This window comes from Cyanistes caeruleus, chromosome 11 (genome assembly GCF_971803275.1).
Source record: "Cyanistes caeruleus chromosome 11, bCyaCae1.hap1.1, whole genome shotgun sequence".
Taxonomy (NCBI): Eukaryota; Metazoa; Chordata; class Aves; order Passeriformes; family Paridae; genus Cyanistes; species Cyanistes caeruleus.
The window spans coordinates 16129692-16385002 of NC_141711.1; the positions used below are offsets into that span (position 1 = coordinate 16129692).

The 255311-nt window shown below is 44.5% G+C and overlaps 5 protein-coding genes and 1 long non-coding RNA gene across 46 annotated transcripts; 3 read left to right on the forward strand and 3 right to left on the reverse strand.

The window, feature by feature from the left end:
• The first annotated feature begins 33915 nt into the window (after positions 1-33915).
• On the forward strand, positions 33916-86941 carry LOC111935192 (uncharacterized). 2 transcript variants are annotated; one of them, XM_023935537.2, is made up of 7 exons: positions 33916-35364; positions 40064-40193; positions 77986-78196; positions 78778-78894; positions 79321-79368; positions 81125-81215; positions 84166-86941. In XM_023935537.2, the coding sequence occupies exons 3-7, from the start codon at positions 78107-78109 to the stop codon at positions 84240-84242; spliced, it is 423 nt and encodes a 140-aa protein (XP_023791305.2). In that variant the 5' UTR covers positions 33916-35364; positions 40064-40193; positions 77986-78106; the 3' UTR covers positions 84243-86941. The 2 variants fall into 2 exon arrangements, with proteins under 2 accessions (XP_023791305.2, XP_023791304.2); XM_023935536.2 differs by lacking the exon at positions 40064-40193 and having other exon boundaries at positions 34658-35364.
• LOC111935193 (uncharacterized) lies at positions 76037-82871 on the reverse strand. The gene is made up of 5 exons (XR_015274885.1): positions 82621-82871; positions 82251-82535; positions 80536-80574; positions 79239-79486; positions 76037-79127 (listed from the first exon to the last, which is right to left on the reverse strand). It is a non-coding gene; the product is annotated as an uncharacterized LOC111935193 (long non-coding RNA).
• Positions 86942-87792: 851 nt separating the features above from the next.
• Positions 87793-98517, reverse strand: C11H3orf18 (chromosome 11 C3orf18 homolog). Its single transcript, XM_086845663.1, has 5 exons — positions 98407-98517; positions 94638-95031; positions 93276-93301; positions 91636-91765; positions 87793-90353 (listed from the first exon to the last, which is right to left on the reverse strand). The coding sequence occupies exons 2-5, from the start codon at positions 94869-94871 to the stop codon at positions 90273-90275; spliced, it is 471 nt and encodes a 156-aa protein (XP_086701789.1). The 5' UTR covers positions 94872-95031; positions 98407-98517; the 3' UTR covers positions 87793-90272.
• A 38-nt stretch (positions 98518-98555) lies between these two features.
• On the forward strand, positions 98556-125470 carry HEMK1 (HemK methyltransferase 1, mitochondrial release factors N(5)-glutamine). 27 transcript variants are annotated; one of them, XM_086845685.1, is made up of 14 exons: positions 98611-99338; positions 99804-99886; positions 101218-101630; positions 101817-101923; positions 102094-102185; positions 103124-103217; positions 114718-114867; positions 116845-116909; positions 118718-118767; positions 119989-120094; positions 120818-120913; positions 121149-121244; positions 122634-122747; positions 123087-125470. In XM_086845685.1, exons 6-14 carry the CDS (start codon positions 103125-103127, stop codon positions 123121-123123), a joined length of 807 nt encoding a protein of 268 aa, XP_086701811.1. In that variant the 5' UTR covers positions 98611-99338; positions 99804-99886; positions 101218-101630; positions 101817-101923; positions 102094-102185; position 103124; the 3' UTR covers positions 123124-125470. The 27 variants fall into 27 exon arrangements, 21 of the variants coding, with proteins under 21 accessions (XP_086701813.1, XP_023791311.2, XP_086701814.1 ...); XM_086845687.1 differs by lacking the exon at positions 121149-121244 and having other exon boundaries at positions 98556-98834; XR_015274889.1 differs by lacking the exon at positions 101817-101923 and having other exon boundaries at positions 98595-98834; positions 121169-121244.
• MAPKAPK3 (MAPK activated protein kinase 3) lies at positions 123328-243058 on the forward strand. 12 transcript variants are annotated; one of them, XR_015274887.1, is made up of 13 exons: positions 124212-124299; positions 133563-133610; positions 192337-192682; positions 224216-224355; positions 225187-225251; positions 227335-227414; positions 228849-228972; positions 230421-230496; positions 230692-230816; positions 232660-232745; positions 235381-235461; positions 236826-237868; positions 239337-243058. XR_015274887.1 is itself a non-coding variant. In XM_086845665.1 (12 exons), the coding sequence occupies exons 3-12, from the start codon at positions 192458-192460 to the stop codon at positions 236982-236984; spliced, it is 1161 nt and encodes a 386-aa protein (XP_086701791.1). In that variant the 5' UTR covers positions 124212-124299; positions 133563-133610; positions 192337-192457; the 3' UTR covers positions 236985-238521. The 12 variants fall into 12 exon arrangements, 10 of the variants coding, with proteins under 10 accessions (XP_086701796.1, XP_086701791.1, XP_086701793.1 ...); XM_086845665.1 differs by lacking the exon at positions 239337-243058 and having other exon boundaries at positions 236826-238521; XM_086845667.1 differs by lacking the exons at positions 124212-124299; positions 133563-133610; positions 239337-243058 and adding exons at positions 160847-160974; positions 161571-161681 and having other exon boundaries at positions 236826-238521.
• On the reverse strand, positions 175239-186176 carry CISH (cytokine inducible SH2 containing protein). 3 transcript variants are annotated; one of them, XM_086845693.1, is made up of 4 exons: positions 183923-184447; positions 183498-183797; positions 178692-178915; positions 175239-178256 (listed from the first exon to the last, which is right to left on the reverse strand). In XM_086845693.1, exons 2-4 carry the CDS (start codon positions 183542-183544, stop codon positions 177754-177756), a joined length of 774 nt encoding a protein of 257 aa, XP_086701819.1. In that variant the 5' UTR covers positions 183545-183797; positions 183923-184447; the 3' UTR covers positions 175239-177753. The 3 variants fall into 3 exon arrangements, with proteins under 3 accessions (XP_086701819.1, XP_086701820.1, XP_023791316.1); XM_086845694.1 differs by having other exon boundaries at positions 184038-184386; XM_023935548.2 differs by having other exon boundaries at positions 183498-186176.
• Positions 243059-255311: the final 12253 nt, after the last annotated feature.

A 255311-nucleotide genomic window follows, 5' to 3' on the forward strand; every position in this document is an offset into this window, starting at 1 on the left:
ACAAAGTTTACCTAGGGAACAATTTCAATGCTGAAATGGACACCAGTCCTGGTTTTTAAAAGAATTATAGGAGAACTGAAATGGAAGCTGAAAGCCAGCTTCTCTCCCTTTGTCTGTGATTTAGGAAGACTTCAGGAGTAGAGGGAGGCCACCAGGGCCAAGAGCCTCCCATCGCTGCTACCTCGTGCAGAATTTGCCCCAGAGATTTGAGTGTGCACCTTATGGTGTCCCCCAGAACCATCGGGCACCCTTTGGGGCTGCAGTGGTGTCAGACTGCATGAGCCATCCCTCTCCTCAGGGAAGACAAGAGCAGAGATGGATATCCATCTCTGTCTCTCTTTTTTTGAGTTATGTGTTCCCATCTCAATGGAAGCACAGTAGACAGACATGGGATTCAGTCAGCCACACCAGGGCTCCTGAGGAGCGACAGCTCTATGGCACTCCTGGGCTGCTCCTCTGCAAAGGCAACCACTAAGAAAAAAGGAAGAAAGGAACAATATGGATAAGCTTACTCTGCTCTGTGTAGCATCCTGCAAGCTTGTATAATGACATTTACTAATGCTGCCCACATAGTTCTGTCTCACCAGAGTCTGGAATAGAGGTTAGACTATGTAGGTCACCATTATAAAACCAAGACCTTGCTCCAAAGCTCTTCACTGACTGCCCTTTGATGAAAGGCAAAAAACTTCTACCCTTCTGTACCTCATTCTGCCCCAGTGATGCCATTCTTCTCCAGAAAGGCTTGAATGGCTGACAGCCATAGCATTCCTGCAGGAGAAAGGCTTCTTGTGTTTGTTCAGTGGCTGCTCTGAGTGACTCCATAGTATCACAGCCTGAAGCAGACAGAGTTCCCACTCAGAATCCCTCTCTGCCCCTCACTGACTGTCTTCCTTGAGCTTCCTTGTGCTTCCTGGTAAAAACACAAGGTGGCACTGAGTCAGCAGGACCTTGGCTGACAGTTGCCTCTGAATTTCTTTCTATTTATACACAATTATGGCAATTTGCAAGATCTCCTGTGGGTAGGCTGCAATCTCCCATTTCTCCAATAATTTTGTGAGGATAGTGCCAGTGACCATCCTGACTCATTTATTGCAGAAGTTATTGTTTAGTCACTTTATGTAATGTACTGACAATTTCATTAGGGGGTGTACTGCCAGACTAACTCAGCAAATGGACACTCTCAAGGACTACATTCTTGCATCTGCAAGAAAAAAAATAACAGTTGAGAAAATTAAAGGAAAGCGGAAGCTGTCTCAAGGGACCCAGGGATCACCTGAATGGTGATCTACCATCAGGCCCAGACTCCTCATCACGGAAAATATTTCTGCTAGAGAGAGAGGCCTGAATTGTAAAACTCCATCTCACCTCCCTGCAGGATGGATCTGCCTTATGAGTTCTACTTTTGCCAGCAGCAAGCAACTACCAAACGTGAAATAGCAGTGGCATGGTTAGAGCTATGTGAAAATACAGACTTGCCCAATCCCTACTGATGGCTTAGAACAGCAGTGTGAAAGCCACAGCTACACAGTGGCCCTTTCCTCTTTGCTCTCCAGCTGAAGGTACATGACTGATAACAGTGCTAAAACTGGGATTTGCCTTCCTCTAGGATCTGGGCCTGGTAAGCAGAGATAAGTGCACTGTTTACCATGGAACTATGTCTGACACCTAGAGGGGAGAACTGGGCAGCAACCCCTAAGGTCCATTCCAAGACTTTTTGCAGCACACCATGGGCAATGTGCTTATTCCCTTCGGAATTTCCTCATGTGTGATGTGAGCAGGACAAGCTCTCTTCCTCTGGACAGCAGTGTGATGACAGAAGTTCTAATAGATGTGCCATGCAAATAGGGGAAATGTGTAATGCCATTGCATTTGGGCTGTTTGATTGAAAGGGTTTGTTTGCCTCCCTGCAGCGTGAATGTAATTTTGTGTGACAAAGCTTGTGCAAATATATTACAGAGAAGACATCCCCTCATATAGGAATTTCCCTGATTCTCTTTTTGGCGAGCCTATCACTAAGGTGATAGGACTAAAGCACAGCACATTTCTGACTGGAAGATGCTATGAAAGTATATATATAAAAAAAAATTACCTTTCACTTATTACAGTACTGCCCAGCCCATTCTGGTTTCCCTTATACAAGGCCCAACAGCAATGACAAAAACTCTAGTTATTTGTGGATCATGTCTCCAAGTATGCTGTTGTCTGTCATGTCTTCTGTTTGCTGTTTCCTCAGACAAGTCTCTCTGGGTTCAGGGAAGCGTTTCCATCCTGCCCATTTTCTACTGCCTGTGCTTCCCCACCTTGCTCCTTGGCTCTGTGATCCTTCCCCAATCCCCTGCCCACAGAACAGTTTATTTAACCTTGAAGTTCCCTTATCAGCTGCATCACCCTGCTGTAGCTGTGAGACCTAAATTGTTTTCCATCTCCGTGAGCTGAATGGGGCCAGGCCTTCAGAGAGCACAGGCTTGGAAGCACTTTAAATTAGGCAGTCTGAGATGGAAATGCTCCAGGTAACAAGGAAAAACAAACAAACCCTATCCTTCTTCTGAGGCCCTTTGCTCCTTAAATGCCTGGTGGCTCTGTGGGAGCTCCAGCCCATCTCTCAGGAGAGTTGTGCATAGAATATGACTCTTAATTAAATACATATTTCTGTGCAATGTAGAATGAGAGGAGGCTGGTACCACTGCAGACCAGCAAACCTGTCACCAGTAATTCTCAAGTTCTCCTCATTGCCAGGTCATCACTTGGCAATATCCCTTGTGGAACTGCACACACAGCGTGGGCATGGTCCCACTGCACCCCAAACACGGTTGGTTTTCCCTGCTCTGTGTCTGTGTGTGCTCAGTCCTTTCAAACCATGATGGGACAGAGCCTGCTGGCCTGTGGGAAATTGTGGCTCAGGAAGCATAGGACAGCCTGAATGCCGGGCACAGTGACCACTGGACACAGCTGTTTTGGAGACACAGGGAAGGGAGCAATGCCACGTGGCAGGGGGGTCTGCACAAGCGGTGCCACCAAGGTGCCACTCGGAGCCGTGTCTGCAATGTGATTGTCAGGTACAACTGTAGCATATGCAAACATAGGTGAGCTTGCTTGAGTGCTAGCAATGCAGGGTTCAAAGTAGGGCAGCTGCCCAAACTTATATTTAGAATTTGTGCAATGGCTGTGTGCAGTCTACACCATCACATCTTCAACTGGTTTACTTCTAACCAGAGCATGAAGCTGTGCTTTGCACAATAACAGTTTGTCTTGAATTTGGAAAAAAGCACAAAGAAGGGATTGCAGCTTGTCCTGAAAATTTCCCTCACCTATGTGTCCTCCCCTTAGTCACAGAAGCACACACCTGTTCCTCCACGCCTTTACTCTCACTCGCACTGCAGTCTTGTGTGGTAATTAAGTGACTGGGATCCTCTGGAACTGCAGACTGAATACAAAGACAGATCATGTTTTTTATGTCTTTGATAATCTTTTTTGCATTTGGATTGCAAGTTTCCATTCGTTTTGCAAATGGCTTTCCAGCACAAGTGTGGGTTTGGTGTCAGTTATCACCAAGTTTGACACAGCCCATAAGAAAGCAGGAGGAATTACGTGAGAAGAGTTTACATGGCTGCACAAAGGTTCTTGGACTTCAGAAGGAGCTGCCTTCCATCTTCCCTTATGTTTATTCAACAGGTGAGCTGCAGGTGAAAGTAATTATTTAATTAATACTGGAAAATATGAATTCCTCACAGCACAGGAGGCCCATGAAAAGACTGGTGGCAGAACTGTGCTTACAAGAACTCCCATGCAGAATGTTCCAACCACAGTTTTGTCCCTGGAGTTACAGGGTATGTAATGACGTGGAGCTGACAACACCATCTCTCCAATGGAGGGCACATGGCTTAAAATGTCAGAAGCAGGGTTGGGAAGATGATGAATTTATAGATTGTGTGGTTCAACCAAAAAAACACTAAAATTGAAATTATTTGTGGGAGCCAAACAATATCTTTTTTTAGTTCTCAGCTTATTTGTCCATTTCTCCTGAATTGTTTTTTTTTTTTTTCAGTATTTACTTCAAATCAATTTCTTTAGCAAAGGATGTTTTAAAGCAATAAGGAAATATACAAAAATTAACTGTTTTGACATTTTGAAAACTTTTCCCTGATTTCCTGCAAATACTGACCAGCAAATTCAGTGTAGACTCATCAACAGCTTTATTCTCATAATCTGATGCTAAAATACTATTTTGTGCAAACTTACTGTCTGACAGGAAAAACAGTGATATATTTCTTCTGTGAAGGCAGAAATTAGAACTTAGTGAAACCTTAGGATACTTTGGCCCCTTCCCCAGTGGCATGTTGTGCTGTCCTAGGTCACAGCACTTCTCTGCTTGTTTTCTTTTTCTCTGGATGACAAGCTCTTAGTCAAGTAATTCTACTCCATGTGTATCCATCCAGCAGAGATTAGTGAGGGAACTGATGCTGATTGTGATTCTGGGTGTTATTTTGATAAAAATTTCTATTACAACTTCTCTTTGTGCAGTGAACAGGTTGTGGTGTGTGGTTCCAGGTCAAGGAAATAGATTTCATTTTACAAAACATAGCAGGACTTCATTTGCATGAAATCCTAATTGCATTCTTTGGCTTTACTTTAAGCAAGCAAAGCAAATTAGAACCAAAGCAAATGCTATCTATACTTTGCAAATACCTTTCCATTTGAAGCCAAACATTGGGAAGCTTTTGTTCATCTTCCTTTATCACTGTGTCTCTTACTATATAAAGGAGACCATGTTGGACCTCTCATCTTCAAGTCCAGCCCAGTGCAGCCTGCCTTATCCCGCCCCTTCAGATTCTCTGAGGGCAGCCAGGCAGTCTGGAGTCCTGCTTTTGCACTAGCACAGCAATCTTTTCCAGGGATCTGTAAGTACTGGATAATGAGGGGCAATGCTACCAACCCTATTTCACACAGTATCTTGACCCCAGGGAGAAGTGGTTTGAAGAAGATCATGCTGTGAATCAGAGCCAGACCCAGACTGCTGGGCTCAAATCTGCTGTTGCACAGCTGCCCTTCATTGACAGCAACATGAGTCAGAAAGTGCCTGTGCATATGGTTCCTAAAATAACTGGTAATCAGCAAAACTCAGACCTTTTACTCAGTAACTTCTCTTGAAAGAGTCTTGTTAGGCCAAATTTCTTTTTCTCTCTCCATCATACAAGTGCTGCTCCATTGAAGATAATGGATTTGTTTGCACATATCAGAGAAAAAGATAACCATTGTGCTGTTCAGGAGGTATTTTATCCATGTAAGGATTTGGCCAATTATTATTATTTAGTTACAGGCATGTTGGTGGTTTGCTAACCATAAAAGAAAGCAAATCTTTTTCTTTCGATCTAATCAACACACGAAGCTGGCTTAAAAGAGAGGTGAGAGAACAAATTTCATGCTGGAAATGCAGTGTGGGAACCTTTGGCTATTTCTTTGTGCAGCTCCACCATGCCAGCCACACAACTTGAGCCAGTTCTGTGTAAGCCAGTTTTACAGAGGGGAAGCAGTGCAACAATGGTAATTCCATTGAGAGTCACGGTCCTGCTGAGATGCTGTGTTTGGCCCAGGCAGACCCTAACCTTGCCATATTAACAGAGCTTTCTTTTCTCTGTAACACCTCAGCAAACCCAAACACCTTCAATTTTAGTATTTTTTTTTCTTCCTGTTGCTCACTCAAGGGTTTTGCTGATGTTTTTTGAAAGGCACAGTCATATGACTAAATCAACCAATTAGAAATTTATTAAATAAGCTGTAAAGCTGGATGATTTTAAAACTTGCTTTTTAAGGTTCATGATTTTTTTTTTTCCCATTATGGAAGAAAACCAAATCAAGCACATAAGTTGTACCACAGTATGCATAAAGCAGAAAGAATTTGGCATCAGCCAAGCCTGTCTTGGACCATTCCTCTACCATCTACAAGCCATTGAATTACAAAGTTCCTGCTTTGTCAACTGCCCGTGGCTTGACCTCTTGATTTAATCTGGTAGTTGTTAAGGAAGCTTTCTATCTAGTGTTCTCAAAAGATGGCAGGGAAAGTCTGCCTTCTATCCAGCATTTGTTCAGCTCTGAGTAAATTGCTCCTGCTCCAGCACTTCACCTGTGCTACCACTCCGCTCTGAGTATTACATTCATCATCCATTAGCTTGACTTGCTGTATCATGACTCTGCTGCAGTGTTACACAGAGATTTTCAGAGAGTGCTGATGTGGAGGGTATCAAACACAGATGGAGAAACCCAAATTGCCCAAATTGTCATAAGTCAGTCTCTGACCTCACGAACAATGCTTCCTCAGGGAGGCTGACTTAAGGACAGGCCCTTGGCTTCTGTTGCCAGAGAGATCACTATATGACCTTTCAGAACCTTTGCTTGACTTGTTACTTTATCTACTCTGTTTTTAGGAAAAGCATGGAAAAAATGCTGAAGGAAAAATCATCCATGATGTTGACTGACAAAAATGCAATTTTTCTTACTTTGACATCTTTCTTTAAACAGTTTTTCTGGGCTAGAGACAGCAGACATGCTTTTAATTTATTTATTTGAACAGGTGATCAGCCAGAATGCAGAACCACCTGGTGCATATGACCAACCTTAACACAGCCTTCAGATGCTGGTGTTTGTCATGGGAGGAGTTCAATTCCTGTAATCTCACCTGCTCCCTTCCAATAAGGGTCAGAAATACCCTGGGCAGCTTCACCCCAGGGTGCAGCACAGCACAGGTGACTCAGCACCATTTCCTCCCTGAGGCCTCCAGCTGAGTCCAGCAGTGATCCCCAAGCTTAGGGGTGCAGACTGGATGAGAAAGCCTGGAACAATATCTTCTGCCCAAAGCATCTACCTGTATTCCCATGAAACCAGACTCCGTTGTCTCATAGTCAAACTTCCAGGCTACCATCTCCATGTTTTCTCCTCTGCTGCTCTTCACATGTAAGGAATTTCTCCTGTAGGCATTCAGAAAAGCCTGTCATTATCCACCTCTGTTCCCCACCTTACAATTCCTTATCTCCTGCAGTGACACAATGCTGACACCTTTGACTGCTTTGCTGACAAATGTTTTATCCCACCACCATGTGTCATTGTCCAGATTTTGTCCTTCATCTTCAGACTACAAGAAGTTCTTTTGGGCAGGCAGTCATGTCTTGCTTGGTAGAGGGCAGTGGGGTCTATGGTTATGTTCCTATAAACTGTGTAAGATATCAAAGTATAGAGCACTAATCTTTTTAGCACAGTCCTCCTATTGGTCTGGTCCACCTGAGTAAAAAAAGATGAGCTCTCCTACAAAACAGGCAGAAGACCCAGTATTGGAGGAATGCAAACTACGTGTGCATCAGCCCAGGAAGCATAGGCATTGCTAGCAGAAAAAGGGTTAATCCAGTCTTTTTTTCCTTGCAGTCCCTGCCGGGTGGATGAAAATGAATCACATTTCATTCTGCTCTCAGTCAGCTGAGATTGCTCTATAATTTTGTTTTTAGTCATTCGTGACTGAGACCTTCTCTGGCAAATTTAGTCACCGAATGTTTTTTTGCTGTTTAGCCCCAGTCGTTTGAAATCTCGGGGGAAAGTGGGTTTCATATTGAGACAGCTGAGAGATGAGCAAGGGGAAAGCTGATGGATGTTGATAGTACGGGCTGATGATATTCAGCATCGTTTCCATATCCCACATTGCTGGGCAGAGATACTCAATTCATTTATTCATGATCATATACAAAGCATTTTAGTCTTCAACTCATAATGGCTTGTGACCTTAAAGAGACACAGTCAAGTACTTTTTAGGCCAGAATTTAACCTACTGTAGAAATTGCTATCTGCTGAAAGTGATATATAATAATAGCTGCTACCATTGCCATTCATCCTGCCATCTCTACATACTGTACACGCATTACAGGGAAATTAATTTCATGGCCATTAAAAGAGATAGAAATGTATAATTTTCTTTTTTAACAGCAAGAGAAACTGAGGCACAAAAGTTACCCCACTGACCACATACAAAATCAAGGACAAAATTACACACAGGATTGAGGCCTTCTGTTCCTGTTATGAATAGACAAGCAGTGTCTCACAAATGCTAAATAGTTAATTTCTGTTAATCCAGCCCTACATCTTGAAGGAAAGTTTCCAGAAAGAATTTGAGAAAGAGTAAAATGAAATTCCTAAAATGCAAAAGATCCCTTTCCTGTCTGTGTTTTAGCAGCTTTAGCAAGGAACTCTTCCCACTATTTCCAGTGGTATCACAATGGCATTGAAAAAGCTTCTCAGGCACAAACAGGACACCAAATAAAACTGAGACATGAAAGTATTCCTGCTTCACTCAGAGAAAGATGGATGAGCATGGAAGGCAGAGGGGCAGGGCAGAGACGTGCATCTACCCATGAGCTTATGTGTGCAGGACACAATGGCAATCAGTCTGATGAGAGACGTTTTGTTCCCCATTTTCCAAGAGGAAGTTAGGAGCACCGCAGAGTCCTGCAGCCTCTCTAAATGGAATCCCGGTTCACTTGTCATGATCAGGAAATAAGTCTGCAGCAGGATTGCAAAGGGCTGTGGCACAGCTGAGACGTCCAGTCGTGTTAGCATGGTGAGACCCTATGGTTTCTGTGGAATGGTGCTGGCTGTTGACAATAGGAGCTGATGGAGAAGGCATTTCCATGAAGTTAATGGCTGGCTGGTGGAGGTTAGGGCCTGAGGCCATTATTACCATTGTAAGTTCTGGAAATATAAAAATGCAGAGAGAAAAAATAAAGAAAATTGCCTTTTTATATATCAGAGGGTTTAAAGTTGAGCTGGCTGTTGCCATGGCTACAATATTCAGTTTGCAGTCTTTAGTTATTTAAGACCAAGGGCTCGATCTTGCTGAATCAGTGAACTCAATGGAAACATGTCACCCAGCCTCAGCAGGGGAAGAATGAAACCACGGTAGGGTGGTAGGAAAGGAAAACCCATTCCCATCCCATTAGAGCTCACATCCCCTGTGTTCAAGGAGGCTTTCTGAGGTGCAGAGGCAGTGCCTCTGTGAGGAGATGGAAATGGCTATAGGCTTCTGTGAACTGCTGAAGTTCACAGGATCAGGCCAGGATGCTCACACCAGTTCTCAGTTCCTTACAGTACAGCATGGGCATCTTTGGAATGGAAAGAACTGGGAGTAGGACTAATAACCCCTATTTATAAACTCTAGTAACTACATAAAGATTTGCACTATATTAATAATTTTTAACATCAAGACTTCTTAAAAGGAGACATAGCTTCTCAGAGGCAATTAAACATGTTTTGGATCACAGAATTGGTAAGGTTGGAAAATACCTCTAACATCCCTGAAATGTTCACCTTATTCCCAGAATGGGCTTTTCATGGTTCATCTAGCAATGACATAGTTTGTGTTTATGATGGAAAACTGAAGTTTTCCCAGTGTGGATTTTCAAGTTCTTGTTAAAATGGATTAGAATCCCTTAAAGATTGCTGTCTAGTTGGATTAAACTGTGAAAACAAATGAGACTGTGGGAGAGTACCAGGAAAATGCAACCAGCAGGGGTTTGTTCCCCATCTTTGCTTTTCTTCCAGGGGATTCCCAAAGGGACATGCTACCAAACATCTTGTGTTGTAAAGCCCTGTCCTACAAAATTGGATCCCAACTATGTGCCTTGATGTCATTTTTCTGTTTCTACACTTGCCAGAGGAAAGCCAGAAGGATTTCACAATCTTTAGAGAAAGAAACAATAGTACAAAACTAAGTTCTCCATGTCAGAGACAGCCCAGTGTACGTGTCCTCTGTAGCAGGTTGCCCCAGTGGCACAAAGAAGCTGCTTTTCAGTATGTTTTAACAACTATATTATAGGCTTAGATGCAATACTGAGAACCATAACTGCATTATATTTGCAGAACTGACTACCACATCAGAATCTGAGGTGAAAATGTATGGATATGATTCTGTGAGTTGTGCGTCTCTCCCAAAGTATATCTGTCAGTATAAACACATTATCTCAGAAATGAACAGAGTAGTTCTGTATTTACTATAATTCTGCCATGTCCCAAAGTTGCACTGCAATGCCTAGGATTTATCTGTGGATCCCCATCCCCCAAATTTATCCTGCAGGTTCGTCCTAGGATATTCAAATTGTTGGCTGTTTTGCTGCTTTTCTGATCTATTATGCACATTCCTTATTGCCTCAAGAATAATGGTGGTCATAGGCCCCCTTTGAGGCATCTTGTTCAGCTGGGGTCACTGGCTTCTCCTCCTCTCCAGACAGGAGGTAGAACACTCCCCAGGATCAGCCTCAGAGCTCCTGCCACCCCCAAGTGAGACCAGATAACAGTGCCCCATATTGAGACAGAGACAGGAGAGTTTTATCAGGGAGAAACATGAACCAAATGAAAGCTTTGGGATTTCACTTCAAAAGAAAAATGCCATTAGCAGCCCCCTTTGTGTTTGGCTGCATGGGTGGGCAGGCATTTCATTAATGTCCTGAGAGAGCAGAGGAATAGCTGCCTGTATGTGGTTAGTAAACAGCACTGGGACACTGCATTTGGATGAAATTAAAGAATTCAGGAGGGAAAAGGGAGATTTACAGAAAAATTACACGCAGCCAGATGACCAAGGAGAAGTCTTATCTCCTTAGGCAGAGCTACACCAGTTTCATCAAAAACTCTGGAAGATCTGAAGAACTGAGAGGTCTCTACAAGAGCTGGCCACATCCTATTCATCACCAGCAGCACTCCATGCTTCCTCCCAGATCCTCTGCCAGCCCTTACACACCTCCAGCCTTTTTCCACAGTGGAAACTCTGCTGAGTCTCCCCTCTGTGATAAAAAGAAATATGATCTAAATTTCCAGTTTAGAGCCAAAAGCCAGACACAGATTGCAAGCAGAGGATGCCACACCTTGTGGAAGAACAGGGGGTTGCTCACATTTCCTTCCTTCTCCAGGAAGAAGGATATGTTAGCAGCAGTTCCCAGCACTTCTGTTAACATTTCTCTGTCTGCTTTCCAATGATGCACAATTCATTTGAAGACATAAGCATGCTAGGAAGTAGGAAAGGGGATTCCCCCATTCATTAAATCAAAACAACATGTATTGGGAAATACTGAATTTTTACTGAAGATGGACGAAGCAATTGGACGTCATTTTATGAGTTATTTTTTGTTTACTGCTGCTGCCATTATATGTGAATCTTAAGACTTAAAAATTGCTAGATAATATTGTTTGGGCCTACATATGGTAGTGAGAAAGGCTGTTGAGAATCCCTGGGAGAGGTGCTTTTCCTGCATCAGCTCTGCCTCTCTCCTAGAGGTTTTCCAGCAGAGAAGAGACAATTCAGTATCCATCACTGCTGTGTGGACTAATGTTTGCTGGAGGCTCAACTGTTTTGTGGGCTACAACCATAGGCACAGTTATCCCTTCATCACCATTATTCACACCGTATAAATCTGGATTTGGTATTCCAAGGTCACCTCCAGGCCCACCACTGAGCAGGATGAGGCCTGGAATATTGGCTCATGTAATTTCCTGTCCCTAATGCATGACTTAATACACTGCCTTAGTATACCCTGTAATATCTATACAGGAATTTTATACAATTTACATGGTGATAGGTAATTTCTTCTCTCCTCATATGCCAAACCTGTATTTCCTTTTTTTCTATCTCTCCCCCTTCTTCCCTCCTTCCTTCTCTTTTCTTGAGCTGTCAGTACTAATGAACAAAGAAACATCTTTATTTAACCCCTCGTGACATCTTTTGCATTTGAAATCCCTGGTAATGGCTTATGGGAACCTTCCATTGATTGGGTTAATAGAGAATAAAATTGCTTCATAACTATATTTCTCTTTGATTTTAAAATTATGTCCCCTATCCCCTACACTGGGAAGGCGTTGTTAACCCTTTCACTGTTCTAGTCCTGTTGGGGCCTTCTCTGGATGCTACCCAGTGTGGAACTGGAGAGGATGGGTGGAAATTAATAAAATCCCTAAAGGAAATACATGGTACTTCTGTGAAGATAATGAAAATTATCTGAATAAAAGAAATATCATGAAGGAAACTATGCATAGATTGTAAATGTTACTGCGAGAGGGGGAGTGTGCAGCTTACTGAGTTGCTTTATTTCAGGCCCTCACACTAAAAACTGAGTTCCTTTTCCATCAGTCTCATATTCTTCACCTGTGTTAAAGGAAATTGAAGCCACTGTCTTCTTAGGAATTCTCTATTGCCTAGGTTTTATCAAAATGCTAGAGAAATGTAAATGTTGCCTGGCTCTGCTGCCACCCATTGGAGTTACACTTTTCTGTGTGCATGCTTTATGCAGCATTTTGTGGATATTTATCTTGGTAGGAAGTTTTTTCAGGATGTTCATAAAGTGCACAGAGAGGATTTCCTTCTGTCTCAGTACTTCCTGTGGCCATTGCAACAGTGGACGAATATGAACTTGTACTGGTCACCTAAACAGACTGCCAAAGAGCAATTCAGCTGGAAAATTAGTCTGCAGCACATGTAAGAGTTTTACATATCTTCAAGATCTCTTTATCTAATGGCATTGCTGCCCTCATTGCTAGTCTTTAACAACTTGTCACAATGGGAGATGATAACAGTGATATAATTTCTTATAGTAAACATATGTTCTTTCAGCCCAAAGGGCCCAAGTGTGCTTTGCCAATATGTGTGGTAATAACCATCACTCCCTGGCTGTGGAACAGCTATTTGAAAGCACAGGGGAATCTATGTGGAAGCATGAAGAAGAGAACAGCCCAGTTTTGCTTTGAAGATGGTGTATAGATGAGATGAAGGAGGGGTGTATCAGAGTGATGGAAAGGAATTCTCAAATACTAATTTGATCAGGACAAACAGAATAAATTTTCCATCATGGCCCAAGGATCTTTAGGGGGAACAGTAATTAAGAATATCAGCACTTAGATTTATTTTTAAGCATTGCAAAAAGCACAGGTCCTTTTCATTTTGTTGAGGGATTCACTCGGCACCAACTCTGAAAGAAGAGCTTTCCTTCAGAATAATAAATACTGTTTTCTCAGGCTCTGCCTCTCCTGCAGGTCTCTTCCATGGCCCAGCAAGGCCTGTTAGTAATTAGGTGATGAGATTTGACAAGATCACGACACAGGCAGATATGGCTGCAGGTTTCTGCCTCAGTTTTCAATTAGTATTTATCTGAGCAAAACAGCTCCTCGGCTACATTGTAGTGGCTCACAGGGTAATTTTTCAAATGAGCATTTTAGTTAATATCCCATAATGGCTCAGATATGCAGACTGAACCTCCTAAAAGATTTAGATGTTTATGGTATTTACCGTAACAGCTCCAGCGCTTGGACTGATTCCACAGTAATGCCTCTTTCTAGACTGGTTCAGGGCAGTCTATGACAACCACCACAACATTTGTTCTTTCCATCTCAGGAATGGGTTCCCACAGCTGATACAGATGCTTTGCCTGTCTGCTGCTGATTTGCTACAGACGGAGACCCTTCTTGGATAGCAGAGGTCCTGCTCTAGTGACAGCATTCACAGCCCAAGCAGCACAGTGTCCTTGCAGAAACAATTTGTGCACATCTTTTGGTATTATTCATTGTAGCAGACTTTCCCAAAAGCACAGTTTGAAAACAATCTCAAGCCTTTTCTCTTGCAGCTTGGGACATTCCCACCTACTGCTGTGAGAGAAAACAGATTCTGAGATCGGTAACTGCTTCTCCCTGAAAGCCTGGCATGGATGTCAATACAAGCACCAAAGACTCTACCATTACAGTCCTGATTTGGGCTATACTGCTCAGGATTTTCTCCTGCATGTCATTTACACTCTTCTTATCCACTGCTGGCGATGATGGGGGTATGAATCACATTACTGCAGCTGGTAATTTTAGAAACACTGCCTGGGAATGCTGCTAAATATAGAGAGGGCCGAGTAAAAGGCCTTCCTCTTATCAGCATCTGTGTAGGATCTTGGCATCTCACAGGTACAGGTTGTATTGCTCCTGATTTAGCGCTCTGGAGAACTTCTGATCAAGCCATGCCTGTCCATCACAGAGCAAAAAGCTGCTTGGGGCCAGAAGAACATTACACAGGCTGAGAGGTCTCCCATGGCCAGGCAGCATATTGGCATTTTGTCAGGTAGAACTCTGCCCATGAGCACTGCCACTGAAGGTTTCATTTGAGATCTGCTCTGTGTCATTTATACAAATCTCCAGGCTAAGCAGGAAGGAAGAAACACTTGTGTTTGCATCCACTGGCTGAGGGGTAAAACACACAGGCTGCAGTGGGTGGAGGAGAAGAAGTAGACAGTGTAGACCTCTAGGCAGCACATGAGAGTACAAGCCTGCCCAAGAGGGAGAATTTAAAACACCATTAAAGGCCAAGTGAATAAAACTATCACGCAGCTTATGCCTCACAACTTGACTGTGAGGACTTGGGTTGCTGTACAAGAGATGCTGCAGCAAAGATCCTTTTGGACATCAGCAGTTGTAACTCATCTCAAATGGTAGGGAACAAGGAGGAATTCTGCCAGTACTATGTCTTTGAAGAAAATCAGGACACTATTAAGATGGTCTCTCTGTAGTGAAGGGTTTCCTGCCCTGCTAGCCCACTGAAAGGCCTTGCAGAGCCGTCAGGGGGAAGGAGAGCCAGCAGGAAGGTGAAGGCAGGATCTTCCAGTCAGTAGGACTGAACTGAATGGGAATGAGAGTAAGAATAAACTTCCACATGTCCCTGCAGTGCCAAAGTAATGCAGCTTTATTGATGCAAAGCCATAGCCCACTCTTGCTGGCAATTGGAGAGAGATTCCAAAGTTTCCATGTTTAAAAGCTTTGGTTTCCTTCAGGAGCAAGAAGTCACCCTGGGGTGAGCTCCAACAAGGGTTTCTTCATTTGTCTACATGTTAAAAGAGTGGGAAAATTATTGTTTTCCATTGTAATTTTTGCCTAGATTTTTTGTTTTAATTTTTTTAGCTGTTCCCCTGAAGACCCAAAGCATATTCCTTTGCCAAGTACAACCATCAGCATTTTCCTAAAAAATGTCCATTCCCAAAGTGGTTTTCTGCCCCCAAAATGTCAGTGGAATTATTTGAACCAGTTCCATTTATACTGGCAGAAAAAACACCAAGAAGATGCCAATATGCATCTCCATGTAAATGACATCTTGCAGCCCTGTGATAACCAAGACTTGGAACATTCTTGAACATGGAAAGAGAAAAGAAATGGTGTGTGTGCCTGTGTTCGATGGGTGACAGAAAGGAGAGCCCAACAGAAAAGGCCTTACAAGCCAGAGCAGAAGAGAACTTTCATCTTTTTCCAAACAGAAAAGAGCCTGCATATCAACTGTAGAACAGAGGTACAATTTCTATGCCAATATCAAATGAATCCTGTATGCCAGAGTAGAAGGAAATTTACAGGTCAATATAAGAAAGCATTTCTGTGAATCACACTACAAAAAAGGTGCTTAGACTGCCCTAAAAGCGAGTGCTTTTTTTCCCAAATTAGCCCAGAAGAGAGCCTACCAATGGAAAAGAACTTGCATAAAAAATCTCTTGTAGCTGCCCTTGAAGAAGAAGAATGACAGAACCAGTCTTTTCAAACCTAAACCAATTAACAAGGTAAAAGAAAAAGTCTTATGATAATTAAAAATTAAAACCAACAAGACAACAGTGTAAAAAATGAAAGAAATTAATAAAAACAATTAGCAGAGATGAAAAAATCCAGGGATGGGAGTGATATAAATTGAACCTATTATAAGGCACTAATGACATTTGAAAACCTAATTTTTACATTGTCAAACCATTTTGATTAAGTGTTAAATGCTGCTCTTACGAACTTGGCATGTATTGTGCAAGAGCAGTAATTTCTGGCTTTATCTTTTTCGTTTTCTCTGAAAAGCTGCTTGTGTTCTGAAAGAGGCAGCAACCACTCAGGACTTATCAGTGCTCCTTTCCCTTGCATTCCTCATGCCAGGAAGCGCCAGCCCTGCCTGACAAAGGCTATTTTCATGTTCACAGGGAGTTGGACTTAAGTAGGACTGGGGGGCAATGAGGAGAGTGAGGTGAGAAATCATGAATACATTGGGTGCTGATGAGAAAAACAGACATCTTTCTAACTAGAAAACTTGTCTCTTTTTTCCTTTTTTTCCCCCCTCCTTTTTTTTTTTTTTTTTTAATTTCAAAAACGGAATAAGCAAAATAATTGAAAGAATGAAAATTGACTTTTTATGGCTTTTTAAGTGCTTAGCATGAAGTTTCATCTAGTAAAATTATTGTTATTTTTATCTTTAGCTGCGTCGTTCATGCTTCTCCTTAAAGAAGATATTTCTCCAGTCAGGATGCCAGCTGCAAGGAGCCGCGCCGGGAATGACAATGGCCTATGCAAATACAAAGCATCAGCTCGGAAGGCGCTCCAGAGCAGCCGCCCTGCTCGGGAAGAGCTGCTGGCAGCCGGGCCGGGGCCGGGAGGTGCTGCTGCTGCTGCTGCAGTGCGAGGTGAGGATGCTCCACACCTCGGATGAGTCCCTCAGTATGGGCAGGAGCACAGAGCAGGGAGTGCCCAGCCAGGGAACCCAGTGCTGCATCCACTCACCCATCGGGGAGCCTCGGGGAGGCCAAATGTCCCAATTGATTTGGGATCTGTGACTCCAGATCACCGAGGCTTTGGTTTCCCCACATCAGCCCTTGAGAAGCTGCAAGTCTGTGGGATTGCCTTGTTTCAGAGAATAGCCTTGCTTCTTCTGGCCTCATCTGCAAACTCTCACTGACCAAAATTCAGCAACAGAACATACTGTCAGGAAAATTAATCCAAAAACACCAGAGGTTTATGTCCAAAAAGGAGACAGAGGAGTCCTTTCGCTTTATTCAAATAAAGGGAGAGGCCATGGGGCATTCCCCTGGGGTCTCTCAAATTTTTGGAGGATGCAGACTCCTTTTCATCCTAATTTCCTGACCTCATGTCCCTCTCTCTTTCCCTTGGCTGGGGTATTTGAGAGGTACAGACTTCCTGGAATGCCTGATACCTAAGATTCCCCTCTAATGTATAACCCTCCCTCTTCATTTTTAATTCTTATGGAATTTCTGGTGTTTCCCCATTGTCTCTTTCATCTTTCAATATCCAGTTTCATTTATCAGGAAACCTACAGTTTGTTTGTAAAGGCAAATATCTTTTTTCCATTCATCAATCAGTAGAATCCTTCCCATTGTTTCTTTTATCTCTCAGTGCTAGTTTTATTTACCAGCAGACCCACAGCTTGTTTGTAAAGACAAATCAGTCATTCCTCTCAATACCAGGCACTGTATACTTGTACTAGGGCTTGCTACTCCAGAACTGGCCAGGAAAGAATGTAGGGAAATTACCACTGGGAAATTAGGAATTTTCAGGGAAAAAAAGGAGGCTTTTTTATTTTTTTTTTTTAATTGAGAACTGAGAAAGGGACAGGAAATCACTTTGCAGGCAGGATGGAGTATATGACAGTTTGGAGTGTTCCTCCCACTCCCCAGCTCTGTCCATACGAGACTGACAGACTTGTAAATGACAGATCGGTGACAGAAGAGTCCCAGTCCAGCATTAGGTAAAAATGTGCTTCTCCCAGCACACATAGATCAGCAAGTCACAATAAGTAGGACAGGGACATGCAGGTATTGTCACCAAGAGCAGCAATCAGATGAAGGGTGATTACACAGGAAGCAAATTGGGCTCAAGAAGCTGGCATGTCTGGAAATGATGGTGCAGAGAGAATCTTTCTGCTCTGGCAGGGCACAAAGTCTTTTCACAGAGACATTGCATCCCTCGGGATAAAAGATTTGATCACAACTCTGTTGGTGCCAACCTGACATAGAAGAAAAATTATACATTACAAAATGCTAAAAGACAGCTAAAGGGAAAGAGGCAGAAGAGGGGATGGAGAAACAAAAATAAATCAGAATCACCGCAGAGAAAAAAGACTGAAGGTAGAATTAAAATATAGTACTTTTGGAAGGTAAAGATTTTAGAAAGAAACAAATATTGAAGAAAATAGGAAAGGGTGTATAAAAAGACAGAACATAAAGCCAGGCAGCATGGCCAGTGTAATTTATATCATTTTTTAGTGCTCCTTTTCCTCTGCCCTAGGAATAGTTCATAAACCACAGCATTTATTATAGGGGTGGTGTCACACACTGCAAACCTATTTGTGAATGTTACCACTGGGGGATCACATGTGGAACTGGCTTCCATTGCAGCTGACAGGCTCAATAAATTCAAAAAGATCAAGAAGAACATGGTTGACAGGGGGTATTTGGAGTGTGCATGCTCCTCTCTCTTTTTGTGGCACAAAGAAAGGAATGTGAATGCCCCATGCTACCAGTCACCACATTTTTATTGTAAGCCTTGTAAAATCTGATCTTAAAGTCTAAGCTCTCAGGTCATGCAATTATGTGAATCTCTCCTTTCATTTTTTAAAATGTCCATTTCTAACCTGTCTACCTGTGAAGAAAGACGTGGAAGCACAAACACAAACAGACTCTAAGCAAACTAATTATTGATTTTAAAAACTTTTTTCTTAATGTCTTAATGCTGGGTACTTGATTTTGAATTTCCAGTGTACACACAGAGGGCACAGTGGCTTTCTTGCAGCCAGCACTAAGGCACATGTGAAGTTCTTGCCATATTCCTCCAGTTTTGAGGTCTGGTATCTTCATGAGCTGTCTTTTGAAAAACCTGTAGGTCTTGACGCGAGCTACAGAGACTTGACCAACCTTTAATTTAAAGAATTAAAGAAGTAATAGAAGTGAGTGAACTCATAGAAGTGAGTGGATACAACTAAAGTCTACAAAGGTGAGCCAGCTTTTATTACCTATTAAACATTCCTCATTTTTAATATTTATCATATTTATCTGCCCCTTTTATTTAATGGCAGATATCCGGGAGCAAGAATCCATTAAATTCTGTAAAAACTGTATACAGCTCCATGGTGCTAGGAAGAACCATGATGAGGATTCTGGAGGGAAAAAGCCATATTGGGGGGGCATTGAAAAATTAATTTCATGATGTGAGAGAAGGAGCAGCAATTCAGTAGGTGAGAAAGAGGCAATGCAGGTAGCTGTATCATTCATGCATTGCATGAAAAAGAGTAGCAAGATAGTTGAAAACCCTCTCCAGTCTTTTTCCAGGTGCTTCAGCCACCTTTGATGACCGTGTAGACATATTAAATATATTATTTGAAGAAAGAGGTGTACTCCTGTCAAAAAGAGCTGATTGCTTTAAGCAAGGCCACTACAACATAGCCAGGATTTCTGCTAACTCTCCTCTCAGCAGGTGCAATGTAGTCCTGTTGTCTCACGACAAAGAACAGTGGAAGTGAGGATTCACTGAGAGTTTGGACTTCATCTCCCCTTTCTAGTTACCTCCAGCTCCTGTATTTCTGCCTTGCTGCGGGAACTGGCTGTTTTATTCTCCAGTGCTGTGCTACAGCTTGTCTCCAACTGTGCACTAGGAATATAAATCATGCCAGTGCTGCAGCAGGGCAGGAGAGATGGGAGCATTTGCCTTGCTAGGGTTCCTCCAGGTGCTCATGTGGATTCTCCACTCCAGCCCCAGGAGAAGCTTCCCTTGGCAGCCACGGCTGCCAAAGCCATGGTGCCACTTCCCCCAGGACTGTGGTGGGGACAGGGCTGTGACAGAGCTCTGTGCCAGCACAGCCACTCTGCAGCCTGCTCTCCAGGGAGCGTGCAGCCTCTAATCCATGCATGGCTTCTGTTTGTGGAGAAACACGGAACTGAGGCTGCAGCTTCTTCTGCCAATATTCCCCCTCCATTTACAATTTAAATACTATGGAAAATTTAGAAGGAGAGACGAGCAGAGGCTGAAAGGTTGAACTGTTTACAGAGTCAGACCTTGGGAAGAAGCGGATCTCAGACAGTTACTCAGGTCTGTGTGATCCACATAATGGCTCCGTTTGTTTGTGGGAGCTGGTAGCCAAAGAACCTGCATTTAGAAGGGAAATATAGTGTTGAGCTGATGGACATCCAGATGCCCAGATTTAGCAGACAGGAGTGTGTGTACGTGTTCACATCTTGTCTGTATGTGTGCAGGACAGAGCAAGTCAGCAGACCAGTTGTCCCATCATTTCCCACCACCCTGGTTCATGTTAACTTAGTTTGAACTTTCTGGCTTTCTTCCCTCTCTGCCTTCCTATTTGTGTGATTACCCCTCTTATTGTTGTAGTACAAGCAATCTAATTACATTCAGTGCTTTAGCAATGCCAATCAATGGCTCCAGGTTGGAGAGGGTGAAGTGGCAGCTGGCTGGTAAATGCATCTTCAGCCTCACCATGGCAGCTACCTGTGAGCCCTGAAAGAGCCAGGAATTTGTGCTCTGCTTCATGGACCTCACAGCCTGAGGAACAACAACTGTCAGGACTGTATGGGACTAAAAGAATTTGTCACCACTGATGGGACAGTGCCAGTTGTGGAGCTGGACTGGAAGAGGGAGAGAAAACAAGGTTTAAAAAATAGAAGAAGAAAAGAAAATGAAACAAACACCATGGTCACATTCTGCCTGGTATGACAAACTGGTGCTACATAATCTGAGACTCAGAAACTTCATTCTTTTCCTTCAAAGCGAGAAGTCAAATATGGTAGAAAAAAGGCATTTCTAATGTACTGACCTTGAGGAGTGAAGCAGTGCACTCCAGCTAAGATTTCTCAACTGGTTACCTATTGCCTGGTAATCCTTAATGTTGGATTTAATGTTCTTGGCTCCTTTGTTTGAGCAGAAACGAAAATATTAACTCCTCCCAGATTTATTTTTCAAAATCTGTCACAGGACAGTTGAAAAGGGAAGAAGAAAGGCATCAGTGTCTACCTAGTAAGAAGGAAAAAGACAGCAAGGAGTCTGGGTTTATCACCATTTCTGGCACTGACTCATTGCACGGTTTGGTTTGGTTTTGTCTTCTGCTTCTTCACAGCACTCTTGTAAATATGGTGGGTGTATGTAAATAGCCTCGATGGGCTTGGAGAGAAGCCATGCAAGAAAATTTATAAGAGCATAGAATGGTACTACAGCGCCTTAGCAGAAAAACTGGAAAGACAAAGCTTCCCTGGAGTCACTGTGAGATATTTTCATTTGTCCTTTGGCACAGCAGTTTCAAGGCCTGACATTTAGCTGCCCCTCCTGTGGCTGGCCCTTGCTGTGCTGCAAAGGGAGCGTGAGAAGCACACCCCTAGGATGGGGCAGAGTCCTGCAGAGCAGCAGCACTGGGTTTGGCAGGAGGGAGAGAGGGATTTGCATTATTCCCAGCTGAGGAGGAAGAGCAAACAGAGATATCCTACAAGAGGTTATTTCTCTTGAAGGGGAGTCTGACAGGATAAAGGTCATACAGTGAAAAGTCCTTGTGTGTTGCAGACTCTCAAACCTTCTCTGGGATCCCCTAATTACAGTGTTCTCCCTCCCCCCAAGAATTTCATCTTTGAACACGTAAATCACAGGCAGTTATTTGGGTTGGGAGGTTTTGGGGTTTTGTTTGTTTGTTTATTTATTTGTTTGAATAAAGGAAAAACAGGAACCATGTGACTTTAGGACTCTCAGATTTTTGGTACTTTACTCCTGACTCTTGATGCCCTGTGACTAGCATTACTAAGTGAGTTAGTACTACCAGTATCTCAGATTATTAAAGATAGAAACTGAAAACTAATTAGGAGTTCATGTTGGTTTTTCATCTAGTGTTCCACTCAGCTGGCTGGAGTGATACCAGCCTGTTTAATTTCCTTTCCTTCTGCTTGTCAGTGCCACTGTCTGTATTTCATATTGGTACCAGGAAACTCCTGAGTTTATGGCATATTTCAGGGAGAGAAGTCCTCTGTCCAGTGGTTCTCCATCAGTTTAAATAAAGTGAATAGGATATTACAAATACATTTTTTTTGCTGATGGTTCCATATTCATAAAGTTTACATTTTTGCAGATCTGGGTAGGTAGTTGAGGCCATTCCCTGCTGTTATATTCATCATCTCACCCCTTCCAGTCTCATTTTTCTCTGTCTTGTTCTTACCTTCCCTTAGACATACTCTCTCTTTCCTATGTCTTCTCCCAGATGCTGTCTTTCTCGTGCTGCCTATGCCAGCCATGTCCCTTTTTCCCTGAATGCCTCCTCCCCTGCAGCTGTGGTTTCACACTGCATTGTGCGTGGCCCTTTCTGCCTGCTGTGTTTCCATCTTGGCTCTTCTGCTCTCCTCCTTCTCTCCTGTACTTCTCAATTTTTCTCTTTGCCTTTGTCTCCTGCTGCCTCAATTCTTCTGTCTCCCAAGGGCTGCTTTCCCAAGAGAAGCTAAGTCGAATTGATCTGCCATTTAATTGCCTGATGTGTTCATTGCCTGTGCCTGCTGTTCGAAATAGGCCTGCCTGAAAGTCCCTGGGGGAGGCAAGGTTGTGTGGCAATGGGGGAGGCGGATAGATGGGCTGGCAACAGCTCAGCCAGAAGGCAGCTTCCTCAGAAACAAAACACCTGCCAGGAACACCTGTGCTCGTAAATGTTTGCTGCCATCCTTGGGCAGGTCCCAGCACTGGGAGAATGAACGTGTCTATTCCATGGCACCAAACCAAGGTGGCTTCCTGGCACGTGTGAAAGCTTCCAACTAGCACTTATACTGAGCACTGTGTGTTCAGGTGGAGAGATGCAAGCCAAGAGCCATACACCTCTGTAGCTATGGCTTCAGGCAAACTGGGAGTCCTCCTGTCAGCCCAGCAGCTCCAGCTCCAATGGACCTTGTCATTGCTCCTCTCTGTGGGATGGGTTAGTTGCACAAAGGTGCAGATGAGGGAGGACCATGACCTTGTCTTATTCTGAAACCTTTCCCTCCAGAATGTCAAAGAACTTGGTCAGAATATCTGGCTTCAGGCCTTACAGTTCCTCATGTAGGCAAGGCTCCTTCCTCCCTATCAGGCACCAGGAAGCTATTAACTCATCCAAGGTCACAGCAATGATTTCTAGTTGCAGTTGAAATGAAATCACTGTCTTCTGCTTCTAGACTGCAGACTCAGTCTTCTTTTCCCAAGGAATTTAAAGAGAGACTATGGTATGAATAGAAGCAAACCAATTTAAGCAGGTCCATTGTCTTTGCAGAAATCCCGCCTATGAATTGAGCTAGCTTGGATTTAACACCACTGGGTTGATTAAAGGCCACATAAAGATTAAACACCAAGACAATTGGTCTTGCCAGGGAGGCAAAACTAAGGATTTTTGCACTGAGCATGGTGGAGATATCCTTCCCTTCCCCTGTATTTGTGCACATTTGCCTAAGTTGTTACAAAGGAAAAACATGAGCTCCATTTATCTACAAACACCCCTGAGGCTTCACTTCACCTCGCTGTAACAGCTGGATGAAAGCCCTAGGCTCCAAAGGCTTTGCCAATTAATGACATTTTCTCCTCTCTTTAAACACCCCATGTGGCTTCTTAAGCTCTAGGCAGCAAAGCATTCATGGAAGAGCAGGCCATCCAGCAGCACCCATCACACTGATTTTTGCTGCTCTCCTGTCCACAGTGACCCTGGCTGTTAAGGGAATAGGAAGAGATTATAGCGTGAGTATGGAGGAGAGCGTTACTTCTGCTTCACCTGACCAGACACTAGAAATAAAGGAATAAGTTAAAACCGAATAATAATAGATGAGAAACACAGAGCCAATCTGAATTAAGCATAGTGAGAGCTGGCCAGTTGTCTTCACTGCTTTTGTGAAGCAATTTCATTATTTGCTCTGCAGCATCTAGCTAATGACCTGGCAGACATAATTAGTGTGGTATGGGCCTTTCCAGTGGGCAGGGCTGCATGCACAAATCCATATCCTTGTATTGTTGCTGCTGGGGTTTAGGTGCACATATTCACCAGATAAAATATTATCCGTCTGTTTTTACTATCTCCCTTTCTCAGACTCTGTCCTTCAAGACCTTGAGATTTCTCATGTTTATTCCTCTGTTCTCTCTCTCTCAGCATTCATTAAGTCAGCAAGCTCCTTGAGAAAGAATCTAGTTTTTCTTTCTATGTATAAAGTGTGGCCCTGGTCTTGTTTGGATCCTGGAACTGCTACAGATCATCTGCAACTGTGCATGTGCTGCAGGGAGCACAAGGTGACTGTGCTGGGACATTCTGTGAGCTGTCCCCATGCAGGCAGGGAGTCAGGACATACACTTGGTTCCAGGCAAAGCTGGATCCTACTACTGAGGATTACATTAGGGAAAAAGATAATGTGTTGCACAGACAAAGCCTGGCTTAGGAGGTGCATCTTAGGGAAGGTTCTTAGGCTGTCAAACACAGAGCTGGGTCTCTCTCTTCCTAGCTGGGACAGCAGGATGGCTGCATATATCCATCAGTACAGAGCTGGACAGCCTCATACTGCTAGGTAATCTTGCTTCTGACTTGGAGCTTTTTGCACAGAATATTCTTCAATTTAATAAAGTGCCTTGATTAAAAACAAAAACTTTTAAGCTTGTATCTCTGTCTCACTGAATCAATGGGATTTAAACACGTGCTTAACCTTAATCATGTTCTTCAGCATTCTCCAGAACTGGGCCTTTTACAAGGATACAAGTCCCAGGGAACCTGTAGGAGTTTTGCCTTCTTGCATGCTGTTCCTCATATACTATTGATGGAACAATCTGTTACTCATTAATGCTGCAGATTAAGCCATTTTCCCTGGGCCTGTTTTTTCTGTAGACATTTTAACTGCTTGTCTTATGATATATTTATTTGATTTCCAGTGCTTAGTTACAATATGACAGCAAATCTAGAGTATGTTTAATAACTATTCTGTCTCTTCAGGCATATATTGACTGCAGGAGGTGGCATGAACTCAGTGTTGGCATTGAGCTACAGAACTGATGTCCATCCTACTAAAAGAAACAGAGACAGAGAATGAGAATTTTCCAGTTGGGAATTATTGTCATATAGATGCAAAAGATGGGGATCAGTTCCACTGGAGTCTCAAGGACAGATTCCACACAAACTTGTGAGGGGCCCTGCTGCTGGTAAGTGGACTATTTTTGTGTCTTTCTGGAGGAGAAAGGGTACAATCTCATGATTAAGGGAATTAGTTTATCACTGAATGGGAGCCCCAGCTGTAGAACAGATATCCCCTAGGGAACCTGAATGATGTCCGTGTGTTATGTTACCCTTGAATTACTGGCCTGCCCATCTGGGATGTGGCTTTGTGATTGATGAATATATGGAAAGGGTATTGGACACCATGGAGCTGACAGCTTTGGTGGAGGCTGCTTGTTCTTCCTTGTGGGGATTAGGGGTTTTCAGAGCATTACCAACAAATCAGTCCCTGCTGTGAGGCATTCCACACTTGTCCTTCCACACTTGTCCTTCCACACTTGTCCTTCCACAGTTGTCACTCCACACTTGTCACTCTGTCATGGTGTCATTTCTTCTCATGCCCTGGTAGAAGTTAGGAGGGTTTCCTTTTGCAGATGTTTTCCATGCTGGCTCCCTGAGGAGCAGTGGTCCTTCTACGTGTCTGTGTGCACCTCACCACCCACTGCCCAGAGTCTGTCTGTCCTCTCGGAAGCTGGACTTCTGTGTGCTCAGTTGTGCACTGGGGTACATATCCAGGGAGCTGCTAAAAAGTGTGTTACTCACATTAGACCAAGGTCTGCAAGGCCAGGGGATTACTGGCTACCAGAGAACCCTTCACTGAGCTGAGAGGGAAAGATATCTCTACAGCTGATGCAGAGTTCTGCTACTGGACAAAGGGTAGTGGGACACACAAAAGCCTTCAAAACAGGTCTACTGAGAGGTCATAAGAAAAACTGAACAAAAACAAATTTGCCACAGGAGCACATCCCAGTATTACAGCTTTTCTTGGGGTCTGTGTTAGTACATCACTGTGAAATGCCAATATTCCTCTGCCTTTCCCATGTCCAAGTGCATTCAGAGCCTGGTGTGTGTGAGCTGGGGGACTCTGCCAGCCCCACTGCAATGCCTGCCCTTCTTCCTGTGAGGTATTTAAAATCAGCCACAGAGCTGTGAATCCAACTGCACATCCCTTGCTGCACTGCATGCCAAGTGAGCCTCTTCTGAGGCAGGTGTCTCCCTGACTCCAGTCAGCAGAGAGGACATAGGCATGGCCCAGCACAGCAAAGGATGCAGCATTCCCGTGGCTCACGAGAAGGCAAAGGCTGCCATTCACACTGTGACTTAGGCAAAATCCACCCCTCTGGATGCTCAGGAACTGTTACAGGAACAGCTGCTCTGGGCGCTGTGTGAGAGGAAGGCCAGAGATGCTTCAAGTGTTTTATCACTCTCACCAAGCCTGTCCCCTGTGGAGACAAAGCTTTGACAGTTTTGTATTCATTGTCTCATACAAAGAAGGTTCACAATAGGAAGGTGGCTGCTTGCAAGGGCTAGAGAATTAATTAGTGGTTTTCTTAGCACTGTCTAGATGCTAAAAGAAATCAAGTCTAGGGCAAGAGCTGCCTTGTGAAGGACCATTAGATATTTCAGTAAGCAGTGGCACCATGTATTCTTAATATTTTTTCTCTACTGAGCATTGCTAAAGTGTAGAGAATTCAAACACATTGGTAATTTCTTGACTGTAAGATAAAACTAGTGATATAAAGATGGCTCACTGCAAGCTTCTCTTCCCTTTACTTTAGTTGTGGTGTTGATTTTGCTTCATCTAGCTCTGAGGCTGAATATGAGACTGTTTCAGCACCAAATATTGTTGCTGTGGTGTTCATGGTACAGAAGGTTTTAGGAGATAGCATCAAATTTTGTATTCTTCATTTGGACTGAATCTGTGACGGCCACAAAAAAATCCAGTCACTTTTGAACCTGGATAAAGATGAGAGTTTATCTGACACTTTGCTCTGTGTCTTAAGATATCTAAAATTTCAGTGTTGTGAGCTCTGATTTGGATTTCTGGCAGCACAACACATGAATTAGATAACTTGTTCTTGTTCCTAATACAATTAGATAATTTTGTGCTGTTTCACCAACCTCTTCTTATGTGACTTAGGTGATGAGTCTGTGTGTCTGGGACAGGTTTAATGCCTACCCACCCACAGGTTCCTCTTAAGCTGTCATTCTACACTGTCATTTTATCAGAGTTCCCACCTGAGACTGTGACTGCAGTGGAGCTCATTTAGTCTGACTTTCAGCTTGAGCTGCTTCCAACATTGCTGCTTTCCCTGATTTTTTTAAGCCAACTTACAGGTGATCTCACAAATGTTAGAGGAGACTAAAAGGAGGCTGTACGAGCAGCTGGCCCTGACCCATTATGTTTAACCTTCAGGAAAGCTGATGTGTAAAAACTGTTTTTACAGTGGGGGAGGGATGTTTTGCCAAAACCAAGAGCTACTCTCAAACAGCTGCACATCTGTGCTTAACACTGCAGGGAGAAGAGGGAGGATATTTCCTTTGGTCTGCCTGCAACACCCAAAAGTCACATCTGCAGGTGACCCACCGAATTTTCAATATATAAAATTTAGAAGCAGTAATTCGCTAAGCTCTGTTTTCCTGAAGGTCATGTGGTTCTCAAAGCAGAAGAATCATTGAGAGATACAGTTCTAATTGTACATGACGGTGGTCTGATTAATTGAATTTAAATGAGTCTTCCAATCTAAAAAGCAATAGTAGTCCTTCTTAGTTGGACTGCATAATTTTTTATGCCCTGTAATGATTTTGCTGTTTAATTTACATTTTCTCTGAGGATCAGCCTGGCTGTTTCAGAAGACTTCAGACTGGGGCCAGTTTCTTTGAGAAGTAGCTGGAACATGCAGCATTGTTTCCACTACTGAACTACTTATTAACAAGGATAAAAATTTACTCTTTGTTTTTGATCTTTTCCTGCAAAGACAGTTTGAAATTATCTTTTCCAAGTACTTTCCAAGGAATTCACCCCTTTGAAGAAGCTCTTACTCTGATTACCTGTTGTAATGGAGGTTCTGTATGGGACTGCCTTAAAAGACCACTCAGTATTTTCAGGAACCACAATTCTCTGTAGACAGTATCAGCTGCTGGTTTCCTATAGAGTGCTGTTCAAAGCAACAGATTTGGAGTCTACAGCAGCACCTGATGTGAGCCCAGGTTTTGTCAGAGTCTGTCTTGCACATATCACATTTCCCTGCTGCTCAGGACTGAGAGCAGGCAGTTACCAAAACATCTTACTGGAGTCCTCACCATTCTGCTCCCCACTTTGACCATAACATTTTGATTTTTAAACAATGTGATATTTACTCAGCTGTAGGATCTGTCTTAAGGGGGTAGTCTGAATGACATAAGGTACAGTGGGATTGTCTATTGGAGGTTTGGGCTAGAAAGGAGCTGAATATTGTCGTTTACATGGTTTATAACCTCAAAAACAATCCCTACATTTCACCGTAACCAGTTCTAAATTCTGATGATTTGACCAGACATTCTGATTTCTGACACAATTTCCAGACCTAAGAGATTATGGACAATATAACCAGACCTTTTTGGGTATTCATACAAGTAGTTATCATGTTACTAATTACAGCTGCTTGTTTTGTTCAAAACTGGAGAGGACTTAACCCTGGTATCACTGTGTAGACATTAATAACAACTGGAAACTTCCCATCTTTGAGTTCTCTTCAAATATTAACTTCATTTTTTGGGGGTCTACCTTGAGTATAACCATTTAATGATTTCTATCACTCATTTCAAGGGGAAAATCTTGGAAATCTTTTCTAACCTTAATGATTCTAAAGATGGGGCCCTACACAAGTGCTTAAGTTGGAGTTACTGCTATACAGTATTGTCCAAAGTTACAACTCTTGAAAAGCTAATTTTGGAGTAGTACAACCAATAAATCCACCTGACTTTCCAAGGTTGCTGAAGTTGTTATTTAGGCTGTATCCTGATGTTTCTGCTCCTCCAGTGACCTCTTACTAACCAGTGTCCCTGGGTATTTAACAAGAATGTTGCAGACTTCTAAGTTTTATACAGTTTTAGTGCGGCAAGTATAGAAATGAACAAACAAATTTATATTATAGGCATAGAAATTAGTCTTCTCTTTAATTTGCACAGTTACAGCAAAAGCTCTAAGTTCCTTCTCCCCACACATTTCCAGTTTCCCTCAGTCCTGAGCCAATGGATCTCTACAGCAGCAGCTAAGATACCTCAGCCCTCATGGTCAGTTTAGAGCCCCAGCCTGAATGTCCACAAATCTGGAAGTATGAGCTGACAGCCTGTTTCTTTAGTGGTGTAGGTGGCTATCCAGTAAAAGATGGGCAGAGAACATCAGCTAATTTCAGGTAATAAATGTCCATCAGGCCCTCAGTCCAACAATGCTTTATGTCAGCTTAAAATAAGGGGCACACATGCAAAGACTTTGTATCACAGTCCTCTGAGATTTGTCTCATAGGCAGCCTTGAGGCTTTTACAGAGCTCCCTAATCATCTTTGCTGTCTTGGAAATCTGTATTTCTACTAATTAGCCAACTATTGGAAAACATAGCAGGACACTGCTGTTGGGTGAATTAGGCTGCTGGCTTCCCCAGTCAGTCATTGTCCTGCATGGCTCTAGAGAGGGCAATTTGCTGTTGCTGGCTTATATGGTAGCAAGATGCTGAGGAACTTCCAGCTCATCTTTTATATACTTAGAAAGGAATGTTAAGATGATGCAGTGTTGTCTCTCACTCCTTCTTTTCTTATTTTTTGTAGAATTAGAGCCCACGAATGTGAGGAAAAACAGCCATGGCTGCAGTCAAGGCATTGTGCAAGTCTTCCTCCCACAGCAGTGCTGGTGTAACAGTCTAGTTATTTTTTTTTCCAAATGTGGCCTCCCACACTTTGTGCTATAGTCCCTTCCAAACCAGTTTTCAAATGCTGCCTTCTCAGCTCTGACATGTGACAGCACCTGAGGTGTGCTCTCACAGGCACTCCCGGTTAGTGCTGCAGCAATCCAGGTACGTGTTCATCTTTGTGAATGCACTCCTACACCTCTTCACTCCTAGACCTGGATCTTTGCTAAAAGATAGCTATAACCCCAGCAGAGTGCGGAACAGCAACTCTCAGCTTGGTTTATCGAGCCAGGGTGGCAGATTGAGCTAATCAGCCTGGTTTACACCTATGGTGAAGGCAGGACAGAAAATTAGCTCAGGACAGAATAGGCAGCCTTTGTTTTTGTCTTACTAATGATTGATCTGCTATTGCCCTTTAGCCCTTCCTCCCTACCTGCTTGGGACATATCTCCTGCAGAAGGAGAGCACACAGAGGTGATCTGACTAAAGTAATCTTCTGTGCTTCTGGAACGAGTCTAAAAGCAGCAATAGCAGTATTTTCAAGCTCCTTATTGAAGTGACCTTGCTGCACATTAGGATGCACCAAAAGAGATGGACTAAAGCAGTCAGATGTCTACAGGTATCTTATCACTTCTTGTCTAGTCAAGCCTTGTAATTCTTTTTTGTTAACTAACTATAACCAGATAAAATACGAGGACCTTTGTGAAAAGCAGTTGCTGTAGCAGACAAGATGACTTCTGAGAGGACAGTTTCAGCAGTGTTACTGAAGCCATGGCTTTTTTGCCTTTTTCTGAAGTGAAACAGGAAAGCTACAACATCATTCTTGTGGTTTGACAGAACTTCAGGCATGGTGACAGCTGCATGTAATAGTGATCATTTAACACCGTCTTAGTCCTTGGAGACCTGTGCAGAATTAAAGTTGTGTTTCACCAGGCGATATGCACTCAGGAAGCAGCATGAACAACTTCAGGATAATAGTTGTACTGCTAGCACTGGTTTTAAATGTTAAGGGAATTGTGTGTCTCTATTAAGGTAAATATTGAGTATCTATCACTGTGGCATTTCTGGAATTGAGGTCTGTGTTAATCAGGAGGCCATTATTAAACAACCACAAATCACAGGCACAAGTAAGCAACCTTTCACTCAGCTTCGCTTCCCGCTTAGTTTCCTGTATTTAGCCAGGCTTGCACTGGGTCTGATGCTGCACAGGCACACAGAGGTATCCAGCACAGAATCACAGGCAGGAACTACACATGCCATTTCAATATCTAAGGACTAGAGCTTCCTTAGCAGCAGAGGGGACAGAGGGACATGAAAGGATGGGAAAGGGAAAAAGTTAAGGAGGAGCACCAGTTAAAAGAGAATAGATAATCACCTAGAGGAAGTGAAGTGAAACAGAAGCATGACTGTTTACATGAGGCAGGGAAAGAAGGATGGATGAAGAAGGATTAGAAGGCAAAAAATGGGAATGGAGAATTTCCAGAGGTAAAGTTGAAATAGAAAAGCATACAACAAAAGGAGAGTTCCATTAAAAAGAAAGAAAGGAAATATCACAAAGCAGGCACAGAAATGAGCATCTGCTCTAAAGAAAACCTAAGACTGGAATACTGCAAAGAGAACAATGAGGTGACCCATGGCCAAAAATTTGCACTGTTTCTCATTAATACTGAGATGCTAATGGCTACCTTCCCCAAATTTCCTCTTTCCTGGGGTACCCTTTCTTTTTGAAATGTTCTGCTTCAAATACAAAATTGAGGCAGTTTCACCAACAGGGAATCCATCCCTGCTGCGCTGAGCTTTCAGGTTGAGTTGGCTGTTCCAGACAAGTCTGAGTCTTTATCAGTCAACACCAGGCTCTTCCTTTAATGTATGTTACCTGCTTTCCTATTATTGTTATTGCTATTATTATTACCACTACCATTTTGTTCCAAAAGTTCACTCAGACCTTGATCATGGTCAAATTCAACTGTGATAATCATTATTAAAAAAAATTCAAAGAGTAACAAGCGAAAGAAATAATGTTATCCCTCTGTCCAACAAAGAGATTATTTGAACAATGCACTTTTCATCAGGGAACTTCCATTTACTGAAGCTTTTCCTGGAAATTTTTGAATCAGCTAAGGAGACAAGATGGACATGTAGCAGTTCAGAAAAGCTAAGCTTTATCTGGAAGACTGTGTTGTTGTAGTGTCAGACAATCATGCAGTCTGATGGCTACAGGCAAGAAGAAAATTGTGCTTGTATCCCTCAAGAAGGATCATCTCTGATAGCACAGTGTTTCCTAATGTACTGTGGAGGCATTAAAGGAGAAGCGCCTCCGACGGCCTTCCTACCTCCACAGCTCTGGGGGTTTGAGCAACCAGAGAGGACTTGAAAGGCAGATCTGCCTCAGACTGCAGCGCTGTGAGATCTCAGCCACTGCCACACGCTGCAGGCCATGGGCAGAGCCAGCAGCTCCTGATGGTGCCAGCAGATAGAGCCCATGTGTGCAGGGATGAGAGACCGAATGCGCTCTCATGGGGGGGTGTTGTCTCGGGCTTTGCGTGTAGGTTGCTACTGCAGTTTTTATTTAAGTTTTTCTGGTTGTTAGGCCTCTGCTCTTTTCAGTTCTTATTGTTCCTCCCCCCTCCCCGATGTAGCTAAACAAGGCCTCGGGTTCAGCTTCCCAAATCAGCCTCCACAAACTTGACTAGCCAGATCTCCATGGGGAACAAAGTCACATAGATTTCTGTGACAAAACCCATTGATCTGACAGGGGTTGAGATAAATCTGCCTCAAAAAGTTAAAGCAATAGAAATCCGGATCCGCAATGCAAGATTTCAGTGACAAAACCAGGGAGCTGACAGGGACTCAGACAAATCCATCCATGCTGAGTGACTATGCATTCATTCCACACACAACTGCCTGCTTAAAGCGATAGTGATGAGAGATCCCCACACAGCATCTAACACAGCATCGGCATTTGTTAGGAGATTAGTGTCGGGAGGGAGAAATACCCAATTAAAGAGGTATTACTCTGCCATTGGGGGATTTGGAGTAAGTAGCAATAATCATGCCAGGCACTGCCACAATAACAGTGCTGTGAAGGAAAAAAATGGAATGTAAAAGAGTCTGAAGAAGAAAGAGAAAAGCAGAGTGTATTCACAGTTTTGGAACTGTGGCAATGAAATAGCTCCAAAGAAGACAACCAGCTCAGACTCTAATTTAAAAATGTATGGGATCAGGACAAAAAGCAATCTGCATAGCAAAATGGCAAGTAGATCATTCAAGGTCCATGTGCTCCTGTCCAGCTGGGAGAGTTACAGTAGAAAGAGTGACTGCAGGGTGGTAGAAGCTGGTGCTTGGAGCAGGCTATTGGTGCATTTATACTGCCACAGCAGAGACTGCTTGAGATGTAAGAACACAAGAGTATGAGGAATTGCTTCCTGGAGCACAGCACTGGGCCATCTGGTCAAGTGTTCTGTCTCCCCCACAGCAAAAGCACATGTTCTTCAGGGGGAGCCTGGGAGCTGTGGCACTTTCTGCTTTTTCCCCTCAGTGTTCAGAAATGTTGGCTCAGTAATGCTAATGGATTCATCCCTTCCCTGTAGCCACTTGTAGATCTGTTTTTGAATTTGTCTAATAACACACTCCTCTTTTGCAGGCTGGCTGGTGACTTTTATTATAAAAAAATAAAAATAAAAATTTGAGAAGAGGACCTGTGTCTAGAGTCTAGAGCAGTAGCCTCATGCTTGGAAAACTGATTCCATTTCCTGCTATGTGGTAGGAGAGGTGCTGAAATTGGTGCTTTTAGATTCTTAAAGATGGTGATTTTCAGAAACAAACATATCTAATTCTCATTGATATCAATCAAAAGGAAATAGACTCCCCAGGGTTTTTCAATTCAGCAATTTGAATTGCAGTTATGTATTCCATGGTTTGAAAAGTGTATCAGCCAACTCTGCATCTGTAAGTTTCTTAAGTACTTTAAAAACATGCCCTTAGTCTCTGTGCCCTAACCTCCAAGTCCTAAGGAGGAAGTTAGAGCTGCCCATCTCTGAAGGTGTGATAAGGAGAAACACATCAGATATCATGAAGGGTTCATCTGCTAAGGCAGAGGAATATCTAACGAAGATCGAGAACTGTCAGACGTTCACATTTCCCCGGGGCACTCTGCTGAGGACCAGCCAGTGAAATGACCTTTCCACACTCACAGAGAAGCCCTGCACACATGACAGTGCACCCATGGTGGGAAATGAGGTGTGGAGGTGAACAGTGAAATATAGCTGCAGGGATGCTGCAGACAACTCTCTCTCTCTGAGTCAGAAATGCTCCCCAGCTAGAGGGAGTGTATGAGTGCTATATGGTCTTTATGAATTTCTCCAAGACCCACATCAGCTCTGGTGTTAGTCCTGACTGACCTGAGACTGCTGAGGTGGAATGGAGGCCAGTGGCAGAAGGCTACCATGCTAGTGAAGTTAATGCTACATCCTCAGGTGATAACAGATGTCACAAAGCTTGTCACCAACTAGAATATCCCTGTTTGCACATGCTGGCTGTGGAACATGCCAGGGAGATGCTGCCTGTGTAGTGTCAGGAGAAGCTCCTGTTGGATTTCCCTTTGATTGCCCCTTCCAAAGGCACATTTGTCAGCCTTGCTTGCTTTCTCACTTGCTGTTCCATCTTCTAACCATTCCAACTGCCCATCTGCTTTCCAGTTGCTCATCAGTTTTCTTGCCTAGGAATGTGAAACAGCAAGAGCACCTCATGCACTGAAGCAATTTTTCTGTAATGAATAAAGAACTACTGCAGCCAGGTACTCTATTTACAGTTTAGAACACAAACTCGGCGTCCCATTGTTGTTACTGTAAGCACCAATCTCTGCAGATGAGCAAAATGAGAATGGCTTGGATGTAGGGATTTGGCTTTTAGGGAGCATACGGCATCGACAGCATAACCCACAGACCAGAACACTCTCATGGGATGAGCGATACACTTCTGGCTTGCCAGCTGCTGGCTGAGTCTGGGCCAAATTGCTGAGCAAGCAATGGTTTCCCACTTCTGTCTTCCTGGCAGGTTTCAGGGCTAACTGGTTTAAAAACTTGCTGCCTTTAGATTCAGACAGATCCAATGACTGCATAGAAATGCAACCCTGTAATGGAGAGGCTGTGACACCGTGTCAGAAAGGACCCTCCTGCTAATACTGCCTACAGGTGATTCCCCTTCTGGCCTAGGCAGCCTGGAACTCTGGCTTACTATCTAAAGGAGGTGTATGTGATTCAACTATTAATAGTAGCCACCGCTAGCGCACTTCTTTGCGGTGTTACTTAATTCTTAGAAGCAGCCATCTCATCATGGAGCCATCCTGCTGCTGCAGCCCATCCATCAGAGTGGCCGTGGATCCAGGGAATTACTGGGATGGCTGAACAACACCCAGGGAAGGTCCTGTGCCGAGGGCAAGCTCGGAGCCCGGGGTGTGGCGCAGCGGTGCGAGGCATTGTTCGGGCACAGGGGCTCCCTCCCCTCGGGGCCTCGCCCCGGCTGTCCCGGGCAGGACGCGCCCCCGGCCCGGCCCAGCCCAGCTGGGCCTAAATGTGCCAATTCCCGCCCGGGCCGAGGCCTCAGGCGCCATTTGGCGGCCGGATCCTGCTCGCTCTGTGCCTCTCCGCTGCTGGTAAGCAACTCAGGCTGCTCTAAGCCTTCCTCTACTTGCCCTGAAAGAGTCGGTGGTTTGTTTCCCTGCCTTTTTTGTGGTTTTGACATGCATCGGAAGTAATGTAGAGCAGAAGAATGGATGTAGAAAGGGAAGCTCTAAGGGACCCCCAGCCTGTAGTTTTCTGTCTTGAGGTGGTTTGCTAACCTAATATGTCTCCCGGGAATTGAAGGTTCTAGTTAATGTTAAAAGTGTTATTCTGGCAAAATATCTGCTCTATGCCCTGGTTAAAGTGAAAAAGCTATCCATAAAACCCCAGTGCTTGCCACATTTATAACGTTCTTTATCAGTTCAGAATGTTCTCCACAGTTGTATCCTATTTGCCTCATATCACCAAGCTTCTAAAGTTGTGATAACTAGCACCTCTGTAATTATAGAAAATAAGTGTTTCACAGTGTTGGGCACCCTAGCAGGAAAAAGCTCTAAGTTGTAGTCTTGGCTCCCCCACAAGTGCTTTTTCTCTTCGCTGGTTGATTTGTGGAGGTGCTGGTACTGTTTCAGCTCCATGACACAGATGCTGAGCTCCCTGAAAGGGCTGTGAGATTCCAGAGCTGTATAAAGCATCATTATTATGTCTATTTTTATAGATAAGAAAAAGCATGTTTGCAGCAAACAACAAAAAAAAGTATTTCCCAGCTTTGAATGTGATGTATAGAAAAAGGTATATTGCTCAGCTGTTACAGTACCTCATATCAGTGAAATATAGGGTGTTCCTCAAGTTGTATTACACCTGCAAAATCTGTGTCCTGAAATATTAGGTGAGCCAACCAGTTTGGATGTAAATAATAAGCATGTCCATTGTTAGCTTTTTAGAGGCACAGGAAAACCATTTATTCCAGCACCATCTTGAAGCTTCACTCCCTGAGAGTAACTGTTGGGTGTTTCTGTGCCCTGGAAATTTAATTTATCTGAAAACAAGTTTCCTTTGCTCCAGTTGGGGCTATTCTCTCAAGAGAGGTTAAGCTGTACTTCAGGCAGCAGAGTCCTGAGAACAGAAGATAATTTATTAAGATAATTATTTATTATTGCTAATTTAATAGCAGTATTAATCTAGAGTATGTGTCTGCTTCAAAACGTTATAAGCCAGGTCTCCTAAAATCTTTGGCATTTACCAACATATACACTTAGAGAACTCATATTTAGTTTCTTTAGTTTCTTTCAAAGGGTGTGACATACAACAGTCTCAGGCTTTTTCATGGTTTCCTTTTCAATGAGGTTATTCTAGCCATTTATTTTAAATTACTGTTTAATTATTTAGCCCAGACACTGGAGCTTTAATGAAAGGGTCAGGTATGGTTATATCCCTTATAAAATAGGTGAGATTTGACAGAGCCATTTTAGGAATTCACCTGGACTGTTTTTTCAGGTTCCTTTCCACCACAGTGAATTTACTGTAATTAAGAACTAGTGCTGTGGCTGCACTGTTGGATTGGTATCAGCATTTAGCTGTACCCTAAAAATAAACATCTGCAGAAATTTATTATTCTGACCAGCAGGGGGTTTGATTTGGGGGAGAGAGCAGACTTTTGGGGACAGCAGCTGAGCTGTGTTTTAATGGGGTTGGTTTTTGCTCTGTAGTTAAAAGTCTGGAGGCCACTGTCATAAGCAATATCCTTTCTCATGCTCCAGTGGGATGGGATTTTATACAAGAGACACTGCCATTCTTGACAAGCAAAGGAAACTGTTCTTGCCCCATTACCGATGGGTCTACATATAAAGAACCTACAACAAGAAAAGGCATGAGCATCCAAGTGAAAAGATTTTGTTTTTTTCATTCTGTGTGTAAGACCTACAGCTCTCAGGAGCATGACAGATTTTGAAAAAGAAATTGCAGAGTGGTCAAGAAATGAAGCAAATATGGAAATGTATAGTACTGTACAATCTGTAGTCTTAGCACTTCATCCACCCCCTTCCCTGAAGTCTGAGCACTGATCACAGCAAAGTACTGGGTTTATTTTTCCCTCTTTGCTGTTCCTGTCAAACCTTCCATGCCCCAAACCCCATGTGTACAGCACCTCCTGGAGCTGGTGAAGGGCATCAGTGCTCACAGTCACAGGGGACACTCAGCAGCATCCTCACTGTGAGCTCTGCTACACGGGATGAAGAGGCAGAAGTGAAAACTCAGGAGAGGAAAAGCACTGGGTTTATTTTAGTATCATGGTGCTGGTATGATTTTCAGTGTTTCTTGGAGTACACATTACAGGATGTGTTCTTTATGAATTTTTTATTGATCTTGACTCAGTGACTGTGATTAATAGTATTTTCATCCAAAAATGTCACCTCTGGCAATAAATCTGAATTTTAACCTGTCTATGCTTCTGTTCCTTCAATCCCTAGAGAGGATTGATATGAGAGGAAGCTGAAGCTGAGGGGGAATGTTCTCCAGGACCACACCATCACCATATGTGACTCCATTAACCCAATCAAATTCCTTTATTATCGCCTCTTACTGTGGTGGCATTTTGCATCTGCTTTGTGGGGGCATCTGTGTTAGATCTGTGCATGGATGACAGGAAAGGGTTTCTTATTTCAAAGAATTCAGTGCCTAATGAGCTGTACACAGGGATTGTATCAAACTATATTCAAAGATTATTAGGACTACAGTGCTTGGAGACAGAAGTATTTTACAGCTTTTAGAGGAATATATAAATGCCGTGTTCATTTCAGAAGGACTCAGACAGATTTCATCTCTTGGGCAGAGAGGCAATTAGTTCCTAATCACTAATCAAACAAAAGGTGATGCAGTAGCAATACATCACCTGCTACCTACAGCTTGCCCCTCCTAATTTGTGTGCTGAAATGTAGTCTCTGCTGGTCTATCCCTTCGTATTAAAGCAAGAGGGAAGCTGCAGTTCAGCAGTGGTTTTTAACTCAAAGTAGATTATTCATCAGAATTGGAAGACTTATTTTCCAATCACTTGCCAAAATTGGAAAAGCTTTTTTTTTTTCCAAGTGCAAGCGCAGAGCTGTACAGTATTTAGCTGACTACCTTCTTTATGGAGCTCATGGTAAACTTGAAGGTAAACTAGGTACCTAAGTATCTTTGTGGGCTGTCTTAAACACCCACTGGAGAGGAAGAATAAACAGTGTGTGTTACTGCTCTGCCTGTTGAGTCTGAAGCTAAAGCACTATCATAGCTGAATGAATGCTGTGAAGGGTTAGGCTGTTCCTGGAGTAAGAAATTCTCTAAGCACTGGGTAGGACACCAGGAAAGGGGAACCAGCTGATTTCATTATCAAATGAAATTATTTCCCTTGAATTTCTCCCTTGGATTAGGGAAAAACTTCAAGGAACAAGGCCATTTGGCATTTTTTTGCCTTGATAGCTGAAAGAATTTCTGGGATATCAGTTGAGAGAAGCAATCAATAAGTACATTGGTTGAAGATGAATGGAACGCTTTTTGCTTTTGCACATCAGAAAATGGGAATGTTGTGTGGTTCCATTTACCTGCTTGGCCACAGTTATTGGTGTCTGCCTGCAAGTTGGCAGTGCTGGATGTGTTCCTGTGTTTGAGAGGGGAATATCTGTAGCTGTGTATTCCAGTCGCCTGGTGCTCACTGCTCATGTACAGCTGTTCTGGTCCTGCTCTGTCTGTGGGCCTCAGCTAGCAATCCTGAGCTGCAATCTGCATCAGAGCCTGCGCCCTCAGCAGGGATTTTTCTCATTAACTGATGCTGAAGTTCTGTTTCCTAATAAGTTTGCACATGGTTGTGTGAAGTCTCCATAAGCGATTATGTGTATATCCCAGAGGATGTATGTGTGCTGGTTTTCAGTAGTGTAAAACTATGTACTGATTATAGTGTAAAACTGTGCTACTGATTTTGCACAAAAAAATTTCCTTCAGATACTTCTTCTGAGACTGAAGAGGCAAATTGGAAATATTTGTATAATAATTACTCATGGAGGGCCAGCATCTGAACATGTTGGAAATTAATCTGGTGGAATGTGTATGTGATTAGTCTGGATGCTGATGCTATCTTGATGAGTACTTTCCTTCATTTTTACTGATTCTTTTTCATCAGGAATATACAACAACACTCTAATGTCGAGTTAATGAAGGTTGGGTTTTATTTTGGAGGACATATATATAATTGCAGGGAAATAAAACATCTGTGCAATGTATATTGCATATCTGTATCTGTCCTTAATTGTTACAGTTTTTATCTTTGCATTTTCAGAGCTGGAGACTGTTGAGTGTTATTGAATCTTTATTGCTTCTAAGATCCTAGATTGATACTTGGAAAGAGTGAGCTATGTAACATCACTGATCTGATTCTGCTTTCTGTGCAGTGCAGCTTTAAATTTCTAGAGTCAAAGCTGCATCTTAAAATAAGATGCGGGTGCAGACTCCACTTCCTGGAGCCTTTGCTTTTGTTCTTTCTCGTTTTTAGTTTAAAATAAGTCATTCGGAATAAAAGTCTATTTTTGTTCTTTGTGGGTGGGAAAAAAACTTGGCTCCCTCGGTTCTCATCCTGTGCACATCAGCGTGATGTATGTACACCCAGTGTTAGTATCTGGGAGATACCAGATAAAGCCTTCAGTTACTTTGATCTACTAGTCATGTGTTAAAAGTAGGAATAAAAGTTCCTTTCTAAAATACAGAGATTTTGAGATATTTGCACTGCTGTGCTTTCCATCCCTCTACATTTTACAAATGTAGGAAACTGATGTGGAGAGACCACTTGGACCACTGCACGGAGCAGGCCACTCTTACTGCACAGCAGATTTTGTAACCCGTGAACACAAAACACAGAGCCTTAGGAGAAGGTGTGCTGTGCTCAGCTGAAGGGGTAAGTAGAATTTCTGTAGTCCCCAGAAGTTATATTTAAATTACATAAACAGAAAATAAAGTTTATGAGGTCATTTCTTCCTTTCCCTCTGTTCCCCAAGGCAGGGTTTTTTAATACTTAGACGATTTTTGACAGATGACTGTTTAGCCCGTTTGAAAAAATTCAGATGATGGAGACTCTGCAACTTCCCAAGGCAATCTATTCCAGTGCTCAACTGTCCCAATCATTATTCACATTTAATCTGTGGAGGACAAAGGCTGGCAAAGCCTTTTCATACAAAAGGAAAGGACTTTTAGAAATTACAGCATCTTTAATTTCAGTGGGCTGTTTCTCCTGTGATGTGTAAGATGGTTCCTTCCCAGCAGACAAAGGTGTGGCAATGCTTGTTCGTGAGCCTGGGGGCTCAGGAACTCACCCCTCCTTAAAGTGTGAGACCAGAGCATGGGTGCCAACACATTCCTTGTTCTCCCAGAAATTTTGTATAGCTAGAACTTAGGTGTGTGATCAGTTTTTCTGGGATTTCTGGGATTTCTGGACATGTGCAGTAAACACACCCCCGAGGAGGGCAGGACAGAAGCTTGTGAAGAGTGACTGCAGCTGCAGGGGTATTTAGCACCTACGCGTAATGTATGCAGGGAGGGGAGGGAGAAAAAGAGAGGAGGGACATTATAAACATTCACATAAGGAAGAGTTGGCAGAGATGCACAGGAAAGAATTTTGAGTCCTGGTAGCTGTGTGCTGTTGTCAGAGTGGAAATGCAGAAGCTCAGTATGATTTGTGTCTGTGTCAGTTTCCCAGTGCAGAAGTGCTGTGATGTGAACAGGCTGTGCTGCTCTATAAGCTGTCACACGGGGTGTTTCAGCCATGAGTTAGAATTCTGTTACCTTTGGGTAGGATGCTGGGGGAGTGGTCCAGCCAGGTTCTTGGGGACCAGCAGCTGATAATCTTGTTCTGCAGGGCAGGAACTGTCAGTTACTTTGTGCTGTACCTGATCCATGCTCTGTGCTGCCACCAAACAAACTGTAAGAGGAATTACATTATTTTTTTCTAGTGAAATGCATGCTGACAGGGAAATCTGCAGGTGTAGGAAGGTATGCTGTTAAGGTTTGTACTGTCACAGCTGGGGGGTGGCCAGGGCTCTTGACACAGCTTGGTTGAAAAAAGAACTTGCTATGCAGCCTTGCTCTTAAGGTAGTTGGATGTCTCGAACAGCAGTTAAGTGTCTGGTGGACAGGGGCCACCTGGATTAATTCAGATGCTGGGCTAAAGTGAATAGCTGGTCTTGTACTATTTAGCAAACTATTACTGGAGATTTGGAATCTGAAGCAGACAAAGCCACCTGAGACTGTGGACCCTTGGATGTGTGCACTGGCTGGTTTTTTTTGGGTTTTTTTCCCCCTAGATGCACACAGGGTGCTCCCACTGTGTGCCTAGTGTCTGTCCCAAAACAGCCTCTCCTAGGTGGCCTGAGAGCTCTCCCTAGCCAATACCTTGGGCTCTTCTGACAGAGAAGCAATGTATGTGAGCATTCAGACCTCCTGCCCCTGCTGTAGCTCATGCAGGGGGGATACTGAGGTGGGAGCAGCCCTGGGCTATGTTCCAGCACCATCTCTGACAGAGAGCTGGTTTGTTAATGGTTTCCTGGCATCTTGGACTAGCAAGCCTTTCTCAGGTTTCAAAAGTTTATTGTCAAAATTTTAACTGATGACCATTAAATTTCACTGTTGCATTTGGTTTGGATCGGCTGCAAATTAAATCTGACTTTGCGAACCACTCTTTACAATGCTGTCTGCTGGAAGGGATCCAAGAGTACCACCTGAGCCAATCTCTGGGTCAGGTTGCTTTCCCTGAGCTCCCTTTGTGGCTGAAGCAGATAAAATTTTCCCTTGGTTCTCATTCTGTCAGGTGTTCAAGAGCATCCATAATATTTTAATTAAAATGGCAAAATGGAGTTAATCTAATAGCTAGCTCTAGGTTATACAAATACCTTAGACCTGAGAGTGGTTTTAGGTACTGAAGGGTTAACTGCACAGAGTTTCATACTTGAATGGAAAAAGAATGACACCTTTTTTTTATCAGCCGTTTTGGTGCTGTCTTTTTTAATCATTTCAGGCTTTGAACTCCTGCTCTGAAAGAGAGTCTCTGTCTCTTCATCTTCAGCGGCTGCCAGGTCTGGAGGTCTAATCAATGTAGGTTATTGATAGCAAATCAATTAATGCAGACAAAAGATCAAAATTAAGGGGCTTTCACTAAATTAATAAGTGATTCCAAGTCTTTTAACAGAGTGCCTGAGATAAGGGCAGCTCAGTCTTCTGGGACAGCAGCCTCCAGTCCTGTTTCCAAAGACAATCAACTGGAGAGAGCGAGCTGTGCTTTTTACATCTTTTCCCCCATTTAAATAGCCTGTTTTGTTCAATAGGAAGTGCTTAAAATCTGAGTCCAGCAAGGTTGCCAGGAATCAGGTCCTAAGTGAAAGGAGCAGATTTATCTGCAGAAGGGTGTGATGGTCTCATTCTGCTGATTGAGGGAGGACCAGTTATTTCAAAAGCCAAATTTATGTAAGATCCCAGCCAACAACAGAGTTAAGGTTTGCTTCAATAGCAGATATATCTGAAATTGAACTAGAGATGCCCACAGAAGAAACTAGATGCACAGTAACTAAAATAATATGGAGCTCTTGCCAGACCCAGCCCTTCTGCCCTGTGGCAGGACTTCTTGGAAGACGGCATACAAGACTCAGTCCAAATTACTTGCAGTTGGTGGTCCTGCACAATTCCCTTCCAGGAATGTCAGAGCTAAGATGCCTGACACTCTGAGGCTGGAGTTTACTACTGCCAGTACATCCCAGACCCATCAGCCTCTCCCAGGAGACTGGCTGGAGACCTGGAAGCTGGGAGCTTCCTATCAGTTAGAGCAGCTTTTCCATCTTTCCTCCTGCTTTAACCAAGGGAAACAAATGAACTGTGCCATGCAGGAGGAGGAGAGCATCTCTTACAAATTTCCATGTGTGTAGTGCTGCCTGCTATTTCTGCCAGTTTTCCTGCTTAATAAGAAGGGCTATTCTTTGAAATGCCAGAAACTCTCCTGCTGTGACAGTAATTAACAGGGATGGGGATGGAGATGGAGCTGGGAAGCGGATTGCAGGAGCACAAATACAGTGTGTAGCTCCCTGAGGGTGAAGAGTGGCTCAGGTCACTCCATGAGTCTCACTTGCAGTATGGTGGAAACGCTGTCTCCCTGTTTGGACCTGTCTGGGTTCAGTCAGGTCCTTGTGCCACTGGTGCTTGGTACTGTCCAGAGGGGCTGGATGCTGCTTCCAGGTGCTGAGCAGGCTCTGGGGGCTGAGAGTAGAAGTTATGGCACCTTGATGGCACTTCCACAATGGATCCAGTGGTCTGGCTTTCTCTATGCACTTGATCCTATGATGTCAAGGAAAACTCTGAATTAAATTCCTGTAGTTTTTGGTTGTAAGCCTAATTGCAAGCCATTATGTGTTAAAGAGTACTTTTTATATGCTGTGTGAATGATTTCTCTGAAATGGCTGCAGCTTCCAAAACTTCTGACTAGAAGCTTATGCCAGAAGTGCTAATATTTGAGTGAATAGATGGAGGTTTACAAATGTAGCCCATGATATAGCCATGTCTGTCACAGCAGAATTGTACCTGAATGCAAAGCTTTACTGGGTCAAATTTAATGTAATCAAAGGTTCATCTTTGCTTCTGCTACTTTGTCTACTGAGCTCTGCCTGGCTGTTGCTGCTCATTGCCTGTTCTCCTGCCAGTACTGAAATCCAGTGTGTTACCTTCATCTGCTTTCCTTTGGACTTAAAAGAGCAACACAGCTGATGTCTGTTGGTCTGTCTAATCCACTGGTGCTGATCTGCCCCCATCACAGAGTTGTGGAGCTGGGCACGTGGCACGGAGCAGTGGATGTTGTAGTTGGCATTGCAGCCCAAAGCCTGGGTCACATCTGAGAGAAGAACTAAGTTAACTTCCTACCCCAAATGGACTGAGAAGTGACTCTGGGAAGGTGCAGTGCTGCTGTTCTTTCTGTGCCTGCTGGGAATGACTCTGCTGTACTGTCTTGCTTGCTTCAGGCAGGATTTGCAGCCCTGTGTGTGCAATCCTTTGCCTTTCTTCCACTGCTTTCAGTTTCCTCCTACAAACGCCTGCGCTGACTGCAGTTCTCTGCAGCCACATGTCTCAGTAGCTGCTTAACCTAGAAATTCATTGCTAAAAAGATCTGACATCATAACACCCTGGAAAAAGACTTCTAACTCCCCTTCCCCCTCCCTGGTCCTTCTCTTTTCTTTTCCCAGGATATATGAAAAGCTGTAACTACTAAATCAAAATCTATTTGATTTTTGTACTCCCTTGATAACTGGGCAGCTGATCCCTATCACCCAGCTAAGGCTTATCTGCTGCCTCCAGCCTCCCTGCTGCAGCAATTGGTTCCTGCGGGGACAGCGCTGGGTTATAAAGTGAGACTGATATCGTGGTCAGGGCCTTTTGCTTTCTCACTGTGGCCATTGTTGGTGATATGTTCCCGAGCAAGTGGCTTGGTTTTCTGGGAGGACTAGAAGGAAGGACTGGGCCTGTGGGATTTAGAGGTTCAGAGATATATTTTTAATCCCCTTATTACTTTTTTTAAGTTGTGAAGTGATGTCAGGGAAAGTGCAGGGTCAACAGCATAGGCTAGAGCCAAGGTAATGGGTTGGTGGTTTTGCTTTAGCTCTTGAAGTTCCCAGGTGAGATCTTGGCCTTGTTAGGCAAGCACTGACCTACATGTGTGTTGTTCATTTCAGCCTGTTCTGAAAACAGTTCTAGTAGAAGAAAAAACTGCCAACTGCTGTACTTGGTATATTACTGCGAATTTTGAACTGTAATTGTAATTTTTCTGTAACTTTTCAATGAGTTTACCAGTGTGCTGAAGAGGCTGTAGATCCGTATCTGCACAGCTGGGTGTAGGTAGCTCACTCCCAGCTACATAACACTAGTAGGATGTGGGAATAAAAGCGTTTCCACCCCATCCCTTCTGGCTCAGTCATGTCCTAACTGCAGTGATTCAGCTATCTGGAGCCACTGGAAAGGCTTCAGTCATGTTAGCACCTTTTAATAAGCAAGATGAGGAAGCAGAGACTGCCACAGCCATGCTGTATTATTTAAATTGCTGAGCCCTCATGTGTAATTAGAGTTCTGTTACTCTCATTGGGCACTAGCTTGAGGTGAGAGAATAGAATTAAATCAAATTGTCTGTCTTTCCTGGAACTGAGGAGTCTGGGCAGCACACACAGCTGGCAGTTTGGTTCAAGATTAGTTGGCAGTGCAGATAAAACTGCATTTTGTAGTCCCAAGAAGAGTGATGTAGGGTAAGTCCTGCAATGGGTGGTGTAAGAAAAATGCTGAGCTAAGGGCAATGAGGCAGCTGGTGAGACTCACCCAAGTAACAGAGATCGGCTGCAAGAAGTACAAAAATAAAAAATTGAGATAGTAGTTATAAGAGCTTCTGGGAAAGACCTTCCCTCTACATGCTTATTTCCAGCAGAAGTCACTGGCCTTTATATCCTGTCCCTGCTTTGGCAGCAGCCACTTGGGTTGTATAGGGGAAAACAGAGGGTCCAGAGCCATCCTGCCCCTCAGCTCTCCTGGTCAGCTACTGCTTTGATGATGTGTGAAGTTACCCCACACCTCTTTCATCTGCAATGATGTTTTATAGCTAGCACAGCCAGGCTGGCAGTGTATTTGTATGGCTCTGTTTGCAGGGGAAGGTGAGGCAGACACTTCCTCACTTTTCAGTTTCTTCCTCTCCAGACCTGTAAGTGTCCATAAGTTACTCTCCCCCCCGTGCTTATGAAACCTCTTGGCACTGGCAAGCTGCCCCAGTTTGGTTACAGGAATATTGCCTGATCCTTGCCTTGCTGTGTTGTACTCATGAGGAGTTCAGTTCACAAGTCGGCTCATTTCAAAACTCTCACTTGCGTCTGCTAACTAATAAAAATGAAATAGTGGTAAGAACAAGTTGAGTGCTCCCAGACTGGCTGCTTGCTGTATCGGGGTGTTCTCTGTGATGTGAACTTACACAGCTGAGTTATAAAACCTTCAGCTAGGCTGATAAATATTATTTGGCAGTGCTCCCAAGCACTTGCATTGACCACTGAGATAAATGTAGGATTTTCTCGCTTTCAAGTGGGTAAAACTGTTCCAGTTGGTGGTTTTTGCAACAGCCTAGAGCAAGCCAAAGTCCTAATGCCTTGTGGAGCTCCATGGCTTGGCTCTGATGCTGACACTTGGACATCCAACAGGATCAGCTGGATTCTCTGAAGTATTTTCTGCTACTGAGTGGGTTACAGACCCCTTCTCTGCACCCAGGTCTTAGACAAGGAAGGATTGTGGTAACACTCAAAGCCTGGCAGTTTAATGAAACAATTGAACAAAAAATTCAGGAATAGGCACAGTGCTGCACTCAAGAAAAAAGACCAGCTTCCTATATAGGTAGTACTTCTCTATAGTCTAGACAGATTATTTTACACTCTAAGACTGTATAATTCTATGTGGTTAAGATACAAGAGCTCAGCTCTGGCATGGGCAGTTACCCTCACTGAGCAGAGAAGTGCCTTTGTTTAAGCCACCCAAATGAAAAGCTACTGCCTTCCAGTGATTTAAACCAAAATGCCCTGTTCTGCATTGGAGTTCTATTAAAAGGAAATGCTGCCACAGCCCAGTGGACACACAGTAATTTGCCAAGCCACGGAAACTTCACTGTTTGCAATCACATGGCTATGCCATGCTTCTCCTCTGGCTGAATTAAAGTAACTTGATCACAGTTGCACAAACACTTGAGTTTTAAAGACTTTGAAAATGCCTGTGCAGGTACTTGTCTGCACCTGTCAGAGCTTGACACTCAAGGGCAGGAAGTGGATATGCAGACATGTTGGCTTCCCATCCACAAAAACAAGCCATGCCCATTCCAGTGCCATCTCTGTAGCAGGAGGGTGCCTTGGATTTGTGTTCTTTACCAGTGGATTTCTGCAGCAGGAGTAGGAATGTAGGCCAGGAATTCCTGGCATTCTTTCCCATCTGATATTGCTGATTGGCAAAGTGTTAAGGTGGTGACAATGGGAATCTTTTTTCCTGTAAGAAATGTATCAGCCCCTTTCATCCTGTCACCAAGTGCCTTTTGTGTCAAGTGTAGAGACCACTCAGAATCCAGAGACCACCATGTAGAATTACAGTTCTGCAGGGCTTTCTGTGTTACAACTGTGAGTTAACTTGCCCTTTGTTCTATGTCTCCCTTCACAACTGGCACAGGCATCCTTGTTTTTACTATTCTAAAGCTTGTGGAGATCTGAGGCAGCCTTGTAGCCTGCAGTGAGAGGTCTGAAGTTCCACCTGTGTTTGGGTGGAGCTACCAGAAGTGAGTCCATGCTGACTGTTTGCTTTTACATCAGAAATGGCAACAATAAACTCTCCTGAGACTTTGTTCTGCAGGTGTTCCCTGGTGGACGAAGGGTCAGCAGCTTGTGAGCCATGTCTCACGATGTTGGTTTTTTCTGCAAAATGCAGCTAGAGTCCAAATCTGGAAGAGAAATACAACTCATTGGATTATCCTGCTCCTGGAAAGAGAAAACAAGGTCTAACAATCGTGTTGCAGAACTCAGATGCATCTCACTATCATTTGCTGTTGTGGATACCCCAAACAGTGTTGCCTTCCCATTAAGGCAATGAACTGAAGTCTGCAAGAGGCAGTAAAATGACTTCAGGATTGTTGGAATTTCTGTAGCGTGGCAGCAAGTCGTTGTAGAGCAGTTGACAGAAGTAAAACCATTTGTCCTTACAGTGTGGAAGCGTAGAGTGTGTCCAAGCAAAATGCAAGCTCTCTTCAAATAGATGTGTTGGGTGAAGCTAGGAGGGGGAAGGATGGCACAGGGACAGTGGCAGAGCTAAGAGTGGACCAGCCTTTCTGGCCTCTGCCTTTTAGAGCCCCATTCACTGGGATGTATAATTTTGGCAGTGAATGTTTAGTGTGCAGGTGGGCATTATTTTATATCTAGTGTAATTTGAAAGTCAAGTTCTAAAAAGCCCTCAAGAGCAGTGATACTGAGCAATTGGCACTGCTGCCAGCATTGATAGAAACACAGATTTGAGCTGGCAGAAACACAAAACTGTGCTTTAAAAAATATGTTTCACATTGGAAAATTAAGAGTTTGCCACTATTGTCCTGCTGGACCAGGTAAGAACTCATCAGGAAACACTGAATGCTGTCCAATTCCTGGACACCAGTATTGTCTGAAATAGAAGTGATTCTTATTTTGCTTCTTTAGCAGCTCTCAGTTTTGCTTGCAGGAAAATAAAATAAACAAGATTCCTTCTCCAGCCCAAGCAGTCAAGTACTCCACATACATCGGTCAAAAAAATCCTGCTGTAGCAAGGGATTGGATTGGGTTTGACAGGGTTTCTGTTTCTTAGGCCATGGAGGATGTTGCTGAAGTTCTCAGCACTGAAAGCTGTTTGATTTCATTGGTAGCAGAGAGTGTGGCAGGGGACAGTCTCCTCTGTTCCCTGTCAAGGGGAGGGGAGGGAGCTCTTTGCAGGTGGGCAGGAGATGGTACCAGTGCAATTAAAAAATAATAAAAGTTGGGACAAAATTACTCCCCTGCATATGAGTATTTTATAGCTCCTGAGATGAGCAAGTTCTTAGGGCTTTGAGACACAAGGAACTCACCATTATCCATCCTGCTTTTCTATGCATTAAGGCTTTTAAAAATACCACTTTCCTCTTCTTCCCACTCTTTGCAGAAACAGCATCCCTTTATTCCTTGTAGAATACATACATACAATTCTTTCTGCAGACTTCACAATCTCCCTTTTACCTTAATAAATTGAAATTCAGAATTTTAGCCTGACTTCCCTGAAGAGGTGGTGATGCTCAGTGCAAGGCAGTTTATTCCATCTGATGACTTATTATCATCACTCAATTTCCTCCTTTATCTCAAAGTGGTTGTTAATTGCTGCACCCATACATCCCTATTTAGCATGAAAAGTCTCTCTGTTTAGCAGCACTGGTGTTGCTAAGACTGTCCTTTTAGGCTGCATTTAGAAGGACTGGCCACATAATTGGTTTCCTGTACTGACCAGCTTGATATTCAGGGTATACTGAACATAAATAGAGGCAAAAAGTGTGTAGTACATGTACTTGGAAAAGGCTCTGCAGGGACATCCAGGAGAGGAGGAAAACATTGGGGTGGAAATGAAAGACCCTAAATGTAGACCAGTGTAATTTTGGGTGTAGACTCCAGACAGGGAGTTGAAACCTAGGAGAAGTGATGCTGTATTTCTGATCTGCATGAATACATCCAGAACATTGCTGTTTTCTTTTCATGCTGTACCTGTGCTCTTTCCTGCCTCCTTCAGTTCAATCAACTATTCAGATGCTGTTACTCTGTGTGTGCACGTGTATAAATAACAATACCTTCCTTCCAGTGTTAAAAACAAGTCTGTTGTAGGAGTGATGGATTCCAGAGTGCATGGATGGGGCTCAGTAGAGCCCAGTGAAGTATAACCCTCCCCTCTTCTTGGGGGGAAAGCTGAGCAACAGCAATGGGATGACTTGAGTAAAACAGTGTGTGACAGAATTAGGAACAGGAATCAGGAATTTAGTACTTAAGACTTTGGCTTTCTGACAAGATCATCTGTCTGTCATCAACAGAATGGAAACATATGAGTTGTGTCTTTGTCTTTAGGAAGAAGAGATTAAATCCAAGTGGGTTATTTCAGTTTGGCCTGAAAGGCTCAGTGGCAGGTGCGAACTTTCTGCTTCCTGTCATCCAGCTCTTAATTGCAAAATGTCTTTGCCGTTTGGTGTAGCATTCTGAATTGCCAGGATGTTGTGCTACAGCAAGATGACACAAGCACTGCTCTGTTGCTGTCTGGTAGCAGCTTTGCTGGTGGGCAGGAAATGGAGCACTGACTCCTTGGTGTTACTGCCAACAAGGTGTCTTGGAGCATAGGGCTGCCAGTGAGGTTCCCACTCGTGTCTGTCCCTGCTGGCTGCCCAGGATCCCTCTCTGTTTCTGATCTGGAGTGCAGCAGTGAGGCTGGGTCAGCTCCACGTGAGTCAGGTGTTAGCAGTGAGGCAGCTGGTTTTAAGGGAAAGGGAGGTACCACAGTCAGCAGCAAGAGTCCTGACTCCACGCCCTACTCCAGTGTAAGCTGGTGAAACTTTTTGTGGCTTCAGGAAAGCTTTGGATTGGTTGGCCTCAGAGGTCTGCCAGGAGGCTGCTCTTGCTGTAGGCATGTGGTTACAAAGGAAAGGGGGGAGAATAGCAGTGATAGAATGAGAAGAAAGGGGCAGGAGTAGAAATTGAATCAAGCTCCATATTCTGCGTGGGAAAATTAACATTTCTTTTAAGCCAGCAAGATGGCAGAGCCTGGCTGCATAGAGATAAGTGTGTATAGCAGCTGCCCAGTGGGATTTTATAGGTTGACAGTGTTTAGCATGATGCATTTAACAATTTCATAGCCAAATTTTCTCAGTGATGTGACATAAGGTGAAAAACTCTGCAACAGGAAGGGGAGGTGTATGTGCCGAATCCTACAAGAAATAGCTTCTCCACTCTGTGGCCTAATGGGTGCCTGGGTGAAAGAAGAGGTGAAGCAAGCATGTGTGAAGGACAGGGAGCTCACATCACCTCTGTCTGGTGAAGTGACAAGGGCTTTAATGAGGATACCCTGACAACAGACTGTGCTGTGCTGCCTCTACAGGTATTTGCTGCAGATCAGGGCTGTCCTGAGGTGGCTGCTCAGAATTTGTGTCTTAATGAGACCCACCCCATAGTTTGCAGTGGTGAAGCTGGCTTGGCTATCTTGCCTTCTTTGTTATTTGTCACTACCCAGTAACTGGAACACCAATATGGTATAGCTTAAAGTGAACTTTTTCTTCTGTGGGGAAAGGGAAGAGTTGTTCTCGATGGTATCTGTAACATCTAGAAAAAGGGATTTTTGTCTTAAACCTCAGGTGGTTCTGAAATTCTGCATAGAGATGGGAATGAGGAGCCAGAGGCTGGATCCAACAGGATTAAGGTTCATGTTTGAGCCCTGATCCACTACCCCATCTCACATGCTGAATTTGGCCTGGGAAATGAGGACAGCTGAGATGATTGGCTAAGAGAGACCCAGGCTGGTAAGAGAATGCTAAAAATTTGACTAGGTGTAGCTAGTGATGAAAAAAGTCTGCCAGGTCTGTGAAAGCTGTCTACTAATGCATCCTGGGGGAGGGCTGCCTTATTTAAGATGATGGGAAATGTGAGCATGAGAATGTACAATCTAGTCCTCAACAAATGGAGGCTGCAAATAAGAAAAATGCTTCCAACCGTAAGAGTGAGGTTGTGAAGCATCTTTCCCATAGGAATAATGGAGAGAAAAAAACTAAGTGTCTAGGACATTGCTGATGAATTGCAGGGCATGAGTGCCAGCAGTAGTACAGACTGGACTGGAAAATACGGAATTCTCCTTCTCAGCTGCACCCCAGATCTTGTATTTTTTAATTTTTCATGCTAAGCTTCCAGCCTGATGAAAAGTGGCGAGAAATAAGCATTGCTGCTACACTCAGGTGCTTCACAAAGGAGAAGAATGAGACCACTTTGAGCATGTTGTCAACAAAGTCCAAGAATTTAGCATGGAAGCTTTGAAAAGGAAGACATTTTTAATAATAATCTGTAGTTTAAACCTGTTTTATCACTGCTGGCTTGCTGCGTAAGGAAATTTTAAGATGAACTATCTGCTCTAAGTACAAATAAGTATATTTTGCATGTACTTTTTTTACAGAACTGCAGGGCAGTATTGACAAGCTGAAGTTAGTCTGGGTAGAGGAAATGAACCATTAAATCTCAGCAGAGAGTATGAAGACTATAATGCTGACTGCTGAGAGCAGTACAAGATCCCTCTTGAGTACCAGGGGAGAATGATGATGAGAGATTTTCACAGGGTGGATATGCAAAGGAAAACAGTGCACAGTGAAACACTGGCAGGAGTACTTAGGTATCCGAAATCATCTTCATGTCTTCTGGGATTCTCCTAAACTAAAGAGCTGATGCTTTGGAAAATTGACCTGCATTATTTCAGGTATTGTGTATCCCACAAGTTTTTATTAACATGCTTTTAGGAGAATGCTCTGATTTTCTGCAATTAAACAAAAATAAGTAACTAACTAGCATTCTGTGACTGAAGCCAGAAGCTGTATTAAATTCCTGTATGTGTGGAGACAGATACCATCCAGAGAGATGGATTTGGCCAAAATAACTATGAAGAATGGAGCGACTTGCTGCTTCTAACAGATGAGCAGCCAAACTGTTTGAGAAAGGAAAAGACCAAATGGCAGGTTTTGCTTTGACATTTTTAATAGAACTACTTTTCTCAGTGTCTGTTCCATCTCAACTCTTCTGACTTTCAAATGATTGCCAATAGTCTTTACATGTGAAAATATCTTGTATGGTCAACAACCTTGTTGCTCTTTAGCAATGGGTACCACGTAAAAGGGACTTGTCAGATTGGTGCTCTCTGGTGCAGTTAGTGCTGAAAATGTTGCAGTGTATTTCTGTAATTGAGGGTCTGGGTGTTTCCCTGAGTCAAAGACTCGCCGGGTGTTGTTACTCTGTGCAGAGCAAAAACCAGAGCTCAGCAAAGTCTGGCAGTGTTCTTCCATCACAGGGCCTGCCCGTGTACATGATCACCAATAATCAGCTGCACAGTAGCAGCTTGTTTTCTGCTCTCTGGCTTGTTGGAAATGATATATGAAGTATGAAGAATAATGTGAGATGTTTTTCTTAAGCTACGTTAAGCCCACTGTGCTGACAGCAGCAAAACAGAACTTGTTTTGACAAGGAGTTGAGTTAACATGACACAAAAGCTAAACTCAGGAAATACGAAGATCTCTGTCAGACCCTGGTGATTTTTTTCTTTTTTTTTTTTTTTTTTTTTTTTTTTTTCCTGTTGTGGGTCATTTTAAAAGCCTCTCCCCAGTACTCCTACCTTCCCAGGATTTATTTTCTGAGCTGTTACCTTCTCCACAGTCTAAGAGACTCCTTGTTTTTTGTTGATTTTTTTTTTCCATTGATCTTTGTTGCTTCCAGCAAAAAGAGTGAAGATATATTTTGAGACTTATGGATTATTACAATATTGGTAGATTTGCATCTTCGTGTGGTTGTGACATGTCACTGTGAGTTGTTTCTTCCAAGGAGACAGATTTAGCTCGACAGGAGGAAGAGAGTGTCATATCTCATGACATGTTTCTCTGCACCATGGGGCATGTATGAGGAGTGAGGACCCCAACACAGATGGCTCAAGCCTGTAATCCTTTTATGTCTTCTCTCAGGCAAGCATGGAGATTTCAGGTCATCTCCAGGGCATGGATCAGGCAGGACTTTCTGTTTCTGTAACCATCAAGGGGCAATTGCTACCCCAGTAGGTCATTGAACCAGCTCATTCTGCCACAGTCTGAAAGATGGATTGCTTGAGGTCTGGCATTATTCATGCTGGGATGGGTACGAATAAATCCTGTGCTCCAGTGTGTAAATTGTTTGCATAGCAGAGGTTGGAAAGGTGGTGTTATCCCTGCTCTCCCCAGCAGTGTTTCATGAGGTTTTGCATTACCCTGAAGGTGGAAATATTTGAGCTTAAAAGAATCAGGGTGCTGAAGGTGAATGGACTCTGACAGTCAGTGACAAAAAGCATGAAAGTTTTTCCATGGATCACCTGGATTGGGGGATCCTATGGCTACATATTTCTCTGGGTTTGCCCAAGTTTTCTTGCTCAAGGAGGGGTGCTCAGGTACATCCCCAGTGTAATGCCAGGAGGTTGAAATGGCCTGTTCTCAGTAACCAGGGTTGCAAAGCCAATTATAAAGCTTCTGTTTCGTAGTTTAGACCTATTGAGTTAATCCTGCTGCTGGATATTTATTATTTTTTTGTCTATGGGTATTTTCTGCTAGGTTTTCTCCTTTAGGTAATGGGCTTGTACCAGTGATCCATAGGAGCTGATCTCATCAGGAAAGGACCTTTCTGGTCCTTATCAGTAGGCAAAGGTGGCTTGAAAACTGTTTTCTGGTAGAAATGTTCTATCCTTCCTCCCTCAGTACTTGTTCAGTTTTCACCAGTCACCAACTGCCATAACTGAAAATCAGTCTTCCCTGATGCCATGGGGTTTGGATGGCAGTCCACCTCCCAATGACCAGTCACAAATGGCTCTTCTGTCACTACTGGGAGCCCTTCTCCAGAGCTGCACAAACCAAGGACGGCTTGTTCCTTGCCAGGCCATCCTGACCAGATTGCGGTGAGCTCGGAAAGTGCCTCCATCTGTTGAAACTCTTTTCAAACCTCCGGTCCTTAAACACAATATTGACTAAAGTGGCAAATGTTGGTAAAACACTTTGGGATTGTGAGCTGGGGTCAACACTGAGGTTTATAAGAAGCCTGTAGAAGGCTTTGACCTTCATAATGCTGAGCCTTTTTCTGCTTTCACTGAAAGTGGCTGCAGAGCTCTCCCTGACCTCAGCTGGGCAGGACAGAGCCAGGAAGTGCAACACTTGTCATGCTGCCTTGCCCAAAGTGGTGTCAACAGCCTGGTTCTGGCAGGTAGATGAAGGAGTCCCATAATGCGCAGGAAATAATTAATTATTAATGAGCTTTATAATGTGTTATTGTCATGACCAGCTGTTAGAGTTTTGCCTTTGTATGTCCATGTGCAGATGCTCTTTTGCCTCCTCCTCTCCCTCCCCAGCCAAGGAAGCACAGAAACATGTTTCTCACATCTGCAGAAGTTTTGGGGTTAATGTTGGTGTCTAATGCAGGAGTGGGGGACTGAAGGCCATGACAGTATTGCTCTAGGCTTTGCATGGGCACATAGATAGGCCTGGATGAAAAAAAAAATCTTCATTACAATAGAGATCACACTAGCAAGCACTTCTGAATGGCAGCAGCAGCTAATATTATAATAATTGCTAAAATTACTGTAGCATCTTTTCTGAAGATGTAATGGGAGATGAATGTTGGGCAACAGAGGTGCAATGGACCTGAATCATCTGTGGTTGGTGATTTGTTGAATGTAGCTCTGTGTGTGGTGAGGAGCAGGATCTGCTCTGTGGTTTTCTAAAAGACTGTTGTGCCCATCAGTGGCCAGCTTAATGTGTCCACACCAGCTCAATGCTCCATCTGTCCAGAAGCCAGAGGTGATAAGACAGGATGTTCTGGCCAGGGACTTTGCCCCTGTCAGAGTAACATCAATTGCCCTGGGAATTTTCTAGTAGCACCTGTGTGCAAGAGTGCAAGTGCTGAGTTGCATTTCCAGCCTTGCTGAGAGCTACTAGCTGCACACTGGAGTTTGACACTGTAATAATAGATTTCTTTTGTCAGATGAAATTAATCTTGGATTATCTGCTTCACCAATCCAAATACAGGCTCCTACATTAGCATCCACTTTCCTTAGGCTTGAATCTTTCAGGAAATAGATGCAAATTGGAAAACCTACGTGAAGTTAACTGAGGTTGTAAATCCCAGCCACATCACACGTGAGCCTGGGAGGTAGAGAATAGCTTTCAAACCATTTCCCACAAATTGAGAGTGAGTGCTGCACTCCCATACATTTTATTAAAGCTGTGGTGAGAAACAGACTTGCCAATACAGTGCCCCTGTGCTTGAAGCAACCACTCCCATTTAGAGAACAAGAAATGCTGTCATCTACCTCCAGCCAGTGGCATCCAGATTAACTTCTGCCCTTGGAATTAACACCCAAAACTTTGTAAGAAGTCACTCAGAGCTCAGTATATCTGACACAAGCTTGCTGTGTCAAGAACTCTACAGGGAATTAGAGGAGCACTTTGCCTCTCCTCATCCCTGCCCCCATTGTAAAACATGGCTTTTAATTGCCTGTAAAATTTGGTTGGTTGGTGAATCCACAGGGAGAAGGTGTGAGTGGATGTGCAGCGAGTAGTGTCAACACTGTTCTGCAGTGCAGAAATGTCTGAGCTACTGAAGAATCATTCACAACTGGAAGCAAGATGGCCAAGGTGAAATCTTTTGGGGCCTGCACTGTTTGGATGTGGAATGACCTGGCATACCTTTCTGGATCAGCTGATAGTCTGTCCTTTGCTATGTTCATGCTTAACCCCATTATCTCTGCACTGCATCACTGTTGAGTGTCAGACATATCCCAGTTGTCTGAGATTTAATTTCAGGAAATGCTTATGTTTTCTTGGTTAGTTTGGTTGGTGGTTTTTTTTTCCATTTTTTGCAGTTCAGATGGCATCCTTTCAACTGAAGCCTTAGAAACTCCAGGACAGTAGTCCAAGTGTGATTTAACAACATGCTAGGAGTGGAAATGCAATTAAGGTATCTTAACCTCCTTTACTCTGCCCTGCAGCAATGCAAAGGAAAACAATTTGGTTTTAAAGGTTATTGTGATCTAGAGCTTTAAACTCTAACATGCCTTAATCATTACTGAGTGGTTATTGAAGAAGTTTATCTTCATCACAGTCATAAACAACTGCTAAGTAAAATGTCCCTTTTATGTTTTTATTAGACAAATAGCACAATAACAATGGTCATTGTGGCCATTTTGTGAAAAACTGAGACAAGTATCAGTTAGCAAATGAAATAATGTGAAGTCTCAGCTGGTGATATTAAGTGGAGATAGTCATGCCAAGCTAAGATACTATGTTCCTTACCTTTTTTGCTTCATCTGAAGAAGGAAAATTGTTATATTGTAAGGTGTATTTCAAAACAAGCAATATGTTTCAGCCATGTTTTAGGAGCTCCCACTCTTGCTCTGCTTGATGCTCCTGGAGACTACTGACACATTTAATGTGAAGACTGACATACATGTTTTTTCTAGTATAAAGGCTGAGCCTGTCTTCTCAGAGCTGCACTTTCCTTATATTTTAAGCACAGACATGAAGGACCAAGGAAAGGTTTTTGTCAGGTGTGCAGTAGGGCTGCTTTGCTTGTCCCACAAGGGGCTGCACCCTGGGTAGCTGCTGCCAGCCTTTCCTCATCTGATCTGCCACCAATTTGCCAATATGATTTCTAGGTTTTACAGGACCACACAGGAGTAGAATATGCCTCTTAAGTTGATTTATCTTAATGAGATGGAGAACTTGGAGTGCATGGTTTTTCCTTTTTTGTAAAGATCTTGCAAGACAAAGAAGAACCTGCTCTCTTTTTCTGAGGAAAAAGGTTTTTAATTTTTGGTTTAGTAAAGAGGAATTCTTCATATGACATGAAGGTTTTTATCTCTCTGTGCCTTCACTATAATAGATCCTCCTGTGAGACAGAGGATGAGGATTTCAAAACCTGTCACTGTTGGTCTTTCCTGTTATTTGTGGTGTGAGGAAGGCTCACTCAATTGAACGCTTGGAAATCTTCCACTTTTGTAGGAAGGGAAGGACAGAATCCCATGTGGATCTGTGCTGCTGCAAAGCCTTGTGCTGGCTGTGTGTGAGCTGTGGCTGTACACCTGCAGCTTGGCCATGCTGGGCAGGGGGTTCACTGCACATGGCCCTGCTTAGCAGGTGCACGGTTCTGTTAGTGCCTGATCTGACACTTCATTTGGAAAGCATTTGCTGTCCTCTCCTGACAGTGTTCTGTGATCCATGTTTTTTTATGGCTGGTATAATCTGAAAATCAAGTGTTTTTGGCAGTTTTCATAGCTCCATATAGTACACTATATTCATCTGAGCAACTGCCATTTGTCTTTAATCTGTCCAGATCCAATTATTTTAAGCGTCCACAGGTGAAGCATTAGAGTCCATGTGTTCTTTCTGTTTAAAAAAGGAAATTCTTTATCTGTTATGGCTGGAGGTGGCAGCTCAGTTCCTGAGTCATCATCCAGTGGCATGTGATATGACAAGTAATTCCCTGTGCCTTGGTTCTCTCTTGTGTGCAATAATATTCCACCATTCGTTCATTTATAACAGGGCTAGAAGTCTACAGTGTGTCTAAGGTGACACAGGAGAGATTCACATCAGACCTCTGTCATTCCTTTCGTCTCACTGGAGAACAGAAGTTTATTCAGTATTATCTTCATTTTGAAAGTAAGAGAAGTGATACTGGAGTCTTCTGTAGCAGGTAGGGGCAGTTAATGAAAGTGAGGAAAACAGGAACAAATAAATTGTTTGTTGTTCAGTGTTTATAAAGTGATTCATGTTTGCAATACAACCTAAAGGGATGAAATTAATAAAGCCCAAACTCTTCTTACACTTGCCATGCAGGTGCACAGAGGTAACAATGGTAACGGTGTTACACTGGTATAATTGCATTGTATGTTTGTTTCAAGAGGCTGGCAAACAGCTCTTGGCTATAAAGGGCTAGGATGTTCAGGGAATGCAAGAGCAAGATTCCTTTTGCCTGAAGTCGTAGCTGCATGTTCATTATCTTTCTAACCCTCTTCTGCTCCCTGGTCTGTGTTTCTTGACCTCCTTGGGGGATTTTGATCCACAAGTAGAAACCTCAGATCTATGACTTGACCATAACCACCTGTGGGGGGATACACCAGTTAGAAAATCCCAGCACTTCCCTATGGAAACAGGGCAATGTCTGGAGGGAGACCCAGGAATTGGACTTTATGGCATGGATGTCTCCACCATGGGTCACAGCCCGTGCTTGGCTGATACGGAATTTCTCCTCTCAGAAATTTGAGCTAGCAGAAGTTACTGTCATCTCTTCAGGGGCTATTTGGTGACACTTAGCAAAAAAGCTTGTGGTGTCACGAAGACCAGGTAGGTACTGTTGTGTGGGGGTAGATAGCCTACGAGAGTTTTCAGTAATTGTCCCCTCAGTCACTGGCAGTCACAACCAGAGAGCTGAACTGAGCCATGGAGACAACCATCTCCATGCTCCAAGACATTTGTGCCAGCTCAGCCTGAGAGCTCAGCAGCAGCAAGGTGGGCAGTAGGGCTTGGGCTGCGCCCCTGGGTGCCAGCACAGCCCTCAGGCAAAGCCCATTAGGCTGTTGGGATATTCCACAAAGGAAGAGGAATCGGCTTTGGCTGATTCTGAAGGAGTGAGCAGGACCAGGCAGCTGTTTGACACAGCACCACTTCTGCTGGCTGCCTGTGAGGAGACCAGCGAGCCCTGGACATGGGCACTGGGCTGGCTGAGGCACCCACCCACCCGGAGCACACAGGGCCCATTAAGAGTTAATGCCTACAATTAGAAATGAGCAGTAAGAGTTGGAGGGTTCAGAAAGGTGTCAGTGGGTGTGAAACACTCTAACATTCCCATTAATTTGAAATGTCTCCTTTCTGACCAGAAAGAAGTGCCCAGATTTTTTAGTCAATATTAATTTTACACTTGGCACCACAGGAGAGTGTGAACTGCTGAGTTCACAAAGGGCCCATCTAATAAACAGACAATAGAAAATCAGAAAAGCGAAGATTGAGCTCACTTGCCCGGGCGATGAGAGTATAATAACCATGAGGGCTGCAGAGGGCAATGGAAAATTCTGAGCTGTAATGAGGAGTCACAGCAAGTGCCTGTGCCTGGGCTCGCTGGGCACAGGTAGGAGCCAGAAGAGAAGGTGGGATGGTGCAGCATTGTGTGGGCAGAAGGAAGGCTTGGATCAGGAATGAGAGACAGATGAGGAGGAGGATACCATGTCACAGGTGTGCTATAGGAATGGAGGGCCAGATTAGAAAAGCAAATAGTTCCCCTGCAAATGAATCCCAAGGCTGATCTCTATCTGATTTCCTTTAGAAGAGGGTTTGAAATTTTACATGGGCTCCCACGTGAATTGCTGGTGCTTCTCATCTCCCCTCTGCCCCTCCCTGTTTGATCACCTCTCCTTTAAATGAACCTTTCTTGTCTCCTGGTGGCCTGCAGGTAGCAGACATCAGGCTTTAAAAGCTGCCCAGGTTAGTTTAGCTAAGTGAATACTGTAGAAGAGATGCACTTGACTCCAAGGAGCCAAATGCTGCTAGCTTTCTAATAAACCCAGAGGAAACTCTCTGGAAACTGGAGATAATTGTAAGGAAAACAGGTTGGCTTGTCAAACATGTTTGCCCGTTTTCCTCAACTTTCAAGCAGTCTGCAAACCTAGTTTATTTGATTCAATTTTGTTGCTAGCACAAGACTTTCCAAAACCAGAATTACTTTATTTCAAACTAATCCATGAGTACTTAAAACATACAGAGATCCTTGTGCTCCATGCCTTGGCCTCTCCTTTCTTCCTGGGATAGTAGAGTCCAAAGCTGGATAACAGACTGAGGACTTAATTTCCTGCTGTGACTGAGCCAGTGTTTCAAAATAGATTGATTTTTCTGCAGGATTGTTCCTTTAGTTCCCTTCCCTTTTCTTCTTAATGAACACTTCTCATATCTATGGAATCTGAATTCTACCTCGATTGAAATGGCATCATTGTTATCAAAATTCAAAGCCTGTATCTCAAACCCCAAGCCACTGAAATCCCTGGCAAACCTAGCACCTGGTTAATGAATACATCTTGAGGAGCCCAGATATGTTATTTTCATTTCTGTCACACAGTTAGTGTTTTTGATCTGCCCATTAGAGAGGCAAGGTGAAAGAGTAAGAGCTTGCCTGTCTCTGCAGTATCTGCCTATGACAAGCTGCCAGTGGCTGCTGCATCTGATTAGCTGTAATATTCAGGACTGATTTCTGGATAGAAAGCCACTGATTTTATTTAAGATCAGAAGAGGTAAAAGAGACACAACTTTCCCAGCAGTTGTGATCCTGTCAGTGAGATTAAAAACAATGAAATTCATGGTATATGAAGTCCTTGGAAAGAGAGGAAATCAAAGCCCTGGTAAAGAAACAGGGGGAAAACGAGGTGTGGTTAGACAAAGGAATAAGGGGATACATGTGAAGTGCATGTGTTGGAGAGATGGGGCAAATAGACTCCTTTGGAAGAATGATGAATTCCCAGAGCCTCTGTTGTGAAAAATGAAAGACTTGAGGAGAATTCATAAATTGTACTAGCAATGAGGACAGTGATGGGAGATGGGGCAGTCTTACGGAGGCGTGGGAGTAGCTGGATGCAGGGGCCTCCTGCAGCATGAGAGGTCCCTTCTCTCAGGGGTGACACAGCACCAGCACTGGAGACCTGCACTTGGGCGAAAGCAGCAGCCTGTGGGAATGTCCTGGGCAGATGGCAAAGTAAATCATAATGTAGAGACCTGGGCCCAAGCTCATTTGACACTGAATTTCCTCAGCTCTGTTCCTTTTCAAGCTCGAGGGGTGTTGCTGAAATTATCTTCATAAAACCTGGAGGTTTTACTGGGTTTTCAGTCAAGCTGAAATACAATACTCTAACTGCAGCTATCTTTTAGCACCCAAATTTGCAACGCTTGTGAGTATAACCAAAGAACAACATCTGTTTTGAGGTGTGAGTTAAAACCTATTGTGGATCCTTCTGCAGGTGCCTTGCACTTGGTCTGTGCCCTTCCCCTGCTTGTTCTGTGCAGCCCAGGAGACACATCCTGAAAGTCTTGGGGTGTGAAGTGAGGACTAGGACCCCAAGCAGCTGTGTGCTCCTGGGAGGTCAGTGGGGCTGAGGGTGCCACTCGTGACAGAGGAGTGCAGTACAGTGAGACTTTCTATTTTTTAACCTTACCCTACCCCATTTATGAAATGTCTGCTTGAAGGTAAGTGGCTGTGTTTGTACCATTGGACTGTACTGCTCTCTGTCCTGATCATGGCTGTGTCTGAGGGTGATGGAAGGGTGGGGAAGGGAAATAAAGCTGTCTTGATCACAACTTCTGCCCCAACTGTCTTGGCACACACGTTGAAGTCTTCTTCCCATCTGCATTTTTTGTTGAAGTGACACCACCTCTTTCAGCCCCTAAGAACGTGAAGACTTAATAAACACAACCTTCTCCCTTTTCTTTCATTAAACATGTTATCTTTGTCCATGTGTTTTATCACCTTGGTGTTGTGGCTGGCAGCACCATGGCCCTGCTGTCTGCTCAGGCTCTAAAGGTTGAGGTGAGTGATAATGTGTCTGTTCAGAGATAACCACCCACTTACTAACATGCTTCATTTGGCCAAATGGCTGGGCAATTAAATTACTTGAAAACACACCCCTTTTGTGACTGCTGCTGCTCTGTGATGGGGGGAACACCAGGCCTGTTGTAGATCAGTACTGGGCAGATGCTATGTAGTTCCAATGCTGGGTCATGAGCGCAGTGATCACTGAACCTCTTACATTTGTAATGAGTGCCACCCTCCCACACAGGGCATGTGCGAGGGTTTTGTGTAGGAGGATGTGTGTGGGGCTTTATACCCAGTTCTCACTAGGCATCCTTTCATTCTGAGCTCCCACTGGCTGCTTGCTGAGGATGTTGATAGTACCTTCTTGCTCCTACACTTCGTCACAGAACATAAAATGCTGGCAGAACAGGTTTCTGATTTGGATCCAGAATCCAACATTTGAGCAGCCGTGAATGCTAACAGATTGCCAGGACTGGAAGGCTTCACCTGAGGTCTGAGGAACTCAAGTATGAAATAGCTGTATTGCCAAAGGCGGTGTGTAACATTGCTTTTAAAAATTTCTTGGCACCTGAAGCATGGAGAGTGGGTAAATATAACATTAATCTTTAAAAAAAGGTTTGGGAGAATCCAGGAAACCAAGAGCTTGTAATCCTGGCATCTGTAGTACATAAACTAGTAGAAGCTGTAATAGACAAAAATATGTTTGACAATGACATAAACACAATCAGTTTGGGAAAAGTCAGTGTGGTTTATATGAAGACAGGATGTTTGTCCTCCAAACCTCTTGGAGTTCTTTGAAAAGAATGTAGACAAGAGTGAAAGAGTTGGTACTAGATTTCTGTAAGACTTGTGACAAAGTTTAGAATACCTTACTGAGAACTTATGCAGACACTGCAAAGGAGAGAAAGTCCTGAGATGTACAAATGATTGGCAAAGAGATTGGAAACAAGGTGAGAGCCAGGGAGTTTCACAGTTCAGTTCTGGGATTTCTATTCAACCTATTCAAGAATGACCACTGAAATCAGGGAGAGTGAGACTTCAAAATAGCTTGTTAAAATAAAATTTTTCAAGATAGCAAAGATGATGGTTAACAGTGAAGTATTGTTGAAAAATCCTGAGACTGAACAGCTGGCCAGTGAAATGGTGGATGAAATTTCAAGTAAATAAATGTGAAATGAGGTATGCAGAGAAATGGGGATTGTTGTGCATCTGAAATCATGGGCTTGGGGTTGACCAAGATCTTGGATTTATGTCATATAACCTCATGAAAGCATCAGGTTGAGCTTAAGAGAAAAATACTAGAGGCTAAGGAAAAAAAAAAAACCCAACAAACCAGGAAAACACACTGTTGAACAGTTTTGGAGAGAGACATGGTGTTTGGTTTTAGTCTTGTTTTGGTTGGCTTGTTTGTTCTAATTTAAAAAAGCCTGATGTGCTTTCACATTGAGTACAACACGTGGTTCTGCTTTCTTCATACTCGAGGGGTGTACTAGACATGGGAAAATTCCAATAACATCTTCTGTATAGGATTGAATGAGAAATTGTCCTCAGCTTGGAGGAGACATGAGAAGCATAGCAAAGGTGGAAGAGCTGATGATTGCCTTCCCCTACACAAGAACAATGGGTTTCCAAAGAAAGCCTTGGCTTGAACCATCATGAATGTTCTTACCTCTTCTGTCGTAGAGTGGTTTTTCTCATGTCCAGAAGAATCATCTTTCCTTAGGAATGCTGCTTTCCTATCTGAATTTCTTTGCTGTAAAGGGAAGGCAAAGTCCCCCTAGGTAAAGTCTTGTGTGATAATTTATGCATTCATTATGCTGGCCCAGCCTCCAAATAGAGGTTTGGCTGTGGAGGGAATTTCCTCGCCCAGATGAATCACTCACTGGTATTTATGCCATACATGCATGATAATCTTTTTGATCTCTGTAGGCATCTGGGATTCTTCTGCTTGGGTAACTGGCAGCCAGCCTGGCTCATCACAGCTGGCAGCTGCAAAGGTGGAGACTGGCTAGAAATAGCTGGAAATTGATAAGACCCTTTCTGGAGACCTCTCTTCCTTTTGCTTTGAAGGTGTTGCACGCTTGATTGTCACGTTTGCACCAAATGCTTACAGGCTGCCCAGTGTCATCTCTGTTCACAGAGCTCAGGGAGCTTCCCACAGTTTCCATAAGAGCTGGGTAAGGTGGGGAAAGTGGGAACAGGGAGTTAGAAAAGGCACCTGTGGACTTCAGAGCACCTGCATAGTCTTACTGCATGCTAAATATACTGACTTTTCTATCTGCAAAACCCCATCAATTTGTGGCTTAAAGAACCTGGGGAAAGCATTGGGGTGGACAGTGTTTTATCACTAGCAGGCTGGCTCCCACCTACATTAACACATAACCCCATCCAAAGGTCACTTGGGAGGGCTAAGCCGGACTTTTTCGTATTGTGTAGGCTTCCTCTCTTTTCTGTGCATCATTACAGACATGAGCTCTGCCTTGTCCCTGTGCAAGGAGAGTGTGATGTTTAGGTCATAAAGATTAAGTCTTGCATTTGTCCCTGGACTTGAGAAAAATTAGCCCTTATCAGGAAAGCCTGTAAAAGCAGCTCTTGTCCAACTCATTGCTACTTTTCTGTCATTCCCCTTTAGTCCTGTTTCTCCAGCACAGTCCTATCAGCACGCTATTATTGTCACCTTTAATAATCCATGTATGTATAGCAGAGAGGTGTTTTGGTGGATCTGCATCTGCTTTGGAGTCCTTGGGGCTTTTCCTCTAAGGAAGTTATGGAGAGTAACTGGTCTGCCAGAGTTTGGAGTGGTGCTGCTGGAGTTGTGGAAGAGAGAAGTGGTGTGAAGTACCTGAGATCTCAAAATGGTATTGCCAGAATGTTGACATGTAATTGAAGTGTGCAGAAAAAGAAGGTGGAAAGAAAAAAGATCCTAAAAATAGATTTCCCAGCAGTTTTAAAATCCGATTTTCCTAGCGTTTGGTTTCTAACAGCTCGTAATCAGCTAATGCTTGTGCTGTCAAAGCAGGTGCTTGACCATCTCTGCGGGTTCCACGTTGTGTGTTTCAGCGACTGGTGGTTTCTGAAAGCCCTGCCTGCTCAGCAATGAGCATAAATGCTCGTGGGTATCTTGGTAATGTGGAAAAAACCTGCAGGTTTCCCTCTGGGAAATGTGTGGGCAGAGTGCCGCTGTGTGGTGACACAGAGCACGGCGTCCTTGGCACGGGGTGGGGGTAGAAAGAACATCTCTGAAGTTAGTGCAGGGATGCCCGATTTCTTCACAGGGCTTGGGTTCTGCCTGGTAAAGGAGCAGGAGCAACACTCCAGATGCTTCTATTTTGGTTATGTTATTTTTCCTTCCCTTTTCTCCCCTTTTGACAAAGGTAAGGCAAAACGTGTTCTTTTCTAGTTGTGTGTTAATGTCATGTCTTTCCTCCAGGGGCAGGGAACTAAGGAGGTAAGAACAGGACACATACAGATAATATGCTGTGTTCTGAAATTTTGTCCAAAAGATGTTACAAATTGTCTCAGCTGTAGACAGCACAAATTCAGGTACACAGGGCTGTGCTTTCCTGTACCTCTGCCAGGATCACCAGGGCTGTACTGTGATCATACCTCTATTACAGTGTGCATTCTGCACCCACAGGGCTTATACTGAGACTAAAGTTGTCTTAGTCACTTGTCTTGGCATCCTCATAACTTGGTCATTTGGCTTTGCTAATAGGTCTCACACCTTAATTCTTGCTTTTCAGTGGTTTTTAGCTTATATATGTCTGTGGATAATTTGCTTTGGGTTCTGCTCCAGGGAAGGGAAGGCTTCCTTCTGAAGTTGTTTGTTGTAAGACTGAATGGAAAAGAGAACAACATTAAATAGCAGCCACCTTGCCAGGGGCATAGCCTGCAGGCTTTCCCTGTGCTATAAACCAGGCACTGGCTCTGCAGCTGAGCCATCCATATGTTCAGTGGCTCTTTGCAGACATCATTCCAAAGCAACCAGGCTTCATGAGCTCTTCAGTCTGATCATAAGAAATTTGGTAGAATTTGGAATTGTATGTGAGCTTCCCCTTTTCACTGTCCTTTTCACTCTCATAAGGAGGATACAATTACTGGTATATTGAAGCTGCACATGGGATATGTGTTGTTAAATCAGGGAAGGGTCTGCACTGCACCTTTAAATACCCACACACCCCCTTTATGTGTGTGCTGCTCTTCCCATCCCTTGGAGGGTGACCAAAGGGGATAGTCATGGGCCTGAGCTGTCTCCCTCAGAAACCTCTTCTTCCATATGTACACCACCCTCCACTCTTTTAGTTTCCCATCCTAGTCCTCTTTAACGCCCAGCTATCTGCTGGTGGAAGGTTCAGTTTGTGTTACAAAGGTCCTTCAAGGCCATCCCCAGGCCATCTTTCACAATGTCTCCACATGGCTTTATCAACCAAAGTGTGAGCTCTTTCTAATTCTAGCTGCACCTTTCTTGCCTGCAGCAAAGCTGTTCCCTCTTCACATCCTCAGTTATCCCACCTTCCTTGTCTGCACATTGTCAGGAACAGTAACTGTCTCTTGCTATAAAGGTAGAAAAAGGTCACCCTTCTTACAAGCTGACAGTGCTTATGGCATTACTTTGGCAAGATTTATTCTTCCTATTGCAAGAATCAAATTCTTTCATCTCTGGTAATTAATTGACAGAATTTGGGGTCTGAAATTGTGAATATTCTTTAGCTTTCCCAATATGAATCACAAGCCTTGTAGCTGTAGAACCAGCTGGATTAATAATACCCAACCAGTTCAGGAGATTTTGCGGCCGTAGAGGACAAGTAAAAATTGATTCTGGTTCCCAGAAATCACCTGTTCTGGCCCTTTCATAGATAATTCTGCATAAACATACTTAACCACAACTTAGAAACTTCGTGTCACAGAAAAGAGGCGTTGCCATACACACTTCATTTCTCAGGGAATTATTGTTACCATCTATGCCAATCCTACTGTGTGTGTGTATGTGTGACCCATTTGTAGTTTCTCCATGGCAAGAAGCTCCACAACCTCATAACTTATTACAGTGCTTTGCTGTCCTGACCAGTTAAGTTGTTAGACTTTCCTCAGTGTTCAACTTAACTTCTGCATTTAAGCTAACTCTTTGTCCTATCCACATGTTACTACTTTCCTAGATGCTGCACTACACTGTGTGTAGGAAAGTCATTATAATGTCCTTTCTGCTCTCTTATCTCAAGGTTTAACAACCCAGTTTCTCAGTCTTTCTTCACAGGCCATGTCTTCTAAGCCTCTGATTTTTTGGAGGCCTTCCACTAATTCCACAACTTTCTCAAGTGAGATTTTGTAACCCTGTGTCATCCAGAGAGTTTGAATGAAAGAATTAAGAAGTATAGTATTGTGGGGCACACTTCCATTACAACGATAAAATAGAGCATGGCAAATCTATTTCTTATCTTGTGGAAATCACACCTCAGCCTAATCTCCAGTTAAAATATTCATTAATACAGACTGAATAATGAGGACATACAGAACAATTACTCTGAATCCAGCTTTCCTTATACTTAGGAGATACGGGTTTGTGCACATAAGAGGTTCTGACAAGATCAGAATAGCAGTGAATGAAGCTTTTTATACACACCTGTCTAACAGGAAGGGATTATACACAAATGAATCTACAGTTGGTGTTAGCCTACATATCTCACACTGTGCCACAGTGACCGGTCTGGTTTCTGGAAGAGTGAAGATAAGGAATAGGAATACAGGCAGAGACCTGCACTGTATTGTGGTAAAATCTGGATGCTTCCAAAAGGAAACTAGTAAGGGTTTTGCAGGCACAACCTTGTGGAGGTCAAGTCTTGCTGCAAATACATGAAACTCTCTGGGAACATGAATGTCTTGGCAGGTCACTCAAATTGTGCTAATTTGACCCCATGCCATCTAAGGAATCTTTGTACTCTAGATTTGTCTGCTGCTGCTTTTCTGCTGACTGGTTTAGGTCATGCTTGTTCCTCTTTCATGTGACCTCCAGAAGGGGCATTTCATCAGAAGGTGCAGTTGAGACCAAGCTTCAGCCCCTTGGCCAGGAGCTGCTCATCCCCATTGCAGGACAGCTGCTCTTCTCCAGGGTGCTCTGGGACAGGAACAGGGTTGCACACAGCAGTGAGGAACTGGCCAAAGAGTGAAAAGAAACAGCAGTGTTTACTGAACGGAAAGGACAGCTTGTGAAATGAAAAAAAATATTTTTGTGTTCTCAAAGGACTCCTGTGATCCATGGCTGTTAAACCACAGCAGTGGTTTAACAGGGCTCAAGGCTGCTCCTGAAGTGGGCACACTGCTTGGTACTCCTCTTCCTAAAGGTACTAATATTTGGAGATGAAGAGAAGAGTACAACAATGTTGGTTGTTTTGGTTTTTTTCTTTAAGGCTTTAGAGTGTGGGATTTAAGGATCTCTGTCTGCTTAATTTAAAAATAGTTTGAGTAGACTTGGTAACTGAGCAGGGGAAGCTGGGTGCTTTTCTGAGAAAAGTATGATAGGAACCAGCATCTGCACTCTGAAAGCACAAAGCAAACTGTAAATTAGGCACCCTGTTGAGAGGCATCAGCCACTGGAATGCCTGTCCAAAGATATGGTACATTCTCCATCCCATGAGACCTCATTCTTTGCAGCTCTCTGAAAGGAGGTAGGAGCCAGCTTGGAGTTGGCCTCTTCTCCCAAATAACCCATGGCAGGATAAGAGGAAATGGCCTCAAGCTGTGCCAGGGGAGGTTGAGGTTGGACATCAGCAAGAATTTTTTCACAGAAAGGGTTGTCAGGCATTGGAAGGGGCTGCCCAGGGAGGTGGTGGAGTCACCATCCCTGGAGGTGTTCAAGAAACAACTGGACGTGGCACTTGGTGCCATGGTTCAGTTGATGTGGAGGGATTTGTTCAAATGTTGGATTTTATGATCTTAGAGGTATTTTAAAATCTTAATGATTCTGTGATTGTCTTCAGGAACACATTTTCTGGACTGATGGTTCTGTCAAGTGCGAGATTTTTGGGCTCAGTCCAAGAATAATGATCAAATGTCAGTCATTTATATACAAAATGATCAAATAATTTCTCTTAGCCTTAAATACTTAAGAAATTATGAAGTGCAGATATTAAAGACACTATTCACCAATATGTGCCCAATAAAGATTAAATAGGACTCCATGTTCCAATTTTGTATCTGACATTTCCTAACTGTGAGTTTAATTTCTACAATATTAATAATGTTCTTTAGCACTTAAGGACTGTCAACCATCTCTGGTTTAGTGTTGTAGAATCAAGTTTAATACTGAATTGCTGGGAGGTATTTGTATGAAATGCAGATTTTTTCATTTTGTACAAAGTGTAACAATTCAAGTTCTGACTCAGTCATTATGATTATACTACAGAAGCTTACAGCTTTGTCTCTAGTGATATTTAAAAAAACTTTTTAAAAGTCATTTAAAAATGAAAAATTGTTTGCATATTTTCATATGGAACAGTAGTGCATATGCAGGAGGATATTTGATAAATTATATATATATGCATTTAAATTAAGAGATAATAATTTTCAGGTACTTGATTTCATACACTATTTAATAATTTCTGGATTAGCCATTGTTACAGGGGAGATCAAAGTGCTCTCTTAGCGTTTCATGTTGATTTTACTTTATTAGTGGTTTGGAGCTCCAAACAAAATCTTGAGCCACTCTGCCCAAGACATTAAATTCCATGGTGGGAAATGAATCTCTTCCCCAAAAAAATATTGTCTAAATAAGCCAGATGTTCTCTGGTTTGTTATCTCCACATGTGGGAAACAGAGTACAGAAAAAAGGTGCTGTTCCTGAGGTCATATGGGAGCCCCAGGGCTGGACACACTTCCAGAGCTCCTGTGAACAGCTTTAACCAGAAGATCATTCCCTGTTTATAAGGTCAAGATCAGTATTTTTCCAGACTGCAGTAAATTATTTAGGAGCTGTATTTAGATTTAGAGAAGTTACTTAGGAGCTCAAGTGATGCAAACCTTTTGTATGGATGACTGAGGGAAAAAAATTGTCTTCAGTTTATTCAGTGGTACTGTCACTGTAAGCAATTTACTACTTGACATAAAGAAAAGCCTCAGATTTTGTCTCTTAAGATACTGCAATGGGTTTTGTTCAGGTACAGACTGAGATATTTGAAGTCTATGGTTTTGCTAATGGTGATGTGCCCAAAAAATCCCAATATAGGTGTCTGGAATATGTCAAGGCAGTCATGAAAAGTCTGTGTTTTCCTTTGCAAAATACTTTTGGGGACTTTTGTGAGATCTAATGGTTGTTCACAGAATTAATGCAAAATACGTGACTTAGAGCCATACAACAACTCCTTTCTAAATATGTTTATGCTCAACTGAGCTCAGCTTCCTTTTTTTTATTTGTGGCTTAAAGTAAATGCCCTGAGCACATTTTGCACTCAGATTAATAACAACTTTATCATCACAAGCCTTCCTGGGGCTGCCCATTTAGGGTTTTTGTTTTGGTTTGGTTTTGTTTCTTTCATAAAACAGGGTCAGCATGGTTCTCTCTAGCATTTGTAAAGAGGGAAGTACATGAATGATCTGTCCCCTTTATTCAGATCATTCATTTCACATTTGGAAGCTGGCCTTATTTTCAGTAATCAGGCTGGTACGTAGAAGCTGGCTGGTGTAAGTGGTCTGGTTGGGGATTTCTCTGGTTTTGGTTGTTTTTTTCAGTTTGTGATTCCAAGCAGGTCAAGGGGAGCTGGGGTTTGCTTGCAGTCACTGCTCAGGACTGCCATCAGAAGGAGATCTCCGGCAGCGCTCGCGCTGTTTCCATAGCACAAACTGGGAGCGCAACCCACGGCGCTGGGCTCGGTGTGAGGCTCCTGAGATGAGTGTGTGCAGAGACCTGGGTTAGCTGCCTCTCACCACTGCAGGGGGCTCTCAGCTGCTGGATAGCCTCTCCTTCTCTCCTGCCTTCACTGCTAACTCTGCTGGGGCCAAGTCAAGCTGCCCAACTTCTCAACGGGTAAATCTTGTTCCTTTCTTACCGCGTCATCTGAAATGCGTATGCAGAGCCTGCCTGCGAGATGCTGGGGTTTATTAAGGTGTGGGGATTGATGAATTGTAGGTTGGTAATTGAGAAAACCTACTTTCAAGCAGTCTGAGGTACAGAACTTGCTACCTCATATGTCCCTGTGCCAGGTGCCACAGAGCCAGTCCTCGGCAGGAAGTGCAGAGGGCCGTTTTCTGGCTTTGCACAAGTGGACAGTGTTTTGCTGATGTCAGTAGTTGAGCCGTACAAGATATTTTGTAAAGGAAAAAGGCTTGATGCTATCTCAAATAACTGTGATTTTTAAATTCTTACTAAACACAGATTTCTGCTTTTTCTGTTATTTTCCTGTAAATACTGTTGGGTTTTTCTCCACTGATTTAACTCTGCAGTGCTTGGAGCGCTTTCTTTTTGATGTGTCTGGACAGAGACTTTAAGGTAAGGAAGAGTCCTTTAGCAAATGTTTGAGTCTTTGGACAAATTCCCTGAGGGAGAATTCTAGCAGGCTCAAAATGTGTAATGCTAGGGAGTCTACAATCCACACAGGGGTCTCACTGATCTGGCTTGATAATTTTGGGAGAAGTGCTGGAAATGTCCTGAGTTTGAATGAAAGGTGTTTCAAACCCCAGGCCTCTTCACTTGGGATCCTGGGTCTGGTGCAAGGGTTTCTTTGGATAGAGACAGATGAGGTGTATCCCCTGCCTGCTGGGGTTTGGGAGAGGCTGGGAAGTGCTGTGAGACTCTGGGGAACCCAGCTGCTGCTCAGAGGGCTCTGTGCCAGGTTCCCAGGGCAGGGAATTCCACCTGCCAGCTTTGGGCCAAACTGGTCCCACGAGCCTTCATCTTCCTGGGGAAAGAGGGTGAGGGTGTGTTCTGCTGCTCAGCAGGATGTGGCTAATCTGAGCTGTATTTCTTCAGTTGCCACCGCCTCTCCTTTGTGCTCCTGACCACGACGTGGGGGAGGCTGCTGGTGCATTCCTCTAATGATGCCTTGTTCTCTTCTCTGCTGCTGGGGGTTCTTAGTGTCACTCTGCAAAAAGGAATTGCTTAACCCTCAATCCCTCCACCCCAGGCTGAGGGAATTGTTAATAGTTCAGTGCTGTTCCATAATCTTGGAGAGGAAATGTGAAGCGTAGAAAGACAACTAGCCAAGTTCAGAGTCGGGAAGAGATTCCAGAACTCTCTTCCTCTCTGAACTCGATATCCTCACAGTGCTTTTCCATGGCTTCCTGGGAAGGTTAACTGCCTCTTGGTTTGCCTGCTCTGACCATAAGAAGCCTGGGGCTTTGGTAGGGTTTGGAAGCTGATGATGCTGAGGTAGGATTGAGGTTGAACCTTTCACTGTGGAATTCTGTGGCAGCCTTCAGGGAAAGCCTTGTGTGTGTAGATGCGAACAGGACCTCAGCACAGCCAGGACTGCACGTGTGGCTTGACTCATTGCACAGGCAAGTGCAGAGCCTCACTTTCCTGAGGGGGAACTGGGAATACTTTAGGCTAACTACAGCAGAACCATGGTGGTATTTCTGTGACTAGTTGCATGGATTAGGGTGAACAAGGTGCCTCTCAGAGCAATAGCTGCCTTAGGTATCTGGACAGAGAGAAGCTGGCAGGCACTGCATAAAGCAAGGCTCATTCAAGAGAGCTCTTGCAGTGCCTTGATATTGTGCTGATGCTGGGCACTGAGAGGTTTGGAAAGAGGAAATGGAGCCTGTTCATGTCCACATCATTGCTTGAAACTCAGTAATCATCAGCCCCTTTCCTGTGTAGCTGTGCGTATCTCTAACGTTAAAAAATAACACTCCTGGCCCTGTTTCCTGGAAGATAGATCTTTAGTCCATAAGCTCCTGTCCCAGCCTTGCCTCCTGTGCTGGTTGTGTCAGAGCAAGCCCAGGCAGGATGGCCTTTGCTTGCCCTGCTCGGGCTCTTTGCCCTCAGCCCCATCCCCAGTGTAGCTCAGCAGTCAGGGAGCTACACACCAGTTTGTGGGTGGAGAACTGAGACACATAAGGGCACTTTAATTAGGGTGGCACAGAGGAGTCTATAACCAAGTTGGAAATCTAACTCTGTTGAGCTACAAAAACTCTCATTCAGACCTTGAGCAAGTCTCTAGAACTGAAGTGTGGAAGCCTGTATAGTTCCTGTACTTTCTGTCTTCTGTAAACTGAAATAGTTTGTCTTCTGACCTGGGTATTTTATCAGTCAGGATATGCTAGAGGTGGTGGAATAGCTTGCTGGTTGAATCATTTTGGAAGCCAATGCTATTAACGTTACACAAGAACTGAATTTTCCCCACTGAAGTGTTACTTAGCCCATGCTTCTCAGATTCAAGCTGTCCTCATTGAAAATAGTTTTGAGAGCAAGAATCTTTATCATACTCAAAGTGTTAAGATCAGATTGGAAAGGGTGTAAATGACAACCAGAATGATCAGGAGATACGATCACATCCAAGAAACAAATGTGCTGGTTTATTCAGCAAGGCAAGATGAGGGAGATGTATAATCTGGTAGAGTTCAAAAAATGGAGGAGAGAGAAATGTTGCTGCTGAAGGACTTGGTGATGAAAGAACAAGTGACAATAAATTGCTCATTAAAAAAACCCAAAACCTAACAGGCAAGGAACTAGGAGACATTTAAGCATGAGATCAAAGAAGCTTTAGACTTAGTCACTCAAAGTAGTCAGGGAAATCACATAGAGAGATTAGTTATGATTTTGAGAAATGATTTATAAGACAGTGGCAGTTAGCTTCTGTTGCCACAAACTTGATTTAGTAGCCCATAAGTTCCTCTTTTTACAGAAAGGTCTGGCAGAAAAGGCATATTTGCCAGAGTGTTACTGCCACTGTACTTCCCCAGGGGAGCTGTTCCAGTGCTTGGCTATCCTGCTTTTCTGGTAGAAGTGTCCGTGGGGAACCACAATGAGCTGTGTTATATCTTGATCTACCGTGAGATCTGAAAAGATGTGAGCATTTGATTTCTCGGAAGGTGAAAGTAATTTCTCGTAATACAAGTACAGATCGTTATTGCTGCAGTTATTGGAATGAGTTTTCTCCCTGCCTGGCCTTCTTAGTGCTCTTCTTTAGATATCTTGACTAACAAAGTCTTTTATCCTCCTCTGCTTGATGCAGAGCTTGGGCCAAATTTTTCCCTCTATCTTTTACCAGAGGGAATAAAGAGTGACCACACTGATGCCAGTGAAGCTCCCCTGGGTTTGCTGTCACACATGACAGCAGCACAATGGCGCTGTGCTGCTAAGTGGGAGTTGTGCTTGGGAGATATTTTTTCATGTTATTACAGAGACAGCGATGGAGTTCAGCTATAGTGCAGGGTCTCTTATAATCACACTCCTATTATGCTTTGTAAAAGGCTTTGCAAGCTTTTATTTTGTAAGTGAGCACTGCAGCCAGAGAAGCATTTCTGGCACTGAATCACACGCATGGTTTGGGGGGTTTAGTGCAATGTCTGAGGTATCCCTGTGTTATAGCATGTTTCTCCCAAGGACATAGCCTAAAATCTAACCTCCCTGAGGAAACAAGCAGGGAGGGGTTCTGCTGTTTAATTTACCCACCCAAGTCAACAGCCTCATTCCCAAGGCTTCCTCTGTAGTCTATGGAAAGGAAAAAGTCCCTCAAGAACACTTTTCAATACTCTGTGTTAGGCTACAGCTGCATTGCCCCCAGGAGGAACTTTTCTTTCCTGAGCATTTGTGACATGAGAAAACTGGCTTTGTACAGCTTAGGACTTAAATCAGGTGTCAAGTACTATGACTGTGAAGAGTCCCTGCCCTCTGCCAAGTGCCTGGGAATGCATCTGGGAGATGAGGCTTTCTTTTAGGTGATGTCTGTGCAAAACAGAGGTTTCCATACTGCCAAAGCCATTCACATCCCTGTGCCATTTGCAAAGCTGTGTATATGGCTGACATAAAGGTGATCCTTGTGTGTTTTCCTTTTCACACCAGGCTTCAAGAAGGATATGCCTTTGGTGGGTGATGGAAAAGTTGAAGAGATGTACAAAGCAACTGCTATCTCCTGGCAGTCTCTGGCATTTGACTGCAGTCCTGCCTGTAGAAAGCTGGCCAGCTATGTTAAAGGCGTTGTAGAGTGTATTAGTTTAGCAAAGTTTAGCAAAAAAATCATTGTGCAAGAACTGACTTTTTTTGCATCTGGGGAAAAATGAATTCTGTGCACTGTAGTTGCTCCCACGTGAATAATGACATGCAAAATTTGGATTCCATGCAGGTGTCAGTTACAGTGAACTCTTGAGAGAAGTTGTATCAGTAAGAGCAGTGGCTTTGGTGTCTGTACAAGTGCACACATTATGTTAGGCTATGGAGGAAAGTTGGAAGTTTCCTCACTGCATCTGTCTGACTGTCAGATTCTGCATGTTCAACCTGTGGTGACCAAGCAGAGAATGCAAGCTGAGACTGAAAAACAGAAAGAAAATGCTTAACTCCACCTCTTATCAGCAGAGCCTCCCCCAGATAAGCAGCTGTCATTTCTGCTCAGGGGTCTGGCCAGCACTTTCACACTCGTCCATTCCTATGGCCAGATCTGTTCCCTTTCCACTGGCAGCTGAGGGAAGGCTCAGGCTCTGGAGGTTTCAAGCCACCTTTGCAGCACACTGGACTGATCCAGGAACAGATGTGTGTGACATGAGCTAGGCCTGGCTTAGACCTGCCTTTGGGAAGAGGTGCTAGGGCTTCTCTCCTCCTAGGGTAGTCCAGAGCCTCAATGACCTGCTCCTGCCACAGCCAGCTCCAGATGCTGGCACCAGCCTGTTTGAACCCCAATTCTGAGCAGAAAACACAGGCTCAAGGAACTGTAGCTAGCCAGAGGGCAGAATATTTGTTGTCATTCTCAGTTAAGGTCCTCTCATCTTTAGAACTTGAACTTTTGATCAGACTACAAAACTGTGTCTGTAAAAGCACAGCTCTTCTCTGAAAGAGACTGCAAGTGTTTCTTGCTTGTCTCTCAGGGACTTGGTGGCAACTGTGCGTGACTTGCACATAGAAACTTTTTTTCCCCTAACTGCCTCTCCTCCAGATGCAGCCTCAACTCAGAGACCTGAGCTGTAGTCTTTCCATCACCCTCTGATCAGAAGGTTTGATAGAAAAGCCAAGTGTGCGGCAGCACCTGTGAGCTGGGGCCCAACAGTGTGCACAAAGGGCTATCCAGGGAGTTGTCTTTGTAGAGCTGCTCATGCATGAGCTGGAACTGAGGCCAGCTGCTGCCCTCCAGCATTATTTTGAACAAAAAAGTCACATACTTCTTTATGGTGCAACCATGCCTTTACTTAGTACTGCCTTTATTGTCTCAGGTGGAGGGACCTGGAGACTCAGCAGTGCTTAAGGCCAATGGGGTAAAGAGCTCTTTAAGCTTGCTGTTGTTATCTTTCTTTTAACAGGTGCAAAAGAAGTAGTAAAACAGGTAAAATGAAGAGTTAAAAAAAAAATAAAAATTCTCAGGTGATGGTTTTGCAGAGAAGGTAGAAATTCATGATTCATCTAGATACTCCTGCTTTCCTGAGCAATAAATGATGCTGCTTTCCTAACTGCTCTATTCTCAGCAGGGTGTTTTCTGATAAGAACTACTAACAAAAGAGGATTCAGCCAGCACTTTTGGCCTCTGTTCAGCCAAGCTCAGCCTCCTTATCTCCTCCCATCGTCCTCAGCCCTCCCTTGTGTGCCAGAAGGAATGGAAATCCAGGGTCTGGAGGTGCTCTAAGTGGGCTGAGCTCAGACCCTTGGCTAGGTTTTGACTCGCACGCAAGCAAAACTCCAGTGACCCCCACCTCTCCTGATGTGCCTGGGATTCAGGTTTCTGCTGAGGTTCTGGTCAAGATCTCCCTTCCTCTTCCTGCTTTGGGGTGTGAGGGTATCGAGGCTCGCAGTCAGGCCTCCACCTTCTCTGGCAGGCAAGCCAGAGGAGACACCTCAGGCAGAAGCAGGGAAGGTCACTGGTTTCCTATGTACTCTGAGCAGCTCGTGATCTTGGTTATTTCTTAGAGCAAACAGTTTGGATCAGAGCTCATTCCAGCCACAGCCAGCACTAAGCAGAGCTTGGGACCAGGGAGGAGGCTGACAAGCCTGCTGATTCACATTTCCAGCAGACAAGCTAGTGCTCAAGGTCCAAACAAAATCCAGGTCTAGGGGCTTGTGTTGTCCCGTAGAAAACAGTGAGCCTCATGTAGGACCAAGGGCTGAGTGCACTGAATGGGGTCAGGCCATCTCTCCAGACAATGCCTGTTCAATCAGTAAGAGCAAACTCATGAGGGGTGGCTCCAGAGCCAGACTTCTTAGATTGTGTACCCTGGGACTTGTTCTCTCAGGCATTCTCATGTAAGGCTCTCTTAGCTGTAGATTTTGGTCTCAGGATTAGCTTTGGTATTTGACAGCATAGGAGCACCAAAGGAGGCTTTGCCCTTGACTGGTGCATTTATAACTCACCACCACTATCTCCCACCTCCTTCCTCTTTGGGCAGAGGAAGCCTCCAAAGAGTGGAGTTCAGAGAGCTGCAGACATTGGGGTTTTTTGGTTCAGATTAAACAGGGAAATGAAAATGCAAGTACCAGCATAGTCCATGCCTGGAGCAATCCACCTCCTTTGGCCAAAAGCCTCAGAAATCTGAGGAATAGGCCAGGTAAAAGAATGGTTCTAGAATATTTATAGAGCACAATTATGCTCTATATATGTCTGCTGGGTCCTGAACTCTTGCAGCTGATGAAAACCACAGCAAGTTGCCATGCCTGATTCTTTCTCATAATTTCAGCCTTGCAGGTAGAGGAGAATCCATAACAAGATAAAGCAAACAAAAGGAGGAAAGTTTTCTTTCCCTGTCCAGAAAAAATAACCTGTTGGATTATAATCTGCAAACAGTGGAGAGTGCCAGCATGAGCAACGAGGGGCCAGAGAATCCCATCCCATCTACACTGACCGAGGGCCTGAAGAGGAAGAGAGGGAGACCAAAGAAGAAGCCACAGGTGAGGGAACATCTCATCCCAGGAGGCTGCCTGAGGATGTCATGGCAGCAGCCTGATGGGATTTGCAGGCAGCCCTGGGAAAGCTGCTTGCTAACAAGGACAAGGGAAGAAGAGGTGTTCTGTGGTAGATGCCTAGATGGTAGATGTCATCCTGCTACCCAGGACAGCAGCAGGATCCGCAGCCTGGGAAATCTCAGCTCCTGGCCTCAGAGGCACCTCTGATGTGACAGGCAGTGACAGTTCAGCCAGGACACGTGTGAGAGAGGCTGACCAGGTCTCTGTTCTAGCCTGTAGACTTTCACATGTCATCACCCTCTGTGTCTGCACCAGTAATTGGACAGAACAAGCAAGGCCCCTTGGCCAGAGTTCTTGGAACTTACTCATTTCCCCAGCCCAAAAGACAAAGAGGTAGGAGTATTGCTTATCATTTTCTAATGCACTTCACAGCTGGAAAAGCAGAAACAACCAGCTGTTTAGGGGTCTGGGTACTCTTAGTGGGGTAAGACAGTCCAGCCAGAATGAGAGAACGTAAATTGCGTCAGGGATCATCCTGCTTAAATGGTTTTCTCTTTTTATCCCAGGAGGATGGTGGAAACACAGCTGCTATCCCACAGGATGGTGTGGAACCACAGCCAGTGAAGAAACCACGAGGAAGGCCAAAAGGAAGCAAGAAACTGACTGCTATAACTGGGGGAATGGTGAGAGGAAATGGTTTATACTCATTTACAGGGGAGAGAAGCACTGCTGGAGAGACAAGCAGGGATGTTTCTCTTACTTTAAAGATAATGAAAGTTGACCCTAATTCAGCTCAACTTTAATTGCCTCTGTTGGACAAATCAGTTATTGTGGTTTTAGTCCTTACTCACCTCCCAGCCTTCCTGTGTTGCTACTGCCTGTTCAGCAGTTTCCTTTCAGTGTTTCTTCTCCACCACTGCCAAATAATCACAACCAGTGCAGTCAGGCAGGTGTTTCCTCCTCAACTGTCTTCTATCCCAACCTTTTGCTTTTTCTGCTACTTGTGAGATGAGACCTTTATACAGACCTTGCCATGTTGAGTGGTTTAGTCACAATGTCCAGCAAATCTGAGAGCTGACAATATTTTTCCCCTTTTGTTCTCAATAAAGGCAGATCCTTCTGCTGGGAAAAGGCCAAGAGGGAGGCCCCGCAAGTGGGTGAGTATGGTGTTCAGTCCTTTCCCACTTCTTCAGTCACAGATCCTGGGGAACTTTCAGCTGTGTTTGCCCTTCTCAGGCCCTGTGTCTGCCACAATGTTCTTTCAGCCTTGGTAGCCTGGAAATAATTAGGGAAGCTCTGAGTGCCTTCCTGATGGCCTCCAAAAGAGCCTGGGGGAGATGCTGTACTTCAAGACATACCAGATTTCTACAGTATAGCACTTTCTCAGCCTATATAATGGCTATATATAATGGCAGACCAGAGATCTATCTTTTCTTACAGAGGTTGCCTTCCTAGGAGACTTGAAAGACTGAAGCAATTGCTTAGCATAACAGTTTGTCTCAAAAGAAGAAACTTAAAGCTAAGCTAGAAGAGAAATTTTACTGAATGAAGAAAGTTTTGAGTCCTGCCAGCAGGAGACTATTTTATGCAACAAACAAAGGATTAATAAGAATTAGTAGCTAAGAATAAAACATTTCAGGTGTAAAAACAAGACAAAAGTTTTTAATCAATAAGGATATTCAGTCCTGTAAACTATTAATGCTATGCTACCTGTCATTAGGAGTGATTAAAAAACCCCACAACAGCCACAAACCAGTATTTAGTGCTCATCACAAAAATTGCTAGATCCAAACCCAAGCTGTGCACTTGCTGCAGGAATCCATAGGTTTGTTGTACAGCTGTGGTGGCTCTGGAGTGCTCGAGAGGGAAAGGAACACTTTGGTTCAGCAGAACCAGAGGGACAGAGCAGTCTGTGAGGAAGGACCATGCAGAAGGCTTGGAAGGAAATGTTCACCAGCAAGGAAGTGCCAGGATATGGGAAAAATCAAAAGTATTTTTGAATGTAACCTTGCCATGCAGGTATTTCCTGCATAGTGGGAAACTGCAAGCCTTGTGCAGAACCTCCCAGACAAGGGAGCTGTTCCATGAATCTGTTCCTTCTCTGCAATCCAGGTGAGAAGGTAACAGGCTAGCTCAGCACACTGCTCTTGCTCAAAGGCCATTGCTTTCCCTAAGCCCATTTATATAATGTTATTTGAATACACGGATTAGGGAGGCCTGTGTTACCAGTGCTTAAAGCAACCAGCTGTGCAAACTGGGATCCTCAAGATCTATGGAAAGTCATCAGAGGCAGAAGTGGCCGTGTCTTACAGAACAAAACTTACCCAGTGAATTCTGCTGGTGTCATTTTTGGACTGACAAATCTGAAAGACAAGAAGGAGGAACTAGAGTTTTTAACATTTCAAAATGTGTCATTTTAACTTTTTCTTAGTGAAGTATTCTGATGTTTCAGTTCAGAATTAAACAGCTGAAGAATTTTTGGGGGGAAGCAGAAGAAAAAGAACAATCATTTTGGTTTTAACTTTCAGTAGACAAAATGTTTAGCTGGTCAAGACAGGGGAATAACCTGAAATATAAAAAACATTTGTGATAATAAAAGAAATCTCCACAGCTGCATAATGGGCAGATTTTTTCAAAGTGCTGGGCTGTGTCCCACAAGGCTGGTAATGGGGTGGTTTATCTTGGATTCTGACAGCTATTCAGAGTCTGGTGAGTTTGTGTGGACACTGCACACCCTGGTATGTGCTCTTGCCTATGGTTGGATGTAGGGGTTTGTGGTAAACGGATGTGCTGTCAGGGCTGCACAGTCTTGTTTAGGTAATAATCCAGCTAGTTTGCATATTTGCAATTTTGTCTTTCAATACCTAATTTTGCATGGGGGGACTTGTTTATTTGTGGTGTTTTTCTTTGTAGCCTCAAGCAGTGGTCCAAGAAGGAGAATCTGAGGGTGGAAATCCTCTGGAAAGCAGTGACTTGAATTTGAACTCGGCACCAGCCACACAAGGTTTGAAATTAGATAATCATAATTAGACAAGACTAAACAGTGGAGCCAGCGCTCTGGCAAACCATGCACAAGGCTCTAGCACTGGCTGCAATCTTTCTGGTAAATCCTATAAACAGAGGAGCATTTGGAAAGTTTTCCTTCCATCTAATTCAGTTGTGACTGCTTCAGCAGAAGTGGAGGTAGAAAAAAAGAAGAAAATCTGTCTGTCTTTCCAAGAAGTCACACATCTGAGGTTCTGGTCACTGGTAGAGGTACAGCTCAGTGAAATTGTCTGGCTGGTTTGTAAAAAGTAAAAATAGCTTATTGTTGGTGTCTTGCCTTGAAGACTTTATGAATAGAAGATCCCTTGGTATTTGGGACGTTTTACTATGCTGGAATAACTCCAGAATGCTTCCAGGATGGTCTTCCTCTCTCTTTCCTGGCTTGTAGTCTAAGCAGAGCTCTCTGACAGTGGCTGGCACTGGCAGAGGTGCCTCAGCAGCACAGTGATGGCACTGGCCTGCTTCTGTGGAGGGCTCCAATTTATCTGAGCTTCTCTGAAATATGAGATACCAGATAACTGTTACCACTGTTGTAGGAATGTACAGATGCACCACCCAGAGCCCCAACCTCGCCTGAACCCTGCAAAAATACAAATATGAGTCTGTATCATTCAGGACTGAGGTGGATTCCAGGAAATCTTGTCTGCATCCATGTCCTACCTTCAGTGGGCTTTGTAAGAAGCTCTTCATGAAATGTTTTCCCTGGAGAGGGAGAAAGGGGCCAAGAGCCCAGGGGAGGCAGATGTTGCCTGGTTTGCAATGTGGCAGCACAGCTGCTCCCTCCTGCCACTGGTGTGCAAAGCGACACTGGGCAGCCTAGCCCAGCCTTGGGTTCTTAGAAAGTCCCTGGAAAAGCCACATGATTAAATGCCAGAGGAGTTAACCTCAGTTGCTCAATTCAGTTTCCTCTGGGGCTCCTGCTCCCGTATCGCTTCCTGCCACGGAGTTGTGCGCTGACATCAGCGGAGCCGCAGCTCACGGGGGATGAGCTCACCTCCGGCCCGGCTGCCACCTCTGGTACAGTTAAACATCACCCCAAACCACAGCCAGTGCAGGTACTTTCTTCTTCCTTTCAGTCTGAGTGGGGCCCAGGGCAGTGATGGGAGGAATCCGTTTCCCTGCTGTTGCAGTGAGGTAGCAGCAGATGGGACGGGATCAGCGGATGCTGCGGTCGCTGGGAGACGGCCGTGCAGAGCACAGTAGTGAGCCCCAGCCGCAGTGCCTGCCCGAGCCCAGCGTGCAGAGGGGACCTCTGCTCCTGGGGAGCATCTGCACTTCTCTGAGAACAAAAAAAGGGCCAGGAAATCACTGGGGATATGTATAGTATGAAACCAGGCAGTCCTCTGGAAAAGTTCTTAAGTTACTTGCTCAGGAGCTTGAGATGGAGTGGTAATCCTGGCTTAAAACTTCTGACTGGAAAGGGGAAGCATGCTGTTCTGACTTAGTGGAAACTGTAGATCCTGGGGCTTGTTTGCAAGCACAGTGCAGCTGTAGCAGCTTGCAGATGGGATTAACCCATTCTATGGATCTGGGTTTAACTGGGGTATTATATGCCTGCAAGTTTTTATGCTACTCATGCAGGAGGCTGCAGCTCTGAGACTTGTTAGGAGTCTGTGATCTCATAATCATCTTCTGCTATAGACACAGCCAGAGCTTTGGTCATTGAGGGCTTTGGTGATTTGGGTTTCTTCCTTCCAGGTGAGGATTTTTGAGGTGCTGCACCAGGGAGGAGGGGATGGGAAGGGATGTCCAACCTACCCATCCTGCAGGTTCTACACTGCACAGCTCTGAGTGGGAAAGAGATCTGCCCTGGGTTTTGTGTCTGCAGCATTCAGATGAATTACTGAAATAAACACTGCCTCTGTCTCTGTCTGTTACGGAGAAAATCAAGATACATGCAGAGCTGAATTAGAAATATGCAAGATTTGCAAGCCTCCAGTGGGGCAGAGAGCTGCTTTAAAGCCAGCGGGTCTTTTTTCCGTGGCCTTTGCCTGGGGATCTAGCTCTGGTTTTCCCAAGGCAACCCCTGGTTATGGGGGACTCCAGGTTATCCAAGAGCAGGCAGGATTTGTTAATGGATCAGGCTCTGTTGTGTTGCTACCTGTAGATTCTGCCAATCACAACTCCAGCATTCACATTTTTGTTTTTCTGAGTCAAGAAGTGTTTGGGTTTTTTTCTGTGTGTACCATTACTGAAGGATTGATGGATCTCATTTCATAGGCTCCTAAGCCACAGATGTGGTTTGTCTGGATAACTGTTCTTGGCTAATGGACTGTAGGTGTGAGGGGGAAAGAGGTTGCTTTATGGTCAGATTTCCAAGAGCCAGTGCAAAGCCCAGAAGCAGCCTTGGGATTTTGCTCTTTTTTGTCTATCTTGCCATCCCTGAATTCTTTCTCATACAAATCTTCTTTCACTTTGTTTCCTCTGCTGCCTCAATGGTCACCTCAGCTCTCCTGAAAGCCAGGGTGAGGCACAGATCACAGCAAGCCTGTGTAGCCAGAAACATTCCCATTCACACTATTTCCAGACATTCTGCACATCTACTTCCCTGGTGTTTAATATTGGGTAGGGCACTTCAGGTACTTGGTGTCTCATGAGGATTTGAGGAAATATGTAATTGCTGTCAGCACAGATGGTTGATGAGTGTTTGCAGAGCAGAAACCAGACAATTTGACAAAGACTGTCACTTCTGGGCCCTCAGTAGCCTCATGCTGAGCCCTGCTGCCAGGGCAGCCATTTGTGTCAGGAGCTCCATTTAGCCTGGAGCTGATACGAGAGCAGTGGGAGTGTTGTTGGGGAATGGATCCTTGTCACCTCTCAACGTTTTACTGGCTCTGTAAGGGGTACTGGGCAGCAGGGCTCCTGGACCCAAAGCTCTAACCTTCTCTCTCCTGTGATCCTTCCTTTAGGCCTCACTGGTTCCAGGTCTGGCAAAACCACTGGTCTTAGGAGAGGTCTGAGTAACATCCCTGCTGCAGCTCAGTAGAGTCCCACCTGCTCATGTCTTGCTGAAGCCAGAGGACTGGAAAGCAAACAGGACTTCTAATGTTGTATTTGAGATTCATTTGTGATAATTTTAGCCAAGTTCTCTCCTGTTGCCTGTGGACTTGCTTACCCCAAACATGCAAACAAGGATTTAGAGGAAGAAATGGCAAATGCCTTGTTGGAGAGTTGCCTTTTACAGTTCGTAGTATATCCTTTGTGAGTCTAACAATTTCTCTTTAAAATACTTGTGTAACCTGGTGCCTTGCCCTGACACAGAGAGCAGTATTTCAACAGAAGTTGACTCAGCAATTACAGATACAGGAAAGGAAATGTATTTACACATCTATTACACAGCTAATGGCTGAGCTTGTCTGCTGTATCACCTCTGGCAGACTGATGGAGCAGTGCCACCAGTTAAGTTTTGCTGTGTTACCCATAGGGACTGCATCTGAAAGACAGTCTTTGAGTCCTTTATTAACTAGTTCAGAAAGAAAAGCCTTCATGGCATTTCCAGCTTGCCCCAGTGGCCAGTAACATGCATGCTTTAGGGGAAAGTTTGTACCCTGATGTCTTAGGGATTGATTCTGAAATGTTTATCTTAAACAAAAATTATGTGATCAGCTCAGGGCCTTCTTCTCTATCTTCTGGCCTAGTGGCTTTCCCCCTGAGTTGGATAGCAGCTCTAAGTGCACAGTGCTCACAAGCTTAGTCACAGCCACTGGATTTGATCCCTTCAAAGGAGTGTTTGTAAGGAACCAGTTCTACAAAAGTTGCTTCCTTGCAGAGCCTTGGGATTACATTGAAATTCTTCTAATTCAGTCCCTAACATGCATGTGTGAGGTCCTCTAGTGTCACAACTATGCAAATGAAAGCTGCTGATAGTTTAGTTTTGGGAGACAGCAATAGCCAGCTGGTTTGAGATTGTTGCTGGCTGCTCTCAGTTTCACACTGTTTGCAGGTTTTGTGCTTTTGGTGTCAGAGCTGAACTTTTTAAATTCTGAGGAATTGAGGGTATTTCCAATATCCAGTTGCAAATAGTGAAATCCCAGTGGTATTTTCCATCTCCTGGATGTTTTGCCTGCCTATTAAAGGGACAAAGTGGGTATTTCAATTATCTCTGACAGGATGTAAAATTGGCTAGCTTTACAGTGTTAAATATTTAAACAGAACATAATTTGCTTTAAATTTATGGTGGTGCAGAGCAGAAAGCCATGAAATGGATGTATATATTGAACTCATTTATTATCTTTTCATCAGAGTTCTGTTCCCTTGGCAAGTATTTATTTAACACAAGAAAATGTATGCAGAATTAAGAAGGGCTGATTGGAGAGATAATGGGGGGAAAGTGGGTTTTTTTTCCTTTTAGGTCATCTTGTTCAGTCCACCCAGTTTAGTACTGATGAGTCCTGATCCCATTAATTCTGCTTAGTAGTGATGAGATTCCCAGTCCTAATTCTGTGTGGTGTCTGATTTGCCCTAAGGGAACTCTCTTGTGTATGGAGCTTGGTGGTCACAGCAGAAAACTGCATCACAGCTAGTCTTTGTGCCTCCACTACCAAACAGCAGAGAAATCAAGGACTAAATGGATTAGAGCACAGGGACTGACCTAAATCCTGTGCTATGGGATGAGCTGTGCTGCCAGATACGAGGAGGGGTTTGACCCCCAGCTGGTGCTGTGGGGATAATTCCAGGTGGGACGTGACACAAGTGAGTCTGTGCTGCTGATGGTTACATGAGAAGGGGAATTCTGCTCTCCAGTGCACACACAGGTTCAGCTGCAATTCATGTATGCATTCAAAGAGCACTCCAGTAGCAGACCAAAATGCTTTACCAACTTCTGTGCCTGATTTCCAGTTGAATTGGCAGGTTCAGTCTGTTTGTAAGGCTGTGCTGCCTATTTAATTAACCCCTGCTACCTGAGAGCAATAGCTGTTGCAGAGTGAGACTGGAACTTCAGCTTCTAAATGGATTAGGGATTACATCTGTAAAAGACTCAAGCTTTTCCTGTAACATCAGACAGTCCTTTCTCAGCTGGTGGCACGGAATAGGGGTGCAAACTACCTTGGCTAGATAGTAAATCCATCTGCTTTAGGTCAGCAGTATTCCTCTGGGAAGTACCTGCAAAGTACTTCTCTTAAAATTAAAAAATCCCCCCAAAATCTAGTCTTTGCTACCTCTTACTACTCTGCTGAAAAACCACAGTAAAAAACTTGTTTCCATGAAAATGCAAGTGCTGCAGCAGAACAAACAGAATTCCACTCTTTTAGGAGCTTTTCCATGTGCCCATAGCCTCAGCTTCCATGTTTACACAGAGAATTTGAATGGAAGTCAATGTCTGTGAAAGGTGGGCAGAAGTCCAGACATCTTCAGGGAGCTGGGATCTCTCATTGGATCACTGGGATTGTATTCTTTGAAATTATAAACATTTTTATTACCTATATAGTTAATTACCTTTTCTGTATAGACAGACCTACCTCGAAGCAAGTACACATCAAGTTTTTTTAAGCTCAGGCAGTTTTGGTCTGACTTGGCCAAAAATAAAAGGTCATTACAGTTTGTTAAATCACAGGAGGTGAGCAAGGTTTCTTGTCTAGCAAAGTTTGGAAGTTCTCCATAAATGGTTTTGGTGAAAGCACAGACAGTGTTGGCAACTTGCAAATTAACCTTGAAGTTTGTTTTAAATAAAGGTATTAAACAAAAGCCTGCTTTGCCTCTTCCTTGTGCAGCACCCTCAGCACACATACACACGTTGCTGGACAAGGTGAGTGTCTCTCAACCTGGTGTTCTGGGGATTTTAAACAAAAATTTGGTCATTCAGGAACAGCCCCAGATTGATACAGAAACAAGAAATAATGAGTATGAGGAATCACAAATGGAGAAAACCAGATAGGCTCCTAAGCCCAAATGTGGGTGCCTAATTCCATCCTTTTGTGTGTCTTGATTGGATGGAACACAAGCCAGTTCTGCTTCACACGTGCACCCAAAAGTCTCCACAGTTGTGTCTTTTCTCCCCCACATTGTTCTGTGGGCTATACAGCTATTTAGCTTTTCATACAGTTAATTCTCTGCCTGAGCATTGCCTCTTCAGCTCCTCTGATAGCTTTCCTAACTGTTCCTAAGATTTGGGGCTGTGGACCAGATGAGGCAGCAGCAAATCTGAAATGTATCAACAATGTCATCATGTTCTGTTCCCCTCGGTGTGGGCAGAGCTGCAGGTGAGCTGCTGAACCCCTGGTCTGTACAGGAATTCAGCCTAAGGATAAATTGGGATTTCTTTTTGTACTCTGGATGCCCAGGACTGGCAGCTGGAAGCTCCTGCCCTCCTGACTTTTCCAGCAAGCCTTTCTGGAGAGATCTGAGTTTTTGTGCTGTAGAACACTAAACTTTGACCCCCACAAAGCTTCCCCTTCTGAATTTTTCACATCTAGTTCAGTTTTTGAAAGAGCAGGAGAATTTACTGCACACAAATAACCAGCAGATACTGGGGATACACTCCAGCAGTTTCTGCGGGAAAATGTAAGTGACAGGGGAAAAAGACAATCACACTAGACTTTCATGTAAATAGTTTAATTATATTTCAATGCTTTAAAACACAGAAACACTTGAATTAAATTACATCATGATGCTTCTGCTAAATTATACATCCAAGAACTGTGAGAGGAGGTGCTATGGAACTAAAAGGATACTCCAGTATGAGCCCAGCAATTACCCATAATACTCTTTTAGTCTTATTATCTGTACTTCTTTAAGGGCAGTCACCACAGGACAAAGCCTATAATCACAGGGACAATGGTTCAAGAGAATTCCTCTGTAGGTTTGTTTGTTGTTGTGCTGCAGCACAGGGAACTGGAAGAAGGGCACACACTGGGCTGAGGCATTGAGGAAACAGCTCACACTTGCCTTTTGTTGAGTTTAAAACAACAATTAAAATTCCAATGCTGAGAGTTCTGGGGAAAATTCTGCAATTTAGGACAGCTGGACACTCGTTCTGCCATGTGCATCCCTGTGCTGCTGCAGAGCCTGGAGAGGGGACAGGCAGTGAAGGGAGAAATCAGATGTGTGGCTGCTCTCAGTGAGCACCTGCAGGAGCTGGGAAGTGTGTGTGTGTGTGTGTGTGTTGGGAGGTGTTTGGCTCTCAGCTGATCGCTGGGAATACCCACAGACAGACTCCAGATTCTAAGGACCTAATCTGCATTACACTGAGTATTTGTACCCGTGCACCTTCCTTCCAGCAGCATCCCTGGGGGCAAACAGCAGCAGCCTGGGAGTGCCTCCTGCCAGATCTCCTGGTAGTGAGGACTGGGCTGTTTTCCACACTCCAACCCCTAATATACTCCCAGAAATCCCTAGTTCCAAAAAGACAGCTGGATACTAAAAAACTAAAAGCAATTTAGCCCTGCAAAGCTGCCCTGAGGGAAGCTGTGTCAGTGGAAGAGGGAAGGCTGGTAAGGAGCTGTGCCCTGCAGGGGTCAGGGGCACTGGCCCAGGAAAGAGTCTGCATTTAATGAATATGAGAAAAACAATCACACAGGGGAAGAAAACAAAATATTTGGGAGAACAAAAACAAACCAAACTTGCAACAAAGCACATGATACCTGAATTGCCACTCTCAAACAACTCCTTGCATAAAGCTTTAGGTCTGCATTCAGATTTTGGCTTGCCCTGATTCCCTTTTAACTGGTGCTGTGGATGGAATAAAATCTGATTGACAAATGCCTGTAACCACACAAAGATCAGGAGGTGATCAGAGTGTGGCTGGGCACTGATGCTGGTCCCTGGCTGCTGCGCTGGTCTGCAGCACTTGGGGCCAGTGCCAACCAAAAGGCTTGTAGCCAACAGGCCCCCACTCTCTTCCTCCTGCAGCCCTGAAGGATGCACAGGCAGAGAGAAGCTTCAGGGCTACAGGGAAACCCCTGGCTTACCTGTCTAGTCCCACCTACCTGTTCCTAGCAGGTAACGGGCAGAGGCTAACGCAAAGCTCTGTGTTCCCTTCAGCAGGAGCAAGAGAAGGCTCTGACTGCAGGCCCTGGCAGGTAAGGAAGTACAAACCAGCTGTTAGTCATCTCTGGGGGCAGACACTGGGCTGCTGTTGAGCCAATATATGTTTCTCCTTTTTTTAAAGTACTTCAAAGCTTCATCTTTTTTCCTGCATAACAGTCTGCACTGTAAAACTTCCCTGAGCCAAAGCAGGAGGGGATTAAAGGTATTGGAACCCTAGGTCTGCTCAACTCCTCTTTGTGGCCCAAGCACTGTTATTCGAAGCTCAGCAGCAGGGCTCGCATAGCCAGGCAGTGACAGTCCCTGCCTCTAGCTGTGTGAAATCCCCTCTGCCTATACAGTACCTCTAATTTGGGGTATTCATTCACTTCCTCAGCTGTTATCAGCCAGATGTTCACTGTTTCACATTTTAAAGCCAGTGAATTCCCCATGCTTCACCATCACCCTGGTGCACATTTATCCGCAGCCACAGGCCTGGGAGGGGATATCCCATGGCTGTGTCCTCCCTGCTGTGCCCCAGGCCACCCCTCAGCTAGGACAGGCAGCTCTCCTGACTCAGAGGATTTGCCACCAGTCCCACCCAGGACTGGCCAGAGCTGTGGTCACTGCACAGAGGCTTATCCATCACTTTCCAGGGGCCTTGGGCACACAAAGCCAGTGGAGAAGGTCTCTGAAATGTGCACCTCTCCCCTTCCTTGACCCTGAGAGCACAGCCTTGTGTTCCAGCAGGTTAATCTACACAAAGCAGGCACTGTTCCTAAGCACAAAGCTTGGCAGGTGGTGTCAGGCAGTGCCAGCCCATAGACTGGAGCTCAGGACCTTTCAGTGGCAACACACACACACCAGAAAATCACCACTGCCCTTACAAAGGGTTTGCTTCCCAGAGTGATGGCACTTCCCGTGCCCATTTGTAACACAAACCAACAGGTGACCAGCTGGGTTCAGTGGATCAGCCATGCTTGAGGGAAGTCACTGCTTTGTTGGCTTCATCCTCCTTGTTCTCAGCAGGATCCCGGAGCAGGGCAGGTCCTGGTCATGCATTGATGGCGTTGGCCACATCAGTGAACACGAGGCGGCTGGGTCTCTGCAGGGCTCCCTGACTCGTCAGCAGCACCTGCAGGGGAGCAGGAGAGCTGAGAGCCAGCACTGCTTGGCTCAGGGCTGTGCTTGGGCACAGGCTGCGCACTTGGAACTGCCTTCACCCCTTCCAGGGGAGGCTGCCTGGCTAACAAGGCATTAGCAAGGCTGTGACAGGAAAATACAACAGGCTGGAGAGTAAGTCAGTACATCCATGCCAGTTTAAAATCCCCACATCATTGGATTACTGAGTCTCACTATTTATATATACAAAGCAGCATGAAAAGGCTTGAGATATCAAGAAGGCCTGGAAATGTGCCATTGCCTGAACTTGAGCTGTTGTTTTAGACTCCCCCTCTCTTTTTACATTGAATCTTTAAACTCCTGCACTTGCCGAGCATTAGCGAGAGGGATCTGAGGTATCCTGCTGGCCAGTCCCTGGAGAGGATGATTCTGGTTTTACTGTGCTGAGGTTAACTCTGGCTTTACAATTCCCTCCCTTTACTACCTCCAGGTAAGCCCCCTATGTGGGCTACTAGAGGGACCTGATGTTGTCCTAGGATGTGCTACTCGGAGAACAAAATCCTTTGCTTTTATACACCACATTTCCTGCTTTTCCAAACTAATATATTCCATATATTGCCTATCTTTCATATTCCAACACCTCTCCTTTGTGCTCTTTAGCAGGTTAAAAATGTCTAAGGTAAGTATTTTATAATTACAGTTGTACTTATTATTTCTTCTTTCCTTTTCTGCCCACAACAAGCTCGCTACAGATTTTCTGAAGGTATAAAGTGTGTGGAAACTGAGAACTGTTTGGGAGAATTCCTGCTCCTGAACAGGAAAACCAGGAGATGACACAGGCAACACAGAGCAGCTGGAGAGGAATGCATCAGAAGAAAGGTATGTCTGCTCCAAGGACAGGCTTTGTCACTGACTAAGAGACACTTGCTCCAATCATCCCTGCTGGCTCTTTAAAAGAGGTTTTTTGTATGGTGGTGGTGGTGACAAAGGTAACAGATAACACTGTGAAGCTGGACCCAAACAGTGGTGAGAAGCCCTTCTTTCCAATTTCTCCTACCTCTTGTTACTCTGGGCAGGAGAGAGCGTCCTGTCAAAGACCTGCCTGACTCCTCAGTCCACCCTAAGCACTCCAAAACTCTCAAATCCTTATCCGTAGGCCTGGCAGAGATGTGGAAATCCTCCTGAGGTCTTATATGGTTTCCCTACCCTGCAGTCCTACAGGATCTCCTTGGCCCTGTAAGAAAGCAGTGCAGGTAGCAGTGGCTGCAGTGACACTCATGGTGGTTGTTGCCTACCTTGCTCTGTGATGCCTGGGAAGATGCTGCATCTCGCCCATGTTCCAGCAGCTCCTGCTCCAGCTCATCCTGTTCCTCGGTGGGATCAAAGTTGTACATGGGCATGAGCTGGTGCCGTAACTTCTCCAACCTGCCCGTGGGAGGGGAGGGAAAGGGTTGGTTGAGAAGGACAGGGCTCAGGCTGCTTCCCCACCCCACTGCTGAGGCTTCCTGCAGGCTGCTTCTCCTGCTGCACAGGGATTCTGCTCCTGTGGCTCTTGCTGGGTGAGGCTAAGAACCAGGCTAAGAACCCACTACACACAGCTGGCAGGAGTGGAAGACGCCCAGAGTGCAGTTACAGGATTAATTGCCGTCGCTAATCTATGTTGGCAGGCATTTACACACAGAGGAATCAGGATTTAAGTTCTTGTGGACCTTAAAAGATAAGGCTTTATGTGGAGGGACAAAAGAAACAGTGGAACATACTGGCTTGGCATTTTGTGACTTCTCCCCCTGTCCCTCTTCCACACCAGCTCATGCTGCCATGTCACAGTCTGCCAGCAGCAGTTCACTTCAAGCTCCAGTGGCCTGAGAGTACTTTAACTCTGGGGCTGAAGTACACAAAATTAAATAGAAAATAATAAACAATAAATAGAAAATAGGAGAGAGATTCTCACAGGGGGCTAATGCCTGTGGACACTGTTCCTACTCTTGTATCTCATTGCTCCAAGAGACAGAGCTATAAATTATTACTCAAAGGGTCTCCTCAGAGATGGATGGATGGTGTTTTCTCCTGGGAAAACACTGAGTCCTGCCTTTGGCTATGGCTGAGTTTTGGAGTAGAAGGAAACACAAGCAATTACTGGCAGTGTCACCACAAATATCTATTTTGGCAAGTGTTAGGATGACACATTCTTCCCCTGCTTCTCTATGGGTTTGCCAGCACAACCACTATCTCCAGCAGCGCTACTTTCACAGGCCAAGCATTGGCTGCTCCTGCAGCAGCACCCAGACCTGGGCTTGGGGACTGGGCTTGGAAATTTTACAGTGGGCAGCAGCACTTTCTAGAAGCCCTGGCCTGGCTAGGCCTGCCCCAAGGAGTCAGGGAGGGAGGAGGTACCACAGCTTATGGATCTCCACTGGAGTCCCTGCTGTGAGATGGAAGAATCAAGACATGATGCTCCCTGCATGCTGCTCTCCTCTCTATTTTCAGCCACAAGCTTAGCAAGGAAATTAAGACATTAACTCCTGGGCTGAAGTTGCATCTCTGCACTGTGTTGCTTCCAGTTGCTTTCTGCCTGGGATGCAAGAAAACACAGGAATCTGGGAATGGCTGAAACCTGAGATCCACATGATGGAGTTCTGAGTTTCTTTATACACCTATATCCATCTCCCATGTTTTAATGCATCTCATAGGTGAAGTGAGTTTGCAGGATCCCTGACCTCCTCCTGCTCAGCCTTATTCTCCTTCCAAAGCTGTGGAGGAGTCTTTTACACTCTGGTGTCAGAGGGCTGCCCAGTCCCAGGAGTGCAGTGTCCCAGCCTCAGTCAGTGTTCTCACACAGCCATCGCTTACACTCCCCATCTCCCCATCTCCTCCTGACCTCGCTCTGCATTCTGAAGCACTGAGTTCCCTTCAGCCAATAACACATCTTACTTACCTCTTCCTCTTCCTGATATACAGAACCTGAAGAAGAAAAAGAAGCATCATTACAGCAGTCCCAGTAGGATGGGGAATAGCTGAGAAGAGAAATTTTGGGAACACAAGAGATAGAGAGGGTTGGTGTCACTGTGCACCAAAGTGGGGGAAGGGAGAAGTGACAAGGAAAATGACACTTCATATGCATCACTGTGAGCTTGGCAGCACATCATGTCTAACACTAAGTGCTCAGTGGCCTGTTATTAGGTGTGTTAGTAGGAGTAAGAGTATTAGGGGTATTATCAGGTGTAGCTCAGCGCATTTCTGTGGCTGCAGGACGCATGTTGGAATTTAAGAGTGGATGAAAATAAGCTTCCCTTTGTGGTTTTCATGTGTAGATTTCCTACAGCGCAGAAGTGCTGCTACCCCCTCCCCAAGACAAAGGGAAGAAGCAAAGAGGGAGGACATGCTTAGGGACTTGCCTCTGCTGGGAAGAAAGGGAGGCTTTGGGCCTCCACAGCCTTGTTCTGAGAACTACGAACGCTGGATGCTGCTCTTGGGAACTTTTGACCGTTTCCAGGTTTTCTTAGGGGCTTTTGGAAAAACTCCTCCTGGGGCCTGCAATGAAATTTTGCAGTAGGCTCCTCTGATGGCTGCATTAGTGAAGCCCTTCCTTGTACAAGGAATGGGAGCTTGCTGCTACCTTCTGTTCTCTGTTGGCAGGGAAATGATCTGGTTACATAAAAGGAGAGCTGAGCCCTTGCACTGCCCATGGTGGGCCCAGAACTGGGGCTTCTGAAAGCTTCTGCCCACAACATTAATGACAAGGTTAGTGACACACCAAACCCTCAAGGACTGATACCCAGCATGCAGAACCTTGGAAATGCAGTCCAAGATGAGTCTTGCTGAGATGGATTCAGGCCACTTTAATTCAAAAAGAATTACCCCATATCCACAGGGGGGACTAACATGGTTTCAACCACCAGCTTGAAAAGTTAATATGGATAACTTTCTTGTGGGGCCCAAGAGAAGGTTTAAATCAATGCAGCTGTTCCAGGTAACAAGTCAGAACATAATCTGCTTTTTTTTTTCCTTTTAACTGAACTTCCCATTGCTGTTAGGGTTAGCAAACAAATACTGATAATACATATGGCTGCTCCTAGGCCTGCTGAGCATCCCATTTGGACCTCAGGGAGACTGCAGAAATATTGGAGCACTTGATAAAGGCCTTAAAAAGAAAGGAATCTCAGGAACTATCAGCTCCTAGCAGTTTTGTGTGAGATTTTAATAGAATGCAAATAAATTATTCAGTAAAAATCAGTCCTAGAACCTCTAACCACCCTCCACCGTCAAGGGGCAGGAATGTTTAGCTGGGCTCTCTTACCATTGCTACAGCCAGCCCAATCACAGTAATGATCCCAAAGGAAAGCAGCATGGTGCTCATGCCAGGTCCAGTGCTGGCCACATCTGGGATTTTGGTGCTGTTGAAACTGGTAGTCTCAGGGCTTACAGTGGGTGTTTGTGGCACAGTCACATCCAGAGCTGTCCCTAGGTCTGGCTTGGCTGTGCTGGGGGTGCTGCGATGCAAGTCATGCACAGAGGGTGAGCTGTAACTCATCCTGCCAGCTCTTGGTAGCTCCTGTTACCAAGCTGTTGTCCTCTCCCATCAGCTACAGAACTGCAGAGCTGCCCTTCCACTGCAGGGCCCTCACGTGAGACCTCTCCTGCAGCATCACCTCTGATGTGTTTTCTTCAGTGGGAACCACACTAGACTCGGCCTAGGAGAGAATGAGAACAAATGAACAGTGCAGAGCTCTTGGAGACAGGCACAAATCTTTCCCATGGTTCCCCAATTCATCAGCACAGTTTTGCAATGCCTGTTTAAAATAAGAAAAATGGTTTTTAAGCATTCTGAGGGCCCCCAAAGTCATGCCTGATTCACCTGGAGTTGATGATAACTCTCCCCTCTCTACTCCAGCTCTGTCTCCTTGCATTAACTTGGAGAGCTGTGTGGGGACAACCTCAGAGCCCTTGTCTCTGGTGTACCCCAGGCTGAACCAGGTGGTCTCTATCTGCCCCAGGATAGAGCATTTTCCTACTTCTGTCTCTTCCTTTTAATTTTTGGAAAGCTGCATTGATCCCCTTACCAGTGGGAACATACCCAATAAGATGACATTCAGCTGTGAGGCATCCGTATCTCAGGATGCTTTTTATTGAAGCCAAAGTAGGAGCTCCCTGGTGTGATGAGTCCCTGCACTATCCATTACCCCACTGCTGCTCATCCCTGCTCACTGCTGCTCTGGAAAGGGTGGGTTGCATCAGTCCTCCATCAAAAGACACCATGTATTTCTCAATCCCTCATAAAAGCACCCACTCAAGCTTAGTCATGCACTGGCAATTATCAATATTAATTTTAAAATTAGTCCAATTTTGGATTGGAGTTGTGAAATTTGATAGATCTGTTCATGCTGAGAACTTTAATTGCTTTATACTTCTATTGTGCAAATGATCAAGAGTTGCAAAACACCATGGGATGAGCTTATGGAAAGTATTTGCACACTTTGTTTGTAAAAGCACTGTATGTAACTTTAGATCATCAGCTGCTTCCCTGAAAACATAGCTACCTCTGGAGCTGAGCTGACCTGAGAACTTCTGTAGCAGTTCTCTGGTAATTTCTCTGCAGTTTAGCAGACATTACATCTCTGGGCTGGAATGCAGCTGGGAGAGAGGGGTTAGTGAGCTCTGAAGAGAAAAAGATGTGCCTGCAAAGAGAAATGAGCCATTCTTCTGCTCCCCTCTGTTCATTGCAGACAAGGTTACTGAGCAGTTCCCACACTGTGGTGCCTGACTGCTGTCCACAACTGCAGGAAGCAGCGTGATCAACATCTGCCACTAACAACTGGAGCAGGGAAACCACCCCAGGCAAGCAGCACCAGGCTGTGCCGTGGTCAGACAGCAGCTGGGGTAGTCACCTCCACTTGTCCTGCAGCTCCCTGAGCAGATAAATGCCTTGCCACACATCAGAGTCTATCTCAACCCCCTGGAAACAACTTTGTGAAGCAAAGGGGAATTCTGAATTGCCTGGGAGACTGTGGGAGCTGTCAAACTCCTTGGAGTTTCCAGAAAAACTTGAATACTAAGGGTTCTGCTCTGGTCTCTCCTAACACTGTGCTGGGTCACGAGTTCATTGCAGATGAAGGGGACTGTGCCCTTCACTGACCATTAAGCCCAGCACTCTGCTTAAACCACGGGGCTTCCATGGACTTCTCCAGCCATTACTGACCACAGCTGAGCTCAGGTGTAGTGGACACTTGGGCACAAAGACGACAAATTTGAAATCATTGTCACAATAACACCAGTAGCAGCAGCAGCAACAGCCCAGCAGGGAAAGAATTATTGAGCAGATCAAGCAGCTGCTCAGGCAGAATCCATCAATTTGTGCTATTCAGGGAAATTTTCCATTATGATAATACCCATTTTTTAAAAAGCCACTACCAAGGAAATAAGATGTGGAAAAAGAGCCTAAGTGAAAGGAGTGAAGCAGGCCCAAGAGCTTTGTACAGTATGGCTTTAGATCTTGAACAGCTCCTGAATTTTGGAAACAAAATGGGTTAGGCCTTCAGCTGAATGTGGTGTCAATTCTGAAAAACCAAAAAAGGCTGGGTTAAAATGAGGCAGCTGAAAACCTGGTCAAGGGAGAATGGGGGTTCTTTTTCTTGCTCTTGGTGTCCTGTTCATGCTGAAGAATTCCTGTGCCCACAGACCTAGCTCTAAAAGCAGTCCTGTGTCAAAAGTTCCTGACCTGGCTTAGACAACCATTTCCAGGTCCAGACAGGGCTGTTTCTGGCCCCCAGCTCCTCCTGGTCCAGGCTGCAGACAGTCACATAGGGAGACTGAGTGCAAGGATGGGCAGGGCCCACAGCCTACACAGCACAGCTGGGGTAGATCATCTTTCCCCAACACCCTCCTTTCCCAGTTGTCATCCTGGTGCTGGAAGTTTGATCTGCAGGCTGGGCACACTCCAAGCCTCTGATGGCAGCTGTAGGGCCAGGGACAGCTACTTGCTATCACTGGCAGGTTCCAGCATAGTCCATGCACAAATAGAACAGAAGAGGAACCAGATCCTCAGCTGCTGCCAGCTGGCATTGTTCCACTGCCTGCACCAAGAGAGCTCCTCACACAGCCAGGGCTGCTCTGCTGGGCTCTGCTGGCTCTGCAAATAAGGAGAACACGTTTGTTTCTCTCCCAAGCCAGCATTTCCAAACTGATCTCTGATAGGTGCTGCTTACTTCTGAGATGCAGAAAATTGTTTTGGGCCCCAAACTCGAGCCTTTTCTGAAGTTTTGGTTTTAATCTCTCCGTGCTGCTGCTTCATTTTGGGTGTGGCAGGAACAGAGATTTGTGTCACAGGGGTGAAGATGGGTCAGAGGGTCTCTGGATGAAGAATAATAACAAGTGTAGTTTCTGCATTACTTCACCAAGATGAAGTATCTCTAGTAATTCAGCAATGGAAGCGGCACTCTGTTGCTGCTGGCAACGGGCTGTGGCTTCCCAATGGGTGAACTTCTGGCTTCCCCCATCTCTACTCCAGAGCTGACCAGGCTCCAGGGCAGCGGGAAAGTCCGGACCGTGTGTGCCCGCTGCCCCGGAGCTCCCGGGCTGTCACCCTCCCCTGTCCGAGAGGGGCACGGTCCCATCCCACCCTGGCCCAGGTGCGGGCACCCTCCCAGCAATGTCACCGCTCCTGTGATCCCGCTCTGACACGCACGGCAACAGCAGCGACCGCCCCGTCCCGTGCGGGCAGTGCCACCGCACCCGGCCGGGGGCTCCAGCCCTGAGGGCAGTCCCTCCTTCCCCATCCCGAGGAGAACTTCCCAGGCGGATAACGGGGTACGGGGCCCTTCCACTGCCCAGGCGGAGCTGTCTCAGCCGCGGGCTCACAGCCGGCTCCCCGCGCCGCGCTGCCGCCGCCCCCGCCCCACCGGGCCCGCCCGGAACACGGCCGGGACCGGCCCCCGAGAGGCCGCGGCAGCCCCGCAGTGCCCGCGGGAGGGACGGGACGGCGCAGCCGAACACCCCCGCGGCCCGGTCCGGCCCACCCCACTCCTCCCTGGAAGCGCTCCCCGCGCCGGGGCGGCCGGGCCGGCACTTACTGAGCGCTCCCGCTGAGGCGTCCGGTCCCCCCGGGGCGCGGGCGGAGCGGCCGCCGGGGGCCGCGCCCGGGGCCGCGGGGGCCGGGCCGGGCCGCGCCGCTCGGCTCCGCGCGCACCGCCGCTGGTCCCGCCCCCCCGCACGCTTTTCCAGGCCATTGGTCGGCGCCCGCGGGGCTCGGCTCACGATTGGTTGGTGCGGCTGTCACTCATGCGCGCGGCGGCGCTGGGCCGGCGGCGCGCTCGGGAGCGGCTCCGCGCGCGGCTGCTCTTTCACGGCCCTATGGCGGGACGGGAGGCAGCTGACCCCGACCCCGGTCCCGGTCCCGGTTCCTGAGGCAGCCAGCTGTGCCCCCAGCCCCATTGGAGCCGATCGGGCTCCCGGCCCCGAGGGAGCAGGTTGTGACCCCGGCCGCGCCGGGAGCCATGAGGTGAGGCGTCGCTGTGCGCGCGCTCGCCTCAGAGCAGCCCCGGGCCCACTCTCGCCCCTCAGGCGAAGGGAGCCCCCGGCCGTGCTCACGGTGTTAAATGTGCGGGGAAAGCTGGGAGGCTGGAAAAGGAGCCGCCTCCGGTCCCGGCGCTGCTCGTACGGCTCCTGGCTGCCCTCCCCGTGCGGCGCTGGCTCAGCCGGACACTGACAGCAGCTGGAACGGGACTTGGACGGTGCGAGCTGCAGCCCTTGCTCAAACCTGTGAGTGGGGCAGGGCCTTACCACAGCCACCTGTGCACGTGTGAGGCTACAGGGAGTGGGAGATGGGGCTGAAAGGGCCAAACCACTCTAGAGGAACTCCAGATGGGAAAGGAAATCTGCTTCCTACCTGTGTGCAGACTTTGTACCAAGTAGAATGCAGGGACTTCACATCAGTAGCTGGTGTCCTTTCTTCAAAGAGACAAGACAAGGAGCCACTGGAGAGGGTCCAGCAGAGGCAACAAAGGTGATGAGGGGTCTGGATTATGTGACTTATAAGGAAAGACTGCAGGAGTTGGGCCTGTTTAGTCCAGAGAAACCTGAGAGGGGATCTCATTAATGTGTATAAATATCTCAAAGGAGATTGTCAAGAGAGTGATGTCAGCAGCAAAATGAGTGGTAGTGGCCATAAAGTAAAACACAAGGAGTTTCACCTCAACGTGAGGAAGAACTTTACACTGAGGGTGGCAGGGCACTGGAATAGACTGCTCAGGGGGCTCAAGGGGTCTTCCTCTCTGTAGATGTGATAACCCACATGGCCATGTTCCTGTGTCACCTTCCTTGGTTGGGAAATTGTATGATCTCCAAAGGTCCTTTCTAACCCCAGTGATTCTGTGCGAATTGTTTCAACCAATTAAAGTCAATTCAACCAATTGTAGTCTTCTCTGCCTCCCTTAGAATGCTAATGGTTGTTAACATTTTATTCTTTTAGTGTTTCTCTTGTAGCAGTGAACAGGGCCATGGAGTGGGAAGCTTCCCAAATAAATGCTGTAGCTGACAGACTTTACATAAAAGGCAAGTTTTCATGGGAGCTGTTTGTCTCTCTGCTGAGAGTAATGCAGATGGTAAAAAGGGGATCTTTGAGCTCTTAGAGCATCCACCCCTTTGCCAGGAGGTAGCGGGTAAGACAATCTAGAGATCTTTGCTGCAGGGTAATCCTTCTGCTGCTTCCCTGGGCTGTGTTTGTGCCGTCCAGCGGAGGGCAGTGAGGCCTGACTGTTCCAGGATTTCCCTGTGCAGTGGGAGCAGGACTGTGGTGCCAGCATCTGCCAGGCTGGAGCCAAGTCAGTCTCCCCAGCTCTCCCTGCAGGAACATTCCTAGGGGGCAGCTGCCAGCTCCTCAGGAGAGATACTTAGTTTGTGTGGTGATTTTTTTGAGAAATTGGAGTAGAGGAGGTTGTGGCCTCTCTGAGACAGTGTTGAAAACCATCCATCAATAGAAGAATGGCAAGGAGTGCTCAGGGAAACCCATAGTTGCTCCAGGGACTGTGAGTCAGAAAGGAGAGGGGCCCTCATTCCTCATGGGTCACAGCAGGAAAATGTGGTTGTTGTTCTGTTTGTCTTGCAGAGTTCCAAGTGTGATATGCAGCAGCTGTTTTGTAAAGTTTCATTTGCTTTGTCTCCTGCAGTCATCTTGTTTGTTTTTATTCCCTCTGTCTGGCTCTGCCTCTTCTCTCCTTTAAGAGACCGACTTCCCTCTAGCAGGGTTTGCCCTTTCTGGCCTTTCCATCTTTCAAGTGTTTCTCTTCCCTCTAACACGTTGTGAGGTTTTCTCCTTCCTCTGCTCTTAGCAGTTCAGCTCTGCCTCTGTGTCCCCTTGTTTGCCCTCTGGAGATGGTGGCAGTGTGAAAGATCCTTGATCCATGAGGTTCAGGTCTTCTGTGTGCATCCCTGCCAACCTCCTTGTGGATTATGAACAGAGAGAGGAATAAAACAAATAATCTAGGAGGGACTGAAGGTCTTTCTACAGGGAAACCAGGGTGACCCACCCATGGGGTGAAGGACCAAGGGCTGGAGCTGAAGGTTGGTGTGTCAGTGGCTTTCTGGGACCAAGGACAGGCAGGAGAGCTGTGCCTGTGTGTGGGCAGCTTGCTTCTGCCCTGCCATGGGCACAGATTGGCCTCTGACCTCTGGAGCTGGGCTGCTCTGGGAAGAAGTGGGTTGCAGTGGCTTAGCTGGTTGGCATGAGTCTTTTTGGGGGGTAGTACTTTGTTACTGGTACAGTGTGAGTAATTGGTTTTGTGCTTTGGGATTGGGGCAAGCAGTCTGCATTCTGTCACAGGGGAACCTGTTAATTAGTAGCCCGAGGAATTCACACTCTTCTCTTGCCTTGTTTTCTTGCCTAGAAGAGCTGCCAATGCTGCCCTGTGGAGAACCCACTGACTGTGGTCAGCTGGTGCTTAGCCAGTGACTTGTGGTAGCACCAGATGAATCTCAGCACTGAGAGATCAGTAGGTGGCAACGAGGAACACTTGTGGAAGCCAGAAACTTTGGCACAATGAGATGCCTCACCCATCCACTGCTCAGGAAGTTGCTGAGCCTCCCACCTCAGCATGTGCCAGGGCAAGGGACTCCAAGTAAAGGTGCTGTCCTCAATCCAAAGCAGTTATTTCTGAGGCAGAGCTGCAGTGCAGAACCTGGGCTCATGACTGCCACTGATACGGTCAACTATTGGCAGAAGGTGTTCGAGACAAATGGGATCCCTGAAGCACGAGAATCCAGTCAATATATCGTGTCATTTGTCCTGGGAGCAAAAACAGTTAAGTAACGGGAAAAGAATAAGGTCTGTGTGTGCTTCTCACTTTTTCATTTTGATTGAATCTCTTTCTATCTCTTTTAGGGGGAGTAGAACAACATATCCTCCCTTAGATAGCAGAGAGGGTGAAGGATAGTTTATTATTGCCAGTAGAACACTCAGGGGTCTCTTAAATGCTCTCTTTTGCAGACACTGAAGTGTAACATAAACATCCACCCTGACTTGCCTGATGAAATGATTCTTAATTTTAATTATTCTTGTGAACCCCCAAAAGAAGCAGAAGAACAGTAGTAAAGGTTTGTTTCTAAACATGCAGATAGGTTCTTCTGATTGCTCTCCATCTGGTTTCCAGCAGTCCCAGGCAATTGTTAGCATCCTGTGTCACCCTGGAGGATGCCCTTGTCAGGGTGGCAGAGGGCCCTCCAGTGGCACAGGTGGGCAGGTTTTAAAGTGACTTTGTCTTCAGTTTCAGAGCCTGGATTCCAAAAGCCTCCACACTCCACTCACAGCACTGCAGCAGAAGCAAATCCAGCAGCTGAGCCACAAGCGGCTACAAAGGTAGGAGCAGTCCTCTTGTACCTGTTCCTTTGGAGGGCTTTCCTTTAGCCTTAAAGCAGCCAGGAGAATGGCAGCAGAGGGAAGGCAGCTCAGATGTCAAGTAACTGTGCTCTGATGATCTCTCATGGTGATTTGAGTGAGAGGCACTACTTGTCTACCTGCAAGGCCACTGTCCAATTGGTCAGGCCCCAGCCTGTACTGATGCATGGGGTTATTCCTTCCCAGTTTATATGATTTTGTATTGCACCTTTCTGAATTTTATGGGATTCCTGTCTGCCCATTTCTCCAGAGGTCTCTCTGAGAAGTTGCACGCCCATCCTGTCTGTTAACTACTCCTCCCAATTAATTCTCTGTCACTGCAGGCATGCCAGGGGTGCTCTGTCCCTTAACCCAGACCATTAAGGTGTTACAGGACATTGATCCTGGGGTACTCCACTAGGAATCAGCCTTCAGCTGGGCCTTGTGCTGCTGAAACAAGCCTTCCAAGTGTGACAGTTCAGTCAGTTTCCAGCCCATTTATCCAGTCTGTACTGCATCAGCTTGTGTATGCGGATGTTATGGGAGACAGTGTCAGAACCCTAGGGAAAGTCAAGACGTGGATTTGATGCACCAAACTGGTCATTGTGTCATGGGTGACTATCAACTCACTCAGGAATGATTTCCCCATTGTAAATCTGTGCTGAATACTCCCAATCACCTTCCTGCACTTGGACATGTTTGTTCCATCACTTTCCCCAGCATCAAGGTGGGGCTGACTGACCTGTAGTTCCCAATTCCAGTTCTTGATAACAAGCTGGGCTGTGCCAAGGGATCTCTCCCCGCTCCCTCTGCGTGCACATGCACATTGCTGATGCAATTGCTGGCCCTCAGCAGGGGTTGTGCTTAGCAGTGAGCCCAGCACAGTCCCAAAGCGCTCACACTCCTTTTGCCTGCTGCAGGATGCCGGTGCAGTACGTGCTTGGAGAGTGGGATTTCCAGGACCTGACCTTGAAGATGAGACCCCCAGTATTTATTCCACGGCCTGAAACAGAGGTATGAATGTGGGGAATGTGGCAGGGGCAGGTTTGGATGTGTGAGTTACATGACACAATACAATCAGGGCATTGTTGTGGAGGCTTCCTGTATGTTGTGAGGCTGCAGTGATGGGGAAGTCAGATCGCTCCACTTCTTTTATAATGATTCAAAGCTTGTGATCTGGACCTGATGCTGGTAACCTTTGCCTCCTGCCTCAGAGGGAGGGATGTTGCAAGCTGATGTATCCCATAATTACACACAAATCAATTGCCATTGATTTAAGGATGTGGCTTTGCTTTCCTTAGTTGTGCAGTAGTAAGGACTTCTGAGAAGTTCAAAACATCTACTGCTATATCCCAGTGGTTTAGTGCATACAGGAATCTAAACAATATCCAGTGGTTGCCAGCAGAGCCCTGCAGTAGTAGGAGAACAGTAATGGAATCCAGAGAGCTTGAGTGTCCATGTGGTGGCTGGTAGGAAGTGGCACCTACCGTCTCTCTCATGGCTCCGTGGTGGTTTCTGGACAAATACAGGAACCTGAAAGGTAAATTCTGACCTGGGGTGGAATTAAGCATGACTGGCAGTCATAAGAATGCAAAGGACAGCCATACATGACCAAGTTAAAACTGTGTTCCTCAACATTCCTACTGCTATGGAAGAGCTTAAAATCTACATGGTGGCCCTGACAGCAGCCTAGCTTTCACTTTCAGCACACAGGCCATCCTAGCAAGGAAAATTTTTGTTTACTAGTCCTCAGGAGGGCTTAGGATTTACAAAGTAGGTTTTTTGTTTGTTTTTATTTTGGATTGGTTTGGGTTTTTACCTTCTGAGAATTTGTTCTGTTTTGGAACCTGTGTTAGCTTTTGGAAATGGTCTTCTTACCTTGTCCATTTATGAGTCTCAGAAGCTTAAACTTGTTTCAGTCTATTAGTCATTTCTTCAATTGTTTGCCTGTTGTAATGTGCAAAAGTTAAACAAAAATTTAAGGACAAAGACAACCTGTGCTTCTGTCGTGCCCTTTCAGGAGAAGGGTGCTACTGGAATCCATGAGGGGGTTTCAGAGCATTTAGTGGGAATCAGCACAGCTACAGCATAGATATCCTCTCAAGTCAGAGTGGGGAAGAATATTTAGAACCAGGTTCTTGGTTTGGTGTGGGGCATCAGCAGCACCCCATGGAGAATCTGCTGGGCCCTAAGTCATAGTGCTGACACTTGTGTCCAGCAAAGTTGGGCCCTCTCTGCCTGGTCTGGATTGATCACTCTGTGGTGATTGAGTATGGAGATGGAGCTCCAAGGAATAATTCTGCCAGTTGGAGCCAGTGATGCTTAACTTTGTTATTGTCAACAGTATTTCTGCTCTGGATGATTCAAAAAAGTATTTCCAACCTTCAAATCCCAGTTAGTTCATGGATGCAATGGGAGTATTGCAGTCAGGGAGGGCTCCTATCTTCTGCAAGTCAAAATATCTGCTGGTAAGGCTTCCTCTGGAGCTATGCTCTGGTTGCCCCCATGCAGTGCCAGGCTCAAAACAAAAGCCTATTGTGTGGACTGGAAGCTGGGCTGGCCAATACTTGAGAATGTTGTTAATTGAGCCCACATGCCTGATTTTGGTAAAAGCATCTCTGCTGGCCCAAACTGGAGTGCAGTGCTGTGTTTGAAACCACTTAACATACCCCAGTGCAAAAATGGAGTGTAAACAGCTTAACCCAAACCTTGTCTCTGGCAAAACTTTGTTGTCTTGCTTAAATTACTATGAAGGCACATTTTCAACACATTTATTACAGAAGACCAGAAGTTTATGATAATGGTTCAGGAATGGAGCTCTGTGGGCAATGGTGAGTTTGCTTGTGATGTGCTGGGGAAGTTCCTGTGACAGGAGAGCCATGGGGACAAAATCCAGCTATTCAGCAGCCCCTTGCAGGACTGGTGCTGCTTTCAGGAGTTGTGTCTAACTTGTGCACAGTCGTATCCAGATCCTTTCCTTCTGCTGGAAGGAAAGGTTGGTAATCACTGACTTTGTGTGATGTGTTTGGATTGGGCTTTGTCTGTGTCTTGTTTCATCAGTAATTTTTTTCATCCTTCACTGGACTTGAAAACTGCAGTGGAAGTACCTGCTTTCAGAAATGTTAAAGTTCATTGAATCTGTTGCTTTCCTTTTGTATTGACTTTGTCTGCAGTGTTACTAAAACCAGTAGTGCTGAAACTTTTCACTGGATAATTTCTGTAAATAATCCTTTTCATAATGTCCTTTAGGAATCATTGTTATCCCAGGCTCAAGTTTATCTGTGACTGCACACACAAGCCACACATCTTGTTTTTGGCTGAGAAAATGTGACTACCTAAACTGACTCGTTAGTGCAGATACACAGGCAGCTTCAAAATTTTCTTCCTGATTTTCTGTGTGTAGCTTCTGCAGGTGCTCCTGTGTGTTGACTCGAGTCAGAGAAGAAGGGGAGCCATGTTGATGGCACACATGTTGTTCTCTGGCTGCAAAAGAAGGGTTATGACTCTTGCTCCCAGCGCCTTGGTAATGGCATGAAATTAAACACAGCATGACCTAAACCATGAGTATTGTTTCAAGCTTGGGGACAGAGACACACACAGAGAGAGAAGCTCCCTTGTCTGCTTAATTCTGTCCTGTGTGAAATTTGCCCCCATGTCATCTATTTAGTTCTCTCTGGTAGCTGAGCCCTCTCCTGTTCTCTCCCTCAGGGAATATTTTACAGCACATGTGGCTTTGTTCTTCTGTTCCATGGGAATCTGGCTGGGGGGGGACAGGCAGCCAAAAGCAGGGAAAGAGCAGGTCCTGTTCAAGCTCTGGCCTGCTGAGAAAAGCTTTGGACTGGATGTTGTGAGTGCTGGGTGGGTTTGTGAGGGCCTTTGGAACTCAGCATCCTCCCAGCTTTCCTCCTGTGGCACCAGAGCCGGGCTTCTGCACTGGGGAACATTTGGACCAAAGTTATGGGGTGTGCACAATGAATTATCTTTGTTAGGTGATTATTGTAATGTCAAGGCATCCCTATCTCTCCCTCACCATTAATGGAAGAAAAAGACTTTTTCCCAAGGCAAATTTTTTTTTTAACTTTAAAAAGTTTAACATTTGAGAAGGCCTTGCTTTGGGAGAAATAGGACAAAGAGGAGGAGAACTCAGCCAGCATGGATATGTTACTCCTTTTGTGTCCAGGTGACTGCAGGCTCTCTGGGCTCACCATGGCTTTCCTTAGGGGCAGTTTTGGCTCGGTCCAGGCGTCCTCCGAGGGAGGGGTGTGGGATGCGCGGCTCACCCGCTGCTACCCCCAGAGGGCGCTCCAGGCTCACTCGCGCTGCGTTCCTGACGGTTCGAGTCCCCGTCCGTTATCCCGGGATTTCTGGTGGTTCTGAGAAGGTTAATTGTTCAGTGGAAACAAAAATGGCCATCTTTGTGCCTCGCAGGTATTGATCCGGGCTCCTATAGCAGATGGTGGGAGCAAAATGACAAAGAGTAAAGGTGGGTGTGGAAGGGTCCCTTCTTCTCTTGACAGCAGTTAAGGACTGTTCTTAGCCAAAGCTGGATTTGGGTCCATCCTGCTTCATAATTGCTAATGGATCTGTCCCCCACTGATTTGTTTAATCCTCTTTGGAGTCTGTCTGTGTCTAACCTCCCTGGTATCATGTGAGAGCAAATCTTGTATTGTAGATGGGAAAAGTGTATTCTTTGCTTCCAGTGCTGCCCGCTCATTTACACATAAAGGAAAACCTTTAGTTTTTACTGTATAACAATTAAATCATTCACTACAGGATTTGTAATTCTTAGTTATGTTTCTGTCTATTCTTTTTCCACCTATGATTTTTAAGCTCTTTTGCTTGTTTCCAAAAATAGGTTGTTTCTTTCCCATGATAACGTGCTTGAAACCTGAAGTCAATGCTGTTTACTTGCAGCTGCCTGTGGAATGGCATTCATTGTGTGGGGTGTTCTGTGAAAGCACTTGAGTCAAAGATTGGCTCAGAGAAGCCTTTCATGAAGTTTAACTTCTAGACAAACATAATCATTAACCTTTCAAGAAGGTCCAGTGCGCAGAGAAGGGAGAATTTTCCCTTCCAGACCAGTATATGCAAATAAACGGATTGCAAAGTGGGCTCTTTCTTTCTCCAGAGTTTTGTGTCAAAGCAGTGACATACTTTGTTTCAATCAGTGCTGAAAGGAACACTCTGATGCACAAATGTCCTTTCATTTCCCTAATTTCTTTTCCACAGATGGATACTTCTTGGAAAGGTCTAAAGGTTACACTGTCTAGTGACTACAGCCATTAATCAAGAGTCAGGAGATTGGGTTTTTTTCACAGTTTTGCCTCTGAGCAGTTGCCTCTTCAAGGGAAAGCTGCTTCCCCTTTCTGTGTAATGGGTCTCCCAGTTTGGGAAATGAGAAGGCTAATAGTCTGTCTTGACATAGCTTAAGGTCCTTTCTTGAAATATGTGTAGACTTGTATAAGGTATCTTAAACATAAATGCAGTAGAGCATTATTTAATAAATCAAAAATTATCTGCTATCTGTCAAAATAGAGCTATAAGCAAATGTGCTAAGGATGGAGTGTTGCTGTGTCCTCACAGATCAGATTTTGCCCATGTGATAGGCAATAGTTCATCAGTGTGTTGGAGGAAAACAATATTTTCTGCAGGTGGGATGTGGCAGAGAGGCTGGGGAATGGAAATTACAAAGGGAGCCTGTTGTTGCTGTAGAGCAATTGGAATTTCCCTTTGTGCTAAGGCACAAGTGTTTAATAGGATCATATAGAGAGAGGCAAATAAAGCAGCCTGTGCCTTGTGGCTGAGACACTTGTGCTGCCAAGAAGGGCTTGGAGAAAGATTTGGGATCACCAGTATCTATAGGATATTGGCTGACAGGAGCACCCACTTTTTGCTGCCCAGGGGGTTGATGGGATCCTTGTATGTGGGATAGGGGAGTGCCACGTGCATGCAGCAGTATTAAATAATGAGTATTGCAGTAATGGAATAGCTGCAGAACTATTATGTCCAGTTATGCTACTGACTGCTTGAGGAAGAAGTGGAAAATTAGATTTGGAGAAAAAACAGTATGTGGATTAATAGGTTGAAAAAATCTGCCTTGTTGTTGAAGACTGTCTAGCTCATCAAAGACAAGCTTAGGGGTAAATTATCTGGCACAGACAGCAGAAATTTGAAAACTGAAGTCTCTCTGGTTTTACAGACAAGTGTATAATAAGCACTGTAAATGCAGGCTAGAAGAAAAGGTGCACATCTCAACAGAGAGTGTAATTAAATGCTGAAACAGCGTAGCAAAAGTCTATTGCTGACCACTTGAAAATCAGGACAGAATGTTTTCCCCGGACAGATTTCTTGTTGTTCAAAAGGAAATGATGGAAGAAACAGGTTCGTTCCTGGCTGACTGGCCAAGATGAACTGTAGTGGTAGTTTCTGCTGGCTTCCTATGCAAGAAAACAAGACTCTGCTAGTGCAGAGAAGTTATTTCCAAGCTGCTGATTTTCAGGAGAGACTAAAAAATGGAAATTTAAAGCTAAAATTTGTGCTGAAGGCAGGGAAAGCAGCAGCTGTTCTTTTAAATCATGTACAAGCTTGTTCCCCAGGTTAACTTATATAGACTTTTCTAATATGTTCTCACAGATCTCTGTTTTTAATGCCTGTATTTTTGGGGGGTTTTAATCTCCCTGTTGTGATTGAATGAGCCTCCTGTTTCCATGTGTTTCTTCTGAATCCTGTAACTCATCTGCAGTGAAAGCAGTAGGACTAGAACCAGAGAAAAACAAGCACTAAAATGGCTGTGACAGATGGGACTCAAGGAGATTCCCACATGATGGGGGGAAAAAATCCCTTTCCTCCCTTAAATTATTCTCAAACATCCAAGTAACTAGAGCTAGGGATTAGAAAGCTAGACTGGTGCATCTGTCCAGATGCTGTGTCTGCAGGGGTCAATACCTGTATCTGCAGAGAAAGAAAATACCTTTATTCTGGAGAGGTGTGCCTGGCTAGAGCTCTGTGCTGGACACCTGAGGTATGGCCAGCGTACAGCAGCTTGGATCCACTCTTGCCCTTTGGGCATGGCTAAATTTAGATGTGACAGCTGTGGTAATTTCTCTTGGGCACGAGCACATATGGGTTGTTGGTAAAGTAATTTCTGGTGCTGTCACAGCCTCTGCTCCAACAGATGAAGCAGCACGTGGCATGTGCCCTGACATCAGGAGCTGCTGCTGTGTGACCAAAGCCAAACCCCTTCCTCAGTATTAGGTATGCTTTGACATGCTTGTCTGTCATTGCTAATGCCTAAAGCCACCCTTTCAGGATCAGTGGCTCTTCTGGAGTTACTCAGATTCCCATATGTTTACAGTGGGAGTTCCATGGGTTTGATCCCCACATGGGCCATTTGCTTAAGAGCTGGACTCAGTGATCCATGTGGGTCCCTTCCAGCTCAGAATATTCTGTGATTTTTCTCTTTCCTACTATGGCACCAGGCAGAAGAGCCCAGGACAAAACCCCTGCCTGCCCATGAAGCATTGGATTGGTGGCTTGGTTTTGGAAGTGGGATATGTGGCAGGGATCTGCTAGGGCCATTACCATGGAATTGGGTTCCCAGCTTGGCTTCCCAGTGTTTATCATGTGCTGATTGGCAGCCAAGTGGGCAAACAAGGCACGAGAGGTGATTGGGTTAATATCAGATCAGGTTCTATGAAAAGTCCTGGATTCTAAGAACAGAAGTTTCTGGAAAGCACACAAACAAGTAAAACATTCCCAAGAAGTGTGGGAGAGCAGAGAGAAGGTTACCAGGGGTTTTCTGGGTTTTTTTGCTTTCCTTCTCCAATTGACTGCCTTGGAAATTTAAATCTCTTTACCTCTGGAACCTTGTCTTCCTTCCTTTTCCTGGGGCATGGAAAAAGGGTGCTTGTAGGGAATGCAGTAGGAGTTTGTGGCTGCCACTCTTGCCTTTCCCATTCCTCACTTCCTCTTGTTTATTTAGTTTGTCCTTGTTGATGGCAGAAACATATGATGGGTTATTCCTGGGTGCTGGGCTGTAGCAGAGGATCCCCTCATCTCTGTCCCTGTACTTGGCTCTGCAGTCACCTTTGAGCCCAGGAATCTCTGCTGCCTCCTCCCAGCTGTCTCAGGGCTGGAACCCAGCTGAGCCTGTGCTGGTTCTGCCTGGGCTGTAGCTCTGCAGCCTCTGTGGTTTGGGTACTGGCAGCCCCTGGCCTCACACTGCTTTGTGCAGCTGCAGTTCCAAGAAATGCAGTGAACCAGAGCCCTGGCCACAGGCCAGAGGTGACACCAGGAGCCTGTGAGAACAGAGAGGGTGCCGGGGGGCCTTGGGGAACTGCACTTGTGGGTGGAAGGGTGAGGCAGAGGCTCAGGGGAAGCTGGAGGTGTTCATAAAGTTTCACAATTGTTGCACTCCAAGAGAAGTTGGAGGGGGGGGATGGAACCCAAATAAATGATAGTGTGAACTTAGGGTGAATCTGGCAGTGAAGCAAGATTTCCTGGAGTCACAAGGTGAGAACAGCCTGTGAGTGGTTTGGCTAAAAGACAAAAGCTTGAGAACCTCAAGTATTGCAAATTAGGTAGCATGAGAAGCAAATATTTGTGTCCCCTGTACATGTAAGCACAGGGTAATCACAGAACAGTTGGGATTGGAAGGGACCTCTGCAGATCATCCAGTCCAACCCCCTGCTAAAGCAGGGTCACCTGGAGCAGGTAACACAGGAATGTGTCCAGGTGAGGTTGGAATATCTCCAAGGGGGAGACTTCATGCCCTCCCTGGGCAGCTGTTCCAGTGCTCTGTCACCATCAATGTAAAGAACATTTTCCTCATGTTGATGTGAAACTTGTGTTTTAGTTTATGGCCGTACATAAGACTTGCCTCAAGGAAAAGTGGGGCCACTGAATCTACTTTCCCATGTGACTTCTGTCTCTTTCTCCTGGCTATTTGAACACCTCTGCTCATCTGTCTGTGGGATGAAATGTGCCTGTGAAGTCTGTGTGCAGACAGTCTGACCCTGCATGCAGGTGTCAACAGCTCCATCGTGGGGCTGCCCAAACTCTGTAGGGGACCTTCCTTCCAACTTGCTGCCGATGCTAGCAGAAGTCACCAGAGGATTTTACATTTTTCTGGTTCTCTTTGCCATTCAGTCCTTTCACTCCTTCCAAAACTGACTTTTGCTGCAGGAAGGAGCTTCTTGTACAGACTAGAGGAGAAAAATTCTTCAAAATATTCCATTTCCCCATTCTCACCCAATTATCACACTGATACCCACGTGCCTGTACACCGGGCTCCAGGATGAAAGTAGTTCTGCCAGTACCTGTAGCACTGGTTAGCAGATTTTTTTTGTTGTAAATTGGGTTGTAACTGACAATAATGACTCATACTGTAAGCAATAATTTGAATGTTAATAACCCCACAACTGAGAGTTCATTCTACCCAGTGATTGGCGTGCTGTGGGCAAATATGGAATTGGGTCATGAAGTGTTTTCTTTTATTTCCCAGTGGAATTTTTGTAATTTCATATCTCAGCCTTCAAAGCTGGTGATCAAACTGGTGGTTAAAATGGCTTTTGGTAATGTTGGCATTATATTAGCAGGCGTTTGTACTCTGAATCTGTTCAGTCTGAGAAGACATGGGGTATCCTAGTATAGGATAGTAAAGATCCCAGCCTTTGGCCAGTTGCTGTTGTCCCAGTCACAGTTTCTCTGTGCCAGTCCAAGGCACCTCTTTTTAGCACCGTCAGCCTCTTTGTTGCTTTTCCCTGGTTGTGGTTCCAGTTGGATTCTTGTGCAAAGGCTGGGAATGTCTGACTTGCTGGGTGTTTCATAGTCTTCGTATGAACACTGTTAATACTTTGCCAGAAATACTTCATGTCCCAAGATGAGATTTGAAAGGGGCTCTGCTGTGTTCTGCAAAGTGCTGTAATTTATCAGTTTCCAGTGGTGATATTTTGGAGGTGATGGTGTGATTGGAGAAGCACAGATTTTGGCTGGATCATTTGCTAGAAATGAAAAATACTGAGAGGAATCTGACAAATACAGTTGCAAAACAATTTTTGATAATTTAATCATTCCTGGAACCTAGTGGCAATGGGAGTGGGATGACAGGACATACTCTGTGTCATGGTTGCTGGATTTTCCTGATTCTTTGCCAGTTAGAATAAATCTTCTTTGCTTGTCAATCAGGTTGAAAATAATCATTCAGCCTTTTATTGTAGTGAAGTACTAAGGTCTGGAAATTATGTTATTCCTTTAGGTTGTCCCATTATTTTTTATGTCTTTTACTTTTGTACTGTTATGGTAAATGTGCATTATGAGAAAACCAGCCTTTGCCTCAGTAAGAGCTGGAATGAAATAACCAAGACAATGAGGCAAGGCAGTCAGAAAGCAGGATACAAAGCCTAAGTAATATCAAGATCCCATTTTATTTATATTTTATGTGGTAAAACCTGAAATAGGTCATGTTTAAATGGGAGCTTTGGCAAGCACACTAAAATGCTTTCACTGTGGAATGTATAAAGTAGGCATTCCATTAAAACCCATCAAGCTTGAAATTACTAATGATAAACCTTAAGGAAGTTAATAAATGGTTAGAATAGTTCTAGTGTATGGAAGTCACATTTGGACATTTGTAATCAGTAACTTGTGCTACTCTGGGAACAGATGGTTCTGACTTACTGTGGAGATTTCCAGGAAATGTTTTAAGTGTCCAGAAATGGCTGGTATTTAAAGAAGTGATTAAATAGCCAAGCAAAAAATTTTGTGTGCCTTTTCTTCAGTGGTCTTGGAATCCTCAGCACCTCACCTGCTTGGCCAAAGCAGCTGTGGTTGCAGTCTCTGGCTGCAGTGCCTGAGTGTTTTCAGGCTGATTCATCTGGAGCTTGTTTGAATGGCCAAAGCCACTTCTTACAGAAGTGGGTAGCTGAGGTGTTTATTTTTCCCTTATGCTGAGTTCTGTAATAGTTTCCTCCAGGTTGGGAGCCTGTGAGACTGTTTTCATCCATAATTATAGGATGAAAGGAAAGGAATCCCAGAGCAGCAGTGAGGAATTTGTGATTTTGGAGTCTGTTAGCAAAAGTCCCATGTGAGGGCAATGCCAGTAATGACACTGTGACCAGGGCAGGGCATTGTGATGTGGCTCTTCATCCCTGGCTGAGTATATTTAGATATCAGTCCCCAATCTTGCCTGCTCCGGGGATGGTTCATTGAAGCTCATCTAACTGAACACTTCATTTTTATACCTGTTTGCATCTCCCTTCCCACTTACTGCACATTGGAGTGGCCTGTCATGAAGGATGACCAGCAGCTATGAATCTCGTCAGAAATACTGCAGCATAAGACAAGGCATCTCTTATGCTGCAGTCCAATTTGGGTGAGAGATCCAAGGAAAGGCTTCTGCCCTTATGCACAAGCTGTCAAGTTCAGACTCCTGATAAAAGCCATTGTAAAGTAAAATAGAAGCTGTTCTGCCTGCCAGACTTGTTAATTTTAAATATTCCAGCTTATGCCAGTTATTTTTTGTACATTTTGTTAAACCTTCTGGATTTACAGGTGAGATCCAAGAGCAGCCCTCTCAAGTGGAGAATCCTAGCCAGGCTGGGAACACCGAGGGCAGGAAGGCCTGTGTGTGCTGTTGTGCCTTGAAAGCACAAGGATGGGAGGGAGCTGAGAGTATCTGCTGAGCTGCTGATGCACTCAAGGTGTTCATAAGGTTTCCATCTTACAGTTTTCTCCAGTGAATAATAAAGGAAGTTCATGCTGCAGTCAGAGGGAGGCATGTGTATACTTTCTCTTGTATCTCATTTTCACAGACCTTAGAAATCTTTGAGACCTCTCCTGCTGTGTTGGATTTTATATAACATGGCAAAGAGATTTAAAAAATAAGAGTGACATGAGGGAGAAGGCAGAAATGGCAGAACTGCATACAGATCCAGGAGCATGGATGAAAATATTTTACATGTGACTTTATAGCAACAAAAGGTAGTAGGAGTCCACAGTCTGAAATACATGCAGGGGGCTGCTCATTTGGATCACTTAGTAACTCATTGCCTTGACTTTTCATCTGCAGGTTGGATTACTGGTTTAGATGCTATTATGAGCTGTGCAACTCCCTCCTGGTCACCTACCTACTGAGACTGTATAGAAATCTTGAGTTTTGAATCTTCTAAATTCTGAAAGCAAAAATTTTGGAGTAAATGGTGTTGCAGAAGATAATGTGCTCCAGCTACCTGATTATTGTTTTTTTTCCCAAAAGTGCTAGAAGATTTCAGAGGATCTGTGTGAGATTGTATCCTCAGGATTTGGTTACTAATCAAAGCACCCTGTGGGGCAGATGGAGCTGAAGTGACTTCTGGCATTTCAGTTCCATTACTACCATCTGTGCTTTTAAAATTAGCAATAAAAATACATTTTATTGGGTACAGAGTCAAGAAATTTGAACTTCAGTCCTCAGATCACAAAGGTGTGAGTCAAAACAGCTCTCTTAGTAATTTTGTTTGTTTGTTTGTTTTCTTAGGATCTTGTCTCTTTAGTTGTGGAGGAAGAATTTCAGAAATGTGAGAATTCAGCCCTCTGTTTCCCAGTTCCTGTTCCTCGTCCTGTGATCCTGGAAATTGGCTGTGGCTCTGGAGCAATTGCCCTGAGTCTGCTCTGTAAACTGCCACAGGTGAGCTCCCTTCAGTGCTCCTGGTGCAATAGATGCCTGTGTCAGGAGACAGTCCCACTCTGCTCGTCTTCACTGAGATGTCACAAACTTCTCTGATGGAACTTTGGCAGCTCAGGTCTCTGACAGGCTCTGTAAGTTCCTAGTGCATAAAGGGATATTTGGGAATTGCTCCCTCTCCCCATCTGTCTGCAGGAATAGCAGAGACAACTGGAATGAAAGAGGTGAATGTGCTCATTCTTGAGCTGCTGCAGCTCACTAATAATCGCCTTACCTTGAAGCATTGGTGGGTGTTGATTTAAGATACCAACCTGGGCTGAGGACAGGAGGGACTGAGGCATGGGCACACACACTATTGAATTTCTGGGGCAGTCATCTCTAAAAACCACCTTGCTGTGAATCAAAAGTTCTTGTCTCTAGGAAACTGAAGACTAAATGATAGAGGAAATGGATTACCATAGCAGTGTCAGTACTTGGGATCAAAAAGACAAACAAATCTCACTGCCATAACTTCCAAACCATGATTTGTGGTCTTTTGTTCCCTAGTTACAACCCACAGCTTCTGAACAGAGTCGAAAGAGCAGTAAGAGGACTGAGATCTGGGTGACCAAAGCCCTTCTTGACCCTGATTCTTGTGGTGTGTAACATCTTTATGGAGATACTCTTGGTTAAGAAAATGAGAAATGAATTCGAGATCTCATTGCATGTGATCAAGGGAAAAGTATTTGCCTCTCCTCAGAACTGCAGACCAGCCAGGTCCTTCTCAGTAATGAGAATTGCTGTGGCCAGCCCCTTCTCTTGCAGAAGTATGAGCCCTGCTGTGTAAGAATTAGAGGTTGATGCCTCTATTGGAAGGGGTTTTCCTCCTCCCAGTGACCTGAGAAGGTTAATATTTGAGCTTCATGACTTCAGAGTATAATGGCTCTGATTTCCTGAGCTAGGAGAAGAGCTTCATGCTCTTTTCCTTGCTTGTTAACTCAAATAGCTATGTCAGTCTGTAACTCATAACAGTTCTTTCCCAGTCCAAACTGCTGTGCCTAGGGAAATAAGGAGCCTTGACTGATTAGAATTAGTGGTAGCCACACTCTGGGTAATCTCCTTAGTGTTTGAGGTAGAATTTGGCACTAAGGTACTGAGAAAACAGCAGCAACTTTTCATTTATGGTCACAGCTATGTTCTTCACCTTCATGTGTGTGGGTGCTGGCCTGGCAGCATTAAATTAATCCCCTTAGGAGTGGTGGCAAATCACACCATCTCCAAATGCAAAGCACTTTCTTCAAGCATGTGTCCTCTGTGTAAATGCTTATCAATATCTGGGCTTAAAAAAGCATGGAGCATTAGGCCTTTGCCTGTGGTTTTTCCCAAGGTGGACTTGAAGGTCAAACAAATCTCTCTTTGTTGAGCCCTGTCTCTTACCGTTATGCTGGAGAGCTGTCAAAAACTCAACACACAGTCAAGTACTTGCAGTCAATACAGGCAGTGAATCTGGTGTAAGGACTGCAGTGGAGTAACTGGGTAAAAGGTGTGTGCATAACAGATGGAAAATGCCAGAATCTGTGTCCAAGGGGTTGTGTAGTGTCAGGAGGGATCCTGTCTGTGCTAGGGAGGATAAGTCCAACAACATGACCTTCCTGCAGTCTGTGCCTAGCCCAGACTAGCCAGTGTTGAGTCTCACCCTGCCAGGAGCAGTGAGGGATCAGGTGAGGTAAGTCACTGTGGCTCTGTTGTTGTCTGTTCTGGTGGGCTGCTGGCTGTGCCACAGAGAGCCTTCAGTCACCTTAGTGCCTTACACACATCACTCATGATCCCAGCTATGCCCTGCATGCATTCCTCAGGAGCTGTTCCTTTCAGGAGCCAAGAGTGAGCAGTCTCCTGTCAATTTTGATCTTGCATATTTGGCAGAGCATGTCTGCTCGGGAATCTTGATGTTATAACACCTTCTTGGTGTAATGTGGGATTTGTTGTTTTTTTCTGTTCCAGAGCAGAGTCATAGCCATGGATAAAGAGGAGGCTGCTGTGGATCTCACTAGAGAGAATGCACATAGGTACAAGACCACATATTACTCATTTCTTTTGTAAATTGTTGCAGGAGTCCTCAATACTTGTACATGTGGTTCATGTTTATCAGCAGTGGAAACCAGAGAATGTTTAGTTGTTGAACTCCTAAAGTGTGTAACAATTCAGACAAAGAAAAGCTTATCTTTACCAGAGTGTGCTTCTTTGCCTTGTGAATGTGCTTTGCAAAGACAGCAGCCTAAATAAAGCAGTGGTGCCCACATGTTGTTCATCAAGGGTTTTCAAAGTGTTTTTTGGTAACTACTCTTATCCCTGTCTGTGAACTCAGGAAGCTGAGGACTAAAGTAGGAATGTTTATGTCACTTAGGAGGTTCAGGACAAGTGTATCCTGAGCCTTTCTCTCTCTGGATCCCTCAATCATTATCGTTATGCTTGTTTCTGTCCTTGCTCCTCCAGAAATGCTTGCACAGTCAAGTAGCACTTTTCTTTTAATGTGCTCAGTGGTGTCCCTCAGCATTTTCCCTGCAGTTGTAGTTTGGTGGGAATGGTTCTCTTGGATTCTGTGCAGTTCAGACACCTATGCTGTGGCAGGAGGGATGTTCAGAGCTGCTGGCTCAAACACCTTGTGCTGAAGTTAGAGAGATATGTCAGGTTGTCATTGTCCTTCCTAGTGGCTCCACTTCCTCAGCTGGTTCTTCTGTCAGGTTGCTCTGGACCGTCACTACCACAGGGAACCCCAGAGCTGGAATCCCAGCATGCTTCTGCATCCCTGCAGGCTTTGTCAAATGAGCTCCAGATTGTACTCACATTCTCAATAACTGCTGGGCCCTAGGCTTTAATTAGAGCCATCTCAGAAAGAATTCCTGTTGCTATTTCTCATGGAGTTCAGTACAACTGTGAGTCTCAAGAGGTGCTCATTAACTGGGATTTCTGTCCACAGATCCAAATACCTCTCTTTTCCCAAGCTGCTGCTGGCATTGGGAAGGCTACTTCTGGTGCTGGCTACACTGGGCTGCATTTCTTCACTTCTTGCAAGTCTTAGCTTGTGTGTGAGTCTGAAGAGCTGAGTAGGAACAAGCCCTTCCCAAACTGGTCACCTCACTGTTACCCTTTGCCTCCTAGCCCAGTTACAGGGAATGGGGAGCAGAGGTCTCCTCCTAATGTGTCAGTGTCAAACCAAATTCTGTTGCAATTTTTCATAGATATAATAAAAGCTGGCCAGATCTTTGTCTCCTTGATAAACTAACTCTGATCTCTGGGGAAAATTGTTTTGCTTATTAACATTGCTTGTTGGCTCAAAAGTGGATGAGGGAGTATAAATGCCATGTCAGAGAGCATCATATTTCTCCATGGATATTTTCATTGCATCTTTGTGATCTTGTCCCTGGCATGGTGCCCTGTAGCTCTTGGGAGAGAAGCCAGCAGGATAAGCTCTGTTACTGCTTGACTGAACCCAGCTTAGATCTTGCCTGCTTTTTAGAGCTCCCGTATCCCAGCTGTGTTCAATAAATGCTTAGATGAGCCTTAGTGGATCAGTCTTGGTGCCAGATCCATCTGGGCACATGGCACACAGTGCAGGAATCCCTCCCTTTCCTGATGCCTGTGGATCCTGATAGGGAAGGACCACAGACCCACAGCAAAGGGAGTAGAACTTGGGTGTAAAGGCCACTATGGTGGGAGGAGAGAACATGCTGGGAAGATCTTGGCAGTTGTGGATATATGTGTATCAGATAAGAGGTGCAATATTTAGTGATCTGTTTGTAGAATGTACTGTTTATGAACACAAATACACCTCCTAATCTTTCTTCTTTCTGTTCTTGCATCTGGAATTTTGCAGGCTGCAACTCCAAGAAAGGATTCACATCATCCACCAAGATGTTTCACACAGTAACTCTTTTCACTGTTATAATCCCCTTTGTCTTTTTCCCTTTTTATCTTTGATGGGTGGAGGGAGGCATGAGAGACAGCCAAGGGACCACTCTGGGATACAGGCAACAGAAGAGTGTTGAAGTAGCAGAGAAAAAGGCCAGTAAGAAGTGAGCCAGTGAAGCTTTTCCCTGCAGAGATTTCCAGGGCAGATGAGCAGCTGATAGAAGTCCCTGATTATATCAAAAAGTGAATTGTTCCTGGGTTTAGATATCCCAAGGCTGCATCTGAGCTGGGAGTCCAGGTGCTCTTTACTTTTGCTGGGGAGAGATAAATACATAGAGTGTAATTCTTTCCATGCTGAAACGGAGGCTTTAGATAAACATGTACATGTCTTTCTCTCCATTGATGTTAGAAGGAGCTCACATTTTTAGTTTAGATTAAATGCTCAACCTTATTCGCCTGAATTTAGGTTAGTTGAACCAGGAAAGGATACTTTTCTTCCCCAAAGCCAGCTGAAACCACTTAAAACTAACATTTGGTGGGGCCTATCCAGTTAACAGCTGTGGAGCCAGGAGCTGCAGCACTGTGGGTTCATTAGCACACCTTTCTGACACTTTTGACACTCTGCTACTCTACTAGAGTAGACTACTCTACTCTTAGAGCTGAAAGCCCTGTGCCAAGAGGCTGCCTGAGGACAGTGCCATGCTCACGTGGTTCCATGAGGTCTGATTCAGGGCTGGCCTGTGTCAGACAGCAGCAGGAGTGTAGCTCTGCAGAAGAGCAGCCCATTGTTGTTTTTGCTGAGGGGCCCTGGCTCTGCAGCTCGTTGAAGGTCCTGCTGCAGCTCTGTAAGGGGGAGGATGTTCATCTGAACAGCCAGTCTGAGCTCCCACTTAGGCCTTTGTGGGCTCTCTGAGTTCTGGTTGTTGCTTTAGATCCAGGTGGGCAATGAACTCCAGGGCATCAAGCTCCTGTGCTTTTTATCATGTTTTGTTAAGCAGGCTCTTATGAAAAAATGATACTTTGCCTGTGCTTTCCTTTGTATCACTCTTGCACCCCTGGGACAGGGAAAAAGGCATGCTATTGCAGAAAGAAATAGGATAAAATTTTATTATCACAAAGCAGAACCAAACACATTTACATGTGCCTGGACACAGTTCCCTGGGGAGGGTCTCAACACTGAGCTTATAGAGAAGATGCTGTGGTTGAGAGCTGCTTGTGATTCTTTTTCTTTTCTAGGTTCTGCCAAACAGCTGCTGCTCTGGGGCCCCATAGATGTCATAGTCAGTAACCCCCCATATGTTTTCCATGAAGACATGGCTTCCTTGGATGCAGAAATCCTCCGGTAATCAGACAAAGAGATTTTTCCTCTCCTATTCCTTGAAGCAAGGTTTTCTGTCTGCTTCCTTGTACTACACAGAATTGCACATAAAACATGCAAATGTAATATACACATGCAAAATATAGGTGTGTTTATTTGAGATATAATAATACAGGCTTGCTTTGATACTGCTTGCAGGCCTGAAGCAACATGGAAGTGTTTTAAAGATTTATTAAAATGGAAAAAGCACACAGATTGAAATTAGCAAGTTCCCAATCCAAAACTCATTGTCATGCATGTGATGAGAAAGTCCTGCCCCCACTTCTGTACGAGATGTGTACCAGAACAGGTTCTGACAGCTGAGCTTTCTGCATCCCAGCTGGCTCTGCTGGATTAGCTACAGCCTGAGCTGATGTTTGGCATGGATCACTCAACACCCTTGCACTCTGGCCAGCTTAGAGAGAACAGACCTGTGTGTTGGAACTATGAGATCCCAGCTACAATTGGCTCCTAGTTTTCAGAAATACTTCAGGGGATATTTTCTGCTTGTGCTAAATGTGGGGTTTCTCAGCCCAGTGGTAGCTGCCTTCTCCCTCCCTGTGTTTCCTATAGAAGGGGTGAGTGCTGTCTGTCACCTGCTCTAGGAACACTGGGGTTCAGGTGTGTCAAGTGCACCTTTCTTTGTAGGGTCATGCATTCTCAAGGGCCACAGGAATTGCTGTCAAATGTCTTTTTCTTACACTCCAGCTATGAGGACCTTGATGCCCTGGATGGGGGAGATGATGGCATGAGAGTCATCAAAACAATTCTGTCTTTGGCTCCTTCTCTTCTGAAAGTTTCAGGGTAAGTACTACCCCTTTTGAATTTCATGTATTTTATCCATCCACTTCTGTAAATTCTGTATTTCCCTGTAGGAAAACAAATCAGAGGGAAAGTAGTTGCCAAATTGTCCCCTCATTGCCCCAGTTAATAACAGCAGTTTTTAAAATGTCATGTGTAAGCAAGATGAGCTTGAAAATGGTTAATAAAGTGGTATGAGCCCTTTCTTTGGTTGTTGATGGTGTTTCCTGGTCATTAGTGAAATGAGAATCTTTGAAGGTCAAAGCAGCAACAAAAAGAAAATGGAAGAGAGTAGCCGAGAAAGAGAGTGCAGAAAGCAGGGGAGCTTTCTAAGGTGAGTAACTGATGGAAGGAGAAGCAATGGAGATCTCTTTGAGGGTGGGTGTAGATCTCCTCTTCCCTCCCACCCTTTAATTAGGGAAAACCTTTTTGTTATACCAGTATATAGCACTGAACATCTCAGGAGAAAGAAGATCAGTCAGGGATAGCTTCTTAAATGTTAAATTTCTCCATGATTAATATTCAAAAGTGATTGTTCCTATTCTCTGTCATGTGGGATCCATTTTGAGGGTCAACATGCTGATACCCCAAAGTCTGAGTGTACTGTTCATGTGCCAGGGCATTCATACATGCTGTTGAATATTCCTGACAATTGGCCACCATAAGAGAGGTCACTGAAAATCTGCTATTTGAGAAGAATGGGAATATTGAGAGGCATAGTGCATGCAGAATTCATTCCTCATGCTTTGCATGACCACAAGAGCAGAAGATGCTCCTCATAATTTCCCAGCATTAGAGACTGGTCCTGTGGGTTTGTTTGTTAAAATGATTTATTTTCCTTCTCTTTTTGCTTGTTTAATAAGGTGGAGCCCCCATTGAGGAGTGGAAGTTTTTTAAGGTCAGAAATGAGATCCACACCCAGCTTGTAGTTAGCCTAGTGAATTTGTAGAGAGTATTCAGTTTGGGATGTTTTAAGAGTTCTCAGGAGGGCGTTTGATGGTTTGGCCTGTGTCCTTTGCCTGCTAAATGTGTCTCTTGCTGTGTCCCAGGCCATAACCAGCTCCATCACTCGCTGTGCCTGTGAGCTGGGGTGGTTCTGCTTTGTCACGGGAGGGGACGTGGGGAATAAGCCAGTGTCATAAAGCCTGGCAGAGATGGAAATAGCCCTGCAGTGTCCAGGCCTGGTCCTGGTGCCTTATATGAGCTTATTTGATCAGTTCTGTGTAGGCATGAATGCTGGTGTTGTTTTCATAACTGCTTCATGGAGACATTTACTGTGGAAGAATGTGTGTTCTGACTTGTACTTCATGTCTCTCACTGCTTATACACAGGGGGACTTCAGGCTGCCAGTGCTCAGTGTTCCTGCAGCATAAAAGCTGCCTTCTGCCCTTAAACCTTTAGAGGTTTCAGAAACACTGCTGGTGGTACCCGTGGATAGGCTTCAGAAGGGCTTGGTATATCTCGATACAAGGCTTTAACTGCTCACAGAGTACCATGAGAATTCCTCCCAGGATCAACACTTTATCCCCTGAAGGAGGCAGCTGGGATCTGTGTCTTACGTGGACAGCTATGATCTGGTTTAGGGTTGTTGGATTGCACGGTGTTTACTGACCTTTTCATTTCCTGCAGTGGTCAGAGTCATACAGAAAGAAAGATCTTAATTTTTATCAGTTTAGCAACCCAATGCATCTCCCCAATTCTACTCCCAAATGTGTCTTTTCAGGAGTGTGTTTATGGAAGTTGATCCCAGGCATCCAAATATGGTGGAGCACTGGCTACAGGCACACCCAGAGTTACTGCTCACTCTCCATGCCATTCACAAAGACTTTTGTGGCAAGTAAGTCCTTCTTTGCCTTCACGTTTTTGGGGGTTTTGTGTCCTATGTCCCTGCACGTGTATGTATTGAGTGAGCCCAGAGTAGCTTCACAGCTGAAGCCAGTCTGACAAAATAGGGGCTCCCTGGTAGTATCTCAGCCTTCTGGAATCCTGAGACAGGATAGTCTTTGGCAATTGATGCAAGTGTTTGATTCAGAAATTCTGACAGGTGAGCATTCTGATGGGGTGACTAGCTCTGGTGGGGTTATTGCCATTGGAAAATTACTGCTTTTATAGGGTGGAGGTAGAGGCACATTGTCCTTAGTGAGACTTAAAGCTCTGGTCTTTCTTTTTCCCACAGGCCTAGGTTTCTGCACATCCAGAAACAAAGCAGCTGACAACTGTGTCAGACATAACTCTCCTTGCAAGAATGCTTTTTGCTCTTGAGCCCAGCTCAACAGCTTGTTGAAAACTCTTTCTGCCTTGTGAAAGGAATCTCCATTTCCCAATGTTGGACTCTCCATGCAGTGATAGACCCCTCATTTCCTGACACAGACCTCATCCAGAGATGCAGAAGTTCAGCTGAGCATGTGGAAGTGTTTCACCCTCCTCAGGGAACTGCATTAAACATTTTAGTCTGCTCTGCTAAAGTGACTCAGTCATCTCAGGACCCAAGACAGAAGAGTTCACAGCTCCAGATTAAAAATACAACTTCTCAACATGCCAAATCATCCATTTGGCCTAGAAAGAATTCAATTATATTTTTGTAAATTGGCCTTGAGATACATTTATATGGAATGTGACCAGATGATAAGCCCAAACCCTGGCTTATACTGGCACATGGATATGCAGGTATAACAGGACATAACTGTTGTGCACATTTCAAATGCTGTTCAGTTCCAGAATCCTGATGCTCCAATAGCAAAGCAGCTTTTGTTTTCCACTCCTGCTGAGTGATTGTCTCTGAAGGATCAGTGCACATGTTACAGCACCTGAATTTACAGCCCTTGACACTTGGTGGATGCTGCCAGAAACAGTCAAAGCATTTTAATAAAGACAATGCTTCAGATCAGGGTCCTTAAAAGAATTTCACTGCTACTATTCAGAGATGCTGGCAGGCCTGAATAAACATCTGGCATCCACACATTGCTCCGATAGTAACAGAAATGCCTAAATACCACATGAGGCATTTAATTGCAACACTTTACAGAGAAAGCCAGAGCCACTACTTTGGTTTTGCAGATGGAGAAGTTGAAAAACAGGAGGTGGAATGACCTGCACAAAATTTGACAAGCTGAGTTTGGAGGAGGACCCAGTCTCTTGACAGGCTTGGGAATAGCTGAGGTCTGTCTCTTTGGGAAGGGTGACTCAGACTAGGGCTGCCTGAAACAGCACCGAGAGAAGTCCCTGAAGTGGACAGTCAATATCATGTCAGTGTAAATAATGGCAGGATTGAATTCAAGCTGCTGTTGCTGCTGTTTCCAGTGGTGCAGGTTCCCTTCCGCACCATAGCTAGCCAGGGAAGGAAGGAAAGCAAGCCAAGAAAAGGGTCTGGTCTGCCAGGCCAGATGGAGGTGAGCACTCAGGAGGGGTGGGAGTGTCCAGACAGGGCCCTGCTGTGTGTGTGTGTGCCAGGGAGGAGCTCCCAGGCTCTGTCCAGGCTGACCTGGGGCTGCACAGCCTGTGATATCAGGTAGGACATGCAGCAGCAAACTGAGTCTGTTGGAAGGCTGCAGCAGGTTCAGAGGGTGTTACATGAGCACTGATACATCTGCTTCCTTTCATCTCTTCCACACTCTCACTCCTCAAATGAGTCTTTCCTCCATCCCTTTAGCTCCTGAATATCAGCCCTGCTTTCCTACAAACACCTGAGCTCTCTCTGATGAGCCAGCACTTGGGTTCCTGCTGGAACCTTTCCCTCCTCACAGCTCTGTTCAGTCTTGCTTTTCACCCACTGGACATCTCACACTATATCACTATATCTCACACATCTCACACTACTATCCAGTAGTTTAACCATGTCCTATACACTTTTTACTTGAATTTGTGAGTCTTCTCTGGCCTGCAGTACCTGCCCTGGTTAAATGCAGTAGAGGAAATCTAGGGGAGGAGAAAAAAAAAAAATAGGTCAGTTAAAGTGCAGTTGAGCATAGGTTTGGAAATACCATTTTAGTGCAGCTGATTTCTGGCCTCCTAGAGCCATGAGCACAAAGTATAATCAAAGGGGTGGTATTTAGGGATATTTTTTAAGTTCAGTTTTTCAGACTGTTTAAAAATTAAATTTAAAGAAATGAGTTCTCAAATTTCTTCTGGGTGTTGGCAGTGTTTGTGTATGAAGCAGAGCATTATGCACAGCCTGCTTCTGCAGGAGACCTTAAAAGCTGGATAGTCCCTGTGCTGATGGGAATGTTAAACAGCATCATGCTGCATTCTTTAGGGGGTGGGCTGGTTCCCTGCAGCAGGCTGGTGTTAGGTGACCCTCTGAGAGTGCCAGTGTCTGGGCTGCAGAAGGGAGTGTGCTTTTTCTTGGAAGTATCAGTCAATCCCTTGTCTGAGCCCTGAGCAGGACAAATCCCATGCAAGACAGACTATTGGTCTAATCCAGTAGAACAAGTGTTAAATTCTATATTTGTCACTACAACACTTGCATTTCTATGTATTTGCATTGTATAGTCATTATATCTCTTGGAAAATCACATGGTGCTGCTGACCTTTTCATAAAAGGAAAAATTGCTGCTCCTCCCAGGAGGCTGGATGTTCCTGTGGGACTCGCATCCGAGGGAATGTGCTGTCGTAGTACAGCATGTTCCTCTGTGTTTTACACAGATTGGCCCGGGCTCCTTTTGGTACAGAAGCACTGCAAAGCTCTTTGGAGGTTTGAAGGAGCCTGGCTGGAGCCCTGGGCCGTGTCTGTGTTGCCTGAGGGCAGGAGGCCGAGCTGCCACTTGGCAGAGCCCTGGGCACATGAGCTCTGCAGAGGCAGAGCTGCTCCCTGCAGCCACAAAAGCTGAGGCTTCACTCGGCATCCTGCATAATCCAGTATCTGACATACACTGGATTTTCTGGGTCTTGGGAACTGTGTCCAAATGGTGACTTGATTCCTGAGGTGATGCTGTCAGAGGGGGGCTTTGTTTGCTTTCAGGACCCTGAGGAGCGGGGCTGTGCTCGTGCTCACATCTGTGTTTTGGGGGTTACCAGGTGTGTGGTGTCTGCTGGGCTGACACTGCCCTTCCCGAGGAGGAGCCGCTTTGGCAGAGCCCTGCAGATGGAGCTGCGGTCCCAGTTTAGCTGTGTCCGTGCTGGAGACACTCCTGCCTCAGCCTTCCCCTTTGGGCAAGGTGCAGGCTCAGGAGAGCGACAACTGGGGTCAGCAGAGGTCTGGAGTGTAGGTGCAGCTGCAAATGGGGCTTTGACCTCAGTTCCTGTGCTGGGGAAACAGAACTTCCACAATGAGCTCAGGAAGCTGGAAGGGGACTCAGCTGGGACACAGGAGTGGGGTTGTACCTCCTGCTGTGAGTGGGCAGCCCAAACCCCCCAGCACTGGAGGTCAGAGATAGATCCCATTCTTGTTCTGGTGTATTGTCCATGTGGGCACCCCGAAGTGCAAGGACTGACCATGCTTTCAGTCTCCACCTGAGATACGGGGTGAAAGGGACTTTGCAGGGACCTTCAAGAGACAAACATTTATCCTCACATTGTTCTCTGCTGAGCCTGTGCTCTTGTAGGGCTGAGACTCCTTTCCATGGGAGGAGCTGGCAGATAGAGGGACTGCATTAGGGTAACAGAGGGTGACTCTGGGGTCCCACATGACCATGTGTATGTGTGGATTACTGGCCAGCACTCAGTTCCTCAATGTAGGGCCATAGATCAAAACTGCTTGGAAGGGAACTTGACAGCCATCTAGCCAATTTCCCCATCCAAGTAAGCATCAACTTGCCTTACATCATTCCTGACAAATGTTTGCCCAGCCTGACCCAGAGGCTCCCATTGCTGGTAAGGACTTTAGCATGCAGTCTGTCCTGGTGTTTTGTGGTTCTATCTGCTAAAAAGTTTTCTTTTGTCATGGCAGCTCTGCTGACTAAAGCTGAGCACTTCTGAGGTGTTCTGAGGTGGAGAACAACTGCCTCTCTCCTTAGAGCACCTCCCATGTGCTCTGTCCCCATATTTCCTCATAGTCTTCATTTCTGGAACAAAGAACTCCAGCACTTCTTTCTGTAGGCTGCTTGCACATCCTTCTCTCCATGCTTGTGAAATGTAAGGGGGATTATATGTGCTTCAAACTTGTTAGAGGTGATAGTTGTGCCTCTGGTGAGTGGGATAATAAAGCTGCTAGAGCTCACCCTGTTACAGGGCAGTCATTTCTCAAGTGAAGACCAAGCCAAAACTTGCATTAACTTTTTTGGTGTCTGGGAAAGTTACCAAAAACTGTATTTAAGTTTTAATGAACTTGAGGAACAAATGAGAAGGCTTCTTTCTCACACTCAAGAAGATAACGAAGGTACCAAGAGAGACTTAATCCAGTTTCCAGGCTATTTCCTCTTCCATAGATGTTTTGAGATGCTTTGAGTTCAGTGTCAGAAGTTTCAGATGTTGTTCTGTGGAGGGTCATGTCACAGTCCTCCTGTTTCTTTTCCTTGGGAGCTGCTGGCAAATCTCAGTGTGGTTGATGCAGTCTCTGGTGAGCACAGGGGCACTTATATGAAATTCATCTCGTCTGCTGCTTGGTGACAGGACTCAGCACCCTGCTGCAGTGTGATAACCCAGATTGGCTTTGCTGCTTTCCAGTGCAAAGGCAGAGGATGTGGGAGTGCAGAGCACCAGCAGTCACTTCTCTGCAGCGAGTGCCTCTCTGAGCACAATGAGAGCGTGACAGGGGCTGCTGCAGAGGGCTGGGAAGGTGCATCCTGTGCACAGCAGCAACTGCTGCTCTGACAGTGCACAAGTGTCAAATGAGCTGTGCTGCAGACAGGTGCTGCCACATATTGTGGTCTCTGGAGTTTGTCTTCATAGTGTGGTTGATGTCAGAACTGTAGCTTTGTTTGTGGCAACTTCTAGCTCTAGAGATCTGCTTAATCTGCTCCCTTCAGCAGCACACCTGAATGGTCACCCTTCAGTGTTTTGTGTGCTCATCTCAGCATTTCAGAGTGGCATCTGAAATCAATGTGATTTGAGTGGCAGCTGCTCTGTCAGCATTACAGAGATAACCATGAGCAAGGTTACTCCAGGGTGGAAGGACTTAGAACCACTGCATGTGAACAAACTGCTGCCTGGGAAGGAAGAGGTCTTGCCTCAATGCTCACTCTGGTTCAGCTTGCTTTAAAGGTCTGCATAAGTAGTTTCACACTTCATCTTTTCTTTTGTGACAACTGCGATGTTCTGAGATCATCCTGTCCATGGCAGGGATTCTCAGGTCCTGGGCTGAAATTTGCAACATGGCAAAGAAGAGTTTACCATCCAAATATCCAGTGGCAACAGGTGTGGTAGGAAATGAGGCATAGCAAAAGAAGAGCCATGGCAGAGTCACAGCAAGGGCTCAAATGCTCTCAGTGGCAGTTCTGGCAAACCCAGCTGTAGCTGTACTTTTCCTCCCTTAACTGGTATTTTAAATAGTGTCCATCCCAGCTGTTCCTTGGAAGGATGATGGTGCCTCGAGAGCAGAAAGCAGTGATTGTTATTCCTTGATGGATTGTGAGAGAAATGTTCGATTTTGAGAGCCGTGGTGTTGGGATGTGACAGGAGGGTAATTTTCACACTGTATTACTGGCACAGCCATTGCTAAATGCTGCAGGGCCTGGAGGCACACACATAGCAGATTGGAGAAGGGAGAGGTGAAGAAACCATTGCATGAAGCTCATCTAGGGAAGACGAGATTCTTGGGAAAGGGTGTGTTAAAGCTGAGGTTTTAGGAAGGAAGGCCTGTGCTGCCACATTCCTGCTTTGCCACCCTGAAATCATAAGTAGAAGTGTGGGACTGAGTCTCTATAATGTGCAAGTTGTATGTAGGAAGCAAACTGAGAGTTTCTGCTTAATGCCTGCACTTCAGCAGGTGAGTGGAGCCCCTTCTGCAATGTGGATGGATTCCTGTGGACCACAGGTGATGGCAAGCAACAGTGGACAGAGCACAGCACTCTTGTTGATCAAGAGCAGAGCACTCTCAGTGTGTCACAAAGATGCCACTGGTCTATTTCTACAAACACAGTTTCTGTGGAAGTTTCCAGGCTGGGTGTGAGTATAGGGGAGGCAGAACTCTGCTTCTTGAGGCATGTCCTCAGATATGGGAGATACTGATTTCTCCTTTATGCCAGCTGCTGCCTATAATTTAGCTCCTCTTCCTTTCTTGGTGATCAGCCTGTCCCCCATGTTTTATACAGACCCAGCAGCCTGCTCACAGTGGGACTTGTCCATCAGCTTGGTAGCACAGTGCCTGTGGCCCTGGGGCCCTTACCTTGGCAGCCTGAGCTGCTGCAGGAGCTGCAGTACCCAGCAGTGCTGGTGGGAGACTGGCTTCTGCCATCCTCTCTCTTCTTATTGGACTACTCATGTGAGACTGTCTGGAATGTCAACACAGTTGCTTGGGTTGTTGAAAAAGGCTTGAATTATTATAAAATTCCTGGCCTGGTATTTGGCTGATGATTAATTACTTAGGTTTGCGTAGTACTTTGATGTTCCAAATGTAAACCCAGAGCAAGCTGTTACAACTGTGTTGACCTCAGTGAAGTCATCCCAGTCATTCAAGTTGGCACACCTGGTGCTCTGTGGTATTTGTATTCTGTGAAACCAGCATCCAGTCATTGATTTAAGTCTTTCCAGGGACTGGAGGCTGTTAAGCTGTTAATCTTTTTTCCTCTCCTCTATTGATTGCTGGGCCACTTACCAGCAGTGACCTTCTCACCACACCTTTTGACTTTGAGCTTGCTGCCTCTCTGGATTCCTTCTCTGAGCCTTTGCAGTTTGTGGTGTGTTTGTATTGCCACAGTGCTTAGAAACTCCTCTCAGGTTGCTCCATTTCTCTCTAAGTTTTCCCTTCTCTACTCCCCCGCCAGTATCTTGTTGTGTAACTCTCCCCCAGCCAATGTTGTTGGCTTGCATAGATAAATTTCTTGATGCTGGACAATTTGGAGTAACCTTGTGACAAAAAAATCCCCCTCTAAAATGCAGTTGCATTGTCCTCCAGTGATTTGGCAGCTGGTGGGGTTTGCTGGGTGGAGTCCTGGTGCTGGCATGTGCTCTTTCTGCTTGAGAAGAGCAGATTAAGATCATACTTCACTTAAATAAGGCTTCTTCATTTAATGTGGATGGTCAGCAGGCACTCAGGCTGAAAGTAGATTTTGTACTTTAACTTCCAGGTCAGTGGGTTTTTTGTCTTGTTTATGTCAGCAGACAGTAGGCCTTTGTTCAGCAGCACAACTTTTCCACCTCAGCAACGCAAATGCATGTGATGCAGGTCCTGAGTTGTGCAATAAACTCGAGGATATATATTGTCTGTTCCACTTCAGGACTTGATTGTGTGCCCTATTGACCAGCAATAAAGCCAACAGTATGGAGGTAGTTACTTATTTATTTTGGCTTTTCCATCTGCTGTTGCCTGTGTGGGGAAGAAAAAGGCCATAAGTACTTGGAAAGTGAAAATTTTGCTTTAGAGAGGTGGTCTTGGTAACTTGTGCAAGCTGGATAATTTAATTGCATTAGTTTTAAATTAGGAATTTAATTTAGTAATTGTGTAATTTTGTTGCTAAGGAAGGACAGGGTTAAGGTCAGGGTAGTCATGAGCACAAAAGTTGAAGGATTAAGGTGTCCAGATGAATGTCCTGTTGGAGTCCCAATCACAAAACAACTCCTTGGAATCCCATCTTTGCAGGGGTTGGTGTTTGCTGGCACCTTCCTCTGCAAAGGCTGGAAAGGCAGGAGGGGAGGCCCCATCCCTCTCTGATGCTGGGCCTTTTCCTGAGCCCCTGTGGAAGTTGTGGGCACTTGCCAGTAGAGCCATGAGCATTCCCACATGGATGGGGTCATACACCCCACACAGAGCACGACACTCCTCCCTGCCCAGCTCTGACCTGCTGCTCTGTGCTGCCAGGGCAGAGGGGTGAAGGGAACCTCCATTCCCTCCCTTCTCCAATCTGGCAGTGCCTCACTGCTCCAGTGAGGCTCTGCTCAGCCTGGGGCCAGCTCTCCTCCCTATTTGTTCTGTGAGTCCCTGCAGAATTCCCTCCATCCAGATCCTCTTGGACTTTGTTCCCAGCAGAAAATCCTGCTCAGGCTTCTTGGAACTAAGGCACATTCGTCTAACTCAGAATTGCTGTTTCCTGGGAAGTTCTGAAGCTCTAAAGATTGTTTGGCTTGCTTTTTTTTTCTTTTTTTCTTTTTTTTTTCCCTGTAATCTGAATGAAATAATGTTTAAAATTTCCTGTGAGGACAGTGTGTCTCAGATTTTGAGTTTTAGAACTGTTTTGCTCTGGGATTTACGAATTATTGTTTTGAGTTATATCCATTTCAAGTTGTACTGCTTATGCTTCCTGTTGATTTGCTAAGTAAAGCCTAGTAGCAGACCACAGTACATGTATTATATTTTTAAAATGGTAGTTACTTTTCTTTTTAATCAATAAGAACAGCAGCTGCTTAATATGATTGAAACATATCTATTCCTAGAACAGGAACTGCCTTGTTTGCAATGTAATGAGAATCTGGCACTGCCATTACAACACCCAGCAATGGCTTAATCTAGAACACTGGGTAACATTTTATTATGGAGTAAAGAGCAATCCATCTTTATGAGCTGAAAAGTAATAAAATACTTCACTGTTTTTATCATGTTAGGACAAGGTAATAATGGTGCATGTGGAATAAAGACCTCTTAAGATAAAATTTGGAAGTTATGGAATGGAGCTTCTGAGCTGCCAGAAGCAAAGCTGTTCCAAGGAGCTTTGGCAGGAACTTTTATCAATGTTCTTTCAAAAAACAAATTAAAGAAAAGGTCTGTTCTTATATGAAGTTCTTCCCAAGAAGTTGTTTTGCTGGGGTTTTTCTGCTGTCCTGCCCCAGCAAAGGCCTCTTCATCGCACTCCTGAGCACTGTCAGTAGAGAAGTCTTGGATATTCTTACTTAAACCCAAGACTCCATAGTGAAAGTCCTGAAAATCCCCTCACTGCACCAGCTGCCCTTCCTGCTCTGCACTGCTTGTGGCACATCATGTCAGGTGTGAGGGAATTTGGGTAACCCTCCTTGTCCTGAGGCAGGAATGTGCTGCTCAGCTGCTGACCCTCCTGCTCCTGGCAGGGGACAGGGCAGCCTGCTCTCCCTGCTGCGCTTCATGGAGCCTTCTCCACCTGCAGCAAATGCCAAATGTCACCGTGCCTGTTTCTCTTCTCCAAAGTGCTGCCCAAACATTCAGCACAAGTAAGTTCCAAAAAACCCCCCAGGGATGTCCTGAGCAGGGAGGATGGCTTGACTGCATGACTGGAAGGCTACAAAATTAATGGAGCCAGAGTTTCCTTTCCTGTCCTGCTTTACATAGAAAGGGGTTGTCTGGTGGGTGGGCTTTGGCTGCACTTCTGGAGGAAGGAGTTCCTGTGGTTACCTTGCAGCCTTTGTCACTGCAGACACTGCTGGGAACCCATGGTTTGGGGAACCAAATTCCAGTGTGGATCCCAGCACAGGTGAAGGGTGTATCAGTCTTAAATTCATGCACTGTGCAGTAATGTAAATGAACTGATACTGCAGAAACAGCTTGTTTGTTATAAACAAATATGTTCAGTTTGGGAGTAGCATCCACAGTGGAGGAGCAGATTGAGGCTATGGAAGAATTTATACCCTAGGCCAAGATCTGTGTCTAGCTGTGTCTAGCTGTGTCCAAATTGATTCTTTATGCATGTATGAGAATGTCTTTGCTTATTCTTAACTGGTGTTTCATATACCACTGTTCACTGGGTTTATACTGAAAGTGGCTCTGGGAAAGGCAAGGCAAAGGCTGGGATCTGGGAGACAGCACAGCTACGTGTGATATTAAAAACTGCAGGGAAATCCCAGTGAAATGCAGGCAGCAGGGAGCTTGCCCACGAGTAGGGAACAGATGTTTCATTAGCAGGGAAGCCTGAGGAAAACTGAGCCTTGTTAGGAGAAGGATGTTCCCATTGTTGATGGCAGCAGAGAGGGTTCAGTGGATGTGTGTGTTTGGCTGCATTTTAGAGCTTGCAGAATCCAGATAAGGGCTGTGAGCTTGTCAGTAGGACAGGCCTGAGATTTGAGGGTCTAATGGAGACTCTGTCCTTCTGTGACCACTGCCTGAGCCAGAGAAGCTCCAGATTTAGAAGGAATGTGTGGTGGAGAAGAGTCAGGGCTGACATGGCTATAGGATGGTTTCAGGGAGACAGCCCTGCTGCAAACAGGGAGTTTAACCAGAGCTGCAGGAGTGTGCCAAGAATTCTGCATGGGGTTCAGTCCAAAAAATGGGCAGGTGCCAGAATAGGGCTGGGAGGAGGAATGAGGGACAGAAAGCCTGGCAGATGAGGAAAAACCAAAAGAGAGGAATTAGTTTTGTCTACAAAACAGCCTGGGAAAGAATGGGACGTCTCTCTGTAAACACTTCAATGCCAAGTAAATACTAGAGGGGTAGAAAAGTCCTTTGTAATAAAAATCAATGCTGGCACAAGGACAAAGTGGTACAAATTTGCTATTAATAAACTTAGTCTGGAAATTAGATTTTCAACCACTGGAGTGAGATTGTGGAACAGTGTCTCAAAGGGAGAAATGGGAACCAAGGGAGCTTTGTAAAGGAGCCTGAGGATCCTGCAGTAGCAAGTTTTCTCTCTGACAGTCTCATTTCATTTCATGCCTGCAGATGCCTTAGACAGCCTGACCCAACCAGGAGGATGACTTGCAGAAGCAGGTGAGACAGCTGTAATCAGGAATCAATAGCCAAGGTACAAATCAGCTGCAGGAGAGGAGAGTTTCAGAGTAGCTGAGTTCTGCAGACATTTGGTTTTGACTGTATGTAGTGGTTGGATTCTGTGAGTCCTACATCTATAGTCTGCAGGGAGAAGGGATTTTCTTTCACTTTTCTTTTTCTGCAGTAATTGAAAAATGGAGTTAGAGACTTATTATTCTATAGAGACAAAAGTTTTCTCCTCAGTTGTCCAAACAATGCCTGTTCAGCTGTGACAAGAATATCTTTGTTCTATGCTGTCGTAGGATGTTTGCCTTAGCAACACAGAGGCATTTGGAGAAACTGCCTACATACAGTCTTGTCTCTTGGCAAATAGAAGAGGGGAATACAACAAATGCTTCTCACTAAGAAATTGAAAGCCTCAAGAAATCATAATTGAGATGAATCTATCTCCTTCTGAGACTTCTCCCAAATTCTTTTGTACTTTCTGTCAATTTAACATAGAGAATAATCTGTATAGGGGATAGTCAACACAAACAACATGTTTTTTTCCTTCCTCTGCCGCTTCATTCTTCCTCTCCTTTCCCTCACATCATAAATGAAACTATGGAAGGTGCTTGTGTTGTACTGGTTTTGTGCCTTTTCTTTGTAATTCTCTTAGTTAATGTATGAAACTTTTGTCCATTGAGGGGCTATTTTTATTATATTAGTTCCAGCAAACAGCAGTAACAGAAACAAAAGGCTCAAATCTCACATGCCTTCCCTTTTTGCTACTGTGTGCTCCAAACCAGAGCAGTGGATGTAATCAACTGTAGTGGATGTGAGAGAGGACTGAAAGAATTTGGGAAAATTAGCAGTTGTAAACTTGCTAGTTTTGCCCTGAGTACACACTCAGTTTTGAAGTTTTCAGGGGTTTGCAGGTGTTTGAGATGAGAACAGAGGATCCTCAAGAGTTTGTGTATTTCTGTAAATCCCTCAGCTACGGACATTCCAGAGTGGCACTGCCCTTGGAGTAATGGAAGATGTTTGGAAAATGTTTTCCATGTCTCTTTATCTTGTGTCACTGCCACATCTCTCTGCTGCCTGTAGGACTGAGCCACAAAATCTTGTTTAGCCTGGTTTACACAACCACAGGGCTGCCCTACAGACCTGGGAGCTTGTGAAAGCCATCAGTGGGTGTCAGACCCCACCCTCAGCTGGATGAAGAGGCAGCTGTGGAGCAATCCAGGCAGACTTCTCCAGTAAGAGGAGGGTGAATGGTGTTTGCTGCTTTGTACCCATAACTGGGTTGAAAGAAATTTCAAGGTGTTTTTTCTCAATTTACCACATTTCCTACTTATCCAATCAGAATGACCTGCTCAGCTCCTCCCTCAAGCTGAGTTTCATTTTTTCTACTGGTGCCAGGGTGAGGTGAGGGTCCTTGTAATGAGGTTCTCCTCAAACCTGTCCAGTTCTGGTTGCATCAGCCTCAGTTGGACAGTAAGTGAAGCAGGGTGGAGTATGTAAATCCCCAGAGGTGTGTTCATAAATCCCATTGAAGGAACTCAGAACAGTTTCTTCATTCAAAACAGAGTTTGGATTGTGTTGCAAAAGATAAATTGAAAAACACAGCTACAGTTGCCCTGCAATCTGAATTCTCATATTCATGATTGTCAGGATGTTTCCATTGAAGGGGTAAAATCCCTGCATTGAATAATGAGAGGCCTTTGTCCTAGAAGTTATGTCCCCCATTTGAGTCTCAGGACATTAGTGCAGCTCTGGTGCAAAGGACACCCCATCTCCTGTCCTGTGCTCCCACCAGCTGTTCCTGTCTCCTGTTCTTTGTGCCAGTGCAGTTGGTCACTTGTGCTGAGATGGTTTCTTCCTGCTTTGAAGGAAAGGTGAAGAACTAAAACAAGCTCTGCTGTTATCCATAAGGCATTACGAGCCTGGTGCTACTTCTGTAGTGCAGAGTTCCAACACCCAATGGATTGGACCTTGCCACTTTCTCTGAAAGACAGGCCAGCCCTGGGGATTTATAAACACCCTTCCATGTGGCAGGAGGGAACTTGGCACAATTCTGTGGCTCAGTTCAGATTCAAGTGATGTGTGCCTGTTCCTGAAATGTGTCAGTTATAACCAGTGCCATGTCATCAAATTTTATACCACTTAGTTGTGGAAGTATCTGAGGGGGAGAATCTTGGTCATTTTGGATGTGGAAGGTCTCCCATGCTCAGTTCAGTCACTGCTTGCGGTCTCAGTGTGAGGTTGCAGCAGATCAAAAGAAGGAGTAGATGGCATTAGAAGATGGATTAATGAAATGGGGGAGAAGGCAGTGGGGATTAACCCCATCTTTCCTTTTCCTGGCTATACCTGGACTTCTAAGTTTTGGTAATACAGAGCTCAGTGCCCAGCTGGGAAGTATGGCCCAGCTCCTAAGGAAGAGGCAGATTTTAATGTCCACTTCTCTGCCTAGGATTATGGATACTGACACTTCTTTTGTACACCTGACTGCAAGAGAGTCCGGGCAGCAGTCAGCAGGGTGCAGAGGTGGGATATAAATGTAGCTGAACAATCAGGAAGGACAAGAAGGAAGAGATGCTTGTATGATGCTGCAGTCTGTGTTCAAGGCAGTGGTCCCAGACCTTGGAGAGGAAATCCGTTCAAGGAAGTGAACTAACGTGATGTAATATCCTGAAAAGAACTGTTCAAATCAGGAGCTACTCCAGCCTCAGTGTTGTGCCTTTTGTTCTGACTCCTCTGTGCTGCTGCTGACCAGGAGAAGCGGTGCAGTCCCTGCAGGCATTTCCCTTTCATTTCACTGGCTCAGGGTAAGGGATATCACACAGAGACAGGCCATCATCTGGGAAAAGTTGAGTTCAACTGCAAATGTCATGGAAGATCACCGTGATAGTTGTGTGAGGTGCTTCTAGCCTGTTACTATGAAGGTGTAGTCCTTCTTGTTTTACCCATTTTCTGAGGGCTTTACACCTTCACAGTTCATTTTGACACCTGGTAAAGCATCTGCAGCACAAACCCTCAGTGTGACCTGTTACACAGCCTTGATCTGCAACACACCTGTAATTTTCCACCTTCAAACCATACTGCTGGGGTTAATGGTAGGGGCCTCTTGCCAAGTGACTCAGGCCCTGCCAGGTGCCTACCCAGCTCTGATAAAATCTCTGCCAAACAGTTTGGAGGAGCCCTTGCTCTGATCATCCCAACTCATGTGGGTGTTGTCTCCACACCCCTGGCTCAGCTGGCAGGCATCTCACTTGAAGCTGACAGCTCACATCTAGCTCCTGGGCTTTTCAGTGGCTGTACCTGAATGAGAGAGATCCAAGAGCTACATTTATGATGTAACACACAATGTCCTAGGTTGTGGAGCATCAAAGAGATTGGTGGGGTTTTTTCATTCTAAGTGACAACAGAAACAATAGCCAGATTATTTGGGTTTTGGTTTATTTGTTTCTGGGTTCTGCCACTGTTCTGTGCTGAGCTTGGCCTGTGTTGGGGATGGTTTACCTCTGTGTGAAGTATTTAATGACTGATGTGGTAAGTGACACTTGTGACCAGTGGCCTTTTCCTGGCTGCTGAGGGCTGTTAAGTGCTTGCCCATGGTGCAGGTGTTCCTCAGGTGCTGGGTGTACATCAGGAGTTAGTCTCCTGCAGCTTGGGCACAGGTCTGGTTTGCAGAAGTGCTTCTTCACGTCTCTCTGGCAGAGTAAAGGCGTCTCATAGCACTTACTAATTAATTTTTCATCTGTTTGATTTTTCCTCCCTGACAGAGTGGTAGAGAGACACTGTGGCAGGATCAGTGCTGCCCAGCATGGAGTGGGGATGAGACTGCAGCAGTTTGCAGCAAAATGGTGCTGTATTGACTTTGTGTTGATTCACTCCAAATATTTATTACTCACTTGCACTGTTTGTTTCTGTGTGAGCAGGGAAAGAAGTGGAGAACTGTGCTTTATATTAATTTTAATTGGTGCAGTTAATTGCAGAGTTCTCTGAAAAGTGGATGTATTCCCTTTCCTAGTGTTCCTTCCCCCATTAACCTAAGTATAGGTGAAACCTTTGACTCTCTAAAGTCAAAGTATCAGCAAAGTGTTGTTACTGTTTTGTCTCTCAGTTCCATGTGTAATGAAAGGAAACAAATCCAGCCTTACCTCTGTGTCTGAAACATAAGGGTTGGTCAGAAAAGAACCAGGAAGTGGGACAGAAGCACCTTGATGCTTCCCATTATGCCAAAGCATTCTCACTCCTCCAGGTTCCCTCTGCATGGAAGGGAGCCTTACAGAGCATGGAATTTCAGTGCCTTTCTCCTGGATGGAGGGTCAGGGTGCTGAATTGGAAGAACTTACCTACAAAGACACTTTTTTACTCAGGGCATCAGGACAGAATTCCCCAATCACTGTCAACACTGAGTCATTGCTGGAGACCTCTGTGACCTCCACCACCAGGCCAGTGAGGGGCAGGAAGGTGCCTTGTGGGTTTGTGGTGAAAGTGGCCCTTCACCCCTTACAGTGACAGCACTGCGAGTAAGGACATGGCACAGGTGAGGTGTCAGACAGCTCAACCTCAGTGGTGGCTGCTTGCTGAAGCTAGGCTTGAACCAGACAGCTGCAAGTCACCAGAGTCTCAGAGATGAGGGGGTTTGCTTTTGAAGGCTTTGGGCCAGACTTTTCTCAGATAAGAGGGACTAGGTGAGACCCAAAGGACAGAAGTCTTCCTGAGTGCCACTGTTCCTGTTCATTTGTAGCCAGAAGAACATTTAGATGTCTTCATAGACATGAGGATTGCCACAGTTGCCCAGCTCTGGTCTCTCTTCTGCAAGGTATTGGTTGCGGGACCATACATTGCAATCACTCTGAAAATGAAGCCAGCACTGAGTAAGACCTGCTGGTTAAGCACTGAGTCATGGAGGGAACATGTGGCAGCAGTTTCTCAGAACTCCTCCTGGTTTAAGTTGTAGCAAAGAATTCTGCCTGTGGTTGTAACTGTGCCAAGGGTTCCTAGATTTGTGCTGCTGTAGTGTACAGGCAGCAGGAACAGCCACCCCAGGTATTGGTGACAGCTGTTGTCAGTCCTGGAGTCAAGGGCAGAGCTGCAAAGGGGCTGTTTCATACCTCTAGGAAGCTCTGCCTTTAGTGTCATGTGCTTCCTCCCATTGTGTGCTTTTCTAATCCTTGATGGGCCTAGCAGCAGCCTGCTGGAGGTGTCTTGTGCAATTGGTTTTGGCCACCCTGAGGAGGTTTGTCTTTGTCTTTGCACAGGATGATTCAGTGAAGGTGCCAGGAGAGAACAGTTTGACCAAACCCTTCATCAGAGACTGAGAGCAGTAATTTCTTGTTGAGTTGCATGAAATACCCACGGTCCTAGAAGTTAAAAGCTTTTCAGGAAATGCTGTTGTTCATGTGGTCCTTTCCCGTTCTTGTTTTTTCCTCTTGTCTCCCCCAGGAGGTTTTTTTTGCCACAAGAGACCCAAGAAGATGTTTCTACTCCTTTCACTGATGATCTCTTTCCTTGCCTTTCCTTTTGTCCTTGCCTCAGTCCCCCTGAGGCAGTGGGGTCTCAATCCCCAGCTGTCAGGATTAGCACTGTGCAGCATTCAGGCTCCTTGCAGTTTTCCACACACAGTATTTTAATTCCCTTCCTTCACACCCATTTTTGGAGCACACTTCTAAGGCCTAACTCTAAGACCAGCACCAGTGAGAGCAGTGGGAGGATGCTCCAAGGAGAGCAGCAATGTCCTCACCTGGTGCTGGGGTGAAGGAACACGTTAGTCCCTCGTGCCACATCGGCCCAGTGACAACAGGAGTCCAGGAACGTGCATCCTGAGAAGATAAACGTGTGCTGGTTGGTTACACAAATAGTAGTTGCAGCTTCTCAGAGTGGAAGGATTGATGTGTGTATGGACTTCCAAGAAACCATTAAACAGTGTTTGAACAAAGCCAGCACATCTGAGAGAAAAGGATTTCAGAGCTGGATTGGAAGCTGGTAGTGACTGCATGACTGTGACCTTGTTAAAGGTAAACCTAAATAAAAAGAAGACTATCCCAGCTAATACTGTAGCATATAACTTAAGAAAATTTAAAAGACTTCCTGAGTTAAACTTGGCAAGTGTTGTGTAAGAAAACAATATTAGAATTAGGTCTTCTTTAAAAACAGTTGCAAAAAAGTGTGATTTGCCCTCAAGAAAGAGTTATCTTCATAAAAGCTGATCATTGTTCCATGGTGAAGACAGCATTAGGAACAAAAAAGTGAAATCAATGTGGAAGGGGAGGGTGAGCTGAGCACAGTTAATATAAATTAGAAATGAAGTGCAGAAAACTAGAAATGAAAAGGAAAATGTAAAATTATCCCTGGCCGCTATCTTCAAGGGCACTGAAGAATTTAAACATTCTGCTTGAAACAGAAAAAGGAATTGTGTAAGGTCTCTTTGAAATGGAAATGCTGCAATTGTTAATGATTATGAAAATAAGTAGAAGCATTTGGTAAGTATTTCTGATCCATGTTTGGATGACAGCAGAATAATACACTAGACTCACAGGAGGACAATGAATTAATTTCTCAATTATTAGGCACCAGGGGAAAAAAAGTATTATAAAATACTAACAAGTAATGAGTATTTTAGAAAGTACGTGTTCAGATAACGTGCAGGCAAAAGCCCCAGCAGAGGTGTTGAGAGGACAGGTGTCATGGGGTAGCAGGTAGGTGGTGTGCATGTAGCAGTTCTTAATAGTGAAAATAGTGAATAGTGGAAATCCAGGATGCTGAGGTTTTAATGTGCCAAAGGAAAAACTGGATTAGAAAAGGAAAACAATCATGTGGGGAGTTCAGAGTGAAGGGCTCCTTCCCTGGCTCCCTCTTTCTCTGTGGGCTTAGGGAGAAGCCCTGAGGGAGATGACCCTTTTGTGTAGTTGCTGGATTTACAGCCTCTCGTGACTCTTGCAGGACAGAATGACAAGTCAGCTTCTTTAGGAATCATGGAATCAAATAAATAATTTTTAGAAGTGTCTGGACCAAGAAAAGCCCCAGAGTGTTTCTGACTTGAGAGAGAAGTGGGCTGGCTGAGGTTCCTGGCCACCATTCCCCAAAGCAATGTGCATTTTGGGTTCACTAGTACTGGAGGTGATCCCATGCTGTTTATTCCTGGATGTTCTGTCTACCACCGAGTTTAGCTCCTGCTTACATAGGAATTAATTTCCCATGGAAAGGTTCTAAATGATGATGCAGGTGCTGAAAACAGTAATTCCTCCTCAGATGGGCGAGGAAGGGGGCATGGAGTCTGTACAGCCTGGAGCCTCCCTCTGAAGAAAAGGTCTGCTTGCAAGTGAGCTTCTGGGCTTGCCATGGACTGTCCAGCTGCAGGCTTGGGTACTCTGGAGCAGCCTGTGAACTGAGGGAGTTTTCCCACCTTCATACCTGCTCCAGGACAGGATTTCCAAGATGAACTCCAGGAGAGTTCTGACTGCTGGCTGTGTCTCCACTGGGGCACTACCAGGGGCTTCCCTGCTATGGGCTGGAGGCCTGGATGAGATCTGGCAGCCCAGACTGCTCCTGCAAAACAAACTGGAGCATAAAAGGGTGAAATGCTGCCCAAGCATGAAGCTCCAGAGATACAAGACAGACATGGCTGGGTGCTGCTTCCAAGCCAAGGCTGTTGAGCTCCTCACTGCAAAAGGGTGTAGCAGGAAAGGGAAACCTCATCAAAGGAACAGCCTTTGCCTGCTTGTCTCCCTTGCCAAGAAAGCAAGGCCAAGGGTGAAGCATTACACTGTTCACATGCTCATTCTGCTTTCAGTTGTATGACAAAAGATATTTATTGTATTTTTAATATATAAATATATGCACAGTCCTCCACCTCCTCATCAGCTTTGTCTTGCAGCTTCTTGATGGCAGAGGTGGTAATTCCACTTTATGTCCTTACTGCTGCCTTGCTAGGAAGGTAATTTGGTTTTTCTTAAAACACTGGAGTGCTTTTCCCTGAACTGTTATTTAATGTGTATTTTTCAGATGTACTGACATCTCCAGTGAGTGTTTCATAATTTAAAAGTAAATTATTTTTTCTCAGTCTTCTAGGAAATGCCAGTACCTGTGAATATCAGATAGAGAGGCCTTTGTGTGTTCAGTTAGCTCTGAGATAGGGGCATTCAGTTTCTGTACTCTTGAACTTTGCACCTGGTATTATTCATTTCCATTCATTACAAATGAGCTTCTCAGCCTAATCTTTTGTTCCTATTATCAGGCTGGTGTCTGTAATGTTGATGTAAAAGCAATATTAATTATTGGATGAATGGTAGGAGCTAGAAATTGAATTACAAATGGAATTATTAGTATTTATGGAAGCTTAATTATGCTGTAATGTTTTGTAGACCTGCATTGGAAAAGATCTGTGCCACACAAGGAATGTTTTTCCTGGTGCAGCTTTACATAATCAATTCTCAGTATCTCAAGCTTTCAGTAGATGATTTTTAGATGCAGTTTTAGAGCCCAGTGCTGCTTTTTCTGTGCAGGGTGAGGGAGAGGAGTGAGCTTGGGGGCCCAGCATGTCCTTATCTTCTGGGGGTGGGAATGCAGTAAATGAAACCCGTTCAGGGAAACTCTTAATCTCTCTCCATTATCTGTCTGATCTAGCAGAGATCCCATGTTATGCAGATAAAATTTTCCAGGAATCAGTAGCTTCTGCATCTGGGAAGTAACTTCAGTCCTAAAACTTCTTTGGCAATAGCTACTTGGAGGATGTTTTTAGGGGCATACTGGGAGCATGACAGGCTGTTCCATCTGTTTGCAGAGCAGTTGCAGGCTGTGAGCAGAAGAGGAGATGGGAGGGTACAAATGACTTCTTCAAGGGTATTGCCAAAGCTGGAAAATAGAGCTCGGAAATACCTTTTAAAATACCTCCTTGGGTGTTAGCTCTGCATCAGTCTTTGCATGTCCTTACTGGCACTGTGAGGCTTGGGGTGCTTACAGTGCAGAAATCCATAAAAATGAAGCTCCAGATGTCAGCCACAAGCTTTGCAGTTTCTGAAGCATTTCAGCACTTCTTAAATATCTGTGTTTCTGTTTCCAGAATATTTTATCTTATTCTTTTAGCAGTTGTTGGGTTAGAATGTGAAGACGATATTTTTCATAATAATCACATGAAAACTGATAATAGAAAATAACTTTTTAAATGTAATTCTCCTATTTAGCACTCCCCCAGTAAAAATTATGTTATTCAGAAGAAAAAGCCAGAAAATGGAAGTACTCCAGTTTATCTTCTAAGACCTGTTATTAGTGAATCTGAATGAGTGCTGTGCTGCAGGCTCCTGCCGTTTTTCCAGCTGCAATGTGACTGCTGCCTGCTTTATGCATTTTGCACTTTGCACACTGGGCTTGTCTTTCAGTCACTTCTTTACCTGTTGCTGTTGACAAACTGACAGGACTGACAGATTAGCTCTGCTGCAGAGGTACCTGTCATTGCAGAGGTACCTTGGAGCTATTGTTTCCTTCATCCATTATAGATGGGGGCTCCAAGGACATTCTTATTGTTCAGTGACTCACAGACCATGATTTGTATCTGCTCACTAATTCCCTGTACGTGGGCTGTGCATTCTCAAGTGGTTCGTGCAGTGTGACCCTGGCCTGGGTCACTGTAAAGCCACATTTAATTTAAACAAGGCTACATTCAGCTGGCCAGAGTGTGTGTTTGGAGTTTAAACTCATGGTGGTTTCCTCCTGCCTCCATGGGGCTGATTACCACACATTCCTTTCTTTTAATTTCAGCCCTCTGCAGTTCTAGGAAAAGGTCCTTGATTAAGTACTGAGAAACCAGTCTATTTGTGGGTCTAATTTTATTGCTTCAATTACATTACTGTATGCTAAATATAGGAAGGCACCAAGCAAATCCCAGATCCAGGGCAGAACAGGGTGTTCAAGAGCACTGTTCAAGTTTAAATGGCATGGTTTGGGCCTCTGTTTAATTCTAGCTAATGAACCAATTTCTGACAGAGCATAAATGAGCACATCTACATTGATTTATAGGCAAGAAGCTGGGTCATCAGTTTGGCACAGCTAAAAATGAGCCCAGTGCTCAATTCTCTGCTTCCTGCTCCTAATTGAAGGGAGCAGAGATAAATAGTGTGTCATGCTGGTGAAGTTCAGAAGTCCTGGAGGGACAGCAGGGCGCTTCAATCTCTAAGCTGGTGCTTAAGAACCTGAAAATCAGAGAGAGGAAAATGTTCAGCAGCCCGTAACCTGATTTGTTGCTCACTCTATATTGCTTTCTGTGCTATTCCCTGGATGGGTTTTTAATATCCCTAAAATCCATGTAAGATAGCAATGAAGCCTGCTTGTCTCCCTGAGCTGGGCGTGTGGCCTTGGCATGGCAGGGACCTCCAGCATCCCATGTGCCCAGGCAGACTGGAACTTTCCTTCCATCCAGCAGCTGAAAGAAGCACCCAACAGACACAAAACCAGAGCATGGAATGCTTGCAGTAGGTGAGAGACTGAGTGCAGTGGAGACAGAGCCTTATCTGTGAGCTGAGCAGCTCCTGTATCTCGGGGAGCAGCTCCTGGGCAGCCCCTGGTGGTATCGGGCCAGGCCCTCCCGGGGTGGCAGCGCCACTCGGAGCCGCTGCCAGGGACCTTCATCACCCACCCCCGGCTCAGGGCACCAGGCTGCTGAGTGCCCAGCTGAGGCATACATAGGCACACAGGTGGCACACCTCCCAGCACAGCTGGCACGGCATTTCTTGTATTTTCCAGCCAGGTCAGGCTTGAATTCTATAATAACTGTGTGGATTCTCAGCCAGCTGCACCACTGACTGCAAACTCTGCAGTAGGATTTCTCCCTCTGTTCATGACTCCGTGCTGCTGCCTTCTATTTCTAGGACAGCTTGTGGGGAACCCTAAAACAAACTCGTTCTGGTTCCTGTTTTCCTTTTTTCTGTGCTCAAGGCTATTCTCACATTCCTCACTGCTGATGACTGCTCAGTTTTCCTGAGTCTCATTCAGGGTGCTCTACCTACAAGCCAGATACTTGTCATCTCTAAAAGATGTTTGTTTCCACAGAAGAATAGCAATGAGGTTACTGTGTGCTCCCTTCACAGTCAGCCAGGCTGGGAGAAGTCCAAATATCCAATCATCCCTTGGAATTCATAATACTTGAAGATAAAGCAGCCAAAAATAGTTTCTATAAGCTGGATGGTTCTATAACTTTCTGTGTTTATCTAACAAGAAAAAGTTAAGAAGTACAGTAGGTCATGCACTAAACTGAGCAAGATCATGGGGCATGTAGGGGCTCATGGAGATGAGCTTATTGGTTATTTATTCGATTAACTTAACCTCTCTCTGTTTGAGAATTACCTTCTTGCATTGCTCTTACATTTGCTTTGATAAAAGGAAAACCAACCCAGCTGTACAGTGAGGCATTAAGAGATGCTAAAAAGATTCTTTTGGGGAGAGGAGGGGGGAGAGAGGGGAGTTTGCTCAGCTCTGCCAGAGCCTTATTTTTTCCTGCCTTCCAAGAACAGGCTATGTTCCATCCCCTGCCGCCCCCTCAGCTGGTGCTGGGAAGAGCAGCTGAGTTTAGCTCACTGTTCCTGGAAGTCACTGAGACAAGGAGCATCGAGAAACCAGCATTTTCTGTAGCGCTCTCTGCTTCAATGGAAAAGATGAGCTGATCTTGATCCTGCTTGTTCTCTAGCCAGGGTTAACCCTCACTGCACCAAGACAGGCTATAAAATGTGCCCTTTCAGAAAGGGGCTGTGTGTCTGGAAGCCACTCTGAAATGCAGTGTCACACCATCAGCAAATGCATCCCTGAGGTAACTCAGGCTGTCCAGGTTTATACTGGACTAATAAAACCTTTTACTGTTTTTTTTTTGCCCATTGGAGCAGAGCAATTGTTCAGCCAGGCTGTACCAGTGGCCATGTCCTCTGTGCTCAGTGAGGGAAGTGCTTTTTGTAGAGCAGAGAACTCAGCCACAGACTTCCCCAGAACTGCCCTAGTTAAGAAAAACCTTGAAAGGGCAATTCCAGCTTGGTGCTGTGCACTGATGCACAGAATGTTTGATCTTGTGCTTTTAGAGTCATATAACAACTGTGCCATTGGGAAAATTCCAGTCAGTTAAATGAAATTACTTTTATGAGGGTTACTGATAGGGACGAGGAGTTTACAGTTTGTGATCCTGTAATTTGAGTTCTGTTTCTTGTTGCATGATGGATTCTCCAGTGCCTCAGTTTTCCTGAGTAGTGTAGGATACACTGATACTGTGCTTCAGGTGGGCATCTTGAGAGTGGATTAGTGCCTGTGGGGTCCCCAGGCAGAGAGATCTCCAGAAACACAATCTGTTCCAGACCACTGGAAATGCACTGGTTCATTTACTTCCTTACTTAGACTGATTCAAAGCTTGTTATTCCCCAGCTGTGAATGTCACAGCCATAGCCCCAGTGCCAAATTTAGCTGAGTCTGATGAGATCAGGAAACAGCTTAAAGTGACCAGAACAGGCAGATGTAGGCATGTCTAGTGTTATTTCCATGGATGCAATTAATAGAAGTAGTCCAAAGGTTTTTCTCTTTCAGTGTTTTTTGCTTTCTTTATTCAAGGGATAAAAAAAAAATCTGTTTCTTTCCCTGTGCTTAAAATTGGCTTAGACTTCTTAAATGACACAGATCATCACTGATACCTTAGATTCTCAGTGGAGCTCTGATGAGAGCTGCCCCCTGATTTCATCTTCTCTTTGCAGTAACCTGGGAAAGAAAACAAACTTGTCATGAGTGCCAGCATGGGCATCTGGCACAGGGCACCCAAAGGAGAGAAGGTGTTGGGGTGACCTGACCATTTCTGGTAGCTGGCACTGGTAGCATGTAATAAGACAACTTCTTGAGATCAGTTTTGTGCCTGTACAGAGTTAATGGAAGTGACTGATTTCTTATTTTCTTTTTCTGTCATGGAGGGTGAAGGAAGAAGCACTGAAGCTCTTTGATCCTACAAGATTCTGCTTTGCCCCATCCTGTCCCCAAAGGGATTTCATTGCCATTCAGTTGAATTTCAGGCTCCAGAGCCAGCATCCCATAGTCCTGTGAGGCAGGGAAGAGGCTGTGGGGTGGGATCCCTGGCGAGGCTCTGGCCTCTGGGGAAGGAGCTGAGTGACCAAGCCCATCTGCATCCTGCTCCCATAACTGCTGTGCTTTGGGCAGCTGCCTGGAGCAGCAGCTTTCTCCTGCAGTGTGTATTCCAGGGAAACAGGGGCACAGTGCTGGAGCTGTGGCTGTGCAGAGGGGCTGGAGGTGCTGTCACTGGCAGTTCCCTGAGTGCAGAGCTCAGCCCTTCTGTTGCGTGTGGTCTTATTTTGGTTTGTGCTCATTCTTCTTACAGCGTGGGAAGTTGCCAGAGCAGCAATGCTTATGCTGCTGATCAGCCTGTAAGGGTTTCTTTGTTTGACTGCCTCAGTTCTTGGAATTGATCTATGCTAGGCAGCATCTTGAAAAACACTAACTAGAAAAATAGCTTCCACCTGATATTTTCCTTTTAGCACAAATTCAAAGGGAAAAATAGAGCTGCTGCAAAAGACTTCAGGCATCCTGTGTGGTAAGGAGGTGTCAGCAGCTGAGTCAGGCCCACAAAACATCATTTAAACAGAAATCTGTGTTTATCTGCTTGTCTGGACACAGCTCCATCCCTGTGCTGTGCTCACAAGGTGGGTGAGTGCTTTTGCAGGGTGCAGAATAACTAACACACACTTACCAGGCATGATACTGCTGGGTTGGTCCTTGCACTGTGGCCTTGCAGATACTACCCCCAAGAATAAAATAGAGTCATCCTATTTCTGGGTAACAGGCTGGTCATAGTGAAATAAAGAATGAGCCCCTGATAATTCTGGGCTCACAAATTTCCAACAAATTTGTTTTCCAGCAGCCTAGAATTTTCATGGGTGAAGAATGAGAATTTTCTTTGATTTACATTTTATGATAAAAATGTTCCTCTTTTGTAACCAGAAGTTGCAGGCACAGTTCTTCCCAGGCTTGCTGGCCCTGGGATGTTTGGTGATATGAGCTGTGACAATTATCCTAGAAATACAAGGCTTCAAACCTAAAGTGCTCGTTATCGTTTCCATTACAGACCCATTCAGCATTTGCAATCTGGGATGCATCTAATGTTAAAAGAAGCCATCTCCCAGGAAGCTTGTATTTGATACCAGTGAGGCAAATAAAGGAGGAAAAGGGGCCTGGAAGCCCAGGGTGCACAAGTGGTTTGTCTCAGGATAGCTGACAGGTCTGGGCAGAAAGGGGGAAATAAGCCCTAGGTCTTCTGAGTGTCAGCCAACAGTTTTGCTGCCCCTCACCTGGGGGTAAAAGTCTCTTAAATGGATGATTTGATCACTGTTGGCTCCTGCTTCCTTCTCTTTTCATTCATATTCAGTAGCTTCTTTGCCATACAATTTTGTAGGCTCTCCAGAAAGCTGAGGGTTGGAGTTCAAGAGTTCAGGTGCCATCAAGCTCCTAGAGGTGCCTGGGAGCTTTATTTGTACAACAGAAATTTCCAGAAGCCTCCTGGTGTCCTAGACCCTTTGCACCAGGTGCTGTAGTGGCACGGTTTGGGAGTGCTGGCACTGCCTGTGCCAGAAGGAAGGAGAGAGAATCCTGTATGGCTGGAAAAGTGCAATCGTTTGCATCTTGTTGCATCCCCTGGCTTTAATGCTTTAGTTGTTTTTCAGAAATGGCACTTAGAGGTGAGCAGGGACCCAGAAATGTGAGCTCTGGCTCTGGTGTGTACTTGAGAGCTCAGAAGGGACAGAGGCCTCTTTCCCTCAGTGTGAGGTTTCTTTGCCCTCTCCATCTCAGGGGCATGGAGAGTTATTGCTCCACTTTCCTCATCACTCCTAAGGGGCTCTCTCTGTGATCTTATCTCCATCCTCCCTGCCCTTCTCTTTTCCTTTGCTTGGCCTTCACTCTTGGATTCTTTCCTCCAGTATCTTATGCTCCTGACTGTTCCCTCCCCAGTCCTGAGCAGGACTGCCTCCTTCCTTCTCATGTCTATCACATTTGTCCTCTTCTTTCTTAAATTCTCTCTTTCTTATCCTTCCCTCCACTTTATAGCTGGTTCCTCTGTGGCTGTCAGGTACTCTTGTCTCCACACCATGTGTTGAAGAACAGACCAAACAAGGTTTGCCAGGTCTTTGCTGTGCTCTTGACTGATAAATTCAGTGTTTCTGTTGCTCCTGGTTCTTCCAGAGCGCAGGCAGGGAGCCCAGCACCCCCTCCCACGCAGTGAGCTCACAGGGAGCTGTCACAGTTTATTCTAAGAAATCAGCTAATGTACAGTACTCGGCAGAAGCACCCCTCCCCTGGGAGGATCAGCAGAATTAGGATGTACAGCAAGTTATCTTGGGGATTACACAATCTTATCACCTCCTCCAGGGCACCAGGGAGAGGCGAGCTCTGCTCAGAGCTCTCTGAGTCACACTTCCCCTGAAACATGGTACAGGTTTCCTGACTCACTTCCTCCCAGGACTTCTGTTTCCTTAGGTCTTTTCACCAACATAAGAAAAAAAGGAAAGTTTCAGAGAAAGGGAAGTCAAGGCAGCCACAGCCTCTGAGCCATGGGAGTGCCTGCCCCATGCCCCTTGTCTGTTCTGAGCTGGGGTGGGAAGGCAGTTCTGCTCAGCAGGCAGGGTATGGAGAGTCACGCACTGCTCAGGAGGTGGTAAGGATTTTGTTTGGCTCCCTGAAACAGCAGGGATGTAGCTGAGCACTTTCAGTTACATGGCTGGTTTCTATTATTTAATTTGGAAACACCCCATCATGTATCTACAAATTAAATGCACCAGTGATCATTCTCCTGTGACTGGCAGTTGTTTTTTGCATCATCTGAGTCTGCAAGGGAGAGAAAGGGGTAGGAGCTGGGAGTGGGCAGAGCTGCTGTGGGACACATCCTGCCCAGGAGCCTGCTGATTGCCAAAACCAGATAATCTAAGCAATGATGGTGGGCTTGCCTTGCTGCTGGCTCTTAGTTTAGGCTGGTGCCAGCTCTCAGACTCCAGCAGCAGGGGATTCTCTCTGCATAGTTGCTGTTTTTCTTCAAGCCTCTGGATTTATCTTGTCTGGATTTATCTGGATCTCTCTTGTCATGAAATAATCTAGGATATGATTTCTTTTTCCTTTTATTTTTTGAGCATATTCTCAGCCCTTGTAGTGTCAGGGACAGCTTGGAAAATACGACTCTGTGAGGGATGAACAGCCCGAAGGCCAATAACCAGTCCCATGCAGCTGTTCCACCCTGACACCCCAACTATGAGCATTTGTTCTATTGTGTTCTTGAGAGCTGACTCCTGCATTGAGAGCACTTGGAACAAGCCTTGTGCACTTGCTCACCTACTTCAGTGGAGTGGGAGGGGATTGCTGAGTTACTGAAATAGCTGCCTCTTCAGTACCTAGAAATACTCTCTCTCTGCATCACAGCCTAGTTCTGGAGCACACTTTGTGACATGAATAAGTTCAGGTTGCCAGTCATCCCCAGGACTCAATTATGTCAAGCCTTTATGATAAGAGAAAGGATCCATATGAGGTCTAAGAAGTCCTGCTTATCTCTACTGTGACCTGCCTGGCAGTGTGAGTTTCCAGGACATGCTGATAGAAATTCAGAGCCTGGTTTGATGTAGCACTGCCCTGCAGAGCTCTGGATCAGGCTGTACCTGCTGCTGGGCTTCTGACATCTGCCCCCAATACCACCTGTGTGGCAGTAGCAGGAAATCACCCTCCTGACCTCCAGCATGTGTCTCCCTGCTGGTAGAGGGCAAGTGGAAATGAGCAGGCCTTTCCATTCTGTGTTGGATGGCTTCTCTGAAAACACTGGAAGGAGCTGAAAAGAGAAATAAGCGTGACACCCAGTTCCTGTGTTTATTTGTGTGCTTGTAGCTTGGCAGGGGAGGGGAGAAACAGGGGAAGTGTGACTGTGAGGACTCCCTCCTCCTACCCAGGATGTGTCTTGTTGAATGAAGGTTTACTCACACTAGTCAGTGAATAGCTTGTCCCAGGAACTGGATGTGGGTTAGGTGTTTGGGAAGTTTGGCTTTCTGTGCAGGTCAGAAGGAGAACATGGACAACCAGACTCTACTAAAATACCAGGAATTTGCATCCTGCCTCCCAAAATAACACTCTACAAGGGATGAAACACTTCGGCCTGAGTTGAGCATAGAATTTTCTGTTGTTCTGACAGCAGAGATCATAGAAAGTTTGTTTTGGTTTATTTGTTGGTTTGGTTTTGTTTTTGTGTTAATTAGCAGGACAAATGCTGCTCATCTTGTTAGCTACTAATAGCCCAGGAATGCTGCATCCCAGCAGTGCTGGCTCCATGCCTGAGCCAGAGATAATAGTCATGTTTTTCACTCAATTACAGGTGTACAAAGCCAGCAACATCACTCATGCAAGAATCACAAAGTACCAGCTGGAGTGTCCTACAAGATTGAGACATACCAAAGGTTTCCCAGCTTTCAGGAGGGGGAACAAGGAGAGCCTCCAAGCACATCTGTGTTCGGAGAGCAGGAGTAGAGTTTTGGCTTCTGCTTTAGGTGGAGGGAGATGGTCTGGAGATGCTCAGTGACAGGGGAATAGAAGAGCTGTGTTGTGGAATGTCCCAGCCAATGTCAGGTTCATTGCTGTTGAAAGGAGAGATTACAGACATGGTCAGATCCTAAGTGTGAGCATGTGAGGTGACTGGCATCTGCTCTTGGAAATCTGTGGCAGGTCTTTACTGTGCCCATTTCTGTGTGCATTATATGACTGCTTGCTTTTTTTTTTTTTTTTGGTCTCCTATTTATTGACCTTTAAAAAAAAAGCTATAGGTTCTAATAGAGTGTCAAATTTATATTAGGAATGGTGTGATCCTACAGTGACTGCTAGAGGTGCATCTTAAAGGGTTTCTAGAGGGGAAAGCCTGACCTAACACAGCAAGTTCTGCTGCAGGTCCTTCTTCCCCTATGCTCCCACAGGGTAGTTTGTGTTTGGGGGCAGGGAGTCAGGTGGATGGAGAGGATGAGGAAGTCTGTGTGTATCCAGGTCACCCTGTAGGAGAGTGGAGGAGAGGCTGCTCTTCTAACTTTGGAAAACAACCAGTTTGGCTCTAGCTGTCCTAAGTTTGGAGAGGTGGAAGGAATTTGTGATATAACCTGGTCTCACTCTTTATTCCCCCTCTGACATCCCTGAGCACTCTCTGGAACACTGGGAGTTTATTCACTATGTAAGGCTTGTCTCCTAATATATCTGATAGCTAAGGAAGTAGTTTTACAGCATTGTCTTATACTTATGGTAAGAGTCCTTACTTGGCAGCACTTGCAGTCTAAATAATGCAAGATAAAACCGCAGCTGATAAAACCCAGGGCACAAATCGAATGAAAGGTTAGCACAAGGGCAGCTCAGACGTAAAACAAATTAGACACACTGAACTATTTTCCCCCCCCACTGGAATAGTTGACATTAGTAATGTGGGGAGGGGCCTTTCCTTGGAGGCTTGTGTTGAGTTTGCAGATTTGGTCAGAGTAGAGCTCTCTGCCCATCTGCTCTGGTGCCTTGGTCTGCTAAACCTGCACAAGGGGAAAGTCGGTGCAGCAAACAAAAGGCAGCTTTGACGTCAAGACCTGGGACTGTTGCCCTGACACTGGGAGGTGGAGCCCAGAAAAGAATCTGCAGCTAATAGGCTCTAGACTGGAGTGCACTTTGGCAGAGGGACAGCTACTATCCCCTCTTTCCAGGAATAATATTGTTTATTTCCATCTCACTCTCTGGCTACAGTTACCCTACTCAGGTTTCACTTCACCTGTCTCTACCACAAAGTCATCAGAGCCCAGGAAAAATTGAACCTGCACACTCCCTGTTCTCCAAGTCCTCTACCTGAAGAGGGATACGTCAATACTGCATATTTATCTTATTTCTTTACTTTGCTGAGTTCATGACTGCAAATATCTCTTTCGGAAGCTTTTTCTGGTACAATTCAATAAACACCTGCACATGCAATTTGCTCTGTTTTTGTGTGGCTGCACCCATGCACAGATGCTCGAGCAAGTACCATTCCTGCCTGCTGAGGAGCAATGGTGGCTGTGTGTGTGTGTGCAGGATTCATTCTGTGTGTGCAGGATTCACTGTGTGACAGCAGTACCTGTGTGTGTGTGTGCAGGATTCACTCTGTGTGTGCAGGATTCACTGTGTGACAGCAGTACCTGTGTGTGTGTGTGCAGGATTCACTGTGTGACAGCAGTACCTGTGTGTGTGTGTGTGTGCAGGATTCACTCTGTGTGTGCAGGATTCACTGTGTAACAGCAGTACCTGTGTGTGTGTGTGCAGGATTCACTCTGTGTGTGCAGGATTCACTGTGTAACAGCAGTACCTGTGTGTGTGTGTGCAGGATTCACTCTGTGTGTGCAGGATTCACTGTGTGACAGCAGTACCTGTATGTGTGTGTGTGCAGGATTCACTCTGTGTGTGCAGGATTCACTGTGTGACAGCAGTACCTGTGTGTGTGTGTGCAGGATTCACTCTGTGTGTGCAGGATTCACTGTGTAACAGCAGTACCTGTATGTGTGTGTGTGCAGGATTCACTCTGTGTGTGCAGGATTCACTGTGTAACAGCAGTACCTGTATGTGTGTGTGCAGGATTCACTCTGTGTGTGCAGGATTCACTGTGTGACAGCAGTACCTGTGTGTGTGTGTGCAGGATTCACTCTGTGTGTGCAGGATTCACTGTGTGACAGCAGTACCTGTGTGTGTGTGTGCAGGATTCACTCTGTGTGTGCAGGATTCACTGTGTGACAGCAGTACCTGTGTGTGTGTGTGCAGGATTCACTCTGTGTGTGCAGGATTCACTGTGTGACAGCAATGGGTGTTTCTGCTTTGCGCAAGTGGCTCTGTCCTGGGGACAGAAGCTTCTTGGAAGTTCCACACTGTCGCAACACAGTGCAATGACAACCTGAAGTTCAGTGAATTTCTTACAGGGGTTTAACTGGAACTATTTGAAAAGGCTCTATTTTTACATCAGTTTCAGGTTGCCAGCCTTTCCTGGGCAGACTGTATAAATTGTTGAGTCATAGATCAAGCCTATAGTAAACTGTTCCATGTTTTCTGTTTTATTCATCTTGCCCTGCTCAGGTCAGTGTGTGTTAGCCCCCTGTGCCCTTAGGACACTGTCCCTTTGAAAGTTTAGGAGCTGAATCCCAGACTCTGGACAGGATGGCAAAGGCACTCTCAGGTGTAGCTGTATGTGGCTGCATGTGATCCAGGGGGAGATGAAAGGGAATTTTATGATCAGCTTTGGAAAACTTCACTCAATAAATCAAATCAAGTTTGCCAGAGACCTGTGAGCTGTAATCGGTGATCACTTGTTCTTTAGGTTGGCTGCATGGAGCAACATGTAACTAAGCATTCCCTCTGCTGCACAAGGCAGTGCTGCTACCCAGACTATAGAATAGAGACTTTTTCACCAGCTCTTGTTTAACCCTGCCAAGATTTAAGCTCACAAAAGTGCATTGCCCTCTTTTTATGTACATTTATCATACCAATGAGAAGTATTGAAAATAAGTCTACAAAATATTAATGGCATAAGAGTTTAGAGTTCTGTCTGGTTTTGAGATTTTTTTAAATTAAAGTCACCCCTTTAGAAGACATGAGTTCATTTTTTCCATTCAGGATCAGTTACTCAGGATTGTCCCTGGTGAGATCTGACTTGCTTTGCTATGTTGACGGCCATTTACTACCTCCTCCCACTTCAAATTCAGGCATGGAGATTGTCTGTGTCAAAAATACCCTAACAGTTTAAACCAAGTTTTCAGCAGCTCCTCAAGCAGGAACATTTAACAGAAGTTGTTTTTCCCTTCTAGTTCCTAGCAGAAACCTGTTGAGGATCTGCAAGTTTTCAAGCTTGGGTCAGAGCTGTCTCCGCTTTCTCTCTGTACTTCCCTAACCTGAATTCCTCACTGTGTGTGTTGTAAGAGTTTCTTTGTGTGTCATTCTACACAGAAGCCAGATCCCAAGAAACAGCATAAAGTTTCTTTTTTAAACAGTGTTTCCTCTTACAATCTCTTGTCCCACTGTCTGATTGGGTTGGCAGATGAGGGATCCTGCTCTTCCCTGATTTCCTGGAAGAGCCTGGCTGCTGGCTGAAGTGACGGCAGCAAGGAGGATGGGAGGGACTGTCTTGCAAAAAAAGGTGGTGATGGATGAGCATTAATGGAGAAGAAGGAGTTCTTGGACCTGATTTAATTTCCCCAGCTTTCCTAGGAAAGGGAAGAGAATGAATGCATCTCTCCCATGCTGCACTGTTCCAGCTGTCTCCTACCCTTCTGTATAGGCACTAGCTCCGTGTTTCTATGTTGAGAGACAGAGAAGATGCTCCAGTCTGGACCTAAAGCATCTCAACATTTACACCATGGTTTCTCATTCTGTTTTCCGCTGCATTTAATTACAGCCTGTTCCTTAGAAACCTTGTTGTCTCTATAAACTGCCCTGTGAGAAGAGAAGGTGTTTCTCTGGGTGTCACCCAGATGTTTCAGTGTGGGAGGAAGGAAAGGTGGAGCACTTGGAGACACAGGAAGGACTGGAAAGATGAGCACACTGGCTGGGTGCTCCTGATAAACTGATTGGCAGTGAAGTAATTAGCACTGGCACACTGCCATCGCTGAGCATTGATCAGGCTTGGATCAGGCTTTCAAGGTTTTTTGCCCAAGTCTTGGTTCCAGCAACCCCATCAGGGAACTGCAGTTCATCACAGGAGAGGGGTGATAAACTGGTGTGATAAATCTCATGGCTGCCCAGCTGTGATAGGTGTAGCTGGGGGATGAAAAGTGGAGAATTTCTGAGTATCGATAAAGTCAAATCCTGGCAATCCAAACACTATTTGAAAGCCAGCTCAGTGGGGAATGACTCTACATTTCATGCTGTCTGGGCAGAAAGACCTGCTGGGGAGGTGTATAGAATGAAAGTCCTGTGAGGCGAGCCTGGCACACCAGTGGTTTGCTGGAAAAATTCAACAGTTACCTTGAGAGCTGGCTGAAGGAGTTCTCACAGAAATGGGCTATGGCTGTTTGGGCAGACTTAGAGTTGGTGTTGTGCTTAAATCTGAGAAGGACTAAACAGGGCTGTGGAGAATAGCTCTTCTCTCCTAGATGCTTCCTTTCCTATATTCCCATCCCATGGGACACGGGGTACAATGCTGTAGCAGTGATGAGCAACTTTATTCACCATCTTGAGGGATAAATATTATTTTCAGTTGTGCTTTGATGGCTTCAGAAAGAGTACATCCAGAATGAAGAAGTAAAGAAGGAATACCTTGTTCAGCTGATTCAGTTGTTTTCTAAGAAAAGGTGGAAGCTCTAAGGTCCTGTCAAAGGCAAGACAAAGCAGCAGCACAAAGTTGTGGAGAAAGAATTAAGGACAATGATTTATCAGGCTTGAGTACGCTGTGTGTGCAAATTGGCAGTACTGATGGTACACACTGTATTGAGAAGTTAATATGTAAAGGCAAGGTTATGTACTCAATTTGTGCAGTTTTACGTTGGTTAAAGTGTGGAATTGCATAAGTGATTGTTTTTCTGGGATTCAAAATTTCACAGTTTTGGCTAGCAGAATTGGAGTGAATAGTAAGGAGAAACTGGGTTTGTAAATAGAAAGAAAAAAGGATGGTGGTTTTATTTTTTGGAGTGCTTCCTGCATCTTTCTCCTCCCATATCAGTAAAATCACCTCATGTGCTCTGCCTGAATGAGAATATTGTCTGTAGCTTAATAGCAGTTTGAATTACAGCAGCTGTAGCTTAAATAGATTGTAGACATTTTCTATGTAACTGTCTTATTACATGTTTATCTCACATATACCATATATTAATACCTAATAGATAGGTTTCTCTTAGGATCCTCATAATAGAGCTGATGAGGCCCAGCTCCCACCTCCAAAGAATTTTCCATAAAGCTGTTGCCCACATCATCTGATGCTGCCATCCTGCCCTTGAAAAGGGGGTTCTGTGATGTTGGTGCACAGGGGGTTATGAACATAGTTAACCTTTTCACATATCTGGGATGAATCTGTAACCTATTTCACATTCCTGGACCTGCTGTATTTTAGTCTCTCTTTTAGAGATGACTACACAAGGAAGCTTCTTGGAATTGAAGAGGAGGAGCTAAATTAAGAAGGCATGAATATAACTCAGTGTATGGGTGGAGGAAGAGGAGCATCACCTGTCAGCTCCCACCCGAGGCATTCAAAGACTCAGGGAAACTGTTTGCCACTCATCACTAGGGGACTGGTTAACAACACATTCAACATGAGTAATTCAAAACTTGTCACCAGAAAGTCCTCCTGACAGGAGGCATCCTCTTATTAGCTGTCTTTTGTGGATGGCAGCAGTAAACCATGGAAACCCCCCTGTCCTAAGGGCTGCGGCTTTAAAGTCACTGGTTAAGACAGCTTAATGGTGCCTCTGGTGATGCTGGTGTGTATTTTATAATGTCTTTTCTTCTTTTCTTTCTGTGTCAGAAAGAGACTTGGATGTGAGGGAAGTCAGGCTGTGCATTTCCATGGGCTTACTGTAGACATTGTGCTGCTAGGTCAAGGCCAGTGCAGGTTTGTCCAGAGTCAGTGTGGGTGGGTTTTCACCAAGAGCCCCTGACCTTCCCCATTTGGCATGTTCTGACTTTCTCAAAGTGTCAAGGAATGTGGATTTTTGTTTGTTCTCCAGTTGTGTAGCAAGGGATGGTTTCTCTTGCAGTTGTTCCTTCTGGAAAAGTGAGACCAAGTTGTGAACCAGTGTCAGGCTCACGGTCCTCTTGATTTCTGGCTGTTTCCTTGGCCACTACAACCAGGAAAAGAACTGTCCACCAGATAGACTCCATGGGGCTGTGAAGAGCAGGCCAGAGTGCCTTTTGGGCACTGTGTGTGCTCAATGGCCTGATCTGACAAACCACATCTCAAGGTGTGCAAGTATGTGAAGTTCCAGTCTGCTGACGTTTCCAAGGAAAGTAAGCCAATATTTCTTTGGATGCCATGGAAAAGGCAGTATTACACACCACTAGCTTATTGCAGTTTCTGCCCACCCATTTAAACTGGTGTATGAGCACAGAGTCCCCAGGTAACTGCTCTCTAACAACAGTGTTTATTGCAGGAATTCTTCCACACAGACCAGTGCCTCACTCGTCTGTGATTCATGGCTTGAAAGGATCAGCAGTGTGTTCTAGGATCATTGTACAGTCTAAATCTTGACATTTTCTTCTTTTCCTCTTGTGTGTAATAAATAATATTTAAGGAAGCTGTTGAGAAGGATGTGGGATTGAAAGCCCTCTTTCTTCCAAAAGCTCCCTCCCAATATGTGTAGACAGCTGTAAATATTTTTCATTGCAATTGTCACACTTGGTTTAAGATCCCAAAGGTGAAAGTCCATAGTAAACTTTGTGTTTTGCCCAAATACGCTTCTTTGACCTTATGAAAAACCAAATAAACACACAGTATTGTGGCCTTGGGGACAGGCCAGGAAAAACGCAGTAAATGGAGCAGTATTATCACCTTTCATGACAGTGCAGATGATTGAAGGAAAAGTATGTGCTGTCAACAGCAGGGAAAGCCATTTAGTTTATTTACTTTCCTTCAGCTCCTGATTTTCATCCACCATGTTCTGGGTTTTTCTGGCTGTTACTTGTCAGCCAGGTGCTCAGAGAGCTTCCTTCTGTAAACCCTAAATCTGTCTGCAGCTAAATGCTGTGCTGGGGGAACCCAGACTGTGGCCAGGTTCTTTCTCTGTCGGCTGGGCAGAGTTTTCTTGAACCAGAGGAATTGCATGGGATTAGCTGAGAACTTGGTCAGCTGTGGCTCATGCTATAGCCGTCTATTTATCTAGAAATAAATTTTATAGCTGTGTGTGTGCTTGGCTTTGCACACAGCTGATGGCAGCAGAGTTAGGAGTCGAGGTGCTCGAGAAAAAGCCCGAGCTAGAAAAGGTGCTCTCTAAAATGAGGGCCCACGGCTGCCCTGGTGTGTGGTCCTTATGCACAGCTGCCATAATGGTACTGGAGATTATGCCCAGTAATCTCCAGTATTAGTTTCTGTGTTAAGTAACTGTGTTAGGCTTAGCCTAGTTCAGACCCTGCTGTTGCATGGCAGATTTCCATCTTGGCGATATTTATTATCGCTGATGTTCCCTGGTATAATGTGTGCTGACGCTAGAAAGGATTTTCAGTGTGATACCCAGGCTGCTGCCTTTGGCAGAGTCGTTTTCAATTGCAGGGGCTGAAGTTACTGAAAGCAAAGCTGGGATATGGCAGGGGCAGGGGAGCTGGGGGAGAGGAGAGGAGCTGCTGGGCCAGCACAGACAGCTGGGCTCATTCACACTGCCAGCGCTGAGAAGAGAAGGCCAGAACAATCCTTCTAGGACTGACATGCAGAAGGAGAAGGGAATGTCTGGAGAGCTGAAGGGTCTGTGCAGTGTGGCCTCTCTGCTGCCATCCTTCCCCCGCGGCCGTGTCCCCATTGCCGGGGCAGCGGTTCTGGGAACAGCTCGGCCCGGGCAGCAGCCGCCAGTTCCAGGAACCGCGGCCCGGGCCCTGCGGGACGCTTCAGGGAATTCTCGCTGCCATTCCAAGCGTGGCAAAAGAGCTCGTCCAGTGACCTAAGGCTCCCCCGTGGCCAGGGGCAAAAGTTTGGAGTCAGGCCACGGGACTGGGAAGGTTACCAGACGCTGGAGGGGCTGGAGATTTATGCCACGCTCAGCTCTTTACTACAGAATGTTGTTTGGCTTCTTGAGGGATCGAGAGAAGGAATTTGCTACATAAGAGACAACAGTAGTGACCGCAGGAATTTAGATAAGGGATATGGAGTTAAAAGGTCAAAATTTCCTGCCATCAGTCATCATCTCCATGGTAGGAGCCTGAGAGGGTGCCAGGAGCTCAGACAGATTTTGGGACCCTGAAACCTCCCACAACCATATGGCCTTAAATAAATGAAGCAAGACAGATAAAGTACCACTGCCTGGTGCTGCTGTCCCACACTTTGTGCTTCCCAGCACCACAGCTCATCAGTCCTTGGCTGCCCCGGCTCAGGCCTCCACTCCATGTTCCCTCCTTCCAAAGCAGGAGATGATGGGAACTTTTCTCTTAGAAGCCCTGCAGAGCTTTTAAGGAAAACACTCAGCATGACACTGACAAATTAATGTAATTCTTACTGCCCACTTAGAAGTTAAAATTATTTCGCATGCTGCTGTCAGCCTGAGAGGAGTGAATTCCTTACAGCACTTGGCTTTAAACACATCTTTTACATGCAGTTACTGAGTTGCTCTGGGTTGACTTCAAATTAGCAGGGAATTGGGGAAGTGTGTAAATTGGATATTGGTTTCCAAAGCACTTTTCTTAGTCACTGTAGCAATGCTGCAGACAGTGCCTGCCTTCTCAGTTTTTGGGTAGGACACATGTGGAGGGGTGTCTCTCCTGGAGAGGTGGGCTAACCTATGAGTTGCTCCAAGACAGGAGGGAAGGAATCACATTTTCTGGCCTACTGGCCAGACCAGATAAGTCCCCTAGGCCTTGACTTCATTAGAGCTGTGAATTTCATTGGGATGTTATCATTTTGCACACTATTTCCTTTCCAGTCCTACTCTTTGAAGACCTGTGAACCCTATACCAACTCTGACCCTGAATTTTGCTGCTCTTTTTTGACTTGGGCTGACAACCACAGCTCTGTCACATTGTGCTGCAGCCAGCATGTCTTCTGGGGCTGTTTGCTTAATGCCATCAGCTTTCCCCTAGACTTTAGTGAAGATTGTTTATTTACTTTAACATTTAATGCCTTTCTCAGGTACCAGTCAGCCCTCAAACCTCTTGCTCCCCATTTATTTATTGGGATTCTGCTTCTAATGTTTGATCAGGCTTTCTGATACTGCTTTTGGGTCTTTCCCCCTCTTCATTCTTTGTTATTTTTTTCTGTATTTTTCCACTATGGAGAAGCTTCCATAAAATGAGAGCAAACAAAGTCTTTTCAGCTCACATATGCCCTGGGTTTGGGAAGAAGCATATGCTCATGTTTGCGGGGGAGGCAGCTGTTCTTGCTCTTCAAGTAAAAGACTTTAATGCATTCACAGGATTATGATGCTGGAGTAGCTGTACCATCAAAGCCATAGCAACTTCCTTGTTGCCTTTCATTTTCTTAGTCTATTATATGTGTTTGGTTTCTATGAACAGCTAATTAAAATGCAGAAGAGTAACTCTTTATTAAGGTTTTATTAACATTTAATTTGCTTTTCTGTTTTTGGTAGAAGATCAAAAGGCTTAGCTCTTTCCTAGAAAGATAACACAAGAGTTGCAGTGCTGTACTAAGATAGTGTCCCTCTAAGAACTTCATGTGCTCTGCAGGGGCGTGGGCAGAGACCCCCTGCCATCAGGGGTAAGTGGAAGGAGGGCACAGTGGGGCGTTCACCAGATCTTGGAGTCTCCAGGTGCTGCAGGCAGGAGCAGCTCTACTGGCTGCACTGGGAGCATCCATCCTGCCCGTACTCTGCAAGAGGTTCTCTTGCTTCTTGCTTACCTGGACACACCTGAAATCCTGAACTCAGCCCCTCCAGTCCACCCTCCCTCAACCCCTCTCCCTGCTGTGCTTCTATACCACAAGGGTGAGTGCTGGGTAGAGGGTGACTCCTTGTCACAGCTTCCATGTCTCCCCACATTTTTGCTGGTGCATAGTTGATGCAGGTGCTAGTGAATAAAGCTGTTGAAGAAAAGATTGCCTGTGGACTCTTCAGCTGGAATCTTCCTTTTTCCCCATACAGGTTCAGTTCCCTTTTTGTTACCTTTTTGTGCAAAGTTCTTGAGGAACTGGGAGATCAAGTGTATTTGCTTTGTTTGTAGATGCTCTGCTCTGAGTTATTCACAGGTCTTTCAGAGTAACTCCACTGATTCTGAATGTCGCTAAAACAGCAAAAGTAGCTTTGTTTTCATGTTTGTTTTTCCCTTGTTCACCAAATATTCTCCTTTTGCATGCAGGCATGTGTTTAAAATTCACAGGACTACTTGGGTTTGTGACTTGTTGCTTTGCTGCAGCAAAGAGACAGGATGAAGCTAAGGGGAAACCAGAATATTCTATATGAAAATGAGGTAAAATTAAAATATTTTATTTCTTCTCTCCTTTTCCCTTTCTGCATCTGATTCAGGTGCTCCTGTCATTATTCTCAGTTATCAGCTGCTCCTTATGTGGATAGACCCTGCATTTCAGCTGTTGCTGACTGACGAGAAAGAGGGGTGGTTTGATGACAGAAACTTCTTGCCGCTGTTGTGGATCAGTGGCAGAGAAGTAGAGCAATTATCTTGCTTGTCTGTGAAGTCTTGAGGTATTTTTGATCCATACATTGTTGTATTTTCTATTGACTTTCCTTCTAGCAAAGGTTTGCTTTGAAGTTTGCACGTAACTCTTAACTCGTTTGTTATGTGCGTCTGCAAAGGGTGAAACAAGTCCCAACTTTTCTGGCTGCTCATTTTCAAACAAGCTGTGCAATGATTCCTCAAAGGAGCTGTCAAGGAGCTAATTTTTTATGAATTTGTTACCTAATCTGAAGAATAATAAGGAAGATGTTCAGCTTACTTTTCCTATGGGAAACTGGAGTCCTGAAGCAAACAGATCCTCCCCCTCCCTAAACACACAAATTTATTGCAATAATACTTTCTTTGTCCTGTATGAGAACCCCCTTTCTTTCAGATATTAAATGCAGTGGTAGTTCCTGCCTGAGCAAATTTCCTTGTGAGTTATGAGCAATGCCTGGGAGTGGGACACTGAGCATGGCTGTGTCCCCTCTAGACTGGACTGGCTGCCCACAGCCCTTTGGCTGACTGGGTTGTGCCATAGGCTGTTTTGGCACCTAGAGTAAGGCAGCTTTTGCCCTTCCTCCTCTGGGGTGTTCTTTGTGTTGTCATGGCAAGAGTTGTAGTGGAAAATCCCACTTGCTGTGCTCCATGGAACTGCCACTGACAGCTGGGGCTGGCACAGGGAGGAGTGTGGAGCAGCTGGAGAGAAGTGGGAATAGTTACAGTGTAATGTTTAAAGACTGTCCTGATCTCTTTGTGGTGTCCAAAGAAGATGCAGAAGGCATGACACTCCCTGCCTCCTTAGCCAGACATCTGTCCAACCTGAAATTAGTGCTGTCCTTGGAAGAAGGTTTTCCCTGTCAGCTGGCTCCTGGGTGGGGTTTGGGGAAGGCCTGTGCAGATTTCTTGCTCAGCAGTGGATAGGAAGCTTCCAAAGATATTCACGGCACCATATGGCTGCAACATGATGTAGTGCCAGTGTATTAATTCCCTCCTGAGAGTGGAATCCCTCCCTCTTTCTTTGCTTTCTTGTTTATTAGTTTATTCTCATGTTGCACAAGACTGTCTGGGAGAAGGCTGAAGGGAGCAGAAGCAGGTGAATCATTTAGAAACAACACAATTTCCTGGAATAAGCCATTAGCAGTCGTCTTTATCGATGCTTCTCAGTCCCCAGGGGATGCTTAAGCAGCTCCAAGGCTGTACAAACCATCTGTGATAACAGTAAAGGGCAATGCAGGGGCCGATGCCCTGCTGGCACAGCTCCCCCTGACCCCACAGGAGGAAACCCTGAGCCCCTAAAGCTGCCAGGATGCAAATGGGGGGTGTTTGCATGATTCACTCCCCCCAGTTTGGCAGGAGGTGCTGCAGTGCCACAGCTCAGAGCATCTGCTCCAGCTGCCCAGAGCAGGAGAGCACACGCCACTGGAGCTCCACAAATAAAGCCCGTGCTTGGTGTCCTTGGCCTTACTTCCCCCACCTTGCTGTGTGATCAGCCGAGATGGGTTTGCACAGTGTGCAGCAATTCCTGCCACAGGGTGAATTCTGAGTGGATTTTTGCCCCACAGTGCTCATAAAAGTGTGTGTGAGGCTTCCATATTACCTCCTTTCTGGGCACTGCTTCCCAAACTAAGACCCCCTTGTCAGTGGAAGGTGCAGGCCAGGTGTGGTTCCTTCCAGACTCCAGGGAAAGTTCATTATCAGCTTTGTGTGCTTCCCTAGGCAATATTTCCAGCTGATCCATCTTCCTTTCTGTGTTTCATAGAATTTGCTCTTAGAGCAAAGCAGTAGGCTTTGGTTGGGTGGAGATTTTTCCTTTTCATTTTTTTTTATTTTGCAATAAAGCTGTTCAATTATTTTCCTTAGAAGTCCTCCCTCGGTGTGCTGATTAGGCGTGTGGCAGAGGAGGGACTGCTGTCAGCGTGGCTCAGTTCCTGGAAGAGCTGAAGCGCAATGGAAATGACCCCAGGGAGCTATGGGCTTTCCACAGAAACCTGATGGGGGAAGGGCTGCCTGAGCCTGGATGGCTTTAAGAGCTCATTTCATTTCCTTTCTGCAGCCTGACAGGGAAAGGGAGGGAGTGACAGTGTTACACACAGCTTCAATCACATCAGTAGGGTGTTAATGCTGCATCCTGCACAGTAAAGACACCGGGCCATCCTTTCATGGTTCTGTGCCCCTGGGCACCCCGTGGGTGCTGTCAGCATCCTGCTCATCTCCAGAGACCCAAAGGCTCAGTAGATAAATTTGTCCACTCCTTCCTTACACTAGAGAATTGTAATTCTACATCATATTCCCATTTGTATGATGTTTTCCTTCATCTTTCACTATTTTACTTGCACTGGTCCTGCCTCTCTGCTTTTAAAGGAACAAACATGAATCATAAATTTCATAACTGTGATTTAACCTTTTTCCTCGCTTGTATTTCTGGGCTGGGCTGGTGATAGGGCCTGGACTGATCTTTTTGGATCAGTCATCCCACAGATGTTTGGGTATTTACAGAATCACTGGTATCTTCTTTTACCTGGACTAAATATCGGTTACCTTGTGCTTGAGTGCACCCAGGGAAGAAGGGGAAAATGCCACCTCAGTCCATATGGCAGGGGCCTAAGGGAGTTCACATTAATGAAAAAACTGCCTGTGCCGCAATCTGGAAATAAGACAGCAGCGGAAAGATCTGGAATCTTCTTCCCACACCATCTTGCCTTGGGTGCAGTGTCCTGTGGGTGCAGCCTGAGGTGTGAGCAGGCACAGGAAGGTGCTGCTGCCTTGCTGCTGTTAGACTGAACCTGCCATGTAGGAAAACGCTGCTTTGCATGACAGAATTCCTGAAGGCTGCAAACCTTCGGAGCCTACAGCTTCAGCTGCCCTGAGCTCAGGAGCTTGTCTTTGTCAGGAAGTCAGAGTGAATTAAGGCAGTGCCTGGATTTAAAGAGCTTGTGCTCTGTGTACTCGGTATCTTCCGAGGTCGATTTTGTGTAACTCACTGAAATGACTTGAAACTGAGACCAGAACGTGGAGGATCTTGGGTGCTCTGAGGTGCAGGGATTTGCTACCCTCCTGCAGGGTCTGCTGGGCTCTCAGCAGGACAGACTATTGCTCTGAGAAGTTATCCACTCGGGACTGATTCCCACTCCTGTAGTGTGGGGTGAGCCTCACCTCAGACTTCAGCTACCACTGGCACGAAGATTTGAAGTTTTCTTGCCTGCACAGGTGGCCCTTCAAAGTTTAAGCAGGAGAAAGAGATACTGCTATTAATGTCACACTTGATCCATGGCTCGTGTTCAACAGCAGCAAATATAACCCTGCTTCTTGGCTAGAGAAAATCAGAAAGGACTCTGCTTTTGTTTCCTGCCCCAGGAACTTGAGTTTGCCCCACTGGCTCCTCCATTCCCACATCAAAGCCTTGTGTTAGGCTGTCTGCAGCCACTGCTGCAGAGTGGTTATGACCTGCCCTTTCCCACACACTTGTGTGACTTAGCTGGGAGCTGCGCCACATTTTCCACAATATGAGAGGAATTCTTCATACATTACAAACTATTAGTGCACCATATAGAAAAGGCAAAAAGTACTTTTCCAAGCGGGGGGGGGGGGTGGAGTACAATTAAAAATTTATTTTTCCAAGCTCCTTTGGTTAGTGTTGGAGATTCAAAAAAATAAGGATAGTACTTGTACATATATCTATGTGTATATATTTTCATATATATAGATTAATAAGTCTAATACTCATAACAAAAGGACTTGACATTTTATAGCATAGGGAAGTGAAACTAATCAGATACATTGTATGAAGACAGCATGACGAAATGCTGGTTTGTAGTTGGTTCCTTTCCAGGCAAATCCTCTTAGCTCTCTTCTGTCAAGTAAACACAGGGTGGGAGAGGTGTTTGTCACGAGAAGGGTGATTAGCTAGATGTAATTAGTAACAGAATCCAACTTTCCATGAAAAGCTTATTAGCAAGGAGTCAGACCTGTTCAGGTACTCCAGTGCTGCACTGCTCCTGCTCCATCAGGGTGAGCTCCCAGGGAGCAGCAGCGATTCCTTGGTCAGCAGAGCTGCCTCCAGCCAGTGGGGAGGAAGGGCTGGGAAGCGCTGAGCACAGCACTGGGGTTTGTGCAAGAGCAGCAGAGCACAGGGTGCGAGCTCTGGGATCACAGGTCAAGCCAGAGTTTGCAGTTGGAGAGGGAAAGGAGCAAGGGAACAGTTTATATGGTGAGAATCCAGGGACAGCTTTGCCTCCCAAGCATACAAAGCCAGGATCAGAAATGTGGCATTGATTACTGTAGGGACAAGAGAAGCCGCTGGTGCTTTCCTTTATGGTCCTACCTCTCCGATGCACTTGTCTCCTCTGGCAGTGCAAGGAAGAAGGGAGCTTGGGTCACTTACAAATTGCTCTTGCTCAGATTGAGGCAGCATTGCAAGGGCAAGAAAGAGTCACCTTTGCACAGAGTAACTTTGGGCCTGGCTTGCTTTGTGTCGAGGTTGCTGGTGTGGGGCTGAGCTCAGCGGAGGCGGCGGCGTGGACAACCAACCCCTTTGCGTGCTGCCATAAGCATTTCTCTGGGATTGCTGTCGGGGTTGTTTGGAAGTTGCCCTGGGTGAGACTCTTCAGGCCCGGGTCGAGCCCTGCCTGTTCTGGCGCCGGGCGCTTTGCCCACTGTCCGTAAAGGCCGTTCCCGCTGCGGCGGCGCCAGCCGGGTGCCAATGAGGTTCTGGGTCACAGGAGGTAGCCTGGGGGACCTGAGCACAGTTTGGTCCCCTGGCCCCTCACCCAGGGTCCTCCCCAGGCCACCCATGGGCAGCCCCTGTCTCCATGCCACTGCCTGTAAACCCACTGACCCAATGTGAAGCATTCATGTAGCCCTGTGTCATCCCTGGGGATAAAGGAATGATTCAAACTCTGTTCTTGGGTGGTTTGAACGGTTTTTGACAAGGTGCACAGGATTGCATTTTAGTGTAAGGTAGCAGCAGGAGCTGTCTGTATGGGCAGAATTGCTGGTTTGATTGAACACAGCTCCAGTTGTGCTGCTTTGACTTTGATGTAGAAGAAATGACCCACTTTCAGCCGGGACAGCTGGCCTTTGAAAACAGAAGTTAAATTGTTACTTGGTAGCTGTGTAGGGTTTGAAGTGCCTTTAGTGTCCCAATTTATCCTCAGCTGCTGAACCTTGTGGTTGCCTTTGTGCGTCTCAAGGTCAGGCTGGTCACCACTGATAATTTTTTATCACTCAGGTATTTTCTGATGATGTGGAAGAAGATCACCAGCACGGGGAGCAGAAAGGAGGGATAACGTGAAAACTTCACCTATTCAGGCCCTTCTGTCAAGTACCATGCAGGATACAGACACTGAGTCCTGGTATCCTCAGCCTTTTTGTTCTGCCTGCCCACTGGAGGTCATGGGGACAACACAAAAAGGCCCAACATCTCTGCAAAACAAAAAGAGGGACCAAAGAGGAAACTTCCTCTATTTGCTAATTTTCCTTATGTTCCTTGAACATGCACATAGTTCAAGTGGGAAAGGAGGAGAAAAGGAAGAAAAGAAGTGTTGCTGAGGTTCATAGATCTAAACAATCAAAACATTAAAAAATCCAGAGACTTTCCAGTGCAGATAGTCAGTGTCTGACATTTTGCTGTAGTGATAGTCATTGCTTTAACTATTTGCAGGTTTTCTTCTATCCTTGTACCTTGTTCCCTCCTTTTCCTTGTTGCTGTTGGAAGGTTTCCCAGCCATGGTTCTTTTAGGATAAGGGTCAGGTTAGGGCATTTGTGTCCATGGGGCAAGACTTCAGAACACATTTCATATTAATTTTTAGTAGTCATCTTGGCATATGTACTGGTCACAAGGTTTAAAACAGGGGCTGAGAGACGAAGCTGAAGAGAGTCTGTAGGAACCATCTTTGCTCACTGGCATTCTTGACACAGGTGGGGTTTTGGGGGTGTCTTCCCCAGTAATGAGTTGGGCTCTTTCTTTAGCAGTAATTCCAGCAGGCACGAATACCTAATGACAGAGAAATCAAAGGGCCTGGGTTTTCCCCTTTTCCCTTGGTTGGCAGCATAACATATAAAACTCATTTGACTTATTTCCCTTTGCATCAAAAAGTAATCTCTACAAGGCAAAAGAGACATGAAAAGTCTGTGTTCCAACAGAACTTGAAGTGCTTTCTTTTGTAAGCTTTAATCATCAGCTTCCTCCAAACAAGCACTGCTGCACTGATTATATCAGCCTTAGGAAGACTTGAGGGAAAGGGTAAAAAAATAATTCCTTTATACTTTGTTTTTTGTGACATCATCATTTGAAGTGCCCGTCTTGGAAAGCAAACACCTTGGAAGAGCCAAGCACTGGGAATATTTATATCTCTGGAACTGAGCAAGGTAAAGCCAGTGAGGAGTGTGACCTCAGCTGGCTGCGTCACACGGTGTTTGTTGAGCTGTTCCATGAGATCCAGGGCTACCTGGAACCACCAGTGTTCCCTTTGCACTTGTTCCCTTTGCGTTAGGTCATCTGTTGTGTCAACAACTGGGAATTTGGAGAGCTTTCTGTTTCTGCTCCAGGAATAATTGGTGATGCTTGTTGTAGGGATCACTATAGGATATACAGTATTTCCTGTAAGCCTTTTGGTTTTTAACTCACTAAGTAATAGGCTGAAGAGTGATGCTGCTGGCTGGAAATGGGAGGAGAGAAAAAACTGCTTCTTTGACAGTTTCCTATTTCACTTAAGGATAAGAAGAAAATGTTTCTTTTGACTCACAGGATAAAGATTCTCCTTGGTTTAAGAAGTTCTTTGACAGGAGTGTTGTTCTTCCATCAGCTAATTCCTCTAAGAAGAACTGAGACTAAGGAGGTGATTATTGGAGTAATTATAGGCCAAAAGGCAAATACAAAATAAACTGCAAAATTAACATGCAAAATCCTGCTTGTTGCCTCCTGCAAACTGGGTAGAGAAGCATAAGCAGGGTAATACATTGTTTTTATTGTTTATTAGTCAAATATGTCTGGATTGATAATATGTGATGAGGTTGTCTGGTTGTGTTAGAATTGATAATATGTGATGAGGTTGTCTGGTTGTGTTATAGAGCGAACTTTTCTGAACCCACCTCTCTTCTCATCCAAGATGGGTGGAGTATTTCCACTTCCAGTAGCTGTGCTGAACCATCCCTTTGGAATGATGGTTTGTATAAGCACTAATACCAATGTGATGATCAATGCATATTTTCTGTTAATGCCAATGCACTCCTATGTTAGCAAACAGCAGAAGCCATCATGTGACATCTTCACTTACTGCACCAGTCAGTGTCACACTGTCACTTGACACTGGCACAAGTTATTTTGTTTTCAGCTGCCTGCCTGACTTGTTCTAGCTTATGTAATGAAGTTTCCTCTTTCAGGCTGTGCTCTCCAGCCAGGCAGGAGAGAGCTAAGGGATGCAAAAATGGCCTTCAGGTGCTTTCTTCACGTGGCACTCCTGAACAGGAGGGGCCCAGGCACTAGGGCAGGTGTGGACCAGGCCTCCTCCCTGCCTGCCGTGGGTTGGCAAGGCACAGGGAAATTCCTCCCTTAACTAGAGAAGCTAGAAGGTTGTGTGCAGCCTGGAGTACGTGAGTATGTCAGATAGAAGCTGCTGTGGATGAAGAGAGATGACTGAAGGAGTAGTGGGGACTAGTGTGCTTTTTGTCACCAGAGGGCTCTGCACTGGGAGTGGAGTGTGGAGAGTGCAGCTATTCCCCATGTAACACAATCCACACCTTCTGCACCAAAGTGTTTCCCTGCAAGATCCATGGCAAACTCTTCCTCCCAGCTGGTTTTCAGTATCCCGGGGCACGGAGGGCGTTACAACATCTGCACACTCTGGCTTGGAGCAGCTGTTTGTGGGTAGCCCTGAGTCAGCTGCCTGGCAGGTCACGCTAACCCCGCTGCAGAGGCTTTCATCAGCAACAAAAGGTTCTGCATGCACAGGGAAGCCTTCAGTCTCCTGTATTCTTGGAAAGAAAAGAGTAACATGGAGTCACCATGTCAGCCCACACCCAGCCTGTTCTGCCCCTGTTGATCCATCCCCAGCCTTACAGTACTCTTTTGTCCCTGTTCTTCCCAAAATGCTGCCCAGTGCCTCTCAGCCAAGGTGATTTCCATGGCACAGGATTGGAGAGAACAGCACTAAAAGAGGTGAATAACAGAGAATCTTAAAAGGAATATTCCAAAACCAAGGGCTTAGAAATGAGTGAGATATTTTCGAAAAGTTAGAGATTTTTCAAAAAGTTCCCTGGAAATAATAAATAATATTAAGTTGTGCTTTAGGCTATTTCAGAGTTATGTTTTAATTGTAACAACACCTTTTATTAGTGCTGAGCACTTTCAGACAAGTGCAAACATATAGCATGTGCAGTGGGCAACATATTTCTTCATCATATTAACAGGCTTGGAGGTAGTGTTTTGAACTCTGCCTCTGCATTGTTTGGCAATGGCTGCGGTGACACTTGCATGATGGGAAGAATCCTTGCCAAATTGGGTAACTTCTGACAAGTACAAACACAGTTCTGCCTTCTGTAAGCTAGATTTCAAACCATGTTGCTGTTCTAGGGAGGAAACAGCCCTGACATTAAAGAGTCTGCAGTCTATGATCAGCAGTTAAATCTCTGCTCCTCTGCACTGAGTGAGGCCACAAGGAACAGGCAGTGAGGGACAGCTGGCAGGGAAGGGCATCTCAGTGTGATTGTGTCTCTGTCCCAGACAGAACCCAGACCTGTCGTTTTTAGGAGCTGTCACCACAGAAAGCTCTGTCCTAGCCAAGGTGAAACAAGTTTGCTGAGATCAATTCAGGCTTGGCTGCTCAGTTTTCCACGAGTTGGTGTTTACATCCTGAAGTGGCATTGCACATGTTCTGACTGGAATATTTGTAAGTGAATTCAAGAAAGCCAGAACTTAATTGTAAACTGCACCATGAGCTTTTCTTCTGCTTTTAAATGAAAAAACTCCTTGCTGGGTTTGTGCATGCTGGAGACAGTGGGTGATGGAAGGGCTTTCTTGTGTTAAATCTGCAGCACTTCAATGTTACAATTTCCCTTGAAGACCAGTTTGTGTCAGAATTTCACCGAGGATAAAATTCTTGTCTGTAAAACTAGGAATATGAAGTGGACCAAATTCAGCCCTGAAGTAAATTTATTCCCATCCCACTCCTTGGGAAAGGAACCTGGATTTAGTCTGTTGTGTTTTACAGGTTTCCATGGCAGGGCTGTTTCAGCAAGGACAGCATTTCTCCAAGAGCCACAGTTGGAAAAGTTGCAGCGTATCTTCCAGACCAGGGCAGTCACATGATGGAGTTACTGGCCAGGCCAGAGTCCAAGGAACTCCAGTCCTGGCTGAGCTCTCCCACTGAGTTTTAATTGACCAGCTCTTCCTTTGTCCTTCCATCTGGCATATTTATATCAGGTTTTTGAGAAATACCAAGTCTCTAATGATCTGTTTGGGCAATCTAATGCTGCAGTAACCAGTATTATTTCAAGCTTTTATTGTCACAGTAGTACCATGGGGGAACATTAAAACAAATGCCTTTCCTGGCTAGATAGAGTGTTCTCTTAAAATAGCTATTTTGACAAAAACTAACATTGTATTCAGTTTTTGCAACTCAAATCTGAGCTGCTGCAAAGTGCATTTACACTGCTTTTAGGAAGTAATGGCATTGAGGGGAAAATCCTGCCAGTGAGTTCTGAGGAAGAGGAGTAAGAAGAGTAAAAGGAGAAAGGTTCTAGTTCTTTTTCATGAAAGGAAACCCTTCTATGCAAATCTAGGTTGGTATGTCAGGCTGGAGCAGTTCTGACTGAACCCTTTCCTCTGCTGGGCCAGGCTGCTTCCCCTGGGTCTGTTCTTTCCTATATTTAAATTAATCAAATGAGGATTTTGCAACAGGGGGCATTGATGGGCCAACAGCCTGTCTCCAGCCATGAGCACTGCCACAGCTGGTTACAGGGGAATTGAAGGACTAAGCCAGCAATGGTTTGCAGTAAAACTTCCTTTTTTGTTGTCTCATCTGTACTGAATATAAGCTGGAGTTCTGAAACTTTGTTGTTCTCCCTCCCCTTTCCAAATCCAAAAAAATACTCTGAATTTCTATGTTAAGATTGTTATGATGTAAAGTCCAAATTGTATTTTACTTTCCACAGTTTTCTTTTGAAATTTAATGCCCAGGCTAACAGTGAAGCCTTTAAAATTACTTTTCTTCTCTCTGGTCAACATGTTGCCTACCAATAGCCTTTTCTTCTGAACAATACGTTATTTTTCAAGTAGAAAAAATTACTAGTTCTTGCTAAAGTTTGGAAGAGTGTGTTTGTGTAGACTCCTTAGTCCACATAATTGAACGCTGAAAGACTCTAATTTTATTGCTGGGGCCACTTTGTCATTTTTCCCTGAGCTTGTTTTTTGCTGCGCAGCAGAGGTGATGACAGATGTCTGATGGATGCTGCAGGGTCGTGCCTGCTCCCGAGGGCCACTTGCTGCACTTGTTTGTGCCGTGAGCAGCAGGAGCCACATGATGGTTGTGTTTCTCGGGAAGCGGCAGCAGGAGATCAACACGAGGTTCATTCGAGGCAGCATTAGCCTCCAGATAAAGCCGTGCCTCCACGTGTTCCTGTTCCCTGGGCACTGGCACCTGGCATTATAAAAACCCACAGAGCAGGCCTGGGTGTGGGCAGGGAGCAGACATGGCTGAGTCTGAACGTGTTCCCAGCACTCAGAGCAGCGCCGGGGCCTCCTGCCTGCCGTGCGTTGGGCAATGCTGGCAGCGCTGCCTTCCCTTGGACTCCCTCTTCCAAATTCAATTCCGTTCACAGCCTGCTGTGAACAGACAGAGGATGAAGGTTTCTGCCCAAGGACAGGGTGGATCTCTGTTATACCTTATTTTTATCTCTGACTGGTTTCTTTCATAAGGAGCTGCCCAGACTGATGGGTTTTTCTCCCTTTTCCCCTGTGAACAATGGGTAGGGGTCACTGACAGCAGGATGTGAATGTTGTGACAATGCTGCCCAGAACTGAGAGAGCTGGAGGATGTTACTTGGCATCCAGAGTTGTTCTGGCACATCTTCACTGGATATTGCTTTATCCTCCCCTCCAGACCTCTGGACTGCTGATGATTTCTGGGCTGAGGAAGAGGATTCTGTAATTCCAACAGGATTGCAAGGGTCTCAGCAGCCATTAGGGACAGATAGGAGAGGGCTGTGATATTGGCTTCTGACAGATTTGAACATGAGAACATGTTTGGCAGAACAGCCACACAAACAGTTAATTTTGGTTTTAATTCCCTTAACTTCATAGATGGCAGGTAAGACTGACAATGGAATTTGGACTAGAAATTACATTTAATAGGTCAGTAACTGGAAATACCTGACCACTTCTGTCCTAAGAGAAGTAAATACACTCTGCTGATTCACCTGATTTGATGCTGGTTCCCCTGGCTTGCACTGGGGGATGTTTGGCACCTGAGAAGTTGTGAGGAAAGGACTAAGATTTCTTTAAGTTAGAAAGGATAGGGATATGTGCATGTCAGCTGGTTAAATTTACCCTTGCATGTGTTGCTTTTTCAGAAGGCTGATGATTTAAGACAGAAAATGATACCATATGTGGCTGACAAACTGCAGGGGAGTTCTGCTGTGGCAGTGGGCCATGGGAGTGTGGTTTCACTCATGGAATGGGATTTCTATTCCCAATCCTGTCAGTCTGCTTTTCAGACTCCATGAGGGTTCCACACCCACGTTTCTATCTGTAGACAGAAACTGCAAACCAAGAGAGAATCCAGATTGTTGTGCATTGGCTCAGCAAACCGTACAGGTGTCACTGGGAGAGGAGTTGCAGCTGTACTTCAGCGCTGATAAAGGCCAGCATGCATTGCCACAAATGCTCCTGGTTCCTGAGATGTGGAACTCCACTGTAAAAATCAGCTCAGTCTGCACAGAGGTTTGGCACAGTTTTCAGAACATGAACCTGTTTTCTTTAACAGAATGTGCTGAAGGTGCAGGAGTGGGAGTTGTTAAGGTAACAGCTGATGAGGTAAAACTGTGTGTGACTGCAGCTCTGGACCAGCCTGGCTCGTGTCAATCATCTCCACCTTCAGCCTGTGCAAAGGAAAGAAGCAGGGTTTCCTATGTGTACTCAGAGGAAGAGTTTAGCCTAGCTAAGAAATTAAGAAATCACTCAATGTGTCAGAAATGCTGCATTTTTCTTTTCAGGTTTTTCCAGAGTTTGCAAAGTTTCTTTGTAAAGATGGATGTAGCTTTTCCTTCTTTTGTTTTCGTGTTTTCACTTAATTTATGTTTTGCTTCTACACTGTGTAGTTCTCTTTCAATATTTCCCATTATAACGAGAGAGGTGATTGTTTTTATTTAACAACTGAAACAGATTAATCTGGAACAGATTATGGCATTGCCAACATTTCCTGGTTTGGTGTGCAATGGAAATCTACCCATGGATTCACATTGATGAGATTGTGGGAACAATATTAGCTAGGGAATGTCAGCTCCATGGCTGGCATAGGAAGCACAGCACATGCTTCAGGAATACTTTAAAGCAGTATTTTGAGCTTTGAAGCCAGTGGATTCACAGAGGGAAAAGGATGGGAGAGAACTAGTTCAGTTTGTTAGTGGGGGTTTTTTCTTAGTGTATTTTCCATTTTCCAAGGGTTGGGAGCACATTATGCTTGCTTTGGGCAGGATGAGGGGACATCCTTTTCCTCCTGGAAGAGGAGCACAGAGGGACCACAGTGAAGTCACCTCCCAGTAGCAGTGTTGGCTCAGTGTGTTCCCTGTGTTTCAGAAGCTGGACAGATGGGGTGTCCTCTGTCTGCCTCTGCCATTATAGAGCAGATCCATGCCCCTGTGGTTTCCCCACCCACTGTCTGGTGTCTCAGGTGATGAGAGGGGAAGGCTGCAGAGCTGGACCAGGTACAGGGACACCGCAGCCCAACAGCCACAGAAAAGGGGAAAAGAATCTGCCCTGGATCTCCCACCCAAAGCATCATCTGCCCATTTATGTTCTGTCTTCTTTCCCCCTATTGGTTTTCTGTGGCACACAGAGACAATACAAGAATCATTCCTGTGTTCTGCCACATCCTTAAAATATGTGCCTTCAGTCCTTATTAAACTGGGACTTGGGATCTGCCGCTGCTCATCTGTGTGGAGTAAGAACCAGGCCCATACTGAGGATTTTGGTGTTTATTCCCCCAGTATCTGAAAGGCCTTTTTTTTGTTAAAAGGCTTTTTGTTTTGTTTGAAAAAAAAATGGTCAAGAGTTTGCCCTGTATTCTTGGGGAGGATTTCTCTAAACAGAAAATTAATTTGTCCATTTGGATTTTACTGAAGACTTTTACATTGAGTGGCTTTAAAGTATATTTAAAATGTTTATTTAAAATCCAGAGTCAAATGATTTTTAACAAACTGTCTCAAGATAGAAGAAACTGACTTTTTGGAGTAACTGTATTGTTTATTTGTTGTATTGCAGTAGCACCTAGAGATCCCTACTGTGCTAAATGCAGAACAAACATAGAACAGAGCTGGTCCCTGCCCATAGGAGCTCACAGCCTTCAGTTTGGGGTCAGCCAGGAGCTCCTGGTATCTCTTGGGGCAGTGAGTCAAACCCACAGCTTGACCTCCCCATCACCACAAAGAAAGAACAGATCAAGTAGGAGGCAAGTTTCAGAGAGCTGAACAACCTGCCCTTTCCCGCTGTACATTTCTCCAACTGATTTTTCCCAAGCTGTATTTACCAGGCCTGTGGCTGAGCTCTGTGGGCTTCCTGAGATCACTGCTGCTCCTTGGAGAGCTGTGGTTTCCTTGTTCCCAGTGTCCTCAGGCAGATAGAGGTGTTTGGATAAAAGGAAGCCTTTTCAGTGGTTTATCATTTATATTATTTTTTAAAAACTTTTCCTTTTTGCCTTCTAAATTTTCATTATCATTCAGTACCTTCCCATGGTTGCTGCCATAGAGGGCAAGGGGGAAGGATATACCAAAAAGCAAACCTGACATCACACATGCACACTGTAATCATCAAAGTATCAAAAACAAAGCTTGCAACAGCACAAACTTGTATAAATGTGGAGAGAAAAAAAAAAGCACATCAGGCCATCTTGTCCCTTTTGGCAGCTTTAAGATAGGGTGGAAGAAACTCACCCATTTTTTTTGAGCTTGTCTCCTGGATCACCATCCCATCTTTTTCCATCTTCTTTTCCAACACTCAGCTATAGCTGGGGGTTTGTCCATTCTGATTTACAGAGCCTTAGAGAGGGTCCCAGGGAATGATGAACAAGGAATCCTTAATGTTCATTCATGCTAGAACAAGTCAGGGGGTCTTAGGGGCAAAATAAGCCAAATGATAATTTCTGCAACCTGTCTGTTCCCTCCTCTACTCTCACTTGATGGCAAGGCTGGGAAGATGATGGGATTCAGCAAATGAACAGGAAGGGGCAGCTTGTCTGTGCTGGTTTGGGGCAGATCCCATCTGCTGTCTGTCCCTCCTACGTGTAAGAGAGCAGGGGAAGAGCCATTGTGCCTCATCTGCAGGGGGTGAAAGGGATGGGGTGCGAGAAGGAAACCCAGAGCCAAAAGCCTAATTATGGATAACAAACATGCAAGTCAGAGCAGTGGGGAGGAGAGGTCTGGACCTTGGCAAACAGAAACATTGGATTGTGGTTTGCAGCGTGTGCTCCAGCCTGGAGCAGGCGGAAGCCGCGCGGCCGGTGACTAATGCTGGCAGGAGCACAGCATGCAGCAGTGTGGCATCGTGGGAGCAGGGAGCAAGGACAGCTCTGTGGGCTGAGGTGCCCCTAAGTGCTACCCCAGAAATAAATAAATAAATAAATATCCTGAAGCTGTGCGTGTCACTGGGGCAGCCCAGCAGAGCTGACTCTGAGCCCCTGCTCAAGGAGACCCTGGTCTTGTCCTGTATCTCAGGCAAGGGCAAGATCAGGGAACAGCAATTTGAAAACACAAGCCAAATACAGGGTGCTCTGAAATTAAATCCTTCTGCCTACATATGAGAAAATTTGGTTTCTAATCGCTTGTTTTGAAATGTTTTGTCACAAACTTCCTTTGGAGATGGAGAAGATGGAAAAAAATGGGATGAGTGCTCCCTGGTCCAACCTCACTATCCAGATTTCTGCTTAGAGCTCTCAAGGAAGAGCTTCCTCAAAGAAGTCTCCTGTCCACATGTGATGCAGCACACATCTCTGGGAGTTCCCACTGTGCTCTGAGGTTGTGATACCCTCTTTAGCTAAGGAATAAAAAACAAATAGTCTTTACCTCTGTAGAGGTGGGTCTGGATACAGTCATCTGAGTCTCACATACCCCAGAAGCCTAGGAGAGCTTGGATGTGGACTCCTGTAACCTGTCACAGAGACAGGCTCAAACAGAAACTGTTTGGATGTGAATCCAAATCCAAATTCCCAGAGACCTGTGGCTGCCAGTTGGCTGGGAGCCTTTATGCTATCTCTAATTCCACAAAAGAAACAAAAAAAACCAATAAAGTAAAAGGTGCTTTAAAAATACCATGAGGAGAGAAACTGCCATGGAAATAAATAGCAAAAATAACAACGTTAACATGTCCGGTGTCACGGCAACTCTGACATTCAAGTAGTGTGGCCATGCCCACAGAGCTTCTCACAGCCACTGCCGGCAGGGCCCGAGGGTCAGAGCTTGGCTGCTGCCCCATTGCTCACTGGAACAAACCACTCCTCCCTGGGGCTGGAATGGATGTGAAGAGAACGGGAGAGGAAAGATGGATGCTGTCTCTGCTGACAATCAGGTCTTTGCTGTGCCCACCTTTAGCGGGACGGAGACACAAAGCTCTCGTGGTTGTGTCTCTGTCGTTCGTGCCTGAGAGAGAACGGCCACGCTTCAGAGCTGGAAAGGATATTGCTTCAGGTATTCCCACATGCGCCGGGGCAGGGGCAGCTGCTCCACGTTGGCCGTGCACTTGTTGATGCACAGCCGGCACAGGTGCTGCAGGCTGGGAATGCTGTCCTTGCGGCCCAGCGGCCGGATGAGCTTCAAGTGTACTGCGGCTGCTGCCATCTCCTTCTGCAGGGGAGGTAGAGAAGACGGAGGCGGGTAAGGAGCCTCGGTCTTGCTTTCCGTTGTGCAGGACGTGAGATAGTGCTGGATGAGACTGACCACGTCTGGGAAGGCCAGGATGCGAGGTTTGGACAGGTAGTTGGAGTCCAGGCGGAACTTGCTGTCGGTGTATTCGATGCGCACGTTGGTGGGCCCTCGGTTGGTCTTGACAGACAGTGTGAACAGGTAGCTGGGGTGGGTGCTGTCCCGCACCAGGAAGGTGCCCTCAGGCATCTTTTGCAGATGCTGCTTGGCCTCACTGGCGGTGATGGAACCCCAGTACCAACCTGGAAAAACATCCAAGAAAGAATTTGTTAGGGAAAGAACATATTATAGGATTGGCAGTATATTTAGGGAAGCCTTGAAACAACTGTGTTCAGGGCCTGGGAAACAACCAGAGCCGGAGTTGGCAAGACCTTCATAATGACCAAGTTCTAAGGGTTTCCTGCCTGTGCTTGGCATTGCTGTGCTGGGGCTTGGGATGAGGCTGGTGGCTGCTGCAGCAGCTGCAGTTTACAGAGAAAAAGCAGCTTGCTTTTTCCAATTCCTTCTCCCACTTCAGTAACAAAAGATAAAGCAATAAATTAGTTCATGATATAAGTTTGTAGAGACTGTGGATATGCTTGTTGTGTGCACAAGAGCCAGCCACGGCTGTGACAGAACCAGGTTCCTGTCTGAAGTGGGAAATTGAGTCTTTTATTAATTAAATAATTGAGTCTTACCAGATTCTCGCAGGTAGGAGAAGGTTTTTGCAATGCAGAGAAGGTCTTCTTCAGGGTCCCGTGTCTGAGGTGGGTTGCTGTCTGGAACTGGAGCTGCAAGGGCAGGCGCAGACTCCTCCTGGAAGGCCATAACTGGGAGAGGCTGCATGATAGGCTCTGACAATTCCTCAATGCCCCTGAGTGACAGTCTCCTGATCTTTTCCTCTGCCAGCAAAGGATGAGGTCTGAAATGAAAGGCACACTCTGCTATTTCTCCTTGCCTTGAGATCAGTTGCAGGGTCTCTTCAGTGCATGCTACATTGTACCTCAAGGTGTTATGTTTTGCAAACAGATCCTCAGCACCGTTGTTTCTGAGAAACGCAAGGGAGGAGGAAGGAACACAGCTAAAGATGAGCCTTTAGAAACAAGGACAGTGAGTTTGCCTCTTTGGCCTTATAGAAGGTGGTCAGTCTTGCCATTTAGGATGATTTGAACCTGATATTTTTAGATGTTGCCTTTTAATACATATTTTCAGGGGCAGTAAGGTTTACAACAGCACTACAGTTTCATTTACATGATTGCGATGTTGGAGCATTTCTGTTTCTGACAACGGGATTGTCACTTGCTGCAATATAATGAGAAGCAGAATTGGGAACAGCTTGGATTTTGTCCTACCCACTTTCTGCTCAAGGATGACCCGATCCTAAATGAATCTATCAGAATTCAGAGTGAGCTGATCATGCAGGAGAACAATGGGAATTCTTGTTTTAGCCAAGCCTGTGCACTACACCCACCCCACCGTCAGCAGCTCAATGGCGGAGTCAATGTGGCTGTAATCCCTGCAGGACTGCAGGAGGAGGCTCTGCCATGGCCAGGCTGCTAGAACATGTATTCCCCTGTGGCCTAAAGTGGTGTAGCTATTCATTTTCACACAGCATGGAGCTCTCATGGGTCATGGGTGCTCCTCCTCAGCAGCACAGGGATTGCTAAAGGAAAGCAGAGCTCCAGGAAGAGGAGGGATGTCAGAGGCCAGGAAAGTCTTCATTCCCAGGCAAGCTCCTTGTCTAAAATTAGTTTCTGTCCCAGTGTGTGTAAGCTCTTTGCCTCTGTGTCTCCTGTCCTGCTCCATGTCCTGTGTTACATCCCCCCACCACCCCCAAAACACCTGAGATGTTCTTTCAGACACTTTAAAGAGAAGATGGCTGAGAGAAATACACTCAGTCCTCAGTGTGACATTGCCACAGCACCACTGGAGCTGACAGTGATGGCACAGGGTGCAGCCACCTCCCCACATCACTGAAGAGAAGCAGAAGGAGACTCTAAAGTCCTAAGTGCTTCCCTTCAATTCTTCCTCCTTCCCTGTGCTCTATGTGAACAGGGCCACTTCGAGTACATAAATAAATGTGCTGGACTGCACCTGATCGTAGCTGCACTCCACCACCTTAAACTGCTGAGAATCAAGTATGGGACAGAGAACAGGATGAAAATATGTGGGAGGAAAGTAGATTAGAGAGAACCTGAAAACACCTTCACAGCCTCTAAGTGAGAACCGTGATCAGTTCCATACCTCTGCATTTCTAAACAAACCATGGAGTATGGTTTGGAAGTATGGTTTTGTAAAACCACTGGTAAATTTATATCTACAGAGAGATACTTCTTGGCCTGGCAATACATAGCAAACCCCTGCTATTCTGCTGATATTTAGGAAAGAGCATTCTTTCTTTTTCCATGTGTCAAATCACACTTCAGAAGAAGGATACCTGCTTGGCTTTCATGGTATCTAATCTATGTTTCTTAATTTCTATTAATGGGTAGGAAGCCAGGCTGAATAAAAGTGATTGCTGGCCCTTGTCCACACCAGGGACCCTTGGTCGCAGGACCTGCATTTTCAGGGGCTTTTGTACATCTGCATATATTTTTATACCTGGAGATCATTGTTGGGAAAGCTCTGAGTTCTCTTTTAAATCCTCCTGGAGATATATTTATACATGTTGAGGGCTCAATTTTTCAAGATATTTGGATGTCTCCCTCTTAATGTCATGGTCTTCACAAATGCCTAGCTACCTGTCTCCTTGGGGAAAGGAGATTTCAAATTCTCTATTACCCCTCTTTTTGCACAAGGAAGACCATTAACCAGCTCAGCTGCTTGGAACATGGTGCAAATAACACCAAGCTCATGAATTTGATCCCCATACAGGTCATTCAGAGTATGACTTGATCATCCTTGTGGGTCCCTTTCAACTCAGAATGTTCTGTGATTCTGATCCTTGCCTGTGCTGAACCTAATTACCAATTGGTGCTGTGCAAAGTGGGTGTCCCAGGCCTGCTGGCAGAGCAATGTCTCTCACACCACCTGTCATTTCACCCTGAGCTGAAAATGACTGTGACTGATACTAAGGAAAATCAGTCCTGCACCATTCACTCCCCAGAACTCATATACTGCAGTCCAAGTGCAAAATCTCTCTGAATTATTTTCTCCCAGACAGTTTTTCTGGCCTACCTTCCAGAAAGGTTTGGAACATAAAATTTTTCACAGCATGGAACTTTTTTTCTTTTTATATACCAACTTCAGAGAGAAAATTAGGAATTGGCTGAGAGGCAGGGAAGGAAGGGAGAGAGAGCAAAGCTACACAGGGAAATGTCTGCCATGAACTGTGAGGAAAGTGGTTACATCCAAGGGCTTTACCAGTTCACAGTTTGGTCCTCCAAAAACCACATCAACTGTGTGAATTTGTCAGTAGGTTTCTCTTGCAGAGCCCATGTGCTTGAGATGAGTTTTCTCATTGTACTTGTACTCTGCTGCCTTACTCTTTGTGCCACATGAGGCTGGAGGAGCCCAGACCCTGTGCAAGCACTGTGGGGATCCTTCCACTGCAGCCAGAGAAGGGCCGGGTTCACACATTTCCCATTTTCCTTCTATACATTTACCTTGTGTCCCTACAAAACCTCCCAGTGCAGCTGTAGGCTCAGAGGAGCATGGTGGAAGAGAGGAGAAGGATTAGAAATTTTGACAGACTGGGAGGTGCTGGTGTCCTAAACAAGTTTGTATGTAGGCTGAAGAAAGAAGAGCTGCTGCCAGGAGCAGAGCAGCTCCAAGCACAGGAATGGGAGAGCAGAAGGATCAGCAAGTAATGGCTGATAGTTCTTCTAATGCAAGAACACCTGCAAGAGGGTTAAGAAGAGTTTGCTGGGGTAAGGACAGGTTGAAAAAGGTTTGCTGACATGAGAAAGTCAGCCCTTTGGTGGGGCAAAGAAAGGATTTGCAAATAGGTCTTGTAAGAGAGAAAGCAGAGGAAAGACGTGGAAAATCAGGACTGAATAGAGCAAAGTGTTCGTACAACAGCTGTGAGGAGGAAGCAAACAACCATATAAAATTTGGCATGTCTAGCTGGATGCACTCTCCAGAGAAACAGCAAAGGAACTTCCTATGCTTTGGCAATTTGTGTTTCAGAAAGCCTTGGAACGGCAAGAAAGTTCAGGAGAATCAGATATGTCTGAGACCATTTAGTGTTGTCTTTGTAATTACTGTGCTGATAAGCTAAACTTTGTAACGCAGTATAAACACTACAAGAAAAAGTGTAGAGCTGTGACCCTTTCCACAGCCACATCCCAACACTCCTGTGGGAGCTTGGTCCGAATAGGATGGAGAATATGGAGTCCAGGATTTATGAAATCCTAGAGGATAATGAAAATGGAGCAATAAAATAGACATGAGAAGAACAATATCCACACATCTGGCTCCATAATAAGTTCTTGGTGGGTAAGGGAAGCAGTAGCTCTGGTATGTTGTCGCTGGAGAAAAGCTTCAGATAAGGGTTTCCCAAAGGCCAAGCTGAAAACCGAATTCCCTTCGCCATGGCTATGCATGGAACTAGGAACTGCAGTTGCAGACTGAAAATAAGAGTGAAAACAAACCTCCTTGCGTAGTAGGAAATTAGTGGTAAGCACGAGCTCTCCTTGTCTGTGGAACAGATTCTGGAGGTGGGGTGGGGGGGGAAATGGCAGAAAAATCCCCATGCTTCGGTCATTGCAAGCAGACAAGGAAGATTTTACTCTGAGGAAAATCCACCGTACACCAGTGATAGGAAAATCTGACATGATGGCTCAGACTGAAACAAATGCTCACAATTTCCAAGTATATGTATGTGTAAAAATATCAGGTGATTCCTGTGCACCAGGTATTCCTCAGCTGATGAACTGAGCTGGTCACAGGGACACTGAAGTGCCAACACATCAGTACTGATACCAGAGAAGGCACCTGGATGTCACCTGTTCTCCTGAAGGCAGATGTGGAATTATCCCTGTGCCCTCTGTAGCTCTCACTCTACAGAATGCTATGTATATGTACATACACTTAAATTTACACAAAATTGAAATTAATTTAGCATAAATATCTCCTTAAAAATAGACCAAAGCACCTAAACTCCACGGAAGTTTTTCCCTGTAAGTAGTTTGATTCCAAGAGGACTTTAGAGAGCACTTATGGTGTTGGGTTGGTGTCCACGCTCGTGCTGTGTCCACCACGCTGAACAACATACTCCAAGTTATTCTTACTCTCCCAAAGACTTTGAATACTGTGTAGTTTTTCAGCAATAGGAAGCACGGAAATCAGGAATACTTTATGGTTCTGTGATTCTGGCCTTGGAATCTAAACCCAGACACAGTAGGACAGACACACAGAACTCAGCACTCGGCCAGCCAAAGTCATTCCCATTCCAATACAGTCACACATGACAACACACACGAGCTGAAAAACTGTCCCAGAGAACCTTCCTAATTACAATTATCAAAGCACAGCTTTTCACGGAAGGCTGCAGAGTATCTTACCCCTGAACACAGAGGATCATGTCACTCCCGGACCAAGGGAAAAGCATTAAGTCTTCAAGAAGGTGGGAAATGATTTCTCCTCTTCTCGCCTTCTTTGCTTTCCCGAAGCAGCGAGTTCAGCCTCTAGCTGGGGTTCACGGTGAGAGAAGGCTGGCGAGTCCCAGCAAACCCCTTCTGCAGGTTGTTTCAGACACAGGAAAAGCCAAGCAGAAGACGAGCTGTCCGACAAAGACTTCAGCAACTTTGGCCAAGAAAATGCGTGCACTTTCAGTGCTTTAGAAAAAATAATGTATTCTTGTTCTGCTTTTCAGAAAACAGCAGAAAAAAAAAGTTAAAAAAAATAACCAGAGAAAAAGGAAATTACATATATTTAAAGAGGAACTGAACTTCCTTCAGAACACTCTGAAATAGTAATAAATAGGTACCAATAAATAAGATCTCCCCAAGTGCTGCGGGAAGAGCCGGAGCAGCGACCTCTCCCAGCGCTGGCTCCGGAGAAATGAAGCTCCGTGGAACGGAAAAAAAAAAAAAAAGGCAGACCTCCTTAGTAATCTTTTGTGTGTCCCTTTTAATCTGTTCCAGGAAGCGAGGGATTCCTGGAATCGTATTGTGTTCGCATCACTCTTCCTATATCAGCCACGAGGGGAGGGGGGGAAAGAAAAAAAGAGAGAAGGTATAAATAGCTGTGTCCAGCACGGCCGCGTCCATGCTGCCATGGCCGGGGAGGGAGCGGAGCGGAGCCCTCCCGGAGCGGGGCGGCCAGGGGAGGGGAGAGAGGGGAGGGAGGGAAGGAAGGAGGGAGGGAGGGAGGGAGGGGAGCCGTGCGGGGCCGCCGCCGCGCGTGTTCGCGGAAACGCCTTTGATCCATTTCCAAGAACTTTCCAGGAACGCGGGGCCGGCGCGCCGGGCGCTGCCAATGGGCGCCGCCGCCGCATGCGCGGGGCCCGCCCGGGGCGGGGCCGGCAGCGCCCACCGCCTCCTGCCCGGGCTTGTGCGCCGATCCCTTGGATTGTCTCGCGGTTACGTGTCGTTTTGCTTCCATTTGTTATGAAGCATTTGTAGTTTTGCGGTGTCATTTTATGCCTCCCCTCCCCGGCGGTTCGGCATCCCTCCCGAGCTGAAGGCGCCTCTCCGGGTCGCTTGAGCTCCGCTGCAGCGGGTGCTCGGGAACGGGCAAGGCCGTGGGGCTGGAGGGACAATTTCCAGTGAAACCTGGGGACTAGGAGGAAGATGTGCTGCAGGGTCTGCTACTCTGGGCAGCGACTGTGTGGTTGTCACGCTGCTTAGGTTGTCTTAAAAGGGTTGTCTTGGTCACCTGAGAGTCTCCTGTGAATCAGGTATCAGCTCAGCAAAGTCACCTGGAAAAGGCTACACCAGCACCATTTTGTCCTGCATGTATAGAATATTGTCGAGTTAAAATCTGGCAACCCACGAAGAAATATTTAGGTTTCTTTTAGGGCTATTGAGCCTTTTATTTTGGAACACTTTATAACAAAAGCTTGGTTGCTTTTGTCTTTTCCTGCCACGAGTTGCCACCTCTTCGCTTATTAAAGATAAGAGAGAATGAGACATCTGCCACCTCCATTGGAGTAGGTTGAATACTTAAAAATATTCTTTATACCACTCAGAACACTCAGAAGTGGATGGGGCCGGGAGCAGAGGGGAAGGCAGGATGCTGATAAGGGTGAGGTTAGAAGGGTGTTCCCTTCTAACCTCATGGACGTGAGCCTGAGAGCAGGCAGTCTGTGTTCAGCTCTTGACTCAGCCTTTCACTCCCTGCAGTTTCATTTGGCAGCTGCTCAGCCTCCTGCACACTTCCATCTGTTTTCTGTCCTGCATGAGGGGCATCAAGAGCAGTGCAGTAACGAGTGCTGCTAATAATACACAGCTATGTGAAGAGAGAGGTGCTGAGGGCCATCGAAGCATCCTGAGTATCCATCCAAGTACTCGAGGGCCATCTCAAGGGGGTGGAAATGTCAGCCTGCAGGCACTCCTTGACCAGGTATCTTCTGAGCCTGACAGACTTCAGCTCCCACTTCTCTGAATGTGTGTAAATTCACAGAGGAGGCCGGGGGCTGGCAGAGGAATTTCAGTCCTCACCGTTCCTGTGCACAGCAGACACAACATTCAGACGATCATTCGGAGGCATCTTTGTAGCTCTGGCTCAGGGTTCCAGAGGACACCTGTGTGCCTGTGCCCCTTCACATCTAACTCCGAGGTTATTTAAACCTTCTGTCGGTGGCACAGCAGCACGATGGATTTGAACAGATCTAGACTGTCTAGACTGAGCTGGGAGCAGCTCTTGTCTCCGGCAAACCACAGTGAACCTGCACATTCGGAAGGTATTTAATTCGTCGTCAGCCTCGGGGGGGATGCTGAGGTCCCAGCTTGGTGTGCCGGCAGGAGCGCTGCAGCCCGGCGCAGGGCAGTGAGGAGCTGTCTGCATCTTTTCTCCACTTAGAATCGGGCTCCATCTAGTGATCCTCTCCCAGAGGAGGCTTTTTGTGCCGGCTGAGCAGCCATTTGTATCTGCGGCTCAGGAAAGCCCCGCTCAGAGCTGTGCAGAGCAAACATCCCCGCAGAATCTCCAGCACTGGTTTTCCAGCCGCACTCACCGGACCCGAGCGCTCTGCTCACGGCCCTGCAGGACCCGGGGAGATGAGCATTGTCTCGAAATAGCTGAGGGTATGCACATACATGAAAGGAGCTTGAATTTGCACTGGAAACTTCTTTAGGAGATCATATAAAAAATAAAAATAATAATAAAAAAAAATCAGGCTAATGCCTGGGCTGTTTTATCTGAGAAATCAGTGATCTGGTTGAATCTCAGGAGCACTCAGCAGTGTGAACATTGTGCTCACTGGCACTCCTCGGGCACAGGGCAATGCCCCAAGAGGGGAAGAGCACACTGTGCCCGATGTGCCAGTGTCCCAGGCCCTGCAATCAATATAAATTGCAGCCATTCACACTAATTAGTTGTTTAAACCCAGTTTATATTCATATAGACGGTTTTCCAGAGTACTGTCTTGAATAATAAAGACATTACAGAGGCAGTAGCAAGAAATAGTATTGAGTGATAGAATTGAATGCTAGGCTTCAGTTATGAAAGGTATCAAAGAAAGCTCAAAGCTCGCAATAAAGTCAGGGAAGAAAATCCAGAAAGAGTGAGGCAGTTAATCCCTCACGAAAGTTCACTGACACAAGAGCACCATCTGCTGCTAAATGTGTGCTTGGGAAAACCGGTGGCCAGAGTCCCTTCCCACTGCGGGTGTTACGCAGCTTCTGCTGGGCATTTGGACATTCCTGTGATCTTGTAGAATTGGTGTAAATGAAAAGTGTCATCCAGAATCGAAACTCTTGAGAGGGGTCTGTGTGCCCGGGGACTGGATTTACCTTAACCAGTAGCTTGAAAGACTGAAAATAAGTCACCCCTTTGGTTGCTGCCTGGCCCTTACCCTGAGGAACGCTGTGAGTGACCCTGCATTACCAATAACAAGCAGCTGTTCTGTTCTGTTTTAGAGGGGCCAGCTCGTTATTCGAGTAGGACACACCAATTCCTGTAATCAACAACAGGTGGTTCATTTAATGTTGTGGTTTTGATTTCCCAACCTTGTGAGTAACAATGGAGGAGTCTCCAGGGTGTGGGATGTGCCATGGATACAGGGACATCTGAGCTGGCTCCATGAGAAGTGGGATGTGCAGAAAGGAATGGGTTTCATTTCAACCTGTGAAAAAATAACCTGGGTTATTATAAGGAGCTCAGCATATTTGTTGTCTCAAGGCTTGTGGCACATGGTGACCTAGAAGTCACACCAAGGCAGTGTGGCATCTGTTAGGAGTTTTGCTGCTTGATTTGAATGCTGCAAAAATTGTATTCCTGAGTGGTCTGGAAGGCCACTCCACAACTACCAGGCAATGCTGTCATACCCATTAGTTACAGGATGTTTCAATGAAAGAGATTAATTTCTTCTGCTCTAGTGCAGCATAAAATGAAGCACCATCTCCTGTAGACAGATTAGAAAGGTTTTTATGATTTTGATTTATGATTCTTCTGTTAAAAAAAAAAAAAGTTTTTTCTTTTCCTGTCTGCTGAAAAGGAAATGTTCAGCTGGTATCTCTCTGACTCCCCCATCAATAAGCTGTGGAGGAACATGGATGAAGCCTCCCAAAACTTTCTCATTGACCAGACAAGGTACCTGTAATAGGGTGTCTGAGGCCATGCATTTAAAAACAGCTTTTCTGTGCTAACCTGTATTTCTATAGGAAAATACCTGCTATGTCCTAACATGGAGGAATTCATCTTGAGGAACAAAGGTACTAGGACAGGCTCTCTAGATGGTGAGAGTGATGTTCTTGAGACTTCCCTTTCCTTAACTAGAAGCTGCTTCATAGCCAGAATTTTAATTCCTCCTGGAAATCATGCTATAATCCCACTGACACAAGGACAAGGGGGTGTTGAGAATAAAAGAGAAGTTGTTCTAGCAACAAAGCATCAGTAAAGATCATTGCCTATGAAAGAACTTTATAAATCTGGTTTTGTGTCAGCCAGGAGAGAAAAGAGCCAGGCTGTTTGCTGATGAGCTTTTTGAGTTCGGCTTTTTTTTCATGCCTTTTTGATAAGTCTGAGACAGACACCTCCAGAGCAGAGCCAAAGACAGGTGAAAAAACATGCATATAGTTTGTGTTTCAGACCACTGTGTACATGACAGACTAAACTAAAGATCCTACAAGAAGCTGCTTTTGTTCTTCATATCAAAATATTACTCTGTAGAGCTGCCCTTTCTTTCTTTTAATATCACAGATGCAGTTTCTGAAAAACTTCCTGGGGGATTTAATAAGGTTGTTGCAACCGCCCAACCAAACAAAGCCATGTCCTCACTTCAACCTGACAGTACAGAGGATTTTCTCTTTGGTGACATCTATATAATGCATCCTGTGAGCGTGGATTTCTCATACCAACAGAAAAAAATAGAGAGCTGTTACTCAGACAAAGCAAAGTTTCAGAAAAACAAGTCACAAGTTTTCAGCTGATAATTTCTTGGTCATAACTGGTGAGATTTCCATGAGACATTGCTGTCGAAGGGCTGACCCCCCCAAGCAAATGACTTTTGTATATAAGGAAATACACAATCCCTGTACTATTCAGGCATCACTCCTCAAGATATGCCATCAGTCAGAGAACATTTGATGACATCAGCTTTCCTAGCTCTCCAGATGACAGCAAACTCAGTTATTTAATTTTGTTTTTATTAGGAAATGAGACATTTGAAAGTCTGAAATAGCTTTGATCCCAGTTATTGAATTGCTGCAGCATGGCAAAGAGGCAGTGAAAATACCCAGTGGAACAGCAAGAATGAACCTTCTCTGTTTAAACAGAGTGGTGCTGTGTTTGTAAAGCAGGTATCTGTGATATCCAAGACATGATAAAACCAGGGAGAACATATCCAAACTTTGTGCTAGCTAAAATAAAAAGCTTCTCCAGGTTAAGACACTGGTTAGAGGAAAGGGGATGCTGCCCCAAAGCTTCTTGATAGAACAGTGCCTTAATATTTGCTACTTTCTCCTATGAGCCTTTTTTTTTTTTTCCTTTTTTTTTTTGGTGGGCGGGGGGATAAAGCAGGCATAACTGAGCTATCAATTCTCTTTTGAAATTCAAATTGTTTTGTGTTGTTGCTGTTGGGGACTTCTGGTAAAAATAGGATTATGTTTAATTTACAGTGTTAGGGATTTTTGTGAAGATGAAAGAACTTTTGCTGTAGTGGGCTCTTAGCCTGTAATAGTACTGTTTTAGGCTTTTGGATTTTTTTTTTAACTTCAAAAAGCAAACATCAATAAATAAATAAAAACATCTGTTTGAATGAAAAACGTCCCCCGGCTCAAGGAACTGCAGTGGGCCTGTCAGTTTACTCTCTATCAGCATCTCCAGAGAATGCTAATGGAGCTCCACCTGCCACGAGCACAAAGAGAGGCTTCAGGAGTTGCTTTTTATTTTGGGGTCATCCTTGTGTAGAGTGAGGCTGCCTAATACTTGGGCTGGTGCTAGAAAGGCTTTTTAGGAATTTGTAGTGTAGCAGAGAGTTGATGTAAGGCCATATTAACTATGATTCACGTTGGATTTTTAAGGTGTTTTGTCCTGTTTAAACTCATTACTGGTATAATTATGAACTTTGCCAAGAACATATCCAGGCAACATCAGGTAGTGAACCCAAACAAGTTTTTCATCCAATGAGATACCCCATGACTTGAAAAATGTGGTTTGTATCCTCCCAGTTTAACTCTTCTCATCAGGAGATGGCTCATAACTGAGACATGTAGAACCAAGTAATTTCACACATCCTTGTCTCATTCCCTCATCTTTCCTCCTTGCTTTCCATGCACAGCTGATTTTTTTAGAAACTCATTCTTGTAATAGTTAGAGTCTCAGTTTCTTAATGAAATTCCTTACTTCTGACACACTATAAAAAGTAGCAACCCCTTAAGTAGACATCTGCTTGGAATTTTTGCAACATTTAATATTTCCTAGAATAGAGCCATAAATTGTCTTGTACCAGCTTCAATGTGCTAGTCAGTGTAACTTCTGCCTGCTTTGGGCAGCCAGAGGCTTTTGGGCGAGAGTTACATGGAAAGATCCAAAGTGGGGCCAGGAATGGGAGCTACAGATGAGTGAGAGCAAGTATGGTTTTCAAAATAAAAAATGCAGAAGAAACCAGAGAGATTTCGAAGTTTTCTGAAGGGTCTGCCCCCCAGTGACTGAATGCGAAGAAAAGGACTAATAGTTACCTGTTGCAAAGAAAAGGAAGTTACTATCCAGGACAAACAGAAAAGCAAAGACAGGCAGAAGCAATGGGAAGGAAAATCAGAGCAAGCCAGTGACTGCAGAACCATGTTATTGAAGGTTTGGAACCTGGGAGCTCACAGTTACATATATATTTCTCTGAGACTACCACAGTGGGAGGTGATGCAAAGACTAAGAAGGCTGACAGCTAAACCTGAAAAGATTTGAAATAACTGTTTTCCTCAGGGATTTGACTAGCCCAGAATAGGTGAACTGAATCAGGGGACCAGGCCCTCCAGCAGCTGAACTGCTGAAAGCCTGGAAGGGAAACCTGAGGCAGAATTGCTGTAGCGTCACATCACATGGTGATGTACTGCAGATCTGCATCCTGCTAAGTTGAACTACTTTTTATTCCTTGGAGAAAGGTCTCATTAGCCCTTTTAATTATTTTCCTATCTGCTAGAACTCCAGATGCCATTATGTTACGTAAAATGACAAATGTATTTTTAACTTGTAAAGCATGTGAACTTTAAGCTCCTTCCAGTGATACGAATACAGCTCCATTTCGATGCATGACTCATCTTCACATGTAGGGAAAAAAGATCAGCATTTCACATCCCTGGAACCACACTCTGTGCACCAGCGATGAGCGACAGTTGCTGTGGGAACCATCACTTTTAGTATCCTGACCGTGCATCTGAAAGTGCCGAGAAACACTGACCACGTCTTTGGTCGTGTTTAGTGACTGCATGTAGTGAGAGCACCCTTTCGGTAGCCAAGCGCCTTAAAGATCACTGCCCGCTATCGGGTCTCATTGCAACAGCCTGTTTAACACAGGCTTTGGAGCGAACGTGGCGATTCTCCCCGTTCCCAGAGGAGCCATCGGGGGAAGGGCCGGCGGTGCCACCGCGCGGGCGCGCTGCGGTACCAGCCCGGAGCCGCCGCCGCCGCTGCAGCCTCATTTCCCTCCTCTGTCAGGGCCGTTTACCCCAATAAATTCATATCGTGATTAAAATCACCGCCCTAAATCACCTTCAATTCACCGCGAGGGTTGTTCCCCGCCAGGGTCGTTCAGAGGAACCCGAGCGGTGGAACCTGACCACGAGGGAGCTCCCGCTCCCCGCTCGGGCCCGGCCCAGTCCCGGCCGCTTGTGGGGGGCTCGGGCCGGTCCCGCCGCCGGCAGCCCGGCGCGGTTCGGGGCGGGAAGGCGGCGCGCACCTGCCCGGGGCGGCGGGGCGGACCCAGGCAGAGCCCGCCTTCCCCGAGCCGCTCCGGGAAGCCTCGGCTGGGGCCGCGCCGCCACAGGCAGGTAATCGAGCTCCGGCGTGGAGCTGCCCCCGCCCGGCTCCCGCCGCCGCCACCCCCCGCTCTCCCGGCTTCACCTCAGGGCTTTCCCGCCCTCCGCCGCCGCCTCAGCGCGGGGGGCTGAGCGAGCGGCCCCTCTGCTCGTGGGAACGGGGCTGCTGGCACCGGGACCCGCCCCGGGGATCCCCCTCAGTCCCCAGCGGGACCCGCTCGGCTTTGGGAGCCGCGCCATGGCATCTCCACGGACTTCAGTTTTTGGGTGGTTTGGTGGTCCCTGCTCCTCGCTTGTGGACCCAGGCAATTAAATCACAGTCCCAGGGCTCGGTGCCTGCCCAAGCAGTGCCGCTCTGGGGTTCAGTCCAGGTATTCGTGGTTCTCTTGCGTAATTTGGGAGTGTCGGGATGAGGCAGGGGACCATTGTGAGGATTTCTACATAAAACATTGAGGCAACAAGTAGTTGATGCGGGTTTATAAGCTCGAAGCACTGCTCTGTTGTACAGAGCTTAGCTGTAGTGTTATTCCAAGTCTCAGCAGTTACTCAGTTACTTTTTGTTGCAGTAAAAGCAGTGATTTATACCTGCAGATTGAGAGCTGTGTGTGTTGGAACTGGGGTCTGTAAAGCCAAAGTGTGCTTTCCTGAGGTGACCCTCCGCTTCTGTTCTCCCTGGCACCTGGTCGTCTTGCTAAGAGAAAAGCGGTGAGGTGGGACAACAGTTAGTTGACATCAGTTACTAACACTTGTTTACATTTTTACTCAGGACTAAATGGCAAGAAAATGGACCGTTTGAAGCACTGGGTTTGATTGCTTGAGAGAAGGGGCTCTGCTGAGGATACCCCACAGGAATCTGTCGGGTGTCTGTCATCCCACTCTTCCCTGATATGGAACAAAGTGAAGGTGAACAGGAATCCCAGGCAGAGAGTCACGTGGAGAGTAAGAGCAGCGTGAAATCCTTGCCTGGGGGAACAGCCCATGTCAAACTAGAGATAAAAAAACATGCAGTTACAGACGACTACAAACTCTCCAAACGTGTGCTAGGGTTAGGAATCAATGGCAAAGTACTGGAGTGTTTCAACAAGGAGACAGGCCAGAAATGTGCTTTGAAGGTATGTATGTTTTGTACTTTCTCCTTATTTATGGTTTGGAGGCCAGAGTTCACTCCCAGAACCCTGTTAAAGCTACTTGTTCCGTTGCTTACCATTCACAAAGAGTGATGCGTGAAGAATCTGAATACGTGGAAACATTTGCTATTGCAACACTGGAAAAAAAAGCGGGAGAGAGAACCGTGTCTTGGTGTGTTCTGGGAGAAAACCTGTTAGATTTTGAACGGACATATTATGCAATACTCATGAAGGAAACTATTTTGGATCTTGTGCAGTGAATAGGCCTAAGCTGTGAAATACTTAAATGCTCATTGATCTTTAGTCTTCACTCTGTTTGAAGACTTTTCTTAAGGAGCGTTTCTAGTTGTTCATTTATTTTCCTTCTTTCTTTTTGCAATCCACTTACCGAAAGATATGTCCTGGGAAAGCACTGGTTACACCAGTAGGGTAAATGAGTTTAGTAGATATTTATGGTGATAAGTACCACTTAAATAAATGGAGCAATAACCATTCATTAGAGAACATAAAGCTTACTTGCCTTTTGTTCTGCAGCTTTTAAACTTGAAAATTTCCCTGATGCTCTTTAACCACATTGTTAGGAAAAAAACAAGCTGCCTAAATGAATCTGGTTCAGTACCAGAAGACTAAAAGCAGCTGAAGTAATTGTCATGAGAATTACTTATGGGTGTTACAGATTCCTTGCTTGTGTTAATCTGATAGGTCCAGGAGGCTCTCGGCTATCCTTCCTTTCCCTAAACATGCTCCATGTGTGCTGGGAGCAGAGTGGATCTGCCAGTGGACAGCTGGATGCTCTGCCAAGGCCTGAGGATGTTCTCTACCAAACAGAACATGTCCCCATCAAAGTTTTTGTGTTGTGATAGAGAAGCCTGGAAATACCTGGCAGCTTTGGGTACTGAAAAAAATTTTAATAGAGGAACTAGAAAAGCTTACAATACAATGTTTTGTATTATGATTAATAATGATTAACAGGTGATTAATTCACGTGTTTCCAACACTCTCATGTACTTTATCACACTTTTGTATTAGCTTTACACAGCTGACTCACTGAAGTTTATCATAGGGAAACTGGAGGTTTTGACAGACTTCAGGTACTGGGGTTTTGCACCTGCCATGGGGAGTGTCACATCTTTGCATCTCTGAGGGGATCCATTAATCAGGTCCTTCTGGAGCGCTAGCAACATGAATTTCTAAACTTAGCATACTGTGATGAAGGATAATAGTTAATGCTGAAGCTGATCTGCTGTTTCTGAAAAGTTCAGTGACTGTTGCTGGTTAGAGATCATTCATACTTGGAAGGGTTTGCAGTCATAAGGGCTGGAAGCATTTTAAAACAGAAGTTGCCTTTCCAGAGAGCAATTCAGTAGCAACAAGTATGTTCTAGAGCAAATTTTGTAGCTCTGGAACGAAGTAGGAAATATATTCTGATGTATATTAGTATCCAGAACTTTTTGATTTTAGCCTTCAAAGTTGGAGAGAGGGAGAAGAGAATGGAAGTTGCTGTGCCCTGATAGAATGTCTTCTGCTTGATGGGTTGGAGGAACCTATGGTGGAGTCTCTAATACCTGTTTGTGTTTAGCACTGATTGTTGTTTGTGTTGGCTGATTTTTTTTGGAACTTTTAATATGTCTTGAGGACCAAAGTTTCACTTCCTCAGTCATTACAGGTCAGCAATAGCTGATGTATCACTGAACTTACCCTGTAAATGTGTTTGCCATCCTGTTTCACATCCAGCTGTGGAATGTGTGCACTTTTCTTCTGAAAGGGACAAAAGTATGGCAGCAATATTAAGATGTTTATGAGTTCTCTAGGGAGTTTGAATGGCAGATAATACTTTGCTGCTTGCATGTGTGTGTTTCTCATCATTATGGGTTTAAGTGCTGAATAAAAAGTTAAACATGCAATTAAGTAAAACTGCCAGCAGCCCAGAGAGAATCCACTGCTCTCTGCAAGGATGGTCTAGTGAGAAGATTACTCAACAAGGAGGGATAAAAACTCTGCTTGGTTAATTGGCAAGAATAGGAAGATCTTATCCCAGCCCTGAAGATATTTGCAAGGATGAAAATATTCAGAGGAAGTTTTTCCTTTGTTTCTTGTGAAACCTGAACTGGGCCACACGAGTCCCAAACCTGCTCCAGATGACACTTCAGAGGAAATCATCCAGTCAAAGCAGTTACGTAAAAGTTACAAGAAGCTTGGGAAAAAATATTCAGAAACAACTTCTGAGCAGAATTCTCTGTGTAGGGACAACAGGGCCTTGCCACTGCCCATTCTTCTCAGGTGTGATGGCAGGGTTATCATTCACTTACAGGAATAGAAAGTGGAGGCTGATGAAGCTGTCACAGAACAAACCCAACTGGTATGACAGGTAAAGAAAAATGGAAAGACTGAATTGCAAGTTAAACATGAAAAAAAAGGGGATGCTGGATGGATTTTTTTCTGGAGGTTGCTTGCACATATCCATTGAGATTTATGTGTATTTGTGGACAAATACTTCAGGCATGAGAGTGCTTGCTGTAACCTGCTCCTGGGAAAGGAAGAACATCACTCCTGCTGCTGAAGATAAAGTGTAATAGGCTGTTCTCCTTCACATCAAACTTGCCCATTAAAGCAGCTCCTGACTGGGCAGATGGCACTGCTTTCTGCTTGCAGGTTTTCTTTTAAATGGGAGCAGAGCCAGCACAGCCAGGGTCTGGATAGAAATTACTCAATGGAAGGAATTTTAGCAGAGGTACTCAAGAGGAAAGGGCTTGAACAGGCAAAAATATTCATCCCCAGAGCCATACGACAGTCAAGCACTCCATGCTGTAATTGGGAGGTCCCTGTTGTTGTTTTTGTTAGTCCATACGCATAATTGGAACTGGTTGGAATTTCACTAATCATTTTGGAGTGGGGAAAACACAAGGCATCCTTTTGGAGATACTGCAGGGTTTTGGTTATTTTCCTCTAATACTGTGTGCCTTAGTTTACTCTGCTTGGCATTGTGATTTGCTGCCCAGTTTACAATGTGCTGTCAGCTTTGTTTCTGTTAAATTGAAATGCCACATGCATTACTGTCCTGCTCCAGAAAATCTCATCTGGTTTCTCACTTAGACATATAATGACATTTTGGCTGAACAGCACTGTTTCCAAATAGTGAGAACATGGGGATTTAGAAAAGTAGAAGCATAAACAAAACTGCTGTGCAGGGCTGTGGCCTTCTGGAAGGCAGCTATGTTTTGGTCTCTGTCTCCCTTACAAATAGAAAAGCTTCTCAGATCTCTTTCCATAGTTGATCCAGAAATAGCTGTCAAGTGAAGTCTAGTCACTCTTCTATTTTTATCTCCTCTCTGCCAGCCTGCCCCCTTCTGTTCACTTCGCCTTTTGGGGCTTTAGGGCAAGTTTAACCTCTGCTTCTTTAACACTGACATCAGCCCCAGTGTTCTCTGCTGGTGTTTGCACTCCTCACTGTTTTTAGGGAGAGGAGGAGACCAAAATAGCTGGTTAACCTGTGAGGCTAAATGTGAACTCCTGGGATTTGTCTTCCATTAAAAAACCCCCCAACCTACAGCTCCTTGTTCTTTCTTTCCTTCTCCCTCATTTCTTTTTTGGCACAAATTCCTGCTAAGTGGTGTCAAAATAATACTTCAATGTATTTGATGATCTCCTTTATTTTTTGTGGAAGATGGTAGGAAGGGCTCAGAGCTGAGATTAAATAATAATAGAACAGAGAGGTAGAGAACCTCCTGTTGGGTACTGGGGCTTATCTGCATCTGCAGCCACAGGATTTTGGTGGATGTTTCAGGATGTAAAAGAAGTGTTACATGTCATTGCCATACTATTTCTCTTCAGTAGACAGATGGTGCTTCTTTCCAGAAGGAAAGGAAGGACAATTCAGGCATAGCCACAAACCAAAGACCCTTGGAACTTCAGGAAAGCTCAGTACCTTGGTTATGGGGGCACTTTTGGGATGAGTAACTCCTGAGTAGCAGTGGTAAAATACTTCTCCCCTAAGCACTGGGCACATCCCCTGTGTACTGCAGGTGCCTCTAGCCACTCAATGCTTCCAGGTTCAGGTGGAGTGTGTATGAATGGACCTGCTACTTCATGGAATTGTTTAAACTTGAAAAGACCTTAAAGATCATCAAGTCCAACCATTAACCCAGCATTTCCAAGTCCACCTCTGAACCATGTCCCCAAGTGCCACGTCTACACACAGACCTTATCCTCTAGAATAAATAGCGAGTTAAGCCATCCCCTGCCTCATGGAAAATGTGTTGTGCTCCTGAGTGCCAGCAGGAAAGTGACTGTAACTTGCTGATTCAAAAACAAATAGGCATAGCCCAAATGTTAAATAAAGCAAAAAGCAAACACAAAATTGAACACCCTCCTTGCCTTTTAGGTTTGAAGAATGTTTAGTGAATGATAGAAATGATAATTGTAGAGTAGGAGTCTCTGCTGTTACGCTTGAGAGTGTTAGCATAACTTTTTTCTCAGAAGGAAAGAAAACAGATAATGGAGAAAGAAATTTTGCAAGGAAAGTCATTCCCAAAATGATTCTTAGGACCCAAACATAGAACTATCTAGAGAATGTTCTGCTTTCCATAGGTGAGTTGCTGTGGACAGAGACAAGCATTCTGCCTCAGTTTCATTTAGTCTCTAGCTATGTTTCTGTCTCTCACTCAGTTTTAATGTTTCTGATTACATTAAATAGTTCTGCATGACAAAAGCTAATAGTGGGATAGTCTGTTTTCAGTTAGGGTACCCTGAAGCCAGGTCATGATTGCTCACAAACAGGGGACTGTACAGTCCAAAGTATTTGTTTTGCAAGTTATCTAAATAGCTGGTGCTTGTAAAATATCCTGCTTGCTGCCTAAAGTAAGATGATGACTGAGGAAAATGATGCAGCAATGGAGAAAGTACTGCACACAGTGAAAGTGAAGGTTATTTTAGGATGGTGATTGCTTGTAGAATAGGAAATGGTAACAATCTTCTTAGATGCTGCAGATTGCATTTTTAGAAGAGAATTATGCCAGATTAGGAATGAAACATTTCAACATTTTTGGCATAAGGAAGAATAATGGTGTGCTAAACTTAGAACTGTGATGACAATTTGGGGAACCAAGTGTAATGGTTGGTTAGGTTTTATCTGGGGTGAAGCAGCTCTTCTGGAATGATTGTATGTTTCTGGAGGAAATTAGCACTTTCTAGTGAATTATTCTGTAATTCTCTCTTACCTACCATGTTTCCTGCAGTGCTTATGCTGGTTTATCTCACGCTACAGTAAATTTAGTGTCAGTAACACAGCTTAGTCTGAGTAACAAAGTCCGTGAGCTGTGTTGTAGATCAAAGCTGGATACGGCATAGAATGAATATGAGTTCAGTAGAGTTCTAGTTAAGTAGCAGCCCTGTCTACAGAGGAGTGCCTAGAATATGGCTAGCATCAGACTGGTCTTGAATTTTATCCTTCAGTGCCAATCTTGGTGACTATTACGTAAATATGCATAAAATACCTAAAATAACTTCCAGTCGATTAAAAAGTGGGTCGTTTCTACTGCTAGAAGAATTGTTTTTAAACCAGTGAGTCATTCAAGACCAGAGTCTTTGAGCATTTTGTACTTATTGGGGCCAGACTGGCACCTTTCAAAGTGTCAGTTGGACTAGTTAATTTTTAAAAAACAAGGACTTAACAATTTACTTTGAAGATCTGACATTCTTGACTGGTCTGCTCTTTATTTGAAATACAGCAAATAATTTAAAAAGAAAGAGGTGGGCTCGGTCTGAAAAAATGAAATTATATGTAATAAATTTATTTTTTTCAATGGCAATTCATTAAGCCTAAAAAGCAGAAACAGCCAAATGCTATAAACCATTAAGTCATCTTGAAAAAGCAAAACTATGTTGATGCTACTTTGCACCTTGTCTGTTCTCCCCTAGTCTCTCAGCAAGCTGGCACAAGTTAGAGCCTGACTTGAGTGGCAACAAAGCTTGGGAAGATCAAGGCGTGTTCCCCGCCTTGCCAGGTTCAAAGACCTGATAATGTTCCAGATAAGTGTCTTACTGCAGCTGCGAAGGTGCTGAAAGCAGAGCACGTGTGTGCCTGGTCAGACTCCCCTGACTGCCTGACACCCTTCTTGGACTAGAAGGCTCCCCCTCCTCGCTTTAGAGTATAAATCCTCCTGTGGAGGAAAACCTTGCTGATTTGTGCTAGTGGAGTCTCGTTACAGGTAACTGGATTTTGCAAATCAGCTTAAGTGCAAAGGAGCAATATACAAGAATTTTAAACTTAATTTACAACACAAGTGTACTTCAGGTGTATTTACTTACGGTCATATCATGTAGAGAGAGTCCCAGATTGGAAAAATCTGATAACCTTCAGAAAGAATCAGGTCCACACCTGAATGCCAGGGCTCACACACAATCCCTCTTTCCTTTGTGTATTTCCCTCTGTCTGTGGTAGCACCCTATATAAGTGTGGCCTGGACTGAGAATAAATGGCTTCTTGTTGTTGTTTGTGCCAGTTCAGTTTCAGCAGAAAGCAGAGATTATGTTCATGCTGTGATAAATTCATGGGAAGCACAGAGAAGGAAGGTGTCACCATTATTGGGAGCAAGAGCAATGAGATTTTGAAGAAGTTAGTGGATTAATATCTTGCCTGTGAAGACTGTTCCATTTTAATCCCTTCACTGTGTACAGTGATTTATCTTTTTCTTTTAAAAAATGATACAATCTTTGATTTATTTACTCCATCAGACAGCATTTTGCATCCCTAAATATTTTTGTAGTTCCCTTTGCTTGACCCTGAAGAAGTTCCCATTTCTCATATGACCTGAATATGTTTCCCTGTTTTGGAGTTTTTCCATGATAAATGTGCCTTTAGAACAGCAGACTTTAGGATGGTGTGTAATATTCTATTAGCAGCAGTACAGCTGTCTGCAGAGCTTTATGTCTTTTGGTCCTGCAGAGCTTTTTGAAGTCCGTGTGGCTCTTGCACTCTCCGAAGACACAATGATGCTGATGGGAAGGGAAGTGGCAGGGATGTGGCCAGTGCTGGGGGTGCAGAGTAGATGACCTGCTTCATTAATTGGAAAAGCGTGAGAACTTCTTTCCATCAGCAGCAGTGAAAACTGGAGGTGTGGTCTGTCTGGATTAGGGTGTATAAACTGCAGGGATTGTGGTATTTTACACAGACTTCCTAAGTACTTAAGATGATTCAAAGCTCCATAAATGAGATTAAGCTGTAACGCTGCAGCATTTTAATACCTCGGGAGTGAAGGGGGAGAGGATTCTTGCTCAGCATGTAAATCACAAGTGGCCTCCAAGTTCCTGAATCTTTGTGATACCTGGCATTTTGCACTGGAGCTTTCATGGCCTGTATTAAGAAAAAACACAAATATTAAATTTGTGTAAAAGTTCAGTTTTCCTCCAGAGAACTTAGCTTGTTGAATTTGTTTTCAAAAAACCCAAAAACCAAACAAACCACCATGAGTGTGCCATCTTTATAAGTAATTTCAGATGATCTGGTTAAGGAGCCAGTCTTATTAAGGTTGCACTGTGCACAGATCTTAAGCCTTGCCAGTTCAAACTCTGGCTCTTCTCCATAGGCTTTTTCCCAGGATTTTTTTTTCTTGAATACTCTCTTAAGGATGCTGGCATTCCAAGTAACAGGCCCTAAAGCAGCTCCTGGGATCTGAGTCAACAAGGGCTGAGGACAGATTTATTAAGACTGTTGCAAGGGGAGAAATCTGAAAAAAAAATGGATTGTTTATGGGTTTTTTGGATGGCATTTTTGAGATATATAAAGTGTTAGGGAATGGCAGGGTGTGGAGCAACTCATGATCTCCATGGCCAGCTCTTTGTTGTGCTGAGGTTTTGGCTGGGTGAGTGCTTTGCCCAGGTGTGAGTCAGTCTGGGCCTTGCGAAAGCCCTTCAGCGCTGATTTGTACCAGCCTTGGCTTCTGTTGCACTGTGGGGTGGGGTTGGGTGTCATTTTGTTTTCAAAGGAGAGCAGTTAAAAACTGGAGAGGGAGCAGCTGACTCCCACACCTGTGTTGTGTGTTGAGCTCCTGTGTACTCCTTAGCCCTGAATCTACCATGTATTTCAGGGATGAAATGTCCTTAAAATCCCTTTCCAGTGCCACAAGGCCTGGCGTTTGTCAGTGTTCTCCTTGCCTGTTGTTCTAACACTGAGAAATACTCCCTTTTACTTGCTTAATTTTTAACCAAAATTATATTTATTTTTCCTGTAAAGGATTAATTTCTCTCAGGGCCTTCCATTTTCCCACGTGTTGCTTTTAGTCAATGTGGCTTTGTCAGAAGCAGTCTGGTTTCCACAGCAACGAGTTGTTAGCACCAAAGATGTCAGAGCTCCAAGGTGGGGAGGGGAGGGGGCTGCATTTTCTGGCTCAGCCGCTGTGCCACGGTACCGGCCTTGCTGCAGCCACGCTACAGCACAACGTCCCCATTGTCTTCGTGAAGAGTGAAAGCCTTTCATTTTGTTCTCCTCTTCCCTTTCCAATCAATTTACAGTCAAAATCTGACACTTGGGAGGTAGATGGGGCTTGATGGTTCCTTGATGCTTTGAGGCTTCCTGTTCTTTCAAGCCCTCTCTCTGTTCTAAGGGTTCTGCTGTGTCCTCTGCTTTTTAAAGTTTTTCTTTGGACAAAATAGGGCTTTTGCATACATACAAACCCTGTAGAAGTAGGTTTGTGATAAAGGAGAGCAGGGCACTATTCTTTCTGACCCATGTTCAGTGTCTGCCTGTGAATGAGAACACGAAAAATTGTCAGTCCTTTCACCTTGCCCAGTAATGTGAAACCTGCTCCAATTAAACCTGCTTGGTTGGGTTTTCCCAGGCACCCATTTCCTTAGGGTGGGAACTGAGCCTCGCTGCTATTGACCTTGGAATATTGCGTTATTTAAAAGGATTTTCTTAAACACAGTTAACCTGTGAAATTCGTTGCCCCAGGAGCTGAGAGGTTGTGATGCTGTGAAGATCTTGAAAGAAAACAGAGCTTCTCTGAGCATTTCAAATGAGAAGAAACCCCCTGTAGTTTTAATATACTGTACAAATTTGGCTGTGATCTTCCAGATCCTGTTGTTACAACTGATAAATACAAAACTGTCAGGATAAATCATGAAACTTTGAGCTTCAGAAGGCATATTATTGTTTCTCTTGTGTTAAGTGTACTCCTGCTGCAGGGGTACAATATCCTCCTGTCTGAGGAGAGGGAAATGAGCTGTGGCCTCAGCTCTGCTGGTGCTTGTGCCTCTGGGTAATGTCCATCCTTTGCACAATAGTTTCATATAAGGGTGTGTCTTTCTGGGCAACTTGTACTTGTCTAAACTTGGCTGTAAACATAAGGTGAAATAGATTTTTTTTTTTTTTGCAACAGTTATTCACATTTATATCCTTCCCCCTGCCAATCCCTTCTGAAGGGCAGGAAGGCTTGTGGAAATACAGAGTAATGTTATTGAAACTTCTTTTCAGGCCCATTCTGCTCCTTATTTTCACCTTTAATATGAATTAGGGTAAAACCCAACTGCTAAAGATGGTTAAAACCAGAAGCTGAAACTTTAGAGACATGGGTAGTTAATACTTTAAACTGCTTAAATATATGATGAAATTGTGCACCCCAATGCAGGTTTTAATTCAATTTTTTGCATGTCTGCTATTGACTTTAAAGAGCTAAGCTTTGTATCTGGAACTTGGAGTAGAATTGCAAACTACTTTGGTAGCTGGTTGTATTCTTAGTCTTTATTTCACTTTCTTAACAAGTATCTGGCTTTGCATCAGAGTTCATGGTACGTGAGTCGTGCTTACAAAGGGCAAAATATCTGCATGGCTGTCTTGTGTACTGGAATTAGGTGGTTTTCCAGATTTATCATGTCTAGTTGGGAGGGTTTAAGGTTGTTTGGTTTTTGGTTTTTTTAATGTTTGAAAACCTACAAAGTAACACCTCCCAAGTTTGCTGGCACCAGAGTGCAGGGAAGCAGAGTGCCAAAGTGAGTGGCACATGGGGAAAGGTCAATGTGACCTTGGCTTGGACTGGGCCTCTGTGTCTGTTACTGGTGAAAAATGGGACAAGACACTCACAATCTGCAAAAACTGACCTCTTGCAGCACTCTGGAGGAGGAGAAAACAGCACTATACATTATTGATAAAACACTTCATACAAGAGCAATTAGGTCTGAGCTTTCCCCACCTCTCTGCTGTCTGAATCAGTTGTGGAGGTGTGAGGGAGGGTGAATGCTGTGTTATGTTCACAAAAGCCAAATCTCCCAAGTAAAATAAGGAAAAAGTTCTTACAAGTGTTGGTTCAATAAAACATCCAACACAGCAATAGTAATTTATTGTTAAATGGTTCCTGCTGTTTGTGGCAGTCTTCATTTGTGGTTATATGAGGTAATAACTGTGTAGGACTGCTTGGGTCTAAAACCAAAGCAGGGTTTTTCCTCCATCCTACAAGAAGGGAGGAGGTTTGACAGGAGGACAGTTCTGAAGGAGAAAAATGGCTCGAGCTTGGAGCCTGAGCAGTCAATGTGAGAAAGGGCTGTGTGAGAGGAACCTCTGAGGGTAGCATGGGAAACCATCCATGATCCTCCTGGCTCAGTGTGGGGCTTCTCCCATGTCTGCTTTCCCATCTATCCCAAGCATCAAAGCCCATGAGATTGGTGTTCTCTGGTTTTGTTCATGTAAACTCTCTAAACACCTGAGGCCACCCAGTGTGCTGTGACTGTATTGTGTGCTCAACAACTGCTTTCTAACTCCTGCATGCAAGTTCCAGATGTTTATTTCTTCTTCTTGAGGATGCTGTGACTGGACAGACCAAAAGGGAAAATTCTGTCTTTTAATCTTGATCTTCCATCTTCATTTGAGCAAGTTAAAATAGGGATAGCTTGGTAGGGGGAGGTGTTGTTATTATCACCACTGGCCACCAACTTCTCGTGTGCACAGCACACCACCTTCATCACTGACAAGCATTGCTCTGTTTCTATTAAAAATTAATAACATTAATGCGTCCCATCATCCCTTGGTTTCCTGCTGTGTAGGGGATTACCCAGAGACTACTGCTTGTCATTCCCCCTTTATGTCCACAAGAGCATTAAATGCTCTTTGGCTGAGATTAACACTGTTAATATAATATTAATATAAATTCAGGTTTTGGTTTATGTTGCTTTTTTTTACCAAGAGCTCCTCACCTTCTCTGAAGACCAGTATACTTAAAAGCTCCCCAGTTTACCAGATTTGTCTTTTTTTTGCAAAAGAGCTCACCAGGCTAGAACTCCCTCAGATTTAACTTTTTAACTTTAAATCATTCATAGGAAGAGCTTTTCTGATGCAGTGACCCTACTGAGAAATTAGACTGCATTGAGGTGTCTGTTCAAGCCTTCAAATGATACTTAAACTTTAATTAAAAAATAAATTAACTTTAATAAGATAATTTACACTTTCATATCACATTTAATCTAAATCTGCTGGTTATTCATCAGAATACCTTCTACTTGTGGACTGTAGCAATCTTTAGATTCCTGTGCACGTTTTGCTGCATGATTATACAGAAATCTTGACTGGTGCTTTGTATCTGCACAGAGCAATCGGTGGCCCAGCTTCAAAACTTGTGAGGCTTTTCTAATTTTCTGTTTACTTTTAGAAAACAGGTTAATTACATTTATAGAGCACTTTCCTAACCACACAAATAGAATCCTGTGCACATTGTGAGCTGTCAGTTTGTATTGGTCCCTGATTCCTGGGCTGAGACATCAGGAGCAATGATCTCCCCCGCTTTGGTGGGCCTGAATGCCATTCAAGGTCTGGAGCTGACTGCTTGTTTTTCAGGGAGTATTTCTAGGGAGCCCAAAATCAGTATTCCTGGGAACCCTGACATCCCCCTTGTTTGGGAGAACTTCTGCAAATGTGCGTGGTTTTGTGCTTTCATTCAGTTTATTCCACGCCTTTTAACTTCTGTGTAATCAGAGCAGAAGTTGGTTCCCTTCTCTTCCACCCCCACCTTTTTCTGATATTCATTCTCTGGAAGGATTACATTTTAACTACTAAATGTCAGTAAATGTCAACTTTTGCTTCCACCCCAAAACTTCAAATTTTTTATTAAAAAATAGATGGCGGCAAAGTAATCTATGAGACATCACTCTTTATGTTTTTTTCCCTTTTTCTAAAATTAATTTAGCAGTCAATAAATAGAAATTGTAGTTCTGAAGTATGATTAAATTTGCTGCTAATTTTTTCCAAACTACTAAATTTGGTGTTTTCAATGTGTAACTTTTTTAAATAAGGCACCGAAGAAGAGAAAAAGTAAAATAGCTTTAAAAATAAAACCAGAATTCGCATTTGAGCTTTTTCTGAGGCAAGATAGAACTGTATTATCTCTACTTTTTCTTTACAGTTGATACACTCTTCATTTAGTGAGGCTTTTTCCTCTAATTTTATTTTTACTAGTTATGTAGAAATATAAGCTCTGGTATATTATTTGCATGTTTCTTGTTTTCTGAAATCATGGACCTTGTTAGCTCAAAATAAAATACATTGGTTTGCCCTTTTTTTCATGTTTGTTTATATCTTTGTGTAAGAACATGAGAGCCAAAATTTGTATTATTTAGAGAAAAAGGACAAATAATCATTAATTACTGGGAACTGTAGCCCACTAGAGGCTTGTTAGTAACTGTAAATATACGACAAACCCAAACTTGTAGAATCAGTAACTAAACCAAAAATGTTAGATGCCTTTCTGCCTTTTTCCTGAAAAGCCTGTTGGAGTTGGCTTGAATTGGGAGTTCAGTTTTGAGGCTCTATTTGTTTGCTCACTGACTGTGAAAGTAGAACTCAATAAGCATTTTGGGGAATACTCAGGCTTCCATACATTCTGTAAATCAAGGATATAGGAAAGAGGAGTCCCAAAGCAGATGGTGCTGCTGCTGCTCCACGTAACTGAGCTGTCTTTGTGCCTCTGACCCTCCAGTAACCCAAGGTTCTTCCATTTAATGCTGTCCCCATGAGGACTGTGTTCCAACTTCAACATTTACATCTTCCTGTCTATCCACACAGGATTATTTTACATCTTAAAATTTGCTAAAAATGTAAGTAGAAAAATTTGAATGTATGAGGCTTTTATTCAGCAGAATATGCCAAAGTTTACCTTGTTATTTTGTTCAAGTGTTCCCCTTGGAGGAGCTGTGAGGCACGTTCAGTATTTCTGCTGTTTGACCAAAGTACTTTTTACCTGCAGTTGTTATTTTTCTATGCAGTTTTAGAAGGCTGGGGGAGCGGTGGGGAGTGTCCCCTGTGCTGTTTCCCTCCAGGCTGGGCTGTGGGTTGTGCTGCTCTACACAGTGGCTGCTGCCTACAGAGCTGGTCTGGGGGAAGTGCACAATCACTGCCCCACAACATCTCCATGCAATGGACAGGCTTTGAATTGCACAAGGACAAGGAGTATTCTGGCATGTGTGCATCTGTTCCCCTAATGCACATGCTCTCCACTCAGGAGGCATCTCCAGGACTGCCTCCCAAATGGCTTCTCTGCTGGGGTGACCCAGGTACAAGGCTGAGAACAGCTGAGTTGGTTAGGGTGATCTGCATGATGACCCACAGATGCTGAGGATCTCAGTGTTCCTTAAAGGAGCAGCTGAGGGCACTTGCTTTGTTCAGCCTGGAGGACACTGAGGGGAGACATCACTGGGGTCTTCAATGTCCTTTATGAGGGGCAGTGAAGGGGCAGGTAATGATCTCTTCGCTCTCCTGACCAGAGAAAGGACTCAAAGGAATGACATGAAGTCAGGACAGGTTTAGGTTGGATATCAGAAAAATGTTCTTCCCCCAAGAATGGTGGGGCACTGAACAGGCTCCCCAGGGAATGGCCAAGGCTGCCAGAGCTCCAGGAGCATTTGGATAACGCTCTCAGGGACAGGGTGGGGTTGTTGGGGTGTCTGTGCAGGACCAGGAGCTGGACTGGATGAGCCCTGTGGGTCCCTTCCCATTCAGGGTATGCTGTGATTCTGCGAGGGCTGTAACCCAACATTGAATACAGGTGTCAGACTTCAGGCTGTAACCTTCATTTAGGGAAGGCAGCAAGGATTTGTCTGCAGCTGGCTGATGGAAAACCTGATCTGGCTGTTAGCACTGCATGGCTCACAGGAGGCTTGGCTGCTCCCAGAGCTGCATCAACCTGCTTCTCCTTCCCTCACTCTGCTGTTGAATTGGGGTCTCTGCTGGAGCAAGAGACATAAGGATCATAAAAGCCACAGAACTGGCCAAATAGTCTGACTTCTTTAGTTTGATTGCATTTATTTAAAATTCTCTTCTTAAAATATAATGTATTATTCATTGCCCCACAAATTGGGAAGTATTAAATAAGTATCTTCTAATTTCACCTATTTTCTTGATAGCTTGAAATGTGGGGAAAAAAGGCAGCAAATTACTTTCCCATAGGCTTTTTAAGACAAAAAAGGTAAGGTACACAAATGATCTGGTATAGCCCAGTAGAACTGAAGAAAATAAAACCAACTTATAGGTATAGTGGGGCTGAAAGACATGGAGGTAATGACCCTTACTGAAAGAAGAGAGCAATCAGATAAATGAGTCTAAGAATTATTGATTTTATTATTTCAGTTAAAATAAAACAAAATCAGAGTGGTAGAAAGTTACATATTTTTTAAAAGACTGTGTAGTGGCACAATTTTCTGTAATATAATGCTGAAATGAAGATAATTCCTAGTTTTGATTATTGGATCAATCAGGCATTAATAAAGGTAGCAAATCTTTTATTCAAGTCTTTGATTCTTTACTGCACCAGAAAAATTAGGCTGTATTTGAGCAAAGCAAATGAAGAAGTTGCAGTAAAAGATGCTGAGCATTGTATTAAGTCATCGATTCCTCTGCTTTTGTAAATGATTTTCAAGCAGAAGTATGAGGTACAGATTAATAACAGTAAAGTCATCAATACGATGTTATGAAATCAAAACAAAATGGAACACATGTACTTCTCCAGAAGATGTGAGAAATGGGCAGAAGTAAAATATGGAGCCTAATGCATGCAGATACTTGAGTTTATCCGTTCTGGGAATTAATTAATGATAGCAACAGCAGTATTAAAGTAGTTAAAGAACTTTCTGTGGAGACCCTCAGTTATATTTGGTGCATCGGGGTTGATCTGATTTGCTACAATAGTGCTGGAACCACTTAATGTGTGGATGGAACTGCCTTAGCAGCCTGCAAATCTCAGCATCAAGTGACAGATACTGCCTATCAAGGAAACATCAACCATCTGAATTGTTCCAAAACAGATCGTTCTGGATAAGGGTGTTTGAAAGGAGAGCAGTGATGAAAGCTGGATAGATGTGGTTTGAAGACAGCATCAGGAAAAGGCATCTCAGAATGCTGATTACTTTCCTGATGTAATTAGCCTCTAGGGCAGTATCAGAGTTCATTGTGGAAAGAAACAAAAATAACCACCAAAGTCATTGTCCTTGCTCGGGCAAAATGTCTGTAAGTTGAGAGAGTAGTTTATCTTGGTGAAGACATCAGATCTGTGACTAATGGGATAAATCTTGTGTAAAAAGGAAAAAAATAGACATCAGGAAAAAGGATGCTATTGTGAGGTCAATGCTATGAGTGCTTTTTCCAGGAAACTCCACTATGTCTCTGGATAGAGGCAGAATTGGGCTGGACCAAGAACTTTGCTTCCTGTGGGATTGCCTTGGTCTGCACGGCCTCACACATCTTAATATTCTGACAGATTTGAAGGATGGGTTTTCCTGTGCTGAACTGAAATAGTTTTGCAGGAGTTGTTTGGGCAGAAATTTTTCAATCTTTTCCATAATAAGACTAGAGGAAAAAGTTGTTTTGAGTACATAAAATACAAATTTAATGTCCAGTGATTTGCCTGTTATTTGGATTTGAGGTTTATTGAGGGGTGAATTTAGTTCTGGGCGTGTCTTGCCCTGTGACCCTTAAAAAATCATCCCAAGTTCAGCTAAATTCCAAATCTGTAATGATCAGTCTGCTCTCACATACACAAAGCTCCTTCATAAATAGCAGTTTTGTGTTGGTAAACTGAGCATTCAGATGTAGGAGCTGTCAGGATCCATGCTGTGTTTATACATCTGACTATCTTGCACTCTCTATTTTCTATCGCACTTAAGGATTTTTTGGTGCACAGACGAAAATATTGGAGTGGTAAATGATTGATTTCAATAGCTAGTTTCATTGTCCTTGTTCAGTGTATGGATTTTTTTATTTCAGGTTAGCTTAGACCTGCTCTGGAAACAGGGTTTGGGTTTGTTTTGTTTATTTCCTCCCGGCTGTGCTTTGAGGAGTTTTCACTCTAATGGCTGGATCAGTGTTAGTTTCACAATATGGCTTTAAGTTTGCATTGTCTCTACTTTGTGTACGTGGGGCAGGCAAATGAGTTAAACTTATCAAGTTCCACCGTATTTTGTGAGCTGTGTATGAAATATCCCAGATGAGGGGGCTTGGCTTTGGTTCCCCCCACAGGTCCAGATTGCACTTGAACTCAGTCGAGCTTTAGAGACCCAAGCTGTGTCCCAGCACTTTGGCAAATCCAGGGCAGTCCAGGCCCTGGGAAATGAGGAGTAGGCAATTACAGAGTACCTGTGTGGCTCAGCTGACTTCCTGAGCATTGCATGAGACATCAGGAAGAACAAGAATCCGGATTTCTGGCAGTAGCATTCAGCTGTGGTTAAACCACAAGACGCTTCTTTCTTACACTGCACTTTCCAGTGTCTGTGTAGAATGCAGAGGAGAAGGGAAGGGCTGCAGATGGCAGTTCTGTCACTCTGCATCCCGGCCTGCATCCTGACTGGGTTCAGCTTGTGCTCTGGTGTAAGGATGAAGTTAAAGGGGGAGGAAAGTGTGCAATAATACTGTGTTTAATACATGCAAAAAGAACAATATTCAGTTTACTCAAGCACCTTAATCCTGAAGTTCACTCATGTTAGGCCATTTTAATCATATTATAAAATCTGTATTTTGCTTTTGATAATTATCACAAAGGCCTGATTTTAGCACGTAGAAGATAGACAAACGGTTCTCTTTTTTCTTCTGCATCATTTTATTTATTATGTATTTATTGAAAGGGTATTAAATGGTTCAGAGAAAACAATTTAGAGAAACAGCAGAACTGATGGAATTGCTCAGTTCTGCTGTGTGCACAGAATTTATATTATTAGGATTTATTACAGCTTCTGTCATCTCTGTTGAAGATTGCCAAATAATTTATGCCAAAGCACCCCACTGCAGTAAAACGTGAGAAAGTGACATCCAGAGACAGGTTTTGTCCCAAAAGAAGTTTGTGACCAAGAAAAGGATCTGAGATTCCTGACTTCAGTCTCTTAATGGCAAGAGCTTAGGCTCTTGACCAAGCCATAGCAGTCCATGGGTTGCCTGTATGTAAATACATTATCCTGTCAGAAAAATCCATGGTGAAATCTTCCAGGCAATTCCAGGGCCGTGAGCTGCAGGAAACTTGGAGTCAGTGCCACATGGAGAGAGTATCACAGCACAGCCTTCAAGGAACACTGCTCAGGAGTTCAGTGGTGCTCAGGTTGTTGTTGATGCTGCCATCAGTCCCTTCCAATAAAGCCTCACTGTTCTTCTTTGCTTCTCTGAAGGCTTTCCAGTGAAACTGGAAAAGTGAGCCTGGGCCTTGTCTGCTTTACTGCCAATTGATTTATTTTTTTAGTCAGGAACACGCAAAGAAGATGATTTTTTACTTCTTCATTTTTCTTTACAAACGTTACCTCATTTGCCTGGATGAGAGCTTCAGGGTTTTGAGTAGCCAAAGCTTCTTTTACAGGTGCTTCTGTGTGTGCAGTGGTCACAAGACACACTGCAAATGGCCCTGGTAGGAAAATAAACTGTTTAGGCTGGGCTTTCCTTTCCAATTTTTATTGGCCTGACATTAACAGCTCAACTGTGTAAAAGAATATCAATGTATCTGAAAATTGTAAACATTTCTGGAAGTTTGGAACCGGCAGCCCTGTGTGCTCTGGGCAATGGAAAGGATTCTTCTTGGGGTGCTGCAGGAGAGATGGGAGGCTCCAGGGCTGGAACAGAGGGAGGGAAGACGTGGGATTATGAATGTGATGCCCATTCTCTTCCACATGTTGAATTGGTTGCTACCACTGTGAATTCTATACTAACTTTACCCAAATAATAAAGGCTTGGAAATGAGATGTCTGAGCTAAAAGTACAGTAAATAATAAATCCCCACTGAACACAAGAGATTATTGATAATAAGAAAACCTATGGCAACGGTATTAACAGGCAAAGAGCATGGCGATGGGAAAGATAGGGTGAGGAATGTGACTGTTGACTGTATGCCCTGGATTTTAGATCAGGCAAGAACAAATGTGTTTTGGAAGGCTTGCATAGTCAAAAGAGATAATGCTATCATATGTGGCCTAGATGAAATCTGGACTGGGAAATATTGGAAGAATGTACGACACTATAGACTATTTATAAATCTGTAATCTTTACATTTGACAGTATCGTTGCAGAATGCAACCTTTAAATTTCACCTTTCAAGTGCCAGAGAGCACTGGAATTTAAATATCTTTCTATCTTTTTCTTCTGCCAGATATCTGTTTGGCTTTGTACCTTTTGCAAGGTATGTAAGACAACTGTGTGGTTGTATCCAGGAGAACAAAGTTACTGCATACATTGCAAAACAGTCAGGGATTCAAGGCCAAGGCCTGCAGAGTTGAGCAGAGCTCAAAGGTGGGGAGAACTTATTTACAAGCTTCCAGAGACATGGGCATTGTGCAGCTTTAAAAGTTGCAGCCAGACCTCTTTTGGGCAGAGCAAGAGGGAGGGTTGTGGCAAATTGTTGTAGCAAATATTAGAATTTCAAGTTTCCAGATATGTCTAAAGGAGCATGGCAGGCTCTGTGGCTCATTCTGCTTGATTCACATTCTTGGATTGATTTCTGTTTCATTTTTAGTTCTGCTAAATAATTGCTTAATTTGAATATGAAACTTTATTTTTTATAACATTATTTTTTTGGTTTGTGGGTTTGGTGCTATTCTGGGGTAGCCAGAATTTGGGTCGTGAAAAATAGGCACTTAGTCATTTGAGTTAAGCATCCAGACTTCAGTCCTGTTCCTGCAGCCAAACCTTATTCCATCTTTCTCAAGAGGCAAGATAATTTTTCTTTCTGATTCAGAGGCTGAATCACCCTTTATTAGAAATTGCCTGGGTAAGCATGTTATAGAGTTATGAAGGGGCTTCACTTTCACATTCCAAGTCCCAAGTTCTTGTGGTCTTCTCACAGCAGGTTCCCCAGGTTACATGAGTGAAAGAGATATTTCTGTACCAGTCCTTTGGAAAATAGCAGAAGTGTTTTTCCAGTAGTTCTTGCCATGGCAGTCTGTCGTCTAGAAAGTAAATGCAGCTCTGGCCTGGCATCCCCTGAGATCTTGGGTGCAGCTCTCTGTTTCTGCCACTCTCATGAAACTTGCCTTAGGGGTGTTTCCTTTTTCAGGCTTTCTTCTGAATCCCTCTCACCCAGTAATGAATCCGTGTATCCCTGAGGAGGTTTTCTTGCTAAGGCTCGCCTTTTCTTTTGTTCTGTGACAATTGGTTTTGGAAATAGTTCCCTTAAAACTGAGCAGGAAATGGTATTGTGATTGCATGAAAACCTTATCAAATACAACAATTTGTATCCCCCACACTAAGAAGCACCCAGGAATTTTTAAAACTCCTCACAAGAAGTGAGAATAGCCATACCCTTCCCAAAATAGACAGTGGTTCCCCCTCAGCTGGACTCTGAGGAATTCAGGGCTATGTCCCTATTTTGCCACCTTGTGTTTCAGGTGTGACAGCTGGGAGACACTGTAGGCATGCAAAGAGTTCTCTGTAAGAGCTGGAGGGACTCAGGTGGTGAAGTGGAAGACCCTCATTTAATTCAGGTAGAGCAAGGATCTGGAAGTAGATTTCTTCAGCCAGACTTAATAGGAATTTGGCTGTGCGTTATCTGATCTGGAAATCCAGGGTCTCTTGGTGGTTTTCCATGGTGGTTCTGTCCAGGACCTAGGAATGCTTTCCTACCAATCTGCTGTATATTTTCATGTGGAAACTTCTAGTTTTGACAAAATTAGTTCTAATCTTGCAGTTGGAAATACAGATAATTATGAATTCTGGCAGAGCACCCCCCAATGTTCAAAATATCACAGCCTCTTAGTTTAGAATAGTCACTTCTAAGAAGAAACTGAGACTTCAGGAGTTTTGAGTTTTAATGCATTAAGGTTTGAAAAATGTCTCCAGATCCTGCAATAGTTGATATCATCATTTAGTATTAAGAAGTGTTTTGAAAGGGATTGCATTTGATGACCTGGTTGAGCTCAGTCTGCACAGTTGTGATGAGAACAATGTATCACTGTCTTGATGTTCTTTCCCTAGACCTTCAAGGATTCTTCTTCGTCACCCAAAACAGAGCTGGGAGTGGAGAAGCCTGTGGTGGCAGGGACACTAGGATGCTCTTTGGAGCTGGTTCCCTGCTGGTTGTGAGCAGCCCTTGTAACTTCCATTAGACTGATGTGGGGCAGGAGGGTCAAATGTGTTTCTAAACTTACAAACAAATAACCCCCTCCCTTGGTTATGAAATGGTGAAAATGGATCAAGAAATGGTTTCTAAAGGTTTTCAAAGCAGCTCCCGCTTGGGAAAGTGTTACATGGCCATATATAAATAAACATAAAGCATTTTTGGTGATGGGAGGAGGATTAGCCCACAGAAGTTGAAATTACCACCACCTGACAGGTCTTGGACAAAATCCTGCATATTAAGCAGGTGTCATCCAGATCTGGGGCATGGCATGATGTTCAAAATCTGCAAATTCCCCTTACCCATGCAATCTCCACCTGGGGATCTGTCTTTCCAACCAGAAGGAAGAGCACCATGGCTGAGTGCCTTCTCCCCTTGCCACTGCCTGCTGTGAAGTGTTGGAGCAGCTGCACGCTCGGACAATCTGTTTTCCTGTTTCCCTGGTGGGTCACATCCAGGAGAACGAGACTGGATGGACACACATTGCTTCTGTGAAAGCATCACCTCAGGAGTCAGGAACACTTCCATGGGGCAGCTGTTTCCAGGGTACTGATGTTAGTTTGAAGCAGGCAGGTGACTCCTGAGTCCCTTTTCTGTTGCCCCAGCTTTGTCACTCCCTCCTCCCCTGCCTCAACCCAGACTCTGTCTCAGACACGCTGACTTGTGGAAGTGAGCCAACATTGCAGTGTACCACAGGCAGCTACTGCTGCAGGGAGAGGAGGGGAAGGACAGTGCCTTAAGGAAGGGAAAGGGATATGCTTCAGCTTGGAAAGATGAAAAGGATCTAATTCCTGGAATGTTTCTTGGTTTTCAGCAGTGCTTTTGCTACATCTCATTTTTCTGACCCCTGTGCAGTCCTCTCAGCATGATGCTGATTTAGACGAGACATCAAAACATCAGACTTCCAAATATTCCTGAGATCCTCCTCCTCTTCCTTTTTCATCTACAGCCAACACAAGGCAGGGGGAGAGAGGAAATTATTCAGGAATGTGAAGGAAATGCTCTTGATTTTGGCAAAAAAACACCCTTACATTTAAGCTGCTCTGTTCTACCTTTGTGGTGTCTGATTGCTTCCTGTCAGCTTATTGCAGGGAACGTGAACCATTCCTCTCTAACCTCTGTCAAAGAAATGGAACATGGACGTTGGGGAAGGAGCCCTCTGCTCACACCTCTTGCTCCACAGCATATCCTGGTATAGGGAGAATCTTTAGAGGAGGAAAGGTGGCTAAAAACTGAAATAAAGTGGGCAGCAAAATGGAAAGATTTTCCCTTCCCTTGGGATCACTGGGGGAGTAAAGTCAGCTTGCCTGGAGTAGCTGGGAGCTGTGACTCGCCAGGAACAGGAGTTCCTGGAGAGTCTCCAGAGCTTGGGTGCTCAGACAGTCAGGGTGGGAGCCTGGATGGGCTGGGCAGATGCTAGCTTTGGATGGAAAAGGGGAGCTGTGGTCAGGAGGCTGTGAGTTAGAAGGATGGAGCATTTACCTGGTGAGGGGATCTTGATTCATGGTGGCTGGCAGGGTGTTTAAGGTTTCTGAAAGGAAGTGTGAAGGAGTATATGGCTGTGTATGAACTGGCAGATCCCAGCTGTGTTCTAAGAAGTGTTTTCCAGTATTGTGGATATTAAAGAGTACTTAATCAAATAATGAGTTCTGTAAGGCATTAGCTGCTCCAGGAGTGTGCTGTGGGGCTTGAAAGGAAAGTCCTGCTGGATTCTGCTGCCATTGTGGCAAAGCAGAGCTGTAACCAGGGGTGGCTGAGCCAGTGCACCCAGCAAAAGCCATCAATGAGAATTATAACATAAATAACAGTTTTACTGCAGTGTCACTTGCCTGTGTTGATTCCATCTGTTGAATTCCCCCTCCTCCTGGAGTATTTTTCTTTTCTTTCCTTGCCTTTCCTGTGTACTGATTTACTTAGCTTTAGAACATATATTCAGACAAAATAAGGACAAGAAGTCTTGGGAGAACAATCTACTTTTTCTCTTAATGGCTTCCTTTGCATTTCTAGCTCTGCTGAATGCCGCAGAGTTTTGTTTCTGTTCACAGTCACACTATTCTCTGTCATGGCTGTACACAATAAGCAGTTCCAGGGATCTTTATGCCTGGAGGACCATTAAGCTTTCATCCACAGAGCTATGTACTGAGTTGTGCCTTAGAAACAGATACAGATCTTTGCTGGAAAACGCCTATGGCAGAGCTTGCACAGACATGAGTGTGAAAACATATAGCAGTGATTTGAAGCACTAAAGAAATCTTACACATGTCCTTGCTGAAGGCTTTAGGGGTTTGTTTTATTTTTGCAGATGAGTTAAGTTGTCACAGTTGACAGCTTTTAGGATTGAATGTTTGATGTTGCACTGGCCAGAGTCACTCCAGTCAGATTCCCAAGAACTGGGTCAAATCTCAGTATCTCTGCTGCAAGAGACGTGAGGTGGAGTTGCTGTCAGTGCCACTGGTGTCAGGGATTTAGCAAGTCCCCCCTTTAAGGTAATGCTTAAACAAAGTAGATGATCCCCATGGAATAGGAGAAGGAAGATTTGAGAGGTTTTTTGTTTATTTCTGGGTTCTTTGGATGATTTAGGAATACTTGAGACAGACGATGCAGCAGGAGAGAGACACTGCTTGGTCATGCGACAGAATGCACAAATGTGGGTGTAAAGGAAGGAGATGTCGAGGAGGAACAGCTCTGTCTGAGAAAGAGCTGGCCTGAGGTGGGATATTGCCAAGCTTTGCATGCATGGATGGCAGCCTGAAATTCATGTGGAAGGGGATGGGAAGTCAGCTAAAAGGAGTTTAGGTGTGTGGGCAGTGGGATGACAGGACAGTATCTTCGTTCTGAATTTCTCTGCCAAATGCTGGGGCTGTGGAGGAGAACAGAGCTGCAGGTATCAGGGGAAGCTCACTGAAGTGTTAGCTGTCCCAAAATGAGGCTGAGGCGCAGAGAAAGGTGAAAAAACAGACACATGGCAAATGGCCACAGCAGGAATCCAGCAGGCAACCCAAAGAGCCTCTGTTAAAGCCTTCTTGGGGGTTCTTGAGTGATTTAATCTTCATGACTGTAGTCACACATGCAAAAAATACAGAGAAAGGCTGGGGAACAGCTCAGGTTTCTCTCAGAGCTACTGTTATCTGTGGTTAATGAGATTAAACGTGTTCCTAATTTCTGCTTTTACTTTGTATAGTATTATCATATCTGTGTTAATTTTCATACTGCTGATTAGTGTGAAGACCAGGAAAGAGAACATCAGACTTAGATTTTCTCAGTGCCTTCTGCCACATCCTGCTCCAGCAAAGCTATGTCATGGCTTACTGATGTTGGTATCACTGCCCTGCTGTCCCACACAGCAGTACAGGTGTAGTGATGGCAGCTAGAACTGAAATTAGAGCACTCGGAATAACATCTGTATTTGCTCTTTCCCCTTCTTTCTGTGGAAAATGTGTGTAGAATGTTACTACTAGTTAGAGGAGTTTTGGGTTTATTAAAGAAAAACAGAGTTGTAAGATAAAAATATAGCAAAATATAACAGAAATTATGTGGGATAACATATTATTGGAAAGTGGTGGGATTAGGGCTGGTTAAAATGGATCTTAGGATCTGTAGCTGTCAGTATTGGGAAGCATGTGAGGGGGTCACATCCTGGCAGACATGTTCCAGCCCATTTCATGGCCACAAAATTGCTGGTGTATTCTGGATGTATTGCTGTGTCACAGGCATTGCACAGAACAATGCCAAAGGTAAGGAAATACAACTGGCACTTCAGAAAATACAAACAGCTGTTGTGGAAATCTGTGTCTCAGTCTCAAACTGGCCCCAAGACAGCTCTGAGTCCTGGACAGGCAGGACGTGTCCTCATTGTGGGAGATTTCACTATGGCAGGTGTCAAAAGTGTTTGCTATAGGGTACATCTCAAAGTTTTAAGTGATCCTTTATTTGCTTTGATTCAAGGCATAAAGATCCTAAACATCTGGAAGATCAAGACTGTAGCCTTGAATTTACTTTAGTGTTCTATGAATAGCTAAAGTTATAGCAGAGGGAAAGTTTGATTAGCTGAAGATGTGAGGAAGTGCCATGGGATTTTCTACTGCTGGAATTTTCTTACACAGCAAAGTTTCACAGGCAAGGTCCATTTTGCTCAGGCAAGGATTGAGGTATATAAACTACTGAAGCCAAGTCAGCTGACTCCTCGTTATCAGAATTTATGAATTTATGGCTGGCAGAAGTGAAGTTTGTGTTGAGGGTTTTTTTGTTGTTTTTTTGTTTGTTTGTTTTGTTTAGGTTTGGTTTTTTTTCTCCTTTTTTCTTTCCCTTTTCAAAGGCAAACATTGTATCAGACACTTGAGTGAATATATAAGGTAAGAAATATTTAAATCCCAGCTGAAAATTATGATTTCCTCTTCCTCAATTTGGAAATTTAGGAAGAGTGAAAATAGTGGCAGATCTAGAGATTATTTTAATCACAGATTAGCGTGTCTGGGTTTTGGAAAGGGCTTTACAGCAGGTCTCCCCATCTGCTAAATATTGACTGCAGGTGTTAAATGCAGTTCTCAGTGCTGGCTAAACAGCATTTTGTGGTAGAAATTGTCATCAGGAGAAGGTAGAGAGAGAAGCTGACTTCTAGGCCTTCTTGTATAAACAAGTGTTTGAGGATGTTCCTGTCTAGTAGCAGAATGTTAGTAGCTGTTGGTGATTTATTTTTCTTCTAAAATCCATTTGCAGTGTTTTGAATACAAGAGAAGCCACATGCAGCTGGTTTGTAGCTGTCACAACTGAGAATAGCTGGAATCTTGCAGTGCCAGTAGGAATATTTTTCCATCCACACAGAACAAGCACAGTATTAAAATACAGAGTAATATTATGGTTCTAGAAAAATACATGGTTTTTATTTATATCTCTATATACCCCATGGTATTGAATGTACAGTTGCATATGTTTGGCACTGCAGTTCAAACATATTCATGTAAGATTATCAGGCTATCAGGAAAGTCACTTTTCTTTGTGGGCATTTTGGCTCATTTCTGTGCTTCCTTTTATGCCAACCTCACGTGTGCAAGGAGATACCTTTGAAATGTATCCTGGCCCCCAGCTTTGCCATTTCAGTTGCATTCCCTGTATCTCCACTAACATTTATGAGCAAAGACAGCTGACCTTTGCAGAGTGAATGGCTAGTTGCATGTGTAATTAGAGCATTAATAGTGCTATGTCTCATTTATTTACCTCAGCTTGTAGAGTCATAGCGAGTGCCTGGTGGTGACTAGAGTACAGCTACAATAAATAAAATTCAGAAACCACACCAAAGTTATTTTTGAGAGACCTGGTTGATTCACTGCAGGAGAGAGGCTTGGAGCAAAATAATATTTATGTGGTGTGTGCTCTCTAGGGATGGAGAAGAAGGAGTGAGAAAAGTTCTTCAGCAGACTTGCTGTATGTCCACTGCTCAAATCCATAGGGAAAAAAACCAACTCTGTTAACCTGTTCTTTTTATCTTTGTCCATTCTACTCTTTTCTCCTGTTTTTCCTTTCAAATGTGTGTAAGGAATTTGAAGTCATGTGTGTCAGCAGGGAGCTGGTTTCAGCATAGCTCTGACTCCACATGCAGAGAATCCTCCCCGAGTCCTTTGCACTTTGACTTGTGCTGGCAAGGTCCCAGAGATCTGCAGCAGCTTTTGCCATTTGCAGGATTAGCTGAGTAGAGACTGGAAGAGTGGAGGCAAGATGTGGGTAGAGAAGGGTCCCTCAGTGCAGGCAGTACAACCCTGACACTCAGTAGGCTGAGGGAAAGGATTCGATACTGGAGGCAGGAGTGATGGCAAATTGTGCTACTTTACTGTTGTTCCTATTATTAGCTTGGAAAAGCCCACTTTAGGGAATGGCTGTCTGTCTGAGCCCCCATGGAGAGGCCAGGGAATGCCAGCTCTTGGACAGCTCTGCAGGAATCGGGGTGACACTTTGTTTCAATGAAGCCTCCAAGCAGAGGAGGTTTTAAGCTGTTTCCAACAGCCTAATCTGGATTTGAAACAACAGCAGAAAACTGGAAGGTTTACAGATGACCCTCTACCTGTCCCTGCCCTGCTTTTAGCCCTTAGCTGTAGACTGATGCTTCAGTACTAAATAATTCAAGCAGAAGTGTGTTGTATTGTTTTCATTTTAAAGAGAAAAATTGGTGCTTTCTTGGAGATTTGCAGGAGTGGATTCCCCATTGCAGGCACACACGTGGTTTGTGTTGCAGCTCAACTGATGGGCACTGCTGATGTGTGAGGAAGGAAACCATCATTTCAATTCCTTGAGTGTTCTAAGACAAAGGATGGCTTTATCCCTTCTGAAGAGACCTGGAAACAGATGAAGATTGTCAACATTCAATTAAAAGATATATTGGAAATAATCAGGATGTAATAAAAGACAAAACATCCAAAGCCATACCGTTAGCTCTTTTTTCTTATTTCTTTTTTCTTTTTTTTTTTCTCCCTTTTCTTTTAGTAGCATAGGGGAGGGAGGGAATGAAAGAAACATTATCCAAGCTTCTTTTTGCCATCAACCCCTCTTGAATAGAGAGAGGCTGGAAGAACTGCTCTGCTGCAAATGGTGTCAGGTTCTGTGCATCAGCGTGAGTTCACTTCCCAAGGCTTATTTGTAGGATTCAGCATTTTTGTTTCAGCCAGATACAAAGAAGAAAGCAAGCAAAATATTGCTACATTTAGCCCCTTAGACCTTTTATTTCCCAGCTAGAAACGTAAATAAGCTTGATACAAGTGCCTGTATGTCAGTATTGTGTGCTGAGGACCCTTAGGACTGAGAATTTCTACGGGTTTCATTTCTGTTTTAATAATGGGAAGCCTTCCTGTGAGGAAGATAGCATATAAAACTGATTGTCTTGTGGAGTTCAGATCCTGGAATTGGTGTATATAAGACATGGTTGCAGTGTCAGATGTTGTTTTTCTCATCTACACGGAGTAGATGAGAACTGAGCCTGTAACACCTCTAATCCAAGCACAGCACCTGTTTGGAACTGGGAAGAACTGCTGACATTTAAAATAAATAAAAAAAGCATAGTGGAGGTCTTAATCTCCTATGTAGGGAGCAGATAGCAGGTCTGACAGGAATCTGTGTAATCTGGCAGTAATATTAAGGAGAAAGTCACTGAAGTGGTTGTTTCCTCTCCTCAGCCTGTTCCCTAGCCGTGCCCATCTCTCTCAGTTGTTACAGTTTCAGAGTCCAGATCACTTGCCACTCCCTGGAGCCCAGGGGTTATTTCCTGTATAGATCAGACCATTAAAGTATGGGTTCCTGCTGTCCTTCCTTGTGTACACCACACTGAATCAATGGAAAAGCAATTAGAAGATACTGTGTCACTTTTTGGGCCTCCTTTTTTTTTTTTTTTTCTTTTTTTCTTTCTTTCTATCAAGTTCTGCACAGGAAGAAATTGCACAGAGCCAGCCTTCCAAACTGCAGTTTAGAATTTGTTTGGCAGGTGCTCCCAAACCCGAGTTAGGCCAATGCCCCAGAATAAGAGTTCAGGCCTCCTTGCACTGCCCAGACCCTGAACTGGCAGCACATCCTGGAGTGTCTGCTGGCATCTGCCCTGTTGTTCCTCAGGAACAGCCTGAACACTCCCACTGTGCTGCTCTTTTCTCCAGCTTTTTCAGATATTGAGGACAGTTGTGTGGATCACATCCTGTGCTTTCTTGCCTTCCATCCATCACCCCTGTTTTTGGTGACCTTCCTGCTTCATCTGCTGCTTTTAGGCAGTGGTTTGCTGACACTGGGCACCAGCAAAATTCCAATTTTGCACTGAGCAGCTCCAGGTGCAAACTGTGTTGTCTGACCACATGCTCGTGGAGTTGTGCAAGGGCTGCTGTGCTTTGTGCCATCTGGTCTCATGAGAAACTGGGAGATGGAGCATTTCTCTTGAGGTTTGTGTGCTTTTGAAATTGGGCTGGTTCATGATCCTGCCCCCAGCCTATCGTGACATGCTGTGACTCAGCTGAACCCCAAGGGAACTTTAGGGCAGTGACTGGGGGCTCATGTTTCCAAAGCTGCTCTTTCCCCAAACCAGCAGCACTGGAAACCTGATCTGAAATTCTGGGTTTGTTCACAACTATCTCTGCACTTTTGTACAGTCTCAGGGAACCTGTTGAAATCTTATCAAAGCTATTGCAGCAAGAGAAGTACAGTCACTCTTTGGGCTCAGAAAGATGGCAAAATATCCATTTGGGTTCTTTGCAAGTTTGTGATATTTAATCACAAGTCTAAAATTTTAGACTTCATCACCTAAATTTTTCAGAAATTGGTGCTTTCAACCCTACACGGCTTTCATTTTAGAAATGTCTGGGTCTCTGAAATGTCTTAAAAGGTACAGTTCTGCCTTCCAGTTTTAGACATAAAGAGAAGATTTCATTTATTTTTGAAGTTCAGAAGGAGAAATTCAAAGGTTAACAGTTGGTTGGTATATCAGATGTTACTTGGTATGTGTATCTGCTCTTTATTTTTGAATTTCCCTTTCTCTGCTCCTCCAGGTGTCATCTTGACATGAGTACATTCAATCTTGGCACGAAGAAGTGTACAAAACTTACATGAAGGGTGGAGAAAAGAAACTGCAGCATCCTTGTGTGCATCAAAATGCCAAGTAAAAGCTCTTCAGAGAGTGAGAATTCAATTCTCTGAAACAATTTTCATAAGCACTTGGTACAAACCTGAAAAACAGCATCTCTGCACTGTGCAAGCACAATAGACACAGATGATAGTGCAGTTACATTAGTATAGAGAATGGGAATGTCTGATCAGTAGCACAGGATACAGGAGGAGTTTTTGGAAGTGTCCTGCTCAGAAGTGGCATTAATCCAGTAATATCCAAGCAATAAACACTGTGAGGCCTGGTTAGTCTTGAGGGTGTTTGGGCTTTATTGTGGCACACATAATTTAATTAACTTTTGAAGAGACCGCTAGGCAACAGCCCAGACTCAGAAGGGCAGAGGGGAAAATTCTGATGGACAGTCCTACTGAGCTAGAACACAGTGGCTGTGAAGGAAAGGCTGCTGAATGGGCTGATGGCTGAAAGAAGCAAAGCAACCGCACTTGGACTCACTAGTGGGCTCTTTGTCCAAATAGGAGCCATCTCTTTCTTTAGGAAGTTATTTGTGTTGGAAATGAGGCCATAGCCGGGCTGGAGCAGGAAGGAAGAGGCGGATAGTGATCTCTAAAGGGGGTGCTGTGGCTGCAGAATGACAGCCGTGCAGAAGGAGGTTGGCTGCCAGGGCAATGAACTTGGCCAGAAAGTTCCTCCAGCCCCTCGCTCTACTGTAAATCTGGTGCTGTGCAGAAGCTTTGGGGCCCGGGATGGGCACGGTGTGGGGTTCCTGCACATTCAGCTACAGAGCCAGCTGCCCTCCTGAGCCCACTTGTGCCCTCCTGCAACCTTCCCATGCTTCACAGAAAAACCAAAATGTGCACTCAGTAGAGGAGTAGCTGTCACCCTTTTCCTGTTCCCGGCCTGGAAGAGAAGCATTTACCGTCTTTCCAGTCGTTCCTGAGCACTTCCCCAGCATTGTATGAAGGGCTGCAGACCTTTCCTGCCATGTTACCGTGTCTGCTCTGCTGAAAGGGATGCTGAAGCAGCAAAGAGGTGTGAGATTTTTTTCCCAGTGATGTAAATTGTCTGTATTGAAGTCAATAAAGAAAACTGAATTTGTGTCTTCCTGTGACCTTTAAAAAATGTGTTTGCCTATATTGAAGGTGCCTGTGACACCATTTGTGGCTTAAGTTGGCTATTGGATGGAAACAATTTCAGTTTCCTGCTCTGATTCATCAGTCCCTAATGACAGGTTACATGTTAATTCTTGCTTTCAGGAATTTTCATGCAGTTGTGTTTTCACTGGAACCTGATAGCAAATGTGAGCAGAAAGAGCTTCATGCTAAGGCCTAATAGTGCAGCAATGATACTTTTTATTTGCCTGTCTGAAAAAAGTTCCCCCATAGTTGTTGTGGGCCTTTTGTAACACGAATATATCAGAGGTGATTGTTCTTTGCTTGTTTTTTATTCTGTTTCACTACATTTAACAATGTTTTATATAGCATCAGTTTTGTTGCTGCTCCATCATCACCATGATTATTACCATGGGGCATAAAGTATCAAGCTCAGATCACAGCTGTATTGTGCAGGAGCTGCACAAACGTGCAGTAAAGGGAGTCTCTGTCACAAAGTGTTAGTGGTGTCTGGAGAGCTGAGGCAGAGAGGAACAGGCACGATTCAGCAATGTGCCCCTACTGCACAAAAGCTCAGTTGTGGTGTCGGGTACAGAGCAGTGCTTCAGACAGGAAGGAACGCACTTCTTGTGCACGAGGTTGCAGGATCAGGAAAGGATGAACTCTTGCTGCCCTTATGGAGATCAGTGCCTTTAAAATAAACTGGCCTTGCATGTGACAGAAAAAAGTTCAAGCATCTGGATAGCCAAAGGTCCCTTTCTTACCTTGGTGGGGTCAGAAGCGTGTGTAGTATTTAAGAAGCACATTCAGAGTCACTGTAAAAGTCCTCATTGCTTGAAGTCTCACTTAAGTTACAGGATTTGCACTGCACCCATCTGGAAGTATTTTGTCCCAGCAGCTGGGGGCAGGTGGGAGAGTTATTGTCCTTAGTAGGGGGATTCTCTGTTTAAAAGTTTTGCAAACAAGTAAGAAAAATTTTCCATTTCCCATCCAGAAGTGGGTAAGATAGACCTGTCTCCATCTCAGATTCAAATTCCCTCCTTACTGTCATTCAAGGCCCTTCCAGTTCCAAGGGACCAATTGTTTCTGTATTCCTCAGTCTTAACTGGACAGCCCAGAGAAGGTGAAAATGTCATGATGGATTCTCATCCTTTGGCTGGCAAAGGTTTTCTGATCTGGGGCTCATCTCTGAGCCCCAGTGCATGTTGGTGCCAGTTGATAGCAGGACGATGGTGCCTCGCTCACTTTGCTCTCTGCTCTTTCTCCACAGCTCCTGTATGACAACCCCAAAGCCCGTCAGGAAGTCGAGTATCACTGGCGAGCCTCGGGCTGTCCTCACATTGTCCATGTCCTGGATGTGTATGAGAATATCCATCATGGAAAGAGATGCCTGCTCATTGTCATGGAATGGTAGGGACCAGCAGCAGCCCCTCACCAGGCACTGCCATTGGAGGGATGGAGGGAGTGGAAGAAGGTGTTGGCTTAGATGGCAGTTAGGGCATTTCTCAGCAGCAAAATTTTAGTTTGCACAGGAAATCTCTTGTTCCATTTATGGAACAGGTAAGGAAATGTAAGATAAGGCTTCAGCCTGTGTGCTGGAAGAATGAAGAACCTTTACCAGAAAATAAATTTGCGTTGTAATCCATAGCAATTGTCCTCATTAAAGCATTGACTGATTAGTACACCTTTGAAAGGTGTCTCTACCAGTATGTTCTGCTTTGGTTGTGATCAGCTTCCAACTTCCAGATGTAAATCCAAAGATCCAAATGTGATCTGTCCTGTCATAACTATTTTGACTCTACTTTCTCTATTCTCTCCCTAGTCTCCAATAACACAGTTACTGTCCTTTTCACTGAGAATAAATTAATAATTCTTTTAGGTGTCTTTGTTTCTTTCTTTTTCTTCCTCTCCGTCCTTTACATGAAACAAGATTATTGTCAACCTCCCAGTGCTGGCATATCTGACTTCCCATCTTTGTGTGTCATGTTCCCTGTGACAAGGTAGATTAAACTGAAAGCATCAAAATTCCCTGGTCTTATTTTGTTTTCTATTTATGCCGTACCAGAATGGCTTTCCACATTGATGTGAGTGTGATGTTTAGGAAGCACTGGTGTAGGAGGCAGCCTGTAATCTTTATCTGTTCCTGCTGTGGTTCTATGAGATTATATGGATGCAAGTCAGGTGTTAATTTTGTCCTTTCTGCAAATATAAGGTGGTGTTTTTTTGTGTTCTTTGTTTCAGCATGGAGGGAGGAGAGCTGTTTAGCAGGATCCAGGAGAGAGGAGACCAAGCTTTCACTGAGAGAGGTGAAACATCACAAGTTTAAAACTAAAGTTTGTGAAAGACTTTTTTTCTCCATTTCTGTCCCATGTTTCCTTTTAGGAATTTTTCTTTGATTTTATTTATGGTGGTGTTTGATGCTATTATTATTCTTAATTATCCCACTGTGTGTTAAGAGTGATTATAAAAAGTTCCTGATAACCAGGAATTATGAGAATTGGCCAAGTTCAGGCAAAATGTGGAAGATTTAGAGAAAAACCTTTTTACAAATCTACTCCATTTTTTCATACCTGTACCATGAGAGCATCTGTTCCTCTGATCCCTGGTCTCATGCCAGACCACCTCTGCCATGATCAATGCAGCTGCTGCTGTTCTCTCTCTCTGGCTGTCCCTCAAGCAGCATCACTGCACGCTGTTAGGTCATGAGTATAATGAGCAAATCACATCTGATGAAGCATCTCCTATTCAAGGGTTTTAAAGCACTACTTGAAAGGAAGTGTTATTAACCACACTGCAAACAAACCTGCCTGTCTGTAGAAGGGACTGAGCAAGTGTAAAGCCCTGCCATAAGGCAGGAACAGAGCTTGCACTAGACTAGTCTTGCCATTTTTGTTGTCCTTGCTATTTTTTATTGACAGAGAACCACAGGTCTGCCTGGCCATGGTTCTCCTTGCCCCTCACCATAGAGAAGAGCTGCTCAGAGTAAAACCATTAATGTTTGTATGGTAATAGTGTTTGTAACTATTGGCCTGACAAAATGATTAGAAGCAGAAAAATATACACCTGGGCTTGTAAATTACTGTGACTCATTTTTCAGGTCCAGTGTAGAGGCCAGTCTGTTTTCTTCTCCTGTGTTTCCTAGCCTAGGATGAATCCTCTTTAGTCCTATAAGAGACTTGTGCAGGGGAAAATGAGCATTTTTAGAAACTTTAGTTGTTCTTCTCTAAAATACAAAATCCAGGGAGAAAACGGGTGCCATGAACATTAGTGACTGCACTCTACTAAAAACATTATTTTTCTACATTATATAGCATTGTATAACATTATAAATACTTATTCAGAAATCACCTGGTTAAACGAAAAACCACCTTCATTCTTTCCTGAGGTAAATGAACCCTGTGCCACTGGATTCCCCAGGTTCACTGCCTGTTTACATAGCCACAGCTTCCCATTAGGACCAGGAAGGAAGAGGTTGTGCAGGGCTTCCCCAAAAAGAATAGAAGTGTTTCTGCATTCTGATTGTCCTTGTCTGAGATTGTATAGTTTCAGTCTTGAGCCATGTGAAAAAGGATTCCAGGTTGCAGTACAAGTTCTGCCTATGCAGAACCCAGAGGATCAGGCTGAAGTTTCCATTGTTTCCCTGCCAATGGAGATGTGATATAGAGCTCACATGGGAATGTCATTCCTCCCTGCGCTGAAACCCCTCCCTGTGTAAATGAACCCTTCCAGACTCCCAGAGCACTGCTGTTGCAAGGCAGCTCCACCACTAGAATTTCCCATTGGGGCTATGTTAAATTTTTGAAATGTATTATTTCAAAGGTGGCAGTTTGGGCTTTGCTGAATAGAACTGTTGATTTTCTTCCTCCTGATGAAAAACTTCTAAAGACAGTGAGGAATTAAGATGTGACCTACCCTGAAATTACTATATTGTTATCTTGCTCTATTTTTAGAAAATATGATAGATCATCCTCCTACCCCTGAACTAGAAGCTGAAAGTTAAATTTTTGTCTCAAACAACCAAGGACATGTCCTGGACAATTAGAGATAAGGTGCTGGTTCTGGCTCCTTACTTAACAGTTGCTGCTTGTGTACCTGCTCTGCTCTTGCTGCTTTTTTTGGTAAATTAAAGCACGAATTTCCAAGCTCCTGAGGAGTCTGAGCTGCTGGGCTGCAACGCCTGCTCAGGAGGAGACTGAGCAGCCGGGCAGTCGGGGGCTTGGTGCCTGCAAACCCAAAACACAGCTGTTAGGGCTAATTTTAGGGTTTCTCTAGTCTTGACGCTTGCCCCATGTTCCAGCAAGCTGTTTGTAAGCCATAAGCATTCCCAAGCATGTCTCTGAATTACAGTGGGAATGTTAATGTGACCTTTCTCTAAAATTGTATTTATAGAGGCCTCTGAAATAATGAGAGACATTGGGACAGCCATCCAGTACCTGCACTCCATGAACATTGCGCACAGAGATGTCAAGGTGAGGGCCCAAGGTGTGTGGGCTGGGGAAGAGAACTTGTGGAAGGAAAAATCCTGGGCAGCAGTGTTTTTAACAGAACTGGGAGTGCAGTCAGATGGTCAAAGTGTTCCTGTTCCTCTGCCAGTGTGAGAAAGGATTTGCTCACTAGTTTGCAACTAGTCCAAGGTTGGAATATTCATGTGTGCTAATGCCTTCCAGTTGTGTATGGAATGCAGAAAAATCTCATGATAGTCAGATGCTTAGTTAAAGAGGTACTGCCCACTTGCAATCCATTAATTAGCAAGAAAATAGCACTGCTTCAAGTGAACCTATAGCTTATAGATGCCTCTATTTACAGTCTTTGCTAGTTATTAGTTGCTTTCAGTATCATACCTGCATTAAAAAAAAAAACCCAGGCAAAAGAAACCTCCACAAAAACCCCAAACAGCAAAACCCCTTCAGAAAAAGGGGAAACTTCTGGGAGGAATAATACCAAATTCATGCCTCTAACCCATTCAACATGTGTGAATATTTGGGAAAATAGGGAGGTCTCAGTTACTGCCAGTGTTTAATGAGGTAAAGTTTGAACCCAAATCTCACTGTAGGGGTCTGACAGAGTTTGCAGGGTTGTATTTTGTGTTTGTGCTCTGAAGTGCACAGCACAAGCAAAGCCAAGCTCACTTCACCCCAGCATTTCCAGCACAGGGACACAGTGAGGGATGATGGAATATGCTGGAGAACAGGGCATGTAATGATACACTGAGGCATCAGATCAACTCCACAGCTCTGAGCTGGTGGATTTTCTACAGATGTTTGTGTGTTTAGCTGGAGGGAGAACTGGCACATCATGGTGTCACCAGTGGGTAAACTGGGAAATGAGCTGATCTAATTGTAGATAATGGAAATACCCTGATGTCCCTCCTCTTGGGTACAAGAGCTTGTATTTCCCTCTGTGCCACTTCTGCCTGTATGGAGTGTGGAGCAAGAGTGCAATTAACTCAGGTTTCAGGATCCAGAGGAGGGGGGAGCAGCAAAGAGTCTGTGTCTGTATCAGTTCATTTTGATGGAGTTGTGTCAGTTGCTCATGGAGGGTTTGGTTGAGTATTTTGCTTGTCCTGCCCCTTTGGTGCTTGAGGCACAGCATGGTGTCAGATCAGCTGCTGTCACCACACAGATCAGTCCCAGGAGGTGCAGAGAGCTGGAAGAGGTTCAAGAAGCCAGGCTGGATACCTATTGGATAGGATCTTGTGGTTTGCTCTCCCAAACACCTTTCTAAGAAGGATGTTGATGCTTAGTCTGAGGAAAAGTGCTGCTTGTTGGGAGGGAACTTTCTGTGTGTTCAGTGGGGTCATGATACAAGTAAGAAGACCTAAATGGTGGTGGTGAGTTTGACCTGTCAGCTTATTAGAGACATCTCTTCATTGTCCTGTTTATCCTCTTTTGGTGACCTTCCAGCCTGAAAACCTGCTTTACACATCTAAGGACAAAGATACTGTGCTCAAACTCACAGACTTCGGCTTTGCCAAAGAAACCACTGTAAATGCACTGCAGACCCCCTGTTACACTCCTTATTATGTGGGTGAGTTATCCAAGGCACATTTCTTCTGTGTTTCAGGCATTCCTTCCCTTCAAGTGGGTGGGAAGTCTTCTATTGTGGATGTAATGTGAAGTGTTAACCTCCAGGATTCAAACTGGGATCCAATCCAAACTCTGGTTCCAGTACAGTTCAGTGCTCCTGTTTTCTGCCTTGATGGCAGAGGAAACAGCCTTCACAGGAGATACAAATGAGGATATACAAGGAGAGAGAGGGAATTCCTTCTGATTACACTTGAAGTAAACTGATGTTTCCTCTGAATGATGCAATAAAAGCTGTAATTTTAATTGAGCTTCATGATATTTGGGTGTTTCTGTGCAAAACTTTCCTTAGCTTAAATTAATGCAATAAGAGAGAAGAGTCTTGCCTCAGCTGTAAAACTTCTTTAAGCTGGCAAATTGAGGAATTAGTAATAAAGAACCAACGTGACTTAATCACAGCAGAATTTTTCCTTCATTTTGTCCAAAGTTGAAGCACTATGTAATGAATGCCACAGCAGACTGTCCTTTATGCACTCATTTTAGTCTTGAGTTAATAGTCATTTATCATATGGTTTGACTGGGGCAGTCCATGCTTGGAATTTCTTTGCTGAAAAAGGACTTAATTTGTTCGAAAAAATTACTTCTCTGATTAAAGTTTGTATAGTTTTCTGTATTGAAAGAGACTTACTCACTAGGAGCAGATAATCACATTAGCAATACTCTTTCTGATGATGACTTCTGTATTTTTGTAAGCTGGGTTTAGTGATAAAATGTTAAGGAGTTTACACACGTATGTTTTTATGCCTTTATATTTGTGTATAAACAAGCTGACATTTCCCTTCTCAACACCTTTTTATAAACCAGCATGATTGCTCATATGTTTAAAGAATAATTTTCCTTACAAAATCAAGCTCCCTCCCAGTTTACCTGCCCCAGGGGACAAAGAATAAAATCCCCTCTAAATGTATCTTTGTCTAATTTTGTTACTTAGTGGAAAAAATATAATGCTCTGGAGGCCAAAGAAAAATACAGTGCCCTATAGCTGCTGGAGCTAAACATACCACCCAGGTATCATTCAAAATTTTATCACAGCTCCAGTAGGGCCTTTCTATTCTGATTGCTGGAACATATGCTCCTGCCTCTTTCAGTGCAGTGTCTCCCTGTACACATTTAGCTGTAGCTCCTTCTGCTTTTTGGTAATCTTAGTACTCCCTTGAGCAGAGACACCAAGGTGAGGAGTAGGGCATTTTTCCAGCTCTGTTCCTCCTTTTTAAAGCTATTTTAGATGTCTTTAGGAACCTGTCAATCAAAAGTGCTACCCAGTTCCTGCAGTGAGTTGTATTTTTTAATGCCTTTAATACCTGTTGTTGAAGTGTGCTGCTACTTACAAGGTGATGGAGATGAAGAGAAGTACCTGGTACTCTGTTTACTTGTGGTTTTCATCTTCCCCAGCCCCAGAAGTCCTTGGTCCTGAGAAGTATGACAAATCATGTGACATGTGGTCATTGGGTGTCATCACATATATTCTGTAAGTATTTGGGAAGGAACGTGGTGAACAGAAAGAGAACACAACTCATTAAATTTGCATTCACAAGTAATTGTTCACTGGGATTGTGCAGCCTGCAGTAGAGTATAAACTTGAATAAAAGCTTATACTCTTTCACCTTTCTAAGAGGTGAAAGGACTTCCCTAGTTTGGAAATTTCTTTTGTCTACTCCTACAGCCTGTGTGGGTTCCCTCCATTCTACTCAAACACCGGTCAAGCCATTTCTCCAGGGATGAAGAGAAGAATTCGCATGGGGCAATATGGATTTCCCAATCCAGAGTGGGCTGAAGTATCAGAGGAAGGTAAAAATCCTCCCTGGTGCTGATGAGTGTGAGCATGGTGGTGTGCAGTGCTGCAGTGCTTACAAAGAGACTATTTCTAAAAATCTGTCCGAGCTTTTGTTTTCCTTTCTTTTACAATTTAAATCAATTTTTTGTAAGGTGCTGCAGAGAACGACCAGGAACTCAGATACCAGCCAGCAACCTCAGTGCTACAAAAGTAAATGACTGCTGAAAACCTTCTTTCAAAATCCAGCTAGTGCTAGTGAATGCTGATATTAAACCCTCTGGAAACAGAAGTCTCTAATCCTGAGAAAGGAGACAGCCAGGACAGCTCCAATGAAAGCTGAGCTGGAAGAAAAGCAAACTGTCTTAAGAACTTATTCAGTCTTTGCCCTCCTTGGTGATCCAGCCAGCAAGGATGGCAAGTTTTCATGCTAGCTTTTTGGGATGTGGGAATTTGCCAGCCACCACTTAAATCAAGGTCAACAATTTATTTTGTATAAGACATTGATCAAAAGCTGCTGGGCTCAAATCAATGTCCTGAAAGTGGGTATTTTTGATTCCCTCTTATCCTGACAGTCTCATAAGCTGGAAGTATCACCTGCCTGTCATATTAAGGAGAAGGGTCGACAGTGTCTGGGCTTATCTGTTTTTCCTGCAAGCCCTTTATATAGCTGTGATCCTGGTTTTGTCTGCTGTTTAGCAGTAACAAATAACCCTTGGACCCTGCTGTGCTCTGTGGCATCTTCACTCGTCACTGGATCTCGTGGCTGTGTGTGCAGCACAGCCAGCTGAACATTGTTGAGGGAGATGTTTTAGTCATGGGTTTCTGGTTAAATATTTTCTCTGCTTTGGGTCTTGTTCATATTCCAGCAGTTAAAAACAGGCTAGAGATGCTCAGTGAGAGAACATGCGCTTGGACTGTGTGTAGGGTTTCTGTATGTTTGCGTGGATGGAGATAGGGGCCCTCTACCTTCAATCCTATTAAGATCATGTCATCTGTGGGTGTTCTTTAGGCTGATGAGGCACCTTCAGCAAGTTGCTTTTTTCCCTGCTTTGTGCTGTGCTTGTCCTTTGCAGCCTCTCTCAACAAACTAAACACGTACCTTTGGCAACTTATTGCAAGCATTTAGTCATCTTACATGTGATGTTCCTAAAAGAGACCTCTTATTTAGAAGTTTTTATAGGTTCCCTAAGGAGGTTTTGTGTAAGTCCTTCTAAATAACTTCCTTTGGATGCAATGTTTGCAGTCTGTCCACCCACATTAATGAAACTCTTGTCTAGACTCTCACCATCTCATATCTCAGTTATTAGTGCTCTTGCTTTGGCAGATCTCATGTTCACAGAAAGCTGCTGCAAAGCCTGTTTATGCAATCCATTTATTAGACTTTTTTTATCTTTTTGGTGACCTCTCAGTTGTCCAAGTTTATTGTCCCTTTTTTCCACAGTCTATGGTAGTTGTTGTCTTCCATAATTTCTCAAAACATCAACTTATGTAGTCATTCAGCCCATAATGCCCAGCTTGTTTCCATCTTTGAGGCAGGCAGCTTAGCAGCTTTCTGTTCCTGTGCTTCTCTTTTCCTCCAGCTGTTGCTCTCAAAGCCATTGGTTTGGTGATGTAGAGATCATAGCTGGAATCCCCAGTCCTTTTCTTTCCTTCTTGACTCTTGTTTTGGATGTTCTCCTGTTTTACCCCTTTAAACCTGCCCTGCTGCATGCGGCTTCTTAACACAGTCACAGCAGTCAGGAGGTGTTTTCAGTTCTGCAAAATTGTGCTTCTTCATTCAGCAAGTCCTTGTGTTCCCAAGATTATTTGGGAATGCAGTCCTAGACTACACCATGCCCTGTTGGTTCTGTTTTTCAGCCAAACAGCTCATTCGCCATTTACTGAAGACTGACCCAACAGAGAGGATGACAGTCTCTCAGTTTATGAATCACCCATGGATTAATGTGAGTATTGTATCTCTTTTTACACCGTGAATTGATTCTTACATGCAGAACTTAGGTGTAGCTCCGCACAGCACAGCAAAAGAAGGGCTGTTATTACTGTTGATCCCTTAATTAACCTCCTGTGCCCTCCACAGAGGGTCACCTGCCCATAAAACCACAATTCTTCCTGGTGTTAGCAGAGGACAGACAAGAGGAGACACCCACAGTCGTGTCCTTGGAAGCAACAGCCAAAGATGTCTTTCTGTTCTGTGAGCAGGCAGTCTCTGTTGACGCTGCAGCATATGCATGTGTTACTCTCTTTAAAAATATAAAAATAAACTCTATGTGCTTACTTCATCGGTGCAGGATTTAAAGAGCTATTATTAGTGGTCTCAGGCACCATTGTACATAGCTGTGTTAGGGTGAACATGCTCCTGTGCTCAGTGGGAATTCTCATCCTTGGCAGAGTTTGGAAATGCATGGGGGAGGAGCAAGGGTCTCTTGTTGCCCTGTGAGAGATTGCCACGTAGGGTGGCACACAGAGCTATTAATGGTCCCAGTTCAGATTTCATTCTATGATTCGATCGAATTTACATCTCCTTAAAAGAAATTTTTTGGGAAAAAGGGAAAAAAATATCTTTATTAATACAAGACGGACTATTTCAAATAAGAGACACAAATCCCAGAAGTTACAAGACTGAGTTTGATGATACCATCTCTGCTCTGTAGGTGTCCCCTGAAAATAGTAGGTTATACTTCTCACATTTGTGTCTAAAAAAATACCAGTCTTGTTCTCAAGGCCCAAAAAATCATCGGCCAGGAACAGAATCACTTGTGCTATAGAATGCCCTTTGTTGCCATAGTGCTGGTGTGTCTGTGCTGATTCTCAAAGGATGGGGCAGAAACAGAGGTGTGGCTGATAGTCCCCATTCCTACAATGCCTGCTGCAGGATCTAAAGCCCTTGGAATCAAATGAAATGCAGCTGTAAGATATCCTGACAAAGTAGAAAGGTGTTGTCATTCAGAGTTGAGAAAGCTGAGAAACTGAGGTTGTAAAGACTATAGAACAGACCCTAGACAATGTTTGAGTCTTTTTATAACCAAATGAAAATGTAATCACTGCTTAGAATAAATACCTCCAGCTTTGAGTGTCTGAAGCCCCAATAAAGTGTTTCAGAAGTCAGCAGGTGAGGAATTTCATGGAGTGAGTGCCTAATAGCTAAGGAAGCTGCCACCCACGGCGACACTTGTTACTTGGAATATGCACAGAGCCAATTAAGGAGGAGGAGATTAGAGACAAGGTCTGCAGACTCTGCTGCACCTGCTCCAATTGGAACCCTGCTCCAATATTCTTCCTGGAAGAAAGCTGCAGGTTGGCTTTTTTTCTGCTGAACCTTTTGCTCACAGGGGGCAGAGGGAGGGAGAGGGAAAGACCAATACAGTGAATGTCTGTTTTCCCTTTTCCTAAATCCCAGAGTGGAAACACGTCTGGGGAGTTGCACAAGCAGCGGAGGAGGGTGCTTGTGTGTCTTTTCTTTTTATTTCCCCTCATTTTTTTTAATGAGATGGATGGCAGAAGTATTTTACTGTGAACTAGGCAAAAATTGACAGTTTAGGACAGACTCATTTAGCTCCTCATGTATAAGGTTTTTTTGACAAGTAGCAGCTCACAGCAGAAAGGTGCTCTCCTTTCCTTTTCTCCCCAGGGACAGGGACACCACTGAAACCAGTCTGCTTGTTTTCTATTTCTCTTGTCCCAGCTTTGTTTGATAAAACTGTGCCCTGGCCAGCTGGGTTCCTTGTCTAGAGGATGGAGGGGTCAGGATCTGTGACTGCTGCACTGCTGCACTGAGCTCAGGGGATCATAAGCACCGGCTCCAGTGTAGTTTGTTTTACAGGGATGTACAGGGATCTCCTTAGACTTTGCTGGCATGCAGCTGTAGGATGGCACAGCAACAGAGAGCAGATTTGGGTAGAAAGCATAAGGAAAATAGAGTATCCAAATGAAATTATAGTTTGGTTATGGCCTGGCAAGAATTGCCATGATTCTTGCTGAGTTTAGTCAGGGAACTGTGCTTCATGCTTTAGAAATTGTCCCTTATTCTAATGTAAAGTATCTCCTGATCTCTCATGGCAGGTGAGCAGGGACCTGAGTTTCATGTAGATGCGCTGTCTCCTGAGCTGTGCCTTGCTCAGAAGAACTGTGTCATTTCCTCTTTGGGCCTCACTTAGTCTGATGCACTGGTAATCTCAGTTAATGCATACATGCAAGAAAATGTCACCTACAACAAATCCTAGGAGATAAAGGTCAAATTAATCACTTTAAGACATTGACAAATAAATAGTGAAATGAAGAGTTAAAATCTAAAACCATATGTAAAAATTTTTATCCAGCACTGGCTGGATAAATTGTTTGGACTGGAAGAGAGTAGAATGAAAGAAGCTCAGCGCTAATTTCTCTCTCTTTTTGTGAGGGGGATTTAATCCTTTTCTCCTACACATATGAATTCATTTGTGGAGTGACTGGAAGCAGGAATAATGAGGGCCATTGGAGGACATTAGGTCAAGTTTTATGCCCTTCATACACCGAGAGGAGCAAGAAATCACTTCCCAAATGTTGTTTTTCAGAAATTCTGGTATTTTTCTTTGTTCTCAGAGATCAATGTCGGTGCCACCAACTCCTCTTCACACTGCACGTGTCCTGCAAGAGGATAAAGACCACTGGGATGAAGTTAAAGTGAGTCAATCCAAATTCAGATTTTAGTCAAGTGTGATAGGAGATGAAATGTGCTGCCTTCTCTGGGGCTGTGCATTTCCTTGGATACTGTGGCTATTTTGAATACAATCATGTCAAACAAGGGAGACATAAACAGTCTTGGTTAGAACAGTAGTGTATATGATAACTGTTTAACAAAAACAAAGGAATGCTATTTGAGTTTCATCTGTCAGCCTTACAGACCAGATATCAACAAAGATGGTCTTTATGATCAAAGGCATTAATGATGCTCCTTCTGAGCCACTGCATGTACCCAGGGAGGAGAAGGACAGTGCTGGGGCTGTTTGAACTTCATTACAGTGAAGAATGTGCTGAAAATGTAGGGGGACAGGTGGGAAGGCTGAGCTGCATTCTGGTTTTCTGCAGTGCTTTTGAATTGTGGAACAACACTGAATAACCTTAGTTTTGTCTTGTTGTGACATTTGGTGGGGGAAGAGGAGAAAAAGAAAAGATTGCCTTTTCCTTAATCTAAGCAGGTGCCTCACTTACTGTGTGTACCAATGACTGCTGAATGCTTCCTGCAAAGTGACTGTAGGGCATACTGAAAGTCTTAACTCTTTCCTGCTGGCCTTTAACAGGCTGGCATGCTTTTACAATTAATTCCGAATTTTCTGCACTTCAGATTCCTAGAATTTTGACATTTGCAACATTCCTGTAGTGGATTTTATTGATTACTGATTTTATTTAAATCACTGATGTGTAGTCTCAGCTGTTGAGCTATGTAATGGTACAATTTTGTAGGATCTAGGCAACATTTACCTTCTGAGTCAGAGATCAAGCAGGTATTTTCACTTAGCTGCCTTATTTGCCATGTTTCTGAGAATTTCTTATGCTTGTGCTTTTGTATAGGTCCCAGAGGTATTCCCTCGAGCTGCCAACATACCCATGATATTGGATTATTTTTCCTTTCCTGAACCAAATGCTTAGGCATTTGTTCACCTAAACAAATTTTTCTTTACAACCTTATTAAAAAGTTTAAAATGTTCCTGTACTTAAGCATTAATTCAAACTAAGGAGATGTGTGAATTTGAAGCACATTCTTTTAAAGATCTTGTGTGGGGGCGCAGAGCCAGCCGGGGAGAAGTGCTGGGCATTGGGACACGGTGGGATTTAGGCCAGCAGAGCGTGGTCCTGTGTGAAATGCTGCGTGAGCAGTTCCTGGTGCCCTGGTGGAAGGAAGCCTCTGCTCCTGGTGCGGGGCACAGAGCGGGCTCAGCTCTCGCTGCCTGCGGGTGACAGAGGGCTCCATGTATCCGGGCTGTAGTGTGGGGTGGCCGTGCGCTGCCTGCCTCAGGGCCTTCACTGCACTGCTTGCTTGTTTTCAGGAGGAGATGACCAGTGCTCTGGCTACCATGAGGGTGGACTACGATCAGGTGAAAATCAAAGACTTGAAAACGTCCAACAACCGCCTCCTGAACAAGCGCCGCAAGAAACAGAAGCAGGCGGGCACCTCCTCTGCGGCCCCGGGCTGCAACAACCAGTGAGGGCAGCAGCCAAGGACCTGTGGGTAGAGGCTAAAAGTGAAATAGAGCAATTTAAATAATATGATCGCCTCAGTCCCCACCACAAAGGCAATGAGACTGTGAAGACGCTCTCCTGCAAAGAGGGAACAGTGTGATAACGTTTTGATAACTTGAATCAGGGCTTTGCTTTTGAAGACTAATGGATCTGACATGATTCTGTTGCATATTGCAAGGGAAGGTACAGTAATGCCAGAAATGTTACAGGTTTTTGGTTTGGCTTTAACTCTGTAGGACAAAAGGGGAGAACAGGAGGCAGTCTCAGCATCCTAATGCACTGAGGCTTTAACAGCCATCTACAAGAGTAATTTCTGCTGCTGTTTTAAACTGGGGAATAGAAAAGTGCCAAGTGTTCTGCTAAGAGTGTTTTAGTAGTTTAGTAGAATTGGTAATAGTCTATATTTCCAAACTTACCTCCTGTAGTTACTGAATATCACCTAAACTGTAAACAGTTCTTCTTGTTACAGGAAAAAGCATCCATACATTTCCATTTCCATAAAGTCTTCATGTAGTCTTATGTGAAGATTTGAGTTTGTTATGGATTCCCATTTGATAAATGTAAATTTTCTGAGCTGTAGCCACTATGCTGTATCTTTGCCACTGTCAGACCCCTCACTTGTAATGTTTTCAATTTAACTGGTACTTTATGTGAAGAGTTTCAGTAAGGATTTAAGTAGTTGAAAGTATCCTGCAGAGAATATTGCTGTTCCCCTTGGATCCACAACCTCCAGGACATGCAGCTGGACATGCAAGGGGATTGCTTTAGAAGAGAGACTTCTGAAATTTGGGAAGAATTGGAAAATGCATGTACTCTGAATGGACCCTAGTGTCTGCCAGCATCCCTTCTGGTAATTATCTCCAGATCCTGTGCCTAAGATGTGCTAATCACAGAAAATTGTGGGGTGCTGGGGTTTGTTTGTTTCCCAGGGATAGGAGTGGGGATGGTGCTACTATATTTATGGTGATTTGGTGGTGTTTCAGGATCCAAAGATTATCACCACTTAAGGAAGATTACTTTTAAATGCATCCACCCATTGCTTTTTTTTTTCCTATTTTAATACCTTTTTCCTAGGAACCTGGTCTTGATTTGCTGGTATGTTTTATTTTGTGATCAAAATATTTTATTACACTGTATTTTGGGGTTTGGCTTTATTTTCAGTTTAGTTGAAGCAAATATTTGTGAAAGTGCTGTCATAGTCTGGGATGAAAATGATGTCCTTCCAGTGATTCAGGCACATACACCTTTGAGGTAGGCACACAGAGTACTGGTGTGTTAATAGGATTGGAAGAATGTAAAAAGATGAAAAGGAAAACAGGGCTCCAGAGTGGATCTGAATTGTCAGATCAGAGTGACACACAGCAAGGCTCAGCTCGAGGCTTTGGACCTCATCAGGGGAGTCCAGTTCCCATCTTCAGAGTTGTGAATGAGACCTCAATTCTCCTTTGTGAACTGGTCCTAGGGTTTTGTAACATGATTTATTAAAATCAGTTTTTAACATTCCTTCCTCCTGTCATCCCTGTTTTTGTTGAATTGTTGCAGAGTTTGTATTGCTTTGCAAGATACATCTGTGTTGAAGGTGACAGGGAAGAGGAGAAGGAAAGTGTTCCATGATGTCCACATTCAAAAGCTGCCCAACTTTGAACATTTTTTAAGATCACAAGGTTTTGGTTTTAAGTATCAATCTCTGTGAAGTTGTATTTGAAAATTATTTCATGTTTCTGGTATCTGTGACTATAGCATGTCTTGTATGTTTTTGTTTTGCCATATCACTCCAGTGAATTATGCAAATATTATTCACTACCTGCAAATGAAGAGTTGTGATGTGTTCAGGGTGCAACAGTTGGAGTTAGAGCCAGGTCCATATTTCTGTCCCTTTATCTAATTTTTTTAAGGGAGGAATTATTGCTGCTATTCCATCTCTGTGCCCCATCAGGGTGATGGGTGTTCCCAGGGCAAGTGTATAGTGTACTGTCCTGTCTGCCTCAGGGACAGTGCCACTGAAAGTCTTGCAAACCAGCTTTTTTCCTCTGCCTTGGCCAAGGTTTGAGCAGGAGCTCTCAGTTCCCACCTGGTGCCTGTTGGCTTGTCAGTTCAGTCTGGAGCTCAAAGATATGTCTGTTCCTGGGCATTTTTCTGTAAAAAACCTGTAAAACACACCTGGGTGTGATTCCTTCCTGTGGGTTCCAGTATTTACTGCAGATCAGAACCTGGAACTGAGGCACCTGGCACAGCACCTTTAGCTTTCTGTCCCTGTGTGGCAGGACAACCCCATCTCATTAAACTCAGACTAACAGTTCTTGTTTTCTACACTGCAGCAACAGCACCCAGGAATGCTGTAAAGCCCCACAGGAACCAGAGGAGGGCCTCAAAATGGCAGACATGGAAGTGTATGCAAGTATTGGACAGAAGGGTTTGTGTTTATTGCACAGAGGGAAGGAGGAGACTCCTTGGGAGCTGGGAAACAGCTGCCCTATGATGTTTGGAGCCTCAAACTGCTGCCCTGCTCCAGGCACTGCTGCCTTCTGCAGCCCAGTGCAGCAGGACAGCTCATGTTTTACCTGGCTCTGTGTTACCTGGATCTGGGAGGAGCTGCCATAGACCAGGCTTGGGGTGCAGGCATTCCCCCAGCAAGGCTGTGCTCCATGGAGCTGTAGGGATGCACAGAGCATCCAATGGACTCAGCTCTGCCTGGCCCCACTGCACCACCTGGCCTCTGCCCTGCCAGCTCTGAGAGCTCCCTGAATCTGAACCTGCCATCAGCTCCCCAAAACCCAGCCTGCCATCAGCTCCCTGAATCTGAACCTGCCATCAGCTCCCCAAACCCTGCAGCATCACAGGCCCTTCTCTGGGTCTGTGACTCTTCAAAAGGTGTAGCCTCTCTGGCTGCCAGCAAGGCTCTGGGAAGGACCCTCCTCCTCCCTGCATTCACATGTTATAAAGAGCTCTGGTGAGCTGGTGGTGGTGTTTGGGTCTTGCCTCTTCCCCCAGCCGTGTCATATAATAGGCTTTTTAGAACCTGCTGCTCAGGATCCAAATTTATAGCCTGTTTTTAGAAAGGGTAGGCTATTACAGAACTGATTATGCATTTGCATATTCATCAGCCATATAGAGGAGGTAAAGAACTGGGAAGGGACAGAAGAAATGAATGGTCAATAGAGAAGGCTTCAAAGAGAACACAGATTAAAAGGTCTATTTATTTTTTACAGAAGAAGCTAAAAAAAGGACTGTGCACAATTCCCCACCCCCATTCCTTTTCACAGTGATTGCTCATGGGCCGCTGCCTCCCCTTGTGTTTCTCTGCACTGTGCTCCTCACACACGTGGTTCATGTGCTCTCACCAGTGCTCTTGCTCTGATCCACACACAAATTTGTGCCCAGGCATGCAGGAAATTCCCTCCCTGTCTTTCCCAGCTTTTGCACCATACCTGTGCAATGTGCCTGGGTTTGACATGGTACAATTAAAAACTCACATTAATGATAAGCTCTTGGCCTAAGTCTGTGTTTTTCTATTTGTCAAAACCCAGCATGCAGTCGTGGGATTGCTTTTCTGTCTTAACACTTCACTGCCTTGAATCTGGAGGCCCAATTACGTAAGTGCTTCTGACTTGTCTGACATGAGGGATAATGAGAATGCTACATACTCAGTTTGATCTAATTTCCCTGTCCTCTTTTCAATTCACACTTTATTTGGCCCATGTTTAGACAAAGGTGCTTTTGGGAAGAGGAAGGTTTAGTGAGGAGGAGAGAGCCAAAGGTTTTAATTACTTGCAGGGAATCATGAACACTTGTACTGTTTTAGACCTGTGGTCCAGGTGGGGAGGAGGTGTTAATGTGGGCTCAGCTGCTCTGATGTGTTCTCCTGCTTAGCCCAAGGATGGAGCCAGCTCAGCTAACAAACCTCAGAGACAAGGAGAAGGAAGCAAGCAGGAAATGCTTCCACATGCAGGAGAACTCTTTTTTTCCAAGAGTAAATATTTTGGGGAGTTTTATTGTGGAAATATCAGAATTTTCTTTTTTTTAGGTTCCATTATCTCCCCTCTTCACCCAACTGTTCTCAGTAGTAGAGCTGGCATAACTGGGAATGGACATGATTAATTCTCTTTTAGAGAGCCTAAAAGGGATGAAACCAATGAAGCAAACCTGAGAGACAGAACACACACTCGAAACCTCAAAACAAAAAAAATCTTGTTAAAAATTCTTGCAAGCTAACAGGCAAGCCTTCAGCTCCATCCTGAAATGTATCTCACCTGTGGAAAATTGAGGTTAGAGCAAGCCTAGGTAATAACATTTGCTGAAGAAATGTTTCCCTGAAATCTTTGCACCAGGTAAGAAAATTCTTTTTGAGAATTAAGTTCAGCTTTAAAATAGGATTATTTCTTTTCAGTTTGTGTTGTAGAGGAATTTAATGGAGAAAGGGAGCAGAAATGGGGGATGATACGTCATGTTGAAGAATAAGATAAGAAATGTCTGCTGTTGTGTTCAACTTACTTTTTTACTGCAAGTGCTACCTCTGTACAGACATAGCAAGATAGATTCAACTCTTTATTAGACTTTTTTAGCACTGGAGGAGGATGTTGCTGCACTCTAGGGAAATGTGGAAGATAACCCTGTGACTGTAGATGAACATCTATTCTGGTAAATCTGTAAATGATGCCTAGCATTAAATTTATTTTAAAATTTCCTGCCTCATGAATCTGCCAGATGTCTCACAGGTCTGCTCTAACTGCATCAATGCACAGAGACATCACTGTCAGTGGGTTTCCTCCTGCTATTTGGGACCACAGAAAGAAGTTGCTGAAATCTACTGCACAGGTTTTAGTTTCCAGGAGCCAAAAGAGGAAAAAGGTATCTTTCAAATAGCCAGAGATGGCAGAAAGGGCCAGGCTCTCTTTTAACTGGGAAGAAAAATCTTGACCTTCAGTTCCAGCTCCCAGAGCTGCTGGTAGCAAACCAGTTTGAGTTGTGTGGGGCTGCAGGCCCTGCTGAAATCCCTGTTGCTTTGACACTGTGCAGGGGCCCTTCCCACTGTGAGCCAGGAAAATGCACTTACTGGGGCCATGGTTGCAAACTATTGAGTATTCTTGGTCCTGGGGCTGCAGTGAAGCTGAATAATGCCAGAAAGGAGGAGCTGCATGGAAGCTGTTTGCTTCCATGTTAGGCTTCTGAGTGTATCTGTTGAATTTTCCTGCCTCCAAGGTCCATCCCAGTACTGCCAGTGTAGCAGCTGTTTCTTCATTTGTTAACAGGGAGCACAAATGCTTCTTTTGGGGTCTGCATTTCTTTCTCTGAATCTCAAAGCTGGAATGAAACTCTTAAACAGCATGGTTATTTTGCCTAATGTCTTCTCCTCAAACTTCCAGGCTAATCCATTTGGGAAACATGGAAGATGTTCTCAAGAGACTTCTTATTGCCTAGCTACTGAAGCACCTGCTAAAACTGAGCTCTTTTAAAAACTGAAAATTATTTAAATGTGAAAAAGAGTGGGTTGATCTGCAAAAAAAACTTCTCAAAAGACTAAAATTAGAATGGAATGTGTTAGAGGAGAAATACTGGTGGGGGAGAAGGACTAAGGTTTTTTTTAAAATAAAAATGCTACTGCTTGAGTAATGATCAAGGAAATTCTGGTTAGGATATTAGCTGCTGCTCCAACCCAGAGCAGTTCTTGGATTCAGAAATAATTATGTTTTCCTAAAGATAGATCTACAGTACAGACTCCAGGGTTTTTACTGAGTTAGTCTAAAGCAAGGATCAGCTTGATGTTTATAAATGAAATTTTTGAGTAAATGCTGGTAGTAAACCAAATAAATAGAGCTTTTTTTTTTTTTTTTTTTTTTTTTTAAGAGCAGCTAATAACTGAATAAATAAGCTTTGCAGATTAACTTCTGCTCTCCTAAAGTTGCCTGACTGAGCTGTTTGCAGAAACCTTGTAAGATGAAGTTACCTTTCATTTTTGCTTTTGGAATTTTGCATTTCTATCTTGCACTTTGCTGCGTGTTTGACTTTTGTCTTGAATAAAATTCTAATTAGTTGTCCCAAGGCTACCATTCCATGATGCGAGGTTTTTTCTCTTTTCTTGGCTCAATAGCAGGTGTGCCACTACTTCTTTTATTTCTGAACTCCTTGTGGTGTAAAGAATTGGAAGAGTTTCAAGGAATCCCATTACCTGGCAGGAAGCAAAAAACCTCATTGTCTGTAAAATGATAAGGAGGAACATTCCAAGCAATGGCTAATAGTAGGAAAAATCACCCTCTGAGGAAAAGAGAAGGTCTCTACAAAGAAATGCACCCAACTAAAAAGAGTAAAATGAAGTGGTCTGGATATTTTTCTTTTAAATCCTCTGATTTTCTTCTCCTTCTTGATTTCAACAGTTTGATGTATTTTATACTGCTTGGAAGTCATGAGTGTTTCCTTTAGAGAGACCTGACTGCAGTATTTCAGTTTCTTCCTTAAACATAGAAAAAAAAAAGAAAAAAAAAATCCTATAGAAGTTTTATGCTGTAGGATATTTTAAATCTGAGGAGTAGGAAGGAATTGCATTTCCTGATTTAAAGTGACTCAGCTCGGTCTGCCTCCTTGTTTCGTAATAGATTCTCTGCATCCAGCTCAAACCTTGGCTGGCACTCGGGAGAGCTATCAGATGTTTTCTCCAATGATTTGTCATTCCTGCACAAATTCAGTATTTAAGCTGTTCCTTGAGGATGCTGGAACAGCCATCTAGTAAGCAGTGATTAGCTCAGAAGGTGCATGCCTGTGTCACAAGGCATCTGCTGCTATTCCTTGGAGCTTGGTCAGCTCCTGTTGGACAGTGCCGTGCCTGGCCAGCAGGAACTCGGCAATCATCAGTCATTACTGTGTTAATATTCTTTGCTTTATAGTATCTGCAGCCACTCACACATCAAACCTTATTCCCATAACCACAGTCCCATATGAAGTGTTACTTTGTTACTTTTGTACTAAGAAAATTAATTTCAAAGTATTTTTTTTTAAGCCTGATACCTCTTTTTTTTTGTAGAATTCCCGAGATTTTGTGTATTCCTTTGGAACAGATACTGTTTCCACAACCAGAAAATTATTTCCAATGTGAATTTGAAAGGAAAGTTCATATTTGTTAAAAAGAAAGTTGATATTTGTATGCCATGTATGGATGCATATGACGAAGTCATAATGTGGAAGAATCTAATTAGTACTATCCAGGCAACGGAAGACCTTGAGCTTGCTTGATTAGAATTAACTGCTGCATACATGAAAGGAGAAATTTAATTCAAATTTCTATTAATCAGAAATACCATCCTGCCTGAATGATTAAAATAAAATAAAAAAAAGCCATGCTAATTTCTGTTTGGATGATGATGATGTCCATGTCAAGAGTGATTTTTGTGTTGCTTTGATCTTTGAAGTTATAGATCCTAAAGTAATGCACAAACAGAAATATTTCAAGTTTTGCGATCTGAATGCTTTCAATTCAGAATCACAAATATATATATATATTTATGTACATAAAAGTAGGTGGTCTGGCACAAAGGCTCCAAAATTTTTGTTGTCAAGTTGCCCTCAGCATCATGCAGGTAAGGTTCTCCCTGCCAGTGAATATTGTGTGGTTCCATTTCTCTGTTTCCTCTTTCCCCTCTGCCACTGGGCATTGCTTTGTCCAAGGAAGAGGAGGAGAGCAGCAGAGGGGAAGAGCCTGGCTGGAGTTGCCTGTTGTTCTGCACATCAGGTGAGGCCTGGCAGGACAGGGAGTTGTGGGTCTGTAAATGTTGCTCAGTCTTTGCACCTCGGCTCTGCAGGAAATTTCAGTGGCAAATCATGACCACTTCTGTGTCTTATTTGGGGTTTCTTCTGGTTTTTCTCCAACAATTGGAAAGAAAATAATAAATTATAAGAAAACTATGCTCTGAAATAGTCTTACATTAGGGAAAGGCTGTTTGATGTGCTGAATGCCAGCTTTGTGTTGGTTTGTGTGTCACAAGCTATCAAGGAGTGTGATGAAACAGTGACTCTCAATCTCAAATGCTGCCAGACATAAGGATGCCCCCATCCTGTCTCAGATAGGTTTGGAGGCTCTCTATCCATCTTTGTAAGTCTTGAGAAGTCTGGGTGACACAACTCAATGTGATATGGCAATATCACAGACCAGGAATGTATTTTGGGCAGATTCTTCTGTTTGTCCAATTGGCTCAAAAACCTCAAATGTGACCAATTGTCACAAAAATGAAAATGCATCACTCACATGAGAAGTCATGTACAAGCTGCTGTTCTGATCTGCAGTGGGAGCAGGAAAAAAGTCATCTCCATCATGGAATGGCCAATTATTGAATTTCATGTTCTGTTGGACTGTGTGTTTAGCTGAAGTGTTGAACATCACCCTCCTAGGTATAAAAATTAATGGATTCTCTTTGAAAGTGAATCAGAGCAGGGTATGTTTAACAGTGCATCAAAGTGCAGAAATATAAACGTTAGACTAAATTCCAGAATCTCAAGCACATGTAGCAACAAAGGGGAAAGAATATGTAAAGTGCACAAACTTAGCTTCATGCTTTATTTTGAAAATAATTTATTGCAATCTGTGTGTAACTTAGAGTGCCATCTCTGGGAATCAAATACTTGTTTTATGAAGGAAATGTTCCTATCCTTGAAAGTTGAAAGGGACTTACTAAACACCCTACAGTGTTTGAAATAATGGTCCTAAGGTTTAGCTCTGTGTATGCTTTTGAGGGAGGCTGATTGATTCTGTGAATCCCAAATGAGCTGGGATGTAGCGTGGGCTGCACTGAGCATCAGTTCAGCCGTACCTGCAGCTGCAGGACTGCAAGGGACAGTCAAACCCAGGCTTCCATGGTGGCAGATAGACCTTGAATTCCTGTAATTGGGAGGGCAAAACTGAGGCTACACTAATTTGTTTCTCATTTAGTCCTTGATCTTGTGTCTTTATTCATGTCACTGGAGATAGGATGGCTCTGACAGCTCTGGAGGGGGAGCAGGATATTTCAGGTGGCTGCCGGCCGTATCTGTGATAAAAGGAGAGCCCTGGCCATGTACACAGAGCCAACCCCCAGCCTTGGAGCATGGGCTGAGTTCCAGCCTGGTTCATGTGAGATCTGACCTTGTGCTGCTGCAGGCACGCCCCTGTGTGTGGCATCACAGCTGTTTGTGTTTCTCACACCTTTTTATAAAAACTTTTGTTTTAATAGGAAAGGTAAAAGATTCCTTTGCTCTTCTTTTTGACTTGCATGTATGTTCCTTTCCACTGATTCTGATATTAAGATCCCTTCCAACCCAGCCTGTTCTGTGACTTCTCTATGATTTACAGTCATTGCACTCACTGTGTGAGAGTTATAAGGAGCATGCAGAGATCATCTTCTGATCCTGCAGTGTAGTCACTGGCTGAGCCAAGCGCCAGCCATTGACAAAGAGGAAATAATGCCCCTTTGCATGTCCCCGGTTAGGATAATTCTGTTTTTCAGCTGTTCATTCATTAGCAGAGAAGTAAACAGTGCAGCAGAAGGTTGTGAAGCAGGGTGTTTATTCACTTGTTTTCTGGCCTTCTCTCTGGATTAATGAAATGACTCATGGACAGTAATAACATGCTTGGAGGGGAAAAAAAAGAGGAATAGAAATATCTGGAGGTGGGATGTATAAGGCCAAATCCTTCTGTTAGGACACCCACAGCTCACCTTACATATGTGATCTGATTCTCTGTGTTAAATGTAAAGAATGAATCACAGCCGAAACCCCAGGGCAAAAGAATAAAATGATCATCTGAAATGTGCAGAGTGGTTTAAATCTGTGTGGAAGAAAATGCTTGGTGGAATGTGAGGCTCTGCAATTGCTTGTAAATGTTTCTATGCAACTTGGCCTTGTCTCATACCATGTTCCCCTGTGCCCCAGAGCAGGGACAGTGTGTGTGATGTCCCACAGAGGTGTTCACACAGGTCAGGAACACGACACAACACAGCTGACCCGTCCTGGCTCTGCCTCTATGGTCCTGCTCACCCTCTCTCTGCTTCCAAAGTCCCATCCCATGGTGATGCTCAAACCTGTACCAGCCTCACAAAATGCTGAAAGGAGAATAGTGAGACTGCTCTGATTTCAAAGATACTCAAGGACTCGCTGTCCTTGGAGAATATGGAGCTGAAAGACTTGGAAAGGTCACATGGATTTTGGGCAGAGAAGGAAACAGAACGAGGTATCACAGATGCATTTGGAACACCCAACCATCTCAGTCCTCTCTACTACACCTTCCCAAGGAGCACTCAGACCCATCTTTGTGAAGGTGATATATCTGCTTCTCAATTATTTACTAATAAAATTCTAAAATTTTCCATATTAAAAGCTGCATGAGCAATGAAGCACAGGTATCTTTTAGTTTAACAGCACAATTTTTTCAGCAAGGTTCAACAAACTGAAAGCAGGACAAGAGAGGAATAATAATCATGGAATCCTGAGAAGAATTAATTTATAGCAGATACTACCAGGCAATTCTGATGCTGGAAAAAATAAACTTGAGATACACCTATGTGATACTTTGAAATATAGAAAATGCTGCTCAGCATTCATATTAGAAATTACTATCAATTCCTAATCCTTGTCATCTAAGGGAAATGATGTGTGAAATGCTGTCCTAAAGACCTCTTTGGTTCAGGCTTTTTCTCCATGGGAATGCTGATCACATGGAAACCCAACCCTCAGCCAGCTCCTACTCTGAAAAAGACTTAATTTATGAATTCTCAAAAAACTGGTTTATAGCAAATTTGGTCTGCTATTTATTGTTTATTTAAAACTGTTTGTTGATAGTTTCTATGTTGTTTCATTTTGAGAGGAGCCAGTATATTTAGGGTGGAGATTTAAGCCACACAAGGTGAAAAACAAGGATGAAGTTGGAGAAAGAAGAGAAACTTGTCAAAGCCTGTAGAGAAGAAGTGAGGATAATTAATCAGACAAATGGAGATAGAGAGCAGGTGTGCAGAGGGGATAGTCTGATGGAACAAAAAGGCAGTGGAATGAAAATGGATGTCAGAAGAGGTGAGTCTCTATTTTATGCATTATACACTGTAACAAGAAGCGTTCTCTTTAACAGGCTGAATTTTTATTTTTTGAAAAATAGCCTCACAAACATGAATCAAAATATGAGCATTTTAATTTTTTTATTGTTAATTGGTTTTTTAATATAAACATTTTTATTTAATGCTGGCCACCAAGACAATGAAGATGGAGTCTCCTCACAAGCCTATGAATTCCAGCAAATGACTAAAATATATAATGTTTCCATAGTTTGGGTAAGGAAAATATGCTAGAGATACTAAACTGGGAAGAGAAGGGAAAATGTAGGGCAAGGGCAAAACCAATTTTCCCTTGATATGTTTGTAAACCAAACATTTTGTAGTATTTAGGTCAGCACAGGAGGCAGGACACAGTTCATAAACTGCAGTGAGAGGGAGCAGTTGAGGTTCACTCTGGAGCAGGCAGGGTAAGGTCAGGCCCCTGTTTCTCTGAGTAACAGAGCAGTGTCACCTCCTTCTCCAGGGAGCAGGATGTGGCTGACAGCCCAGAGTCCATCAGAAATTCATTCACTGCTTTTGTAAAGAGAAGCAACTGGTATCACTTCCTGCTTGGAGATGGAAGGGAAACACTCCCTGGCTCCATGTTTTCTTTGCAGTTCCCACACAGAGCCTGTTGCTGGATAACAGGATTTTGGGTCCTGCCTGCACTTTTTCCCTTCTCAGGACAGCACTGAAATGTTTTGTTGTTCCCTGGAGGCCACAGGGCTGGGAAGGGATGAGCACACCCAGAAGGGTTGGCTTTCTCAGATGATCAAAAAGAAAAATTTGGAGGAGTAACTTAAAATGAATAAAAAGAAGCAGGAAGGAGGGAAACTTGAGGGATCCAGAGACCATGACCCTGTAGATTTGCAGATGGGATCATCTCAGGTGGTAACAGACCCGAGCTGGTTATCTGTGGTGCCTGCCCAGAGTGATGTTCTGATTCAGATCATTTCTCCCTTTCATTTGATCCCAGTCCTGCCTTCATCCTAAAATTTAAACTGACGCTGAATAACAAAGAAATGTATCTTGAGTCAGGTGAATGTCAGAATCTAATAATTACAATCTAATAGTGTGATTTTCTGTGCTCACAAAGATAACAGCAGAGGACCAAGGTGGTTCTCTGTGCCCCTGCCATGCATATAATTTTTATTTGTAAAAATACTTGACTTACCAGATATCAGACTCCTCCAATAATTACAAGCCAGCTTTCTGCATGAGCAATCAAAGGCTGTGTTCTAGATTGGAAGAAAAGTTACAGAAGTTTTCTGGTTTAGCAGAGAAAGCAAACCACCAGAGTTGTTGCAATTATCAGCCTTCTATTTTTCTTTCTTTTTTTTATTTTTAAGGAGTATTTTTAAACAATTTTTTTCAATTATTATTTTAAATTAGAGAAAATACCAGCAGAGACTGATCTGAACTGAAAACTGCCTAAGTTATTCTGTATGCAAGCTTAGCTGGGCAGACTGTCCTAATCCTTTCCTCTGTCCCTGTGGATTTGATCAGGATGCAGTGTTCAGATCCCTGTTCAGGAATGACTTCCATTGCCCTGAGGGTCACAGCATCTCAGGAATTGGTGTCAGGGGGAGTAGGACAGAACTGCCAGATATGGTTTAGTGTGGCCTTGGCAGTGTTAGGTTTACAGTTGAACTCGATGACCTTAAAGGTCTTTTCCAACCTAATGACTCTGATTCTGTTTAGATCCAGGTTTAAGGGAAAAAAAGAGGGAAGAGATACAGTGGGAACACAACTGTGATATTTGCAGCAGTTTGCCTTCCCTCAGAAGATAACTGAGAGTTCTGCATGGAGATGGCAAAAGGTAAAATGACCATTTCTCAGTGTTAAAACAGACTGGCCAGCACAACTTTTTCAAGGTCATCTGTTCTCAGACTCTGTACTGCAGCTTTTCTGCAAATAGCTGAATTTTGTACTCTTCATTGTTAATGTAAAAATACATTGTTACATTAAAACCAAACCAAGTTCTTCAAGGCTTTTCATTCGTTTCATGGCAGATGCTTTCTTGACCTCTGCCATGTCTAATCATGAATTTAACATTATGCTGATGAACTTTCTGAGATTAGGGAATTTTTTAATGATGTTTATTCCTGGAATTCTTAAAAATAATCAGCCTGTGCATTCTGTGCTAACAGAACCAGAGCCTTGAGAAGGGTTTCCTGAGTTCCCTGTAATGCTGAAGTCCAGGAACATTTTTCTTGGATTAAAAATAAATTTAAAAAGTAAGTTAAACCATGTGAACTTAGTACTTGTGCAAGAAGCAGATTCAGCAGCTTCAGTGAGATGTCCTTTGCTTGGCTATAAGGAGAGCTGTTTCAAAAAGCCTCCTTCTGTCTGTTTCAGCCCTACCTGAGACTTTCACGAGACACTTCAAACTCATTCCTGTAAAATAGTCTGAATTCCACATCCAGCCTTGGCATCTGTAGTTGTGGCATCCATGATCCAGGAGCTGTGTCAGGAGCTCTCTACACTGGCATTTACAACTCCCTTGTGGGAGGGTGACAGCTGTAGTAAGGAATGCACTTCCATTCTGAATATCCTCTCCCTTTATCCATAGGCAGACCTATACTTGGAGTTTGCAGTCCAGCTCCCCTTAAGAAGTAAGTGGAATTAGTAGCTTGCAGATCAGCACTTTTCTGTTCACTTTATTATCACTACCTGCATATTTGGTAAGTTAGTTATAAGTCTGTCTGGATAATTATTTGTGATTTACACATGGGACATGCCCCCAAACCAAAACAAAATATAAAACCTGTAAGACTTCCATATAGATGCTGGTGGATGATATTTTTTTCTGATTTCCCAAAAGGAAGCTATAAATCCTCGGTTCTGATCCAGTGAGTTAATACTGCAAATGTTGAAAGCAGTCATGAATCATTAATTTGAGTAACCAGGAGCCCACAGAAATATCAGAATAAGTTCATGAGAAAAATGAGTCCCATAGAGAAATCTGTTGTCTGTCTCTTTTCATACATGGTCCCTACCCTAATCCAAGGTGAATTTATTTTAATTCTTTTGAGACTGAAAAACCAAGAGTCATCTTTTATCTGCTTGCTAAAGATAAATCTGTGCCTAGAATACTTTAGGGCTGCTCTGTGCCACAGGGTCTCTGTTGTGCTGTCTGTGATGTGCTCATGGCTGACCAGGGCTGCTCTGTTACAGCTTCAGGTTTTTGTGAGGCCACCTTATTTTTAGAATGAGTTTATGCTCTGCTGCAGGGCCCCAAAATTTGCATGGATATACAGATGGGAGAAAATTGCTACCATAAATCAATCATAAATCAATCTTAAAAGAAAGAGATCACAGAACTAGGATAAGGTACCATCTTCAGATCCTGATGTGGGTGACACATGCAGCAGCAGACTGACATTGCCAGGGAGGGAGAGAGATCCTCAGATAACAGAGTAGGGACATGCTGGGGAGAGAGATCCATGTTCCTCAGGTAAGGATTAGGGCATGCTGGAGATGGAGAGAGATGGGAGAATGATGACACAGCAGTAGAGCTCTGGGGGAAGCACCAGGTAGGTGTCAGTGATGGTGAGAACAACTCACTGCAATTCACCTGCAAGAAGCTCCTATGACAGTCACTTCTCTTGATTCACACACATGCTTTGGTATTGTTAGAGTTGTATTCAAGCTCAATATGACTCTTTTTTTGAGATTTTATTTATTGTGTTTTTCATTTTGTTTTGGTTTCATTTGGTTTGGGGGTAAAATTACTCATGGAAGTAATATTTTGAAATTAGTTCTTATGCCACAGTTTAAAATCCATGAGTCTGTCATGCCTCTGTTGTTTTCTCTGATTAGAATGGCTTTTCTCCCCTGGCTGGCTGCTGGGTTGAAGTTCTGTGTTACAGAACAGGCAGTGTTAAGTGACCAGACGAGTATAAAACATCACAGGACAGGCAATAACAGCACACAAATCTTGTAAATAATGTCTAATAAATCTGAGGGAGCAAACAAGGTTTGCTGAGTTTGTCTTGTTGACAGGTGAAGTTGGGAGGTTCCTCCATGCCTGGTTTACTCTTTCCCTGCTGTGTCAGGGGAAGATTTATCTGTGTGCTTAGGAAGCTTGAGCAGTGATCTTGCAGCATCACCTAGAAACAGGAGGGGTTGCCAGTTCCTCTCTCCCCACCTTGTCTAACCAATGAATCAAAGGGAGAGTTGTGTTCCACTCTGTGGATTGTGTTCCTGCTCACAGGAAGGAAAACTTATGCTGATTAATGACTTATACTGTGAGTAATAGAAAAATAAGATCCTAAGTCCTCTAAATTCTCTAGAACTCACATTTTCTAAAAACAAAACAAGATTTAAAAAGAAACAGCCAGGCAGTAATGAGAGGCACCTGATGAGATTTGAGCAAACATGCTTCTGGTGTTAGACTAAGAGACACAATGCCTATTGTCATCAGGTGCATTGATTTGGATATTGGCCAAATATTTATATATAAATATTTATTTGGATATATTTTTTGTTTTCACACATTTCAGGTGCTCCTTTGTGTAATGTGAGCAATATTGCTCCTCTTAACATCTCTTACTTTTTATCTTCCTCTGACATAAGGTAAAATTGCCAAGTTTCCCATTCTGTTTTATGGTTTATATTTTAATTCTCTAAGAATTTAGGATTTTAGATTGTGTTGTAATTTTCTCTGTTAAATTCAGGAAACTGTGTGTTTGTTTATCTGTCTGCACACATACGTACACATAAAAAAATTGGAGACTTGAATTCTTGCTGTAAGTATATGAGAGCTGGCAGGAACTGAGTTAAGAGCTGTAGGAGCAGCCACAGTGTGTGAGTGTCCTGTGCTCGACGTTCAGCAAAAGAAGGCAACTTCCACGGCCTAAGAAAATTTAAAAAGTAGCCATAAAACACAGCATAGCTGAATTTGAGCACCTTGCTACTGAGAACTCAGCAAGTCTGGGTATTTCAGCTTAATTCTCTCTAAGTAAATTAAATTCCCCTGAAATAAGTTTGTGTAGGAACAGTTCTGTTTAAAATTCAGATAGTATTTTAATCTGATTTAGCTTGCTAGATAGACAACCAATAATTTTCCCCTTATCTTGAATAATTCTGTATGTGGGTAACACTGTAGGGTGAAATAAATAAGATTACTTTTTTTAATTTGGCTGGGTTCATTTTAGGATAAAAACCCCCAATTGTTATGAAAATACAGCATGTTAGCACCTTTCTGTGTTAGCTTTCTGCATATTCCTCATCCACAGTATTAAAAGGAAATGATTATGGTTCCTTTTCTGCTCCTCTTTCAGTGATTATTTAGAGCTGGGAGATTATTCAGCTTGATAGTGATCCCTTCTTGTTAATCTGCTGTGCCTGAAAATGAATTGGGATTAGGAAAGTAACCCTTTATCATGAATATAAAGACTCAAAGGTCACCAGTAGGTCACTTACAAACCTCTCTGTGGTCAGTCTTGTAGACAGCTTGGGCTGGAAGGATTTTGCTGATACATTTTTCTGAATCCATTTGGTTCAGCTTTTCTCTTATTGCTGCACCATAACTCAAATCATCTGCAAATCCTTTCCATGTTATTCTAATTATTCTTCTAGATTTCTCTTTTCTCTCCTCCTTCAGTATAACTCTGTCTCATCTTTATTAATAAGCCTCTAGTAGCTTCAGAGTACTTTGAGGAACAGTAAGTTGTTTGTAGAGTGCAAATCATGCACCAATGAGGCAAATGAAATCAGAAGAATTAAGTAATTTTCCTTGGGGGAAGTTTGGTGAGCAGACCAGGATTAAAAATCTGTTCTTAACCTTCCATTTTGTGATTCAGGTGTCTCTTTTCTCTTTCTTTGCTGCCTTCTCATGTTTATTTCTCTCTCCCATGTTCTCTTTCCTCCCTGCATGAATCCCTCTGCCTTTGCTGGGGAAGCATCACCTCAGGGCAGGAGCCTTGCTCTCCCCACAGGAGCTCTGGGAGCGCTCATCCAGCACAGGATGGTGGCAGGGACAGTGTTCAGTGGCAATGTTGGGAAATGGCTGGAGCTGCACCTTCCCTAAGCTCGGTTTAGTGAGGGCACTGCCCGGGGCCAGGGCCATGTCCTGCAGCAGCTCAGGATGAGCTCAGACCCTGCAGTGCTGCCCCTCTGCCTGGCCCTGCTCCAGGGGCTCTGCAGCAGCATCCTAAAAACCCCTCCTGGGCAGGGCCTCAGCTCAGAGCTCAGTCTTGTTCCCCTGAGGAATCTCCAGGCCTTCCTCTGCCCACCGTGCTCCACTTGGAGTTTGCACAATCAGATTTTGGATTTTTTTTTTTTTTTTTATTTTGCTTTTGCAACAGGTAACATTTTAACTGAAAAACTAACAATTCTGTAACTCCTGAAATCAGCTGGTTGTGTCTGTTCATCCTTTCTTCCTCATTAGAAATTGAGATTATGGTTAAAGAGGTCATTTCTGGTGTAGTTTTCTTATATAGTCTTTTGACTTATGTCAGGGGAAGTAAAGTTTTAAAGCATTCAGAATGTACTTTATTCATACTGGTTTCACTGCAATTTCACAAATTTAAAATAGAGGTTCCAGATGAAACTTAGTTTCTCCAAAATAGTTCATGGAAAATAGTATAAGCTCTCTTCCAGTTAAGTAGCATAAAAAGAGAAAAAAATTTCAAGTGTGATTGAAATTTATCTGTTTTTCTTCTACATTTGGGCAGTTCCATTCCTGTCAGTTGGGGAGCATAAAGACATTTTATGGTTCAAATTCTGTGTTATTAGCTGAAGTCCATATGGGAAGAAAAAAACCCCAAGTATTATGTACCATATATTCTATCTGTCCTACTGTATAGCAAAAAAGGATGAAAACTGGTGTATGAATGTAGAGCTGACCCTACAGCTTTGCAGCTAGAACTGATGGATCTCAACTCTTAGTCATCCCAGGGAGCATGTGGGATGACTTCAAACAGGAATTGCAATTGAGACAAAAACTGTGGGAATTGGAAGTCCACGGTCCCCTGACTTCAGACAGTGGTAGAACCAAATCCAGCTTTTAAAGTGCAGCAAAAAACCACTGGAAGAGCTTCATAAGAACAGACATCAGAAAAATGAACAAGAACCCATTTTGTTAGTGTGTATTCTGTTTATACAGAATGTTTTAAGAAAATCCTTGATTTGAATGTAACTTTATAGATACTATTCACACTTAACCTTCTGTTCAGAGCACACTAAGAGATAAATATTTAAAAGTTTAAAAGTATCTATTCACTGTTAAAATCAATGGGTAAATGG

Coding starts and splice junctions, on each gene's coding strand:
- LOC111935192 (XM_023935537.2), top strand. CDS start 78,107: ATGAGCAACGAGGGGCCAGAGAATCCCATCCCATCTACACTGACCGAG. Junction 78,895..79,320: donor CTGCTATAACTGGGGGAATG/GTGAGAGGAAAT, acceptor TTCTCAATAAAG/GCAGATCCTTCTGCTGGGAA. Junction 79,369..81,124: donor GAGGGAGGCCCCGCAAGTGG/GTGAGTATGGTG, acceptor TTTTCTTTGTAG/CCTCAAGCAGTGGTCCAAGA.
- C11H3orf18 (XM_086845663.1), bottom strand. CDS start 94,871: ATGAGTTACAGCTCACCCTCTGTGCATGACTTGCATCGCAGCACCCCC. Junction 93,302..94,637: donor TTGGGCTGGCTGTAGCAATG/GTAAGAGAGCCC, acceptor TTTCTTCTTCAG/GTTCTGTATATCAGGAAGAG. Junction 91,766..93,275: donor TATATCAGGAAGAGGAAGAG/GTAAGTAAGATG, acceptor TCCCACGGGCAG/GTTGGAGAAGTTACGGCACC.
- HEMK1 (XM_086845673.1), top strand. CDS start 101,370: ATGAGATGCCTCACCCATCCACTGCTCAGGAAGTTGCTGAGCCTCCCA. Junction 116,910..118,717: donor ACTAGAGAGAATGCACATAG/GTACAAGACCAC, acceptor GGAATTTTGCAG/GCTGCAACTCCAAGAAAGGA. Junction 121,245..122,633: donor AAGCAGGGGAGCTTTCTAAG/GTGAGTAACTGA, acceptor GTGTCTTTTCAG/GAGTGTGTTTATGGAAGTTG.
- CISH (XM_023935548.2), bottom strand. CDS start 183,544: ATGCTTTTCCCTTGGTCCGGGAGTGACATGATCCTCTGTGTTCAGGG. Junction 178,916..183,497: donor ATGATCCTCTGTGTTCAGGG/GTAAGATACTCT, acceptor CTTTCATTTCAG/ACCTCATCCTTTGCTGGCAG. Junction 178,257..178,691: donor CTCCTACCTGCGAGAATCTG/GTAAGACTCAAT, acceptor ATGTTTTTCCAG/GTTGGTACTGGGGTTCCATC.
- MAPKAPK3 (XM_086845665.1), top strand. CDS start 192,458: ATGGAACAAAGTGAAGGTGAACAGGAATCCCAGGCAGAGAGTCACGTG. Junction 228,973..230,420: donor TTACACTCCTTATTATGTGG/GTGAGTTATCCA, acceptor CATCTTCCCCAG/CCCCAGAAGTCCTTGGTCCT. Junction 230,817..232,659: donor GGCTGAAGTATCAGAGGAAG/GTAAAAATCCTC, acceptor TCTGTTTTTCAG/CCAAACAGCTCATTCGCCAT.